At 41.5% G+C, this 288,358-nt stretch overlaps 5 protein-coding genes, 3 long non-coding RNA genes and 2 pseudogenes across 17 annotated transcripts in view; 4 read left to right on the forward strand and 6 right to left on the reverse strand.

Moving 5' to 3' along the window:
- Window positions 1–34,002: 34,002 nt before the first annotated feature.
- LOC133504340 (uncharacterized) lies at window positions 34,003–36,025 on the reverse strand. Its single transcript, XR_009795935.1, has 3 exons — window positions 35,829–36,025; window positions 35,007–35,203; window positions 34,003–34,120 (listed from the first exon to the last, which is right to left on the reverse strand). It is a non-coding gene; the product is annotated as an uncharacterized LOC133504340 (long non-coding RNA).
- An 18,275-nt stretch (window positions 36,026–54,300) lies between these two features.
- LOC133505400 (uncharacterized) lies at window positions 54,301–121,182 on the forward strand. Of its 2 annotated transcripts, none has more exons than XR_009796245.1 (3): window positions 54,301–54,554; window positions 119,540–119,676; window positions 120,934–121,182. It is a non-coding gene; the product is annotated as an uncharacterized LOC133505400 (long non-coding RNA). The 2 variants fall into 2 exon arrangements; XR_009796244.1 differs by lacking the exon at window positions 54,301–54,554 and adding an exon at window positions 65,360–65,461.
- epha4l (eph receptor A4, like) lies at window positions 88,601–149,453 on the reverse strand. Of its 4 annotated transcripts, none has more exons than XM_061828598.1 (18): window positions 148,194–149,453; window positions 146,784–146,851; window positions 144,738–145,401; window positions 120,356–120,511; window positions 115,579–115,914; window positions 107,158–107,282; window positions 106,916–107,075; window positions 105,989–106,100; window positions 103,608–103,666; window positions 103,050–103,163; window positions 102,421–102,606; window positions 99,097–99,158; window positions 98,108–98,314; window positions 97,850–97,999; window positions 95,882–96,078; window positions 93,910–94,068; window positions 91,035–92,171; window positions 88,601–89,968 (listed from the first exon to the last, which is right to left on the reverse strand). In XM_061828598.1, the coding sequence occupies exons 1-17, from the start codon at window positions 148,285–148,287 to the stop codon at window positions 92,057–92,059; spliced, it is 2,964 nt and encodes a 987-aa protein (XP_061684582.1). In that variant the 5' UTR covers window positions 148,288–149,453; the 3' UTR covers window positions 88,601–89,968; window positions 91,035–92,056. The 4 variants fall into 4 exon arrangements, with proteins under 4 accessions (XP_061684582.1, XP_061684584.1, XP_061684585.1 ...); XM_061828600.1 differs by having other exon boundaries at window positions 98,108–98,317; window positions 148,194–148,302; XM_061828601.1 differs by lacking the exons at window positions 88,601–89,968; window positions 91,035–92,171; window positions 93,910–94,068; ... (8 more) ...; window positions 106,916–107,075; window positions 107,158–107,282 and adding an exon at window positions 109,865–114,695 and having other exon boundaries at window positions 148,194–149,446.
- LOC133505437 (5S ribosomal RNA) lies at window positions 115,078–115,196 on the reverse strand (annotated as a pseudogene).
- Window positions 129,705–135,618, forward strand: LOC133505401 (uncharacterized). Its single transcript, XR_009796246.1, has 3 exons — window positions 129,705–129,838; window positions 134,278–134,361; window positions 135,445–135,618. It is a non-coding gene; the product is annotated as an uncharacterized LOC133505401 (long non-coding RNA).
- Window positions 149,454–231,620: 82,167 nt separating the features above from the next.
- On the reverse strand, window positions 231,621–257,986 carry pax3b (paired box 3b). Of its 5 annotated transcripts, none has more exons than XM_061828190.1 (10): window positions 257,940–257,986; window positions 255,134–255,357; window positions 254,668–254,903; window positions 254,516–254,570; window positions 254,188–254,331; window positions 240,371–240,570; window positions 239,911–240,076; window positions 239,411–239,619; window positions 237,461–237,740; window positions 231,621–232,035 (listed from the first exon to the last, which is right to left on the reverse strand). In XM_061828190.1, the coding sequence occupies exons 2-10, from the start codon at window positions 255,189–255,191 to the stop codon at window positions 232,001–232,003; spliced, it is 1,383 nt and encodes a 460-aa protein (XP_061684174.1). In that variant the 5' UTR covers window positions 255,192–255,357; window positions 257,940–257,986; the 3' UTR covers window positions 231,621–232,000. The 5 variants fall into 5 exon arrangements, with proteins under 5 accessions (XP_061684174.1, XP_061684171.1, XP_061684173.1 ...); XM_061828187.1 differs by having other exon boundaries at window positions 254,444–254,570; XM_061828189.1 differs by having other exon boundaries at window positions 254,516–254,573.
- On the forward strand, window positions 245,917–246,035 carry LOC133505469 (5S ribosomal RNA; annotated as a pseudogene).
- Window positions 257,987–258,670: 684 nt separating the features above from the next.
- Window positions 258,671–261,091, reverse strand: LOC133505177 (E3 ubiquitin-protein ligase rnf152-B). The gene has a single exon (XM_061828191.1). It carries the CDS (start codon window positions 261,059–261,061, stop codon window positions 260,285–260,287), a length of 777 nt encoding a protein of 258 aa, XP_061684175.1. The 5' UTR covers window positions 261,062–261,091; the 3' UTR covers window positions 258,671–260,284.
- A 2,388-nt stretch (window positions 261,092–263,479) lies between these two features.
- Window positions 263,480–286,879, forward strand: sgpp2 (sphingosine-1-phosphate phosphatase 2). Its single transcript, XM_061828192.1, has 5 exons — window positions 263,480–263,713; window positions 264,909–265,070; window positions 279,910–280,089; window positions 283,866–283,955; window positions 285,944–286,879. The coding sequence occupies exons 1-5, from the start codon at window positions 263,480–263,482 to the stop codon at window positions 286,484–286,486; spliced, it is 1,209 nt and encodes a 402-aa protein (XP_061684176.1). The 3' UTR covers window positions 286,487–286,879.
- Window positions 286,880–288,017: 1,138 nt separating this feature from the next.
- The window catches only part of farsb (phenylalanyl-tRNA synthetase subunit beta), a 20,289-nt gene continuing 19,948 nt past the window's right edge, over window positions 288,018–288,358 (reverse strand). Inside the window, exon 18 of one of the 2 annotated variants that reach the window (XM_061828181.1) lies at window positions 288,018–288,358. This exon is cut by the window's right edge and continues 172 nt beyond it. In XM_061828181.1, coding sequence (XP_061684165.1) covers window positions 288,239–288,358 — 120 coding nt within the window. In that variant the 3' untranslated portion in view covers window positions 288,018–288,238. The other variant, XM_061828183.1, reaches the window with a different exon arrangement.

Below are 288,358 nucleotides of genomic sequence, written 5' to 3' on the forward strand. Positions count from 1 at the left end.
TAAGTTTGCCAATGACCATTTGGATGATACTAAAGGAGTCATGCGAGAAGGTTTTGTGGTCAGATGAGACCAAAATTTAACTTTTTGGTCATCATTCCACTAACCGTGTCTGGAGGAAGACGAATGATGAGTTCCATCCCAAGAACACCATCCCTACTGTGAAGCATGGGGTGGTAGCATCATGCTTTGGGGGTGTTTTTCTGCTCATGGGAAAGGACGACTGCACTGTGTCTAACTAACTAAAACTAACCGTGTTTGGAGGAAGACGGATGATGAGTTCCATCCCAAGAACACCATCCTTTCTGTGAAGGATGGGGGCATCATGCTTGGGGGGTGTTTTTCTGCACATGGCAGAGGACGACTGCCCTCTTTTTTCAGGAGAGGATGACTGCGGCCATGTATTGCAAGATTTTGGGGAACAACCTCTTTCCCTCAGTCAGAGCATTGAAGATGGGTCGTGGCTGGGTCTTTCAACATGACAATGACCCGAAGCACAAAGCCAGAAAAACCAAGTCGTGGCTCCGTAAGAACCATATCAAGGTTCTCTCGTCGTTAGCCAGTCTCCATACCTAAACCCAATGGAAAATCTTTGGAGGGAGCTGAAACTCCATGTTTCTCAGCGACAGCCCAGAAACCTGTTTGATTTAGCAAAAATCTGTGGGGAGGAGTGGCCCAAAATCCCTCCTGCAGTGCGTGCAAACCTGGTGAACAACTACAGGAAACGTTTGACCTCTGTAATTGCAAACAAAGCCTACTGTACAAAATATTAACATTGGTTTTATCAGGTGTTCAAATACTTATTTGCAGCTGTATCACACAAATAAATCGTGAAAAAAATTATACACTGTGATTTGTGGATATTTCTTTTTAGATTATCTCTCTGACAGCGGACATGCACCTACGATGAAAATTTCAGACACGTCCATGAATTCTAAGTGGAAGAACTTGTAATATATCATGGCGTTCAAATACTTATTTTGTTCGCTGTATTTAGGGAGTTCGTGGTTAAGTTTAGCTGTGTTAAAAGTCAGTAAGTTTCTTTCGGCTTATCTGGTTAGGGGTTGCCACACCGTGACATCTCAGATGAATGCTCATATTTGTTTGGCACAGTTTTTACGCGAGAAACCCTTCCTGATGCAACCCCTCTTGGGAAGTTGAGGCCCACAGTGAGATAAGAACTCACAACCGCTGGTTTAACAAACCAATGCTCTAACCACTGAGCTATGGGGGCTCTCTGTGTTAGATTCTCCTAGGTTAATGAGTGGCAAATCTGGGTGTTTTCTCTGAATTTTATTAATCTCCCCGACAAGCGTTAGCAATGCTGCGTTCAGGCTAGCTTGAGTCAGAATGTAAACAACGATGAAAATGAAAGATGTGAACTCACATGGTGAATAAAACGGCTTACAGTTCAAAAACATCAATCAATCCATATTGGAGACATCAGAGTTTGAAAAAATGCATGTCGTATCATCCATCAGGATCATAGCTGTGTTGATGCCCAAGATAACAGGTGAAAGAAAGAGCACACCCTGATCTGGTTGCCACTCAATCACAGCCTGTGCTATCAATAAAAAAAAGAGGATTGGGTGCACATTCTCAATAAGTACAAGTCATGTAAACATGATCTCACCAACGCAGCGCCACTTTTGAAATACCTTGACATGTTGGATTTCTGTTCAATTTTCATTTTCACGTCATAAATTTTAATACACCTGTTGGTCCATTCAGATAAATTCCTCTTATAACAGATAAACCTCTCTGTGATAACAGCCTTTCAATCCAAAGCTATTATAATTTCAGAAAAAATGATGTCTATCTTTGTGTTGGTATTGGCTGGCGATCAGTTCAGTGTGTAACCCACCTCTTGCTCAGTCAACTGGGATAGGCTGCAGCAGGCCTGGAACCCTTGTGAGGGTAACCTGTACAGAAAATGGATGGATGGATGATATGTCAGACAGCCAATAATTTAAAATATGTGAGCCAGAAGGATAGATGATTTGCCAGACAATTTTAGTGATTAACCTAAAAATATTAATTTATGTGGTTTTAAGTATGTCTGCTTTTAGGAAAAGATACAGCTAAATGGCCTCATCTGCTGTACTGGGTGAGTGTAAGAAATTTTCTGTCATTATATGGCAGCACAAGTTGAATACAGTCTCATCACAAGGATATAGTCCTCTCTGCTGGCATTTTTGTTTACAAGCCTGCAGTGCCTCATGAGTGACCTGTTGTAGTTTATCATGGCCTCCAAAGAGATGAGGGATAGTTTAGAACAACAATGGACATCCACTTGGGGCTACTGCATTTCTGCTGCTGCAGATCATGTGGGTATTCCACAAAAAGAGCAATTTGCCGCAGTTCTTCCTGCAGAAGTAAAAAAACACATTACCAGTGAAAACAACAAATAATTAATACTTGTATATTGAGTGAATATTATTGTCATGGAAATATGTTGACTGGTGCCAGTAGTGTGCTCAGTTGATGGAAAGAGTACTTTAAGAAGTTAATGAATGAAGAGAATTGGAGAGAAGGTAAAGTAGAAGAGGCGAGCTTGAATGACCGGGAAGTGTCAATGATTAGTAAGAGGGAAGTTAGAAAGGCACTCAAGAAAATGAAAAATGGAAAGACGGATGGTCCTGATGACATATTAGTGGAGGTATGGAAGCAATTTGATGAGGTGGCTGTGAAGTTTTTGACCAACTTATTCAATAGAATACTAGCAGAATGAAATAAATGCCAGAAGAATGGGCGAAAAGTGTGGTAGTCCTCAATTTTAAGAACAAAGGCAATATTCACAACTGTGGAAACTACAGAGGAATAAAGATGATGAGCCACACAATAAAGTTATGGGAAAGAGTAGTGGAGGCTAGACTCAGAAAAGAAGTAAGTATCTGCGAGCAAAAGTATGGAAAGGAGAGGAATGAAGATTAGCCGAAGTAAAACAGAATATATGTGTGTGAATGAGAGGGGCGGAGAAGGAAGAGCGAGGCTCCAGGGAGAAGGGATAGTGAGGGTGGATGACTTCAAATACTTGGGGTCAACAATACAGAGCAATGGTGAGTGTGGTAAGGAAGTGAAGAAACGGGTCCAAGTGGGATGGAACAGTTGGCGGAAGGTGTCTGGTGTGTTCTGTGTGACAGAGGATTCTCTGCTAGGATGAAGGGTAAAGTTTATAAAACAGTGGTCAGGCCGGCCATGATGAACGGGTTAGAGACGGTGGCACAGAAGAAACAACAGGAAGCAGAACTTGAGGTAGTAGAAATGAAAATGTTGAGGTTCTTCGGAGTGAGCAAGTTGGATTGGATTAGAAATGAGCTCAGTAGAGGGACAACCAAAGTTGGATGTTTTGGAGACAAGGTTAGAGAGAGCAGACATAGATGCTTTGGGCATGTTAAGAAATGAGAGAGTGAGTATATTGGTAGAATGGTGCTGAGGATGGAGCTGCCAGGCAAAAGAGCGAAAGGAAGACCAAAGAAAAGGTGGATGGATGTTGTGAGGGAGGACATGAGGACAGTGGGTGCTAGAGAGGAGGATGCACAAGATAGGCTTGGATGGAAAAAGATGACACATTGTGGCGACCCCTAACGGGACAAGCCAAAAGACATGTTGAATTGACATGCCACCAAACAATGAGCCTTGAAAAGCCATCAATGGCTGCATTGATGCAAAAACCAAAAGGCTTTAGTTTGTCGTATGAGTCAACATGCTACGTAAAATTAGGCCCGGGGTTAACGTACGTACATCAGGTCAAGCGATTTTTACACCTTTGCGCAACACCACGGGGGTCTAAAAACTGAAGTAGATGTCTCACGGTGCTCTGGGTCACAACATATCCAGCTTGGATGCAGTGGTGGTGGTGTACTTTGGATCTGTGGAGCCTTCCATGTTTGATATATAACTCTAAAAGATCAGCACCCATCGAACCAAAAGTTATTGACTTCACCAAACCGGAAGTGATTGCATTTTGTGGGGTGTGAAGAGGGGTGAAATTTATTTATTATTTTCTACATTATATCATGAAACGAATCACATTATAATGTAGAGCATATCATGTTATTGCGTAGAGCATATCATATTATAACTTAGAGAATATCATGTTATAACGTGATAGCAACCATTTTTTTTTTTTTTTTTTTTTGGTGTGGCAGCGGTATGCTTCCGTTAAACAGGTATTTGATTTTGTGACATTAAAATCTTTTAATACAGTCATGGTGCTCGGCAAAGTGAGATTTGTTCACTCTGATGTGTTCATACCATTTTAATAAATTATCACGTAATAAATTATTTTGCATTTAGCTTATTAAATTAGGAACTGAACACGATGTTTGCATACTATATTATACCCGTTGAGTTCATGTGAGTGAACAGTGTAACTTTAGAGTAGGAATTGGCATTGACTCCTTGCACAAGCCATTGTTTTTGTAAGATATGAAATGAATGATTGAACTATTTTTTTTAGAGGTGATAGCTGTTGGGTTAATGTGAGGGTGCAATGGTATGTTATAGCAATAATAACTAAAATACCAACCGCAGCAAATCATGGTTTAGAAAGTCAAGCAAGCTGTTTTTTTTTTTTTTATTTCTTCAAAAGATGTAATTTTGGAGGTGGGGGTATTCTACCTGACAGCAACAATATTTTAATTATGAGTAAATACTGCCACTTTATAGTACATTCCTTTTTCCACAGCAACTATGCAGTGAATATGGTCTCCTCTTCTGCCTGTGACATGACACCAAGACAAGGAGGGTGGAGATTGCTGTGATGAAATAGGGACATTCCATGTGTAATTAGTTACAGTATTTACCATCCATCCATCCATTTTCTTAACCGCTTATCCTCACAATAGTCGGGGGAGTGCTGGAGCCTATCCCAGCTGTCATCGGGCAGGGCACATGGAGAAAGACAGTCACACTCAAAATCACACCAAGACGCAATTTATAGAGTCCAATTATTGTTGCATGCTTTTGTGATGTAGGAGGAAACCTGAGTACCTGGAGAAAACTCACACAGGCACACGGAGAACATGCAAACTCCACACAGGCAGGGCCGGGATTGAACCTGGGTCCTCAGAAATGTGAGGCCAACGCTTTACAGCTGCTTCAACGTGCCGTCAGTGTTTACTAATTTCTCCAAAATAGATTAATATCATTGGAAATGACTGCCAGTTTCATTGTCTTGAGCGAAAAATACATGAAAACAAATTCTTGGTGAAATATGGACCATTAAGACCCTATAATTCCTTTAAGAGGAAGTGCAATAGTGTTTTTTTTTCCAAAACAGTACTTTCACTCAAAAATAGGTGCAGCTCTCCTGAATTGAGAAAAACTTTTTTGCACCAGTTTGTTCATGTTCTCGACCAATCAATGACAATACTGCATCTCAGCATGCTTAAAAGTGTAATTGAAACTTGCAGACCAACATGTCTAATGAAGATGTCAACATGTCACAGCAGCAGTGGAATGTATCAAGTTTGCAGGATTGTCCTCAAGGACTTCCAGCAGTGACAGCCTTACTTTATCAAACTAAATGGGCCTCTCAGCCACTTTGCCTCAAAGTCAGTATGTCATCATGATAACATCATGTACATGTTTCATTTGCTTGTATCTAATACTTGTCTCGCGTCCTTCATTCATTGGCTGTTGAGCTTCATTTCATTGTCTGTAACTTCATCTCCCCTCCATTGACTATCCCGTGGGTCCAGTTAAACCATGTGTGAGTGCGTGCAAGGGTGTTTTCTCCCTCAGTGCTCCCTCCAGGCTGAAGTGTCAGACAAGCGTCTTCCTCTGAAGACAGTTGTTGCTAGCAGTAAACTCAGCTAAAAAAAAAAAAAAAACAGACACACACAATTCATGATTGTTTGCTTATTGAGTGGAGTTGGACTTTGTTGAAATTCCCTGAAATAAAAAGAACATTTTTAAACCAGTATTTTTAACAAATGATATGATGCTTTATCCCTCAATTCTGGCAAATTATTTTTTATTTTTTTGCTCTGTATTAAGGCTAACATTGCTTACAAATCTCATTATTATTGTTTTTCCTCACTCAAAGTGAAAATTGCTGAGAGCAAGAGTGCATTTGTGCATGTGTGTGAGGATGGCATCAGCTTTGATTTGGTTTGGTTTGCTTGCTTTTTTATGTATGGGACTTATGAAGTTCATATTTCAAGAAATGCTACTGAGTTCATATCTGAGCATCCATAAGACGATAACAATCATTCATTCAAGGCCATCGAGCATTGGTCAGTGAAGCACATTAAAATATGTGCATGTCCACTATCACATTCACATGTACTGAGTAAATATAGTAAAGATACAGTGATACTGGATGTGCACTCTGTGTTTTGCACTGTGTAGCAAAGAGGGGGCTTGCAAAAAACACTTTTGTTGTCTCCTAGCTTTTTTTTTTTGTCAAGACATTATGGTGCCTTTTACAATAAAAAAATTTTGATTTTAAAGGTGGGTTCCACTGTTGTTGGATTTAATTCTGTATCTGTCATGTCATGTCATTATCTAAGCCACTTATCCTCACAAACATTGTGGCAACGCTGGAGCCTATCCCAGACAGCTTTTGGTATAAAGTGGACAACACCCAGAACTGGTCACCAATCAGGCGCAGGGCAGATATCGACACCATCACTGAGCAGGAATCGATCCCACGCTGCCGCACCAAAGGCAGGCGTGTGTACCACTACACCATCAGTGACCCCATTCTGTATCATCAGAGCTTTATTGTACTTTATTTCTTTCATCCAACTTTTCTTTGCTTTATCTTTACCTCTCTGTTGCACATAACGCCCATTTGCAATCCGTAGGGCCAGACTTTTGGGAGTATAGAATGGACAAAGGAAGGAGGAACAGAAAACACATACCTGAAAATGGTCATGGAGAAATGAGCAAGAAGGACAAGAAGAGAGTAAAGGATGAAAAAATGATGATGGAAACACGCACAGTCAGAGTTGAGAGAACTTTGGAGAAGAAAAAATAAGAGGAATGGGTCTACGAATACAGCAATAGTACATAAAGCACAAAAAAAGGATGGTATTTTTAAAAAGTACATCTGCCAAGGATCTATATTGAGAAGAAGAGAAACACACAAAGGCAAATTGTTTCCTTGTAGCTTGAAATGACAAAGATCTGTGTGAATGAATAAAAATGCTGTAGCCATTTTAATTACGAGTACCACAGCGGACTAGAGTTTAGCATGTCTGACTCTCAGTTCTGATGTTGTGATGCTTGCCTTGTTAGAATTGGGGGTAAGCATAGCTGACATAGGACAAGTACACCCCGGACTGGTCACCACCGAATCGCAGGGCAAATACAAACGATGCTAAATGCTCACATTTCCACATATGGACATCTTTAGAGTCTCAAATTAACAGAATATGCATGTTTTTGAAACATGGGATGAAGCTCCAGTTCCCAGCAAAAACCAGAATACAGAGGAAGAAACATCCCTCAAGAGGGAAAGAAGGTCATAATAAAGGGCCAGAGTTGTCCTGCTGCGGTCATAAATATGGCAAATAGAGATGGGAGAGATACTTATCAAGGTTCTGACGACTGTGAGAGTACCTTAGAGCAAGCCACGAACCTGCCACTGCTATATTGGATATAAATTACGTTATATTGGCCTTCAATCTTGACTAGGAATATATGTAACTATGTGTAACTACTAATTATTGTCATGTCACAATCTGTGCTTTTCCATGGAGATGCATTAAAGAGCGGGTGACATCCCTACAAACATTCTAAAATAGATATTGTAATGAAAAATATATATAACAGTATTCACTTCAATGTCTATACGAAAAAAAAAGTGAGCGGAGAGCGCGTCATCCATGCACAAAGTTGCGCAATTGAGTGTCCCTCGACATCCAAGTGGTCGCCGTATTAGTCGCGTCATTTGTCCTTGACGTCATCGTCACTTCCGCCTGCTACTATGGAAGCCGAACAACAGAGATATTCAAATTTTTCCGACGCCCCTTCTGACACGGAAGCTCTTTTCGAAAAGGACAACATCATACAACCGAGTGAAGTTACCGGGGCAATATTACACTATTGTTTCGAGCCCTCAGGGCAATTTTACACTATTGTTTCGAGCCATATTCAGATGATATCCGATCACGGCCAAGCTACCTTCGCGGAGGTCAAAACTAATGGAAACAAACGAGTCCACGAGGGGGGCGCCACTATCCTTTACGTCGCTTCCTGCTTCTTCTCGACAACAAATTCCTGAGAGGATTTTCATGGCGGGAGTTACAAAAAGCTGTATACATCAAAATCATGTTTTGTGGTGAAAAAACACATGGGACCATATTGGCTGTGGGTTTTGCATTAAGAATATACCAAAAATCATCCGTTTGACGACACTTGAGCTTTAAGTCAATGCTATTGCCCACCTATTCACTACTCTCCTCTTACTGATCGTTGTTTGATTTTGTTTGGATGAGATTGAAACCAAGTGAAAGCATCTTTATCTGTAGCATGGCAGAAAAAGTCAGTAGTCTGACTCACCGGAAAAGCTGAATACACTGGAACCAAAACCAGACATGGGTGTGGGAGAAATTGGGGGAGGGAGCTGGAGTCTGCTCTCTGAAAGGCAATCACATTTCGAAAAACATCAGGTCTGGTTTGCTTTCCCCGCGTTAAGACCTGCTGCTTTGGCACAGCACTCAGACACAAACACACACACACTGATCCTGGCGTCTCTGTTCTACGTATGGTTTGCATTGGTTCTGCTCTGGGCCTTTGTAAACAGAGCTAACTGGTTGTGTATGCCGGAGTCTCACAAATATTGAGACTCCTGAATGAAAGGCTGAAAATCTCTTTGTGTCCATGCTTCTGTCGCTGTATTTTTCTCTGTCTTTTGGCCTGCTTTCGACCATATGGCATGTCCCAAGCGTGCACTCCTGTCACACATGTACTGTCAGTCTGTAATCCATGCAGATCAATGCTTATACAATCGACTGCTGTCCTCAACTATTCACAACAGTATTGGTATGGATGAAACATTTATGACCAGAATGTATAATTTTGTGGAATTTTCCAATAAAAGCTTCTGTTTTAATTCACGTCATGTTGAACTTGGCTGTTAGTTTCGATAGATTGGTGTGTATATGCAACTTTATTCTATCTCCACCCCCATTTCGCGGCAGAACACCTCGTGATTTGGCGGCCCCTCCTCCCCCTGGGCTGGAAGTACGCCACCAGCTGCGGGTCTGCTGGTTTCACCGTTGCCGGCGAGGAGTGGCAGGACGAAGACTGTGTCTTATTTGCAGCGCAGCGGGAGGCACAAGAGAGAGCTAGGCCTAGGTGTCTCCTCTGGCCGCCACGCGGAGGTCCTGGGTAGATGGCCAACAGGGTTCCCAAAAACGGATTGGTGTACTTGGACCCACTGGGCGAAGACGCTCGGGTGCTGGAAACGTGGGGAGGTGAAGCGAACTGACTGGGATGAAAGAAGAGTTTCATAATCAAAATAATCTGAGTTGTAGTCAGGCAGCCGGTCATACAAATCAAGGTCCTCATCATAGTCCGAAAAATTAGAGTCCAACAGAGTGTGAGGTGCTGGATGGGTCGGGGTCGGGACGCATTCGTAGCTTGCCGGCGGAGCGTATGACACGGAAGCGGAGGACATCATGGAGCCTACCCGGATTGGACAGGCTTTGTACTCCGGAGTGGGTATACCTTGCGTCGGTCCCGGCAACGCCAGGTCTTTCCTGCTGGGTTCTGTTTTGGCCAGATCGTTCTGTCACGAACCATCGGAACGGAGGCAGGACCCAAATGCAGGAGTCGGGAAACGGAAGGTAGTTCGGGAAAAATGTTTATTAATCTAAGGTCGGGATCGGGCAGGCAGTCAGGTGCAGCAGCTGTAGTTGGGGCGTTGGGCATAGAGAGCAGGTCACCTGGCTGGCAGGAGTCGGTAAACAGGAGAATGATCAAAGCAGGGAGGAGTATCAAGGGAGTCAGGCTTATGGGGTCGGAGAACAGGCGAAGGACAGTACACACGGGTTGTCGATCAGGGATTCGGGAGTGCTGGAACAGGGCATGAACCTCAAAAATCTGGCGCCAGACCAGTCGTCCCCACGATCCGATATACACTGGGGCCAATCAGCCGGCATGAGACGCAGGTGTGTGCCTCCCAATTAGCACGACCGCACGGGCACCCGCACAGCCCGGGCTGGAGCGGCAGGATCATGACACAAGGAGTGGCTCCGTAAGAAGCATATCAAATGTTCTGGTGTGGCCTAGCCAGTCTCCAGACCTAAACCCAATAGAAATCTTTGGAGGGACCTGAAACTCCGTATTACTCAGCGACAGCCCGAATCCTATCTGATCTAGAGAAGATCTGTGGTGGAGTGGGCCCAAATCCATCCTGCAGTGTGTGAAAACCTGGTGAACAAGTACAGGAAATGTCTGACCTCTGTAATTCCAAACAAAGGCTCCTGTACAAAATATTAACATTGTCTTGGTCCTGCCGGTCCCAGCTCTGGCTGTGCAGGTCCCCTACACACCTGCGTTGATTAGGAGGTGCACACTTGCCCTCATCAGTGATAATGAACCCTAGTATATATAGGACGAGCGGATCCATGCCTCGTTCCCGCACTTCCTCGTTTCCTGATCCTGAAACCTTGTGTACCGACCTCCACCTGTCCTCCTACCAACCCCGTAAGCTTGACGCTCTTGATACTGCTGCTCTCTCTGACTGATCACTCACGTACCGATCCCTGCTTGCCAGCTGACATGCCCTCTACCTCTGACGTCCAGGTTACCGGTGCTCCAGTTTGATCTCCCGTATACCGATCCCTGCTTGCCCGCTGACCTGCCCTCTACCCCTGATTTTCTTATTACTGCTGCTCCAGTTGACTGTCTGGCTGATCCCCGACCTTGGAACGAATAAACACTTTTCCCAAACTGCCTCTGCGTCTCCGGAATCCTGCATTTGGGTCCTCCCCCGCACCGATGGGTCGTGACAGAACGATCTGGCCATTACAGGACCCAGCAGGAAAGACTCGGCGTCGCCGGGAACGGCACCAGGCAAGCCGCCTGCCGAAGGACCAAGCATATCCTATCCGGGTAGGCTCCATGATGTCGTCCTCTTCTTCCTTGTCACACGCACCACCTGTGTGTCATGATTACGTTCCGACCACGACCCGCTCACCACCTTATATTTTCTTGGACTTGGATTTTTCGGACTTTGAGGAAGACTTAAATTAATATGACCGGCTGCCTGACTGCGATTCAGATATTGACTGTGAATTTCCTCTCTCTATCTTTAGAACTAGTCACTTTGTTTTACCTCCCCGTGTTTCCACCTCCCAAGTGCCTTCGCCCAGTAAGTCGAAATCATCTTCCTTCAATCCTTTTTTGGGAACCCACTTGGCCAACTACCCGGGTCCTCCGCGTGGTGGCCAGAGGAGATGCTCTAGCAGGGTTCCCCCCAGTGCCTCCCGCTGCGCGGCGGTCAAGACACTGCCATTGTCCATCCACTCCACACTGGCAACGACGAAGCCAGCAGAACCAGAGTGGATGGCGAAACTTCCAGCCCAGAGGGAGGAGGGGTCCGCAAATCCCGAGGTGCAGCGACACAAGAGTTGTGAGGTATTCTATCGCGAAATGTGGGCCGAGCTATGCCCACGTCGTGGTTTCGACAGATTTGCTGCAGACCCACGCTCACGGCACTGTAGCCACTGATCTGCTACTGAGCCAAGCTCATGTTTCGGTGGAAACAGTTCCGCCGCCTCACCACGGCAACGTCGCGGTTTCAGCAGACGCGCTGCTGACCCATTCTCACACCACGGTATCCATCGACCCGTTTCCGAACCTAGTTCACGTCGCTGGTGGCAACAGATCCGCTGCTGCGTCAGATCCACGTCGCGGTTCCAACAGACGTCCAGGCGAGCGTCGAAGTAAAAGGGTGGAATTGGTGATCCAGTGTGTGTTTTCCCAAAAAACAAAACTCAGAAATGAATTGCAGAATGCTTAAGTTCAGAGGATGGAGTGAATTCAGATAAAGATGAGGCAAACTATTTTCCTCCAGTTAAGAGGGGGAGGACTTTATCATTCCCGTCGCTCCATGCTGTTCCCAAGAATGATCTATTCATGCCCCCTAGTTTCTGCCAGTTCTCCTCCGGGATCCCTGACTATGAGCCGGTCGGATTCCGTCTGAAGCAGTCGACTCTCATTCATGAGCAAGTGCCCAGATCAGGTGTGCCAAGTTAAACACCGAAAGAGCAACAATGCAGTGTTCTGTGGCCTGTGGGTTTTCAGGAGCCACTCTCCAAATTCCACATTCCTGTCCAGGAGGTGGCGATGGCTCCGCAGCCGCCTTAAGTTCCTGTCCAGGAGGTGGCGATGGGTCCGCAGCCACCTCACGTTCTTTTCCAGGAGGTGGCGAGGGCTCTGCAGCCGCCTAACGTTCCTGTCCAGGAGGTGGCGAGCGCTCCGCAGCAGCCTCATGTTCCTGTCCGGGAGGTGGCGACGGCTCCGCAGCCGCCTCACGTTCCTGTCCAGGAGGTGGCGGTGGCTCGTCAGCATCCTCACGTTCCTGTCCAGCAGGCGGCGACGGCATCATGGTCCTCTTCATTCAAGTACCGGCGGCGACCGGCCCGCGGCCGTCCCACGCCCCTGACTCAGCAGCGACAGGCCCACGGCCACCCCACGCTCCTGCTTCGACAGCGACTGGCACGCGGTCGTTCCATGTCCCTGTATCGATGGCGACAGGTATTCTTCCGTCTCCCATTCCTGTCTCGACAGCGAGAGGTATACGACCCCCTCATGCCCCTGTCTCCATGGCTGCCACCTGCTTCTCCTGCTTCAATGGCGACTGGTCCACGGCCGTCGGAGGGCCATGCCACGACGGCCACTGATTTTCGGCCGCCCCCCGACCTAGCCTCGGCAGCGACTGATCCCCGCCCCCCTCGTGATGAAGTCTCGGCGCCGACCGGCCCCTGGCTACCTCGCGACCTAGCCTCAGTGGTGACTGGCCCCTGGCTGCCTTCCGACCAAACCTCAGCGGCAACCGATACCCGGTCACCTCGCAACCAGGTCCGTGGAGGTCTTCGTCGCATGCTTCCGTCTGATTCCTGCTTCGCCGTTGGACGTCCACCCGAATCACCCCGTGAGGACCCTGGTGCTTGGCGTCTGGGTCGACCTCCTGACCTGCCCAGCCGGACGCTTTGCTTTTGGTGGCCTGGACGGCCACCCGACAGACTAAGGGAGGGGGGGACCCCGGGCCCTCCCCCCGATCCCCTTCCACCTGCCCTGGACATGTTATTTGGTGTGTGTCTGTTCCTTTTGTTTAGGCACGTCTGGGATCCGCGCCTTAAAGGGGGCAGAGGGGGTACTGTCATGGTCCTGCTGGTCCCAGCCCTGGCCCTGCAGGTCCCCTACACACCTGCGTTGATTAGGAGGCGCACACTTGCATCAGCACCGATGGGTCGTGACAAACATTGGTTTTCTCAGGTGTTCAAATACTTATTTGCAGCTGTATCACACAAATAAATCGTTAAAAAAAATTATACATTGTGATTTCTGGATTTTTCTTTTTAGATTACCTCTCTCACAGTGGACATGCACCTACAATGAAAATTTCAGACCCCTCCATGATTTCTAAGTGGGAGAATTTGCAATATAGCAGGGTATTCAAATACTTATTTTCTTCACCGTAGATTTTCCTTTTCTGCGTTAATACTTCCGTCCATCCATTATCCAAGCTGGCTATCCTTACAAAGGTCACGTAATATCTAGACCCTATCTATCCCAGCTTGCTTTGGGTGAAAGGCGGTGTACACCGTTAACTGGTTGCCAGTCATTCGCCGGGCAGAGCCTTAATATGGTTCATTAGCTTATTGTCATTGGAAAACTACATGATGTACTTTCTTGGGTAGTCTATGATTGATATTAACATTGGTTTGTTGATTTGAAACCTTTATGTGTGATAGATACACAGAAAAAAAATCCCAATGAAATCAGGAGGGTGTGACTACTTTTTCAGATGACTATATGCATGAACATGAACCCACATCTTGACTATATTAAGGCAGTAACCCCATCCTTGTCTTACCATCACTCTCATTCACAGGAAGTGAGTTCATAAGAGAGAGTGTGTGAATGTAGATGGTGTGTTTTGATGTCAACCCCCCCTACACCCAGGTGTCTCTTTTCTCCAGAAGATTCGGTTTCAACCTTCACTGAAGCTTGCTAATTAATGTCACAACCTGCTCGCTGTATCAGCTCCAAGTTTAACACACACACGTACACACACATACACAACCTCCTTTCTTTCCTGTCACAATTGATGTCATACTTGGACTTCTGATTGTGACCTTGTCTTTACATGACTGCTTTCTATTCCACCTTGCTGGTAACCCTAACCACTTCCTCTATTCTCTCCCTCAAAATGTAGCCTTTTCTATTAATTTCTTGCGTCTTTGTCCTTTTTCACCTCCTTGTTAGTACCAATTCTTGAGCTTCTTAGCTTCAATACTGGCACAAAACTTTGCCTTCGTGCATGAGGTCATACAAAGTGTCATCATTTCACACAAGACCTGAGCATACGTACCTCTCAAGAGCTCACTTTGGATTTTGCTGTCTATGTGGCGTGTGCATGTTCTTTCCACGCATGGGTTTCTATCAGATACTACGGGATACTCCCACATTTCAAAAAGATAATTAGGAGAAGAAGAGACAAAGAAGATTAGGTTAATTATCACCTAAATAATCCACAGGTTTGAATGTAAGTGCAAATGCCTGTTTGTCTACAGGTATAATATGTGCCCTGCAATTGCCTGGTGGCCAGTCAGGAATGTACGTGCCTTTTGACCAACGAAAGAAGAGATCATTTGAAAATCGCATATGATCCTAGTGAGAATAAGCATCCCAGAAGATGGATGGATGTTTGTTTATGTGGGGAAGTGGGGGCTGGTGCTATTGACCCTGGAATTACGTACTTGTTTTTGCCATTATTCTTGATTGCAAGGTTTTCCACTGTACTACTGGTACCGATATATGATTCATCATCAGCATTCAGTCATCATCGATTGTAAATTTTTTATTCCAAATTTTCTTTCCACTAATTATTCCAGTTCCTTTTCCTACACTGCTGGGATTGGACATAGATAGCAACCAATATGAAACATAAAATAATTGAAAATAGTGGAAATGTGAATTTTAATCTTGGTAAAGATTGTATTAGCTATTCTGTACTGTAATATTTTGCAGTCTGCAATGAGTCCCTGTGCCAGCGTACCCCCTCCAAAATTGTTCAAGGCAGTCATGGTTACTGTATGTGTGACCTTGTGTTTAACTACATTACTCACCCCATCCCAGTAATCAATAACTTGTCATTTATCAACCCAGTTGGACTTTCATTTTGCGTAGGTTCTCAGTGTGTGCGTGCGTGTGTGTGTGTGTGTGTGTGTGTGTGTGTGTCATGATGCGTATGCATGTTAATGCTTCCCAGTATCTGTTTGGCTATGTCATTTGCTTAAATGATTGACAATGTCCTCCCATTTCCACCTCCCCATGTCCCTCCCCACTTCCTTTTCTTATTGACCATTCTGTCAACAGCCTGTCACCATGACTTCCTCCCGTCATCAATAGGAGGACTTTATCTAGATGAAGCGTTACCTCTTCTCATGTTCTTATTGGTCATCTAGGATACTGTATCAGGTAGAGAGCCCAGTTATGTTGTGAGTTAGTGGTAATGTTAGTGCATTCTTTAATGTCTTTGATTAGTTCCGATTTTTGAAGGTGAAAGGGGCATGTTTAATCCAAGGATCATTTAGGGCAAAATCTGAGCTTTATGTTACATATTACAGTATATGTGTAATTATAGAGCACCTTTTTTTTAACTCAGATATTAAACACTGCTATATTCTATGATTGTGGCAAGCGGCATTCAGAGTTTTTCATAAAATGTTATGAATTTTTGTTTTCTGACCTTACACTTCAATTGTCTCTCCTACAATAAACACAGAGTCGCCAAAACATTAGAAGGCTGGGTGGATGGATGGATAGATGGATGGACAGAAACATCAAACTAATCCAAACATTTGCACAACTTTCAATCATCTCCTGTACGGTCCGCTTGTTTATTGTACAATTTCCCCACTGACCTACATTTACAACCTAAATTCTAAAACCTACAATCTGTTATCGTAATTTATAGTGTTTCTATTGGCTATGCTGCTTCCAGTCCATGTGGATTTTAGATTTCCGATGTTCAATCAGATTTCAAGCTCTACTGTATGTTTTGCCATGTCCATCCATGCATTAGTCTTCAGAATCGGTAGTGCAACTAAATGATTTTAGCCACCTGGTCTCTTTCTCTGACAAAACAGATTTGTAATTTTTGCGGACAAGGCCAGAGTTATGGCCCTCGATGACATCCATCTCAACATTTTCCATTCTCTGATTTGTTGGTCAGAGCAAAACTTGTCACAGCAAATTTTGACTAGTAAAACACATCTTTGATGAGATGTGCACATTCATACATTTAATATTTAAGCCTTTCTTGTTGGTATGATGTATTTTATTTAAATGTTTTTTTTTTTAAACTGATTCTGAAATGCTCTAGATCATGTATGTGACAGAGTCGCAAAGTGTTATATGGCGTTTATGTCTCGTATTGATAGTTTCTACCGTTATGATATGATAGTAGTGGTATTAAGATGTGAATTAAGTGGGGTAAATTCCCACTGATGGTCCAGGTAGCAAAATGTACAGCCTACCACTGAGTTTCACTGATCTGATTGCAGCTTAAAGTCATGGATATTTGCCCAACATATAATACTATTTTTTTACAAACATATACTGTACACTTCTCACTGCTCAGCTAACTTAACTCCCAATGAGCATTGTGAAGCAGCCTTCCCAATCAAGGGGAAGTCCAAAGGGTGAAGCAAATTTTTTTTTTTTTTTTCCCCGAGCACAGAAATTCTATGGCGCAATCCTAAGGAGTCGGTGAGTCTCATGTTAACAATGTGTCGCATGTTGATGCTCTTCCTGATTGTAGAGCTAAGGTGACATGAGCTTTGATTTGCCCCCTCCCCACCCTTGACTCTTAGATCATAGAAAAGAGACCAATTAAATGAGTAGAGGATATTGGTGTTGACGTTTGCTTCTCTTCAAATTTGATTTGGACTGCTTTTGCGTGCATGACACTGTACTTCTTTGCACACGTGTATTTGTTTAAGTGTGTCACATTATGTGGTTTTGTGTGTATGTGTGTTAGTGTGTGTGTGTGTGACTGATGACAGTGCAAGTATTTACTTCGGTTATTTTGTGTGGATTCAGCAGCTATTCTTCTTTTCATCCCTATACTCGTTCCTGCCATCAATCTCCATTTTAACTTATAGAGTCATAAGCAGAGTGGCCGTCCTGTCTCTGAGTGTCTAGTTGTGTATTTAGTTACAGCGCGTTAACTTAAGTATAGGGGGATTTTACACCAAATTTCTCATTCATTTGCTTATCACCCAACCTTGGATATGCAGATGGCAGAGGCCTGTTCTGGCAAATATTGTTCAATAAACGTTTTGTGCATGTGGATGTTGTTGCTGCTATTTATTGTTTGCTTTATTCTTGTTTTAAAAACATTAGTCATTGTAAACCAGTTTGGCTTTAATCGTCCTTCCAGTTAACACTTGCACCAATTGTTTCTCAGCTTTTGGCTGTGAAGTCCCAAGCTGAGGTGAAAGGCGGGAAGAACCGTATGTTCCCGAGCTTGCAAGGTTTAGCGTGCTACTGTTGTACATCTAACTGTTAACCTGGCAGTGTCTGATGACTGTTTTCCTCTAAGATCTGCTAAATTACCATTTCATTCATCAATCCATGATCCATTCATTAATTTTCTATTCTTTATATTCTCATTAGGGTCTCAGGTGGGTTGGAGTTGACTTTGTGGTGAAGTCTGGAATGATCACGAGTCAATTGTAGGGCACATACAGTTTACTGTTGACAACAATTCACAACTGACATTCACAGCTATGGACAATTCGAGAGTCTTCAGTGAACATAAGCATTTTTGTGGGTTGTAGGAGGAAGCCGGGGTCCTGACAAAAACCAATACAAATATAGGGGGAACATATGCAGACTACACACAGGAAGGTCAGGGCCCTGATTTAAAACCTCAACCTCAGAACTGTAAGATGAATGCGGTATCCACTAGGTCACTGTGACCCTGGTCATCATTTTAATTCAGTTCACTTTTATACGAAGCACCAATTCATAACAGATTATATCAAGGTAGTTCATGTGTAGAGCAGGTCTAGAACCAAAGTCCTTGCCTACTAAGATGTCTTTATCCTGCATAAGATAGTATTAGGTGGCGGAGGCAAGGAACAACTCCAGGTAAACAGGGAACCTCATGTAAATTTGTGTCAACCCACTGGGTTAAAATAAAAGATTATTTTGACAGTTTTTGTGTGTGTGTTTTCCCCTTTAATTTTATGTTTTAACATTTTCATAAACAGCATGGTGATGACTGGTGACCACATCTGCCTCACAGTTCTGAGAACTCTGGTTCAAATCCGGCTTTGCCTGTGTTGAGTTTGCATGTTCTCTGTGTGCCTGCGCAGGTTTTCTCTACGTTCTCTGGTTTCCTCACTAATCTGTAAAACATGTGTGGTAGGTTGATTGAAAAGTCCAAATTGTCCATAGGTGTACAGTAAATGTGAACACTTTTTTGCCCTACGATAGGCTGGCGACCAGTTCAGGGTGTGCCCAGACTTCACTGGGATAAACTCTAGCATGTTTGTGACCCCAGTAAGGATAACGGTATGTAAGATGAATGAATAAATAACATATTCATATTATATAATTAGATTATACGAGTCAAGCATTGAGTTAATTTTTTTCGGCATGATCGAACTGGATTGTTCTAAATGTCATACAGAAAGGTGTTTTTGTTTTTTTTACACAAGCAGTGAAATGATAAAATAATTGAAAAATGGATACATTAAAAAAATCTTCACAACTTTCTTTCCAGTGCACCAACCTTAACATGGAACATGAACTCACGTGTGATTTGGAAACGCTCTCTGGCTCTCCTTCAATCGGCTGAAGTGGATCATAAAAACATCAGAGATCATTGTCAGAGTGAAGTTTTATCCGGCCGGTGTATGCTAGTGATTTAATTGAGCTTTAAGGATGGATCTGGTCAATGTAAGGGGAGTAGGATGATCAGCACAGACAGGCAATGTGAAAAAAATTAAAGGTCATGTAAAAAAAATCTGAACGCTGACTGTAACATGATCATGTGAGTGTATTCAGTGCTATTCCAATACAAACTCCTCTCTTGTCCTCACGTAGTACAAACTCAACGTGTAACAAAATATAAGGACTTGGATTTTAAGACATACCATTTCATCATCAACTAGCGGTTGGGAGATTTTGAGCTGAATCTGTTTTCAGCAAGTGAGTGAGTGGAAACTGTGAGAGCAGTTTGAGGAATGCCCCTTTCTGCTCCCCACGAATTCAAATCATGATCAATAATGGCCTGGCTGGGTTCATCTGGCATGGAAGACCATGACTAGCCTCCATAGGACCCTGATCTCAACCTCCCCCCATGACCTTTGTGATGAACATGAATAAAATAGCACCAAGACGGTGAAAGCGACAACATGTTTGTGGCAACAGGGGAGAAAATGAAAGAATTCATTCATCTCCTGTTCTGTTTATCTTCATTAAGATCACAGGCACCCAGGAACCTATCCCAGCTATCTTCGGGCAAGAGATGGAGTACACCCTGAACTGGTCACCAGCCAATGACAGGGCACATATAAAGAAACAACCATTTAACCTCTCACTCATATCAATTGGCAATTTAGAAGAAAAAAAAAAGAAGAACAAAGGGACTGTTGATTATGTTCTGAACTTGATGCCAGGGCCGACAGCTACCAAATGTGTTTAATGTCAGTCAGTGAAACATGCACAACACACTTCTTACTGAACAGCTGGATCCAATGTAAACACAGAAACATTCCAGAGTTCAAACGTTCATAAGCGCTCTCCTTTCTAATAAGTGCAAAAGTGGAGATGCAAATTATTATTGTCATCTATGCATCAAAATGTACAGTAATATATTGAAACCATTTTAACTTCACACAAGATGAATACACAAGGGGGCTGGTATATCAATGATAAGTGGTGAAAAAAATATATAAGACCACCACCCATCATGACATTCTTTCATGCAAATTCTTGGATTTTCTTTGAGTTTTACTTTTTTTTTTTTCCCACCGCTTGGAACAGGAATGAGGAATTTCAAACTTTTAGATTATGTATTATATTTTCAAGAAGGCAAATAAATCACATGATTTACATCTAATTAACAAAAAAATAGATCCACTATACTACATTTAAAGAGTAAGTTACATTTTTAAAGGTCAAGTGTCATCCCTATAAACATTCGAAAATAGATATTGAAATGAAAAATACATATAAGATTATTCACTTCAATTTCTACACGAAAAAAAAAAATATGAGCGGAGAGCAGCTCATCCATGCGCAAAGTTGTGGAAGTCTCATTCGACATCCAAGTGGTCACAATATTGGCTGCATTTGCTGTCGGTGACGTCACCCCGGACATTCACCATTGAAAACACGCTGTGGCCCCTACTGTAGGACACGCCCCTTCAGAGACGGAAACTCTTGTCGAAGAAAACATCTCACAACCAAGTGAAGTGTCCGGGGCGATATTACCCTATTGCCATATTTAGATGACATGCGGATCATGGCCAAACCACCTCCCCGCCCTATCCACCTCCGCGCGGCGGTGATAAACCCCCTCTTCCGTGGCAGACATGAGCAACCGCTGCGGCGAGCACATCGACACATTTAGCAACCCTGATTTATGGATTATGCCCCCCGCCCAACTATTGTTTTTTTTTTTTTTTTTTTTTTTAGTACCTGTATACACACAAACCTTTCGTCCTTTGCAGCTGTGCAATCCATTTTTCACGACGAACCGGGTCTCTTGCAAAATTACGAAGGGTAAATCCATCCTCCTGAGTGTTCAAGCGATGTCCAGCAATGCAATGAGCCGGCATTTTGGCTAACACAAAGGAACAACGAGCTACCTTCCCGGAGATAAAACTAATAGAAACAAACGAGTCCACTTGAGGGTGGTCCTGCCATGTACCTCACTTCCTGCTTCTTCTCGAAAACAAATCCCTCGAGATGATTTTTATGGCGGGAGTTACAAAAAGCTGTATATGTCAAAATCATGTTTTGTGGTGAAAAAAATGCATGGGTCATATCGGCTGCCATTTTTTTATTAATTACATACTAAAAATCATGCATTTCATGACAGTGGCACTTCAAAAAAAATCATGTAAACACTAGTAATTATATTAGCATTAAATTAAATTACACAAAAGGTTAACAGTGCAACCGAGTCACTGTATCATGGACAAAGTCTGCATGAACATGGGACAATGTATATAAAATATGTTTGCTTATATAGTAATTTCACATACTGTATATTATGCATTAGTCTTGCCCTTACCTTGAACAGAATATGCTTGGAATAATGAACATCTGATAATAATACCAGTTATTTTATCTTGACAAACTCTGCTACAACAATATGGTACTGTCCCTTCCTTGCACAAAATAAAAGTCTATCTTATAGGATTTTTGATGGCATGGTCAGTAAACTATGGAATAGTGTAGTGGTTTCTGATTATCACTCACTTCTCTCAATAGGCTAGAGTACAGAACTTTATGTGAATATCCTTCCACGAATTTGTCTTTGAGAACTTTTGAAAACTTGCAGCCCATTTCCTGCAACACCTTCCAAGTCGGCAACATCTTCCCTGCATTGTCTCGTTTCTAGTTCTCCTTAACCCATCTCAATTAATCTAGGAAGTCCCAGTGAGATAAGGGATCTGTTCCATCGTGGCATCCAGTTGTCACTCTCCTGACGAATCCACTCACCTGGTTGGCTAGATTGCAATCAGTGGTGCTTGATTGAAAGCCAAGGACACAAAAGGACAAAGAATCGCTTAGGCAGCCTATTAGGCCTGGAATTGGCTGCACAAAACGATACAGTACACCCTTAGAGACTCTGCAGATAAGCAGAAAGTAAAAGCTTTTCTGTGTTTTTGTGCATGTGCGAGTGTTGGTGTCTGCGTGCATTGTGAATTATTCCGTTTCTGTGCCAATATACAGTAACGGTGTCTCCTGATTGTTTGCACACAAGCCAATCGAGCCCCCGGTGTAATTGTATCTTTGGCCAATAATCAATTTGACCCTGGGATTATCATAATGTACTTCAGCACTATATTTGTATCAAGTCACTGTAATTCACTCTACGAAGATTTTACTGAGCTGTAAAAAGTCTTATTGTTCAACCCTAATGTCCCCTATTTCAAAATATTATGCTACTTCTTAGTCATGTCCAACAATACTCCAAGCAAGCATATGTAAGAGTGGGTCCATGTGCCCCTGTGTCCTTCCATCCTTTACTTCTTTCTGCCTTAATCTGCTTTTACAGCATTCCTCAATCAAAGTGGCTGTCCGCTGGAACTTCTCTCTATTCAAGGTAGTTACATTAGTGTCCTTAAAAAAATGACTCATTGATTGTCTTCTGGAGTTCTGTTATTGTTTTCTTATCTATATAATCTTTAGCCCTTTTCAATGGCCCTCATCAATATTTCAGCTGGAGTTCAAGAGTGTCAGTGCACATGGTGAACTGCCACTTGTAATTTACTGTATAATTGCTTCTACTGCAATTCAGTATACTTGTCCAATAATTAGTTACCACTGAGATCTCTCATCTCTGCTCTTCAAATCCTTCTGTATTGTACAGACATCACCTATCACCTCTGATAAAAACCTTTTGTTAAAAAAAAAAAAAAAAAAACACCCATATACATAACAGCATGTAGCACAGAATTAATCATGCAGCTTCATGAAAATGCCCACCACCTTAAAAGTTCTTTTAAGTTACTAATTATGGATGTCTATTTTCAGGTGATCCAAATGGCCCCATGGGAAATTTAGGTTTTGGGTCACTGAGGTGCTACTTTATTAATATATACACGTTCAGAATGCCATCCATCCATCATGTTTCCCACTTGTCCTAATTAGGTACTAGCATATGTTGGGTGACAGGATACTGTATGACACACTTATCCTGAATTTATTGTAAAGGTCCAAGTGTCCAATTCTGCTTTAATTTAGATAGCATCTGTGTTTTGTCCATTGACAAGCATAGATGTATATTTTCAGTTGAACAGCTGATATAGCTGTCAATATTGTATGGTGACAACAGAAAACAATTGTCAACACAAATATTAAGTTACATCCCACTTAGTTTGCCTGGATGTATTGTCACATGTATTGTCACATTGGCAAATACTTTTAATATTTATTAGAATTTGATTTTTATCCAGCTTTGGAAGAGGGCTGTTTTAAATAAAAGGATAAGTGATTCCATGTGAACTTTTCCCTTTATGTTGCCACTATGCATATCTGAATGTGTCGCTCTAGAGAGCAAAAATATCTGAATTCCTTTTACCATGCATTGAAAAATCAAACAATTGTTCCTATGCACTTTCACACATGGAAAATTGAAGGTCCTCAGTTAACCCATGCAAGTGAAATTATTGCCCACAGGCTTACACAACACATTTTGTTTGAAGCATTCAACTGAAGACACATCCAGCTTTTCTAATATGTCAGAAAGTTTACTCTCTGTCCCCCAGAACCTTTGGACTTCCGGAGTGTTGTTGGAGTGTGCCATTTAGCATAAGCAAAACTGCCACATTCAACATGGCAGGCGCACTGATGTATCCCACACAGTGGTTCATAAATGCATAGAAAATACAATGCGCTCTGACTCTGAACAACGCACTCTCGGGGTGAGCGTGTCGGACTGCATACAAACACCAGACAGGTTGCCACGACACTCCACCCTTTGGACTGTGAAGCAAATATGCTAAACACCACATGCTGACACTATATGCAGTGTGATGATTTTAATTCCGATTCCCATTGTAGCTACTATACTATAACTTTCCAAGTGGAAATGATAAAAACGTATTTAATTGATTCAAGATGAAACTAGCCCTGGCAAGTTACAATTGAGGAAGTGACAATAGTGCTGAAAGAGAGTGTGCTCCTATGAAACCACAAAGTGTCTTGCTTCACATGGTTAGATGGTTTTAGAATTAGAAGTACCCTTGTGTGATTTCCCCTCATCCCTCTCTCTGTCTTTCTCTCTCTTTCTCTTTCTCTCTCTCTCTCTTTCTCTCTCTCTCTCTCTCTCTCTCTCTCTCTCTCTCTCACACACACACACACACACACACACGCACCCATATGAACTCAAGTACACTTTGCTTATTTTGTCCTTTAGTTGATCATTAAGCTGACTACTCATAAAACATGGCTTAGGCATGCCATTGGACTTTTTCAAGAGGAGATGAAAAAACAAACATGAATTGAAATATTGTCATGCTATCTTGTGGTGTGAACATGCACAAATTTACAGTTGTTTGACCCAACAGCAAATATAAGTTTTCCTTGTTGGTGCTAGTGACAAAACATGTGGTTTCAGTTTTGTACTAGTTGCACGCCTACCACATCACTTCGCTTGCACATCCTGCTAAATTGGTATCATACCATTTTCTACATAGCAACAATGCATGTCATTGTGGTTTGTTTAGGAAGGACATGGATGACTACACTGTGGTGACTAGTGAGGCATTGAGGCATTCAGGACCACCCGTGCGTGTTCAGTATCTCTGCCTTATATCATCTCTGAAATCTTTTTCTCCCATCTTGCAACCTGAGTTGTGAAACTCGTGTCACCGCCCACTTAGGCACAGGCTTCGGGTATCTACAGGCATTCATTACTTGTTAATAGCTGTCAATCACATCTTCCCAACTTCCTTCCCTTCCTTCCTTTAGTTACTCTGCTTTTTAATAACCGTTGTGCCTCAGTTCCATTCGTATTTCGTCCCCATGATCAATTTGCGGAGCATAGATGTTAATTATTAGTTTAGCTCAGCTGTAATTGTCTCGGTATTCAATAACCATTATGTTCTATTTTAGTTGATAATTGAGGCAGTCAAGTGTGTGAGTGTGTTTTACCATTTGCAATTACTCAATTCGATCGCAATGTGGGTGTATGGGGTGACCATGGCTGTGAAGCTATGTTGCTGATTGTGTGTTAATTAAACTTGATACAGTACAATGATTATAAAGTGCTTAAACACACCCTCACGTACAGAGGCAAATGCAGGAGAAGACATTCTTCATTTTTGTTCTTCATAGCATTTTAATTAAAATCCAGAAGTCCCAAATGTTATGAAACACACAGGCAGCCCCACCATTTACAATCACAACAATTACATTTTCCTGCAGAAACATCCACATTAGTGGGGAATAATAAATAATTATTTTCACACTTAATGCAAGCTCTTGTAGCAAAATACAGCAGGGTGAGGTTTGCATGAGGGAGTTGTCTGCAAAGTTTCTCATGGTTCTCCGTATTGTAGGTCTTCCCATCTCGCTTTAATTTTTAAAAAAAAAACTTGTCAGCTTCTATAGCTGTCCTCATCTATCCTGTGCTGTCTGTAATTTGCTTGCACTTCCTTGACTTCCTGCCAAGATGACTTCTTCTACCCCTGTCACTCCTCTATGTCCTTCTTAGTCTCCTTATTCTCTCTTTCTTTTTACATACATGAGTTGGTATCGCACCCTGCACACTGTTTTTAACTCTCATTTGGGGAGCGAAGGTAATTAGAGCGATGTAGGTTAATGACAGTTGAGACTTGTGTTGGCTACTGTGTCTGGAAGCATGCCTGGAATCCAGACTAGGACATCTGACATTTTCTTGTTGTACTGCATGCACCAGTGAGCTCTGAGCAGCGCCGCATATTATCCTGTTAAATGTCAGATAAAGCACGAGGAAACACTCCACAGTGCATATCCACATTAACTCGGAATTCATGTGGCTAATCTCGCCAAGTGTGGCCCACATGACTCATGCCACCTACCCATATGAGTACTATAATTATAAAATAATTCTTTGTTCTTCAACCTCAGTTGAGGATACTTAGTAAGGCCACCTGACAGTGTATACAGTTCGTGGGAAGGCATTCATCAGTCAGTTTTTGACCATAAAAGACCCCCCTATGTGCAACCCCAAACAAGTTCTCACACTGTTATTTATTAACGTCCAACCCACCCTGCAGAGATGGCACAAAACCCTCCTTTGTCTAATTGGCTCCTTAAGATTACAATCTCCCTGGTGGCAGTGGAAAGGCAATGGCTGTAGTGTGTCCCGCTGAGCAGTGACAGGCCACTGTTTACAAAAAGTCTCCCCCTCCGTCATCATTGCTTTCTTTGCGCATGATTCTCCCACACAAAGGGAGGCCGCTCAGAGCAGTGTCGAAGCTCCAAGACAAACAGAGGCCCAGGCAGCGGATAGGACAGAGGGCCATTGATGACCGATGTTTTGACAGGGATGCGGAAAGATACCTCCACTAGTTAAGTTGAAGAGGGCAGCTGGAGGAAGTGGGAACAGGAGAAATCTGCATGCAAATAAAATGACTCAAAATCCAAAAGGATTTGTGAATGGTCTGAAATTTCGGGGAACAAACCAATCAGCCAAGCAAGATTATGATTGTTGAATTTTGCCTCAGAGTGGAGAAATATGGCATTTACATGGTTTCCTTTAATATATTTACCTGGAAAAACATGAAAATAAAACATTGAACCAATCAGATACATCCTTAATTGCGAAGAATGTATTGAGTATTTTTTACGCAATCCTTCTAACAAACAAACAAATAAAGGAAATGTTTAAATGCACAAGACTACAACGATGAGGACGAATGGCTGTTTTTATAATTTTTTTTCTCTTTTTTATTTATTTATTAATCTACATGTGAAAGGGAGAGTTTGTAATTTAACGTTTACAATGGCTGTATGACATGAATAGAGAATATTATTAAAAGGATATTTTGAAAGATCATCCCTCTCTGGCCCATTTGTAAATGCTTGCAAAGCAGAAGGATGCTCTCAGGGATTTACCGCAGGCTCTTTCAAAGGTGACTATCATCATTTCTTGGCTGCATTGGTGAACAAAATAACATAAAGAGAGGGAATTGGACACCTCTCTCTCTCTCTTTCTCTCTCTCTTTGTGTCTGTCTGTCTGTCTGTCTGTCTCTGTCTCTGTCTCTCTCGTTGTCTCTCTCTTTTGCTTTCAACATATCAAGGGTCAACATGTATACAGTAACAGTGTTGTCCTACACACAGAGGTCTGCTTGACTGAGCTTGAAAACAGCTGCGTAGGTAACCGTTCTAACAAATTCGTCAGGTAACCTGATCAACACATTTATATTTTTCAATTATTTTACATTCTCAAAAAATAGAACATCTCCTGTTATGTTGGGCCCTTGTGGCTACCCGAAGTCCACACCAAGGTGGTCAGGCAAGCATGATCCGTGGGTCCCTTCCCCCAAGCCAATTCCAGGAAGCCGTCGACACACTCGTAGCCAAATGAGGTGCACGCTGAGGCAGCTTGATGAGTATGATGCGCATTTCTCTTTCTGGCCCTTTTTTTTTTTTTTTACCACAAATTTAAGGGAATTGGGACCACTTCTATGGGCAGAGATGCAGGGGACAGGGGTGGGGTACTAACCGAGTAAATATTCAAGACTCAGTAGCTGTTTGAACCATGATAGCAGTTTTCTACCAACATACCAGCCCTTTAATATATTCATTTCCAAGGAAAACTTGTAGACCTTGATTGGAAATGCAGACAGGATATGTCATTCAAATGTATCTGTGATAGCAAGCACATTCATAACACTGGCTAGGACGTGGCATGTGTCTGGCAGGTTGGAATTTGCAGAGGAAATGATGTATTGCAGATATGTGGGATATATTTTCCAGAATTTTTTCACAAATGCAGCGTACAGTAGCTGTCATTTCACTGTTTTCCCCCGAGGCAAATTGGAGATATCATCTGTAGAGAAAATAACTGGCAATCTGTTCATTATCCAGACAATTATCCGGCACTAATAGCTTGCTTAATCTGTCTCATTTTATCAATTATTACCGTTTAAGGAAGTGAGTGCACACTAGTAGTTGGAAGAGAGAATGATTTGGCAGATAAAGTGTAAACTGTTTAGATTGTAGCATTTTTGTAATTAACTTCATGTGTACGTGTCTACAAAATGTGTTTGTGTGCGCAACGTCCTTTTAGCAGCAGTCGCTTTCAGCGCAACATTGTTCCCTGGAGATAAGAGGCTGTCGTCAAAAGTACAAGACATATCAAAATGGATCGTGCGCCATTACAGAGCTATTTTGATACAGTCAAGCTACTTTAAAACACACACACAGCCTGTTTGAATGTACATCCTTGGATAGATTTTGCAGAAACATAAATTTAATACATACACACACGCACACAAAACATATGGCGAAGGGCATAATCAAGGTTTGACAAAAACAAAGTCACTGTTATAGTAGATTGACAACCTGTACTTTCCAAGAATTTTCCTTTCACTGCCCACGGATGCCCAGCAAAAATTCCCTCAAGGGCATACAGAGGACACTGTATCATTTTCAGAAGGCGCTGTGTTGAACGTGTGCGTATGCATGTGTGCTCTGATGAGGAAGAGAGGTTGGGGTTGGCGGAGCATTAATTACCTGTGTGCTTCTCCTGCTGTCAGTGGAACAAAGGTCAACCCCACCGAGCGGCTAATTATTAGGAAAAAAGCTTTCTAATTTACCACTGTCTGCTACCATTCCAGGCAGGAAGGGAAGCATGTCATCCTGAATATGCAGGCAAGACTTGGGTTTTTGCGCTATAATAGCACACTATGCTTGCACAGGTGGCCTTCGATATGGCACATTTGACCCCAAAAGATAGATGCAACTTTTGTGAAGGCTTTACCGTTTCATTTTAGTCTCAGCCGCCAATCACGTAATGCAGAAGAGGATTAAGCGATAGTGACTTATTCAGGCAAAAAAGGAGGATTGTATATCACAATGGAGAAGGTTTTGCATGTGCAACTAAATGTGTACAGGATAACGTAATTTAAAGAAACAATCCGATGTAACCTTGCACCAGCAAGATGTGTTAATATTCTTACTAATATTACAACTTTAAAGATCTGACTTTGGAGATAAATAATTGTTCATGCTATAAAGTAGTTTCTGTTCAGACTTGTCAGAAATGTTTCAGATGAAACCCGAGTGCAATTGTTCAGTGTAGTTTGTTTTGTCACGTTTAGACACTCCTATCCAAACCCTGATGCACACCCAACAAATGGACCGAAACCATCTCTTTTCACTGACTGTATAAGACAATCCACTTTACTGGATATCATTTTATTTTCATCATAAGCACCGCAAATAAACTCTGTCCTTTTTTAAATACATTTTAGGATCTTTTTGTGACATTGTTGCAACATGAAATCATTTTGCTTCTTTTTTTTTAAACAACAGCATTTTAGCACACGAATATCAGATTACTGAAAAGCATACTCACATACACATTTAAGCTTAAGCCTCTCCATCCCACCTTAATTATCTGACAGTCTTTAACATGCACAGCTGCACCCACACAGCAGGGGGGATGAAGCAAGAGATCAGTGGATTTTTCAATCAACTGCAGCCGGACAAGATTCTCCTCTGACTGCAGTATGTTGTCAAATGGTTGCCTCCCAGCACTCCTCCATCTGTCTGCCTCCTCCAAAAGGTAAAAGTGCAAGGCCGACTACTTACCTCCACTACATTGCTTAGCTTATGCTTCTCTGCCTGCATCCCAGCACGGGGTCCTCCTGAACTGACACCCAGTGATCTCTCAATCTCAGTGGAATTAATTCATTTTATCTTGTCCATGGGGTTCCTGGTTTGAGGTTTTTATTACCCTTTATCTACCCATCCATAGTACCGTTCCACACCCTGTGCTACTCTTACCCTCAAATCTTGTGAATTTGGATGAGTGAATTTGTTTAGGCAGCAGGTCTTCTCTTTACAGTCTGATTAAATCAGGTCAATCAGAACATCTGCTGGTTGGATTTTTTTTCTTGGAGTGCATAATCAACACAAATACAATCATGAAGTTTTCAGGATTTTTGTAGTATGAGCACAGTATCTTTTTTGGTCTCTTTTTTTTTTTTTCTTTAGTTGCAGTGTGTCATGCAGTGCATCATACAGCCATACATAATTATGGCGAATGTGACACCTTGCATCAACAAACATTTTTAATGTTTTGACAGAAAGGGAATGTGATTAAGTGAAAAATGTTTCCACTTTGAACCCTGATATCAGTTTCCAAAGCAGCACCGTTGTGTGAACAAGAAAAAGAGAGAGGAGAAAAAAACACTTTTCAGTTATAAACACTCTCTAAGTCAGAGAAGGTATAGTCTTGGGAATTTAGGAAGGGGATTTGCTCTATAAAAGTACGGTCTTCTGGTCTAAATGCTTTGATATGCTTTATTTTAAATTGTACCGGAGCAGCAACAAGACACTAATTTATGGGGTTACTCAAATGCCTACTACTATTTACTCTATATTCACCACACAGTATATTGTATTTAATATTTCAGTTCAGTAGGTGCGGCAAACATTTGATCTAAAGTTACCTGACACCAGATGTAGACATCATAATGCTTTGTTTTGTCTGATAACTTTTGTGTTAACATGCATCTGTTCTTAAACATACACGGATTCATTTTTGTAGTTGGCAGGGATTGGTGAGGTCAGCTGTATTATATCTGTCTCTTGAAAAGTTAATGAATTAACCAGTACATATAGGATTACTGTATTATTATTATTAAACACGACACAATTAAAATTGTCACGGTCGACGATTTGTTAGCACATCCGCCTCACAGTCCAAAGAGCCCAGGTTCAAATCTGGCCTCGACAGTTTGCATGTTCTCCTCCTGGTTTTTCTCCAGATTCCTCCCACATCCATAAAACAACCGTGGTGGGTTAATTGAAGACTAAATCGTGCGTAGGTGTGAATGTGAGTGTGCTTGACTTTATGTTTATATGTGCCCTACGATTTGCTGGCAAACAGTTCAGGGTGTACATACCTGTCGCCTGCAGTTAGCTGGGATATACTCTTGTAGACCTGTGACCCAGATGAGGATAAAAGGTACAGAAAATGGATGGGAAATGGACAAACAGAATGCTGTGCAGCAAGATGGAGGTAACCGATGCAAGGACAAGTTGGTTCCTGATAAACACAAACACGCTCCCACACATGCACGCTTGCACACACTCATACAGAATAGGAAAGTGGGCAGTTGTTGCCATGGGAACCATCTGCCAAATCCCAAATGAGTTGTATTTAAATGTAAATCTCCACCCCCTCCCCTCTACCCCAAACAGAAATCCAGATTTGATTTCAGGCACTCGCTGATGCTGTTCCTCTCTCGTCCTCATCTTGGTGTCGAGGGTGCGACAGCTTGCTGTACAACTATTATTACGACATTGAATTTCCTGTAACCTAAAAAATGGCATTGGAGTACTGCTTTATTTGAAGTATACTGAGATTATACCAGTTCCAGTGAACTAGTCCTGTGGTTTGAACACAGCACTTCTATGGTACACAGTTGTTTGGTACTGCTGTGGTCTGAGAACTTGAAATTCATTTATCACACAGTACATGTATATGCACACAGAGAAACGATTGCAATACATCAAGTGAAAGACAGTTTAAAATGCACGTGCAGTACACATATGACAGTGTACATCTTTTAAAATTAGATTTATGCCCCCAGACAATTTGATACCTCTGGCAGGTATTCCCTTTATTGATCGAATATCAAAGTCGACGTTCTGCACACGGTCGAGCCACCAAGGTCCTTTATTTCACAAGAGAGGAAAAGGAAGCTGAATAGGGAGGATTTGGATCAACACGAAAATAAATCCATGAAACCCAGGTTAAAGAAGTCTACATTTTAAAGAGTTTGTAATGTCTAATTTGTAACGCAAATTATTTTATCTAGACGAAAATAAATGTTCAACTGTACCATAAAATGCATATCCTTTTTGACGTTTTGACCCAAAAATATAAGTGTTTATTAATAAAATTCCGCAACCTTTGACCTAGTTTGCCTTACCTGAAAATGACTCATTTAGGGGGAGTGGCCTCTGACGTCACTGCAGGGATGAGGATTAGCATCGACTCTTGCTGGATTACTCTGAAGAAAAACCCACTCGTTTCAAGAATTCCCCGGCCAGCCTTCTGTCATATGCAGTGAACATTTCACCCTGGACTCTTTTACTGGTGGACTCATGTCTGAGATGGGTTTTCAATGTTATAACTGGGATCAGTGCCTACCATAGAGGCAGTTGCGACACCTGAACAGATCGGTGTTGCTAAAGTAAGCAAACACAAACTTGGATCAGCCGTCGAACCTGGACACGCTTCGACAATCTCAGCCCCCCCATAGAAAGTATCAAAACTGTGAAGATCTTTTGTTAAAAGATAAGTTGCAAATATATGTTGATCATGTTTCATTTCCTGAAAATTTCAAACACTGTTGACATGGTTAAACAAAATAAGTACGTCGGTCTTAGTAAAAAATATTTTATTACCGCAAATTGTTTGACCATTCACAACTAGGAAAACAGGATAATATTGTGTACAAATGGCAACATGGTGGAGCTGCTGGAAAGCGTTGGCCTCACAGTGCTGAGGACTCGTGTTCAATCCCAGCCCTCCTGTGTGGAGTTTGCATGTTCTCCCCATGCTTGCATGGGTTTTCTCCGGGCACCCCGGTTTCCTCCCACATCCCAAAAACATGCAACATTAATTGGACACACTAAATTGCCCCTAGGTGTGATTGTGAATGCGATTGTTTGTCTATGTGCCCTGCAACTGGCTGACAAGTAGTTCAAGGTGTATCCAGCCTCTTGCCAGTTGACAGCATGGATAGGTTCCAGCACTCGCGACCCTTGTGAGGATAAGTGGCTATGAAAATGGATGGATTTATACAAACCTTTTATTTATTTGTGCAGGGTTTTTAATTTTAATAAAATGCTATGTAGTATTAAAACAAGCAATATTACAAACTAGTCACTCACAGTAAACCTGTTTGCAATTTATCAATAATAATTTGTGCACCATGAAATAGATTGAAATGAACCTGTGCTCTACCTACACATTTTTTTTTCTTATTTTATAAACTTTGAACCATATTTTTCTAGAGTAATTACAGATGTTGCAGGAAGTATCTTCTCCACAAGAGGTTGACATCGAACCAGCAGATACTGAATCTCCATCTTTGGTCCATTCCAAAAGTTGCCAGACTGATGAAGTGGTTCTTCGCAAAAATGAAACATATATCTTTCCGACAGTAGATAGAATACTGCAACATGTATTTCAACCTCATGTGTTCTCCAAAAACTCTGATTGAAAGACCAAATCATAATTCTGTGCAAATGTTCAGTAACATATTTATACAAAATATAAGCATACAGTTCAATAAAAATGCTTTGTTTTTTGTTCTGTGGCGTATTTTTACTTCATATACAAACATTGACATCAACATTTACTCAAAGAAAAAAAAATCAGGATATAGACCATTTAAATCCTGTGTAATCTTGTCCCTCTAGATTATGAAACGTGTCAGAAAACTCTGACACACAGCAGGATGGAAGCTGTAAAGCATTGGCTTCACAATTATGAGGACCCGGGTTAAATTCCAGCCCCACCTGTGTGGAGTTTGCATGTTCTCCCCATGCCTGTGTGCATTTTCTCCAGGATCTCCAGTTCCTTCTGCTTGATGACAGCTGGAATAGGGTCAGCACTCCCGCGACCCTTGTGAGGATAAGCAATGAAGAAAATTGATGGATGGATGAATGTAAAAGTTAAAAGGTTAGGCCGATAAGGAGAAGTAATAATTTCTAAATTAGCTTTTACTCATGCTGTGGAAAATTTAGTCGCTGCCAAAACTGTTGCTTGAATTGTAAAAAGGCAACCTTCAGTACCCATATGTTCAAACAGCTGGCAATAAATCCTGGGTGCTCCGTCATGCACTGTAGATGGTCAGAATTATCTGCCATTTTCTGGTGAATATGTTGTCTCATGCCAGCAAAAGCTCTCCCATTATTTCCATATCTATGCAGCATTTACATGCACATCTGTGGATATAATAAAAAATAATAAATAAAAATCTGTTCACATTCACAAACATCTACAGCTCAAAGACCCATATCAGTTCGGTAAACAGAACCATCCACCTCTTTTGTATTTGTATTTTAAGCATTTAGTGCCCAAACACCACCACAAGCTACCAGTTTAGAGCTTTCAGTATGTATTATGCGGTTTTGCTCATATCTTGGGAAAATGGACCTTTCCGACCCATCAATCACTCGTACAATAATAGCCAATCAGATAGCCGCATTGTCTTAACCCCTGGCGTGACACGCCCCTCTCGCCAGATTGTTCCACAACCAATGCTGGTTGTCAGCAGCGTGCGCTTGGAAAAGTTAATGTTATGAAGAAAATGGTCATCTGACCCACTTGGGGAAAATGCAGTTCTGATGAAAAATACCCTGCTAGGTTACAAGGGGCCTGGTTGATTCATTTTCCAAAGCCTAAAAACACAGTTGATGAAGTGTGTACGATGGATTAAGGCTTGTGGAAGAACTCACGTACAACTAAATGTGAACAATATCAACAAACACAAGGCTGTATGTTGCAAGGTAAGTGAGGGAGAAGTAACTTCTCTGGGTTTGATTGAATTATTATCAGTGCTTTATACATTGCAGGAGAACAACTTTCACTTTGTTAGTGTATCACTGACCTGATGAATGAAGTGTGTAATGTTTAATGCTGAAGAGTCAGGTTAGTGATACGTAAATGTGCAATATCATGCACGATAAATGTCTATTTGCCCATTTGTATCACATCAGACAAGGACAAAGCACTGGGTTCGATTACGAGCCAAGTCAAATGAACACACCCATTCACTTATAAAGACTACAATGATATTACTTGTGATCTTTTCAAGTAAAAAGTACTCACCCTGCTTTACATGTGCAGTACAATTCCACTATTTTATCCTGTTGGATTTCAATATGAAGTTTGTGAGGCGTCAAACTTTTTTGCTTTGATCGTCAACATTTCGCTGTAACTCTGATATTGCGTCCTGCTCCGTCCAAAATCTTAATTCCGTGTACATATCCTTGCGCACTGTAGTTGAGACCTCTCTGTAGAACTCTCTTGTAAAAGGCAAAAAAAAAAAAAACATGACGTAAAATTATCTGGAAAACGTGGTAGAGAATCGACTTCAAACATGTTCTGTTCAGTTGCCATTTTGTAAGCTTGTGGGACATGAATAAGGGGCGGAGCTTAAGATCATCATTTGAAAGGTCCATTGTGACTAAAATGGGGTTTGGAAGGTTCTGGGTACTGTCTGGTTATAACAACAGTTTACCACGTGAAATTATATTTATCGTGAAGCAAAATATCACCAGCTATTGCTGTCAAATTAACATGGTAGCATTTTAAATGAATTTTGTTCATTAAAATCCTTTTTTATGAAAATATACCAACCTAGACTATGGACTACGTTATTGTGTTCTGGTGCGATAATAAACGAGCCCTGTACCCGCACATTTGTGATGCATATTGTACTGCAGATAGTTTCTCATACAAGCACAGGTAGATCCATCGCGCTGTACAATGAACGGCCGGGTGGTCGCACACCTATTTGAACAATACACGGTGTTTGCATTATTTTAAAACAAGACCGAAAACTTCGTATATACATTCAGGATATCGAAGCCTTTATTATTTATCAGTTCATGACTAACTAAACCAAACAAGAACTTCACAAATGCTTACCTGACTTTTTTTCCAGCACGAGGCATATCCTGCTCCCTGCGTGCTCGGCACTTTCTTCATGGCCAACTATTTCATTTGCATTCGAATGTGTATGCTATCTAAGTGGCTCAAATTGATAACCTTTAATGCCTTTGTAAAGCTCCTTGTAATAATGCAAAATAAAGACAAATGCTTCTGTTCAAAACACTTCATTTTTTATTGAAATAGCTTACTTTACCCAGGATCCCTTTGCCACATCATGGCTGTGGTCTGTTTTCCGTCAACCTCTGTGACATAAAAGGCTGAAGCGTTCAGTAGCCCAGCTAGTTAGCTGCGAGTTAGCCACTACCTCAAACATAATTTACCACAGATGCAGCCTGTCATCAACATCCATGCAGCTACTCAGGCACAGCCATCAGCTAAGTGCAGCCATGATTCATGAGTTCTGCAGAACTTGGTAGCTATTCCAGAACTTCACATACCACTGTACGTACATGTGCAGTAAGTAAAAACTGCTATTGACAAAAACAGGAAGTAAATGCTGCTTTGTAGCATTGCAACTCTTTTCAGAATAAGGTACATATCTTGGATTTGTTTTGATTGGGAAGTATGTCAGAAAATTATAATTTGGGGGTTTTCAAATGCACATTTTGAACTTCAATTCAACCTACGACTGAGTTTTTTGTAATTCCAAAAAATTACAAAAACATTTTGTAGGATTTCTTGGAGGTGTTTTGAACTGATTAATGGTTTACATTTATTTCTAAGGGGGGAAAAGATTGGTCATATGAGTGTTTTGATTACAAGCATGGTCATGGAACTTGTGAGAGTTCACTACGTAAACAAATCACTGTCGTCTGCCTACTTCGGAATTAACAGGTTTCCAATTACCCGCCATACCTTGTGATGGCGGCCATCTTGTGTGTCATAGACGTCAGAGAACACAGGTGATAGGTGAAGCGTGAAGTTTTTTCTATCGTTAATTTATCCGAATGTTTTCAGAGTTATGACGTCGTAGAAAAAGGGAATCCTGGGACTGTGGTGACATCATCGTGTCACGACCCATCGGAACAGGAGTAGGACCCAAATGCAGGACTAAAAACATGCATTCATTGGAGAGTCTAAATTGCCTTTAGGCATGATTGTGAGTGTGACTGTTGTCTGTCTTCATGTGCCCTGGCAAGCAGTTCAGGGTGTACCCTGCCTCCTGCCCGATGAGAGCTGGGATAGGCTCCAGCAGTCCTACAACCCTCATGAGAATAGGGGGCTCAGGAAATGGATGAATGGATGGATGAATGGATGGATGGATGGATGGATGGATGACTCATTAACAAGTCTTGCAAATAAACAGTACTACATTGGTGAAGATATATATATTACCCTTCCAGTGAATGAAAGACTTGACCTATCTTAAATTGAATTGCTGTCGTTCCCATAGGGACACATTTGAAAATAGAGATGTACACTGATAGAACATTCAGGTCCAAAAATCTTTTTTTTTTTTTTTTTGGCCTCTAGTTTCACTTTGCACTTTCATCCTTAAGCCAGGATGCTGTCAGATCAATTTCAGGATTCCAGGATCGAAGCCAGCGAACTATGTGTAAGTGTGTTTCTCTTCCATCCCATCTTGTAAGAAATTTTTCACTTCTTCTGTTGTTTATATTCTTTAAAAAAGTGCAATAATGACTATGGTACAACTATACACATTAACAAATTTACATTCCAACAACTTTGGATGACACACCCTGTTGAATCTTTGAGGCATGATTGGAGGATGAAGAAAACCTATTAAATATCCTCTGCATAATAAATAATATAATGTCTAATTAATCTAAGTAAAGCTCAAGTAAGAGAGTGCTGGAGTGTTGCAGCGGTTAGTACAGACAGATCAAAGCAACAAGGTTCTCATCTTAAACTAAATGTTAAATAGTAAACGTATTCCAATAGATTGCTCGACTGTCACTCACTGATGGAGATATGATGGCTGTGCTTCCTCCCACTCTTCAAGTACTTGTACTGTTCACTTAGTACGGTGAACTCTGTGTGAGTTTGAATGATTGCTCATATGTGTATGTGACTTCTAAATGACTCCCTACATTGCATTTTCTGTATGTACACGTGTACTCTACTGTATTGAATGATTTTCTCCTGCTTGAAACCACGATACAGTGTCTCATTTCTAACATAAAAACATGTCTGGATTGTGTCTGGTGGAGTTGAATTATCAAATATGTCCCGTCAAATTAGATTTTGTCTTTTCTCCTTGAAAACTCAATGGTTGTTTTTCCCATTCTTGACAGCTTGAAGAAGTTCGATTTAAACCCTCAAAGTTGTTTTTCTGCATTCCCTAAAATCCGTTACTGAACCAAGTCCATTGCACATCAAGCTCCACAAAATCCCACAGATCATTCCATTGCTATTTATTTTTTGTCTTCAGGCACAACACATACTTGAACAAGTAGTTCCATTGTAAATAACCTGAAATCATTATGCCGTCTTCATCTTGTTCTGTTATTTTGCGCGTCTACATTCACAGGAATGTCATTGTTGGTCCTTTTTTTTGTTTTCCTCATTTTTTTTTCTCAACTTGAGACTTAATTGGGACTTGCAAAGCAACGATTTGGTCCCACCTCTCCCGACAATCAGGACTAGTATAGCACTGAAACTCACCACCAGTATTGCCACAAATATCTTGAAAAAGTAACTTTTCTGATTACTAGATTTCAAACAATGTTAGAAAAAAGTAAAGTTGCTACTTTCAGCGGTTCCTAAGTGGCAGGGATATCTTTTATCCAGAGTGCAAAAGAGTATTATTAGCTTAACCATACCTGTGACTTGGTAATACGCCACACAAGTAACATAATTATGTCATCAATATGTACCAATCACTCAAATATTGTTGAAGTTGAACCAACTTAGTGCAGACTTGACATGCCAACACAGTACAGTTTGTATCTAAATGTAAACACGCCATTCTCAAAACAAGTTCTCTCAAGACTCTTTCGTAACTGAAAGATAAATGCCGATTGTGGTCCATGAAGGTACCAGTGTGCGAGTGTGCATATGTCTGCGTTTATGCATCTGTGTAATCACTTTTCCAAGTTCAAGTTCAAATATTGATTAAGCTAAGTAATGTAAGTCCTTTTTAATAAATCTCCTTAGCCTTCCTGACTGATTCATGATCATGCACTCTAAGATTAATAATTAACCCACAATGCTTTGCATGTTTAACACGTGATTTAAACAGTAGTCTGAATGTGTGAAAAAAAAGTAACAACAATCAAATACACGTTTTACTAAGGAAAATACAAAGAGCGTGACGACAGTCAAATTATGCATTTCTTTGGACTTTTATGTTATTGCACCATCACAGTGTGTTGTGTAATAAACATGCACTAGTCATTTGCTTTTCTCGATTTGTTTGGGGGAAAAAATGTGTTATTTGTTAAATACCTCCGCATAGTTCGACTGCTCTGTTCAAATCTCCAGCTACAAAATTGTACTTTGTGAGAGGCATTGATGATTAAAAAAAATACCTATTCTTGCTGAGAAGACGTAACAGTAATCTAATTCTCAGAGAAAGTAACAGTACTATACTCGTGACTCAAAATGGCATTTTTTGGGAGGGGGTGCGGTGAGGCAGGGAGTAACGTGTTACTGGGATCACTGCTGACCATAGGACAAAAGTCGGTTAACTATGAAGGTGCCTTCCATAAACAGGAATTATTATTTACACTCATTGTAAGTATTGTATAAATACAAAATTGACACATGAACTACATTTGAAGTGCAATTGCTGCAGTCACTTGTACACTAAGTGTGTGGCTGGTAAAGCAGCCTGGGTGACTTGTCATTTAGGTTTAGTGTGACATTTACAAGCTGGCGCTTTTTTTATGTGCTTTGTAACAATGAAGAGAGGCCAAAGAGAACATGCCTGCTAAATGACTTCAACCCTGGTAAAGAGCTGGGTTATCATTCACAGAGGGGCAAAACCGTAGCGCTGCTGTCAGAGCTCAAAGGACAAGGACACGAGATGTGTTACACTTGTTTGGACGTTGTGCATTTAGGTTGGCTGGTTTTCTTGTTTTTGTACCATTTAGATTTATGTATCATGTATTTGTGCCCGTGGTGTTTTAGAAACATGTGTCACTCTTCAAGGAAACATTCAGTCATAAAACCACACAAACACGTTTTTGTGCTGCTGTTTTTCATTTTGTTTCTCTCATCTTTCCCAGCTCTCATACTTCTTCCTGCCAAAGGCAAATTCTGTAACAATCCCAAGCAGTATAAAATCATGAATTTGGAAATTATTCCACCACCTCCCAAAAAAGTTCTTGCCTGGTAGTAAAATTCACTATAAGTGATAAATATATTTTTTAATTCATTTACTGCCAGCCATTTCCTGAGCAGTGAACCCCTAGACTGCCAGGCATTTTCGAACAATGTCACAGATTTTTTTCAGGGCCCAGAGATTATGAAGTACTATGATGATAAAAACACCCAAACCACCACATGAAAGATCACACTCTCTTCTTTCATCAGAAAAAAAGAACATTTGTTTCCGGCTCATACCAATCTTTGGTAATCAAAAGTCAAATATCGACTCTTTTCAGCCAAATCTTAAAAAACTCTGAAAGCAAACTTTTTTTGGAAGAAGACACAAAAGGTACAATTACTTCGACCCCATATTTCTTTTATTTGTGTGATTATTATGCGATTGTTTATCTGAACATTAAACCACAGTAAGAACGTATGTTTAACTGAAAAATAATGTATTTACAAGCATAACTATGTACAGAATTAACATTACAGACAAAATGGATGAACAATTGGGGCTCCCCACTTTTTTCATCAAATTCTCCTCCTCTACTCCTTGCTCATTTGTCCAGGTTTTTATTATGATATGCATAAAATCTTCATCCACATCTTGTTTTATTCATCTTTTGGCAGTGAATGGGATATCCTGTATGGTTGCCATTCTCTTTGAATCCAATCCCTACTGTGCTTCTGCTCGAAGTAATACAAATATTTCATGTGTACAGCATCCAACAGTGCAAGCTTGTCAATCAGAATTTCGCAATTTATGCTGCAATTTTACTTCACAATATCAAAATGGTTGGTAATTATTAGCTGCTTGACAAAGTGTTCATTCATTTTTACATTCATGTTAGTTGAAATCAGTGTTTAAAAGGCATGAATTATCATACAGTAAGTTTAATTTGGTAAATGATTGATATTGCTATTGGGAAATGAATGTCGCTGGCTTGTTGTATGAGTAGTATTTGTGTAACCAGTTAAATCGTGAAATATTAATTTTATGAGTCCCATGAATGTATTTCTGCTTTGTGTCTACATTCTTTAGAGAACCTAGCAAGCTCAGCACACTAAGGAGTAATAATAATAAATCAAGGGACATGTAGACTCAGAGGTGCTTGTTGGGCTGATGGTGGCATTTTTTGTATGTCATATGATTTGCAGCAGTTGCCAGAACAGCAAAGTGTGACAGCATACCTTTCAGATAAAGACTTTGACTGTAAGGATGAGGCATTGTGAGAACATCGCTGACTTTAGTATTAAGAGTAAGAAAAACAGCACATAGAACAGTGCACAAATATGTCTTGGGCTACAGTTGTATTTGTTGTTTTTATTTGTGTCATCCTAATTGGACACCATCCTACCTGTGATTGTTAGTCCATCTGTTTGTTACTATGCATCTTCATGGTTCATTAAGGATGACACCGAACAGACAAAGATTTCTGTATGTCTTTCTCTGCCATTTTTCACAGTGTTGAACCTTCTCGATTTTTAGAGATCTGTCCTTCCGTTGTGTGATGAGCATCAAGGCTCTTAGAGATATTGTTGTGACACATAACAGTTTCATGCAAGTTAAAAAAAAATCCCAAATGTTGGTCTTTTGAAAGCTCAATTGGGAATGGTTCACATTGGGTAATGATTGTTGAAAATTAAATATACACTGGTTATTTAATACAACAGGTCAGCTTTAATCTCATCACATTAATTGGACTTAATACATTACTAATTACCTTAAGGTTGCATGTTCTTTTTCCAACCTTATATGGTGAGTCCAGTAAAAACATCAATGCATACTACATACTTTAATTGGTTGTGTTGAATTAGATAAAGCAGACTCTGTGTCCATCGTTGTGTCTTAGATGAAGATTAGATCACATTTTATGATCAAGGTATGCAGAAATGTTCAACAGAAAATGGGAAGCAAACTGGCCTCTCTCCAGAAACCACTCTCACTTTACATAATACTGGTTAAAAGTGTTTGTATACCTTTTTGCCCTGTCAGCTCAACATAATAAAATATACAGTAACTCGGAGTACTGACATTTAAGCAGGAGATGCTTTTCACAAATCAAGTTACAAAGTTCAAAGAAGTCAAAGATTTAACAAGATAAAATATCAAATATCAACTACTATGAATGTGTTTCAAACTGTTTTTTTCTCAGACTACTCAACAAAGTACAGTAATCCTCTGAAATGAACTGAGATCTCCAACAGTTCTCAAACGTTCCCTACTTGGCCCCCAATTGGGCATTGCACATTTATTTCACAAATTGTCATTAAAAAATAAAAATAGATTTTTTGTTTTTTAAAGTCAACTGCCAAAAATTGCCCATTCTAATAAGTGTAAGGGTTTTCAAGAAGGCGGCACGGTGACTCAGCTGGTAAAGCATTGGCCTCACAGTTCTGAGGTCCCGGGTTCAATCCCGGACCCGCCTGTGTGGAGTTTGCATATTCTGCCCGTGCCTGCGTGGGTTTTTTTCCGGGCACTCCAGTTTCCTCCCACATTCCAAAAACATGCAACATTAATTGGGCACTCTAAATTGCCCGTAGGTGTGACTGGTGTCTGTCTCCATGTGCCCTGCGATTGGCTGGCAACCAGTTCAGGGTGTACCCTGCCTCCTGCCCATTGACAGGTGGGATAGGCTCCAGCACTCCGCGCGACCGTCATGAGGATAAGCGGTGAAGAAAATGGATGTATGGATGGTTTTCAACAACTTTAACTGTGAATGTTCAGTGTAACAGTTTCTTTTGTTTGTTTTCATGTTCATCAGGGCGGCACAGTGGAGTTATAGGAAAGTGTTGGCGTCACAGTTCTGAGGTCCCGGGTTCAATCCCGGACACGCATGTGTGGAGTTTGCATCGTCTCCCCATGCCTGTGTGGGTTTCCTTTGGGCAATCTGGTTTCCTCCCACACCCCAAAGACATTAATTGGACCCTCTAAATTGCCCCTAGGTGTGATTATGAGTGTGGCTGTTTGTCTCTATGTGCCCTGCGATTGGCTGCCAAGCAGTTCAGGGTGTACCCCGCTTCCTGCCCGTTGACAGCTAGGATAGGGTCCAGCAGTCCTGCAACCCTTGTGAGGATAAGCGGCTAAGAAAATGCATGGATGGATCACCATTGATATTTATGGAATGTTTTTATTTGGTCATTCCCATCAGATCTCAAGGATATGTCAGAAAGCAGGTTATATGAAAGAATACATTATGCTGGAATGTCTTTTTTATCGAATGCAGAAAGATGGCTAAGAGAAACTCTGCGTCAGATACCATGGTAACGGACTCCATGAACCAAACTTCCTCACTGGCAGGTTTTATTAAAAAATAAATAAATAAATGACATTCAACCAGTCTCCTCAAACCTTGAGTAAACCTGGCTTGTCTGTTTCTCCACTAGTTTATCGATATTGAGGCACAACTAAATTTAAAATGTGCTGGCCCTACCAAATGAATTTCTGATCCAATGGTATTGTTCAAGTGTATTTTAATAACAGTCTCTGGCAATAAAGCTCTAATCCTACATACGGCAGATGTGCACTGACAGTACAAATTTCGTGACATGCACAAGTGCTTTCATGTGAATGGAAGTAATCTGTATAACATTGGCGAGCCACAGTGTATTGCATAACAGTAACGGTGTATCAGCAACTGAGAAAGGTTACCCTCACAGTTAAACACCTTTTAACTACGATGGTGGTCATCCACTGCCACAAACCTGTAAGGAACATTCCACAGAATTTCAGTGCCTGATGTAGAAATTCGTCACATGGACTCATATTCTATGTTTGATTATGTTATGAAAGAGACTGGTGTTCAGACCAGACAATTGACTGTCCAGTATATCAGAGATGATCAATATATGACCTGAGGGCTTCATACACTTGTTCTCAATTTAGTTGTTGCATTAATGTAGCAATTTTTGGGAGGTTATAGAAAATATATATTCATTTTTATTCATATTGTGAATCTATTTAATCACAGAATTTGCTGATTAGTTGAATGTTACGAAATACCACGCACATTTTTCCATCAATCCATTTTCGTGTTGCGGAGCAGATACTTTAGCAGAGATACCCAGCTTTCCTCTCCCCACCCACTTCATCCAGTTACTCCAGGGGGGATCCCAAGGTCAGCTGGGAGACACAGTCTATCCATCGTCTCCTGGGTTGTCCCTGGGGTCTCCTCCTGGTGGGACGTGCCCTGAATACCTCACCAGGCATCCAAAACTAGATACCCCTGCCTCCTCATCTGGCTCCTCTCAATGTGGAGAGGAGTAGCCCTACTCTAAGATCCTCGTGGATGACCAAGTTTCTCATCCTTATCTCTAAGGAAGAGCTCAGCCACCCTGTGCAGGAAACTCATTTCAGCCACTTTTATCGGGGATCTTGCTCTTTCATTCATGACCCACAGCTTGTTGTCATGGGTGAGGGTAGGGATATAGATCGGCTGGTAAACTGAAAGCTTAGCTTCTTCTTCAGCGCAACAGACCTAGCCAAAGTCTGCATCACTGTAGACACCGCGTCAATCGTCCTGTCAGTCTGTAATCTTCCCTTACTCATTTACAAGACTCCATGATACTTGAACTCCTCCAACTAGGGCAGGATCTCATTCTCAATCTGGAGAGGGCCTTTTTTGACTGAGGACCAGGGTCTCAGTTTTGTCGGAGCTGATTTTCATTCCATCAGCTTTACTCTCAGCTGTGAACCGCTCCCGTGAGAGTTGGAGATCATGGCTTGATGAAGAGAAGAGAACCACATCATCTCCAAATACCAAAGATACAATACTGAACCCATCAAACCGGACCCCCTCTATGCCTCAGTTGTACCTAGAAATTTTGTCCATAAAATTTATGAACAGAATCAGTAAAGAAGGGCAGTCTTGGCAGAGTCCAAACATCACTGGAAACGAGTTTGACTTGCCACCGACAATTGACACTGGTCATACAGAGACTGAGCAGTCCACACCAGGGGCTTCGGTTCCCCGTACTCCTGAAGTACCCCTAACAGAACTCCATGAGGGACACAATCAAGTACCTTTTCCAAGTTCACAAAACACATTTAAACTGATTGGGCGAACTCCCATGCACCCTCAAGGACCCTACAGAGGGTGAAGAGCTGGTCCACTGTTCCACGGCCAGGACGAAGACCAGATTGCTCCTTCTGAATCTGATATTTGACTTCCTGAAGTTTCCTCTTATTCAACACCCTTAAATTGACCTTACCAGGGAGGCTTACGAGTGTGATCCCTTGTAGCTGGAACCTAACCTATGGTCCCCCTTCTGAAATGGGGAGCACCACCCCAGTTTTCCAATCCACAAGCACTGTTCCCACGCAATATTGCGTTGAGACACATCAACCAGGACAGCTCTGGCTCTACAAAATCCAGAGCATTTAGGAATTTCAGGCAAATCTCATCCACCCTGAAGGCCTGCCAACCAAGGAGGTTTTTAACCACCTCACTGACCTCAACCCCAGAGATAGGAGTGCCTATCTCAGAGACCCCGGACTCTACAGTCTCATGGGAAGGTGTGTTGGTGGAATTGAGAAAACCTTTTAATATTTTCCCCAGTTACTCACAACATCCAGAGTCAGCAGCCCCCCAACCCCTATAAAACAATGTTAATGGCCCACTGCTTCCCCCACCTGAGACTGGATGATGGACCAGAATGTCCTCGAAGCCATCCAGAAGTCTTTCTCCTTGGCCTCACTGACCTCCTCCCATGCCTAAATTTTTGCTTCCACGACACCTGCATTCCACTTGACTCGCTGGTACCCATAAGTTGCCTCAGGAGTCTTACAAGCCAAAAAAGCCTGATACAACTCCTTCTTCAGCTTGACGGCATTCCTCATTCCGGGTTCAGGGATTGCCATCATGATTGGTTCCAACCACCTTACAGTCGCAGCACTGGTCGTCTCAATGGAGACACGAAACATTGTCCAATTGAACTCAAACTTCCCTTCCCTGGAACATGACCAAAGTTCTATTGGAGGTGGAAATTTAATCTCCTTCTGACAGGAGATTCTGCCCAATGTTCCCAGAAGACTCTTACAATACATTTGGGCCTGCCACGTCGGAATTATCTTTCCTCACCATCGTAGCCATCTCACCACCAGATGGTGATCAGTTGATAGCTCCGTGTCTCTCTTCACCTGTCCAAGGCAAGTCCAATGACACGGCCAGTGTTAGAAAGGTTCCTAGTATTAATGCTGTGCTTATATTGTTAGAGAGTGAGTTGAACCACAGGATCTTCCCGTCACTTTAATTTGCAATGCATTCTGGGTAAGTCGCTTCACAACTACAGAGCATTCACAACCGCTGGACTAGTCGTGCTGCTATCAGACTTTAAAAGTGTAATAGCACTTTTCAATACAATATGATTATAATACAATGTGAACACATTGTGTTTATGTGCATCTGTCAATGATAATGAGCACACTATTTAGTGATTATTTAGTTTCTTATTAGTTCATGTTTTGCTTAAAGCCCCGCTACCCTGAGAACGCCTGATCTCATCAGATCACGGAAGCTAAGCGGTTTTGGCCCTGGCTAGTACTTGGATTGGAGATTGCCTGGGAATACCAGGTGCTGTAAAATCCTCTCCCTGGCTAAAATGCAGAGGGATTGTATCAGGGAGGTCATCCGGCGTCTAACTGTGCCAAACAAATCTTATCATCATCAGAGAGGACATTCTGTGGCGACCCCTAATGGGACAAAACGAAATGAAAACAAGAAGATAATTTCGTGTTGTGTTCATTTATTCAGTCGTTGTGCACACTGCTCGTTCGTGTGGCTATTTTTGGCTCTGCCGCCGATCCGATTTACAGCCACCAGCGGATCTCTTCGGTGTCCACTGCGCAGGTAATTATGTGCCGTAGATGTAACCTTTGTGATTTGTGGGTTGTTTCATTTTAAGATGTCTTTAGAGAGCTGTGTGTAAAGTGGCACACAATCTATAAGTTTGAGGGCTCAGTGTGTTTGACCACATTAGGCTTGCTCAGCCATTGACCATGCGTGTTTCACGGGTGCCATCATTAAGTGACTCTGTGGCTGTAGTCGACCGATTAATGTTAACGTAGTGTGAAGCTTCGCACTATCATACGGGTTTGTAGTTCATGATTGTCGTTATGCAACTTGATTATGTAACCCGGTTAAAAGTTTCAGTATAATAGAGTAGCAATTATATTTATTATATATATTATTATAGTTTTTCTTTATGCAATGTGGTGGAATGTGGTGGAATATCTATTAAACTGTGTGTGCTGACTGTATTTTCTTTTGGGGGGATTTGTATTTAAATGTGTTTGATTCATTTGTGAAAAAGAAAAAAAGTCCAGATGGAGTGGAAGGGACGAGTGGTTGTTGGAGGGCAACAAAAGGACATAAAGTGAACGGTGGACATTTATCAAAAGTTGATTGATGTGTTCGACAAGGACTTTTGAAAGTTCAACTGGGATAGTGTGTCGTTTGAGTGGACAACTCAAATCACGCCGTAACGTGGTGGAGTTAGCTGCTACCACAGGGGCTAAGGGCATGCATGGGACTTGGCTTGGGCGCTAGCAACCAGCTAATGCTAGCTAGCAAGGATTGTGTTTTGGACCACAAAGTAGAGGACAAGAGCGCTAGCGTCGAGCTAATGCGGCTAGTGAGGCTTTGTTTGGACTTCAAGGAAGGATAAGGGACAAGGACCGTGAGGACGCCGAACAGAGGAAAAACTACCTTCAGCTTTCTTCAGGACTTCAAGGAAGGACAAGGGACGAGGACCGTGAGGACACCGGGCAGAGGAAGAACCACCTTCACCTTTCGTCATTCCTGCCTTGGGAAGAACCGCAGTGACATTGTGGTTTGAATTTTGTTTGCTTGCTGGCTATATTCATATTTGCTGGGGCCCTCAGCATGTGTGCATTGTGTACCTGTTAACTTGACTTTGTTTAGTTGACTGTTGTGTATATATGTTGGATTTTTCCATCATTTATTTTGTTATTAAATGTTCACACTTTTTGTTACATAACCAGGTTTATTATTTGACTATCTGCAAGACAGTTAAAATAGTGGGGAGTTTTTTTGGTAGCTTGATTATTTAAATTATGATAATATTAACTCATAAGGGGAAATGTTATTTCAGTCTTTTGATGGAGAATTACATGCACAATCTTCTTCTTCTTCTTCTTTTCCTTTCGGCTTGTCCCGTTAGGGGTCGCCACAGCGTGTCATCTTTTGCCATCTTAGCCTATCTCCTGCATCTTCCTCTCTAACCCCAACTGCCCTCATGTCTTCCCTCACCACATCCATAAACCTTCTCTTTGGTCTTCCTCTCGCTCTTTTGCCTGGGAGCGCCATCCTCAGCATCCTTCTACCAATATACTCACTCTCTCGCCTCTGAACATGTCCAAACCATCGAAGTCTGCTCTCTCGAATCTTGTCTCCAAAACATCCAGCTTTGGCTGTCCCTCGAATGAGCTCATTTCTAATCCTATCCAACCTGGTCACTCCGAGCGAGAACCTCAACATCTTCATTTCTGCCACCTCCAGTTCTGCTTCCTGTTGTTTCTTCAGTGCCACCGTCTCTAATCCGTACATCATGGCCGGCCTCACCACTGTTTTGTAAACTTTGCCCTTCATCCTAGCAGACACTCTTCTGTCACATAACACACCAGACACCTTTCGCCAGCTGTTCCAACCTGCTTGGACCCGTTTCTTCACTTCCTGACCACACTCTCCATTGCTCTGTATTGTTGACCCCAAGTATTTGAAGTCGTCCACCCTCGCTATCTCTTCTCCCTGTAGCCTCAAAGAGTAAAATTGTAATAGACGTTTAGAGTAATTAACGTTGAGTTAATTTATTAGTTTCATGCTTTGGAGTAAGAAAAGAACTCAGGTGGCTACCTCGTCGAAGTATTTTATATTAGAGAGGCGCTACAATTAGAAATACAAATCAGGTAGTTTGTGCAGTCTTGCTTATGCATCTTACTTATGCTACTGAGCTAATGTATCATACACTAATAAATTCCATTTTTTGCTCTTTATTGCAGAACTACATGCACACAAAAACAAGACAGAATATATGTGGAATGCAGTTCCACGCACTGAACCAACCCATGTATCCTGTTGATGGGGCATACCTGTTTTGAGTCCAGCCCGAATCTTTCCAGCAAAGAGTCCATAATTGAACTACAACCTTGGGTGTCCTGGTGCCAAGTAAAAGTGTAGACCTCCATATGCTTATACAGTGAAGAAAATAAGTATTTGAATACCCTGCTATATTGCAAGTTCTCCCATTTAGAAATTATGGAGGGGTCTGAAATTTTCATCGTAGGTGCATGTTCACTGTGAGAGAGATAATCTAAAAAGAAATATCCAGAAATCACAATGTATAATTTTGTAATGATTTATTTGTGTGATACAGTAAAAAAGTATTTGAACACCTGTCAATCAGATAGAATTCTGACCCTCAAAGATCTTTTAGTCCGCCTTTAAAAGTTCACCTCCACTCCATGTATTATGCACCTGTGTGAGGTCGTCAGCTGCATGAAGACACCTGTCCACCCCATACAACCAGTAAGACTCAAACTTGTAACATGGCCAAAACCAAAGAGCTGTCCAAAGACACCAGAGACAAAAATGAAAAAAAGGTCCACTGTTGGAGCGATCATTGCAAAATGGAAGAACCTAAACATGATGGTCAATCTCAATCGGAGTGGAGCTCTATGCAAGATATCACCTTGTGGGGTCTCAATTATCCTTAGAAAGGTGATGAATCAGCCCAGGACTTGGCCAATGACCTGAAAAGAGCTGGGACCACTGTTTCCAAGGTGACTGTTAGTAATATGCTAAGACATCGTGGTTTGAAATCATGCATGGCAGGGAAGGTTTCCCTGCTTAAACCAGCACATGTCAAGGTCCGTCTTAAGTTAAAATGGTCTAACTAACTAAAACTAACCGTGTTTGGAGGAAGACGGATGATGAGTTCCATCCCAAGAACACCATCCTTTCTGTGAAGCATGGGGGCATCATGCTTGGGGGGTGTTTTTCTGCACATGGCAGAGGACGACTGCCCTCTTTTTTCAGGAGAGGATGACTGCGGCCATGTATTGTAAGATTTTGGGGAACAACCTCTTTCCCTCAGTCAGAGCATTGGAGATGGGTCGTGGCTGGGTCTTTCAACATGACAAAGACCCGAAGGACAGCCAGAAAAACCAAGGAGTGGCTCCGTTACAAGCATATCAAGGTTCTGGCATGGCCTAGCCAGTCTCCAGACCCAAACCCAATAGATAATCTTTGGAGGGAGCTGAAACTCCATATTTCTCAGTGACAGCCCAGAAACCTGTCTGATCTAGGGAAGATCTGTGTGGAGGAGTGGGCCAAAATCCCTCCTGCAGTGTGTGCAAACCTGGTGAACAACTACAGGAAATGTTTGACCTCTGTAATTGCAAAGCAAGGCTACTGTACCAAATACTAACATTGGTTTTCTCAGGTGTTCAAATACATATTTGTAGCTGTATCACACACATAAATCGTTAAAAAAAAATCATACATTGTAATTTCTGGATTTTTATTTTTAGATTATCTCTCTCACAGTGGACATGCACCTATGATGAAAATTTCAGACCCCTCCATGAATTCTAAGTGGGGAACTTGCAATATAGTAGGGTGTTTGAATACTTATTTTCTTCACTGTAGGTCTGTTGGAGTAGAAAACATTGAGCTTGCTTCCATTTCCAGTGGGTTGTGTAATTGGGATGGCACCACTATACAAATTGCTTTCCAATAAATTTGACAGAATGTGATGTACAGTGCTGTGTCGGGACATTCTCTGGAATCATCAATGTAAACAGTTCAATTGTGTGGTCCTTTTATTCCATTACAGTTGTCAACACTTGTCAATACACTTAAAATGATCATTAAAAAGAAGGTTGCCTTGGTAGCTTGTTTATATGACAATGGTTTTGAGACAATGAGAAGGCACACCATACTTAATGTCGGGTAAGGAGTTTGGTGAGCCTTTTCAGCTCAATTTCTCACATTTGCTTTAAGTCCATTATACTGTAAAAAGGAAGGGAAGAGGTGGTTGAGTGATTACAGCAGCAACATTCTCCATGCTGCTTCGATGTCTTTAAAGTGTATGGAAGGTCCTCAATGCACCTTTTTGCTAATATTATACAGTTTTTTTTATCCAGAATTCGAATTTTAAATTTGTTATGAAGCAAACATTTTTATTTCTCGATTACCGGCAAAAAATTATCGCACATTGCCGGATTCGCTGGAAAAAGACGCAAAGGAAGCAGAAACAGCCGAGTAGGAACGTGACGTCAGAACTGGTGACAACAATGGCGAGCATTGGAATACATTGTAAGAACGATAAGGAATTTTCCGATATTTCGAGTGATGAACACTTTTCTGAAGAGTCCCACGAAGACGGTGAAGAATACGAGCTTCATAAAGGCATTAAAGGTTATCAATTTGAGGCAGTTAAGCAGCATACACATTCGAAGTCAGATGAAATAGCTGGCCATGAAAAAAGTGCCGAGCACGCTGGGAGCAGGATATGCCTCGTGTTGGAAACAAAGACTTGTAAGCATTTGTGAAGTTCTTGTTTGGTTTAGTTAGTCATGAACTGATAAATAGTAAAGGCTTTGATATCCTGCATGTATATAAGAAGTTTTTGGTCTTGTTTTAAAATTCTGCAAATGCCGTGTATAGAGTAAATAGGTATGCGACCACTTGGCCGTTTATTGTGCAGTGCGATGGGTCTGCCTTTGCTTGTATGAGAAATTATCTGCAGTACGATGTGTTTACCTGTAGTGACATTAGGGTTCAGCCACACGCGTTTTTCAGACACCGGAAACTAGGTCAAAGTTCGCGGACTTTAATTCATAAACACTTATATTTCTTGGTGAAAATAATGTAACAGTTTTTTATGCATTTTATGGTTAATTTGAACATACATTTTCATTTAGATAAGATAATTTGCATTGGAAATTAGACATTCCATCGACTTTAAGGGAAACAGCATACTGTCAGGACATTCTTGGAAGAAAAGTGCACCTTGTCTTTTCAATAAAGCCCAGACTTCAATGTGGTAAACGAACTAGCTGCCAGCCACGGTTACATTTTAAAGCAGAAAAGAGCACAACATGAGCATAAAACATCTGAGTAACCAGCATGAACCGGAGCTTTGTGCGTTCAGTCATGTCATAAACGTCCAGCTTCGAAAATCTCCCTGCTCCCGTATATCCCAGTCACCATGCTTGCTGACACACCTGGTTGTCATTGGCTGTGATTAGGACATTAATGTGTTGCACCTGTGCTTCTACGCCACACTGGGCCAATCAGCCAATCAGGATTAAAAGTGTTAAAAGTCATCCTATGAGGAACATGGCTTGTAAAAGTCCATCAAACATGAAAGCAGGTTAGAGATTGTTGCAGACCCGCAGGGAGAACAGTGCTGGTGAAATGCATGGTTGGATTGATTTCTGTAGTGGAAAATGTACAGTTTAAGTGAAGCAGATGAACTAAAAACACTGTATATATAAATTATATGCTCTTGAGATAGTTTATTTTTCTGTATCTTTTCAAAGTGTGCTGATCTCTTTCTGTTCTTGCTTTGGTCAGGGAGTTATTTGGGAATTTATGAAGAAATACCTCATTATCATACTTTAGTGAACTCATATCTATACAACTATAATGATCTACATAAACATACTGAAGAGAAGTTGCAGCAAAGTTTTCATTCTGTTCCTCCTCCTCCCTGTTGCCAATCCTCGCCCTCATGCCAGGTTCATGGTGAGGGCAGAGAAAGGATTGGGAGATCAAGGAAGTGAAGGAGTTATAGCAGAAGTGACAGTTAACTGCAAATGATCAGCCTGGCTGCCTACACGCAGACCACCAACATAATTGTACCAATGTGATCTTACAAAGTGTTAGCACTGCTGAATGCACTGTGTTCAAGATATTCTTCATATTTTCACAAAACGTCATGCATGGCATCAAAGATCCATAAAATCAGAAGGGTCACTCAAGAGCTGGTTTCCTATCATCAGAACTTCCACTCAGTGTCACTGTCAGTTCCAATTATGATAATTAGTCATATAGTATTGCATTTATTGGCAACATAATTGGATTGTGGTAATGACATAATTTTACCCCAAATGATCATGATAATTTTTGAAAATTAAATTTTACATACATTATTAATGCATCCACGCATTCTCCGTACCCCTTATCCTCTCTAGCGTCGTGAGCGTGCTGGAACCTATCCCAGCTATCTGTGGGAAACAGGTGGTGTACACCCTGATGTGGTTGCCAGCCAATGAAAGGGCAATTATTAATATAAGATAAGATGAGACAAGGGCAGCACGGTGGTGCAGCTGTAGAGCACTTGACAGTTCAGTTCAAATCCTGCCCTGGCCTGTGTAGAGTTTGCATGTTCTCCCCGTGCCTGCGTGGGTTTTCCCCAGGCACTCTGGTTTCTTCCCACATCCCAAAAACATTAATTAAATTGAAACTTTAAACTGCCCTTAGGTGTGGTTGTGAGTGGAACTGTTGTCAGTCTCCATGTGCCCTGTGATTGGTTTGCAACTTGTTCAGGGTGTACCCTGCCTCCTGCCCGTTGATACCTGGGATAGGTTCCCACGACCCTCGTGAGGATAACTGGCTCAGAAAATGGATAGATGGAAAATAACATAATATGGCAACTGCGCTGTGCTGGTCAGAGCGTCTGCCTTACAAATCTGAGGACTGGGTCAAACTCCCCATCCGCCTGTGTGGAGTTTGGATGTTTTCCTGTCTCTACGTTGGTTTTCTCCGGGCACTTTAGTTTCCTCCTGCATCCCATAAACATGCATTATTAGTTAATTTAGGACTCTAAATTGCCTGTAGGTCTGCATGTGAGTGCAAATGGCTGTTTGTTTATTTGTGCCATGAAGTAGGTCTAATGCCCATATTTAGTCATGATTCCATAATTTCCTCATGTCCTCAGCTGAAGCCAGATGTGTCCTTGATTGCATCTCTGCACGTAGGCTGACCTTGATGAACTGCATACTGGACACTTTGTAATAATCCATTGCCAGCTAGAACCGGTTGAGACAGAAACCCTTTGTCTGAGTCGAAAGCCCCGATCCCACAGGTTTGATACCACCCATAGTCCGCCCTTCTGACAAGATAAAGGATGTGTACTTTCTCTGTATCTTCGCACTTCTGATCTGCTCTCTGCAGCCATTGTCTGTAAATCATAAGTGCCCAGAATATTCTGTAAGTAAATTCTTCGAAGAAACTGTTCATCATCTCCAGCCTTTATTTGGATAACTAACATTCTCACTATCCGAAATTAAACGAACATGCGGAGGAAAAAAGCTTTCTCTAACAATTGGTGACCTCGACGTGATTTCGGACTGAGGTGTTGGTTGACAGACAGAACATCGGCCGGCCAACAATTGATAAGGTAAGAGGACATTTATCCTTCAAAAATCATCTTCTGTCTGTTAACTGGGGTTGAGGTCCGTGTCACGTTTGAATTTGTTACATTGTGAAATTATAGTTTTTGGCTGGATGAACAGTAGGGGAAAGGATGTGTACTTTCTCTGTATCTTCGCACTTCTGATCTGCTCTCTAAAACCATTGTTTGTAACTCATAAGTGCCCAGAATATTCTGTAAGTAAATTCTTCGAAGAAACTGTTCATCATCTCCAGCCTTTATTTGGATAACCAACATTCTCACTACCCGGAATTAAACGAACACGCGGAGGGAAAAAGCGTTCTCCAACAGCCAACATCCCAACTTCATTGGAATTGGGTTTGTATATCTTTAAAGATAGTGTAAAAATCTCATATTTACATTTTCAGAACTCACTAAAAGGTGTGAATGTGTAGGGTAAAATGACTTATTAATTCAGTTAAATCTGTTGGAGAGGATACACACAAACCTTCAGCAAGAGTCCTATGGCTACAAAAGCAGAGGGAAGCCATTTGGTAACGAACAATATGGTTAAAGTTGGAGGTTCATGTATTTATTTGGACTTGAGCTGCGATTGAGGTGAGATTTTTCTTAGTTGACCTGTGTTTTTAGAGATCCGATGTGTAAGACCTTAGTTTTCGTTGAGAACAAAATTGATGAATTTTCCCATGCTTGTCTCGGATTGAAAAAAAAAAACTCATCCGAGACAATAAAATATAAAAATACTTAATTTCATTTTAAGTTTATATTCAAGTAATGTTTTTAAAACAGTTCTACTATAAATAGATATAAATTACAAGCAACACTGGAGCTGATTCTGCATATTTTCTTGTCACTAAGTGAAGCAAATGTTAGATGCGAAGGTAAAGTAACGGAAGGTGGAGATGGGAGTAATAAACTCAGACAGCCAAAGGCTTTGAATCTTTTATTGCTACAAACCTTCTAAAGTTAAAGAATATTGGAATCATTACAGCTGATAGTGTGCATAAATATTTGTCACCAAGTGCCAAAGGTTGTGTTTTATATTTCTCACATTTAATTTGTCATTTCAATTACAGTATTTTATACAGTATATCTCTTTCAGAGTGCCTTCCACTTTTCAAAGAAACCATGTATTTCATATTGAGACCATAATCTACATATTAATCGTGTGTTCATTAAAAAAAGTATATACAGTCTGTTTTGAAGGTCGAACCCCAGGCGAATTGATGATGAGACAATAGAAAACTGAAAGACAGATAATAGGATAATTATAAATAGTAACTACAGTTTGAGCCATTGTATATGTACAGTTCCTCTTCAGGAAATGAAAACAGCCTTGTGATGATTATAAAATGTATATACTCTAGATAAAGTATACAGTATAGAGCTCGTGGACCTACATCACCGAATTCACGTGACTAGCCATATTGCCGGTCAAAGAAAGCATTGTTCAATGCTAAGTCTGTTGAGACATTACAAAAATACGTCTTATGGCACGACATCCAGAGTTTTGTCTAATACCGTTAAACTTTTAGAAGGCGATAATAAACGATGGTACGTGGAATAATTACAGACACTTGGCATAGTGGACCCATATTTAATGCCGAAGTTGATGTTTTCGCCACCAAGAAAGTGGACTGTTGACCCACTTCCGCTTGTCTTGGACAACTGTATATACACATGTATCTGGTGAGTAAGTCGTCAAAATTTACACAGAAAAGTCGGAAAGCATATAAAAGCCTGGACGCAAACACATACTTTGTTGCTGGATCTGTTCTCAATCAATCCCACATTGTGATGTATTCACTCAGATTTTTTCAATATAAATACCAGTATTTAAATAAATGACCCCTGGTTTTACACAAACTAGCAGTCATTAACTATGATTGGGAAAAAAATTTAGGACAGGGAGTCATCTCATCCATACACAGAAGTGTATTGCGGCCACAGGCACACACACGCATCCATAAACCTCTCTGTGACCGTCATTTTTTTTTTTTTTAAATATGCATTGTTCTCATTCAATGGAATCATCTTGGCATCATAAATACTTCTTGGTTATTGGAGATTGAGAAGAATAATTCCTACCTGACATGAAGTGATCGCTACGCAGGCGTGAGTATTTGGTTGGGCACCATCTATCTCAGTCAGTCTAAGTCTCGGGCATTGTGAATATTGCGCTCCGGTTCAATGTCTCCCACAGCTCTGTTTGACCGGCAACATGGTGGGGTGAATACCGTGACGTCACGTCCATGAGCTCTATAGACAATGCTGAATATTTAGTGAGCCATCCTGATACGCGTATGTGGCTCAACAGTAAGGAAAAAAAGCACTACTGTGTATAGGGAATTCTGTTGCAGTGTAAAGATTGAGTCACCACAGTGTTTTATGTCACAAATTCATTACATCTTATCGCATTCTCGGGTTTCAGGTCAGGAATAGATCACGAACATACCCAATCAATATTTATTATTGTGCTCATATAGATTATAGCAATGTAGTTTGCATAACTTGCATTGAGGGCAACAGCCCACACTGAAATTCTGCGTTGCCAATATTATCGTTACATAATGTGTGCACATGTAAGCGTCAGCTTTTTTCCGATTACGTTTACATGTGTTTGTAATTTATCAGCTTCCCCAGAATGGATAGCGATCACATTTGAACAACATGCTAAGTGTCATAGATTTTAACTACACAAACTGCAGCATATTGATTGGCTGATGGAGAAGCAAGAGGAATATCAGAATATTTTAAGGAAATTAAGTGGATTTTTTTGCTTGAGGATAATGTCAGTACAAAGGGCATGAATCCCACTTTGTAGAATTTTATGATGATATAGTCAAATTATATTGCGTAAAAGTAGGGCTACTCCTACAAATAATAATAATAAAACTGTTGCTTCTGACATACTGTACAGATCTGATGTGCAGATCGTTCTTGTCACCATCAGGTTCCGATCTCCTGATGGGCTCAAAGATGTACGATGAGACGATGCCAGGTTAAGGTGGTTGTTCCTGTAAAACAAAATCCTTGTTATCATCGTCCATCCAACACATTGCTCGCAATTGCGGATAGAATATAGAGTGCTGTGTTTATCAACTGCAACGTCAATTCTGGTAGCCCATGGGCTGGAAAGAGTAACTACACTTTGGTGTCTTCGCCTTCAGGTATCTTCCGGGAGAGCTCAATATGCATCATAAAAACCCATTTTTTTGCTTAACTATACTTGACAACTTGCTGGAGTGGAACTGACATGCCTATATTACATGACATATAAACAACGCAAATCTGAATTTTACCTGACCCCATAACATCTTTGTCCTCTGATCTTTAAGTACACTGGCCTTCGATTCACATGTTTACCTTCTTCTCTCTGCATGCTGTGTGAAATTTCATTGCCTAGATATGAGTTTGCGCTTCTGAGCTTTACTGTACAGTATAAATTTATGCAGCAGGTGACATGGCAGTGTAGGTTTGGTTATTCCTACTGGCAGTTTATTCACTTGATAACTCGGAGAAGGCCAATAATGTTAGCTCATTGGACCAACTTGCATGTTGTTGTTTAGAAATGAACATTTAACAACCTGTGCGACTCACATCCCTATTGTATAAATATTTGTTGTAACTGAGCCAAACCATGTTTGCTTTTTCATTGCATCGACTGGCAGAAATATTTAGGTGGGATGAAGAAGGGGATTGTTTCTTGTGTGTGCAGATTGTCAATGTGTTTTGATATCCCATGATTTTAATTTTGGAATACATTTTGAGGTTCTGTCAACATGTTCTGTATGTCGTGCCAGGACGGTACTGAGTGACGGAGACAAATTCCTTGTGTGTTGTTATATACTTGGTCATTAAAGCTGAGACTGATTTGTTACTAATTACTAATGACAAAATGTTTTGTACATCTATATATTGGATGTCGCACAGATGACGATCTGGATAGCATTTGTCAATCTATGTCCACCAATGAAATACATTTCTCCTTCATAATGCATCACTCAAGAATAAAAAGACTGCCAAACCTGCTAATAATAATACACTAAATATTTACAACCTTGGTTATTGATGCTAATCTGGAGTACATGTAACAATTTTACCTTGGTTCTCATTGGAACACCGGAGGTTGTTGCCAGGTGATTTTTTTTTTTTCCTGACCTCATTGGACAGAAGACTTACTGTCTGGAATGGCTTCTGGTATGTGCGAAATGTGAGTTTGCACATTGCAGCATGGTAGGTGGAGCATCAAGGGCCATCTAATTCCATATCTGTAAAATATGAATATGTAAATGCAAATAATTATATTCAAAAATTCCGCTGCTGTAGACTGTGGTGTTGTTAATTATGCTGCTCCCTGCCTACCTACAGTACGGCAAGGGATCATTGTCAGAAATAAAAAGTGAGTCACCAATATAGTAGATTAGAATGTCAACCTTGCTGTTTGAATGGGGAATTTGTGCCTCCGGGTGGAGTCAACCTCTGGACAGGATTAGAATTGATCTCACTCTTGCTGTCATTTTGGAAGTCACTTAATAAAAGTTTTTTTTATCATACCTCTGTACTTTTGAAAGTAAGTTTGCAAATTGGTAGGTTAAGCAAACAGCTGCCATTGGTGATCCTTTCAGACATTTTTGTTTACTTTGTTATTTTTAAAGTCAGTGAACTCATGCACCCATTTTTAGGGAGTAAGGCATTTGCGCTTATTTTAAACATTATAGCAGCATGCTCCAATACTTTTCACCGTGTAAAGGACATTTAAAATACTGTATATGAATAAGAGTGTGTGTGTTGATCTAGGACCTGGGGGGAGCAGGGGGCAGTGAAAGGGGAAGTCAAGGGATAGAATTAACAATGTAGTAATTTCATATGTACTGTACCTAGAAAATTTGAGTTTAATCTGATATCATTTAAGGTTGTTTTGAAAATATTTTTATTGGCAATTTTGAATGTTCCCGGTCGCCGCCATTTTGGCGAGTCACCTGACCTACATGCGAGGATGTGATTTGTCATGTGTGCAAACAAAGAAATCACTGCCGGTTTGTAGTTTCTTCACGTGCGGTACCACCACGATTGGACACGGTAAAATGCCTTACTGTATCGCAAAATTTTGCCATAATTCGAATAGAAATAATCTGCGGAATGTTCGGTGGCATGTTCTGCCCAGTAAGAAAAAGAATCATTAAAGGACCGGAAACCGGAGTGCCTGGACAAAACCGGGGAGGCACGGGGAGAACATGCAAACGCCACAATTCTCCACACACACACACACACACACACACACACCACACACACACACACACACACACACACACACACCACACACACACACACACACACACACACACATAACTCCCCGCAAAAAAAAAAAACCTCCACAAAAATCAAACACAGGTCCTCAGAACTGTAAAGCAAACGCTTTACCAGATGAGCTACTGTGCCACTGTTGTGGAGGCAGTATTAACTTCCACCAGGCCAAAAATCATTTAATTAACTTCCACCAAGCCAAAAATCATTTAATTATCACTTGGACCCCACTTACCCTGTTGGCCAAAACAACCTTTCCCACAATATAAGGCCTACCTTTCCCTGATGGACTCTATCATCCTTCATGGCCATGAGTGCTGTTCTCAGTGGAGTCCTCCACTGGCTGGCCTAAACGCATTTAAAAATTGATAGGACGGATGAATGGTGTGTGCCCCGCTTCGATCTCCACGTAGTACGATTCGCGTCATTCCCGTCCAAAGAACCATCCGAATATTGAACATTATTTTTAGCCACAGGTTCAAATTTGTATGGATGTATTCCCCCGTCTTCCCGAGCAATCGATACTGCTATTTTTTTCATCAGATGAGGATAGATCAGAAAAATCAGCAATGGCCGTGATTGTGTAGGAACGTAACCGAGCCTTTATTTGCGCACATGACACGTCACATCCGCGCATGTAGATCATGTGGCTCGCCAAAATGACGGCGACCGGGAGCATTCAAAATTGCCCATAAAAATATTCTCAAAACAACCTTAAATGATATCAGATTAAACTCAAATTTTCTAGGTACAGTACCTATGACATGACCTTTCGGATACATTGTTAATTCAATACCTGGATTTCCCCTTTAACTTGCGCAGGGTGTTGTTCAAGCAGCCATCGCCACTGCTTGCAGGGCCGTGACTAGATGATTTGTCACAGTTCTCCAGCGGTCGCCACTCTGTTCTGCACTACGGACTGTTTTCAAGTAGACATATTTCAACAAACTGTCGTAGCCGCTGTGCAGCAAGTTCCCTGTTTCAAGCTGTTGTCGATTCTTGATGCACAACCCTAATCTACGTATCACTGACAATAGTGTGTTGAGTTGATCATTGAAAACAGAGGTGTCATTTCTCGAACTGAGTCTGTTCCACAACATTCACTTCATGGAATCATGGAGAGGAACATAAACAGGAGACATGCAGCTTGTACTATAATTCTTAATGCCAGAACTGGAGTCAGAGGTGTGCACAAACATTGTTGGTCTCCTTAAACATGTTAAGACACTCAACACAACATATATGATTGTAAAAGCCTGAATATGTCCCGAAATAACATTGCGGTGTGATTTTATGGACTACAGAAAAAAAATGGAAATGTGATGAGAAGAATATACTTTGAGAAATTTTGTAATTGGTTGCTTGGTTTTATGGTCTGAAGGTCTTGTGACTGATGCCCTGTCCTTCCTCTTGGTTGGTGTGGATAGATGAGCACAACTGCGCCACACTCAAGGCCAATGCTGCTATCATCAATCCTTCCTCTCTTAGCTCTCCTTTCCGCAGCCCCACACTCCCCCTACCTCAAACTACCCACCCCCATCTCACCTCCCATATCCACACCACCTCCCTGGCTGAGATGCATCCTCTTGGCTTGGCTTTTGTCAGCTAAACTCATCTCTTTTTATACTGTCCAGAAACAATACGATGCATGTTGAATGCTCATACTTAAGACCGGAGGCTCAACCTTGAAGCCAACAAATATTTGAGCCTTTTTAAAGGTAAATAAGGCCTTTGTTCCTGCAGCACTGAAACTAAAAGAACCGGTTGTTTGTAATTTTACTTTTTACACATTTTACAAATCAGACGTGGATCATTAGTTACTTTTGAGAATGATTCATAATATTTTGTTTCTGTTGTTGTTTATTAACATACCCAGTGCACTTTTCTAAACTTGAGGAGACAGAAAAAGAATGAAATAACCTCAGTGGTATGGATATTTACTTGAGTGTGTATGAGGTCAACATGCTCTTGACAGTGGTGTGTAGCTCAAATTCATGAGAGCACCAGTCCTGCCACTTCAGAGATGAACACAACGTGTATTGTATTGAAAGGGAGTCCTTGTATCACATTTCAATCTGATATAATAAACACACATGAACTGCCTGACTCCAGTTTCAGTTCCTCCCTCATGTCATGTCATGTTGCATTGCCTCAATTTATTCACTTACCTAATTGGACAAAATGACTCGTTTCAAAACCAAACATACAGGAAATACATATTCTCTCAGTTTATCCGTGCGACCTCGTTCATTCACACCAAAACAACTGAGCTAAGGATCCCATTTTGACATAACTGATATGGCTGTATAGCATTTTTATATTTCCTCTGTCTACCCCAAAAAAATAAACACAACTCAAGCAGTATATCCAGTCCAGATTGTAAAGGTGGAAAGAAAGAAAGGCGCCATTTTACGACTGGGTGGGGGAAGTACATTTTCAAAGTCAGTCAAGCTGGAACGCTTGCCTGTTGAAGGCCTCGGGGATGTGGAGGTGGGTAGACCTTCTAACAACAAAAACACTGCACACACATGCTCACAAACACATGAACATAGGTCCACCATGACCGCACCATTCTAGTGTTGAACTACATACATGCTTTACTTGTAAATGAATACATCTTACTACTGTAGCCTTGCTGGAGGATGTATAAAGCTGAGCGAGTATGCTACTTGCTGACGAGTCAAGTGGCAGTATTTATGGATCTGTCATAGGTTTGCTATGAATAACACATGAGCACTCGTTGTTGTACAGGAGTACTGAATGTAAATCAATGGGTTTGCATTTGATACTTTATTTCTCCTAAGCACTCTGTCTTCCCACCTAACTGTCGTTGTACCCCCATCAGTGGGTAATAATATCCAATGATAGATATGCAAGGGAAACAAAAGCCTAAATAGTTTTGTTAATGCATTCATGCATCTGTCATACGTGTACTTGATAAAAACTGTATTCACTGACTAAAATAAAAACAAGGGGACACAATGCAACTGGAATTTTTTGTTGTTGTTTCTCATTTGTTGTAAAGGAGATAAACAGTATTAGTACTTTAAAAATACAGAAACTCTCGTAGTACCTCGTCTTTGACTCATCTCACTGTCTCATTATCAGGAGATGAATGAATATTGTGTTTTCAATATCTTTCTTTTGGATACTACTGCACCAGTTGCACCTCCTTCCGTCCATTTTATCCTTATACCAGCAAACAGCTCTTTAGATCACAAGGTGGTTCTCATCACGCATATCACCTCAAAACGACCCAGGTCATCCCCAATGATACTTTATCACACTTGGTCATCGGCAGTTCTCTCAATTCAACTCCAACCAATCGAGCCATCCGCCACTTTTCCATTGCCAGAACAAAAACCACATTGTTCCTCCTGAATGAGATATTCAACTTTCTGAGGGAGCCTCCTCTCCAACACCCCTGAATTGACCTTACCATGGAGACTGAGGAGTGTGATCCCCCTGTAATTGAAACACACTCTCCCTTCTTAAAGGGGGAAGCACCACCCCAGTCAACAAATTCAGAGGCGCTGTCCCCAATGTCCATGGGATGTTGCAGAGGAGTGTCAAAGAAGACAGCCCCATAACATCCAGAGCCTTTAGGAACTCCAGGCGAATCTCATCCACCCCCGGGACCTTGCCACTGAGGATATTTTTAACCTCCTCGGTGACCTCAACCCCATAAAAATGAGAGCCTGCCTCAGAGAAAATTAACGTTGGTTTCTCATGGGAAACCGTATCAGTGAAAATGAGGAGGTCTTCCAAGTACAGTGCCGTGCAAAAATATTCGCCAAGTTCCTATTTTTTTTTTTTTTTGTTGCATCAAACCAATTTTAATATCACCCAGAGACAACCCAAAGAAGTGCAAAATTTAGTTTTCAAATGTCAATTCAATTTATTAAGAATAAAAAAAATCTAAATCTTTCTGATCCTCTGTGAAAAAGTAATTGCCCCTTGAACAAATTAACGGGTTATGCAGCAATTGGCTTGGCAGCAATAACTGAAATCAAGCATTTGCGATAACTGGTGATGAGTCTTTCACAACAAGGAATTTTGTCCAACTAAGTAGACTTGACTACTGTAATGGTCTTCTGACAAGACACCCCAAAAAGAGTATTAAACAACTGCAGCTCATTCAGAATGCCGCAGCTCGCTGACTAGAACAAAGCAGTCAGCGCATATAACTCCAATTCTAAATTCCTTGCACTGGCTTCCAGTCAGCTTTAGAATAGATTTTAAAGTTCTGCTAAAGGTCCATAAATCACTAAATGATTTAGGTCCTGAATACATAAAAGAAATGCTTACGGAATGCACACAAAGTAGACCTCTGAGATTGACTGACTAAGGTCAAATAGTGGAGTGCAGAGTCCAAAGCAAACATGGTGAAGTAGCATTTAACAATTATGCTGCACACAAATGGAATAAATTGCCAAGTTGTGAGGTCAACCTCAAGTATGAATGCTTTTAAATCCAGGTTGAAAACATTTCTTTTTTGTCATGCTTTTTATAGTATTTCAAATTTTTAATCATATTACTTGCACTTTCCTTTTCATTGTTGGCAATGTTATTGTTTTTATCCTGTTTTGAATGTTTTATTTCTATGTTTTCAAATCCTTTTAATAATGTAATAAAGTATAGTGAGTTACCTTGTCTATGAAATGTGCTATACAAATAAATTTGCCTTGATTTGCTTTGCTTACTCTTCGTTGCAAAATTGTTTCAACATCATAATATTAATATTAGAGGGTTTTCTAGCATGAACTGCCAATTTAAGTTGACACAACGGCATCTCAATTGGATTTAAACCTGGATTTTGAACATTGGTTATGTTCTGGACAATTCGGAGTGAGAACAGACATCGAATAACAGAACATCACTTGAGTTGTGATGAGAGGAGAGGCATTCCTCCCAATCACACCCTTCCAGGTCTCACTGTCATTGCCCATGTGAGCATTGAAGTTCCTAAGAAAAAAACATGGTGTCCCCAGTGGGAGTGCTCTCTAGTACCCCCTCTCAAGACTAGAAAAAGTCTGGGTCCTCAGAACGGCTGTTTGGTGCATAGACACTGAAGTATGTCTTATGCCCATATTTAGTCATGACTACATAATTTCCTCATGTCCTCAGTGGAGCTTTGTTCTGTAGCCAGATGTGTCCTTGATCGCATCTCTGCACGTAGACTAACCTTGATGAACTGCATACTGGACACTTTGTAATAATCCATTGCCAGCTAGAATCGGTTGAGACAGAAACCCTTTGTCTAAGTGGAAAGCCCCGATCTCATGCCACAGGTTTGATACCACCCATAGTCCGCCCTTCTGACAAGATAAAGGATATGTACTTTCTCTGTATCTTTGCACTTCTGATCTGCTCTCTGCAGCCATTGTCTGTAAATCACAAGTGCCCAGAATATTCTGTAAGTAAATTCTTCGAAGAAACTGTTTATCATCTCCAGCCTTTATTTGGATAACTAACATTCTCACTATCCAAAATTAAATGAACACGCAGAGGAAAAAAGCGTCCTCCAACAACTGGTGACCCCGACGTGATTTCGGACTGAGATGTTGGTTGACAGACAGAACATCGGCCGGCCAACAATTGATAAGGTCAGAGGACATTTATCCTTCAAAAATCCTCTTCTGTCTGTTAACTGGGGTTGAGGTCCGTGTCACGTTTGAATTTGTTACATTGTGAAATTATAGTTTTTGGCTGGATGAACAGTAGGGGAAATTGAACATTAATAAGTCCTGGGTTCGAGGCCCTGGTTGGTAACCGTCACATCCCACTTAAATGGTTGAAAATCTATAGTATGTCTGGGCGTACAACTCTAAAAAGGGTTTAGAAGTGCCCTGTGTTTGGAGGTTGTGCCGACACAAAAAGTTTGTAAATCCCTGGGCTGGCAGAACACACCGATAAGGTTGAGCCCAGCCCAAAACTTTCTGGACCGCAAGGCTTTCTCATTCTTTTCAGAGAATCCTAGAGACTGGAATTCCTCATTCGAAATCAAAGGACTGTTTCGTTAAAATAAAGGGGCTCGAGCATAAAAAAAACAAAAATATGTATGTATATATATATATATATATATATACATAGATGCAGCCCTATGGGGGCACAAACCAGTGCAATCTGTAGGCCGGTCCCAAGCCCGGATAAATGCAGAGGGTTGCGTCAGGAAGGGCATCCGGCGTAAAAACTGTGCCAAACAAATATGAGCGTTCATCTAAAGAATCCCATACCGGATCGGTCGTGGCCCGGGTTAACAACGCCCGCCCCCGGCACTGCTAACCTGCAGGGCGTCGTTGGAAATTCAGCTACTGTGGGTCGAAGACAAAGAAGAGGAGGAAACCGGATCCAGCGTCAGAAGAAAAAGAGGAATGCACAGAGCCTACAACTGAGTGTAGGGACTTTGAATGTTGGGACTATGACAGGAAAAGCACAGGAGTTGGTTGACATGATGATTAGGAGAAAGGTTGATATTCTGTGCATCCAAGAGAGCAGGTGGAAAGGTAGTAAGGCTAGAAGTTTGGGAGCAGGGTTTAAATTATTCTACCACGGAGTAGATGGGAAGAGAAATGGAGTAGGGGTTATTTTAAAGGAAGAGCTGGCTAAGAATGTCTTGGAGGTGAAAAGAGTATCAGATCGAGTGATGAGACTAAAATTTGAAATTGAGGGCGTTATGTATAATGTGGTTAGCGGCTATGCACCACAGGTAGGATGTGACCTAGAGTTGAAAGAGAAATTCTGGAAGGAACTAGATGAAGTAGTTCTGAGCATCCCAGACAGCGAGAGAGTTGTGATTGGTGCAGATTGTAATGGACATATTGGTAAAGGAAACAGGGGCGATGAAGAAGTGATGGGTAAGTACGGCATCCATGAAAGGAACTTTGAAGGGCAGATGGTGGTGGACTTTGCAAAAAGGATGGAGATGGCTGTAGTGAACACTTATTTCCAGAAGAGGGAGGAACATATAGTGACCTACAAGAGCGGAGGTAGAACCACGCAGGTAGATTATATTTTGTGCAGACGATGTAATCTGAAGGAGGTTACTGACTGTAAAGTAGTGGTAGGGGAGAGTGTAGCTCGACAGCATAGGATGGTGTGTAGGATGGTAGGAAGATTAAGAAGACAAAGGTAGAGCAGAGAACCATGTGGTGGAAGCTGAGAAAGGAAGAATGTTGTGCGGCCTTCCGGAAAGAGGTGAGACAGGCTCTCGATGGACAACCGAAGCTCCCGGAAGACTGGACGACGACAGCCAAGGTGATCAGAGAGACAGGCAGGAGAGTACTTGGTGTGTCATCTGGTAGGAAAGGGGAGAAGGAGACTTGGTGGTGGAACCCCAAAATACAGGGAGTCATACAAGGAAAGAGATTAGCGAAGAAGAAGTGGGATACTGAGAGGACTGAGGAGAGGCGAAAGGAGTACATCGAGATGCGACGTAGGGCAAAGGTAGAGGTGGCAAAGGCTAAACAAGAGGCATATGAAGACATGTACACCAGGTTGGACACGAAAGAAGGAGAAAAGGATCTCTACAGGTTGGCCAGACAGAGGGATAGAGATGGGAAGGATGTGCAGCAGGTAAGGGTGATTAAGGATAGAGATGGAAATGTGTTGACTGGTGCCGGTAGTGTACTAAATAGATGGAAAGAATACTTTGAGAAGTTGATGAATGAAGAAAATGAGAGAGAAGGAAGAGTTGAAGAGGCAAGAGTGAAGGACCAGGAAGTGGAAATGATTACTAAGGGGGAAGTCAGAAAGGCACTACAAAGGATGAAAAATGGAAAGGCAGTTGGTCCTGATGACATACCGGTAGAGGTATGGAAGCAATTTGGAGAGATGGCTGTGGAGTTTTTGACCAACTTATTCAACAGAATACTAGCGGGCGAAAAAATGCCTGAAGAATGGAGGAAAAGTGTTCTAGTTCCCATTTTTAAGAACAAAGGGGATGTTCAGAGCTGTGGGAACTATAGAGGAATAAAGTTGATGAGCCACACAATGAAGTTATGGGAAAGAGTAGTGGAGGCTAGACTCAGGACAGAAGTAAGTATCTGCGAGCAACAGTATGGTTTCATGCCTAGAAAGAGTACCACAGATGCATTATTTGCCTTGAGGATGCTCGTGGAAAAGTACAGAGAAGGTCAGAAGGAGCTACATTGTGTCTTTGTGGATCTAGAGAAAGCCTATGACAGAGTACCAAGAGAGGAACTGTGGTACTGCATGCGTAAGTCTGGTGTGGCAGAGAAGTATGTTAAAATAGTACAGGACATGTATGATGGTAGCAGAACAATGGTGAGGTGTGCCTTAGGTGTGACAAAGGAATTTAAGGTGGAGGTGGGACTGCATCAGGGATCAGCTCTGAGCCCCTTCCTGTTTGCAGTGGTAATGGATAGGCTGACAGATGAGGTTAGACTGGAATCCCCTTGGACCATGATGTTCGCAGATGATGTTGTGATATGCAGTGAATGCAGGGAGCATGCAGAGGAACAATTAGAAAGATGGAGACATGCACTGGAAAGGAGAGGAATGAAGATTAGCCGAAGTAAAACAGAATATATGTGCGTGAATGAGAAAAGTAGAGGGGGAAGAGTGAGGCTACAGGGAGAAGAGATAGCAAGGGTGGACGACTTCAAATACTTGGGGTCAACAATACAGAGCAATGGAGAGTGTGGTCAGGAAGTGAAGAAACGGGTCCAAGCAGGTTGGAACAGCTGGCGAAAGGTGTCTGGTGTGTTATGTGACAGAAGAGTGTCTGCTAGGATGAAGGGCAAAGTTTACAAAACAGTGGTGAGGCCGGCCATGATGTACGGATTAGAGACGGTAGCACTGAAGAAACAACAGGAAGCTGAACTGGAGGTGGCAGAAATGAAGATGTTGAGGTTCTCGCTCGGAGTGACCAGGTTGGATAGGATTAGAAATGAGCTCATTCGAGGGACGGCCAAAACTGGATGTTTTGGAGACGAGATTCGAGAGAGCAGACTTCAATGGTTTGGACATGTTCAGAGGCGAGAGAGTGAGTATATTGGTAGAAGGATGCTGAGGATGGCGCTCCCAGGCAAAAGAGCGAGAGGAAGACCAAAGAGAAGGTTTATGGATGTGGTGAGGGAAGACATGAGGGCAGTTGGGGTTAGAGAGGAAGATGCAGGAGATAGGCTAAGATGGCAAAAGATGACACGCTGTGGCGACCCCTAACGGGACAAGACGAAAGGAAAAGAAGAAGAAGATATATATATATACATATATATATATATATATATATGAGTAACTAGATAAAAGGGAAAACATACATTTATAATAATTCATCTGAGAGATCACAAATTGTAGAAATTAAAGTGACCTTAATATAATGTCCTAAGAAGGGTATGACAATACCCAGCGGTAGTTAAAAAAAAAAAAAAGAGCATCCTTCGACATCTGCTGGCGCGTACACACACACACACACACATGATTGGAGCATGGTGGAGCAAGTGTGTGTGTGGAAGATCAACGGAGGCAACACTGCTTGTATGTTTGCTGTTCTCATTCTTGTTTTTATATATTTCCATTTTTCAGGTTGAGTTCTTTGAGTTGTTGGTGGTGTGAGTTTGCAAGGAGGCCCAGACCCCGCGTTATTGTTGCTTTGTCACTTATCTGACTCTTTGCTAGTAATAGAAAGACCTGTTGACTACACAAAAAAAGAGAGAGAGGGAGGTTCGATTTACAACAAAATGCAGGGACAGGTTGATAGGGAAAGTGAACGGTTTGATTTGCGGCAAATCCAAACCATTCTGAATAATTGTTGCTAAATGTATAAATAAGAAATGCATGTGATGTGTGTGTTGGAGGGTTGCCTGAAAAAGAACGAGATAGTGAGAAAGAACAGTTGAAAGAATGGTTGAAATGTTGTGAGAATAGTTCCTTCCGTTGTCTTCGACTGCGTGTTAGGTGACATCAATGAAAGAAATGGAGTAAGCTTGTGTTAAAAGAGTGGCGGCTCTAAAGTTGGAAGTGGAAAAAATTAACAGGTTGTCTTCAAAAGGTAGAAACGCAAGGGAGAATACTAAGAAAGTTGTGGTAATGAAAGCGAGAGCAAGAATTATGGCAATGGGATGTGCGTTAAAGTTGTCCCGTTTGGCTGTCAAGGAAGAAAGCGTTGGTCTGGAACCCTCAACACCCAAACTGCCCTCCACGCCGCCTCCTGACTTGGAGGAGAAACAGTCTTGGGTGTTGTTTCCAACTAACCCATTTGTACCGTCACTTTACCATAAACCAGGAAAGCTTTAAATGAATTTCAGGCTCCAGTAATAAATGTAATTGCAGGCCGGCTAGAACTAGATGGAGAAGATCAAACGTCTTTCACTCATGCACAACAGACATCGAACATGAATACATTTGGGGAAACTTTGACTGTTGGAGTGATCGCCCCCATTAGAATATTTGAAGGCTTGAGGCCTTGAGGCAGATGATTATCGGAATAGCAAACACCATTCCAAGTGAAAGCAAAAAAAATCTTCATGGAAGGATGAAGCAGAATGCAAAAGAAAGCATTAGCCAATTCAATCCAAGTGAAATGAGTGTGGGCCGATGTAATTTGGGACAGTGCCAAGTGCGGGTTCGGGACGGACAATGTGAGGGTTAACACGGCTGCATTAATTGCTCGCAGGTCATGGACCATGCGAAACTTTCCATTGTTTTTCTTTTCAACAGGCATGATGGGGGTGTTAAAATCAGAGCCAGGAATTTCACACAGCACCCCTGCTTTGAGCAAACTGTCAATTGTTTCCCAAATGCCAATCATCCCAGCCTCTTTTGCAGAGTATTGGGGATCATATATTTGTCCTGCTTTCATCTGAAACACAACAGGTGATACATTCCAGAGACCAACATCAGTGGTCATCATGGACCACAGCGACGTGGTAAGTGAATCAAGAAGTTGACGAGTAAAATCACTGTCGGTTGTTTCACGCCCATGGTGCCTATCCAGAAGCTGGTGCTCCAAAACAGAAGTGGGTGAAAATGTGTTAGACTGAATCTAATAAGCATCAAGTGACAGGGAATAGAGCAATAGAGAGTGAAATGAATTTTGCCAATCAGTGGCCTGTGTGGAAGCCAGGACAAACTGACGAAGATCCTTTGCTGTGTGCTGAGGCGAGACCATCAAGGAGACGTGGGTGACGAGGCATAGAAGGGTCTGGGGGATCCGCCATTATGTACCATTTGAGTTGTTCAAGATTCAGGAACACCGAAAAGGCGACACCTGGTTTGCCTGCAAACAAATCACCAATGTTCAATTTCCAAATGTTGTTTTCAATTTCCTGAAATGCCTCACTATACATCTCATCCCTTGATCTGTCATAGTACAGAGTGCAATGCATACAATCAGTTACCATATCATAAGATCTGAGGTTGCGAACCCAAGGTGACCAGAGAGTCCAAAAGTGTTCAGCTTCGAGCAAACCACTGGAGTCATTATCCACTCTTGCCCAGTAGATGCTGGCAGTGGCGCATGCCACAGGGCGTTGTTCAACAAGAGGGAACTGGGAGGTGGCACCGGAGGCAGAGCAGCAGTAGGTGTTACCATCTGGAAATTCCAGGATGAGTCCATCAAAGCTGCATTTGATGAGAGGGCATGTGGAGATGAAGAGATCGACGGCCAAAAGATTGACTGGACAGTTAGGTGCAAACACAAAAGAAGGCAAAAGAGTCTGTGACTGTTGGTTTAACTCTCTTGGGGTTGGTTGTAACCTCCTTGATTGTAGCCACATGCTCCATTCAGAGGCTTGAGGTCGCTGTCTGCACTCGTGGGCCCAATGACCCGGCTGTCCACAATTGAAGCACATGTTATGGCCACCAGGGGCGCACCTCGACCCATGAATGAACCTGCATGATACATCATGCGCTCGGAACCGACAGAGGCAGCTGAGATCAGAGCAAGAGTGGCTTCTTCCTGTTTTTTAGATTTTGAAACTGCAACATGGCAAGTTGTGTTTGTGTAGTTTTTGTTTGTCTACCTTAGACTCTTTTTCTTTAGCATGTCTCCTCATATGATGTTTACCACCAGTCAACCTCAACCCCAGGAAGGTCCGGATTGGCCTCCATGGCTTGCGCTACTGACTTGGCAACGTCCTTCAAAATGGCTGCCCGGAAGACTTACGAATGCAAAGCGGAGGCTGTATGGGCGTGTCCTGTTTTCAGAGTGTAATCAGTGAGGGCTCGGTCAAGAAAAGCTGCGGCCTCCACATCTGCTTTGCCTGAAAAAGAACGAGATAGTGAGAAAGAACAGTTGAAAGAATGGTTGAAATGTTGTGAGAATAGTTCCTTCAGTTGCAATCAGCTACAATCGTGTGTGTGTGTGTGTGTGTGTACGCAGCAGCAGTTGTCGAAGGACGCTCTTTTTTTTTTTTTTTTTTTAACTACCACTGGGTATTGTCATACCCTTCTTAGGACATTATATTAAGGTCACTTTAATTTCTACAATTTGTGATCTCTCAGATGGATTTTTATTATTATAGGTTTTCCCTCTTATCTAGTTACTCATTTATATATGTATATATATATATATGTATATATATTTTTTTGTTTTGTTTGTTTTTTTATGCTTGAGCCCCTTTATTTTAACGAAACAGTCCTTTGATTTCGAATGAGGAATTTCAGTCTCTAGGATTCTCCGAAAAGAACGAGAAAGCCTCCTGGTCCACAATGTTTTGGGCTGGCTTCAACCTTATTGGTGTGGTCTACCTGCCCCGGGATTTACAACCTTTTTGTGTCGGCTCAACCTCCGAAGACAGGGCACTTCTAAACCCTTTTTAGAGTGGTACGCCCACACACTCTATGGCTTTTCAACCATTTAGGCGGGACACGACGGTTACCCACCCGGGCCTCGAACCCAGCACTTATCGCTCTTTGTCCTTTGATTTCAAATGAAGAATTATAGTCTCTAGGATTCTCCGAAGAGAAATAGAAAACCTTGTGGTCCAGAAAGTTTCAGGCTCACCTCAACCTTATCGGTGTGTTCTGCCAGCCTCAGGATTTACGTTTTTGTGTCGGCACAACCTCCGAACACAGGGTACTTCTAAACCCTTTTTAGAGTGGTACGCCCACACACTCTATGGCTTTTCAACCATCTAGAATTTTCTTACAGAATATTCTGGCCATTTATGAGTTACAGACAATGGCTGTAGAGAGCAGATCAGAAGTGCGAAGATACAGAGAAAGTACACATCCTTTCCCCTACTGTTCATCCAGCCAAAAACTATAATTTCACAATGTAACAAATTCAAACGTGACACGGACCTCAACCACAGTTAACAGATAGAAGATCATTTTTGGAGGATAAATGTCCTCTTACCTTATCAATTGTTGGCCGGCCGTTGTTCTGTCTGTCAACCAACACCTCAGTCCGAAATCACGTCGAGGTCACCAATTGTTAGAGAACGCTTTTTTCCTCCGCATGTTCATTTAATTTCGGATAGTGAGAATGTTGGTTATCCAAATAAAGGCTGGAGATGATGAACAGTTTCTTCGAAGAATTTACTTACAGAATATTCTGCGCACTTATGATTTACAAATAATGGCTGCAGAGAGCAGATCAGAAGTGCGAAGATACAGATGCCATTATGTTGTCAGAAGGGCGGACTATGGGTGGTATCAAACCTGTGCCGTGAGATCGGGGTTTTCCACTTAGACAAAGGGTTTCTGTCTCAACCGGTTCTAGCTGGCAATGGATTATTACAAAGTGTCCAGTATGCAGTTCATCAAGGTCAGCCTACGTGCAGAGATGCGATCAACGACACATCTGGCTCCAGACCAAAGCCCCACTGAGGACATGAGGAAATTATGTAGCCATGACTAAATATGGGCATAAGACATACTTCAGTTTGCAGGAGTGATTTTTCCTCCTCCAGTTCATTGTGAATATTACTTAAAAAAATTTGGGAGACACACCTCTTTATCACTTGTATCTGTCAGTAGGGCTGCAGCCCTTTGTTCTCTTTGACGGTATTTTTTCAGTTCTAGCTTTGTAATTTTTTTAAAAACAGACCTTTTCAGATCTAACATGAGTTTGGCTGAGCGGGCCCAAACATGTTCTGGGTTGGATGACTTGGATGTGGAAGAATTGACAGGCCTTCAACACATTTCAGATTGTCCTGGACAGAGTCTTAAGATATTTGTACATTCATAGGCTGTTAAGGCGAGTTTTTGTTATTGCTCAATTTTGACATTAATTGGATAATATGCATTGTCCAAATGTATAATGCTCCAAATGTTATGGGAATTAATTTATTGAAAGATAATGCATCTGCATGCACTATTGCCCTTTCCAGAATTAGGCTTTCACTATTTGTATAGATTATAGCAGTGATTCTCCACTGGCAGATTGGGACCAATGTAGTGGGGTGCGTAGCCACTTTGGATGGGTCACAGACAGTTGTAAAAAAGTTACTGGAAAATAATTTTGATTGTTAAAACTGTAACAGTTCCTTTGGCCTGCAGCAGTAACTTCCTAAAAAACAATATAAACTATTGTTGTTGCACTCTCCTTAAAATAACAGATCAGTGCCAAGATATATATTTTTGTAAATGCTACTGTTATCTTAATAAGGTGCTCTGAAAAGACACTTTAAACACAAACATAAGTCCATCCATTCATTTTCTTAGCCGCTTATTCTCACAAGGGTCGCGGGAGTCCTGGAGCCTATCCCAGCTGTCAACGGGCACGAGGCAGGGTACACCCTGAACTAGTTCCCCTCCAATCGCAGGGCACATGGAGACAGACAACAGTCGCACTCAAAATCACACCTCGGGGCAATTTAGAGTGTCCAATTAATGTTGCATGTTTTTGGGATGTGGGAGGAAACTGGAGTGCCCGGAGAAAACCTACTCAGGCACGGACAAAACATGCCAACTCCACAGAGGAAGGGCCGGGATTGAACGCTGGTCCTCAGAACTGTGAGGCCAATGCTGCATTTTCCAGTTGATAAATCACAACTATCGTCATCTGCAAGCTTCTGTTCCACAATTTCTATAGAAATTTCATGTGAATAAAACAATATATTTTAATTTATTAGAATATACCTGTATATCATAAAAATCATGACCTCAAAGAGTGTCTGCTGCAAGGTTTGCTTTGCCAATGTGAATCAGTTCTCACTTGCCTCATTTGGATAAAGGGTTATGTTTGAAAGATATTAAAAATATTTGAAATTTAAATTAAAATAGGAAACAAGAGGAGGAATGGGGGAAACTGGTGAGTACATCTGCCTCGTAGTTCTGAGGACTGGCGTTCAAATCCCTGCCTTGCCTGTTTGCATGTTGTCCCTGCCTCCTGCCTACATTTAGCTGAGATAAGGCCTCTTTATACTCACGTGTGCAGTGACTGCACTGACATAACAGTGACGATCCTACATGTAGTTTGCCTTTATACTCGAGTCCAAGCTACGTATACAGTTTTGAAAATGGGCTGCGGTTTTACTCCATGTCAGATTTTTTGCTATGGCTCGTATAGACTAGGACGCTACAGGGTGTGGCTTCCTCAGCACTTTTTGGACATCTCCGGTAGTCACTTTTTACTTTATTTCTCAAACATAGCAGCAAAAATGGCAACTGTGGAACATTGTCTGCTTGAACAAATTGACCTATATTAACAGATGATACGTTTAATTATGCTGCAAAATCGATCAAGAAGGAGGCAGCATAGTATGTGAATGTATGGTATGTAGAGTAGACGGGAATGGTGAATACATCATCACAGCATGTGACTAAAATGGAGGAATCACGAGAGCTGATCTCCGCAGGTTTCTCTGCGGGACAACTTCTTTTTAACGTGTGCAGCAAGCTATGCAGAAGTGCTGCATGGGGCAATGTAGTGATCTGTTGTGAAATAGTATTTATTGTGCTGCACAAATATGAAAGAAGTTGCCAACAGAAATCAAAGCGGTTGCAGTGTCATTTTTTTCATGTACAAGTTATTTTTTGTCATGCTTTTATTTTAGAGCATTTTCCGTGTCAAAAAAAATCGTGTTTTTGTCCCTTTGTTTTTAAATGCTTTTAAAAGGTATTTAACTTTTTTGTACTTCCATTCCTTCCATTTTCTTGGCAACTTATCCTCATAAGGGTCACGGGAGTGCTGGAGCCTATCCCAGCGATCAATGGGCAGGAGGCAAGGCAGACCCTAAACTGGTTCCCAGCCAATTGAAGGGCACATGGACACAGACAACAGTCACACTCACAATCACACCTAGGGGCAATTTAGAGTCTCCAGTGAATGCATGTTTCTGGGATGTGGGAGGAAACCGGAGTGACCGGGGAAAACTTATGCAGGAACGGGGAGAACATACAAATTCCACACCAGTGGGGCCAGGATTGAACCCAGGTCCTCAGAACTGTGAGGCCAATACTTTACAGCTGTGCCAACATGCCGCCCTCTTTTACATAAAGTACATTGAGTTACCTTGTGCATGAAATACATTACCTTGCCTTGACTACTTCTTGAGCTTTCACTCATATTCCACCTACATTCTTGATATTCCAGGGTGCTGTTAGCTCCGTTAGCACCACCTGTTTGGCACCTCAACACCAGGGGACGATATATGGTCAGATGTAGGTATTTGTTACCTTCTTTGAAATTTGAACTGCTTTCTTTGGTTTGCCTGCATCTGTGAGTCGTCCGTTGAGGCCAGGATCGCTTTACTTCTTTGACCTTTTCCTGCGGCACTTTCCATAGAGTCTGCATTTGGGGCTACCTGCCACACCACAAATATGGAAGTAGACAGAATATCATTGATGGAACACATCAAGAAACTGACCCAATGTCCTATCATTTACCAGATATCCGATCAGAGCCTTTCCTCGTACTGTCTAACAATATGTCCAACTGTCCTGTTTCTTCATGTTCTACATCCTCTGTACTCTTTTGATTTGTAGACTTCCGTCTGCACCATGCTATGTATCCCTTTTGGGTCAGCATTTTTCCAACAGGTTTTCATGGAAAACCCAGGTCAAGCCTGCCCTAGGCGAATGACAAAATGATGCTATCCTGCTGGAGTCGGTTCTTCGCTTTTGTCTGTACCTGGTTATCTGACGAGCTGCGACCTGTTCTGACATCAATGTGTGCCTGGCATACCATATCACTGCTGCCATTTTACAGTATCATTATCTGTTTATCAGGACCATGTTTGCCATCTTATATTGCTCAAACATTGTTATTATTGGCAGCTGCAGCTTGGTGACAGTGCAGCACAGCCTGATATCGTACAGGCAGGCTTCTTTGAACTGCAACCCATTTCTTCACCTTCAAATCCTCATTGGTAGAAACAGGTACCTCATAAATGAGCAGAAACCAGAGGAATTAAGGAAATAGGCCATATTGATAGTCCCAGATCCTGTACTTCCCAGGCAGGCTGTCATTCTCCAGAGAATTCTTCCTGATGTCTGCTTGGTTAGGCATTTCCTTCACACTACATTTATCCTTGAGATCTCCCCTGTACCGCTTTCCTCTATTGTTAACCGGCCTCTCCTGGACCGTTGGGTTATTGGTATTATTTATATTCAGGTAAAACCGTTTTTTGACCTGCCCCTCCTTCGGTATTTGTCCCCAGAGTTTTGCAGGTTTGAACTCTATCCTTGAACTATTGGTGTGTTTAACCAAATCCTCTAAAATCCATATTTCTTCAGGTACAGATTTTGCTGTAATGGTGTTGTGAAATGGATAGTGATGAATACTTTGACTGGCACCAGAATAATACTTGCCACCACTGGATGTGAATGATATTGGTAAAATGTGGCAGTATGCGCAAGACAATCAAGTACCCTTGAAGTATATGGACCAGTGTGTAAATATACGTTATACCCTTAAGGATGAGTAACGATGTTCTTCCTCTATCTCACTCTCTGTCGCCTTCAGAGTTGTTTTCTTTTGCTACATTTAAACACCTTGTACAGCAGAGAGAGTCCCCATGGTTCAGTGGTTAGAGCACTGGTTTGCTAAACTAGGGGTTCTGGGTTCGTATCCCACTGGGGCCTCCACTCCCAGAGAAAGGTTGCGTCCGGTGTAAAAAGTGTGCCAAACATATATATGGGTTCATCTGACATGACATGATATCCTGCGGTGACCCAGAAAGGGACAAGCTGAAAGAAACACACATACAGCATGCGTTACAGCCTTAAATCTAATTTTGAACTTGCTGTCATGGGCTTGGGCATTCCCTTGCTTCCTGACCTTTCCCTTGTCTGTGCTAATTACTCCATGCATATATACATCGTGTCCCATTCTGTTTGTGTCCAGTTGATTCTACCTTGTTGTCACATTTCATCGTTCCTTGTTCCACATCCTTGACTCATAATAATCTTGACTCTACCTTGACCTTTTTGTATCACGATTTGGATTCTGTTGCCTTTTGGACTGCTTGCTTGTGTACGGACCTTCTCGAACTGTACCTCGTGTTCTGGAGTCGTGCATTTGGATCCTATCCAGTGTTCTTCCCTTGATGCTTGCTTTCTTGAGAAAGGTGTTCAATTCTTGCCATCTTGGATTGTCAGTTCTGAAATAGGCACAGAGTTCTGCTGATCTTGTGAGCTTTTCTAGCTACTCAAAACTGTTGTCCCTTCTGGGATCACTGTGGTCATGGCAAAGGTGCTCCTCAAGCGCCTTGTTTCTTACAGCTCTGCTGTTGTTTTATGCCTGTTTGAATAACATTTCAATCATTTGAAGTGGTATTCATAGAACTGTAAGTCATAAACAAGTTTAAAGTCTCTTAAACACAACCCCCCACCCCACTCTGTCTGGTGGTCATTCAGGCCGCCACAAGTGAGGATCTTGGCTGAGTATTTCAGGTGGTCAGCTAGGACGCCAAGCACCAGGGTTCCACGATGTCCAGAAGGAGGGTCCCCAAAGTAGGAATCAAACAGAAGCAGGTGACAGCTGCGGAGGAGGTGGCAAGGGGTGGCAACTGCTGCTGGCCGAGAACCACAAAGGTGTGGTCGAGAGTCGGAGGCTTCTGCTACTGTTTGAGCACCAGTGAGGCTTAGTCGAGAGGTGGTGGCTGCTCCCCCTGCTGGTCGACCACTGCCGAGGCACCACTGACACACGGGCGAGTGGTGGACAGCACAGACCAGTTGCCTATGGAACAAGAGCACGTGATGGACATTGTGGGCTGGGCTCTGATGAAACATGAGCACGTGGTGGATGGAATGGGCCAAGCACTGGCGGAACAAGACAACGTGGTGGACGTAGCGGGTTGGGTACCAATGAGACATAACCACATAGTGGACGGGACGTGCCAGGCTCCACCGGAACAAGAGCATGTGCTGGATATTGTGGGCACCGATGGAACTTGAGCGTATGGTGGACAGCACAGGAAGAACGCTGCTTAAACAAGAGCACATGATGGATGCTGCAGGCTGGGTACTGCCGCTGCAGCAAGAGAAAGGGAGTGGCTGCTAGTGAGAAGCCGCTGAAACAGAAGTAACAAGCAGCGGTCGTACCTTGCGTGCCATTGCTTAAAGTAAAGAAAATTCTTCATCCCACTACTCTTGAAGTTCAGTGTTTATCGGGCCTGAGTCCGCTGGGTCCAGGCCAATTTGTTCTGTCACGAGTAAGGGACAAAGGGGTTGGAGCAAAATGCAGGAGTCCGAAGCAGTGACTTGATATCAAGAGTGGTCTTATTTGAGCCAGGGGTCATATACAGGTATGCATTTCAAAAAAGACAAAGTCAAAAAAAAACATGGAAAAAAGGAAAGGTCCAAAAACATGAAAAAAAGGTTGGATAACTACTGGGCAAAAAAAAAAATAGAATTGTATTGGCTATAGTGGCACAGAAACACTGGGTGTGACAATTAATACACAACAGAGGCTCATATGCTCACACACACTAATGCAGTCTAATGCAAAGAGCTGGCGACTAATAATACAACACACAATGCTTAAATTGTACATGGCATAATTAGCAACAATAAGTCGCAGGTTAGGTGCTGCTGTTGCATGCCGCTGCACACAAGGCAGTGGCCTGGCCATGCCCCTGACACTTGGGAAGGTTTACCAGCGTTCTTTTGTTTTCACCCTTTGTGGCAATTGGACTCTTTGGTCCGCTGAAGTAAAAAAAAAAAAAAACTTTAAAATTGGCTTTAAAAACTTTTTCACCTTGATAAATCTCCATTACTCTCATTTAAACTTGTTCATGAATGAATACAAGTATTTTGTCTTCATTTTTTAGTATCACTCTTTCAGCCAACCCGTATAAAGTTGAAAGCAATGGGAGAACTGCACTTTCATTATGAAAGATTTCCACTTTTGTCTGTATTGTGTGATTTGCTGAGGTTTTTAAAATGTTGATGGATGTGGAAATTTAAAAAATTAAAAAAGTATTTCCAAATAAATTAATTCATTAAAGGTACATACAGTGTATATAGTCAATATACTGTGATCTATTAGTTGCAACTGTCAATGAAAACCCCAATTAAAAAAAAAATGTTAAAATTGCACTAATATCTATGATATTTGAGACCGGTGATCATTGCTCATATGATTCACAAGATTTGCAACATCATAATAATCAATAAATAAGATACACCCCCCCCCAAAAAAAAAAAAAAAAAAAAAAAACTTGGCCGAACAATGCCCACATGCTGGACGGGACGCCGAGACGGGCTGGTTCTTGCCCATAGACCATAAGTTTTACACACCTGATTCATAGCTTATAAGGACACAGATATACACGTTTGGCCAAATTAAGATAAAATTGGTGTAATTGTGGCCCACTAACTAAAATTAGTTTGACACACGTGATCTACAGGGACCTGTGCCAGGTCACAACATATTTTAGGAAGATGAGGCCTGCACCTACTTTACACAGATACAACTCACCCAATGTCTTTATATGGACACATGCAAAAGTTAACATGTATACAGTTATCACTTCCAAAGACTTTCTTCTGCATAATGTTATACCTACAAACACACACACACACACACACGCACACGCACGCACACGCACACACACATACATACTGCATACAATATATATACTGAATATAGCGAGAGAGAGAGAGAGAGAGAGAGAGAGAGAGAGAGATCGATAGCTACAGTATGAACACATTTTTCAGCATCTCTGTAGAGCTAGTGCACGTAACATCTCTGTTTTCACGGCTCCATATTACCGGCCAAACAGAGCTGCTTGACATTGTGGGAGGCATTGAACTGGAGCAGAATATTCACAATGCCCGAGACCTGCCCAACGAAATGCACACGCCTGTGTAGCAATCAGTTCATTTCAGGTTGGAATTATACTTCTCAATTGCAAATAACCAAGAAGTATTATTATATTATATAAAGTTGACTCATTTGAGAACAATGCATATTAAAATAAATAAAAACGTCAGTTGCAGAGAGGTTTATGGAGGTTAACATGTGGCCACAATACGCTTCCGTGTACGGAGGAGACGACTCCCTGTCCAAATTTTTTTTTTCCGTGTCTTTGTTAATGAATGTGAGTTTGTGTAAAAGCAGGGGTCATTTATTGAAATATTGGTATTTGTATTGAAAAAATGAGACGTGTATAGAGATCTCAAATTATCAAGAAGTATTTAGACTGTCAAATTGACTCATTTGAGAACAATGCATATTTAAAAAATAAACCATTTGTCACAGTGAGGTTTACTGAGGTAAGCGTGTAGGACCAATACGCTTCCGTGTACCGAGGCTATTCTTTTCCAGTCATAGTTAATGAATGCTAGTTTGTGTAAAACCAGGGGACATTTATTTAAATATTGGTATTTGTATTGAAAAAAAATCTGAGAGAGTCCATCACTCTGTGGAATTATTCCTGATGAAGAACAGGCCCAGCAAGGATGTATATGGATGTGTCCAGACTTTTATACGCTTTCAAACTCTTCCATGTAAATCTTGATGACTTATTCACTAGATACATGTGTATATCCAGTTGTCCAAGACAAGCGGAAGCGGGTTAACAGTCCACTTTCTTATCGGCCAAAACATCGACTTAAATATGGGTCCTCTGTGCCAAGTGTCTATATTTTTTTCCACGTGCCTTCGTTTCTTATCACCTTTTAAATGTTTAACGGTGTTGGACAAAACTCTGGTTGTCGTGCTATAAGACATATTTTAGTTTAGTCTCAACGGAATTAACTTGCATCAATGCTTTGTTTGACCGGCAATATGTGATGTCACGTGATTTTATGACATAGGTGCACAAGCTGTATAAGGGGCTAAGAAAAAGACCAAATGAAAGCATCAATGGGAAGTAGCTGGATTAACCCTAACACTGAATAATGTAATTGAGTCTACAACTATTAAAGCTCAAGTGTCATCCCTATAAACATTCTAAAATAGATATTGTCATGAAAGGGTGCTGCTTTGGGGGGGTGTTTACAGACACCGCAGTACTGAGCAACACAGTCGAACTGGGGCACTTTATGCACGCACGCAGCTGAGTTCTTCAGAGCCGCTCCCGTCCGCAAAGCCCGACGAGCAGCCTTCGCAGAGGCAGTGTCCACCGAACGCGGCGCCTCAGCCGGTGTGGCTGATTTTCGATGGATGGAGCCAAGCCGTGCTGCTTTTAGGGGGATGTTCAAAGCCGCCGCAGTACTTGTTGAACACCGTCAAGCCAGGGCGCATTACTGCCTACCTATCATTTGGAACCCACGAAGCTCTCGTCCTCTGCACCCGTGCAATCCATGTTTCATAACGAACCGGGTCTCTTGCAAACTTATGAAGGCTAAATCCATTCTCCCGAGTGTTCAAGCAATGTCCAGCAATGTAATGAGCTGGCATTTTGACTAACACGAAGGAACAACGACCTACCTCCCGGAGGTAAAACTAATGGAAACAAACGAGTCCACTTGGGGGCGGCGCTGTCCTTTACGTCACTTCCTGCTTCTTCTCGAAAAGAAATCCCTTGAGAGGATTTTCATGGCGGGAGTTACAAAAAGCTGTGTACAACATATGAAATCATGTTTTGTTGTGAAAAAAAATGCATGGTCCCGTATTGGCTGACGTGTTTTCATTAATAACATACTAAAAACCATCCATTTCATGACACTTGACCTTTAAATTCACCCTGTGTCTTGTCTACATGTAATACTCCAGAAGGAACCATGCATCAATTATCCAACCACCTAATAGTCAGTCAATCATTCTTTATGGCTGGTGTCTTAAGACAAAAGTTACATACATGCATATGATTTATTGACATAAATATGATATGGTATTTGTAAGCACAAATGAACCCAAACCATCAGATATTGTCGTCTTTGGTATCTGTCCATGTTTAAAGTTCCTACAGGTAATTTCTCCCAATCTCCTGCTAATAGGCTTCGACATTTACCCAAGCTGACGTGTTTTTCTGAATATGTAAGTTGATAAATGCATATAAAGAGGAATGAAAAGAGGAAATGGTATTACAAAAATATACTTGAAAATAAATTCAATTAAAATAAAATTCTAAATTATATCCAGTCTAAAAAATTTTACCTTAAATTTGCCTTTAAAAATGTCCACACTTGCTGCTCTCAGATCTACAGCAAGGCTGAGCCACAGGCATGGAGCATAATAATAAAAGTCTGTTTGGCCACAATTATTATTATTTGTCTAACTTTATATGTCAATTAGAGACCACTGATTTAACCAGTGCAAAGACTTGAGAATATTATTTGCTGTATATAATTGGTGTAACAACCTCCTGAGAAACATGCTTACTGTCATAAGAAAAGAGGAATGTGTGGAATGTGTAAAATCCCTCAGTGAAGAGGTGGTTGAGGAGGAGAGAGTATGGTCGAAAACAGCCAGTAATATGAAATGGGAAGCAGAAGCTTTCCTTTGAGTGGCAACCCAGCGTGAAGGGATTTATTTTCTCCATTGAGAACTGGAGATCAACTGGAGACAGCTGGCTGTCAGTGAACTAAACAAACAAAAGCAAAAATGAATTCTGACATGGTGCAGCGAAAAAATGCAGTTAAGTCAGGAATGAGTGAAAACTATGAAGACTGTCTAAGGCACAATTTTCATAATGATAAAAGGTGTTTGGAAACAACACCGTTTTAGAGGGTATACCTCCTTTAAAGGAAAAAATTGTCATGGTCTTGCTGGTCGATGCGGTTCATGCCCCGTTCCAGCACTCCCGTATCTCTGATCATATTCCCGTGTGTACCGACCTCTGCTTGTTCTCCGACTGGTACCCCATAAACCTGACTCCTTTGACACTTCTGCCTTTGTTGATCGATCTCCCATGTACCGACTCCTGGCTGCACGCGGACCTGCTCTCCACGCCCGACGTCCTGACTACCGCTGCTGCACCTGACTGCCTGCCCGATCCCTGACCTTGGAATAATAAACGTTTTTCCAGAATTACCTCTGCGTCTCCCGACTCCTGCATTTGGGTCCTACCTCCGTTTCGATGGGTCGTGACAAAATTATACATTTTTGAAACACTTATAACACAATTACCAGGGGTTCTAATATCTCTGACAAAATAATTTTTTGGTCAAAATACCTAAAGGAACAAGATATATCTTATTTAAAAAATCCTTAGCATTTAGTCCTGTTGAAATTACACTTTCATGCAATTCAGCCAGCTCTCATCCCACCCCGCACACTTTAGGACGAATGACGAATGATCCTGTTTTTTTATAGTTGACACATCTGGTCCTTCTAGTAGTAGTTGAATATGATTGATTACAAAGGAATAACATGTGGCACGATGGGGCATTTGTTGAGTGTTGGCCTCACTGTTCTGAGGACCAGGGTTTTGAATCCTGGCCTCACCTGTGTGGAGTGTACATGTCCTCCCCAACTCTGCGTGGGTTTTCTCCGGGCACTCAGGTTTCTTCCCACATCCCAAAACATGCATTCATTGGAGACTCTAAATTGCCCCTAAATATGATTGTGAGTACGACTGTTGTCTGTCTCCATGTGCGCTTCGGTTGGCTGGAAATCAGCTCAGGGTGTACCCTGCCTCCTGCCCGTTGACAGCTGGGATAGGCTCCAACACTCACGTCATGTGGAAAAGTGGCTCAGAAAATGGATGGATGGATAGATAGATGGATAGATGGATGAAGGAATAATAAAAGGATGTAATGGGAGATCTGGGAGAACAGCAGACATTTTTTTTCCGCTCAGTTTATGACTCTGCACCTTATAAAACATATCTTGTTCCAAATATTTGAGGGTCTTAAACATCTGTCTAAAGGTCAAGAACACAAAACTGAGAAAAAGACAGGAATTGGTTGCCAAACTATGCGATTATGGCTGAGCACCCAAACACTCAATGACTATCCCAGCTGCTTGTCTGTTAATATACCATCTATTGTTTGCAGGACATCTAAATTGGTCTGTTTAAGCTCCAGGCTACAGACACCAAACCAACCCCACCAGGAGTCTTAAAATAAAAATGTTTTCACTTCACCCCACCTGCTCTTTGTGAGAACCGCTTCTCTCCAGGAGCATAATCCTTCCTCGAGTGTTTCCCTGTTGGAATAACGCAGAGCTTTATCAGTCCCGCCAGACTAATCTCACCTCCAGGCTGAAGAGTGCCAGCGGGGGGGCCTTTTCCCAAATGAAGGCCATGAGAGGTCCCCTACACGACCACTCAATTGCTCCTCATCCAGATCCCCTGGCCACACTCTCAGCTGCACCTGATACACTGACCTATAACCTTGCTAGTCATAAACGTACAAAAAACAAAACAAAAAAAAAAAAACAGACAAACATGTTAATCTTTAAAGAAAGTATTCACAAGTCTCCAAGGATCTTGGGCTGATTGCTTAGGCTCCATCATTTCTAAAGAAAAAGTATTTGGGCTATGTGGATTGGCTTTCATGGTGGCAAGATTGTTAATCAACCCACTCAACCACCATCAATGAGTCTTCCTCCCCCACCATTTCGGGACAGCTGCTTGATGAAGGTCTAGTAGGCTATCAGCTCAAGCAGAACCCTGATTATCCCAGGGAACGATAAGTTGAAAATCCCCCGATAATGACATGACAGAGATGGACAGACTGACAGATATGTACAATATATATAGAAATTCCAAGGTACACTTGGAAAAGATAAACTAAAATAAACTTGGAGACAATAATTTTTAAGAATTCAGAAAACTTGGAAGATTGATATATTGTTCTGCTTTATTTTATGTATTTATCACAGCACCAACTGTCATTTGCTGATCTGAAATGGTGAAAAAAGGACAGAAGATTAAAGACGAGAGCTGGTTAATGTCGCTGAGAGGGTTAGGCTCAGTGATTTTCTGTTGAGCACAACTTTTGCTTTCAGTATAAGACTGAAAAAGTCTTCTGGGAAGGGCTCAGAGTAGAGCTGTTGCTCCTCCGCATTGAGAGGAGCCAGATGAGGTAGCTGTAGCATCTGATTCGCTTCCTTGTTAAGGTGTTCCAGGCATGTCTAACAAGAAGGAGACGCCAGGGTTACTGCCCCCACAGCCAATATCAAATAAGTGGAACAAAATGGATGGATGGCTTGCAGTCAAAAATGTGATCCATGTTCACAACTGCAAAATAAATAAACCATTTACAGTAAGTGCTAAATGTTGCTAATAGCATGTTTGCAAGGATCCAAAGACTTTTTGTCCTACCAGATGAAAATGGTAGGACTGTCCTGTCACCTCATCTCTGTTTGTATGATATTTAAAAGCAACCTTTGGTATAACAAAGTAGCTGTGCAGTCAATATACACTTTGGTAGACCACTGTTATTAGTTATTCATGTTTTGTTTCAGGAAAGGTGGAAACCACAGAAGTGTGACTTTCACAAAATATTTGAATCCATTTTTGCCCATACAGAACTACATGGGCTTTGTAACTGGAGGATTATCGTTTTAGTGCTTTTGTTTCCTGACTTCTGCCGAGGTGCCCTTGAGTCAGGCACAGAAATATTGTAAGTTGTTTTACCAGGTTTTAATTATTTTTTGTGTGTAGACAACCAGCAGAAAATATATTTTCGTGTCCAGTTTAGATTAAAAGGTATTGTGAAAATTCCTGATGAGAAAGCAAAGCAAATCTATTCTTGGTTTGTCTTATCTGTTTCAGTTTATTGGAATGTATGACAGTCTGCGTGGAGTTTCTGACTGTACTGTAAATTTTGAGCACTCAATACAGCGCTGTAATAATCTTGTTGCAAAAACAGGTGTTAACTGTATTTATTTGTAGCATCACAAATCGACCTTGCTGAACTTGCTTCCTTATTCCTATTCAAGGGCTCTTCGCTCTTTGGGTTATAACGCCCACAGCTATCTTGGATCCTCCCCCCTTGCAATAAAGGATTGTAGTGCTGATCCGAGTTCTTCACCTATACATGACCTCATTGACTGAGCCTCTCTCCACTGGCTAAATGATTGATACTAGCCTTTGCTAACTAGCGTCCGGAGCCAAAGAGAAGCAAGGCTGGCTGGTCAGTGGGTTTCATCATGTTTGTGTGTGCATAAACAATCTGCACAGGAAACACTAAAATGCTGGAATAAAGCATGTGTGCGCGTGTGTGTGTATGTGCATGAATTGCATGTATGTACATTATATATCTCAGACACCATAATGACCATGAACTGTCCTGATTTTACTGGACCCCAAATACATTTAATTTAGTCCGGAAATAACCTCTCCCCTTCCATTGTACCTGACCTTTGTCTAATAAATATCTCACTTGTTTTCCACATACAGTACTTGTATCTGTTATGTACCATATTGTACCAATTGTTCAGAAAAAAAGAGGTAACATATCTGTCACCACCTGGTAGTATTACAGTATTTGGACTCAGAGGAAGTTTGTCCTACACTGAATGTTCTTCTCTTTATAAAGGCCAGTCGGTTGGAACTTGTGGGTGGAGTGCATGATGCTGACCAGTACAGTTATTTTTTCTTTTTTAGAAAATACTGCCCTACCATGTTGCTCAAAATAAGGAACACATTTTGAACCTGATCTGACCAAGCAGTCATATTAATAGCTCCACATCATTCCATTTAACCTTGCCAAATCTCTGCAGTTAGAGATTTCCTGATAACTACCTCATTCTGGAAACTTCACAATAGTAATTTATGTGTGCCTTGTGCGGATGTTTTTGCAATAAATTTTTAAAACACAATTGGCTGGAAATCCAACTCAACTTATTTTTCTAAAACAGTCTTCTTCCACCACCCCCTCTCTCTGTCCTTGTTGTCAGGCTCTAACAGATCAAAGACCGCACAATCAATTGTTTATCCTTGTTGGAAATGAACACGGGAAGCAGATGTTATTCTGATTAAAGACACATCCACATGTAAATCAAAAATTGGCACTGGGTGCAAAATCTCAGCGACTACTGTCATAAAAAGATATTTGAACTTAGGAAACCATAGTTAAGAATGGTCACTTTTTTGTTGCAATGTTGGACATGAGTACAAGTAAACGCTAATAAACCGATTGCAGTTGTCGGTTGACCTGTATTTTTTTTCTTAGATAAGTCTTCCTCATTTGTCTATGAAGAAGACAGGTTTCAAACTCAAGGCCTGGGGGCATCACATCCTTTTATACTGCCTGCTAAAGCAGATGATCTACATATACATCACGTTTCCAGTAATAAGTCTTGCAATCGGTACCAAAATAGCCAAATGACTCAAACTTTTACTTTTTTTTTATCCCATCCAATTTTTTAAAATAAATGTACATTTTGTTCTTGACTTCTGATGTCAAAACTAGCTATTCATCACTTTGCTGTCTATAGATAATATGATGAGGTTTAACATTTATTGTCTACAGTTTCACAGTCACAGTGGCCTGCTAATGTGACCCATGACAAAAATAAAAGTCATCGCTGTAGAGAGGTAATTTTGTGTGTGTGTGTGTGTGTGTGTGTGTGCGTGAAAGAGATTAAGATTCAGTGGAGACATGGTTACTACTTTATTAAGTGCGCTTTGGCACCCCTTTATTTTCTTCACTTGAGGCTATTATTTTACAAACTAGATATAAAAGGACATAAATAAATGTCATAATTTACATGTACCTATATCTCCTTGACAAACAACAAAAATGTGATCATGTCAAAAAAAGAAGAACGAAAAAAATAATGTTAGATCTACATGACTCGATCTTATGGCATTGGAAGGTATACAATAACAAATATTAACTTTTGTGTTGTGTTACATTTTTGTTCATTTTCTGTTTTTTTAAAATCACCAGACATTGAAGTAGGCAAAAAAAATATATTTTACAGTACATTCTGGTTTCCTTCCTAACATGTCTTGCATATTTCCAAACAGGTCCTTTTAATTTTTATCACAATAACTCAAAAGTTACACATTGCCCAAAGGAACGATCCACAGCGGTGTATTAAGGACGGAGGTGTTTTTGTGACGTGTCCCTTTTATAAGTTAAAAACATTCAGATAAGTACAGTTTAAAGAGAAAAGGAACAGATCAAATGAAGTCTATTGGGTTATAACTACAGCTGTATGATGGGTTCTTGAATAAAATTGAAAAATAACAGTCTTCCCTTCTTTGACATCTTGTCCTATTACTCGTTTACTACATTTTCCTTGCATCACAAGCTTGACAACTCCAAAAATTAACCGAAAGGTTTTAGTCACACTTGTTACTGAGCCTGTATCGAATTGTAATCCATGAGTCAATGCCAAAGCACAAATGCATTTCTTTACAGAAAACTGTAACAGAGTTGAGCCCACAAAGACAGGAGCAACATATTGTACAGCATGTTTTCTTGAGCAAACAAATATATGTTGGTTTTTCACAGGCTCAACAGTGGCCTGTGAATGGACAGAGTAACTGATTTTTTTTTCAAGTACATAAACCACACACAACACTTGCATTTATTCACAAATTCAAACCAGACTCCTCTTATTTTACATGCAAAAAAAGAAGAAAACAATGGTTAAAAATTCTGAAACAAAAAAAAGCACATCCAAGAATCCACTGGAGTAGAACTTTCTAGATTATATTACATTCTTTTTTCAATGCTCTTAATCATTCAGATTACACCAGTACTGTACTGGAAGTCCATGGTGGGAAGAACCTCATATCAATATCAGGAGAGGCTGCAGTAAGAACAGAGAAGGATGAAAGACAATGAGGAGGGAATGGAATTCTGGAGGCGGCGAGTGGAGACGAGATCCTGAGGATGCACCACAGCAGCTGGGGAGCAAAGAGAGAGAGAGGCTTCATACGTTATTGCGTTTGAAAATCAATTATTTTTTTTAGACATGCACAGCTTCAGACCTCATCTCAAAGCAAAACTAGAGTATTCAGGTATTGCGAGTGGCCTAATTACTTTGGCGACATAGCAAGAGATCGATATGTTTGTTTATTGAAGTCTTTGAGTTGTAAAAGTTGGAAAATCTCAAGAAAATATTATTATCCATCCATCCATTTTCTTTGCCGCTTATCCTCATGAGGGTCGCGGGAAATGCTGGAACCTATCCCAGCTGTCAACGGGCAGGAGGAAGGGTACACCCTGAACTGGTTCCCAAAAAATCGCAGGGCACATTGAGACAAACAATCGCACTACAATTACACCTAGGGGCAATTTAGAGTGTCCAATTAATGTTGCATGTTTTTGGAATGTGGGAGGAAACCGGAGTGCCCAGAGGAAACCCACGCGGACACGGGGAGCACATGCAAACTCCACACAGGCGGATACGGGATTGAACTTGGGACCTCAGAACTGTGAGGCCAATGCTTTACCAGCTGATCCATCGTGGCGCCAAATGTTATTATATTGATGATTTTAACTTTAATAGTATATCTGATTACATCTTTAGATGAATCCTGCCAGTGGTTGAAAATGTCTTGTTAGTGTCAAAATTTAAAACATAACAGAAGTAAAATATGAACTATTCCTTAAATTTGGTTATTTGATCCTTTTATTTGGTACAAATTTAGTCTTATTATTTGGGTTCTGGGCAGTTCCTGTTAATAACGCAAATATATGAAGGTTAAAGTCTGGAGAAAATTATTTTCTTCTATTTTCCCTTCTCATCATTTTTTTGTCCTTGTGTATCCAGTCCACCATAGCATTTTGTTTTGCCAAGAAAGCAAATCATGTATTGTAATAAATAATAATGTTGCAATATTGCAAACACAGGGTTAGGGTTACAATACAATACAATATGGGCTGCAACAAAAATTAGATCATAAGGGGATATTAAATTATTACATTGCAATTACAACAAAGGGAAGGATACCAAATATCAATTCTCACCTTTATAACATCTTGAATAATCCTCAGTGGATGGTGATGATTGTGAGTCACTCAATATCCATATTGCATTTGTTGCATACATCCTTTTGATTAAATCCTGCCATATGGTCCTCTGACTTGCCACATGAACAAACCCACTTAAATCCAGGAAAAACAACTGTCCACTGAAGTTGGCGAAGGACGGTGAGAAAGTCCTGCAGAAAGATCTGGAGGCCGCCAGGGCTCCGATTCTGATAGATGGATGGGATGATCCACACAGTGTGTTTGTCAAAGGCGTGAGAGGACATATTCTGGGAAGACAGGGCATTTGCTCTGGAAGATCAAAAACATTCTCGGCAATGTCCTGAAGGCAACAACAAAAAAAATTTAAGAAAAGAAAAGTCCATGATAGAGGAGGAACATGGTACATCTCCTCGAAATGAGCACCCCCGGAATCCCATCTTTCTGACAAATCCAACACTGGGCTTCTCCGACAGCTGAGATCCTCAATTGTGTGTGTGGGCTATCAAACAGATCCAGCTGAGACAGAACAATCGCAGCGGGGGCAACGTGTGAGTCCCACGGAGACAATGCATGTACGATAAATACAGTCACGAGAAGAAAGAAGAGCCACACATCTGGATCATTCCACAACAAAAGACCAAAAGACAAACAAACAAAAAAACACTTTGCCCATGAGATTGACTAAATGTTTTTCATCTGTCTTGCTTTTCCTTTCAATCCAGTAAAGGCACTCCAGTTTGGCCTCTCGGAAGCACTTCCAGCTTCCATCCATACACAATTTTCTTCTCAGAAATAACAAAAAAAGGACAAAATAAAGGTCTGAATTTTAAAGCAAAAGTGCCATTGTCCCCACTTTTTGCTTCATCTTTTCTTTCAGACCAAATTTAAAGTGCACAGATGAGGTAAACTATTTCTTCATAGTTTGTCTTCTTTCAAAATTACTCTTTTTTTGTATTTTTTTTTCTTTTCATAGGAAATGAAGTCATTTTGCTCCCTTTTCCTTCTCAGTTTTGAATCTCTCAGACAGGAACCATTCTGCCTTGCAACTGTTGCATCTGGGAGAGCATTCCCTGGACACTGGTCAGGATCTTGCTCTGGTGCGCTGCAGAGGAGATTCCAATGCGGGTCAGGTCCCTGCAAGAAGAGGAAGCACACAGTTAGGACTAAGAACCCACAATAACAAAAACAAAGACTGATGATCCACATAATGACTTTTTCAGGTTTCCATTAGTCTGACAGTCAAATTGCCGAATAAGGACTTCAGATGCCGTCACCAAAGTCCCAATCCTGTCCTTTTAAGAGATTAAATGCATAATTGGAATAACAGAGTCTAATTTCATAAATTAATTCCACACACGTGATTAAAGGAGTGTCTTACACAAATACTTGTGTGACATAGATAGATGTGTGCGTGTGTGAGTGTTTTTTTATTCTGTTTGTGTGTGTGTGCGTGCACTTGCATGTGTGTGTATTATTAAGAGTTCAACTTACACTCAAGGTCACATCTTAGACCTGGTCAGCTCTGGGAACGTTGAAATTCTATCAATTGACTTTAAGGATATGGCTATTTCTGACCATTTTTTACATTTTTTTGATATTCAGATTCTTCCAAAAGTTCTGACAACCTCTATGTCTATTAAGAAAAGGTACAGAAATGAGAGTACTGCCACTAAATTAACGGCAGCTGTAACTGTGCCACGAACTGTGAATGCTGAAAAAACTGATGAACTTTTGAACAATTTCATCTGGAACATCTCCAATGTCATGAAAGCTGTTGTTCCTGTTAAAACTAAGACCATCTCAAGGTTACCTAGAAAACTGTGAAGGAGCACAATTATAGTCAAGAACTACAGTGTAAAGTGTAACAAAGCAGAAAGCAAGTGGAAAAAAACTACAACTAACCCTATGAAAATAAATAAAAAAAAAAAAAATAAATACCTGGACTCACTATCTTTAAAAACCGAAGACCAAGGCCAAAACATGGTGTTCTAATTTTGACCTGACTTCCAACAGTCATGAAATCAATCACAAAAACTGCCTTATACCATCTAAAGATCACATCTAGAGCGAAGGGTTCTAAATTTCAATGTCAAGGAGACCAGGAAAAGCTCATCCATGCATTTATCTCAAGGAGACTTGACTATTGTAATGATCTTCTGACTGAACTCCCCCAAAAGAACATTTAACACCTACATTTCATTGAGAATGCTTTAGCTTGGGTTCTGACCAGAACAAAGATGTCAGAGCATACAACTAAAATTCTCTTTACCATGGCTTCCAGGCATCTTTAGAATAGATTTGAAAAATCTGTTACTGGACTATAAATCACTAAGCGGTTTAGGTCCTGAATACATGAAAGAAATGCTTATGGAATACAAACTCAGTAGGCCTCTGAGATCGACAGACTCGGGTCAAATAGTGGAGTGCATAGTCCAAAGCAAACATGGTGAAGCAGAATTTAGCTATTATACTGCAAAAAAAAAATGGAATAAGTTGCCAAAATAGCTGACGTCAGCTTCAAGTGTGAATCTTTTCAAATCCTGGTTAAAAACTCTTCTTTTTTTCCTCGTGCGTTTTAGAGTATTTACATTTTTGAATGGTATTTCTTGTACTGTACACTGTTTAAATTGTACATTTTCCCCCTGCTTTAAATGTTTTATTTATTTGTACTTCAATGCTTTTAATCATGTAAATCACTTTGAGTTACCTTGTGTATGAATGGTGCTATACAAGTACGAATAAATTTGCTTAGCTTTGCATAATACACATAAGAATATAAAATCCCATCCTATCACTAGCCAACCCAAACACATGACGGTATATTGTGTTGGGCCTAGCACTTTTTTTCACATGTTCTGTCGATGCAACTCACTCTTGTGTCATGTGGATCACCGCCTCTGGAGTTGTGTAGCTGGCAGCTTCAAAGTTGTCGATATATCTCTCCATGCCAATGGCCTGAAGCCAGTCCTCTACTGTGCCCACAGCTGAGGACCCCTCAGGGCTCCCAGGCTCAAGCAGGGTAGTGGTGGGCCTGATGAGTAGTGATAGGAGAGGAAAGCATTAAAGAAAGTGGAAAGTACGATTTCATGACATCCATCCATCCATTTTCTTAGCCACTTGTCCTCATAAGGGTTACGGGAGTGCTGGAGCTTATCCCAGCTGTCAACGGGGAGGGTTCAGGGTACATCCTGAAGTGGTTGCCAGCCAATCGCAGGGCACATGGAGACAGACAACAGTCGCACTCACAATCACACCTAGGGGCAATTTAGAGTCTCCAATTAATGCATGTTTTTGGGATGTGGGAGGAAACCAGGGTGCCTGGAGAACAGCCACGCACGAACGGGGAGAACAGGCAAATTTCACACTGGCGAGGCTGCGATTGAACCCTGGACCTCAGAACTATGAGATCAACGCTTTACAGTTGCACCACCGTGCCCACATTCGTCACAATTAGTTTAATATTTTGATCTGGCACTATTCCAAAATACAAGGTAATTTTGGGTTGACTTAAAATAGCAATAACTATCATCACAATAATAACAATATGACAATAATTCTATGCAATATAATTATGAAATAAGACTTTTCACTTTGGTGATTATGATGAAGAAAATGTGACATTATACTGAAGTTGGTATGTACTGGTACCATTTCAGATTTATTTCCACCCATTCAGTCAAATCCCCTATACTTCCTCTAAGGTGTGAGCATGTGAATAATAGAATGCTTCTATTTTATGGGAAAAAAAAATATTATAAAAAATTGTCCTGTATTGTAGTAGTTCCACTGGCTGTATCAACCATAAAACATTTTTACAGGCCCAGTTATATATGCATAGACACAGCTTCCCCTCGTTTACAGTAACTTTTAAAACCTGCATTTATAGAACTGAGTTGTGCTAATTACTCAACAAGGAAACACTTTCACTCAAGTTGTGCCCCATTAGGTGAGCATGGGAATGTGTGCTCGAACACTCATTAAATTTAAACAGTCTTCCACTGGGCTGCAATGACTCTGTTAACACATGTAGGTTATTTGTGACACATTTAGCCGCTTAAGAGTAATTGCATAGGAGCTGTAGGGTCATATTTGTTTTTAACTTAGCATTTCATCGTAATTCTCCACACAGTTAAAACCGCAACATTCCAGAGCATGTAGCACAATTAAAAATAATTTAAAGAGTAATCTATTATCTAAGGTCTTTGGGCTGCTCGGCCGCACATTGCTGGAAGATAATATTTAATGGGTAGTAATAACGGGGTATGTAAAATGGTGTGTGATAATAAAATGTCACAGGAAAAAAAATTAAGTATAAGCTGATGTTTCTATTTTTTTCTTTTAAAACATCAAAGACTATAGTACAAAAGTACAGACCTCTCTCCTAATACATTAATTATGTGCTTCACCAAAACAAAAAAGGTCCAAGAAGACATGCTTGGATGACTTTGGAGGACCCTGACCTCAACACCATTAAACACTTTTGAGGCATCTGAGCCCAGCCACCCAATTAAACACTCAACACCTCTGACCTTGAAAATACTTTTCTGGATGAATCACCAAAACAGACGCTATAAAACGTGTAGAAAGTCAAGATATTTTGATGATATGAATAGATTGTCGGTTAGATAATGGTGTAAATTTTCTCTACGGAGCCATGTTTCGTACAGTGTATTTATTACTGAAGCCCACAGTGGAATGAAAGTTATGATACAGTAAGATACCAATGCACATTAATAGTTGTGACTGGTGAATAACAATGGACTTAACAGTTGTTACTCGGGCAGCATATACATCCTTAGAACAGACTTACAGATATAGCCATGTGCCATTCTCAGCCTCCTCACCTGACAAAACTGTCTCCTCCAGTCCTCTTCAGAGTGTTGGGGTTGCGAATTAGTTTATCCAACATGTTCACAATCTGGCCAAACTTTGGTCGCTCTGCTCTTTCTCTCTGCCAGCAGTCCAACATGAGCTGGTGGAGCGCCACGGGACAGTCCATAGGTGGGGGCAGCCGATAACCCTCATCAATGGCTTTGATGACCTATAAAACGTCAAGCAATTCGTCAAGTCACATGTTTCTGAAGTTGGATAACGCGGTATGAAGATCATTTAAAAAAATAATAATAATTGCTGTTATTGTTATTATCATATACAACTGGTCTATCACTTTATGCTAAGAAAAGTTAAATTATAAGTGGTAATAAATGTTTGTTATTCATGGGACATGATTCTAAAATTTGATCAATGACAGTAAACAAAAAAATGTGCATTTTTTTTAATGCTGCCTGGGCTTCAGATGGCTAAATGTCTTCCATACTGAAATTAATACTATTTTCAAAAGGTTACTGATGATCAAAATTTGAAGTAAAGTAGTGTGAAAGGAAATCCTTATTGACAAAGTAAATTCTGGTGCACCAATGAATTAAACTTTTTGCATCACATAGAATACATCCACAGGTTCATAACAATGGTGTCAATTTGAATGTGTTGCCCTTCAAACTCTGCTGATGCAAGTGGATAAATAAAACTAACTACTCATGAAACCCATTAAATCCTTGTGTTTATACAATCATGATAATAAAAATAAAGACATGCAATAGTGCTGATATATTCACAAAATCATACATATTTCAGAAATAAGGTGACATGGTGGATCACTAGCAGATCTGTCTCACAGCTCTTAAGAACCGGATTCAAACCCGACTTCGCCCGTGTGGTTTTTTCATGTTCTTTTCTTGCCTGCATGGTTTTTCTCTGGATACTGTACTCCAGTTTCTTCCCATAACCCCAAAATATGCACGGTATGTTCATTGAATACTCTATGTTGCCCGTACACGTGTGAGTATGTATGTATGTATGGTTGTCTGTATGGGCCCTGCAATTGTCTGGTGAACAGTTCAAGGTGTACCATGCCAGCTGGGATAGGCTCTAGCATGCTCATGACCTTGGTGAGAATAAACTGTAAGGAAAATTAATGGATGGATTTCAGAAATAATACAATTATTTTTTATTCATTTTTTATTTTCTGCTATTGTGTAAATGCAAAATGACTGCCTCATCCTTGCACTTCAACTCACAGATCCCTTTGATTTATTGCAGCAACATATTTCGGCTCGTTATATGTGTCCTGTGACTGACTGGTGACCAGTTCAGGGTGTAGTCTGCCTTTTGCCCTAAGTTAGCTGGGAGAGGCTCCAGCACTCATCCCACAACCCTTGTGAGGATAGGTGGCTTGGAAGATGGATGGATGGATATTGAGACTCTATGCAATGGCATTATTGGTAAAAAAAAAAAAAAAAGATGGGCCATTTTTAAATGAACACAAAAAGGATCTCTGAAGACACATTTGTGTTCATTTTAATGTAAAAGTCATATTTAGCGGGAGAAAAATCCATTCCAATCTACCCAAATATTTAATTAGTATCTTCAAAAAACTTGAAATCATTATACACCTAATGTTACATCAAAATAACGTTTTCTGAGAAAAAAATGTTAGCATTTGAATATCACCTGCCAAGAATACTTTTTTTTAGTAAAATTAACTTATTTTCAAAATTGAATTCAGTGTCTCTACGGCAATTGATCAAATTACCATATGAAGAGTTTGTTTTCAAAATGAGACATGGGCATTTTTTTCAGATTTACGAAACTCGCGCCAAAATTATCCATTCGGAGCTGGATAATTTTGGCGCGGGTTTTGTAAATCTGAAAAAAATGTCTAGGTCTCGTTTTGAAAACAAACTCTTCATATATTAAAATAACCCTCATGATTGTTAGTATTTTTCTCGACAAATGAGAGAAATGTGACTCACATCTTGGTTGCTCATGTCCCAATATGGCCGCTCGCCATATGACATCACCTCCCACATGACGATGCCATAGCTCCACACATCGCTCGATGATGTGAACTTCCTATAAGCGATGGCCTCAGGGGCCGTCCAGCGGATAGGGATCTTCCCTCCCTGTATTAATGAATAATGCCCTTATAAGTAAAGACTGACCAATCACGCAATAGCATTGACAGAAGGTCAGGTTCACTGTCACCTCTAAACATACACACATCCACTCACCCTGGTAGTGTATGCAGCCTCGGGGTCATCCTCCAGCACACGAGACATGCCAAAGTCAGACACCTTGCACACCAAGTTGCAGTTGACCAGAATATTGCGAGCTGCCAGGTCACGGTGGACGTAGCTCATGTCTGACAAGTACTTCATGCCTGACGCAATACCACGTAGGATACCCACTAGCTGGATCACAGTGAAGTGGCCGTCATTCTTCTGTGCACAAGAGGAAGAATTAGTTGATAAATTCAACAGTGCTACCATAAAAATAAAAAAAATAAAGTTTAACAAAATCAGTACAGTAATCCTTCATTAATCACGAGGTTACGTTCTAGCTCACCAGCACAGTAACTTCATGCATACATCTCATCACCAACCATCAACACAGTATATGCATGTTTGCTGCAGGCCATCCATATTTTCAACACAATAGTTATTATTACAACAACTCTGCGTGTATGCCTTTACTCCGTTGAGTGATGTGTAAGTGAATGTATATAGACAAAATATTAAATTGTGATGTGACAAGGAACAACTGAAGCATATTACGTTTAACTGTTCTACTTTATATGGATTGTATAATTGCTCCAAAGTCGATGTGGTTGGTATCTACACGTTTGCATCTTCATACACATCATACAGTACTAGGGTTGCTAAACCGAACCATACCATTTAGGGTAAACTGGACTGTTGGTTAACCCCTACACTTTGGGCAGGATGCTGGATGTGAGTAATTATCCTCTAAAGCCTTGAGTTTAGTGAACCTTGCGAACACAGAAGTGAAACAAGCATAAAATTGTTGTTGAAAAGATGGTAAGTCGATCAAGGAGACTGATAAAGATAAGGTGAATGTTTGCGAACAAATGCTTGTAATTTAGGGGGATGACATTAAAGTGATAAGATCAGATCAGCATACTACAGCCGTATCTCACATGCACACACACACACACACACACACTCACACATATACATCGACATAGAAACGCATGACTGACCCTCAGGAATGCATCCAGCGATCTGTTTTCCATGTACTCTGTGATAATCATCACTGGCTTACCTAGAGGGGTAGAGAGAGAGAGAGAGAGAGAGAGAGAGAGAGAGACAGAGAGAGAGAGAGAGAGAGAGAGACAGAGAGAGAGAGAGAGAGAATGAAAGGCAGATGATTATTGCAGTAAGAGATGCACATGACAGTCCAGCAGATTCTCAGTCCAATTTAAGTGTGTGTGTGTGTGCGTGCGTGTGTGTGCGTGTGTGTCTTCATGTGTGTGTGTGTGTGTGTCAGGGCATCTATCTCTGTCCTGCGGTGATTTAATTAGCTCAGTGAAACGATTGCCCAGACATCCTCTTTGCTGCACATGCTAAGGCCCCTCCTCTGAAAGAAAACTCGACTGCACACTCCTCTGGTCTTAATGCAAATGTGAGCAGATGTAAGATACTTTGTGAAGTGTCATCACCGTCACCCAGCCAGAGTGCATCTGACTCACTATTCATACCACTGACTGTCCCTTTGACCTCATTCTCTTTGCTAACGTTTGACACATCTGTCACTCTACTGTTTTGCATATTTTCCTCTCATCACCATACGTTATATCATTCATTTTCCCCATGACCCCATCCATTCCTCTTTGGCCTTGTATGCCCCATCCTTCTATTTTGCCAGCTCTTCTTCTCTTTGAGGAGCATTTGTGTCTTTATTTGAGTGGGGCAGGCAAAGGGCCATTCCCTGGCGGGTTTCTGTCTGTCTTTGTTTCCTGACAGGAGATCACAGGCAGGAGGACTGAGGCATGAACAGAAGAAAGTGGTGAAGATGGCTTGTTTTTATCACCAAATCGAGGCAAGCAGATGTCGAACCGACCACAGCATGCACCTGTAACTAAAATTGTTACAATAAATTCCACAGTTTTGTGTTCCACTTCAAGTGGCAGAGCTAAGATGGAGTTAAAGGCCGATTGTAATCAGAAGTGCCGAGTTAAGTAAGACCTTGGGTTTCAATGCAAAATCTCTAATGCGTTCTTGAAGGATACTCTGAGTATCTAAGTAGCTGAACTGTTGGCGGTTGAGGTCGTGAAGGTGACGTTCCCCTCCAGAGCAGGCTGCTCCCCTTGCCAACGGGCTGTCATTCACCCCCCAACCCGCTGTGTGACTGGCACTCCATTAATCATGAGGCACTCGGACGATGCCCCCGAAAGAGGAAGTGGATTTAAAGTTGGGGGATAGCAGGGGCCCTCTCTGTCAGCCATCTTTGTTCCCTTTGTTGAGCGCCTCTGCCCTTGAGGCGTTAATGATTGACAGCTCCCCAATCCAGTCTGAAGAGCGTATGACCTGCGACCTTGAACGCTCGCCTTTTCAGTATCGCCTTATTCCTCACACCTTATTTGCATGCTAATTCCATGTTTGCTGAATACACCCTAATGCCTTTGGCAATGAACCCTAGGCAGGGACTCTCGAAAGAGGGCTGATAATCACCTGCGGGTAGAGAAAATCGGGCAACAAAGGGGACAATATTGAGGAATCAACAGCCAAGCGCCGCTCAAAGACTAGTTTTTAATACTTCATCTGGCTTTCATTTAGAGGCTTTCTTTTTGTTGATGAGACATTTTAATGAAGACTGGATTGAAGTCTAACGACATCAAAATGGGCTACACGCTACAGGCTGTTCTCAGTGAAAGTATTTAATAAAATTATGTCTTTCAGAAGAAAATCCAGGTTTATTAATAATTAATATGCCTTAACTGGCTCTGCTGGACGTGCCAACTAATTTCATGTCAGATTCAGAATTCATTTTAACTTTATTGAAGTAAAGAGGGGAGTACAATTCAAATAATGTTTTCTTTAATAGATTCCACAGATACACGAGTGTGAAGGACTCCTTTGGCCAAACCTTGAGTTGAGCTCTCTCAAGTGAGAGCGAAAGGCAACCGAGTGTTAGTTATTATATGGCCTCCTTGCTGGGGCTCGCCAGCTTTTCATGTTGGTGGGTTATCACTATGGCACGGCTCATCTCTCTCCCTCATTTAACTCTTCAAATATGTTGTAAATTTCAGCCTCTGGTTCAGCCGCTTTCTTGGCCTCACTTTTTTCTTTTGTTGTTGTCTTCTGCCATTCTTCCAATCCATCACCTTCTTAACACCCGGCTGTCTTTTTCTTTCTGCTTCTCTATTTGCACCTTCCCTAGATTCTTTCCAGTTTCTTTTCCTTCCATTTATCCATCTGTCTGCATTTTCTATGCCTTTCTCATGACTACTCATTGAGGTCTGAGGGGTCACATAAGGGGTGATAGGTGTTGTGTGGAGATAAGTAATTCTGGCTGAGCTGCTGTTCACTTTCAGGTCTGTCTAGTCCGTGCATGGATCTGTCTTTTGTGCATTAAAGGGTCAGAAACAGTGTTATCGAGCAGAGATAGGACCAGTCTGCTTCCACGTCACGACACATTAAGGCATTTCATACGTCTAACCTAAGCCGAGGCTGGCCATCAGCCCTCCCAGACAGAGATGTTGAAAAGAGTTTTGCACAAAGATACAAGCACCTCAGTCTTAATGAACTGAATCAGGACAAGAAGTAAATGGCAGAACAAAGCTAGGCGGGTGAGACATGAGTGAGATAAAACCAAGGGCAGAAGGAGGGAGATGTGACCAGTGTGTTGTGACCATGCGGTAGCTGATAGAGGAGGGATAGGGTATCACTCCCTAACCCCAAACACATTTAGAGCTGACACCATGATTAATGAGCCTAGTGCTGCACTACAGGGACTGTTCCTGGGCCATTAGCACCCCCTCACCATTTGTCCACCTTGCTCTAGTTCCCTTTAGCCTTTCCACTGACGATGTAGCCCGTCCATCTAGAAAAAGGCCACCCGGTGACAAGTCTGACTGTGAAATGCACTCAGAATGTTGAGCTGTGATGGCATATGTAGTTTTAGTTCGCACACTGCTCCAAACTCATACATTGGTCTTGTAAAGTTCTATTAATGAAATGGATCAAAACATTTACTGTACATATCTGCAGAAAAGTAAGAGCTTGGAGGCAGAGCTTCTAGCACCCAAAAAAGAGATTTGTCTGACTCAACCTTCCACCAAAGTCACCCACAATGTAAGTGGGAATGATTTATTATCCTTTAAGGTTGGGTGGGGCCAATGTGTACAGAAGACTTTTTGTGTATTGAATATATTGTGTGTTGGGCATGTTAACTAACAGTGTTTCCATGAAAATGTGTGTGTGTTTGAGGGACTTGGGAATAATTGGAACTCTGTAAATAAGTCAAAGTCATGTGACTAAAAAATTAGTTCTCGCACTGGAAGAAAAATCAAATAGAAACATACATTTGGTGACTACACCCTCAAGGTGGATGATGTTAGGATGGTCAAACTGGCCCATTATGCTGGCCTCAGCCAAGAAGTCCCTCCTCTGCTGGTCTGTGTATCCGACCTTCAGCGTCTTTATGGCCACACAGATCTCTCTCTTGCCAGGCATTTTCAAACGGCCACTGCACACCTCACCAAATTCCCCTGAAACAAACATGGTAATATTTAAAGTGCATCCCCCTGGCGCCAGTGTTTGTTTGTTTGTTTGAATGTCTCTGTTGGAAGGAGTCCTCTTTAAACACTGATCAGAGTCGCTAATCCCTTATTTCTCCGACAACGCAGGTAGTATTGCAGCGAGGTAGAGACAAGAAATGGATATTGATTCGGCTCTTTATTGTTTTGTCATTGGATGACTTCAGCTCCAGGAAAAGGACAAACAACATATCTCGCTTCTTCCCAAAGACCTCAAAAGAGAGACTAAATGTTATTGTCAGGAAACATTGTTTTCCTCTTGAAGAAAGACTGCATTTGCATGAAAACAAATAATCGCGGTTCCACCCAGAAATGTCTTGCTGAAAAAAATCCCAGCAAGAAAAATATCATGCAATTTGTGAAACACAAATAGTTTGAAAGTAATTTCTCCTTACCGACACCAATAACTTTCTCAATCTTGATACAGGATGCATCAATCTCTTTGGCAAACTCGCGTACAGCTTGGTTTGGGTCCTCATAGGTAAAGGGGTCAACATATGTCCTCACTCCTTAAAAAAGAAAAAAAAAAAATCAGCCTGGAAAGACTTCTTCATCTGGTCTTTATTTTCACTATGCTGCAGGCTAACCCCACATTTTTCCATTATTCTTTCTCCCCCCCATACATTGATTCACACTTTTGCATTTCAAGTCCCTAAAGCTGACTCTGATGACAGCCAATCGCAGGCCACATAGAAAAGGACAACAGTCGCACTCACAGTCACATCTAGGGGCAATTTGGAGTCTCCGATACATGCAAGTTTTTTTGGGGTGTGGGGGGAAACAGGAGTGCCCGGAGAAAAGCCACTCTGGGAGGAGGAGAAAATAAAAACTCCACACAGGCAGGGCTGGGATTTGAATCCCGGACCTCAAAACTGTGAAGCCAATGCTCGACAGCTGCACCACCGGGCCGTCGCATGCATGTTTTTTTCAATAACAGAATGTGTTGGAGTTACCTTGATGTAAGTGTTTTTCTTCATCTGACTCCTGCTTTGCCTTGCTGTACTTACTCCTTCTGTGGGGAGAAATAACATAAAGACAGTTTTTGACATGTGTCATGTTAAAATAATTTTTGCTCCAAATGGCAGTAATAAAATATGTACTACAGTGAGGAAAATAGGTATTTGAACACCCTGCTATATTGCAAGTTAGCCCACTTAGAAATCATGGAGGGGTCTGAAATTTTCATCGTAGGTGCATGTCCGCTGTGAGAGAGATAATTTAAAAAGAAAAATCCAGAAGTCACAATATATGATTTTTTTAATGATTTATTTGTGTGATACAGCTGCAAATAAGTATTTAAACACCTGAGAAAAGCAATGTTAATATTTGGTACAGTAGCCTTTGTTCTCAATTACAGAGGTCAAACGTTTCCTGTAGTTGTTCACCAGGGTTGCACACACTGCAGGAGGGATTTTGGCCCACTCCTCCACACAGATATTCTCTACATCAAACAGGTTTCTGGGCTGTCGCTGAGAAACACGGAGTTTCGGCTCCCTCCAAAGATATTGAGTTTAGGTCTGGAGATTGGCTAAGCCACGCCAGAACATTCATATGCTTCTTACGGAGCCAGTCCTTAGTTTTCCTGGCTGTGTGCTTCAGGTCACAGTCATGTTGAAAGACCCAGCCACAACCCATCTTCAATGCTCTGACTGAGGGAAAGAGGTTGTTCCCCAAAATCTCACAATACATGGCCGTGGTCATCCTCTCCTTAATACAGTGCAGTCGTCCTGTCCCATGTGCACCACCATAGCATGATGCCACCACACCCATGCTTCACAGTAGGGGTGGTGTTCTTGAGATGGAACTCATCATTCGTCTTCCTCCAAACACGGTTAGTGGAATTATGACCAAAAAGTTTTTTTTTTTTTTTTCTGACCACAAAACTTTCTCCCTTGACTCCCCTGTATCATCCAAATGGTCATTGGCAAACTTAAGGCGGGCCTTGACATGTGCTGGTTTAAGCAGGGGAATCTTCCATGCCGTGGATGATTTCAAACCATGACGTCTTAGTGTATTACAAATGGTCACCTTGAAAATGGTGTTCCTAGCTCTTTTCAGGTCATTCCAAGTCCTGACCCCTCCATGAATTCTAAGTGGGAGAACTTGCAATAGAGCAGGGTGTTCAAATATTTATTTTCTTTACTGTAAATTGGGGTTCCCTGAATTTATGTTTTTATCTTGGGGGTTTTCTACCACATATCACATGCCTCCCTCTGAGGAACAAAAGAGGAACTTGAAGTAGAAGACTGAGGATGGGATACGAGCTGTAAATCAATTTTATAGAACAATGTGTTAAAATCCCTTAGGATTATATTGATTCGCTGATGTCTGTGACTGCATGTGTGAGACATTGTCTTCCTCTGCAGTTGAGTAATGAGGGTTAACAGCTACGTGATTACAGTCCCTCCCCACAATCAACGCATGGCCGCGGCAACACAATAACGCTGCTCATCACATGCATACAGCATAAAGAAGGCAAAGGCAACCACCTGCTTGCTTGTAGAAAAAAAAAGCCAATCTCACAGAAAGCCAAGACACATAGTCAGAATAAAGACAGTTTAGTACCCAAAACACAGATTCACATCAATAAACAAAAATATGGTTGAATATTTAAAAATGCTCGCACACCAATCAACAAGTCAAAGTGCATAGACATTTGAATGAATTTAAAACCTATTAATGTTCAAAATCCACCAAATTGCACTCACAGAGACAGACACACACGCACACATGGTTAGGGCCCTGAGGTGAAGGACTCCCATCTGCATGTAATCCCATCTGTGTGACGGAGCTTTGTCCTGTTTGCTGGTTAACACCCTGAGATTGGGTCACCACAAATCCACCTGATGCCTTTCCGCTGTGTGACTGTCTCAATTTTGCCTGCCGCTTTTCATTTCTTGCTTATCTCATTGTCCACTGCAAATCTTTTTCCGCCTTTTCTTTTAACCCATTTCCCTTTCACTTTTTTTCTTCACGCTCACAAGCAAGACACAGCAGGAGACAATAAACTGCGGCCCAGATTGTAGTCAACATGGGATAAGCAGAGGAAAGAGGAAAAGAAGTGAGGATGGATGGACCGAGGGGGGGTCACTGATGGCATCTCTTCAGGTGTCGTGGCTGTCAGTCATGTCTCATGTGTGGCGAGTCATCACTCAACTTGTGTGAGCATGGTGCAATAGCTTTCTGACTCAGTATGTGTGCATGTGTGTGTGTGTATTTTGGTCTGGCACCCAGTTCGTAACAGCTACGTTTCTTGGTGCGACGCAAGACAGCCTTCATTATAGAGGAGACCCGGAATGACAGAGAACAAAACAGCCTGATAGATGTAGCCCACCTTCGGCTGATGATAAAGGCACTGATGAGGAGAAGAAGGAGCACTGCGCTGCAGACCACAGACACCAGCAACACTGTAGAGTTTGTTCCATCCCCGATTATAGGAGCTGGAACTGAGAGAGGGGAGAGTGAAATGTTGAGTAAAAAAGCGCAATACATTTTGTGTCATTGTCATTGTCACAGACTCCTCGTGCACCCTCTCGATAGCTCCCAAACTCACACACACAAACTCATTACTTTGTTTTACATTTCCACCATAAAGTCTACTGCTGTTGGCCTCATTGAAAGACAATGACAGCCCATTAGGTTGGGTGCTTGACCGTGTCATTATCATGCGCTGCTGCTTGGATCTGCATCACAAAGGGGACACCTGGCCCTTCTATCAGCTCTCTAAACATGCACACCGTAATATGGATTTCAGTTTTTCCCATTTTGCTAGCAGTGTTACCTTTAGAATTGCGATAACAGACATATTATATGTTGTCTAGACACATTTCACCCCGAAAAAGAGCAGTTTTCGCTGTCGTTCAAAACATTCAAATCTGAAATTGTCTTTTATCTGACAGTCGTGCATATACACTATCAAACAACTTAGCTTGGAATTTTAAAGGCTTTAATATGATCACATTTCATCCTGTTCTGCATTCTAGTCAAAGTGATATCATTCTTCAAAATTTTAAAAGGTTAAATTTTTACTGGTATACCCACTGAGACCCATTGCACCATGAATAATGGCAACTCCTCAAGTTGCAAGTCAGGTGCCGCAGTACTGATATCATGTCTCTTTTTTCCACAAAACAGCTATTTTGATAAATAGCCCTCAGAGAAAGTCGCTTGTAAAATATGCTGTCATTACAGGATTCTGCCATTAAAAAAAAAAGTCATGGTCTCGAAGAGAGCACATAATACACTATGTGGCTTCACTAACCAGAGTTTGTCATGAACTCAAAGGGGCCGCTACAGTCACCGTAGCCTGCTGCTGTGCGTGCACGCACATGGAACACATAAGAAGTTAGGGGAGTGAGACCCTTGATGTCTGCATTCCTGGATGAGGTTTTTATGATCCTATAGCTTTTCTCATTTTGGTCCTGCAGGGGGAAAAAAGTAATAAGAAAGGAGAAATAACTAGAAAACAATACTCGGCAATTTGCAAATGTTTCTACCGCTTACCTTTTCATAGTACTTGACCTCATACTCAAGGATCACCCCATTTGCTCGTTCTGGAGGTTGCCACACCAGCGAGATGGTGTGTCTAGTGATGTTCTTCGCCTGGACAGATGTTACCGGCGAGGGAGCTATACAAAAGAAAAAGCAATTTCAGTCTGTGGTTTTCAACTTGTCTTTAATGCTGCAGCCTTGCAGACAATAAGTCTGTTTCTGTTTGCCTCTTAAATGTTCTTCATCCTGGACAACGCAAGGCATTCACTTGCGTTTGGTTTGGGTTTTTATCGAAATATGTAATATACAAGTAATGCTGTACAACCACAAAATTTGATTTAAAAACATATATTTATCCATCCATTTTCTAATTTGTCCTCACAAGGGTCGGAGGAGTGCTGGAGTGTATCCCAGGTATCATCGGGCAGGAGGCAGGGTACACCCTGAACTCTTTGCCAGCCAATCGCACAGGGAGAACATGCAAACTCCACACAGGGGGACGAGGATTCGAACCCTGGTCGTCGGAACTGTGAGGGCACCGCTTAACAGCTGCACCACCATGCATTGCGATTGGTTGTCAACCAATTCAAGGTGTACCCTGCCTTGTGCCTGATGATTTCTGGGATTGGCTCTGGCACTTCCACAACCCTTGTGAGGATAAGTGGCTCGTGTATTGGATGGATGGATATTGTAATACTGCTGGTTCCAATGCATACAACTGTTCCAATGTTCTCTCGGCTGACATCTATAAGGTGGCAAAGTAACCACAACCCTGATTTGCTGCATATCTGCAGGTCACCTTGGGAAACCCTGTGATGCTACAAAGTATCCGCCAGAAAAGCAAAGAAAACTGAGCTCTAGGCTTTTGCCTTTTTTGTCTTCAAGAAAGCAAATCAATTGGTTTTCATTAAAGCGCCACTGAGCGATCTTATCCTGAGCCATCCTGCACCAGCTGATAATAAGGCCATAATTCAAGCACAAGAGCTACAGTATCTGCATTCAGCCGCCTTGAACACATGAAGGTTAAAGCAGAGATAATGCCTCATTCTCAAACCCACACTTCAGTATGTCACTGATGCACAAATCAAACCTCAATCTTCAGGGACCGCACCAACATTGAAACTGGGTCATACAGTGGGGAATAAAAAGTCTACACACACACCCCTGTTCAAATGCTAGGTCTTTTTTTTTGTGTGTGATTTAAAAAAAAATTAGATAATTTCAAATAGCTTTTTTATCATTTGACTGTAACCTGGTTGAAATAAAATGAAAAATATTTTGTAGATGGGACGTACAAATAAACATCTGCTATATTGTGGTTTGTTTTGCACACCACACAGGTTATGTGGCTGTGTTCATAATTAACAAATCCCATTGAGCACCCAATGAACCCTAAATCTCATTGAAGTGTTTTATTCAGCATTTCTTGACTTTTATTGCTGTCACATCTAAAAGCACAAGCCAATGTCCTCGGAAAGCTTCCACAACGTCAGAAAGATCTCCTCAATGATCAAAGTTAACAGTCAGAGAAGAGTATAAAAGAATTCACAAGACATTAAATATACCTTGGAAGACAGTCACACTCATGTGGAGAAATATGGAACAGTCACATTAACAGGAAATTGGCTCCTCTCCAAAATCGACGAAAAGATGAAAAGTAAAATAGTGAAGTATGATGCAAAGAGACTGTTAGCATCATTGCAAGAGCTATATACATTCTGGATTGTGCTGGCTGTTTTTGAACATGTGACTAGAGGGAGTCCTCGATCTAAAACTGAGATCCGTTCCTACAGTAGCTACTTAACTTTCCAGTGTGATGTACAGTAGTTACATGTGTGAAGAAGAATGGAAGAAGCTTCAAAGATAATAGAATTTCAATTCAACGATTATGTTTTCGGTGAATTCTACCATAAAGAGGATGTCAACATGCATGGTTTGTGACTCGAGCATTGGCGAAACAACAGAAACAACAATGAACATCTGTCACTACAAATCTCAGAAAGACCGGTAGGCTAATTTAACAGTTTAGCTAGCTGGTCAAACATTAACTTTCGTAGATTGGCGTGGGACAGTTAAAAACTATGTGATTGGGAATGTTTCCGTAATGCTAAGTAACATAACTGGGGGTGGGATGGTTCATGGCAATTATCTGTCTTGTTTTTGGGGGGTTCATAGGAATGAAAAAGTTTCCTTTTCTTTTCTCACTTGAACACCTAAAATATAATGCCAGTCGTGGAATACAGAAGTGGAAGAGTTTTGATAGTATTGTGGAGATAACACATTATAATAATTATTATTATTACTTATATATATTTTTTAAAAAAGGTATAGACATTTGCGGGCAAGCAGAAACAGCATCTACATGTGTATAATTTTCAGTCGTGAACGTGTTTTTTGAGGTTTTACGATTTATGTAGGTTCTGTGACAAAGCTGTCTCTGTTTTTAAAATTGAGACAACGCCATCGGATCATAACACTTCAATCTAATGACAACTGTCAGTTGTCTACAGTCAGTGCTTCGAAATCAATTAGCAAACCCAATTGAGTGATTTCATTGAAGTAGAGGACAAAGAAGGAATACATATTTTATTGACAACATATACATACTTTTCATACATACAACGTGTTTTTTTTAAGGACTGCAACATTTTAATGTCATGTTTTGTTTCCTTAATAATGTATCCCTTTCATGGTCCATTAGCCCTTTAGGTACACATCTAATTATAATTGGCCAAAAGAAGAAAGTTTTGGCTTTTGTTTAATGGTGTTCTCTTGAGAATCACTAGATTTACAAGGCTGTCATCACAAGGTATACAGCATAGTTCAGAAATAAAGTGCAGTTAAATTGAGTTTGAAATACAGCTTTTCAGTGCAATAAATTAAATCAATCATGATCTCAGTTCTTCAGTTGATTTGGCTTGCTTGATTTTTTTTTTTTTCCTTCCCTGCATTGACTTGGGACTTAGGTAAGACTTAAAGATCATTACTTGAGACTTGTTTGTGACTGGCACATAAGTGACTTATTGCCATCTCTGGGCAGGTGTGTTCTAAAATACATTTAACATGCATTTGAATGGGACGAGTGAATTATGAAGACAACTCCCTAGGTGTTTATAACAATATGTACACACTTGTGCAATCATATTAATGTAGTTCATTTTTACTCCCCCCCCAAAAAAAAGCATGGTGAATAAAAAAACATTTTACTTGGTGTCTTTTTATTTTTACATCATAAAAACATGGCATTTTACCAGTCATGTAAAGCCTTTCCATATCCACTGTACATACCCAATGGTACAAAGCAAAGTACATGACGAGAGAAGAAAATGTCCTCTAATCCTCATTGGCATGTCCAGAAGAGCTTATGTGAGAATTTAAAAATCTTGGACACATTTAGACACGTTTGACCAACCAACTTTGCTATCATTTTCTTTGCATAGGCAGTATTTTATTTGCCCTTGAAGTTTTACAGAGAATAAAGTCCTTCTTGGGACTTGTGCTCCTCAGCGACACTGTACCCTTCCTAAATGTCTGTCTTTTAAAACATTACAGTGGAGTGATTAATGAGGCGTTCCCTATCCAAAGATCACGATTGGATTATCTATGACATTATATACATTCTCATCGCTTTGACTATGAGCCCCAGGGAGCTGAGTATTTAAGCTTACGCTAACAAAACCCTGCTTTTAGCTGCGGATTGAGTTCAAACAGGCCTGGAATTTAAGCACCAGCCCAGGATTGAATTTCAGGCAGGCAACGCAGAAGCAGGAGGGGACATTTTCAAGTGCGACTGGTGGGATCTGAGCTGGAGATGAAGAGCTATGGGATTGCAGGCATCTCTCGGTAAATGGATTAACCCAAGGTTGTGTTAGCCTAATGTGTTGCATCTCTGTTAAACAATTAGACGTCGGCCATTTGTATCTCTCGATCAATCTTTCCCAGCCATGGAGAGCCAATTTGAAGCCCCCCATGGGACTTAGGAAGGACACTTCAGCTACGAAAGAGAAAACCCAGAGGGTTCACTAACCTCTGTTCCACTCCAGCAATCCACACATCCATCTTTTCTCCAAAGATGACAGATATTGCGATTTAATTGTGTTCTGGTTCTCTTGTTGCATTTTTATTTCTCCCTCAACTAATGTGAGGATGAAGATGAGTGGACTTTTGAGTGGTCCCTCCTGCGATTTCCTTCCAGGAGACCGCAAGGTTACAAACCACCCTGACACAACAGAGATGATTTAAAAAAGGATGTTTCATGATATATTGTGGAAAGATTAAAAGAAAATGAAAGCCAATATATGGACACATTTGAAATATTGTTCAACCATATAACCAAACATGGTGGCGCAAATGGTTAGAGCTGAAATTCCACCCATGTGGAGTTTGCATGTTTTCCCTTTCCCTTTGCCTGCATGGGTTTCCTCCCACATCTCGAAAACATACATTCATTGGAGACTCTAATTTGCCCTTAAGTGTGAGTGTGAGTGTGACTGCCGTCTGTCTCTGTGATCCCTGTGATTGGCTGGCAACCAGTTAAGTGTGTACACTGCCTCTTGCCCGACAGTTGGGATTGGCTCCAGCACTCCTGCAACCCTTGTAAGGATAAGCGACTCAGAAATTGGATGAATGGATGGATGGATAACTAAACATGCCTTTTCTGAATAGAGAAGTTGACGAACAAAAATTGAACAGACCAGCTAGCACCTGTAATCATTGAGAACTGGTGACATTCTCGATGCGTTTGCATTTGTCATAAATTATCGCTTCATAAAACGTAGCTTTTTGAGGTTTGACTTTGCTACCGTCTTTTACTGTTTGTGCAGTGTGGAGCATATATGGTCGGCATAAGGTGTTGTGCAAATATGCTTTCGATTACCATTTGCCAAAAAAAAAAAAAAAAAGAAAGAAAGAGACCTGTTGGGTAGTACATGTGGGTGCCAGATTGAAGCCCGGCTGCCAGATTGAAATCCCTCAGTTTTGGTGTCACCAAGGGAAAAAAAGATGCGGAGGGAGCTGTATTTCACAGTGTCAAGAAAATGGCTTCTGCTTACAAGATCCTTTCCCACCCCATGTAACGGCTACTTCCATCTCCCCAAACACATTTGCACATGTCCATTTTGCCAGCAAGATGGAAACTTAGACACATGTTCGCTGACAGGCAAGCCCCCCACACAGACACTTTCTCATGCTCTAATTCACATAAGGTTGCCAAGAATTTATTATCGAGACATAAACACCTTCATTTTTAATATTTTTGTTTCTCTCTCTCTTTGTCACAATACAGACACACAAAGTGTTTGAAACCATAAAGGGGGGAAAACGTTCTGCTTTATAACCAGGGCTCGGTTCAAAGTTTGACCCTCCCAGCAACCGAACCCCTTCCTCACTCTCCCACTCCTCTTGCTGTTCAGGTGATGGGGTTACACTCTCACTGATTTATGCCACTGGAATCGAAGAGTCTGACTCAGTTGTGTATACACACACACACACACACGACTAGTCACAGAATCAGGCACATGCAATCAACAGTGCTAATGTGTTAATTTTCTTTTGGCGTGGTTTTCTGAAGACCTACATTAATTTTCCTTGTAGTCAGAGTGTTTCTTCGTTCCAACCTGCCTCCCTCACCTTTTCCTTTTCCAACTGAAATTCGAACATTAATGGGGAGGTGGCAGAGGCTGGGCCATCTTTTCCACAGCAGTTATAAATCCTAATAAATCTATCATAATAAATGCGTAATCCACCATGTCTGGATGAAGGGAGTCAGCACAGGGAAAGGAACAGCCGCAAATGACGAGCTGTATTACTAGAGGCTGAAACCAGAGATTCCAAAGCCTCTACTGAGCATTAGCAGAAAGAAATCCAATCATTCTGGAGATATCCTCCTTAACACACACACACACACACACAGGCACCCACACATACTCAAAGAGACATGGATACACAGGCAACATTGTTTGAGGGGCAAATGTGAATTGTCTCAATGTGTAAACGCTGTCTATAGGTCACTTTTCACTTCAGTTCAGACATGCAGACACTTCACGTTACAAGTACAGTACCTTCAATCTAATCCTGTGGAACAGTTGTGACACATGTACAGGGGACAAGTCAAAGGCAACATCTGTATCATAAAACCTGCAGTCTGCAGTTTAGTCTACTTAAATCATAGAGGGATGTCACTTTGCGTGCCTCAGTCCGATTCCATGCGTGGGTGTGCACTTTTTGGACTGTTTTGCACAATTGTGCGCCGGTGAGACCCGGTGCAAACCCCCCGGCCATGACTCCAGGGTGCACTCCATTACAGCTCCTACACATAGCTGTCTGGCAGCACAGCCATTCATCTGTATTTTCCTGACCCCGTCTGATAAATCAAGCCAGTGTCCTCAAATTGCCGGTCCAAGCAGCATTCAAGACATTCACTTTTCTCAGGGATAGGAATTAGTGATCAAAAGTGACACAAAAACGGCACTTAGCTTGCCACCCAAGAGCAGAGCAGTAAAGGAGTCCCAAGTAATGATCAGCTTTAAGTGGTGGAGAGCAGGGAGGGATGACAAGAAAGCACCAGGGTCATAAAAGCCATTTGCACAACAACCAGTTACAAAATGGCTGAATGGCAAAACAACAGGAGGGTCTGGATGCATCCTCGAACTTACAAGGGCTCTTCTGGAGCTCAAGAGAAGATGTTGCATTCATGGACATATTGCACTTCCATAATTACACAAACAATTTCTATCAGCATTTATAATGATACCTCAGTGGATCAACACAACTCGTCTAATCCATTAGCTCCACCTCTAAAAATACCACCTTGCCACTTGTCTCATCCCAGGCTTCACATGCACGATTATGCAAAATTCACGTGAATTTTCAAAAGAAAATAATTTCACACCAAAAGGAATGTGTCACTGAAAATGTTCTCATCTTTAATGATAATCTTTTGTAAACCTAGTAATGCATATGTGACGTAATACAGCGTTAGCATCTCCCCTCCAGTACACACGAGTTAAGACAATGCTACACTGCAAAAGCTTAACATTTTGCCAAGAATATTTGCCTTATTTTTCCATCAAAACTAATCAGATTAGACTTAAAGTAATACTCATCACATATAAAATAAGACTCATCACCTCATCACCTACATAGCATGTAGCTTGTTTTAAAGCATTTTTCATTCGTTTAAAGCAAAATTTCACCTGCAGTAAGTAGATATTTGTCATTGTAAAAAAAAAAAAAATCAACATTTTCTTTTTGCTTATTTCAAGTAGAAATTAGCATGAAAAAAGTGGTCTAAAAACAAGTTACTTTTAAAGCAGTGAGTTTTATTTTAAGTAGAGTCACTGATGGTGTAGTGGTACACACGCCTGCCTTTGGTGCAGGCAGCATGGGGTCGTTTCCCGCTCAGTCATGGTGTTGATATCTGCCCTGCAACTGGCTGGCGATGAGTTTGGGGTGTATAGTCTGCCTTTTGCCCGAAGTTAGCTTGGATAGGCTCCAGCTCTCTCCATATAAATGCAGAGGAGTTGCGTCAGGAAGGGCATCGGGTGCAAACACTGTGCCAAACAAATATGAGCATTCATCTGAGATGACATGTTGTGGCGACCCCTTACGGGACCAGCTGAAAGAAATAGTAACAATAATAATTTGAAGTGCACCAGTAACCAAGTGAGTCTTGAGTACAAATCAGACATCGTCCTTGCAAGATTTTACAGGGTAATAAGCTCTTTTTCAGCACAAAGAGTTACATGTTGAAATTTAGTAGGACAATCTTTGACCTCTCTTATGACATGACATCTTCATCTTCTTTTCTTTTCGGCTTGTCCCGTTAGGGTTCGCCACAGCGTGTCATCTCAGATGAGCGCATATTTGTTTGGCACAGTTTTTCGCCAAATGCCTTTCCTGACGCAACCCCTCTGCATTTTAGCTGGGGAGAGAAGCTTACAGCACCCGGTATTCCCAGGCGGTCTCCCATCCAACTACTAACCATGGCCAAACCCGCTAAGCTTCCGAGATCTGACGAGATCGGGCGTTCTCAGGGTAGGATGGCTGTAAGCCTCTTATGACATGACATCTAATTTTCTATTTTAGGGTTGTCCATTTATTGATCTTCCATGATGCATTTGTATTTCAATTTTGCAAATATGTCAATGAATCTACAAAGAGTACACTGGCCACTCTTATCACGGTCCGTTGAGGATGACATAATATTTTGTTAATTTTCAAAGGATGTCGTCAAAACTATATTGTCTGCCTATGAAAAATCTTTTGTTTATACTGTACATGTTGCCCTTCCATTGAACTCATCATCCAAAAGCAGCAGGCGGAGGCATCATCTTACTTCCATTAAGACTTCTGTTGGACCTGAACACTTCCGTCAGGCTCTTTAATGCCATTCGTCCCCCACAAACTCAATGAAACCACGTCTGATTAGCTTACCGGCCTGGTTGGTAGTGACAGTCACAGACACTGCCTGTTCTGGTCCAGGGCTCTGTGGGGAGACGCCATTGACAGCCCACACCTCGAAGGTGTAGTTGGTGTGGGCCTGGAGCTCATTGATGGACACTCTGGTGCCCTTCAGACTCAGCTGCTGGGGGCTAAAGTGTATGGTGTTGCCGCAAGGCTGACACCGTCGTCCATCGGGCGCACAGCGTTTACACACTACATTGTATGTCAGATCCTGGCGTCCTCCTGAGCTCCTTGGCGCGCTCCACTCAAGGTTGACAGAGGTCTCGTTCACATTGGAGATGAGGTGGAGAGGCGCTGTCGGAGGCCCTACAGAGAATCACCAAAAAGTTGATGGTTACAACAAACCGGGCTGGGGTAAATTCTAAGCAGGTACCAAGTTCCACTAAAATGTCCTAGTGATGCGGTTAAAGAGGAGAAGAAGATATTTATTTTATAACGGGACAAACCCATGGATTATATTTCCAGAATCAAGATTAAAGCAAATTGGGGAATATTACTTTGTTCATAAATCAGACATGCGGTTTATAATAAAGGTACCCTTACTTACTTATTTACTGGATTGACTGAGAGAAAATGTATGGTGTCATCCTGTGAGGTTTTTCTAATATTTTGTATAGCTAAAATTGTTGTAACAGTTTCAGTAAATACATATTGCGCACTTTACTGACAGTAAAAACAGAGGACTGTTGAGCCAGTGTTACATCACATACAGCCAGATGCACTCCATATCATGAGCAAATGAATGTATATTAGACATTTAATCGCACTATCTATTAAATGAAGTGCTGAAGCTCCTTGCATTTCCTTTTAATGCTCCAGTCTATCAAAGTACAGGAGGTTCCAATTTCACCTGTGCATCCTAACGGAAATTCAATCAACCAACAGATTTTTTTTCATGTATAGAATCGCCAGCAGACACCAAAAAGCCAGTCTGTATCCAACAGACAGCCTTTATGGCTGCCAACAGTAACTGCAGACCACATTTGTGTTGGACCTTCTTATGAAGCACCCCCACTCCACCACCACCACAAGTGCTTTGATCTTTAAGTCGACAAGCTCTGCTTTTTTATGCAGTAGGGAATGCAGATATGACACAGACTCCCCTCATCATCAATTTCAATCTACATGTCAGCTCTACTTTAATGAATGTGTTTTTGCATGTTGCTTTCAAACATAAGATTTGGTAATTGACTTTACTCTCCCTGCTCTCACTCCATTTTCCCCTTGACTAATGAAGCCGTGGCGAACATGCTGGGGGGATCGATGCACGCTGAAATATGAAATCTAGTCAGTTGGCAGACTAATCATTTTGCAAAATAAATTAATTACTTGTTATTTTTAGAGGAGCAAAATGACAATGAAAGATGTCATGAAGACACCGAGAGGGGGGAGACTGTAAATGCCCTGAGGGGGTGTTTGTCTGCACAAATATTGTTGAATTAGGAGACTTTGAAGAGCAGGTTTCCCCATGCTGCATTTGGAAATGCCTCTGGAATGGATGTGCATATATTTGCACTTATTCTTTTTACGACGTTAAGCAAATGTCGAGGAGGATGAGGCATGCTGGGAAGAAAGGATTTGGAAATTGATTAGCAAGTTCGGACCATGCTTGGAGGAAAGGGATAGGAATTAATGGAATGGGAGAAAGTGTTAAGTTCTACTCAGAACATGATCTTATTAGCCTTCAACACCAACAAAATAGTAACCCGTTCTTATTAAAATATGGCTAGAAAGCCCTGCCATCTCACCCTCTAGATACCCCTTTTTTTTCTTCTTTTTCATCTGTGGGAGTTACAAATTGGGCGTCTAAATAAAGGTGCCTACACACTATTGTGATTATAATAGTGCCCTCATCAGCTTGTTAGGCTCAACTAACCACGTTGTCCATTTCTATACTTAAAAGTGTGTGATAATTTCACTACCCATCTGTTTTCAAACACAAATTTATTTTGGTTGAACACTACTCAAGTCAAAACTGACCATCTAACTTTTCAAGTAGACAGATGTGTGGAGGTTCTTGCTTCACCCGTCATTCCTTTTCAATGCTATTTCCACCAACTTTAGCTACACCTGTTGCTCTCCAAGAATGCGTCAATGGGAGCAAGGGAGAGTGGGAGAGCTGCTGGCTGTGAGTGACAGTGTGTAATTAATCCCAAGAGAGCGAGTGGAGAGGGAAATGAGACTGTGCATGAACATCCAGTCAATAAGGCCTTAACATGCATCGTCGCACATTTAGGTTTCTCTAAAATATAGTTTAAACTAAAGCTTACCGCTCCTCCCCTTTCCATCCATTCATGGGCAGGCAGTTTGCTCTAAGCATTGGTTCTTTCTTTCCTGTCAGGCCATGCTTCATCTGTCTTTCTCATTTTTACACTTAAACGTCTCCCTTTCTCATGCCCACACTTCTCTTTGTCGCCTACCCTTTTTCCCTCCTGTCTCTTCCTATCAGCATTTGTTAGCTAAATGTTGCGCAGGTGCAAGGTAGAGGGCAGGCAAAATTGGCAGCGCATAAACTCCACGACTGCAATCCATTTTGGATATATTCAATACCCCTCTCTACTCTTCCCGATTAAATCTGCATTCCTCTAAGTCAAACCACCACTAAGAAAACTGGGGAAAACCTGAGAAACATATCAACGGCCAAAAGAAAGCCCAAATTGTAGAACACCCCCTTCTTGTAACCAGCAAGCAGCGGCGCAGCCAACTCCCACGGATGTCTGTCCACGGCCTTTAATACAGCCCTGTGCTGATTGTACGAGTAGTTTTATGTAAATTTGTACCATCTACTGTATATAAGCATTGCAATCACGGGCTACTCTCCCTGGAACATATTATGGCTCAATCTTGGCTAAAATATAAATTTTACTTCAGAGATGTCCTCTATCTGTAGCTTGTTTTTGGGGTGATGACTGATTCGCAAAGGAAACATTATTGTTTTCTTACATTTCGCATGCAGGTTGAGAAACACCTTTTGCAATATTAGGAATGAAAAAAAAAACTGTAACGATTGAAATTTATTTCCCTGGGAAAGCGGAGCACTGAAATGCTTGGAAAAAAATTTTTGAAAGCAGTATGAATGAAGTGAGAGAATACAAAACATACAAACGCTGGAATGGGAACAATGTTTTTTTTTTTTTTTTACAGTTCGAAATCCAGGAAAAAAATATTCAAAGTGGTTCTGAGTGGTTACTGAGAGGATGACACCAAATTGTGGAGGGTAGAGTGAGTGACAGCTATAATTACACAGTATGACTACCAGGTTGGGAAGCATAAACAAAAATGCACAAGGAAGGAAAAGAGCAGATGATAAACGATTGATGGATAGTTCAAAGATCAATGTTGGGCGGCTGATGAAGCGGGGGCCAAAGGTCAGTTCCAGTTTGGAACGCAGAGGATTGCGATGCACGGTCCAATAAAAGACACTAACTAATGAGCTATGGCAGCTGTCGCTTGCAGCAGCCACAGTTGAATGCCACACTGACTAACAGGACAATTGAGACAACGTCAGCCTGCAACTTAGTGTAAGTGATGCCACAAGATTGGGTTTGGAGGACTGGGCATTTTATTGACATACATTGGGATATAATTATTTTGATATTTCTGCAATAATTGTAACCAAATATTTTGGTGTATTTATGTATTTGCATTAAACCCATTTAGAATAATATAAATAAATGTTAATGGATCACTTTAACTCCAAATGTGGTCAGGTATGAATGGCAATGACAGTTTGGATGTAACTCTGTTCTCAGCTATTCAAATACTTAATTGGACTATTAAAATTGTTTGTATTTGCCAGATTTCCCAATCTGGCAAATACAAGCAGTTCTTACAGTGCTTTATTGTAGAAATATTTCGCAAATCAAGCGTTGTTTGATCACATATTCATGAAACTCCTTGGAAATGATTTATCCATTTGGATTTGTTTCAGCTCGGAGAGGTTAGGAATCTGCATCTTGTATGATCCAATAAACCGCTGAGCTGACTGATGAATCTACAGGAACTTGACAGGTCGTTTGGGCCTAATGGTGAGCCAGCTATGTGCAAAGCAACTTAACAGATGTTTCGGTAGGTAAAAATTGCTTTATGACACATACTCAGTTAGACATAAACACCTGTCACATGGAAGCAAAATTGCTGTTATTTCCTGTGCTGCAAGGGAAAAGGCCCTTTTGTTTTGTGGGTTCTTATTTTTTTCTAAGTAGATTTCAACTAAAATGAACTCAAAGTACCATGACTAAGAAGGGAAATGAAGTCTCAAAAGAAGGGAGTATCAGGAGAATTCATGATTCTAGGTAGTTTTTGTTTCACTAATCATTGTGAGTTTGGCATGGAATGATAGAATAACTGACTCAGGCTGCTGGAATAAGAAAAATGAAGATCCAAAGAGGGAAAAAAAGGGATTTATTTTACTTTGCTCTTTATTTGTCTTTCTCTCTCATGCTCATCTCCTGTTTTGCAATGAGTGTGGAAAACCGAATCTGGAATGTATCAGTTTGTACCCAATTTGGCTGCCGAGGACTGTGACTGATCACTAAATTCAACCTGAAATAAATAGATCTTGTAAGACAGCCCATGCAAGTGTTTCTGGTGGAGACTGTCTTTGAACGGCTGGTCCAGGTTTAAATTGCACTGGATGATTAATTACTGTGGCATAAGCAGATTCAGTGCACTTTTTTTCATGGCTTACGTCAAAATTTGTAGGTTTTACCCAAAACTTCAAAAGCAATTAATTTTATGTACTTACTGGTGCAGGGCATTGATGCCGGGTCCGTTTCTGAGCGGAAATATCCCTTGTCGCAGGCACAGGAGGTGGAGCCCTCCCTGACAGAGTAGCTATGGAGTGGACACTTTGAACAGGCACCATCAGTGGCCAGAGCACGGAAGTAACCAATCTTACAGGCTAAAAGAGAAACAGCAGAATGTTTTTGGTTAGATGTAATAAATGGTAGGCAGTAATTTTGTCTGTAAGAAGAGCAAAGGTCAGGAAAAGCCAACAGGGTGAATATGGTAGTTAGTTTAATAGCAAGGTGAGGTATCTAAATCTGCAAATTAGAGCAGAATAAAACTATTGCTAAAAGTGGCATATTTTTCCAAACCCATTTTTTCTAGTATTTGGGCTGTAATATTGATTATATGGTACCTGAGTAAAAATGTAAAATATAAATTAATATTTTCCATGCATTCCTGAGCCCCAAAAGTGTTTCTGCCAAGAAACCTGCAATCAGGTCATTCGAATTTTCAAGCTTATAGCACTAGCGAATATTGCCTCCTGTCTCTGCTCCCGAGCCAGTGCTATCAACATAAATATGCATGCACTGACAGGGGGGTCTTCTACACGGAGGCAACCAATCAATGGAAAGGGGGCCATCTTCCCCAAATATGGACAAAGCAGATACAAAACTGGGTCAAACATAGGTAAGGAAGACCTTTTCTGGATACTCCTTCTTCTTCTTCTTTTTCTTAAGGCTTGTCCAAATAGGGGTCGCCACAGTGTGTCATCTTTTTCCATTTAAGCCTATCTTGTGCATCTTCCTCTCTAACAACCACTGTCCTCATGTCCTCCCTCACAACATCAACCAACCTTTTCTTTCGTCTTCCTCTCGCTCTTTTGCCTGGCAGCTCCATCCTCATCACCCTTCTACCAATATACTCACTCTCTCGCTTCTGAACATGTCCAAACCATCGAAGTCTCCTCCCTCTATTCTTGTCTCCAAAAAATACAACTTTGGCTATCTCTCTAATGAGCTAATTTCTAATCCTATCCAACCTGTTCACACCAAGTGAGAATCTCAGCATCTTCATTTCTGCTACCTCCAGTTCTGCTTCCTGTTGTTTCTTCAGAGCCAACGTCACTAATCCGAACATCATGGCCGGCCTCATCACTGTTTTATAAACTTTGCCCTTCATCCTAGCGGATACTCGTCTATCACATAGAACACTGGACACCTTCCGCCAACTGTTCCATCCCGCTTGGACCCGCTTCTTCACTTCCTTACCACACTCAGCATTGCTCTGTATTGCTGGCCCCAAATATTTGAAGTCATCCACCCTCGCTATCTCTTCTCCCTGGATCTTCACTCTTCCCCCTCCACCTTTCTCATTCACGCACATTTATTCTGTATTACTTCGGCTAATCTTCATTCCTCTCCTTTCCAGTGCGTCCCTCTATCTTTCTAATTGTTCCTCTGCCTGCTCCTTGCTTTAACTGCAGATCACAAAATCATCTGTGAACATCATGGTCTAAGGGGATTCCAGTCTAACCTCGTCTGTCAGCCTATCCATTACTACCGCAAACACGAAGGAGCTCAGCGCGGAACCCTGATGCAGTCCCACCTCCACCTTAAATTCTTCTGACACACCTACGGCACATCTCACCGCTGTTCTGCTGCCCTCATACATGTCCTGTACTATTCTAACATACTTCTCCGCCACACCAGCCTTCCACGTGCAGTACCTCTCTTGTTACTCTGTCATAGGCTTTCTCTAGGTCTACAAAGATATAATATAGCTCCTTCTGACCTTCTCTGTACTTTTCCACAAGCATCCTCAAGGCAAATAATTCCATCTGTGGTACTCTTTCTAGGCATGAAACCATACTGTTGCTCGCAGATACTTACTTCTGTCCTGAGTCTAGCCCCCACTACTCTTTACCAAAACTTCATTGGGTGGCTCATCATCTTTATTCCTCTGTAGGTTCCACAGTTCTGAACATCGCCTTTGTTCTTAAAAATAGGGACTAGCACACTTTTCCTCCATTCTTCTGACATCTTCTCTCCCGCTATAATTCTATTGAATAAGTTGGTCAAAAAATCCACAGCCACCTCACCAAATAGCTTCCATAACTCCACTGGTATGTCATCGGGTCCAACTGTTTTTCCAATTTTCATTTTGTTCAGTGCCTTTTTAACTTCTCCCTTACTAATCATTGCCTTTTCCCGGTTATTCACGTTTGCCTTTTCTACTCTACCTTTCCTTCCATTTTCTTAATTCATTAACTTCTTAAAGTACTCTTTCCATCTACTTAGCACACTACTTGCACCAGTCAACATATTTACATTGCTATCCTTAATCACCTTTACTTGCTGCACATCCTTCCCATCGCTATCCCTCTGTCTGGCCAACCTGTAGAGATCATTTTCTCCCTCTTTCATATCCAACCTGGAGTACATGTCATCATAGGCCTCTTGTTTGGCCTTCGCACACCCCGACCTTTGCCTGCGGCGCATCTCAATTTATTTCTTATGCCTCTCCTCAGTTCTCTCTGTTTCCGACTTCTTCGCCAATCTCTTTCCTTGGATGACTTCCTGTATTTTAGGGTTCCACCACTAAGTCTCTTTCTCCCCTCCCTACCAGAAGACACCCCAAGTACTCTCCTGCCTGCCTCTCTTAATACTTTGGCAGTAGTATTCCAGTTTTCTGGGAGCTCTTCCTGACCATCTAGAGCTTGCCTCACCTCTTTTCGAAAGGTCACACAACATTCTTCCTTTCTCAACTTTGTCTTCTGAATCTTCATACTCGCTACCAGAGACATCCTATCCTTTTCTGGATACTCCATTGACAAAAAAAAAAAGCTTTTTTTTTTCAAAATGAAATTGACACTTTTTTATACTCCATGTCGATTTCAGAGTGTGACTGGATGGAGGTGGAAATAGACAAAATACGACTCCTTTTAAGTGAGAAGATCAGCAAGAAAGGATAAAATATTTTTGTGCTGCAACATTTGCAATGACATTCCACTTGACACAACATATATTGGTGGTTATTAAGCACATGAAAAGATGATCTGATTATGCCATTTTGATCTTTATAGTAAGAGACTAAAATATAATCATAAGTGTTGTCAATTCATGTGATTCGTCAGTTTTCCCATTGCACACTGAACACACACATACACACGCACACACCTCCATCTGAAATGGTTAGCCAAGTAACACTCCTTCTGGCGACAGTGCTCCCTTTTCTCTTCAGTGACATTTTGATTGGGGGACGGCTCTTCTTTCAAGGGGTTTCTCCATCGTCTTTTGGTTGGTATAATAGCTATGGCAGTCCAGTGGGCTTAAATTTCACCCCGAGTGCTGCACCAGAGTAGGCGGACAAAGGACCAATTCTCTGAAAGGTTTAGCACAGACGGTCATAACAGCGTCGATCTTGGAGGCTGCCATGTGCAGCGGAAGGTATCGAGAGAAGGAGATTGCTGGTTTAGATTTTGGTAAATTGATCGTTGATTGTACTTATGTGTGAGGGTGGTTTGTTGAATAGCATCGCTACAACACGTAAATGCAAAGCCTTTTCGCCCCCAGTGAGATTCAAAATGTGATCCTGTGGTCCCAAAGCCAAGTACTTACAGACTGAGCAACTGCTGCCCTAAATCTACATCAGGATCTACACCAAATTCTAATGAGTTCATCTTTAGCCCATGCTCCTTCGTCCACAAAGTTTTGAACAAATCAGTTTTTGGTAATCCACTTGAATAACACATGATGACAACATAGTAAACAGAAGAAATAAAATCAAATTGCTACGTATACGTCGTTGTTCCCAACAAGTACTTCATATAAAACAAGAGTCACTTTTAAACTTTGTACTGCCCTCCCTGAAAATGGTGCCAATGCTCATGCACTAGACTATTATTGCACATTCCACCAACCGACATTGCACTAGACAAAAATAGAAGAGGAAATCCACTAACCCAATAAAATACTGGGAAATCCCACTCTTGAAGGGGATAATAAAGTCTCTATTGGGCTGCTTTTCAGCTACTAGATTATCATAGCATGGTGAGCTGGGCTAGCTGCTACCTACTGAGCCTTTCTTTGGAATGAACCCACTCATTTCATCAGGAGTAAATCCCTGCTAACGCTTAGCTAAGGGCCTCTTTGATTATGGCCTGCAGGAGGTGCATGAAGCTGAAATGTATTTTCTTCACAGTTGCAAAAAAAGGGGGGGGGGCAGGGGGATTAATCAGGAGATGCTTTGTGTTATCTAGCTATCTTAACGGCCAACCTCTCGCACAAGCTTCAGCTATCACGGCATTATGGATTTGGGGGTTCTTTCAGGGGTTGTGACCGCTTCGGGTGACAAAAGCCATAGCTGCATTCAGAGTCTGTATGTGTGCGCTGACCAGAAAAGTGCCTTGAGTTAAGAGTTGGGTCAATCAACTATTTGAGATGGTGCCCCTCAGCTAAAATCTGGAGAGAGAGAGTTAATTGAGTCGCATGCTTCACAGCCTTCTGGTCTGAGCCTCTTTAAAACGATAAAGTTTTAGGGCAGGATACCTCAAACTGTGCAGGGTTGATGAGGTTTTTGCTCTTCAATTATTAAATAATCCCAGGCTGATCCTTGAATCCCCACTGGCTCCTGGAGAAAAGGTTGCTCAACTTCCAAATCTGTTTGTTATCGGACTTGTCTTGGCATCATGTTTCTGTGTTTTCCAAAGCCTGTATATTTTCAAATGTTTAAAAATATGATGTCAGCAAATGTGTAAATGTTTAAAATGAAGATGTCAACATATGAGTGTTTGTTTACAGCAGTGGCTGCACTGCAGAAATGAACAGATGAGGGAGGAGAAAGGTTGATGTCCAAGTAAAGATGCGAAATTTGCTTTCTATTAGGAGAGGGCACGTGTGTCAGGAAAAATAACCGCAGCAGTGGGTGGTCTAAAAAATAACAACATGGCTTTCAAGAAGAATCCCTCCCACAGAGCCCATTGATTTATTACTGTATGAGCCAATGTGACAAATCTACACACGAGCACAAATACAAATCAATCATGTTATGCAGTGTTTTTATTATTATTATTATTAATAAATTTGAATGAAGAGACTCCCATGAATTCTTAACATACAACTCTCAAAATCTGGAATTGTTTTTTTTTTTAATAAACCCTTTGTACTATGACATTATCTAACTTTATAAATATATTTTTTCTCTCTTATTTAGCTTTCTCTCTGCAGGATTCCTTGTCAGGTGCCAAATCCCTGAACTGAGAGATCAAAGGCAGACAAAAGACTGGTGACTTACTCTATTCTGAAAAGGCAAAAGATGGAATCCCTCATAGTGTGGGACATCACATTCTTCCCTCTTTCTCTCACAGAAGCCTTTTCACTTCTCATCTTTTCTCTTTTGTCAGGCTTTCTCCCACCACATCCACATCTCAGTTGTTTGTCAAATAAAGCACATTTGTAAGAAAGGGGGGCTCTTGGTTTGTAGTAATTAATGAGTAGCTTTGCCCGTGTAATCAGATGGCAGGGAGGGTGGGGGGTTCTGCCTGTAATGAATTGCACTGCGTGAGGAGAAGAACAATTTGATGACAATACCACATGAACAAGAAAGACAAAGAAAAATACAATGATAACAATAAACAAGTCAACTACATAACCTAGCTAAGTTTTCGTTTATGGCACCAGCCTACAAAGCAAGCTGTGAATAGTGATGTATGCCAAATGAAACGTCAACGTACACACTCACCCACTGCAGCCCAAGATGAGTGACCTGCATGGACAGTACACACAAACTTTTCTCCTACCTACACAACAAAATACTTCATACACCAAGGATGTGAAATGTGAGAGAAGACTGTTGCAACAATAGAACTCTGGAATATATTATCCAGTACATGGCATTCCCTAACCTGTCTTGCAAAGTACAGCAACTGCTTCCGTTGTGATAAAAAGAGAAATAAGTTGAAACTGCAGTGTTTTTGTTCTTTCTTCATGGCCACGATTCATCTTCTTTTGGGTTTTGAAAACCAATTCACTGTTTTTTGTTTTTTTTTTTTAGTCAAAACGCTCTTCAGAAAGGTAGTCAGAACCAGCTTCCCACAAAGCTGCTCTTTCAAAAAATGTCGCGATCGGCTTCCAGGACTCGAGGGCAAGGAGAGCCTCTACACTTGAAAAGCAACCATTCCCTATTCAAGCTGACTTTATGCCAGAGTCCTGTTCTGGGTTTATCTGGGTTTAATCAATTGTACGGTATTAAAACTTGGAAATATGGACTATTTCGACACAGACGGACAACATACAACAATCACACCCACCGACCTGACCCACTGGTTGGTAGTGGGGATTAGTGAGGGTGGCTAACTGCTGAATGTTAGCATCTGTCAGAGGAACAGCAGGAGAGTGGAGCATGTTAACTCATTAATTCTTTCAGAAGGGGTTATTAATTGCCTCCGGCCCTGACGGCGACTCGCTGCCACACGGCCAGTGAAACCTATCAGAGTGATGAATGAGGGACACACGGTCACTGAAACTGATCAACGTGATTGATGATACTTTCTACACACGTCTTAACCTTGACCCGCCGGCAGAAAATGTCTACTGTGAGTAGCATCATCTTGTAAGATACAAAATTAATGAGTCATTAATGTGGATGGTACTAATACCAGCGCTAATTTAGGCCAATAACATCAGACAGGAAGGTTAACAAAATAAATAATGTTCTGCCGGTAATTGTCAAAGTTGTGCTGATGGTGGCCTGTACCAGGAGAGATGCCAAATCGTTTTTTGTTTTTTTTGACAAATGATTTACAAGCATTTGAGGTACAGATCATTCATCAAACAAGTGCCACCAAAGACCCTGATTAAAAAGTCTGCTGAAATGCAAATCACAGAAACAATGACCGTGTAAATACAATTTCCATACAGACGTAAACCCTCATATAGAAAAATAAATATTAAAAGCAGTGGGATATTCTACACTGCATTTAAATGTAATACGTACTTTGCTGTATGGGATTCTGGTTTTTGTAACATTTTCTTATCCCTCTCAAAACATTCACTGTGGAGCCAACTCATATTGTTCTTGTTTGGATTATATAAATCTGGAGAAAAAAAAAATGAATATTGTTCGGAAGACTTCCTGTGTACCAAGCACTCCACCTTCATATTGACACGTAGACCTTAACTTCCTCCCAAATTACTCCATGGCCTTGCCCTAAGAATGAATATTAGTACAATAGTCTTATCTGAAGAAATCTCTAGTATTCTACCTGACCTCTTTGGAATGCTAAAATCAAATCAGAGGCATAGGTCATAGAAGGTAAATGTAAGAAAGAAATAGATGACCAAAAACACTTGGATTAAGAGAAAGAGCAGCTGTATTTGTTTGTGAGACAAAGAGCAAGCAACCAGACACATCATTGTTTGAGTTCACATCTGTACCAATGCCAAACCCTGTAGGGGAGTTACCACCTAATTTTGAAAGAACATTTTATGAACTGCAAAGTACACTGCAGAGTTATAGGCTTTAATCCAAAACTTAGATAAGACCATGTAAACAAAAAGTGCCTACTACACACAGTCATCACACTTTCAAATTATCAGAGAGTGTGCAAGCCATCTAATGTAAGTCCAATGATTGAGGGCAGTGGAGGGCACAGAAACTTGTCCTTACGTAATTTATCTGCAGCAAGATCTCCCGGGAGTGAAAGACTGGTGCACATGCGTATATGCGTGCTTGATTAGGCAGTACTGCTAAATGGTATCCTGACAATGTTTACAATTAAAATAGCTGCATTTTAATCTGTCATAAACACACAAAACAGAGAGGCGGAACATAGATGATTATGTAAATGTATTTCTGCTCAGGGACGCACACATAAGGACACGCCAGTAAACAATGGAGATAGCCAAACTGCTCGACTCGCACCATTTCAAGGAGAATAGTGCAGGAAAAGGGAGGATGTGTGAGAACACACACAAACACACACTAAGAATAGGTTAGTGCAAGAGGAAGTGATAGCAAGCCACATTCAAGGGGGCCTCCTATCCAGTTCTGTAAACAAATGGAAGCCACATGTTGAGCTGTAGCCCAAATAACAAAACAAATCACTACAATCACAACAAGCCCGCATGTGTGCTCTTTTTATTTTGACCCACCCCCCAAAAAAACTTAGATATATGGTCATTAAACTCATCAAGCATTTGATCTTCTAACATTAAAAAGACGACACTGACAATACATTAATATATTGTATCCCAATAGAGCTGTAAATTTATACAATCGAAAAAGACCCTGCTGCATAAAGAATAAAAATGCCTTTGAACATATAAATATGTGACCTACAACAAAAACTTTGCTTTATCATATTGTTGTTATAGCTCATTTAATAGCTTTAAAATGATTTGTTTGCAGATCACAACAAACTAGACCAATGTGGACATGCAGGACCAGTCCACAATTTGTCTTGTGTGTCCAAACATTTAATGGGTTTCATTTTTATTTTAAAGACTCTAATTATAAAAGCGTATTACAGACTTATTGGCCATATACATAAGAGCAAACTGCATAGGAATATTAAATGACTTCACAGTGTGTCTGTCAGACAATACACAACTGGTATAGTGTGTGATTGAGGCGTGACCTGACATATAGTTGAAGTTGTACAATTATGTGCATGCCCAGCATGTTCATCCTTTGTCCCATTTTCCACTAGTTAACTCAGCAGAAAAAGGAGAGTATGACATCATGATCAGTCGTTAAATGACTCATTAATCCAAAAATGAACAACACAATCAATCACCTAATAAGATCACATGTGCACCTAAGGGAGTTAAGAAAGTAACACCATTATAAAACATTCACTTCATATGGTATACAATGAAATAATCCACATCCGTCACAAGTAAAACCTGGCAAAACACATATAAAACTTAATATTTGCTTGTTGTGTATTGTCTGAGGGAAACATTTCACAACATCCGTCTGAGAGATGGCTAGGTGTTTTTAGGGAGGGGTAATCATATGTTGACTTTCAGAGGAAATGTATTTTTAAGATATTTGTTTTGGTAATCTATGTGGAGCTCCCAGACGACAGCCTGTCTGGGTACTTTAAAACACCCTCCATTGTGGAGGTGCGTGCGTGCATGAGGCTGTGCGTCCACTTCGCAGTCTATTGTGGCTCTGTGACGTGCGTCTCCAAGCATTTACATGCTAGCATGTGTGGATTTGTCCATTCCACCTTGTACGTCAAATTTCCTGGATCACTGGTTCCTCAAAAGTTCATGACAACCCAAATGACAGTTCACTGTCACGTCATTAACCTTTGACTCCTCCTGATGTCAACTTTCACATCTTTCTTTGCCACTTCACAGGTTGGGGTCAATGCTGTAGTGGAAGCAATACTCCGTCTGACTGAAAAGGGTGCCTGCTAAGTGCTTTCATGACATGTTTGCAGTACTCGGCGTCTGTGTGCATGCACATGTGTGCATTCCAATATTTACAGATAGTAAGTGTCTCTGTTAACCACTTGCCCGTACGTCCATTCTTTCCCTTTCCAACTTGTAGTTAGTCCTTGCAGTGAAGAAAGGTTCACAGGCAATGCTTATACTGAGTCACTTCTTACTAATTGTACTCGTGTGCTACAATGTGAGAAACACGGTGGGTAACTGTGTGGTCAGATAAAAGTGTTGAAGTATATTTTTTTATTATATTTATATCTAAGTATATTTGGGTGCTGATGTTGTAGTTATAGTGAGTTATGGCAATTTGGTGGGCAGACAGAAAATGGATGGAGTAGTGTTATTATTTATCCCTGTCTGGTTTATTGTCAAAGTTTCAAGTAATTGTTGGCTTTTAAAATGATAATATACAAAATAAATGCCCTTAAAACATCCTAGCTGTGGATTAATCTAACCCGTGAAGGGCATTTGACAAAAATGTTCTTTCAATTGTGGGGAAAGTCAACTATGAATTGATCCGTTCATTTTTATTTTGAATGGGATGGGAAATATCTGAATTTAAAGGTTCATGTCATTTTTTGCAGAATGATACTTCTGGGACCTAGAAAAGTGTGTGGATGCTATTCTTCTTCATAGACTTGACACAAAACAAGCAGCACCCCTTCATACCTTCAGCCATTTAATGAGCTCCATTTCCTAATATTGCTTCTTAACTCAAGTAATCAATAATCAATTCTTCATAATTGATGTGAGTCTTCAAAAGAAATAATTGAGGCATTGATTATTGTGCTTATGGTAACACAAACTGTCAAATGTGTAATTCAAATACAAACATATAAATGACAGGTCAGCAAGAACTAACCAAACAAAGTTAATGAGAAAAATTACTTATATATGTTCATATTTATATACAGTATATATTATCATGTTCCACACAACAGTCCAACCTTATTGCATATCTACTAAAAGTACTATCTTGGACCGTCATGTGTTTATATCTATGTAAACAGATGTAGGAATACTGTGTAAATTTTCAGGACCAAAACGAAAAACATTTTGTGCTTCAGTATCTCCCTTTATTTTAAATTGAAATGTCTGGATTCACATTACATTTATTTCTGATGTGAGGTAAATACAGATAATCCAGTTTCATTAGCCTGCTAACATTCATCCATCCATCCATTTTCTTCACCGCTTATCCTCACGAGAGTCGCGGGGAGTGCTGGAGCCTATCCCAGCTGTCAACGGGCATGAGGCGGGGTACACCCTGAACTGGTTGCCAGCCAATCGCAGGGCACATAGAGACAAACAGCTGTACTCACAATCACACCTAGGGGCAATTTAGAGTCTCCAATTAATGTTGCATGTTTTCGGAATGTGGGAGGAAACCAGAGTTCCGGGAGGAAACTCACGCAGGCATGGGGATTACATGCAAACTCCACACAGACGACACCTCAGAACTGTGAGGCCAACGCTTTGCTAGCTGACCCACCGTGCCACCCCCTGCTAAGATTCAAATAAAAACATTTTGCATAATCTGCAGCATGTGCGATGTACACAATAAGGTACAGGTTTCAGTAGTGACAATAATATCGTCCGCAGCCACCACGGGTCACGACCCAACTACAGCAGGCTTGTTAAGACAGCAATCAGCATCAATAACCTGAACCCCTCACTTCACCTTTCACATCTCCACCCATTCATCAGGCCAACAAGACAGAAGTCCATTCATCAATGTCTATTCTTCCTTACATGCACTTCCTCTGTCTCACAGATTTTTGTTTCTTCTTGGATACATCTAGAGTGTATGCAAGTGTCGTATTTTCTTTCTCTTTTCTTTCTTTTTTTTATCTTGACTTTCATCCACAACCAGCTTTTTCTTCTTCTCTTCATCACTTATGCTGTGCATACTGTGTGCCGGTGAGGGATTGTGGCTTTCCACTTTCCCTTCTAGCAGTATTTGACAGCTCACTGAGGATCAGAAGGGATCATGGTTTCTAATCCCAGAGACGTGCCCCTGCATGGGCACACCTCTGCCTTTGGTCACTGAGCTGCAGCTTTGGGTCTCCAGTGCTGAGAGCCCTACACATTTCCAAATTACATTTTCTGCTGTTCAGTAGAGTAGTCCCACAGAAAAGGATCCTCGTCCTAGATATGTAAGTACAGGTATGTACAGTATAGAAACACATACTCATATTAAGAGTAACTCAAAACGCATCAGACAGATTCATGGGTTTTGATGTTTCATATAACCATGGGATTAAAATTTTGTTCCAATAATAAAGACTTCCTTTGCTACTGTATATTTTCATCGTTACATAAGCAGATCTTTGCTGTGGTACATTATGCATGCATGATGTTAGCAGGTTATTTTGGCTGAGATTGTTTTAGCTTTTAAAAATGTATGTATAATGGTAGAGTACAGCATATAATTATAAAAATGTCAAAAATATTAACATATATTTATTTACATTTTACCAATATATAGCACATCTGCCTCACAGTTCAATTCATCCATCCTCACCTGTGTGGAGTTTGCATGTTCTCCCCGTGCCTGTGTGGGTTTTCTCCAGGCACTCCGGTTTCCTCCCACATCCCAAAAACATGCATTGTAGGTTGATTGAAGACTCTAAATTGTCTCGGGTGTGAATGTGAGTGTCAATAGTTGTTTCTTTATATCTGCCCTAAAATTGTCTGGTGACCAGTTCAGGGTGGATCCCACCTCTCACTCAACGATAACTGGGATAGGGGGCAGCACATCCGTGACCCTCGTGAGGAGCAGGAGTACAGAAAATGGATTACCGATGTAATTTCTCTGTCATTGGTTGGGGTGATTAGTTACAGTACAGTCTCATATTGTAAGTAAGTCAGGGGGTTTTGTTTGGAATGCCCACAAATATTACAAAATAATATATCTTGCCTGAAAAAGGGTTAAAGCAGCATCTCAACAAATGCACTTTGCTCTCTAATTTAACAAAATGAATAATGTTGGAGGCAGCAGGGTGGCACGCCCCATTATTTTATTAGCCTCACACTTCTGAGGACCAAGGTTCAAATCCCAGTGACGCCTGTGTGGAGTTTGCATGTTATCAACAAGCCTGCATCAGTTTTCTCTGGTTTGTTCCCACATCCCACAAACATACATTAAAAGGAGACTGCAAATTGCCCTTAGGTGTGACTGTGAGTGCAACCTCTTGTTTGTTTCTTCTATATGCCCGAGGATTGGGTGGCAACCAGTTCAGGGTGTACTCCACCTCCTGCCTGAAGTTACTGTAGCTGACACTGGCTTCAGCACTCCTGTGACCCTTGTGAGGATAAGCGGTTCAGAATACAGATGGATGGATTAGATTGGTTTATGAAATACATACTAACAGAGCCTTGCATTTGAGACCCTGGGATAATCAAGCCATGTACCATTCCCAACCACTGCCACGATTAGAAATGGTGTCTGGGTTCATTAAAATGGATTCTACATCCTGCGCCAGGGCCCATCAGATTACAGAGCAGTCCTTTATTGCAAGGGTTTTTTCTTTTTTTTTTTTTGTCATCAGAACTAACTGATTGCCACAGAGCAGCCTTTGATTTTGGTCACTGAATCTGTGCCCTGAAGGGAAACAAATGACAACGGAAGACTAGCGAAGACCACCTTCTATCAAAACGAGAGGAGGGGAAGATCTTAAGATAGAAGTCAGCAGAAGAAAGAGACAGTGAGCGATGTAAAATTTTGCAATCCCGCCTATTGTCAGATTCTGAGTGAAACTTCACCATGCATCTGATGAGCTGTTGGGCTGTTTTGTCTCCAGCTTCACATCACGCTCTGCCTGGGACACTAGCAGAAGTGGATGATACAGCTTGTACTATGCCTACTGCAACAATTGCATGGAGTAAATATAGATGGGAAATTTAAACTGGACGTACAGTTCACTGCGCAAGATAAATTCAAAATAAATGAACAAGATGCAGAAATATTGTGCTATGTGTCTCGCTACAGTACAGTGGTGCCTCAGTTCTCCACCACAATCCGTTCCAGAAGGCTGGTTGAAATGTGAAACGTTTGAAAACCAAAGCACGTTTTCCCATTGCAATGAATGGAAAATGAAATAATGCATTGCAAGCCTAAAAAGTTTTTTTAAAGCATTTTTTTTAGCTTTTCCTGATAATAAACTGCGTAGTAGAAATACATGTAGTAATGCTTTATATAATTAAATCATTTAAGAAATATATTTATTTTTTGCTTAAAATGTATGCTCTAGTAGTAAAGTATGCTAGGCTGGGAGTACATTGCCACATCTTTTCCCACTCAGCCCCGAGCCTTGTAAACTTTTTTTATTAACAAAATTGCAGAATAACTTTAAACAAGCAATAATGAGGGGGGAAAATACCAGACAATATTGCTTAATTGGAAGAAAAAAAGTCACTACCGGGACATGTCCACGTGCAGAGGAGTGTGTGAGTCAACTGGTTATGTCTTTTCTGTTTTTTTCAGGGATCCGTTCGAATTCAGAATGACACATTGTTGTGGGTCAGCTGGTTGGGGTGTTTGAATACCGATTTTCGTTCGAAAACCAAGGTACCACTGTATATGCATCTATTTCTTTCCTCTGCCCTGAATAAGACACAAATGCTGAGAGGCAACATAGTGAGCACTCTGAGATTTTGTTTTATTGCATTAGCACTGCAAATACACAGAGAGCGAAACCATCTTTTTCATCTTTGTTTGAATGTCAGCAACGCGTTGGTAGATATTAGTGTAAGTAGAATGCCAATGACCCAAATGTACTGTGTGAACAGTGAATGTGTGGCTCTCATTCGGTCCGTAGCTACTGTGTGAACACATCACTCGTCAGCTTTGACTTTCTGTCGCAGAGGATTTATTCATGCAGTGTGAGCTGCAATTTAAAACTGCCGCTCCGAAAATCGTACAGTGTGTGCTCAACTTTATGTAGGATGTTGACCCAGACCACCGGGAATGCAGGTGTGATCGAGAAAAAGCAGTCAGACTGGAATTCAATCTCTTTCAAATTCACTTCCTCTTGTGATTTTTGTTTATATCCCTTCCTCCCCGCTTTTCCATCTCAGTCCTCCATCTTCTCAATTCTTTTTGGCAAGAAAGGACTATTTTTCGTCTTTTGCCAACAAAGCTGAGGGGCCCGGGCCCTCTGTCGAAAATAACCCATGCCCATTTGACGGCCGTCCACTTCTTCTTCTCGCTGCCTGTCTTTCTATGCCTATACATAACTCAATCTCTCTTTATAAACACCTCTCATGCTTGCCATCTCTCAACTGAGGGAGAAAAGCATTTACTGGAGAAGGAGGTAGAGAAACTTAATGTGAGCTATAGAAAGAGAAGGGCAAGAGAGCAATGAGGAGAGTGTGCATAAGTGCAGGATAAAATGGAGGGAGAAGGAGGAAAACAGCCGGAGGAATGGGGGAACAGCATTGAAGGGATTGAAAGAGCTGCAGGGTCGGGATGGTACAGCCAGGGTATTGATTCAAGGCCTTTTGACATGCTAATTTGCTTGCTGACTGCTTTAGTCCCTCCCCCTTCCCATCATGAGCTTCAAAGAGGATGCTTTTCAAAAAGATGGGCGAGAGGAGAGGAGTTGAGAATGAAATTGTGACGTATTTCTTCCCCGATCTTATGTTTTCACAGCATATGCAGAGCCAGGGCCTGAGTGAAAACTTCCATCATGTAAGGTGTCAAATTTGTGATGTGATAAGTCTTTCGAGGCTCAACTATTTTACATAAAAATGCAATTTTGCCAATTAGTCTAGCTATCTGACAGAAAACCTTGCAAGCATTAACACTAATGAATAACAATGACACAATGTCTTTCTCCTTGGGTTATAATTAGACCTTCATTTTATCCTTTTTAGTGTTTATTTTATTGGATGACCCAGAAGTGGCATCACTCTCCTTCATGGGATTATTTAATTTTATTGGATGTTGCGCTTTTGGATTTCACTGTATAACAACAGCACTATAACGGATGTATTACGTAAATGCCAATGATCTGCCCATGTGTTTTTTGTTATAGGCCCAAATGCCCAATTAGCAAATTATGTTTTGCGGATTTAAGTTGTATAGATTTGTTTTCTATATTTAGCCATTTGTTTCGATGTTTGGAAATAAATAAGTTGCTGTTTAACAAACCCAGAGATGTTAATAAAGTGTACTGACCAAGGCAGTAGCCATCAGTGGTTATGTTCAAAACACCTTTTATTGATTGTAAGTTGAACTGTTTGCAGTCGTTACTTTGATGAATATCAGTATGTTTATACTTGTGCCCGGTGATTGGCCGGCAACAAGTTTAGGGTGTACCCTATGTCTCGCCCAGAGTTACCTGTAATAGGTGCCAGCACGGGTGTGACCCAAGTGTGGATAAGCTTTACGGAAAATGAATGGATGGATGTTTATACTAGGCTGCGTAGTAGGCGCTGTGGGAGTTGCAAAGCCATCAGCTCGGGTCACACTCCATCACCGATGGTTTCCTGCCCTTAACAGGGCACTGCGAGGAGAATGAGAGGGTGGTGAGTGTCGGGAACTGTGAAGGAAACAAATGCTGCAGGACAGCATCCCATGCAGGAAAAGCATTTCAGCACCTCAGCTAATGATAGCTGAATTACCACCACCGAGCGCACGTGCCACCCCTCCTCCTTTTAACCAGTCAAAAAAATAAAGTACAACTGCGTCAGGGATACATACTTTTTTCTTTTGGAGCTAAACGAATTTTTTTTTTCTGAATTCCGGGACATTGGAGAATTATATGTGAAAGATTTCGCCTTCCATTCAACATCTGTTGTTCTTTCTTGCTGTCGTTTGGTGGATCCCTTGTGTCTATTCAGCAGCACAAAATGAGCCTCTCTGGTGGCAGGGTGAGTGATGAGTACATTCACCTCCACTCTGCCGGGCTCTGTTCTGCTCTCAGTATCTATGCAGGTGTGCTAATGCATGCTAATGCATACTAATGGGTCCATCTGCAGTGCATATTTGTAAATACAGTATGTCTACTTGACTATATTATACAACATATTGCCCAAAAAAATGTTGGCTCATGACTTGGTTGGAATTTGGATTCTTTCACAACTTTTTGCGTAGATTGCCACATTGTGTTTGTGGAAACAATGAAAAGTGCTGTTCCAAAGTGTGGTCTTTCTTCCAACATTGAATGAAATCTCATTATTCAGCCCACTTCCATCTTACAAAACTTTAATCACCTGGACAGCCAGAAGAGAGAACTTGTAAATTCAAAGCAGCCAAGAGGAAAAAAAAAAAAGACATAAATGGCAAACAGGAACTTAATTGGAGGGCACTTAAAAGTGAAAACACTGCAAGAACAAACTTATACAACCACACACTCTAGGATATAAATAGTTAATTTGTGCGAATGAAGACTAATTGATTGATAGTTTTTTTTCCCCCCGTAAAGCCACCAGGGGTCTTTGGGCTGAATAGTATTATGAGGTGAATTTTGATTGACACTCCCAAATGCATATTTAACGCTGTGAACAGGAGGAGAGCAGGAATGGGGGGACTAAGGAGCAACTCCATTCCAAAAACCTCTTAACAGCTGTTTAGGGTGATAATATGTTCTTAATACTAACTACTAATACTTTTGTGGTGGTAAGGCAGGGTGTCATGCTCCTGGCATCCTGCCCAGGCTGGGCGTAGCCAGCCAATTAGTTGGCACACACCTGCACCTTGTTTCGGCTGATTACCCCCGGTACTGATAGGACCAAGTGATGGCTGTTCCTCCGCCAGATCGTTGTGGTTCATGCCACGTTCCAGCACTCCCGTATCTCTGATCGTATTCCCCTGTGTACTGACCTCCGCCTGTCCTCCGACCAACCCCATAAGCCTGACTACTTTGATACTCCTGCCTGCTTTGATCGATTTCCCGTGTACCGACTCCTGCCTGCCTGCTACTCTGCTCTCTACGCCCGACGTCCTGATTACCGCTGCTATACCTGACTCCCTGCCCGATCCCCGACCTTGGATTAATAAACATTTTTTCCTGAATTACCTCTGCGTCTCCCAAGTCCTGCATTTGGGTCCACCTTTTGTTCTGATGGGTTGTGACAGAACAATCTGGCCAAAACAGGACCCGGCAGGAAAGACCCGGCTTTGCCAGGACCAACGCAGGGTAGACCGACTATCGGAGGACCAAGCCTGTCCGATCCGGGTAGGTTCCATGATGTCCTCCGCTTCCGTGTCATACGCTCCGCCGGCGAGCTATGAATATGTCCCGACCACGACCCGTCCAGCACCACATATTCTTTTGGACTGTGATTTTTCGGACTATGAGGAGGACCTTGATTTATATGACCGGCTGCCTGACTACGACTCAGATTACTTCGACTATGAGTCTCTTCGTCCGATCTTCAATCCTGGTCAGTTCGCTTCACCTCCCCGCGTTTCCAGCAACCGAGCGTCTTCGCCCGGTGGGTCCAAGTACACCAATCCGTTTGAGGGAACCCGCTTGGCCATCTATCCAGGCCCTCCACCCGGCGACCAGAGGAGACGCCCAGGCCGGGTGCTCTCTCATGCCTCCCGCTGCGCGGCAAATAAGACACCGTCTTCGTCCTCCCACTCCTTGCCGGCAACGGTGAAACCAGCAGACCCGCAGCTGGTGGTGAAGCTTCCAGCCCAGGGGGAGAACGAGGTGTTCTGTCGCGAAATGCCGGCGGAGATAGTGCGGCAGAGCGGCGAATTGGCGGCTCTCACGGCCCAGGTCCGCCAAGGATTGAAGAACCAGCCAAGCCACGCTGACATTGCGACTGCTACTGACTCGCTGCTGACGCAGATTCACACTGCAGTCGCTATGGATCCACTACCAAGCAAGGCTCATGTTGCTGTTGCAATGGATCTGCTGCCGAGACACGCCCACGTTGCAGTTTAGACAGACTCATAAATGACTTATGCCCACGCCCCGGTTTCAACTGACTCGTTTCTGACTCATGCTCACGCGGCAGTTGGAACTGACCCGCTCCTAAGACACGCCTACGTGGCAGTTTCAACTGACTCTCTGCCTACTCTCTTTCACGTCGCTGTAGGAACGGATCCACCACCGCGCCACGCCCACGTTGCTGTATCAACGAATCCACTGCAAGCTCACGTGACAGTGGGAACAGATCCGCCGCCTTGCCATGCTCACATCGCGGTTTTGACAGACGCGCTGGTGACCGATTCTCATGTCACATCCATCGACTCCTCCCCCAGCCAAGCCCACGTCGCGCCTGGCAGCAGATTCACCACCCCGTCACACTCACATTGCGGTGGCGACAGGCTTCCAGGCGGGCGTCGAAGGAGAAGGATGGGATTTACTATCGAAGATGGTCCTGCCAGATCGTCCGGAATGTGTGTTTGCCCAAAGAACAGGATTCAGAAACGTAGTGCAGAGGGCTTGAGTTCCGAGGTTGGAAGGAATTCCGATAAAGATGAGGCGAGCTATTTTCCTCCTGTTAAGAGGGGGAGGACCTTTTCATCCCCGTTGCTCCAGGCTGTCCCCAATGATGCTGTAGTGCCAAGGCAAACACCACGGGAGCAACAGCGCAGCACTGTCCCACCGGTGGGGTTTCCGCAGCTGCCTCACGTTCCCGTCCAGGAGGAGGTGGTGATGGCGCCACTGCCTTCTCACGTTCCCATCCAGGAGGAGGTGGTGATGGCGCTGCTGCCATTTCATGTTCCCGTCCAGGAGGAGGTGTCGATGGCACCGCTGCCTTCTCACGTTCCCGTCCAGGAGGAGGTGGTGATGCCGCCGCCGTCTCACGTTGCCGTCCAGGAGGGGGTGGTGATGCCGCCACCGCATCCTGTTGCCATCCAGGAGGAGGTGGTGATGCTGCCACAGTCTCACGTTACCGTCCAGGAGGTGGCGATGGCGCCACTGTCCAAGAGGCGGAGAGGGTTCCCCAGCCGCCTCACGTTCCGGTCCAGGAGTACCGGCGGCGACCAGCCCGAGGCCGTTCCACGCTCCTGTCAGCGACAGGTATACAGCCTCCTCGCACCCCAGTCTCGGTGGCTGAAATCTTCCTCTCCTGCTTCAATGGCGACCGGTCCACGGTCGTCTGAGAACCATGCCATGACAACCACCGAGCTTCGGCCGCTTCTGGACCTTGCCTCGGCAGCGACTGATCCCTGGCTGCCTCATGATTAACCCTCGGCGGCGACCGCTCTCCAGCCGCCTCATGATACAGAGTCACTGGCTGCCTCGCGACCGAGCCTCGGCGGCGACCAATGCCCGGTCGCCTCGCTACCACAGCTTGGGAGGCTTTCGACCGGAGCTGTTGCATACCTTGTTGTGGTTCCTGCTTCGCCGTTGGGTTGCTTACCGAGGTCGTCTACCTGAATCGCCCCGTGGGAATCCTGGTGCTTGGTGTACGGGTCGTCCTCCTGACCTGTCTACCCGGACGCCTCGCTTTTGGTAGCCTGGATGGCCACCAGACTGGGGTATTGCCTCCCTCCGGACCCCCTTCCACCCACCCCTGGATTTGTTAATTTTTCTCCGTGTTTCTTTCGTTTAGGCAGGTCTGGGAGCCGTGAGTTAGAGGGGGGGGGGGTACTGTCATGCTCTTGGCATCCTGCCCAGGCTGGGCGGTGGCCAGCCAATTAGTCGGCACACACCTGCACCTTGTTTCGGCTAATTACGCCCGCTACTTATAGGACGATTGGTCCTCCGCCAGATCGTTATGGTTCATGCCCTGTTCCAGCACTCCCGTATCTCTGATCATATTCCCGTGTGTACCACCCTCTGCCTGTCCTCCGACCAACCCCGTAAGCCTGACTACTTTGATACTCCTGCCTGCTTTGATCAATCCCTGTGTACCGACTCCTGCCTGCCTGCCCACTGATCTGCTCTCTACGCCCGACGTCCTGATTACCGCTGCTAAACCTTACTGCCTGCCCAATCCCCGACCTTGGATTAATAAATGTTTTTTCCCGAATTACCTCTGCGTCTCCCGAGTCCTGCATTTGGGTCCACCCTTCGTTACGATGGGTCGTGACACAGGGTTCTACGATGCAACATTCAGCATTTTTCAACATTGAACATTTTTATTAGGAGTGAGTGATATACTTTCTGCAATATAGTTGTGAATGTTGCTTTTATGATTTTTAATTTTACATTATTGAGTACTGTCTAAAAAAAAGGTGTATAGACTGCGTAGGAGCTAAAGGGATAGAAGGAAGTGCACAAAGTTCTCATTCATAGTATTGCCTTCCATGATTTAGTCACGTGGCTCAGTAGGAAGCAAAACCAACTCTCACTCCCAAACTAAAGTGCCTATTCTGAACAACCTTTTCAATGAATGAATGAATGAATGAATGCCAGGAACAGGACAGGATAACAGGAAAATGACACAGGTCACTCTATGCACGTACGTGTTGGCTGCCCAGACGTGGCTTGTTTAAAACTGAAGCGAAGAGAATGGAGAATAGACAGAGCTGTTTTAAATGTATATTCGCTGGAGGATTTATTACAATTTGAATCACTTTTACAAAGGAAACACTGCACGGTCAAAATCATTCTAACTGCTGGTGAGGCTAATGGGGGCGCTAGCTTGTGTAGCGTTATGGGCACACAGTAAGACAATATCTCAGTATCCTGTCACCTATCACCTAGTGCTTTAGATAAACACTTTTACAACTGCTAAATTGAACTCCAGGAATATAAAAAGATTCTGGCCTCATGAGATCAAATATTGTTGTCCTTATAGGTAACTTGTAACTGTATCTGAATAAACTTCTAATGTCACCCTGCCGTCCTTGACAATGAGGATTAATTAAATCTTTGCGATTCCACAAGATACCACCAAGCGACATACGTGAAAGAAAAGAGTTAAATCCGCAGAACACACTCAGAGTCACTGAGTCTTTTAGCCATATAGTGTCTATACAGCCAGGACAACTTGAAGTTATTCATTCCTAAAACTGTCATACAATATTCTTTGACAATATTTTGTCGGAAATCTATGAAGTACTTTACAAAATAAACAGTGCTGTTGTTCTGAACATCTCCATTATCAATAAATGTCCTGGGAAGTAAAGGAGAGATTTAAAAAAAAAAAAAGGATATCATCAAATTATCATTATCGTAAAATTAAATAAAAATATTGTTTTGGTTTGTTTTTTGCCCATATCACTCACCTGTAATTTTTATTAAGAAACATGTATTCCTGGAAAAAAATATTAAAAATATAATATAAAATATTGATTTGCATTTTGATTGCATTTGCATTCACGGTAGTGTTCAGTACAAAACAACAAAAAAGGTACGCTGCATGTATATACAGTATGTGTTGACTGGAGGTGATGAGGTACTATATGTGTTAGTGGGGTTGTGACAGCTCTGTTAAATTGTCTTTCACCTTCACACCTTAACACCACTTGGTCCACAACCAAGACACTGAGCGACAAATGCAGTTTGGAGACAAACAGCTTGAAAGCAACCATAGAAAGCCTGCTCATTTTATTGAAAATAAACACAACATGATGACGATGGTGATGATGACCCTAACCCTGATGATGGTGGTGGAGGTGGTGTAGTAACCCAGATGCTCTGCCAGACCACCACATCCTTTTCCTCTTTCTCTGTGACGAGACAACTTGTGACTATAATAGCCCCAGAGTGACATATGTAGTCCACTAATCTCCCCTGACCCCACCAGCAAATCAACATCTTGCCAAAAGTATGAACCCCATCACCAGATGAGTAGCGAGAGGACACCGCGACCTCCACCTTTCCACAACAGAGCAGGGAAAGGGATCCCAAATGCAAACAAACAGAGTCCTCTCTTTTTTAATCAGGGGCCCTTTGGCCCTCCGTGCCCGGGTTGGCCCTCTCGCTTTAGCCTATAGGCGACACCCTCAGCTCTCTAGGCCCACCTCGAGCATAGACACACACTCTGCACAGCTGTCAAAACCCTGATGTCTTAATCAATCCTGGATCCACAACCCTGTCAGACACAGAGCTAAGATGGATGCGCGAGGGGATCACCTCTGACCTCTGCCAGGGGTTGATAATGCAACTCCTACATGCTCCACCCCCACCCCCTTTCTCACGCATAAAAATGCAAAGCCCATGAGTACCACCAGCCACACCGCGCTCTGTGCTGCCCCCAAATAATGACAGAGGAGAGTCCATTCATCTTGTGCTGGGAACCAGGGGCCAAAGTACCGTCAACCTGGCCCAGACACAAAGCGAAATAAAACCATGATTATTAATATGCGCTCACAAATATAAAATTGGTACTGAACCTGCACCGGGATTTTAGCTTCATTAACTTCACAGACTTCGAGGTGCTTTCGTCAAACAGAAGCAAAATGATTCTTTCGTTAAACTTGTCACACCGGGAGTGTTACAAAACTCAGAAACGCACATGATGATTAACCTTTTTTGTCACTTTTTTGTCACAGCACAAGCAAGCAAGCATACAAACGGCATCAAGTTACCTTAATAACAGACTATGATGTTATTCAATAATCATTAGAACACTAAAGAAAGAATGACACAGTTAACTTAAATATACTGAAAGCAATGCTGTGATCGAAGCTTTAACGGATGTTATGCCTCTGAGACTGCACATACATCTATAATGAGCCCACATGCTTCATATGATCATGGCTTCTAAATTCTTTATTGCCTTTTGTGAAGTGTGTGGCATATTTTCTACTGAAATTAAAGAGATTTACAGTGGTATTTAGAGCCCGTGCAAAATGGGGCATTTAGGAATGGGCCTGAGGTTCTTGTTTTCATTTGAACTGAACAAATTCCAGTGAAAGCTATTTAGCATTCACTTAAAGTGTGTAACGAAAGACCAGTCCAGGTTCAGTTTTTTTTTCGACTCGCCATCTATCCATCACTCTGAGAAAAGAAACAGCCTTTTTGACAACTCAAATCAATTTGTTTTTGTACGTGAGCACAAGCACATGTAGACACACAGAACCATCTGTGACCACTTGGATGGCTTTTCCAGGGCTCCCCAAGCAGCTAGCACTACCCCTAAATCACAAGTCCTGTTTGTCATGCAATTAGTCCAAGATAAAGGCTCCCCATAAATAAGGAGAGGCGTCCTTGTCTGCCCCCTTGTTAATCACCCATGCTCAGCCTATGACCTCTCACTACTGAGGCCCCCGTGCTTATTGAGCGTGTTAGTGGTTGTTGTGCGGGCTGCACCAGTAGTAGTTGTGACAGAATTGGAAGTGGTTTGTCTTGTCAGCTGAAAACTTTCCCTCGGCATGGCTACATTTGCAAAGCAATTTGACTAAAAAGAAACTCAGTACAAAAAAAACTACGACAACGAACTTCTACTTTAAAAAAGAACTTAAAACTCAAATCATATGAAAGAAAAGGGTCTCCAGAAAAAGAACTAAAGTATTTAAAGGCTTGTGTGTATGTGACTTAGTCCACGACTTCATTGTCATACATGCAGTGTTGGCCCTCTGATTAAAAAAAAAATGAATGGAAAATCCCTTCTTTGACCTTTTAACCCCATCAAACAGTCCATTATAGAATCATGCCTAGCTAGGCCAAGAATAATTGTCCTTCCAACCAAATAGTACTATTTAATCCCGATCTCAGACCTGCGTACTTTCACTAATCTTTTCTTGCTCAAAATGATCAACTCGCAACTACATTTTTGTCTAAAGCTCTGAAGTCCTATTGTAGCCTCCCTTCAACTCTCAAGGGACGAATCCAATTGCACAACACAGTGGGCCCACTAATTACTTCATCTACTCTCATTACTGCATCTATTTCACAAGCAGATGTTGAGGAGAAAACGCCAGCAAAAGCGCTAGCGAAAAAAGAGTGAGAGGTCGAGGAAACGGTTTGGATGAAGAAAAGAGATCACGTACAATCAAAGGAAAGCGCAAGAGAAGTTAATATATTCAATGTATTAGCTTGAGTGGAGTGACTTGATCAATAAAATTAGACTGTTTCACTTTCTTACCTTGACAGGCTGCATTTCGCTCCTCATACCCAGGGTTGCATAGGCAGTTTCCAATGGGCACCAACCACTCTCCATCAGCTCCACAGTACATTTTGGGAATCTCTTTCTCTTCGGAATTATCCACACACGATCCGCGAACTTCCACAAGCGAGGAGGTATCGGCTCCAGTGATGGTATCAGGAAACTGGGCCAAGTTACGCACCGCCAAAGGGCATTTTTTGTAGAAGACCCTGACTGACACAAGTGCAATGCATGCTCCGACATCCTGGAAGGCCAAATAGAAGCCCTTTCGGGCCAGGGCCCCCACATCTCGCACCTCTGTATTAAGCTTCATGATGCGATCACCGATGTCCACCTGGGTGAAGCTTTCATCAGCGGCAATAGTGTCAATTTTAGCAAACTGGTTTTCACGGATGTAGCGCTCTTTGTCATTGTTGGACTCATAGTAGTAAAGATTGAAGGTCTCCTTGCAAGTTCCCATGAGCCCAGGAAGGCTGTTGCAGTCTCGAAGGGTGAACTTGATCTCGATGTAGACGCGCTGGGCACCTCCACGAGGGATCCAGTCTGTTCGGAGCCAGTTGTTCTGGTTTGGTTCCATCACATTACACACCTGGTATGTCCGGATGGGAATGTTCTTCTCATCCATGATGCTCACCTCCTCCCACTGGGGAAAGCACACAACCAATGATGTTACAAATCTTTCACCAATTTACTGAAATAATTTTAATTAACGCTGCCATAAATTGCGTCTCCCCAATCATTGAAAAACTCAGAGGTCAATAAAAATAACAGAAGGATGTAGAATAACCTTTTGCTTTCAGATTTGTATGGTACCTGAACACAAACAACCTTATTAAAAAGCTCTAGGATGGTTCCAGTAGCTGGGACTGTATGACTGCAGAAAATACCGATCATTCTCCACTTTGTAATGCTTTTGGTGTGGAAATCCATATGAACTGAGATAAGGCCATACCTTTGCCCAATTGTACAGAAAAAGCAGAATTTGACCAATTGTCTGTCAGAGTTGAGAGGGGGAATTTGTAATCACATGTTTGCTGAGGCTGCCAGGGCCCCGTCAGTCACTTGTTTGTGATCCAATAGCAGAGGGGGGAATATGAGCACAACACCGGCCAAGTCCATTGAAAACAGCTTTCGAGCACAGCCTGCAACAGCTGTACCATATGGAATTATTTTTCCCCTGAGCTCATATTCATTAAATAACATAATAGATACCTATTTGTATTCATTTTCAGAAAACAAAGTGTTCACTTGAACCCCTGGTCAAACATGGCTTGCGATTATGTATTCTATTAAGCAGGAGGATATCTAATGAGAGGTTAAGCATGATATTTTATCCAAATTCGGGCTACTTTCCAGCAATGTTACCGTGACTGTGGACTCATTACTTTTTCTCATCGAATTCTTTGTAGACATCCCATGAGAGTGCCCATCATGCATTTGGTTGATCCTGCCCCCTGTTGCTCAAAAGCAACCATCTTTCCCCTCATCCAGTGGGTATACCTAAACCCCACTGTACTTTCTCCAATATTTATTCATTCCAGGGAACTTAGTCTCCACTTACAAGCCATCCTATTCCCTCTACCTTCCACATTGGGCAAAAAGGATATAAAGTTTCTCCACAAAAGCCGATTCAATTCAGTGTCTGTTCAGGAAACCCGATGCCCGCTACATTGACCATTACAGAGGAGGAGAGCAAGGAGAATGGGGCGCATGTCTGATGGGGAACGACTGGGGGTATTCCAGAGCGTTTTCATAAAGCATAAGAACTGTTTTCAATCATTGTGTTTTTAGGATTCCAGACAATGTCTCTTGATCTTAATCTCAGCACATATTTTACAATAAATAATCAGGGATTGTGGTGAAGGGTTCCTGTAATCCCCTGTTGGGTTCACCAAAGAGTAATGTGTATTTGCAATATTTAGTGGTCGATAGTATTTCAAGACCCATCGCCAATAGATCAGGATAGTTTTTCAGCGCAAAAAAAGTTCTGACAAAGGGATGCTTCTTACTGCTTGCTGCACTTACCCCTCCTTCTGTTGGGTTGGCGACCCATCCAAGCTCCCCCTGAGCAGCTCTGGAGTCCAATAACGTGACTAGAAAACAGGAAGAGTAGAAATGAGTGTTCATTCTGATTCCGTTCATATACATCAGCACTGGCATGTATAACGTAATCCATTGAGGTTCAACGATGTAAGAGTAAATGTGTCAGTCTCAGAAAAGAGTCTAGATTTAAAAAAACTAAAACATACAACCTTGAAAGCAAGGCCCTCATGAATGATAAAATGACGAGTGTGCGGATAGCAAATGTTTTTATATAAGTGTATGTATATAATATGTGTGTGTGTATCTATAAATATTAACATTTGATATCTGAATTTAACTTTAGTATATATGTTTATTATTATTATAATTCATTTAACGTTTGGTTTTTATTCAAATTCTAAAATATAATTTACACATAAATAACAGCCAGCCCTTTCTTTGAATTGACGATTTTTAGGACCTGTTAGAGGGTGTTTAATATAATTGGAATCATTGGCCAAAACGTCTATTTAAACTTGGGAGTGAAGAGAAACTGAGCCTAAACTAAATTGTTCAAATAAACCGTGAAGGAGAAAATGATTCTCGCATTTTATGTTTTAACCTGACTTGCGCAAAACACATTCAAATTAGGCACGCGCATATAATTATATAAAGATGAACAACAGTGTATGTGTACATTTGTTTAACCCCCCCCCCCCCCGAAACCCATGAAATGTGTTTTCTTTGTTACGCGGGCTATTAAGTAAGTAACTTGAGTAAAAAAATAGAAATATGAGAAAAAATATCCCCATGTCCTTATTTTTGCATTTCATATTTGGAGCGTGGCGCAGATCTGCGCTCGACGCTCGAGCGTCAAGACTTGAAAACTACATGCCAGACAGCGGACCAGTCGCGGAGACCCTCCGAGATTCATGCGCTGCTGTACATATTTCAACTGCCATTTATCGCGCATATATCTTGGAATTTGGAACTTCAGAATATGATTTTTTTTTCCCTAAACTGTCAACTTGGCAGTCCATGAGCACCACGTGAAGCGCAATTGCAAAGCGGAGGAGAGAAGACACCAACCCGTCCGTCGGATGTACGCCTAAAATGCGCCGCAATTTAGGCTTCCAATTCTATTCGAATGATCCGTCCAAGTATTTTGTTTTGGGGGGATTTGGGAGCGCAAAACAAGCATTCCTCGTCGGTTCTCGACAGAGGGTTCGAGACGAGCCGAAGTGCCCCCCCCTTCTGGGAGCCGTTAGTTGGACTTTTGTTGAACCAAAGCTTGGAAAAGTTGCAGACGGAGAGTGTCTGTGATTTGTCATCAATTCAACTTTTCGTTCGAGTTAACGCCGCGCTCGGAGAAGATGAGCTAAATGAAGACTTTTATGCCTGTGGGTCTCTTACCTTCATTCGACGGGTATGTCCGTGACGGAGAAAGTGAAGAAATTCCAGAAACAAGAAAGGCAACCGTGAAGAAAATCTCCGCCATGAGTGCCATTTGTGTTCCCTATGTTCTGCTCCTTCTTTTCTTTTTCTCTTTATTTACTTGTTTGCGCTTCTTCTCTCGGGTCCAGTTCTCTTTCTCTTTCTCTCTCTCTCTCTCTCTCTCTCTCTCTCTCTCTCCTCTCTCTCTCTCTCTCTCTCTCTCTCTCTCTCTCTCTCTCTCTCTCTCCTCTCTCTCTCTCCCTCTCTCTCCTTCCCTCACCCTCTTCCCCAGTGGAATAAGGGAACGAAGCCGACTCGGGCGCACAGACGCACCAGCCGGCGCACTACAGGCTGGAGGCGGGTCTTCACCGACTTGCACCCCCAGTAAATCCAAATGGGAAATGGAGAGAGAAGGTGGCGCTATGGAGGGGAAGGGGACAAGGGGAGGGGGTTCTCAAATAACTCCCTCCCTCCCCGCACAAGTCACTCTTTTTTCACCAGTTGGGAGAGACTAGATGGAGATGGAGTGAGGTGACATTTCCACGCAACATTTGCTACACAATCATAAAATTCGGTGGGTCACTGAGTGACATTTAAGGATAAACTGCGCCGGTCAACAAAGCATTTGATGCACAATGCAGCCGCCGCGTTGCTTTCAGGGTGACGGTCGCGCAATCATATATTAGCCCGCATCATCCCCGTCCAGCGGACGCGAGACGCTTAATATGCAACGCAGCATTTGAGTGTGCTGATCCAGCTTGTTGTCTGGCAAGCAGTCAAGCGCGGACGCCGGTCCAAGGTGAGCCGCATCAGATCAAGGTCGCCACCTAGCGGGGATATTGACGCCTCTTGTGCCTGCAAAATCGGATGCAGCAACAGCGCGAGCGTCACCTCCCACACAAGACACCGTATTGCACTTTGTGGAATTGACAATGCCCATTTGATGCGCCTACATTGGATTACCATTACATTGCTGTTGCTTTAATATTTGATCAAGCATGTGACGTAAACAAGCCGTTCACATATCCACAGCCGCTGCAGGTATCCAAGTAGGAGAGTACTTTGTTACTTTTCTCGAGGACGTAGATTGTTCCCGTATCTGTATTTTATCTGTATGACTTTATCTCTATACTGTACTTTGTACCCCTTACTTTGTCAACATGTCTATTGTTATTGTTATTATTTTTCATACTTCTTGGATGAAAAGATGTGAAAAAGATTGCGGTAAGAAAAATGTAAAGTAAAAGTAAAAAGTAAAGTCAACCATTTTTGAAATATTGATTGATTGATTGATTGATTGTTTGATTGATTGATTGATTGATTGATTGATTGATTGATTGATTGATTGATTGATTGATTGATTGATTGATTGACTATACATCTTATGTATATGATATACTGGATTTGGAGTGGCATATTTGACCACCATTTAATAGAGTCATTCTGCAGCTACCACAAATAGCTTTGCTGAATGCCAAAATTAAGTTAGGTGTTTTTGTAATTGTCAGTTTCTCAGTCCTCTAGATTGGAAGATGTCTGTGATAAGATATTTCTTCTTCAGAAATTTGATTATTGTTATCCATGATTTTTTATTGAGTATATTCAGGAAAAATTGTTTAGTACATTATTATTTCTTTGTGGGGATGCATTCGTAAATAGAAAAAATGGTGTTGGTTGACTGTCATGCTTCATTAATCTCTGACTCCTTGGAGAAACCCAGCAAGGTGGCTTGAATTTAGATGTTTGAATATTTTTTTTCTTGTTCAAAATAGTAAAACATTGTGAGCTCAATGAAAATGAAAGCGTCAGAATGCGATAAGGGCAACCTGTCTTCTTCAACAAGTCATTTACCTTGTGCCAGTCTTCAACAACACAATGAATAGAAACATTGATTTGACAAATTTGTCATTAAACACTGTAATCAAGTTGTCAGCAGTGCACGGTGCAGTGCAGTGTGGAAGGACGGATGTGGCCTCTGGGCCACGAGTTTGACACCTCCGCCTTTAGATCCTCTTTCTCAATTTAAAATTGCATCATATGGATTTCATCTGTTTATTTCCCCAGTTGGACACTTCATAATAAAATACATCTCTGTGCTGACTGAGGGAGACTGTATTTCACTTTTAACTTGGATAACGACATTGAGAGAGCACGGTATACTGTGGTCTTATATAGTTCTTGTTGCATCGAACCTCTATGATTTGTCTATGTATTTCTTATTTGCACTCAATATTTTATATGGGTGATGTTACTTTCTTATGAAGCTGCCTTGACTTCAAAGCAAAGAGCGTACAGCTTTGTGTTCTCTCTGGCTCGTTTGCCTAAACATGACACAGCTGGGAAGATGTTGTCCTGTATTTCTCAGAGTGGGTGTTTGAATGTTTAAGGGCAGTCCCTGTGGGATTCTATTGTCTTTATTCCAATGTAATCAAGAAATGTTTTATTATAACGTGACAAAAGAATCAACTGCGTTCAAACAATCAGACAGGTTTTCAGAAACTATGGTTTTTATCTTTTGTCAGGTGCTAACAGTGGTAGTCATACGCCAATAATGTTGGATGTTGGCTGATGCCCGGTTGTGGCCCTTGTGGTGGTCCTAAGAGAGCGAGAGGTTCTTTGTTTGTGTCACAGTGTATTTGATTGATTACACTCTAATCATTTCCTTTATCTTTCATTTTAAACAAAGCATCTTTTGGGGTGGGAGGAGGAGGGAGGTAAGTGGAGCTCATGCTCATCTTTCCCTCCTTTCACGAGCCCACTCAGCTTTATCCAGATGGCATCTGCTGCCCACACATCTGCATTGTGTGCCAATCACACACACTGACTCTCAATCCTTTTTTTTTTTGAAGTGACACAAGTGCACACGCCCCTCTCAAATTAACTCACAATCTTATTTTTTCATGTTGGATGTCATGTGTGATGACATTTTTTTTCTTTTTAAAGTCTATTAAAAAAGACCTAAATATACGATACTGTCAATAGCATATCAGCATAAGTCAAAAAGCACCTGGTCTCTTATCCAATCAGTTACGCAGCGTCACACATTGATTGCCAACTATGCAAGATCCACTTTATGCCCAACCCCTTGTCTTCATACAGTTTTAGTCATTGTCTTACGTAAGCTCCCTAACTCCCTCCTGCTGGTCTACGACCCCCAGGCTACTGGAACTGCCCACCACCTTCAGATCCCCAACGTCACACAGAGTTCCTGAGGCCGCAGTGAGGACGGCGTTCCCCAGAGGTGAAAGCAAGTGGGCTTCTGCGAAGAAAAGGCTGAGATCAAAGCAAGCAGCAGGACAGCCACGATTAACCAGAATGTTCAAGATGAGATCAGATCCACTGGACTGGATATATCCATCCATCCATTTTCTTCACCGCTTATCCTTAAAAGGGTTGCGGGAGTGCTGGAGCCTATCCCAGCTGTCAACGGGCAGGAGGCAGGGTACACCCTGAACTGGTTGCCAGCCAATCGCAGGGCACATTGAGATAAACAGCTGCACTCACAATCACACCTAGGGGCAATTTAGAGTGTCCAATTAATGTTTTGGGAATGTGGGAGGAAACTGGAGTGCCCAGAGGAGACCGACGGAGGCACGGGGAGAACATACAAACTCCACACAGGCAGGTCCGGGATTGAACCAGGGACTTCAGAACTGTGAGGCTAACACTTTACCAGCTGAGCCACCGTGCCGCTCGGACTGGATAATAAACACACATAAACAAATCAGGCCACAAAGCATTCTCCTTGTTTTGTGGATAACAGTGAGTCCTGTTGCTGCACATAATCATCGAAATCTACATAAGTTTACAATCCAACAAACATTTCATTCAATGGTCCGACAAATTTAACGACAATGAAAAATGTCCCTTTTACATTTTAACTATTAGAACCATCAAATTGTTATCGTGCACAAGTAAAGTATGCATAGCCAAACAAAATACATTGAGCTATAGTTCATAAGTCCCTGTGGGCTATAACATGGTGTCACTGCTGGTGTTGTGGTATACACGCCTGTATAGTGCAGACAACATGGATCATTTCCCGCTCAGTGATGGTGTTGATATGTGCCCTGCGACTGACTGGTGTCCGTCTTTCGACTGAAGTTAGCTGGAATAGCCTCCAGCGCTCCCGTGACCCTTGTGAGGATAAGTGGCAATGGAAATGCATAGGGTTGCAACGGGTGTGGCCAAACTTTTCTGCCCCAAGATTTACTTTTCAAACAGGCAACCTTTGGGGTTGTTGTGGTTAACAGCCACATCTCCAGTTTGAGAGCACAGAGAACAACCACTGAGCTAAAATTGTGGGCCGTCAGCACAGCTCAACCCCAAATATGTTGATGTATCTTGCAACACAACATCATTTGAAATGAATTTTTTGTCATTACCTGAGTTTACCCCAATGACTTGTAATGAAGTGAATCAGCCAGGAATACATAGTCCGAATGGCAGTGGCTGATAGCCAGCCTCAAGCACACTTGGTGGAACGGTACTTGGACTTCATGATTTCTGTGTGGGAAAAGGCTGACTCACATAAATAAGTGGAGCCGAATTAAGGAAGTCAAGGATATTGCACATTTCCTCATGTTGGAGTACTTTTCCTCTGTGAGCTCTTCTAAATTGTTGCAGGAATTTGCCTCGACTAACCCATCAGTGTGCAGCAATAACTCGGAGTGCTCACTGTCAGGATTATCTAGATGTGAGTGGAATAGGCGTCTTTGGAGAGATCTTAGAACAAGCGATCTTCGTTGCCACGTCCATTATCTCTTTCACTCTTTCATGTTGAGAATTTTTGCGCATAATGCTTCTTGTTGTTTTCTGCAGGTAATTAAGGAAGTCCAGGAAAGCATCATTCTCTTTGCATTTACCAATAAACCCATTCAAGCAGTCATCCATTCCAGGTGCTCCATCCATGGTGGTGAGCATCAATTTGCGCACTGGGAGCTGAGTTTTTTTTCAATAAAGTTTTTAAAAAGACTGAAATATGTCCTCTCCTCGTGTGTGTTCTTTCATGGGCAGGACTGTTCATGGCTCCTCTTTTGAGATCATACCAGTGAGCACCATATAAAGAAAAATGCACAAATGGGCTGTGCCACTCATGTCTGTAGACTCATCCAACTGCAGTGAGAAGCACTCATAGTCTGCTAAGATCTTCCAAAATTGCTTGGTTAAATCTTCAGCCATGTGCCGTGTAGCGACAGTTCTTGATAGCTGGAGAGCTCTGATCGAAGAGGGTTTTTCTGCTTTGTTTTTAAAGTGTTGTTACAACCAATCAGCTGCTTCAATGAATGCCTCTTTCACCATCTCTTTGGAAAGATTTCTTGTTCTTAATAATTGTCTCACCCGAAATGAAGCTTCGGTGGCTACCTTTGCTTTTGAAGTTAGCTGTGAGAAAAATGACTGCTGTTCTGACAATTGGAATTTTAGTTCCCTGAGTCAGTGTTGAAGTTTCTATGAACATTTCAAAATTGCCACTCCACCTTTCTCTTTTTCGGAAGAGCGATTGCCGACTGGCAGATAATGCAAACTCACGATGAAAATGAAAAAAATGTCCTCCTTTTATTCAGTATGGAAGTGTTTTTACTTGGTCCGGTTTCCCTACTCATTTTTATACCCTTAAGTTTAAATTTAGCCTCCTAAATTGGAAGCAAAATTGCTAGCTTGCTAAAACGCGCCATTATGTGCAGATGTGCAGTGACACGTCAGAAAAGGCCGGATTGGTCAAACCAAATTTCATGGTGAGGATGACAGCCATACATCTAAGTTTTAATGCCATGCGATTTATTAACCCAGTTATCGTTATCGTTATCCATATAAAACCTACATTTCACCAGTCACCTCCATGATTTACTATGACATTCAGATGTGAATCCTTTGAGGAGTGCCGCTTAATAAAGTGTTTGGTATTCAACAAAAGTAATGCAAGGGTATCTCTTCTGTTTCACTCAGACTGCTTTGTGTGCTCATTGCTGAGTTAAACATTCAAAAACATGAATGTGTTTGCTGCAAGATAAGGGTCAGAATCTCCTACTCCAATCATTTACCTATTTCAAGGCATAACTTGTGGTCATAATCACTAAATCATTCAAAAATGTGAAGCTTGTAGGTATAATTGTCCCAAACGTGGTATAATTAAAAACAGACCAAAATTTGGTGGAAACTTATTCCTTAGTTCAAACCGTCATCATGAAAGGATTCAGCGTGTCATGTAAGACTTCAGAAAATGTCACACGACATCAGCATACTGCGATAGAGCTCTCAGTTCAATCCAAAAACGAACCATCTTTTTCATTTTTCTTTGAAATTGTGTCTTCTTTCAACACATAAATTGTATGTCATTAAAATGAGCACTGTAGTACATAAGCTGAGATCAACATGAATCGTAATATGTACAATTCAAATCTTGTTGTTTTTTTTTCTTTTACGTTGGTTTCACAATGCTTAAACACGATTGTCCTGATAAATTAAGGCGGTGTATACCAAGTTACCTCATTTTCAATCGGGTAACCTTCTGGAAGATTAATTGTGACGCAGTGTTTAAGCATTAACTCAGAGTACACATTGGCTATCTCTGGGCAACTTCAACATTTCCCTGTAAAGGGTTGTGCACTGAAGTCATTTGGCAGCTGCATAAGGGAAGGGGGTTGGGGGGAGGTACCTTAGGCGATATTTTTATAGCATGGCGTCAGGCACTTTGGAGTACCTCTTAATTGTCACATTTATACAAGTATCGACAAGGAGGCGGACAAATGATAGTATGTAGAAGATATGGATATGTATAAAATAGTGTTCAAAATAATACCAGTCCAATGTGACTAACCAGATTAATCCACGTTTCAGTATATTTTTTATTGCTACATGGCAAAGAAGTTACCAGTAGGTGTCGTATATTTTCTGAAAAAAAAAAAAAAAAAAAAAAAAAAAAAAAACAATACCCAGCATTCATGATAGACAACCTCTTAAAGATCAAATCCAGAGGACCTATGTTTTATTTATGTATCACACAAACATAGCAAATTTTTCATTAAAAATTTTAAAAAATTCTCTTAAAGAAATAAATAAACGCGAAAGTGCACATTTTTTGTAATCCGAATGTCTCCGATGGCTGTTTCAAAGCAAGGCTCTGTAGAAGTTGTTTCCGTGTGATGTCACATCTACAAAACCCCAGTTAAGAAAATGGCTTCCTTTACAGACAATCATACACACTGCGAGTGGGATCTAAAGGAGATACACAGCAGTGATGAAAATGTTTTTATTGAAAGCTCTGTGAAAGAGATAGGAACTGAAGACGAAGAATTTTCTAATACTTCTCATGTTCGAAAAACATCCCATGCAGGTGTAATTCAACCATATACAGTATGTTTGAACCGGAATTGACGAATGTAACACAAGGACAGGATTCGGCGAGAATTGACGAAGTTGACGTGGATCTTCGCACCCAAAACACAGACTGGTAGGTGCCTCAAGAAATCTACGTACACCTTGTTGACGAAATAATCTAATTCAAACACGTTTAAACGTCTGATGCTGCTTAGACACAACAGTGAGTCATTCGTTGTTGTTGTACTAGCGACTGAGTGGGCATAAAACAAAAATCATAACCTTCGGTATCGTTCTGCATTTAAAGATTTAGCCCGTATTTTACATAATGCACCTTAAACTTGGGAGTACACACTGCCGTAGTCGGATTTCAGGAAGACCTCAGCGTCAACAGTACACTAACTTTATAGAGTGTCCAAACGTCGTCACCTCCTAAACATCACATGGATATGGATATTATCTGACATATATACAGTATTTCTATTAGTATTATACTTACATTTAAAACGAGGTAGATGCTTGTCAATACTAAACAATTAAACACATACCTACGTACTTGCTACCGAAGCTAGTGAAAGCTGTACCGGGTTTTCAGAGAAGTCCTCCGTGAAATGCTTGGAACGTATCACTATCCACTTTGATTTGTAAGTTCAATGCGCCCGCTTTGTCTTCACAAACCTGGTCAATCACTTCCCTATCTGTTCATCTTTCAGCCATTCATGTAAACCGACTCCGTCAGCGTTTGACGCAGAATAGCCGTATATTAAACACCTCCTCATCCACTTTGCTAGTTTTTTCACTCTCTGGCTAAACGTTGCCTTGACGTGACATTACATTTCGGGGAGTTACGGAACTTGCCGAATCTAAGTGACATTTCGAACAAAATCTTGAGACTGACTTTGACGCAAATTTATTTCATTTTTGTTGCGTTGAGCATTTTTAAAATATTTTTATGAAATTTTAGCTACATTTGTATGATGGACAAAATACAGGTCCTCTGGATTAGATCTTTAATTGGATTGTTGAAAGGGGTGTGTTAAAAAAATAGCAGTCTGCCGTTGACTTTACAAACTCAAAACTATTTTGTACAAACTTTGTTGTTTCTAGGATCTTTTAATTCACTAAACTAATATTTTGTTGTATGACCATAGTTTTTTTTTTTTTTTTAATGTAACTCCTTCACATCTGTGTGACATGGAATCAACCAACTTGTTTCCACTTTCAGCTATAAATTCACTCCAAGGTTCCTTAACAATATTCCACAATTCTTTTGCATTTCTTGGTTTTGTTTCAGAAACAGCATTTTTGATGTCACCCCACAAGTTCTCCATTGGATTAAGGTCTGAGGATTGGGGTAGCCCCTCCATGACATTAGCCTTATTGGTTTGGAACCAACACATGGCATGTTTAACTGCACTGACAATTACACACAGGACCCAACACACTACACATTCTTGGTAAGGGATTCTATTCGCTTTTTTAGTCTTTCACATGACATTTCACCCAAACCTCACATCTCATTCAAAGTGATCAAATGCATCAACCCATATTTTTCTTCTGCAGTATATTTATGAAAAAATATTGTATAACATAAAATGTATTTGTATAATATATTATTCTTCACACAAAAATGTATGTAAACCATATCTCACATAGCAATGATGAAAGACTATCAATCTTCATCCATTCATTTCGATACTATTTTTCCTCCTTAGGGTCAGTCGCTGGTGGGGATACGACTTGATTTTGAGCCAGAGGTGGTGTACTCGTTGAAATAAGTCCAAATAAAACACACCCATGGAGAGTCACAAGTATCCATAGTCACTGATATCGCCGTCCATATTGACCCCCAATTAGCACATTTATCTATGCATCCATCCATCCATCCATTATCTGAGCCACTTATCCTCACAAGGGTCATAGGAGTGCTGGAGCCTATCACAGTTATCTTCGGGCATGAGGCAGGCTACACCCTGAACTGGTCGCCAGCCAATTGCAGAGCACATGGAGACAGATAACAGTCACAGTCAAAATCATACCTAGGGACAATTTAGAGCCTCCAATTAATCCATGTTTTTGGGGATGTGGGAGGAAACCAGAGTGCCCGGAGAATACTCACGTGGGCACGGGGAGAACATGCAAACTCCACAACGACGCGGCAGTCGGTCACTGTGCCACCAAGTACATCTAAAGACTGAGATTCACAGATGGGGAGCAAAAAGAGAACAGTGAGAAAAATCCAGTCACACCAACCATCAAAAACACACAGCAGCACACTTGCAGCATGTGTTGATCCCAAACTGTGGCAGACTCACGCCAAACATCAAACTGTGGCCCACAGATGTTGCGTGCTACCCCCAAAGGACACAAACTCATCCAAGCCTTCATTTACATGTGCAGCAAGTAAGAATGGAAAGCAGTGAACAGGTGAAAAAACACTGACAAGTTTGACTGTTGCTATTTCTAATCTGATTGCTTTGCTCACGTACAAACACATACACGTTTTACTGATGAAGACACACAAGTAGCAACATCCAAAATAGCAATCACCATGCCGTACTGTGAGATAGATGCAGCTGGCCCCTGGAGCAGTCTCCTGCTATTACTTAGGTGTAATCACATTGCGGTGTCTCTATCCAATTTGGAAAAGAATCGCATCACGGGAAGTTCACCTGCATTGGAGATGAAAGTACAAGTAGAGTGAGTGTTCTCGTGTGCCGAGTTTTGTCTGTTAGTGTAAGGAATAGAGTGGATGTCATTTTTTCTTGCAAAATTGGCAGGCAGGCAAAATAGACAAGATGGGATTGAAAATGTTACACTCTATGGAGAGGCGATCCTCACATTTTGAATACAGTTTTGTTTGTTCTGTTTTAAAAGAACCAAAATAGTTGCTGAAATTGTCAGGTACGAGTGCATTAAATCAACTGCGAAAATGAATGGCAGGGAAGTTAGTTTCACGAATTCTCTCAAGAAAGTCATTTCTCATAGAAAGCAGAGTAGTTCTGAATGAAAGGTAAAGGCAAAAGACTTTTTACTGTCAGAGAGAGATGGCAAGAGACAGATTGGCTTTTTGGGGAATGGAGGACTTTTAGAGAAATGTGCAATAAATGGTCTCAAAATGTCACCGCTGGAGTTATGTACAAGTAAACTGAAAAACCAAAGTGTCAAAGTTTATATATTTTTATAAGGAGAGGCTATATTGTATAAAAGTAGGAACAATAAAATAGAAGAGGCATTGTCAGGGTGTTTTCCTTTGTTTATTGCTTTTTTAAAGTAAGTCTCTTCATAAATCATCATCCATTTTACAAACTGATGGAGAAAACAAATGATTTAATTGAGAAGTTCAGTTATAATCATAACTTTTTTCTATCATAGGCGCTTTTCCCCTATATTAACATAATGTCCAACATCTTTCTTCTATTAAATGCACTTTTAACATTAAAACCTCTCAATCTTTCTCTCTCTCGCTCTCTTAGACACACACACACACACGTGCGCGCACACGCACACACACACACACACACGCACACACACAAACACACACTTTATTACAAAATATAAATGGTGTTGGTATCTACCAGGGGACTCCTCCTCTCTTCTCTGGTACGTGTGCTGTGAATTCATGTTTGGTGTGTACATAAATCCCATGGCCAAGAATGGACCTAACCCAGCTGGCCTTCTATAAAAAGCATAGTGACAACAAAATATACTTTGGGGAAGACACTATTTGGTCTGTACTTTGTTTATTTTTTACATTAAAATGATCATGCACAAATGTATATCTCTTTTTAACAACTGTGGCATTACCTGGCACACCTCCTGGAAATACGATGTCCGAATAAGCCAGTGATTTCCACCCTTTACCTAAGTAAATGTCACCAAAAATGGATAGATTAATTACTGTATGTACTTCCTGCCATCTAATAGAAGAGGATTTTTTTGTTTTGTCTGCCAGTGTGCCTCACTGGCATAAATAGATGAATAAAGATACATAATTTCTTGGAAATAAATGCTTACATAAAATTGGATAACTTCCCACGGCACACTTGAAGAGCGCACACGGCACACTAATGTACCCCGGCACACTGTTTGGGAATCACTGGATTAAGCTATTCATTCACTTTCTGGACTGCTTATCCTCAGTAGCGTCACAAGCATGCTGGAACCCATCCCAGCTATCTTTGGGTGTGAAGTGGGGCACACCCTGAGTTAGTCACCAGTCAATCACAGCAGCACATGTAAACGATTTTTCACTCACATTTCCACTTGTGGGCAATTTAGAGTCTTCAATGAACCTACCATGCATGTTTTGAAGATGTGGGGGAAAATGGAGTACCTAGAGAAAACCCACGCAGGTCCAGGGAGAACGTACAAACACCACACAGGCAAGGCCGTGATTTGAACCTGGATGCTTGGAAATGTGATGTAAATGGACTCATTGGTTGCTCACTGTGCCACCAGATGAAGCCACTTCAAGCATATTGAATCCACTGACAGTGAAAACCAAGTGAGACTTTTTTTTTTTTAACCCCATCTCCATGTATACAGATATGCCATTGGACTAAAATCCCATGTCTCCCCTTTGCAACCTAACCTCTGCTTCAGACCTCCTTTCACACTCTCTCTCGAGTTCCCCCTCAAAGGTTGCAGGTAAATGGGGTAATCTCCTGGGCCATCGCCCCCTCTCTCTGCATGGATGGAACTCAAGCACACCCATCACAGCATTTAGACCCCCACACTCCTCAGCACTCCGCAAAATGCCCTATTCTCTCTCTCTCGCTCTCTCTCTCTCTCGCTCTCTCTCGCTCTCTCTCTAACTCTCAGTATCTAATCACAGTCCATTAGTTGGCCCATTAAAATTCTTTTGTCCAATTTGAGAGGAATGTTACCCTTGTGGAAAAATAGAGTGAAGCCACAATAAGGGCCTGTAGAAATCAGGCTCGACTTTTATTACCATACAGAATGCAGAATACAAAAGTGCCACCCACCTCTAAGCTGTGTCTTCCACTGCCTCTTCTGCTTGTGTTCTGTTGCTGTCAGTATGGAAACAGAGTTTATTTACTCAATGGAAGCGGAATCATTTTTACGTTTGCAAAATATCAATGTCACTCACAAAGTAGACGACGTCAGGTTTTGGCAGTGCTGTCGTACATGTTTCAATGGTACAAACAGCAAGCAATGCAGTAGTTCACGTAGCATTGTAAGGATACATCATCACATGACACAGGGAGACATGTTCAGTTACTACAGTACTTACTGTATTTCATTTGAGTGATTTCAAAGATGTCAAGTAATTAAGTATTTTGGGACTGTTTATATTTATATATATATATAATTTTTACAGCTAATTTTGCTTTACTTGGCAGCATGGTGAAGAAGCTGTAGAACATTAGCCTCAAAGTTCTGAGGACCAGGTGTCACGACCCATCGGAACGGTGGGTGGACCCAAATGCAGGGGGACATAGGAGACGCAGATGTAAATCGGGAAAAATGTTTGATTATTCAATGCTCGGGTATCGGGCAGGCAGGCAGATGCAGCAGCGGTAGTTGGGACGTCGGGCGTAGAGAGCAGGTCAGCGGGCGAGCAGGAGTCGGTACACAGGAGAATGATCAAGGAAGCCAGAAGTGTCAAAGGAGTCAGGCTTACGGGGTCGGTCGGAGAAGAGGCGAAGGTCGGTACATATGGGTTGACGATCAGGGATACGAGAGTGCTGGAACGGGACATGAACCTCAATGATCTGGCGGAGAACCAGTCGTCACCGGGTCCTATATATACAGGGGATAATCAGCCCGCATGAGGCTCAGGTGTGTGCCTCCCAATTAGCGCGACCGCGCTGGGACGCGCACAGCCCGGGCTGGAGCGGCAGGATCATGACACCGGAGTTAAAATCCTAGCTCCACCTGTGTGGAGTTTGGATGTTGTCCCCGTGCCTCCATGGATTTTGTCTGGGAACGCAATTTTTTTTTTTTCATGTGAGTAATCACAGGATTAAGGTATGCAATCTGCTCGTTGGGTGATAAATGCCAACACACAGACAGCAGCGGATACACAGAATCACAGTACAGACAACACTTGCAAGCACTTGAATGGAACAAGGGGGACAAGAGTAAAAACAATGCGAAGTGTCCGTTTCATGGTTTGGACCTGAGTCAATTCATAAGCAAATTGTCGATTTAAGTCTTTATCATTAAAATCATTCTTATCATTGGTATAAATTTCTGGCAGCATGGTGGGGCCGCTGCAGAGCACTGGCCTCACAGTTCTAAGGACTGGTGCCCCGCATATGGGGAGTTTGCATGTTCTCCTTGTGCCTGCTTGGGCTCTCACCCGCTACTCCGATTTTCTCGACATTCCCAAAACATGCATTAATTGGAGACTCTAAATTGCCCCTATGTGTGATTGCGAACGGGACTGTTGTCTGTTTCTATGTGCCCTGTGATTGGCTTGCAACCAGTTCAGGGTATACGATGGCAGCTGGGATTGGCTCCAGCACTCCAGGGACCCTCATGGGGATAAGCGGCTAAGAAAAAGGACAGATGGATGTACTTTACTATTTTTCTGGCAACTTGTTACTTTTACTCCTTATTTTTTAAGATATTTCTATCTATGTCTAAACCGTGGTCACTGACTATCGAGATTCACTAGCCAATGACCTAAGTAGCTTTTACTGCAGTTTCAAAATAGACACTTCAACACCACGCACCCACCAAGCCACACCACAAGCTGCACCACATTCCACTCCACTGTTTAACATCCATGAAAGGGACCATTAAATGCTTGACCAGCGAACCTACTATTTTCTGCCTTGTGTCATGGTTTGGACACTCACTCACATCCTGCTGGTCCAATCAGTATTAGTTTTAGTAATATATTTTGTAGACGATCGCACAATTCGTCACTTTAAACAGCTCCCTTTCCACAATTGTCATAGCAGTGGTCTATAACGCGAACTGCGACTGGGTTAAGACACTCTGTACAAGCTTAACACAATGTGGGACACACTTATCTCCTAACTGTTCTAAATGAAGAAGACTTTACAACATGAATATCTGTGACTCTTATAAGGAATAGTTCTGATAAACAGAAATGTCTGTTGTTCTTTTTTCTTGTTACTTTGTTGTTCTTTGTTCTGAATGTCATATTTGGGCAGCACCGACTGCCGGAGAAAAATTCCTTGTGTTTTTACACACTTGGCCAATAAAGCTGATTCTGATGTGACCATACTAAGCCCATCAAATAGCTTGTTTACTGGAAGAGATTCGGGCAATTAAAGACACTGCCGGATGGCATAGCTTGCTCAACAGTTCTAAAAACTGACTCATATAAGAGAGTTTTTAAAAATTAATGGACAGCTCATCACTTTTCTGTTCCTCCAGAAGCCGGCTCAAAACCACCGTGTTATGTTGTGAGACCATTGCTTTATCAACAGTAAGCCGCTCTTCCAAATGAAAGACGATTCCTGCAACCAAACATCCAGTGAACCCTGGGACCAGGACTCCGAAAAGAATTGTAATGTTCCCTCTGGATAGCATGCTTTTTGGGGCAACGACAAGTATTTAGCGAAGTTTTGGTAGTAAAGAAATGTAAAGAAATGTGTCAATGCAGCTGCCATAATGACTGGAAGGTAAAGAATATGTTTTTGTACTTGCAATGTTCATCATCTTTTTCTGATTTACAGTACTTGAGAGTCAGGTTGGATGCCAGGGTGAATCAAAGCTAGTTTATTTAAGTCTTCCACTCACTTTGTGGGCAAATGAGTTTTTCAAACAAAGCTCACTTTTTTTTTTTAATTTTAACTATTTGTGTGGTATATAAATTTATTGTAGAAACAATTCCACATTTTTTTTATGTAAGCCTATCCATTTTGTTTTGCATTTTTGTTTGTTTTGTCCATTGTTGCCCTAGAGAAAGCATGCCATTAATCATGAAATACAAAATACACAGATGCAAAATCTTACAATTTGGAATAAATAGTAAATGACTTTAATTACACTTAGAACACGCCTTTTTTCATCGGACCGTTGTTTTGTTGTGACGTCAGCAGCAGAAGTGGAGACCAAATTCGCTGCATATCCAGAGTGGGAATAGGAATGTACTGTGTAAACTTGTAGAATAAACTCGTATTTTAGACATACTGTTATTGTCAGGTGGAATCCACGCACCTCGAAATTGACAACTTTTCAGGAACAAAATTAAATAAAATGACAACTTGGTTGAGTTTCCAAATATAGCTTCCGACAAAGCTGTAAAGTGTTGGCCTCACAGTTCTGGTAGCCTGTGTGGACTTTGCTTGTTTTCCCTGTGCCTGCATGGGTTTTCTCAAGGTACTCCTGTTTCCTCCCACATCCAAAAATATGCAACATTAATTGGACACTCTAAATTTCCCCTAGGTGTGATTGTGAGTGCGACTGCTTGTCTCCGTGTGCCCTGTGATTGACTGGCAACCAGTTCAGGGTGTACCCTGGCTCCTCTCTGTTGACAGCTGGGATAGGCTCCAGGACTGCCCACCACCCTTGTGAGGATGAGCGGCTATGAAAACGGATGGACTGATGTTATTGTATCTTATATTTCTATCGTATACCATTGCACTCTCACATGAACAAAAGCAAACTTCTCCAAATTATGTTCAATCAGTAATTGAAAATGCTGAAAAATCACAAATTTATTAGTGTAACAGCAGTTGCCACGTTCTCAACACAAGACTCATTGACACAACTTATCATATGCTATTGCTTTTCACTGACATGAACACAACAGATATAGCACCCCAAATGCTAATTTAATATGCGGTAAAAAAAAATCGCTATTTTCTTATGAGGTAAAGCCATAAAAGTCAAAGTCGCAGTCACCAAACCCCGTGACTGTACAGAGCCATCATCCAAAATCCTTTTTCAAGTGTTAAATCCTTAAAAAAATGGTACAACATGTGGCCGTGATGGCGGGTGTTCACCATGTGTGCAGCTACCTACATCCATCAAAATCTGAGGTGAGATCGCACCACTGACATACAAAAACTTCATAAAAGTGTTTGACATCTTCCAAAACAATTTTTCAAAGGTGAGCAATGCAAGCAACCAAAGAAGCAGCTCACAAAATGTAGATGAATTCAATTGCCTACCTCAATGCAGTGATCAATTCTTCTAAAACAAGCCAAAACAAATACCACTTGTTTTCACTAAGTGTCTAAAAAAAAAAATTCAAAAAATTTCTAATTTTTGAAACGATTACGGCCCAGACTTTTTTGGGAGTCAAACCATTATGTTGTGAGGTATCTGTTAAAGACCACCAGAAAAGAAACAAAAATAAATGCTGAGTCTTTTTAGAAAAAAATCTTTCTTCAAACAATAGGCCTTGGTTACTAATAATTGCTTAGAAATGAGATTGCTGATGCTCCAATCTGCAATGGCTGCACGCCTATTTCCCGATAAAGGGCATATTTTTTTTCAATTCATGAAATTAGTGCTGGAAGCAACATAAAATATATGCCACTCTGATTTACATCTCAAGCAGAGAGATGTGGGTGGCTCTGATCTTTCTGACAGTCGTTTGTCAACTGGAAATTTCAGGTTACTCAAGAGTCTCAAGTGTGTATGTATACTTGATTGCTTGAAAAAAAAAACTGAAGTCTTGGATTAATGTGAATGGTTCAATTTTTTTTCATGTCAGTAATCAAAGCATCAAGGTGCACAATCTGATCGATGCGTGATGAATGGCGACACAGATAGCAGCGGATACACACAATCACATAGTACAGAAAGTACTTGCAAGCACTTGAACAGAGCAAGGGGAACTAGGGTAAAAGTAATGAGAATCGTCCTTTTCATGGTGAGGACATGAGTCAATTCATAAGCAAAGTGTCAATTTAAGTTAATCCATTCATTCATTTGCTGAACCATTTATCCTCACAAGGGACGCGGGATGAACTAAAGTTATCATTAAAAGTATTATAATCATAGGTATGAATTTCTACAGTTTCAATATGTTGAGCATCTTGGGTAAAATATGTGTTCGATATAATTTTTTCCAAAAGCCGATTCTTCATTATTTGTGGGAGTTCTGATGATGTTCTAAATTTCTTTGCAGAGTATCACCAAAAACAAGTGAAAATATATTGATGAAACACAAGTTTGTACATCAAATATGCGTATGCACGATTCAAGCACAAATCTGCGCTTATGTACGGTTACTCAATGAGGCCCAAAGGTTTTCATTTGCATACAATGTGAGTGCCAATATTCACAGAAACACAGAACTCCTTTAATGATTTTGTTTTGCAAGTTAATGTTAGATTTTTTTTATGTCTGTGATGGTGAATAGTCACTTGTGAGATTTTGAATAGTTTGCCACGCTGTGGGAAACCTGTAAAAGTGTTTTATACATTCATTAATGTGACTGGCACAGCCTCACAAGCAGTATTATCAGTGATCTTACTTCGACAGGAGCTGGAGATGACAGGCAGGTATGACAGGTCAAGACATCGTGATAACAGACAGCATATGTGAGTGTTTGGCAGGCAGGGCTGCTCAGGGGAGAACTGAACTTATCCGTGTGTGCTGCAACAGTGACAAAACTCACTCGTGGCTTCAGCAACTGTACATATGTGACTGCTTGTTTCTCTGTTGAAGCAACGGGGTAGTCTGCATTACCTGGTTGATAATTATCAAAAAAGAGGGCAACAGTACAACATTCGAAGGAGGGACCTTTCTTTTTTCACTGATTTTTTTATCAGTGTGTAGGAATCTTTGTGTGTCTCTGTAGGAGTTTTTTCTTTGTTTTGTGACACAATAAATCTGCCTGAGCAAAGGTATGCGTGTGAGGAGGGAATGATGTTCATGTGTCTGATGTGGCTCTTTGCCGTAACACAGTTAAAAATGTGGCTCTTCGTCTCTGCCTGGTTGGCCACTCCCGTTCTAGTAAATTTATTTATGAACGCATCAATTACATTGCGAACGGGTTAGATCAACAACAGAACAAAATGGTCAATACTGAGAAAAAGCGGGCAAGAAGTCACTGAATATATGAATATTTGGAATGAAAGAGAAAAAAAGAAGAAAATTGAGTGTGTAGGTGTGTGTGTGTGTGTGTGTGTGTGTGTGTTGTGTGTGTGTGTGTGTGTGTGTCTGTGGATGTGTGTGCTCTATGTACAATATTAAACCTTGATATAATCCTAAACAGGAAGTTGAACTGTGGATTACAGTAGGTGTTAAAGCTCCACTGCACCATGAAACACTGATGTTGACTGTTTCACTCAGTGGCCTCTAATATCGAACCCTCTTGGGTTTCCCCCCAACCGTCATCAGCAGTACAAATCCAGTCTCCCTCAAGGGCACATTGGAAAAACGTTACTCAGGTAGGACTTTTCAAGAAAAATATGTGGCAGCTACAGCAAGGTGCAATGCTGAAACCCTACAATCTAGTTTGAGCTTTCTTAGGATAATAATGCATTTGTAATCTTTGCATATTATCCATCACATGAGAGAACACACACTGGAATGCTTTGGAGGGTTTCCTCACCGGGTGACTGAGTTCAGTCACAGTGGCAGTATGCAGGCGAGATATTTTTTCTGTTGGTAGCATGACTCATTCTAAAAGTCCATTTGCACAACTTTGTTTTTAACAACTGCTATTGACTTTGGACCAGGGCAAGGCTTACCATTCCTCTCATTCAAAATCAACTAGTATAGGCTCCAGCCCACCCGTGAGACTGATGCGGATAAGTGGTGTAGAAAACAGATGAATGTGTTTTCATGGAAATGTATGAGACTGGTGCTGTTTTGGTGATTTGATCAATTAAAAACAAGCCCTGAAAACACAAATATTTCATGAAAGGCCTCAGAATATAACTAATTTAAAATGACATAAGGAAGGAGAACAAGTAGTTGATGAACATAAGTGATAATGTGCCATGTTTGTCATTCTTTGTTGGAAAATCTCAGTGTGGAGTGTAAATCTTTTCACCCTGTGTGACATTTCCCTAAGTACTCAAGCCTCCACTCACATTCCAAAATCATGTTTCTCATCTTATTGAGACTCTAAGTTCCCCATTAGTGTTAACATTTGTTTGTCTATATGGGCCCTGAGACTGATTGGTGACAAGTCACCTGATGATCACATGTTATGGAAAATAGATGGATGGATAGTTTAAGTAAAACTTCACCTCACACAACAGACAGTAGAGTTGACATTGAAGTTGATTTTTTCAGATACTTGTTCAATTCAAAGTGTATCCTTTCATTTTCTTCACTTACACAAATCATTTTTTACACAAACATCTGTAAATGTACTTCAATACTCAGTGTGAGTACATTTACTACCCCTGGAAGTTGCAAGTAATACTTCTTTACTCTCTGCGCTGTCGACCATGACGCAGGTACCGAGCTGTCTCTTCAAAGAACACGACACGTCAACACTATTTCTTGAGCAGGCCTCCTGGACAAAGTCTGGCCCAGTGGGCAACAACCTGTCAACAAGGCCTCCATCTTTTATCAGGCTCTCCTGTATTTGCTGGACCTCCCACCTCCCTCTTCATTTGCAGATAACCACCTGAGAGTGATGTGTTTGTCAGGCAGAGAACAACTAAAGGCCCATGCTGCTCATTTTCACGCCCTCATTTTGTTGTTAACCCTTATCTATTGTCCTCTCGTGTCTTCAGATTAACATCACATATTGTTATGAGCGACTTGTTATGTTTGAATAATTTAAGACTGTTTATTGAGTGATGTAGAGCTGTTTTAGTTGCTTGACAATAGAAATTGTCACCTGTATATGATTTAATCACTGTGGATAATTATTTTTTATTTTATTTTTTCTTCTAACTCAGCTAAACTTTGAAGGCAAGAGATCTTGCTTTCATTACCACTAGCCATTTGCAAATTAGCAGGACTACACAAAAACCACCGAACAGATCGACATCTGAGAGAATGTCTAGATCAGGAATCACCAACCTGTTTGAAATAGAGAACTACTTCACAAATTGCCTTTGTGTTGTAAATAGTTAAATACATCTATCTACAATATGTGATGGTACTGATCATATTATTATTTGTGAATAAGACGCAACGCTTAATTTCTATAAATAAAGTGTTTACATATTTAACTGATCACATCTAAAATATCGCATCACTGGTTAGCTATGTTTAGAACAGACCCGTGGGCTACCTGGTGCCTGGCGAAACCATGTTTGTGATTCCTAGATACTGTAAATACAGATACATGTTTTCACATTTTCACCAACAACACTATGGAAATGGTAGACTCTTGTCAGACTATGGGCCACAATATGCCTACTAAAAAAATAAACACAATGACAATTGCGGCGGTGGAATCGCTCCCTTCTATTCCACTCAAATTAAAAAAAGGTACTTCATGATCTAATTATTGTGTGGAGGTTAAAAGTCTACATAACCCTTGGTGCAGTTCTGCACAGTGGTCTCTGTATCCCTCTCGTCTTTGTAAGTTCTTTGTGACAGAATACAAAACAATCCATGTTGCATTTTTTTGGAACGGATATTCACAAATATTTTTTGTTGACTAACTAGATCATGACATCCTGAAAAATTATTAAAGATTAAAAATATCTATAATATATGGAACTGTTGGGAGTTACTTAAAATGCGACTGTCATGAAATGGATGATTTTTGGTATAATATTAATGAAAAACCCACAGCTAATATGGTCCCATGTGGTTTTTCACCACAAAACATGATTTTGACGTATACAGCTTTTTGTAACTCCCGCCATGAAAATCCTCTCAGGGATTTGTTTTCAAGAAGAAGCAGGAAGTGACGTACAGGACAGAGGCGCCCCCTAGTGGACTCGTTTGTTTCCATTAGTTTTACCTCCGGGAAGGTAGCTCGTTGTTCCTTCGTGTTAGCCAAAATGCCGGCTCATTGCATTGCTGGACATTGCTTGAACACTCGGGAGAATGGATTTAGCCTTCATAAGTTTGCAAGCGACCCGGTTCGTTGTGAAAAATGGATTGCACGGGTGCAGAGGACGAGAGCTTCGTGGGTTCAAAATAACAGGTAGTCAGTAATGCACCCCGCCTCGACAGTGTTCAACAAGTACTGCGCCGGCTTTTAACATAACCCTAAAAGCAGCACGGCTCAGCTCCATTATATGCCACCACGGCACAGAATATCAGCCACACCGACTGAGGCGCCGCGTTCGGCGGTTACTGCTTCTGCGAAGGCTGCGCGTCGGGCTTTGGGGACGGGGGCGGATCTGAAGAACTCAGCCGCATGCGCGGATAAAATGCCCCGGCTCGACTGTGTTGCTCAGTACTGCGGCATCTGTGAACACCCCCCTAAAGTAGGCCGGCTCGGCTCTGTCATAAGCCACACCGGCTGGCTGCGATGAGCCGCGGAAGTGGATCTGACGGGGATGCGGTTTGGCCGTGATCACATATCATCTGAATATGGCTCGAAACAATAGTGTAATATTGCCCCGAGGGCTCGAAACAATCGTGTAATATTGCCCCAGTAACTTTTCGAAAAGAACTTCCGTGTCAGACGGGCCGCGTTTGTCTCCCATCGTTATGGTGCACCGCCTGTTTTCTTTTGCGAATGTTCGGGTGACGTCAAAGACGGAGGACGCAGCCAATGTGGCGACCACTTGGATATCGTAGAATGACACTTCTGCAACTTTGCGCATGGATGACGCGCTCCCCGGTCACATTTATTTTTTCGTATAGACATTGAAGTGAATAATGTTATATGTATTTTTCATTACAATACCTATTTTAGAATGTTTATAGGGATGACACCTGGGCTTTAAAAATGCATTCATTTGTTCAATATGGTCCATATTGTGGGATTTGCAGGTTAATCAATCATGGAAATTTTCTATTAAAATTCAGGTAATGCACACCATTACTTCTCATAGCTCATGAGATCACTTTTGGTGTGTTGTTATTTTGAAGATGCACTAATGTTATATAGCAGAGTATATATGTGGATATACTGTGGGTAGCTCTGAATAAGACAAGATGATTTGATGCCGTTTGTTGACATCAGGGTTTATTGGAGACTGGGGGAGGATTTACACACAAAGTATTGAAGAGCAGGAAGTACTAATAACTTGATAACGACTTGAGGAGTTTTTGTGAGAGAAAACAAGGCGATGTTGGAAGGAAATGACTGATGTGTGACTTCTCTTGTGTTCCAATAACTGAACCCAAGAACAGTTGGTTTCAATAAAACAAAACTACAGCAAAGCAAATCTTTTTGTAAGTCATTCATGAGAAAATGCATGTATTATTAATCTGTAAATAACAGGAATCATCTGCCATGAAAAAGAGAAATACTGGAGTTTGTATTTGTATGTGAGATTGTATTTGTTGTGGTAACTGGAACTTTATTTGCTTTTTCTTCAGGAAAAGGTTCTTGTTCCGTGTGTTTGTCAGGGGAAACTCATCATTTGTAGATGTTAGGCTCACCTAAGTGTCAGTACACATAAGCTGGTTGTCTGAGGTAGCAGCTGGCACACACACACACACGCACGCACGGACACTCACACACACACACACGCACACCTATCTGTGCATATATACCTCGTATGCGTATTCTTCAATTGCAATGCAAACTTACCCACCTCCCGGTACTATTATGTCTGTTTGGGTTTTACAAACAGAGTCCCGTTATCTTAAGAATGAAAGACAACAAAACATGAGACAATTTTCAAGAGTACAGATCTAAATCAAGTTGAACAAGTCTCAATAAGGGCTCTATTTTTATGGATTGCACAATTGCAGCAGAAGGCCAAAAGTGGCATATCTTGATTTTGGTGCAAGCGCAAGACTCTCTATACCAGACCTGTCGACCGGTCTAAACTTATACCTGCTGAGACCACATCCAAGGTTAGCATGACTAGTCCAACATGAATTTGGTGAACTAAATCCTTCTGTATCACCGTACAAAAAATGTTATCGAATGCATTATTGCTAATACCTTCATTATTATTTAATGGTTGGTTGGCTGGTACGCTGGTCTCTCTCTCTCGAGAGAGAGAGAGAAGACATTTTTGTTCAAACCAATTCCATGAGTTTTTGGGATCACAAAACCACCAGTGTACAGTATTTGTTTTATTGGTTGAATTTCTTTATAGGTCATTTTTAAATTGGTTTTGTTAGAATGAAATTATTTCAGTGACCATTGTTTGTTTCTTCTCCTTTGAAGCAAGGATACCAACAATTTTGTCCATCTGTGTATGAAGCATAAAACATAAACATAAAATGAAGTACATGTTTAAAAGGAGTATTTGTTATTGTATAAAGATTAGAAGGAGAGAACATGCATTTCTTATTTTAATCATACATATCCTACCCAGGTTTCTCTCTGCTACACTACTTTCTGAAGTACAGATGCTCTCTATCAGCTCAAAGCACGTGTTTGTTTGTTAGTATGATTGATTTTTCAGAAAAGATCTTCAACATCTGGTATTGAATTCAAATCCAAGCCATGTGGTAGAAGAACCTTCTACTCCACACTGACCCCAAGTTTGGAAGTCAGACTGTCTGTTTTGACAGGGTTAACAAGAATTATTTATTTACATTTTTTGTCAGACATTGGAGACAAAGATTAAATTAAAGATGGGGTCAGCATTGTGAACTTTACATGCCAATCTGTTGTGGCTCATCACTGACATTGATCGGGGTCACGGTGGAGTGTCAGGAGATGTCAGAAGGCTGTTTACCTACTAAGATGGGTGAGAAAAGGGTCATTTGGAAGGAAAGCATTTCATCTCAAACCACCTCAGTCCTCCAAACACAAACTTTCTCTCTGTCAATCTCCTCCTTCAAAAATTTAGGCTAATGAGTAGCTTTTGATATTTTTGTGACTGGCGCACAACACCTTGGATGGCTCATGCCAATCAAAAGGCACATATTCGTAGATGGCCATTAGCTCACACTTTGTCACTGAGTGGGATGTGAACCCACCCTGCCTGCTTGGAAGTAACCACTACAGTACCAGTGACTACCCACCAGCGTACACAGATTCAAATTAGGCGGCACAGTGGAGCAGCTGTAGAGCGTTGGCTTCACAGTTCCGAGGACCAGGGTTCAAATTCCAGCTCTACGTGTGTGGAATTTGCATGTTCTCCCCGTGCCTTGGTGGGTTTTGTTCGGCCACTCCGGTTTCCTCCCACATCTCCAAAAGCGTGCATTAATTGGAGACCGTAAATTGCCCTGACATGTCATTGTAAGTGCGGCTGTTGTCAGTCTCCATGTGCCCTGTCATTGCCTGGTGATCTGTTCACGATGGACCCCACCACCTGCTTGAAGATAGCTGGGATAGGCTCCAGCACTCCCACGACCCTTGCGAGGATAAGTGGTGCAGAAAATGGATGGATGGATGGATGGACCAAATTATGTTATTTTATTAACACTATAGACCTTTTTTTCCAGCAAGCAGTACTGCTTTTTTATGTGTATTTTCAAAAACTATTGTTAATTTAGTTGTATGGTTTTCACTATGGTACCATTCTTACCCAGCGTGTTTCAGATGTAGCTGTAGGTGAATGTTAAGAAGGTTACCTTTGACCAAAGGTTTGATGGCTCTAATTCGTATAATTTACTGAATGAGCTGCACTCCCCCAACTCTGTTTACACTCACAGCTTGTTTTAAAGGTCAAGTGTCATGCCTATAAACATTCTAAAATAGATCTTGTAATGAAACCTACATACATCTAACATTAGTCACTTCAATGTCTAAATGAAAAAATAAAAATGAGCGAATAGCGCATCATCCATGCACAAAGTTGTAGGAGTCTCATTGGCCATTCAGGTGGTAGCCATATTGGCTGCATCTTCTGTCCGTGATGTCACACTGGGACATTCGCCCCCTGTGCCATCTACTACGGGAGACGAACAACAGAGATATTCGGATTTTTCCGATGCCCCTTCTGACACGGAAGCTCTTTTCGAAGAAGAGAACATCTCACAACCGAGTGAAGTAAACGGGGCAATATTACCCTATTGTTTAAAGCCATATTTAGATAATATGCCGATCATGACCAAACCCCATGCGACCAAACCACCTCCCTGCCAGATCCTCCTCAATCGCGGCCGCGGGCGCCATTGTTCATTGCCGCTCGCGGCCGCGAGTGACGACGACGCCGCCTGCGAGTGAAAACGACGCCACCTGCGAGCGACAATGACAAGAACAACACCCGCGGCCACGAGCGATGACGACGCCCCAGCCAAATTGCTTCCCTGTCCAATCCACCTCTGCGGTGGATATGAGCCACCCCGGCAGCACCGCATCCGCCAATCACGACTTCGGCCGGGGTGGCACATCGACAAATTTAGCACCCCTGATTTACGGATTACGTTGGATGGGTTGATACCGGCTGTCGTTTTTTCATTAATAACATATTAAAAATCATGCATTTCATGATAGTGTACCTTTAAACAGTGCTTTAAATTCCCCCAACTGTTCCCATAGACCCCCTATTACACACAACAAAACGAACCTGTAGGCCTACTGCTTGGTATAAGTGCAGTCCAATATCAATCACTATAGACGACCTTAGCTAATGTGGCGCCCTAGGTAAGATTTTATATGATGCCGCCCTCCATCAATGATTTATATTTACAAAAAAGTTGAATCCTCGTGAGGATGAGCAGCTCAGAAATGGATGGAGGGATTAATGGATAACATGCCAGACAATTGAACATATAAAACAGAACATGTTCTTCATTTAATACCATATCATCACTGCCAAACAAAGCATGTGACTAACTTGCTATAACAACATTTAATGGGACAATCCAAGAGAAGCAGCAACTTAACCTCTTTGTCTCCCATTTTCACCCCTCATTTTTTCTTCCCTGACATATTTCCAGAGTTTCTGTGGTCACATCAATAAATTTGCCTGTACCCCAGCAGAGAACGAGCAATATACCGATCAGCCAGACAACAGCTACAACTGTGAATACGCAATCAACAACGGGATGTAATTAAAGTGTAGACCCAACACAAACTCACAGTTGAATGTGAAATTCCCTGCAGCACAGCAACTCAGTTTTCAGTGGCACGGTAGGTATTGAAAATGTAGAATCTCCTGGCTCCTTGTGTGCAACATCCTGTCAAGCAGGACTTCTGATTGTTTACACTTATCCAGAAAACCATACAGCAAGCCTCTGTGTCAATTTTAGCCACTTTACATCCGCTGAGTGAAGCTAGCAGCATATATAGTACACCAAATCTCCTTCTGATAAGTAAACAAAGCAAAATATTTGTTTTAATTCCCATAACTATGGACATGGATGTACTGAGTAGTCATCCACACATGACAGATGCACCTCTGCATGACGAACACGAGCTAACTAAGTTGGTCAGAAATTAAAAAAGACCCATTGTGTTCTAATTACATGTTATATTTTGGGACTCCACAGAGGCAGTTTTGCATAATTCACCACACATACACTATTTTTTTCTTGAAACATTCTCGGTTGTGAATCAAAGATATCCACTAAGAACAAAACTTCTCTTTTTCTGATAGGCTAACATTTAAGAGCCTAGAGTAATTCTCTTCTGTGGAATGTGGCTGGGACCAAATGGAAAGAGGGTGTTCAGCACAATGCAAAATCTGCTCTCTGTGCCAAATCTGCTGTTTTTTCTATTTTGCAATGGTATCAAAGTGCATTGCGTCATATGTGTGTTAAAATGTACCTTAATTAATTCCATAAGAGTGCAAAATAGAAACACTTCTGAGTACAATGCACTGTAAACTGGTACCAAAATAAGTAGGCCAAATATGACACTGACAGTGTCAACCTCTTGTATCACAACTTGTTTTCTTATGTAACTGAGTAAAACAAGAGGTGTGCAGATTTTCCACGCTAAACAAGAAGGACGCAGACCTTAAGTCTGCCTGTGCAGAAACAAGTGCCGAACTCACACTGTGCTGACGACATCACATTGGCCATGTTTCTAGTCAGCTGGAGGTGAGGAGAAGCTTCTCATCTGACACACACAACTGAACAAATGCCCGTGGTAAATTTAGTTCAGGTTAGTTCTGAGCACCTGATACCAATGCTGGTCAGTAGTCTCAAACATGTACTGTATTTACTGTGTTGTATATACCCCAACAACATAAGTATGTACCATTATTACATCTCAACCTCTGATGACATTATCATCTCATATATCTCATTTCGTAAGGACACCATCAATTGTAGGGTTTCTATTTTAAGTTAGTGTTCTAATTATTCATTAATTAAATAATGATTAATTTATTATTGTTGGTCAAAACAAATGAAACAATTAGTTAACTCATTTCAAGAAATCTAACAAAAAAAATCATGTACATTTGCAAATAAAATGTTAAATAAATTATTAAGCCTATAGATAGCACAGATCTAAAGTGAAGGCAAATCAAACAGCTCCATGCAGAAATAATATTTACAGTATTTTTGATTAGGGATTCCAATTAGTAAAACATCATCCAGAGGAACCATTTTTGTAAAACAAATGTTGCCAAGATTTTGTTAGTTTCCATGTGCCGTGTGATTGGCCGCCAACTAGTTCAGGATGTATCCTGCCTCCTGACCGTTTACAGCTGCGATAGGCTCCAGCACTCCCATGACCCTTGTGAGGATAAGAGGCTCATAAAATTGATGTATGGATAGATTTTATTGTATTTTTTTTACAATACCATGAAGCAAAAATTCTCACAGTGAGGTCTTTAACATGTTTGAAATAAAGGGTTAGACGTCATCTTTTAGAACTGCGTTAACTCATGTCAACTCAATAGTCTCGACATCAACAAAGTATTGTGTTGTTTCCGCACCAAATTGAATTGCACCGAATTATCTTATTGCTCCCAAACAGAACCGTATCATATCGTACTGCCCTTAAATATATAACTTTTCAATCAAATCATAACCCACCGGTGTATGTATCAAACCAGCCTTGTGCCAGAGATTCTTACTGCATACCACCAGTGTTAAGGGAATTATAGACTTAGTCCAAAGGTGTGAATTTGATCTTGAATCAATATTTCTGTGTTTCTGTATGTGTGCCCTGTGATTCATGGCAACCAGTCCAGGGGCGTTCACTGATTGGTTATACCCCGCCTCTTGCCTAAAATCAGATGGGTTAAGCTCAGCACACCCGCAACCCTAATTACAGTAAGTGTTATAGAAAATGGATGGAAATATATGAATATGGTTTATAAAGAAATTCAGGTCAAGTCAAGGAAAAGTGGAGAGACCAAACTATTTCAGTGAATTTGTGTGCAACTAGAATGTGTATCCAGTTTAATCTCTTCTGATCCTGTAAAGAACTCATTATTTAAAAAATGACATGCTTCATTTTCTAAGGGGCTGTCAAATGTCCCATCTGCGACTTAAAGCTTCTGAGATGATGGCCTTAAAGAGATGACAGCCTCTTTTTGTCACTGAACAGCCTCTGCGTGATATCAATTCATAGAGCTATTAACGCAATTGTGTCACATGACGTGTATAAAACACAAAACAATGCTGCGCTGCCACAGCCCGTGTAGACAGTGGCAGCTTGACAAAGTGATGGAAGCTGGGGACAGACAAACAGGAATCGGCAGGGAGGGAAGACAATGGTGATGACAGGTTTATTTAATTAAATCTTAAAGCCTTTTGAAAATAACTGCTAACAGAAATAAAATACCGTAATTAGTTTTAAATACACTGTAGCACTCTCTTTAGTCACTGATTGATCAAATGTACATCCTTTTTATTTCTTGTGTTTTTTGGGGTGGAATTTTAGAGTCCAAACTTACATTCCAGAAAGTTTTTCCATCACTGAACTGTTCGCCTTCCTCACAGAGGACCCATTAAGGAAGATGGTATACATTTTCCAAGCTTCTGGGGTGAGGAAAAAGCGCAAATCCTGTGGTCTTAGCATCTAGATTACTTAAGTACCAGGTAGGTGCAGGGTACATTTAACCACATTGGAAATTCAAGCATTTTCCCATCAGAATAGATATGTCTCTTGGGGCAGACTGACAAAATGGGAGAGTGACTGAATACGAGCATGCTGTGAGAATGCAAGAGGCTGCGTGATTTCCGGGGATGAAAATATGGCGGCGCCTGAAAAAGCAGCTACTGGAAGAACCTCTTTTCGCAAGTCTATTTCCTTTTCAGCAGGGGTTTCTCACTTCATTTTTATCCTTTTCTTCTTCTTCACCAGCTTCATTAACAGTGATAACTAGCAGAGAGCCATTTGAGATTCTCACTGACAGCTACATCAACTCTAACCCTCCTGTTATGGAGAATCCCGTTTCCTGCTGAAGAAGAAGAAGAAGACAGAAACACAGGCCAGTGTTCTCTGTTCACTCAACAAGGAATTATCCATTGAACGAGATCATCTGGGATACACTCCTGCACCCTTGCGACCCTTGTGAGGATAAGTGGCCTGGAAAATTAAATGGAATGAAACTTACTTCGCCAAGAAATTACCAAGATCAAAACAACCTTGGAATTTACACAAGGACAGGTCAAAGACCGAAGATTAGATAATGCTGCACTCCAATTTAACATGATCTCAATTACAGCAGGATTTAAAAAAAAAATCTCAGATTGGAATATAAAATCATTAAAAAAAACAGAAGACAAAAAAATTTTAGTCAAATCTGGTACCCTCTCAGACATGTCACTTTAAGACATCTTTATTGAAACACCCAGACTTTGAGTCATTTGTGAGGAAAGAATGGGACGACTTTTTGAAATTCAATGACTCCCCAACTGTATGTCCATCTCTACTGTGCGAAACACAAAACACAAAAAAGAACTACATTTAAAAAATGAAACTGAGGGAAAAATACACATCTCTGTGCCCCGTAACTCACTGGCAATCAATTTAGGGTGTAATCCCCCTTTCGCCCATAGCTGGTATCGGCTCCAGTGCCTCGTGAACCTTATCAAGATAAACAGTACTGAAAATGGATGGATAAAATAAACAATTCATTGTTGTCATCCACACATGGATGTCACATTTAACCTAAAAGTCTCTAAGGCTGCCTTACTAACAACACACTTTACTGCACACGCCACGACAGAAATATCACTTCCAATGTAACATTCATGTGTCAATGTTGTTTTTTGAAAGGGAAGACATTGTAATTTCAAGAGAAATAAGGTCTAGCCCAACAAGAGTTAATTATTGTATTTTTACAATATTTCCAATATCTTGGGACAAACAGTACTTAATTGAAAAAATGGCTGTTAATGGGAAGGCACCCTCATACTAAACCCACTGAAGTATCTCCCTTTGGTCCTATACTAAGTAAAAGTACAATACCATTGCTAACTGCCCACTGTGCCCACTTGCTGTGGGCAGAGGTGGGACCAAGCCATTGCTTTGCAAGTAAGTAAGTAAGTCTCAAGTCTTAACCCTCAAGTCCTCAATCAAGACCCAAATTGAAACATGCAAGTGCTGAGTCATGTCACCCATGTGCTATATAGGATTTGATAATAATATGCCCCCACCTCGAAAAAAAAGTGACAAGTCAAATATTTACTCGTAGGAAAAGTAAACGTGCCAAACCAAGAGACAAACTTATCCATAAACTTTAAAGTTTGTCATTGATCTCTATTTCAGCAGTTATTTTGGTTTGTTAGCAGTATTGTAGTGTGTAGTGTGAGAATGTTTTCAATGAGTACATCTGTGAACAGAACTCTCTAGGGGCCACCTGCCAATGTTAGACAATGTCAGCCATATCTTCCATGTCAAAAAAGTGTTCCTTATTGACATTTTGTCAGTCACATCCCCCCACTTTGCTTCATTCCTGCCTTATTTAACATCTGAAAAGACTTGCCGTCTGCTCGCCGTTACCTTAAGTCTCATAAGCCCCCCCTTGTCATTTACCAAACACTTAATCACGTTTTGGGATGTCGTCCTGCTCTATCCAAATAACTAATCCTCTTCAAGCCTCATAGCTTTTGCCTTGTCCTCAGACTCAAGCTTAAAGAGGTTTAGAGCCTTGCTGAGAGACCGTAATTCTGCACTCTCAGATTTAGAGCAAGTCTTTTTTGCGGGATAGTTCATGACATTCCTAACTTGGAGAAATTCAATTAAATCAGTCTATAGAATTACCTCAGAAAAAAAAAAAAAACTAAGTGTGTTTGTATGGGAGTACATTGTATAATCACCAGGAAAAATGTGCGTGTGTTGTGGGGGGTGGGGGGTTCTTCATCAGTAACGTTTGACTTTTATTTGTTATTGTTTTCAAAAATGACTTTCTCCATCAGGGATCTGCACACACCCCTGGACAGTCTAACTCATAAATAATGGAAAATGTCCTGAGCAGTTCTGATGTTCAAGTGAGGAGGAGAGCTGGGGAAGAAAAGAGTTCTTCATATCGGGGTTTTGTTCCCTTTTCCAATATAAATATGATTCTTTTAATAATTAGGTCTGTCAATCTCCTTGCCATTAATGGTGAAAAAAATGAGGTTTGAACCAAATATTCCACACAAGCAGACAGACAGTTATGAAACTTTAGCCAACTTCTTTCAATTTCAAACAAACAGGTCTCAAGAGTATCTCATAAGACTGCGGCTTTTTAATTATCATGAGAATCACATGTTCAATAATTCCTCAACTTACTGACAAGACTTGACAGTTTGAATAATCCGCAATAGGAAAAAAAAAAGACATTTTTAAGTTAAGCCCGTAGTTGACTGTTACAGCTTGGAGGGTTTTCCACTGTAAAATACTCAAGCAGGAGGGTTTTGAAATGTGTATGACAGTTGGAAATATGGCCAATGACACATTTAGGTTAGAGGTACAGTACAGATTATAACACCATTGTGATCACTAGCAGTCTGATGACATTTAATACAGGAATTGTATTTAAAAAAGTGTGCTTTAGGAAAGAAAATAGAGCATAGTTTGATTATTTAAGCAAGCTCAGCTTTTTCCCCTATACCTCCATTTTGTTTTTGTATGAACACCCAAACCTCCTTCCCCACTGTATTTTAATGTTGGTCATAATGGTGATACTTGACATAGACAAGTCTTTTTTTTTTTTTTAAATGGTATTTGATGTTAAAGGTTTGAGAACCACCAGTATAGGATATTTATGGTCTTTTTTTCAAAGGGTCTTTGCCAACAACTGGTCTGGCATGCAGTGTTTAATATAGTTTCTTGATTTCCATGGTCCGTCATGAAAACAAACCATCCTTTTTGTATCCCGCCTGACTTTGGCTGAAACACATTGGACTAGTTACAAGATGGAGGACAAAGAAGCAGAGAACTATTCATGCCTAGAAATTCCTCTGATGTCCATGTTTTGGGAATTAGTGAGAAACCCAAAATACCTGGAGAAAACCCACCCAAGTATTGGAAGAACATGCAAACACTCAAAGTGTGAGACAATGTGCAAAATTTTCCCAAATCTACGTGCAAAAACAACAAAAAAAAAAACCCACTGCCTACTGCTTTTATCCACACACACACATGCACACCCACACACACACAAAAGGATTTATGCCCACTGTGCCCCTATGTTATTAAACAGCTCCCCTAAGCCCCGTCTCCATACTTTTCCTCTCCAAACTTCTCACCTATCCAGGGACTGGCTGGAAAGGCTTTTGGGTGGAGACAAAGTGAAGAGAGGATGGTTATTGAGGTTGGGTGCCACTCAATGTTTTCCTCTCTTTCTCCACGCAGATGCTCACAAAGAGCCATGAACACAGTTTGTGTCTTACCCCCGAGGTGTCTTTATACTCGCAGGAAGATGGGTGTAAACCTTCCATTGATTGGTGTTTTGTCTGTGTGTATGCATTCCATTCATTCAGAGATAAGAGTGCCACTTCATACATCCCCGCTTTCCCCCCGGCCTTGCTTTTCTTTTCTTAAACTAATATCCTGTTATTTCTGCCTATTTGTCTTAGTCTTACGACACTAGTCTTGGTTATAGCATTGCCGTAATTTGCTCCCATACTCATTCCACCTCTTTTTTGTTTCATCATCACTTTACACAACATTACAGTTTCCCTGATCCATTAGCCATGGAGAAACACCATTTATCAAGGCTGACTGATGTTTGTGTCTCCAAACAGGAAAGTCACACTGTGATTGAAAAACGGCATTCCTCATGGAAGATAGAGGAGTGTTTGTGTTGACGTGTGCATTTGGGAGCATGTTATAGTTGTTGTGTCATGATCCCATCACCGTTCCATTCCCTTGCAATCTGACCTGTGATACAAAAGCAAACTCCCAATGCCAGTCTCATGTTGAAGGATTTTCTTTTACAGGCTTAAAATAGTCTTATATGTTGGAAAAGTGTTTATATACTTTTGCATTGGTCCATTGAGATATACACACACACACACACACACACACACACACCTGCCCAGTTTGCAGGTGGAGTGTCTCCCACTGATATGTTCCAGGGAGTCTCAGTGGACCTGGTCTATCTAATGGATGTGTGTTTTTATATGGGAAGTAACACAGCTGTGTGTGTAAACATTTACACTTGTGAAAGAAAGCAAAGGAGAGATTGCTAGTATTCTGCCAGCACTCCGATGCACTTCTTATCACAGAGAAAGTGTGTAAACTGTGACATAACATAATTGTGAATTATTACAATGGCAATGAAACACACTGCATAGGAAAGATGCAAACACTGTTATGTTTTGGCCTACAAAGAATCATTAGCAATGGCTATTTCAGGACATAAATAGTACAATAACAGTGTTCGGGAGTAATTCATTACTTTTAACTGGATTTAAATACAAAATGTTTTTAATTGTAATCCATAAATCCGTTTACACTTGAGACAATGAAAGTCTCATGATTTAACCTATCATGGAGTACAATTACAGTCATCGTCCATACGGCTGTATTACCGATTTTTTTTGTACAATTTGTACAATATTTTCGTCTTATCTTTATTAATCTATGACTTTTGCTCCTCTCAATGTATTACATTACTTCAGCCTTCACATAGAATTTTTTTAGGACTATATATTTCGCCACAAATGAAATATTATACAGCATAATAATTCAAGTGCATCCTTTTTTAAGAGGAGTTAACTAGTGATGGGCACAAGAGTTCTTTTGAGTGTGCAGAATAATTCAAAACAGTTCTTTCAAAAGATTTGCTCAAAAGATTCATTCACTGAATGATTCAGCTCTTTTTCACAAAATCATTCCAGTGCTTCCTCATTCAGTTAATGATCCATACCTAACGTTCACTTTCATTTAACACATTATCCAAAGGACTGTCCGTTGTGGTTGGCACATATTGTAAACTAGGAAAGGTGGTGAAATTTAAAAAAAAAAAAAAAAACAAAAAGACTTAAGCTAAATTAAGAACTACTAATCAATCTCAAATTTATTCTAAATTTGTGCTCTTGTTTTCATGTCCTTGAGTGACTCAACAATAGCCACTACCGTGAAGAAATGGGTGCTTGTGAAAGCTATCCCTACAAGGGATAAGTACGCTTACAGCGTAGTACATCATTCCTCTGGTAAACGAGTCATTCATCGTACCAGTACATCATGGCTTAGCCGAAGACAAACGAATAAGTTCAACTCCGAATCACTCGTGTCTACCAGAACACAAAAGATAAAGTCAACAAACTTCGTTCATTCATTTCTTCAGTTCCTCGGTAGACCAGTACACCAGGTCACTGAATGAATAACTCTTCAGTTCTTCAGCAGATTTAGTTCACTTAAGTCCCTTTCCCGCTTGCACAGCGCTGCCTGATGCTGACTGCTCATTGGTCATTCGCCGAAGTGAGTGACAATGCTGGCGAATCACAAATCACATCAAGTAGGTTTAATAAATTCCCGCCCCACCCGCATGCTGGCTGCTCATTGGTCATTCGTCAAAGATTCAAAAGTGAGTGACAGAGCCCTTCATTAGTTCTGTTTCCGTTCCCAGGCGATTCGCTCGGCTCATGACAGCAGCCAGTGGCCAAGCGAAAAGAACAAATCATTTCAAAAACTGACTCAGTTCAGTTGGTTCACTAAAGAGATTTGTTTTTGGATGAAACATTTACAAATGAAACCAATTCAATTTCTCAGCCGCTTTTCCTCACAAAGTTTGTGGAAGCACCGGAGACTATCCCAGCTACTTTCGGGCAGGAGGCGGGGTACATCCTGAACCGGTTGCCAGCCTATCCCAGAGCACATTGAAACAAACAGCCATTCACACTCCCACTCACAGCTAAATGCATTTTACAGTCTCCAATTAATGCATGTTTTTGGATTGTGGGAGGAAACTAGAGTGCATAGAGAGACCCTACACAGGTGTGAGGAGAAAATACATTGTAAGGCAGACACTCAAACCAGTCATTCCACTGTATCACTCACTGGAGTACAATACAATACAAAACAATACAATACAAGAAGATAGGAATAAAATGGCATTAAAAGAGAAAAGGCAAAGGTTCAAGCCATGTAAAATTAAGTAAATTGATTTAATGTTTCATCCAAATCAGGCATGGGCTTTTCCCAGTGGTGTTTGGTTTTTTTGCGTTGACGAGTTCAGCAATAGTTTGACTGAGGAAGAGATTAGTTCTCTTTTGTTTTTATGGTTCAGGTTGAGCAATGTGTTGTTCAATGGGGTCAGTAAAGGCCTCATTATTGGATGTCAGTAAATTGGTTATTCTCAAAGTATGGTATGTGAGGCCCCATTGGTGCTACATTAGCCAATTATTGAAAATTGGAATATTGTCTCAACACCACGGTTGTGTTGAGCATTATTCATGATTCCTGTCATTTCCGATTGTCTGGAAGTACATGAAGGTAACAATTGTGATTTGTGATAGGACAAGCGACTGATGATTCTGGAAAATACAATACAGTACTACTTTAATGTATTGGCACGATTATGGCCGAACGTAATGATTTGGTTTGAAATAAAGAGTATGTTGATGGGTTGTGATTCAAACTTTTGTTTTCTAATGGCACTTGTTTCCGTAATCCGGAGGAGCCGAAGAAAATCCAAAGAAATCCGAAGAAAACCCACACAAATAGAACAAGAAGAGATACTACCTCTTTTGAGATTAATTTAAAAAATGGTAGTATTTAAATGAACCAAACATAATTCTTAATAGACAACAATACACTTTTGGAAATGCCATTCAACGTGAATTTTTATTATAGCTCTACGGGTACCAGGTGACATATTTGTATGTGAGCAGTTGTCTGTGTTCTGACTTTTCATCTTAACAGTTTGGTATTGTTACGTGTCAATTTAGACTAAAATCCCCTTGCTCAAACCAGCAAAATATGACAAAGCAGTTGTATTGTGTTTAAGACAATTTAATCACACACACAAGAACACAACATAAAATAATAAAACAACTAACACAAAATAGAAGTTCAAAGACCGAGTAGTTGAGCCAAACTATGAACAGTCACCAGAGTTGAACAACCAGGCAAATGTTCTTTCCAGCGAATATTCCAAGTCAACAAATGTCCAGAAATGTCCATGAATGAAAGGCAGGCTGCAGTGTAGCGTGTAGTTTTCTACTTGTTCAAACAGTGGTGGCAACAAGCTCTCTTGATGGTCCTTCTCGGTCTTCTTATATAGGCACTCCTCGGAACATTACAGAATTCCACATCACAAAAGAACTACATCATTGTAAAATAAAAGTAGGAAAGGAAAATAAAGAATAAACATACACACACACACATAACAGTATCATTGTGCCATAAAGATAACATCTTCAAGCACACTGGGGTCAAAGGTCTCCTGATGAAGAAATAGGACACTGGCGGACCAGATCGCAAGACATGAAGCAGCAAGAGATAAAAGATGTCAGTGAGACTAATGTCAGACTGCATTCTCAGAAATTTTATTACACTTTGCACTTGGACAAAACAACAATAAGTAATTTGTTGTAGGATAATGTTACATTTCTGTTTTCATTGCCTTGCCCAGGGGTTTAAGTGAAAGAAATGCAGATGTGTTTTCCCCACACTATGTTCCTGTTCGTTTTCACCTTATGGCCCCGTCACACCATGACGTTCTGGCCAGCGTCCAATAGCATTTGAGGAAACGTTGGTCGTCGCCCATGGTCGCCGGGATAGCCCCAGAGTAGCGTTGTTTCCACGCCAGTAAACGTCAATGATCGCTGGGAATCGGCGGAGAATGCCGATCCGGAAAAAAAGTTTTGAACATACACAAAAGTTCTCAGCAAGACCAGCGTTCATCAACGTTTAATTTTAAACGCTGCAGAAAGTTCAAGAACATCCGTAGAATGTTTTACTAAGGTTCGTCGAGGGTTGCACGTGTTTGCCTATCGTTAGTCATTCGTAATTCTAGCTTTACTTGGTTGTTACTTAATCGTTTGCTTTGCAGTGAACAACTCACTGGCGACCTGTTAACGACCACTGAACAATCCCCTAGCGCACACAGCGTGTAACCAAAGTGAAACGAACGTCGTTTGGTGTCCATTGAGCGTCATTCGAGCGTTTCCCAAACTTCCATGCATATGGGTATATAAACCGATGCTTTGTAAATTTATATATTAAGCTACAGTAGAGAGCACCTACTATGGAAGATCCAGAAAGCAGCAATTCGTTTTCGTGGAAAAATTCCACCACACTATCCTCAACAGCCCGGTCCAAGATCCTTCAAACCTTTCTCTGCTTCTTTTGTCTCTTTGTCGAACCGTCCTCACTGGGGTTTGCAAGATGTTTAGGTTCCCCAGGGGGTGTCGCATGGTGCGTGACTTCCCAGACGTGCTCGTCCTCCTGCTGTTGTTTTTCCTCAGAACACATTGCTCGTGATGAAAGAGGCTTAGCTTTCTCACGAGCAGCGCTAGTTGCTCAAGTCCGCGCCCTAACTTTTCTTCTTCTCGGCGGCATGATGAACTCACGACAACAACTGAAGTGACTATGAACTTTCCAACGTTTTAGTGCCGGTTCCACTGTAAAAATTCCACGCCAGCAAAACGCTTTTCCGTCGTTATTCACCCATTGGTCACACGCTCAACACACTCGTCTTACGTTGACAAATCACTCGTCGCACCCCAATGACGCGTTTGCACACGCTAATGGTTTTTAGGGGTATCTTATTTGGTCGCTGTTACACGCTTTTCGTGCATTAGACACACTTTAAGTCATGCGTTAGACACACGTTAATCACACACCACATCTGTCATCTGCGTTTGAGAACGCTGAAAAATAGAACGATTGAAATGTTCAGAGGACGTTGACCAGAACGTCAGGGTGTGACGGAGCCTTTCGCGACAGAAATATCTCCAATGTGTTTGCTGAGTGATAGTATACACAAATACATATTATACACTCAAGGGCTATATTTGGTACACATGCGTAATTTATTGGAAACCAATACAAAACCGAAGTACAATGAATGCCGTAGACCAGTGTTCTCTAATTTAAGGCCATGGGTCTAACCAGTCAGTAGATTGGCGCCAGGCAACAAAAATATGTGATGTTCATTCCTTCCAGCACAATGCATTACCCACTACTTAATTTATCTCATGTCAGTAAGTATGAGAAGCAAAGAAATACAACAAACAGAAACCAAAATGGCAGGAATTTGAGCAGTAGATTAATTTGTGTTGCACACATCCCTTTCCATTCCAAAAACCTGGAAGTGTTCAAATTACGTAATACGTTGAGCAGTCGTGGCCACAAACAATTATGCAGCACCTAATCGAAGCCTGGCCAGTAGTGTTGTGCTTAAGACCGTACTATGCTTGACCAAGTAAAAGTACGCCCCAAGCCTGTAATTTGGATAAAAATGCAAACAGAGGACCAATGGAATTAATTTACTCATTTTGTCATTAGAGCCCTGACTTCTATGTAATACTATGTAATAATGAAATTTGACATGTGGCAGGTAACTGATACCAAAATAAATACAAATAAGACACTCAACAAATCGCTTTTTCACTTTTGTTCAAAGGGCAGTCTTTGCACAGACAAGGGCACTATTGAATTTTATTCTGGTTATATTTGTAAAGGCAATTAGATGTCATCAAATAGAAAAACACACAAACACACACGTGCACAGAGCGTGAAATAAGAGAAGGAACAGGAGACCGGATCATTGCCTTGAGTTACTGCTGATTGTGTGACCACCCTCTGAGCCCAAGCTGCACCTGTGATTGCGGCTGTTGGTTGATGAGCAGCCTGATAAGAACATTTTCTGCATCTTATCCCTTCTCGGTAAGAAAGCTCCACTGTGCGCTTCTATGGCTTTAGACCCCCAATCGGTGGCTGTATCACCCTTTCACCCCTGTCTCCACAGGGACACTCGCCCACTCTGATCAACTGTTCATCCCCGTCTGAGCATGGGGCAGTATTTAATTGACCTCCATGTGCATGAAGAGTGGAAGCAGAAAGAAGCATCACTCTCGCCGTCAATAATTTCTGATGCCTCTGTATTATGTGTCATTGATTATGTGAGAATCATCATTTGAGGCCAGAGCCAACTCTTGATCCGCTTGAATTAGCCCATTGGGCTGGATGGAATGATGAATTACAAATCAGTAAAAACAGTTTGATAAATTCCCACTTTAGAAAACAGTCCTTGGATCTTTGTTTCTTATACTTCTTGATGTAGAGGTAGCACTCTCATTTCATAGGACAGACACCTTTTTAATATCCTGCAGAAGAGCTTAGTTCAAGGTTGGAAGGACACTTCAGTGTTTTGAACGAAAAACTGTGACTAACAGAAGTAATCCATGCATTCAAAGAAAGTACGACAAATAAACTCAGAAATTAAGTTGTGTTTAACAATGTGAACAGAGACAAGGAAAAAGTAATGAGCACATGAAGAAAAGCATGTCCAAAAAGTCAAGATAACATCTAAAATCTATCAATAATCCAGCCCCTTGGCAATATAAACAAATATCAGATGGTTCAGTCTCAAATAAGGGACACCTAAGAGGTCTTAGTGCCAAAGTGTGAGTCGAGACACATCTCATGCTGGGCAAGAGCAAAGACCTGTTTCAAGACCGTCACAAAGTAAATGTTGCAAAACATAACAATGGTACTGGTGACAGGCGCAAATCTAAGCCTCAGAACATTCTAGTGAATACGGTTGGGTCCATCATATGTAAGTGGAAAGCCAATCAAATCACCATATATGTCTTAATCTATTGCTCATCAAAAGATTTCTGACAGAAGAGTCTAACGAACAATTAGCGATTGTCCAAGATCCAAGGTCCACTAGTGGAGACCTTCAAATAGACCTGCAATTAGCAGGTTTTTTTTGACATATCGAAACCTATGAGTAATATACTCCCCCCAAATCTATCGGAAGAACTGAAACGCAAGGTCCATAAAAAAATCCCATGGAGTCTTCAAGATTTGAAGATTGCTTGTGTGACGGAATGGGAAAAAAAAATCACACCAGAGCAATGCATGGGACTAGTTTTTCCTTACAGGAGACGTCTTCAAGTTATTGCAAACAAAGGCTTTTGTACAAAGTATTGAATAAATACCAGGTTGTGTGTTCAATATTTTTTCCCCTGTGTCATTTCACAATATTACACACATCTTAATTTTTGAGTTTATTTGTTACACTATTTTTAATGTATGAATTACTTGGGTTATTCCTAACCCCTGGTAAAATGGTGTCAATAGCACCTTGGGAAATATATTTTCGAAAAATGGTGACATGTTAAATACTTATTTCAGCTACTGTGTGTGTAGATATTAGTAAATTTCAGTAAGCAAGTGGAAGACTGACTTATGTTCTTTCATGCTGATAAAATGTCCAATATAACCCAGATGACATATGAACAGTTTATTCATTTGGCTAAGTGAGCTGAAGATGAAGTCGGGTGGCAGTTTGGACCCTGTCTGGAACTTGCACTGCCCACCAGTTTACCCCACAATCCCTTTGCTTGATTAAGGTGCCCCATCTTTTTATTGCATTCGTTTGTGAACTATCGGATCAATTAGACAGATTAAAAATAATATAAGCACACCAAGCCATCCATCTTTTAAATGTTGAAGCAAAATTACCTTGACTATTGGTCCAAATGCCCCCATTAAAGCATGATAACATTAAGATTCTGGATGTCGCTTCCAAAGCAGTCCAGAGGCAGCTTCGGTCTCATCCATGCTCTCTCCTCCTCAAGCAGAGCTTGGCCTCAAATCATGGAATAGTAATTATTCAGTTGACTGCCATAACCTTTAACACTGGATTAATCATTTTGCAGGTTGTCCCATTTCTGCAATCTGTCACTGTTAATTACATTGTTATATCATGCTTACCTTTGGATACATAAAGCTGTATTTTATACAAGTGTGTTTGTGCAAGGGCGAACAGGAAACATCCTTCCCAGGAGAAACAAAAAAGTAAACACACATCAATTCAGGTAAGAAACACAAGAATGATTTTATTCTAATAAGCTTTCATTCATGTAATTGTCAGTGCTGTGCACCACACAGAGTGCATGAGCCCATATTGCGGTCCCAATACATCACACATTCCTTTCAACAGCACCATACATGCCAAGAGATGTCTGGTGCCATGCTTAAGAGCCCAATCAGTTTTGGTTCCAGATCATGTTTCTGGCAGGCCCAATAATGTGTGGTCATGATAGCAACATTGCCAACCTGTATATACCGGTACTGCTGTGTCAATATGTTCATTTTGTGCCAATGTTGCACTGTGAAGGCATGGCGGCACACAAATAATTTCTTTCATAATGCAAGATCCCTATGAGGACTTTAATGTCTTTTCTGTATTTTTTTTTTTTTTTAAATGAGGATCCTGGCAACCTGCTGGCAATTATACAGTTGGACGTTGGAGTGATGGGACATTCACATGATTGGCATGCTTCACTACACTTAGTGCCTGTAAATGAAAAGTAAAAAATTCACTTCATTGAGTGTCCCGCTTGGTTGTGATATTCAAAGGGATATTTAATTTCATAAGTAAACCTAAAAAGCAATAAAATGTTATGACGCTTTACATTATTGGCTGCAAGTCGTAAGAATCAGAATCAGGGTGATTGTGTTAAGGAGTTGAGAAAAAGCGGCCAAATGCTCTTACAGCTGCAATCACAAGTACCTTTCACAGAAAATGTTAAGCCCTTCTAAGCCGGTACAACGACACTCATTCGTGGTAGTTATGACATTTCACCCCATAGCCACTTATTGCCATCAGAACAAAAGATGTTCATTAACTCTGCAATGTGAGTGATAGAAATCAGTCACAGCGTGCTAGCATTGATAAACAGCTTTGCTACACCCGATTAACACTTGTTAGGCACAGTTCATGACATACATAATTTGTCAAGGTCCATGAAAATGCATTTAGACTTTACTACCCAATTAGCTATATGCAAGGCCCAGGCCGCTTTAGTCTTATGCTGGTTGAACACTGTACTTTTACTTCTACCAACGATTGCTCAAGAACCTATTTTAAATATTGGTTCAAATTCCATGCAGGCATCTGTCAATCCCCAAAGAGAAAAATTCTGGATATTGTTTACAGTATTCACAATTAAATGTACGTATACCAACCAAAAGCAGAAGTTGTTGGTGTTTGCCCCAAATTCACATCAGCTCTAGATGATGGTGCAGAATATTGTACGGTACGTCGACATTTAAGCCTATACTCCTCAACGTATATTTGGGGGAGGGGTGAATGTGTTCTTTAAAAATGCTGAGAACACATTTAATTTGTAACGCCATTTCAATGTACAGTTCATCCTAATGACAAGATGTGCAGACAAAAAATGTCTGCAGCTATTTGGATGGTCAGTGTTCAAAGGTGAAAGAGGCAATGTTTGGTGTATTATTCATATAAAACCTCAATTGCTTTTTGGCCTCAAATATTATGTATGTAATAGCAGACTGCAATAACTATTTAGATCAAATGGGACAACGTCCAAAAATGGATTTGGAGATTGAATCAATACAAAAACGCAAAGATGACAAGAACCATGAGCACTCGAGTCAATATATATGCCGCAAATCCATTAACACAATTACTATTGCTGCCATTTGCTTTTTCCCGTTTAAGTGTTGCTCTTAGTTCCTCTTAAGTAGGCATCTGTAGGAAATGGGGACAAGCATGACTCACATTTTTCTGGTCGTTGGAATGTCACCTTCCACTGGTTGACCTAAAAAGCAGCAATGTCCAACATTTTTCTTTCCCTTGTCTCCTCCTAGAGGCCATTCGTGTCCCCCTGCAAACTTGACATACAGCATGAACCTGTATAGATAAAAAAAATAGTTGAGTGATGTTTTCATAGTCTTTGACTTAGCCACTATAATTGAAGGCTTAAACTTATATTATAAACCAAATAGAAGTGAAAAAGTTAAGATCAGGAGTCATGCAATATGGTTTCCTTGATTAGCCCCCAACGACAACAGGCATAGCCCGTGGATTTAGAACGTTGTTTAGAAAAAGTGTCCCAGTGTGATCCATTTAATTTATTTTGTGTTATTATTCTAAGAGAAAAGTAATTCCACTCCCCAGTAAGTTGCAATTTTTTAGTTGCCAGTTTTAAATTCACACTTGCACTTGCATAAGAGCTTTGCCTTTCAGCTCTGCTTTTTCTTTACCACGACAGACCGATAGAGTCCATCACTATAGACTCTGCGCCAATGTGTCTGTCGATCCCCTGCTTCATTCTTCCCTCATGAGGTAGTAACTAGACTGAGGTAAGAAGCAAAGCACGGAATTGAAAGTACAAAAGACTAAAGTGTTGCTTTTCTCGGAGTCTGACATACCTTTAAAGGCTGGTCGGATGCTTGAGTTATGCAGTTTCACGTATGCTTCTGACAATGATGTTGTTACTTCTTGAACATAGGCAGTAAAAGTTTCCACAAACATTAAGTTTTTCCTTTCTGGCTTATCACCGACCATTTCATAAAATTAGTTTGAGTCATTATCAAAGATGATTAATTATCGAGTCAGAGTCTGAGGTACCGCTAATTCCTTTATTTGGTCTTGCCTCCATGCTTCGGATCTTGATGACAAATGCAGTGGTGCGACTGTGCGGGCTGGCGTTGCTCAATTGGCTGCTTTCCCATATAGTGGAACCTCAATAGAACGGATTAAAAGGGGTGGGGGCTGGTCGTCAGATGTAGCCGATTTGCCATTACTGCACAGAAACACTATTTTTAGGCATTATGTACCAGTATTTATGTAGAGTACAAAGTTAATCTTTTGTAGTAGTTTTTTTTGTGTGTGTGTGGCTTATAACACCCAGTAGAGTTCAAAGTTATTATAGGTACAGTTATTTTAAATATATAAAGTTTCACATTTTATCCAAACTTACCACACCAGTTAGTTAGTTATTGGTTTTAGTGTACTTCCTAGTTCAAATTGGTTGCCAAAAGCAACCAGGTTGAAAAGCACGTTTTACTGTACCAATAGTAGCATCTTCCAGAATCCAGAAACTTGTGTTTTAGATTCCTGTAAACACCGGTGCCTTGCCTCTCTCTCTTTCTCTCTCTCTCTCTCTCTCTCTGGCTGAAATGTCAATGCCCCACATTCAAAATGGCCAAAATTTGGAATTGGATTTGGTCAGGTTTTGTAATCTGTGTAATCTGTGGTCACATTTTCTTTCTCCGTTGCGCCAGGAAACAACAGCGGCTAATTCTGAAACTGACAGACGTTGACGGTGAAGGTTCAACATGGAACTGGACAAAGTAAATTTCTGCCTGCATGATGTTAGCTTAGACAATTAAACACTGCAATATGCTTTGACACCAAGACCAGACTCGCTTCTAACTGAGAACCAAGTTCAAATGATGTGCTCTTCTTCCACACCTGCTTGGACCCATTCAAATGTGTCGTCTCTCCCTACGTCTTGCTAACGTTGGTCTTAACGAAGTATCCCTCCCACTCTGTTCTTGCCTGTAGTACCTACTGGTGCCTTTTAATTATGGCATGACTGCCATTTGATCACTCTTCCATTTACTCCTATTTCTCACTTTGACACATGGTGATGGCACATTTTGGTCCCTTGGGTCCGTGTACTGGAGTGTTTTTATTGTTCGTGTCCTCCTAAACTCTTGCTGGAAGCCACTGCATGGGAGTTACAAGATGCTCTTGTCCCCATACCATACTGCACGAGTGAGTCAGCAGGAGGCCTAGACCCTTGCAGAGAAATCCACTGATATTCCATTCAAGTGACTCTATTGTTGTTAGTGGAACAGCATAAACCAGCAGAGGCCACAGGATTCTGGGTGGAATGCCTTGTTGAGCTATTCCTTGAAACTGTCAGGCAGGTCTGACATTAATACGGGAAGCTTTCAGGTCTTTGTTGGCTATTGAGTAGCTGCATTGTGATTATGGAGGTAGTGGCTCCAGATATTGGCAGTCAGATTCAGATTCATCTTTATTTTCCATGTAACATACAAGAAGTTTGTCTCCAGTAATTGGAGCCACTCTAGTACAACATATATGGCGATAAAAGATAAAATGAATTGAGACATAAAGGTATTATTTAACACGTTTACTGAGGCACCAGAGAAAACAATGTTACACCCCAAATACAAAGTTGTTTTGGCAAAATATGTCGCCCTGAAATTTCACAGCACAGATTAATGCCCTTACACATAGGCACTGTCAAGCTTCTGTTCGGGCTCTGTTACTACTTCGAAGTCAGTCCTACTAATAGAGACCAGAGGAAAAAAAACATAAAAACAGCTAGATTTTACAAGTAGAGCAAAAGGGCTTTAGTCTCATTAGTTGTACCTTAAGGGCAAATCGCGACACGACCTTCCCTCCAGCAACGGTGAATCTCCAACAAATTGCTGTCCATTCAAACCTGCTAGGTGATGCATCTGGAGGGATAAAACATTTATCAGGAGATGATTTTTCATTAAGCGCAAGGACAGCACTTCCATCAATATTTCAGTGGCCACCCCTGCTCAGTGTGTCAGCAAGTACGAACAACCCTGTCTTTTTCCAGTTTTTTTAATAACCACACATCTTCACAAGGAGAGTTTGGGAGGGAAATTTTTTCTCACTGACACTATAATAAAAACTATAATGTGTTTATTTTTTCCTATGGACTCAGAATAATAAAATTTATTGCAGCTGAAATACACACATACATAGTGACACGAGATTCCGAAGAGAAGTATGACCTTGAATATCTACTGTAATGACAATCTAATCCCAATGAATGTCAAATGTGACGAGACCCAGTTGTCATGTTGGGAGAATATAAACACTATGTATTTACAAGATGATGATATGATAATGAACATTCTGGAAGGGGTGAGGAGGGATTCCTTGTGGGGGGGGTTTTGTTTTGTTTTTTTATGTGTACCGTGCCTCTTGCCTGAAAATAGCTCAGACAGGGACCAGCACACCCACAATCCTAGTCAGAATAAGCAGTAAAGAAAATGGATGGATGGATGTATGTTTTGCTTTGTACATTGAACACAGAGAAATAGGCTGTTGATTACATAGCCCTGTGGTCCACTATTGTTGATTTGGTTGTGATGTACTCATCGTCATGCCCCTGGCATCCTCCCTAGGCTGGGTGTGGTCAGCCAATCAGTCGGCACACACCTCCACCCTGTTTCAGCTGATTACACCCGGTACTTTTAGGACACGGGGGACAACTAGTACTCCGCCTGATCGTTGATTCTCATGCCTGGTTCCCGCACTCCTGTATACCTGACCTACCGTGTACTGACCCTCGCCTGTTCCCCGACCATCCCAGTAAGCCTGCCTCTTCTGATACTGCTGCTTTTCCTGACTGACTCGCTGATCATTGACCACGGACCTAATAAAGGCTTTCTGTACTCTACCTGCTTGCCTCTGGAGTAGTGCATTTGGGTTCGCTCCCGAGCCCCGGTCGTGACACTCATCTTACTGCCAATTTCTGTATTTAGACAGAAATCATAGTGTTGTTTTCACTTCAAACATTTTTTTTAAAAGTCCACCCATTAAATGACCCTTTGAAACAATACTGATTTTGTTATATTTCAGTTTGTAACTGTTGAGTAAATAGCCGGTGTTGTCATGCGTTTAATTGCCATTATTTTTCTTTTCTATGCTTTGCCCTGTAAAGTTTTCCAGTTTCAGTCCTCCCATTGCTTCCACTCAATCACGTGTGCTATCTCTTGCCACGTTCCACCAGTCCCTTGATACTAAATCTCATTTTGCTTCTGCATGGCGGCGGCAAGTTTCCCCACTGAGCAGCTGTCACACCTTTTCAGACATTGCAGCACTACTTTTAGACCTTTTCATCAAATATTCATCGAGAAGAGATAGCAGAGGCTGGTCTGCAATATACTGTACTTCTTTATCCTCGATTCATTTTACTTACGTATATGTGTTCTTTTTTATGGTCTTTTTTCAAATTTAAATTATTTATTTTTGAAACAGAATAAACTAAATAAATAGAGGTGCTGAGGAGAGGATAATCAGAGAGTGCAGCGGTGAATTGTACAAGACAGTTCCTCTTCTCTCTCCTCGCGAGACTTGAACTGGTGTCTTTGCTTCCTTTTTTGTCCTGTTTAATGAATGTCTGATTGGTGAACCTGACAGACACTTTAATAGATGCATGTAAATGTGAGTCGAATGGCTAGTTTTCATGAGCAGTCCTGATGTTAGTCGACATCTTGGACTTGAAAGAAATGTAAAACTACAAGTGTAAATAAAAATAAAAAAAATAAAAAATAAAATTAAAGTACATTATCAATTGCAGCATAAAATTACCGACCTTTTCATAAAATGAGTTTGACTCATTATCAAAGATGCCACATTAACTTAATTTAGAAAATACCCACTATGACGTTGCACAAATATCAACAAGCCGTCTTTTGCGTTGAATATAAATCATTGATATGATTGAGAATCTCTAATTTGGTGGGGCACTTAATTCTACTGGTGTGATGGCCTGAAGGAGAAAACTGCCTGGCTGAATAGAGTTTTTCTCCATGGAATTGTAGAATCCCTCCTGTCTTTAGTAGCTCTATTAGCAGATTTTTTTTCATTTCTGAAACTGGAGAGAGGATGGGCTGAACCATGATTAAACTAAACAGATATTTTTGTACTTTATTAGATTTTCCCAGGTTGGGAATTTATTTTTCTCTGGGAGATGACAACAAATCTGGTCCAGAAAGTCATCAGTAAATTGCTTGAGCTTTTTCTTGAGGACTGGTCTACCAGTTTATATTGAAGTCACGCATCACAATGACTTCCTTCGAGAAGCCACGCTGACATCACACTCAATTGACCCCTCCGTAGAAATTGCGTCATCCGCGTCGCTGACCAATCAGAGGCCAGAGATCTGCATAAACCATGCCCCTTCCCTCAGACAAAGTTGCATGGTCCAGTATAGCTTTTGTTAGCGTTTTATCGCGTATTTGGGTTCTTTAACAATAGATATGGTTAAGAGGTGTAGTCACGGACTTTATAAGGCTAGTTGGTGGAGTTCAATTCGTACCCTTTCCAAAACCTAAGACCCATTACGAAAAAATGTCTTTGATGGATCAAACTTTGTGGAAGACCGCATCATCAACTGAATCCATCTAAAATCAACCGGAACAGAAGACCGAGTACGAAAAATGTCTCAGATGGATCAAATTTTGTGCAAGACCACATGATCAACTGAATCCATCAACCGGAACAGATATGTTTGCACGAAGCTAAGCCCTATATTTGATTTTCAATACATGTCTCATATAAATGAATTAGCAGTTCTTCACTTGCATAACATAGCTAAGTGGGAATGATTGACACGCTTGATCTGTGTTGAGCGATATTTTGTGATGATCTGACTGCACAAACGTGTCTCTGTTCGGCGCTCCCAAGCAAAGCTAAACCGGACTTTGATTGTTAGCACGAAGGTATGCCCAATATTTGATTTTCAATACATGTCTCATATAAATGAATTAGCAGTTCTTCGCTTGCTTAACATAGCTAAGTGTGAATGATTGACACACTTGATCTGTGTTGAGTGATATTTTGCGATGATCTGACTGCACAAACGTGTCTCTTTGATGGCGGTGAGCTAAGCTAAACCGGATTAGCAGTCCTAAAAGCCTTCGACGTGCACCGAGACACCAAGACTGAAGGAAGGATGTTTGAGGACACTAAAGTAGTGATTGTCGTACTCGGTCGGGACTTACGTAGGTTCGGCACTAATTCAAGAATAATTATTGACGGGAGCGCTTGATGTTACACAAAGAAAACGAGAGAAACAACTCGTAAATCAAGCCTCGCCTTCTTCTCCTTCATACAGCGGTTCACAAACGGCTATACAGATACACATACAGATTCTGCACACAAGTGTGATAGGTAACACGAAAATAGGAAACTGTCAATGACGAATTAGTCTTTGGGTTATAATATATTATATTATGTGGCTTCTCGGTCTTCCTCTGACTCCGGAAAGATCTCGCGCTAATATCAATGGTTTCTCCGTCGATATGCATGGAAATACCATTGAAATAGCCCTCGCTGAAATACTTGAAGCCCTGCTGTCTGCTTTTCAACGATATTTCAACTGTTAGCTAAGAATGCGAGTGAGAAATCAGCTGGTAAATCAGACAGTTTCGCTCTTTTCTTTTCTTGCTGCGCCGCCATTTTTGCTAATTGTTTGTCTGACGTTAGCGCACGTGGCATGACGTCACTTCAGGAGCCGTGGTTAAGTGCCCTGTACGGAGCGGTCAATTTTCTTGAACTGATCCTACAACCCAGTGTCAGAAGACGGCGGATGGTATATGACCATAAGTTTGTACAACATATGAGATCCAAGAATAAAATTGTGACCAATATGTTCCAAGTCATTTGAGCCTTGCCATTGAATCACATAGCATTTCTCATATAGACCATAACCCTTCCCCCCTTTGCACCATGTCGCTCCTTCCTGTAAGTTATTTAAAACGGAAAAATTCTGTATAGAGCCAAATTGTGACTGTAACAGAAGATGATATTTTCACTTTTTAATTTAAAGTTTTGTATGTTTAGGTGCCATCTTAATATATCCTTTGATATTGGTTTCTGGTCCCACATAGTTCTTCGGTTGTTAACCATTTGAAAAACCCTCCATTTCAGATTCATTTGGATAGGTCTGTTTACTACCTCACATTTGATTTTGTTGCACACTTTTGTTGCACGTTCGATCCATTACAATGTGGACTCATTGTTGTACCATGTGTTATACCAAAGATATCCTCCCTTTCCTGACGTAGCTACCGGCTGGCAAACCGATCTGCCTTCACGTGACCCAGACAGACACCAGATGTCCCTCTGTAGCTGCAATACCCTTCTACAAGGACCACAGTTCCACTAACCACCATGATCGTCATGCAGAGTTGATGTAGCACGCAGCCCAACACCACCACCACCAACTGCAGGTGAAGGCCACAAAAGGAAGGACCACTCCTGCAGTGGCGAACCAAGCTGAGGATGCCCACTTTGCCTGTCCACACCAGATCACACCTTGATCTTCGATGGGAGACACTCAAACAGCCAGCAGATGGCCCATCTGTTGTTCTGTGATGTTGAATCTTCTAAAATGATAGCATGGTTCCTGAATAAGGAACGCTCATGTGCCAAATATAACCTTTGAGTGATTGTCAACGTGTGCAATGGTTGACAGGGAGGTCACAATTTTTGTTTTGTAGCCAGCTAAATCCACCATCCTTTTTGACATACTTGACCTCCCATCTTGCGTCTTCTTTCTCATTTTTTGATTTATCCAGAAGGGAAGTGGAGTGGATATTACCAGCTAAAAAGGGAATGTCGTTGAGGAAAATTTGATATTTGGAAAAAATAAAATAAAATCTCTCTCTCTCGTGAAGATTTATAGTTTGGTGTTGAGTGGATTACATTCACTTCCCTGAATAAAATTTTAGTATTGACACAGCAGAAAAGTATGACCAGTCCAATTTGTATAGCTGTTATACAATATGGAGTGAAAATATTTTTCTAACAGAAAGTTTTCATACTACATTGCATCATGATCCATCCATCTATTTTCCATACCTCTTATCCTGAGTATGGTGGTGAGCATGCTGCAGCTTACTTATCCCAGCTCTCCTCGGGGCAAAAGGTGGTTGTAAACCCTAAACTGGTGACCATCCACTCACAGGCTCATATAAACAAACAACGACATGCACTTACATTCACACCTATGAGCAATTTCGAGTCTTCAATTAACCTATCATACCTATTTTTAAGGACCTGAGAGAAAACCAGACTACCCTGAGAAAACCCACACAGGCATGTGGAGAACATACAAACTCCACACAGGCAAGGCTGGATTTGAATCCATGTCATCAGAAATGGGAGGCAGATCAGCTAACTAGTTGGCTACCGTGCTGCCCATGTGCTTTCAAAAAACTGATCTGAAATGGCAAACTCAAAGTACTCCAAAAATATTATATTGAGACATGTAAACCCGATATTATTGATATTTACATCACTTACCACTTGAGTGAAGTAGAAATAATGGCCTCCCCCTTAATTGGTCATGCCCCCAATCTTCAGTATAATAAATAAATGCCTCAGTTCACCGCATGAGGAAATTGATTATTTGAAAAAACTCAGGCAAGCACAGGATAAAACACACACACACATAATTGTCTGATCAAAGATTCGAATGCAGGCTGTTGTCACTGTGAGCAGGCATGTATTTTTTCAGTTTATAAGCAGAATCCTGTCCTTTTAATTGCATAGATAATAAATATATATTTTCCGTTTTTCTACAATATTCCAACTGTAAACCGTGCCAGAATCCACACTCGTTTATTTTCGGATCCGGCTTTTGCAACCGAACTTGAAAATTTGATACACGGCTGTTGATTGGTTGAATGTGTTCCTCCTGACCAATGATAATGCTTATTATATACGAGGCAGTTTATGGGGCTCTTTGCAAGTGAACATAACAACGGTGTTAGAGAGGAAAGACGCCTCTCGAGTGAAAGAAATTGATAGAAATGTCAAAAATAAGTTTCGATGGGATTGGATGGAACGAGAAATCATTGATACCGTTGGAAAGAAGAAAGTTACCACTCTGTTAAGCGACTTTATTCGCAAATCGATCGACCTGGTAAAGCATTGTGCACATGGTGTCAGGATACTGTTGACTATGGATCAAGAGGTTTCAAGGCATTGGAAGTTCACACGAAACGACAAAAACACGTCAAACAAATGGAAGCAAGGAAAACAAACTTTCCCATAGCTGGTACATTCGGATGTCAACCCAAGGCCAACAAACCTTACGGACTTCATCCCTTGTTTACGTCACTAAAACCGGTATTGAGAGGCTAGATCCACCAAAACAACCAAGCCCAGTTGCAGACAGGGTAGTCAATAACGAGGTGAGAGTTCAGAAGCAATTACTTGTAAAAATGGCTGTATTACAGTGAAAAAGTAAGTATTTGAACACGTTCTCCCACTTAGAAATCATGGAGACGTCGGAAATTTTCATCGTCGGTGCATGTCTACTGTGAGAGAGATAATCCGAAAAGAATAATCCAGAAATCACAATATTTGATTTTTTAATCATTTATTTGTGAGATACAGCTGCAAATAAGTATTTGAACACCTGATAAAGACAATGTTAATATTTGGTTCAGTAGCCTTTGTTTGCAGTTACAGAAGTCAAACGTTTCCTCTAGTTGTTTATCAGGTTTTCACACACTGCAGGAGGGATTTTGGCCCACACCTCCACACAGATCTTCTTTAGATAAGACAGGTTTCTGGGTTATCGCTGAGAAACACAGAGTTTCAGCTCCCTCCAAAGATTTTCTATTGGGTTTAGGGCTGGAGACTGACTAGGCTACACTAGAACCTTGATATGCTTCTTACGGAGCCGCTCCTTGGTTTTCCTGGCTGTGTGCTTCGGGTTATTGTCATTTTGAAAGACCCAGCCATGAACCATCTTCAATGCTCTGACTAAAATACAATAGCCGCGGTCATCTTCTCCGTAAAACAGTGCAGTCGTCCTGTCCCATGTGCAGAAAAACACCCCCAAAGTATGATACTACCACCCCCATGTTTCACAGTAGGGATGGTGTTCTTGGGATCGAACTCATCATTTGTCTTCCGCCAAACACAGTCTCATCTGACCAAAAAACCTTCTCCCATGACTCCTCTCTATCATCCAAAATGGTCATTGGAAAACTTAAGACGGGCCTTCATATGTGCTAGTTTAAGTAAGGGAACCTTCTGTGAATTGTGATTTCAAACCATGCCGTCTTCGTGTATTACCAACAGTCACCTGGGAAACGGTGGTCCCAGCTCTTTTCGGGTCATGGACCAAGTGATGTCGTGTCGATCTGGGCTGATTCCTCACCCTCTCTAAGGATCATTGAGACCCCAGGAGGTGATATCTTGCATGGCGCTCCACTCCGATTGAGATTGACCGTCATGTTTAGCTTCTTCCATTTTCTAATGATCGCTCGAACAGTGGACCTTTTTTCACCAAGATGCTTAGTAATTTCTCCATAACCCTTTCCAGTCATGTGGAGTTGTACAATTCTGTCTCTGGTGTCTTTGGACAGCTCTTTGGACTTGGCCATGTTACAAGTTTGAGTCTTACTGATTGTATGGGGTGGACGATTTCACAGAGGTGCATCTGATTCAGGATAATACATGGAGTGGAGGTGGATTTTTAAAGGCGCACTAACAAGTCCTTGAGGGCCAGAATTCTAGCTGATGTACAAATACTTATTTGCAGCTGTATCACACAAATAAATTGTTTAAAAAAATCATACATTGTGATTTCTGGATTTTTCATTTTAGATTATCTCTCTCACGGTAGACAATCACCTACAATGAAAATTTCAGACCATTCCGTGATTTCTAAGTGGGAGAATTTGCAATATTGCAGGGTGTTCAAATACTTATTTTCTACACTGCATTTACTGACAACGAAACATTACATTAATAAATGTTTTTGAAACTAAAACGTTTTTGAATGTATACGATATACACACTATGAAAACATGCTTGCATCTCATGGTGTCATGATCCTGTCGCTCCAGCCCGGGCTGTGCGGGTGCCCGCGCGGTTGCGCTGATTGGGAGGCGCACACCTGCGCCTCATGCGGGCTGATTATCCTGTGTATTTATATGACTCCGATGACGACTGGTCTGTGGCGCCAGATCGTTGAGCTTCATGTCCCGTTCGAGTACTCCCGTATCCCTGATTGACAACCCGTGTGTACCGACCTTTGCCTGTTCTCCAACTAACCCCGTAAGCCTGACTCCTTTGACACTTCTGCCTTCCTTGATCGATATTCTGTGTACCGACTCCTGCCTGCGCGCTCAACTGCTCTCTTCGCCTGACGTCCCAACTACCGCAGCTGCACCTGACTGCCTGCTCGATCCCCGACCACAGAATAATAAACGTTTCTCCCCGAACTACCTTGCATCTTCCGTGTCCTCTTGCATTTGGGTCCTACTCCCGTTCCGATGGGTCGTGACAGAATGATCTGGCCAAAACAGGACCCAGCAGGAAAGACCCTGCGTTGCCGGGACCGACGCAAGATCGACCGTCTGCCGGAGGACCAAGCCTGTCCGATCCGGGTAGGCTCCTTGACGTCCTCCGCTTCCGTGTCTTATGCTCCGCCAGCGAGCTATGAATACGTACCGACCACGACCCATCCGGCACCTCATATTCTTTTAGACTCTGACTCTTCAGAATATGAGGAGGACCTTGATTTGTTTGAACGGCTGCCTGAGTACGACTCCGATGATTTTGATTATGAATCTCTTTGCCCGGTCTTTCATCCTAGTCAGTTTGTTTCACCTCCCCGCATTTCCAGCACCCGAGCGTCTTCGCCCGGTCGGTCCGAGTACACTAACCCGTTTGTGGGAACCCGCTTGGCCATCTACCCGGGATCTCCGCGTGGCGGCCAGAGGAGACGCCCCGGCCAGGCACTCCTTTGTGCCTCCCGCTGCGCGGCGACGAAGACACCATCCTCCCACTCCTCGCCGCCAACGGCGAAACCAGCAGACCCACAGCTTGTGGCGATGCTTCCAGCCCAGATGGAGGAGGAGCCGCCAAATCACTAGGTGTTCTGGTGTGAAATGTGGGCGCAGATAGAGCGCCAGAGCGCCAAATTTGCACCTCTCATGGCCCAGGTCCGGCAAGGAGTGGCGAACCAGCCGAGCTACGCTGACGTCACAACGGCGACGGACTCGCTGCTGACGCAGATTCACTCTGCAGTGGGAACGGACCCGCCACCTCGCCAACTGCACGTTGCAGTGGAGTACCAGTGGCAACAGGCCCACGGTCGCTCCCCGTTCCTGTTCTGTCGGCGACCGGTCCGTGGTCGCTCCCCGTTTCTGCTCTGTCGGCGACCGGTCCGCGGTCGCTCCTATTTCCTGCTCTGTCGGCAACCGGTCCGTGGTCGCTCCCCATTCCTGCTTCGTCGGCGACCGGCCCGCGGTCGTCCCCTGTTCCTGCTCCAACGGCGACGGGCACGTCCATATGTTCCCGTCCAGGAGGTGGCGATGGTGCCACTACCTTCTCACGTTGCTGTCCAAGAGGAGGTGGCACTGGCGCCGCCTTCTCACGTTCCTGTCCAGGAGGATGTGGCACTGACGCCGCCTTCTCACATTCCTGTCCAGGAGGAGGTGGCGACAGTTCCCCAGCCGCCTCACGTTCCTGTCCAGGAGGAGGTGATGATGCCGCCTTCTCATGTTCCTGTCCAGGAGGTGGCGACGGTTCCCCAGCCGCCTCACGTTCCCATCCTGGAGGGGGAGGTGGTGATGCCGCCTTCTCACATTCCTGTCCAGGACGGGGCGACGGTTCCCCAGCCACCTCACGTTGCCGTCCAGGAGGTGGCAATGGCGCCACTGCCTTCTCATGTTCCCGTCCAGGAGGAGGCCGCGATGTCGCTCCCGCCTTCTCACGTTTCTTTCCAGGGGGTGGCGATGATTCCCCAGCCACCTCATGTTCCTGTCCAGGAGTACCAGCAGTCTCGACGGCGACACGAGCTGGGGAGTTCTGATAAGCCATCCTGGAGCTGGAGAGACTTCGGGATGGTTGTGATGGTGGCGGTCATGGCTCTGGTCCTTCTCTCCATCATCCTCGTCGCTCCTGATGTCTCTCAGGCGCTTCATGGCCTGGCCTTGTTGGTGACCAATCCACAGCTGCCTCCTGACCAAGCCTCGGTGGTGACCAATCCCTGGTCGTCTCGCAACCACAGCGTGGAAGCTTCTCGTCCGGAGCAGTTGCTTGCCTCGGTCTGGTTCCTGCTTCGCCGTTTGGTTCCTCACAGAGGTCGTCCGCCCGAATCTCCCGGTGGGGACCCTGGTGCTTGGCGTCCGGGTCGTCCTCCTGACCTGTCCACCCGGACACCTCGTGTTTGGTGGCCTGGATGAATTGTGTAATGTGTAGTCTGGACGGGAGTGTGATGGCAGGTCATGTGAATTTTTTGATCTAGCTATGAGAGCATTTGGCAAGGGGGTGTCCCAGAAGTCCTTGTGGCAAGTAGTCTTGTAAAAATATTGACTTTAACCACAGCATGAATGGGAGTAAGAGCAGAAGGAGAAAGCACTTTCTTTCCTTACGATCTTCCATCCATCCTTTCTTTCTCCTTTGTTACTTATGCGTCCCAACCCGATCAGTTAAAAGTGGGTCAGAAATGTAACTTAGCTTGCCGGTGGGAAGCAAGGGGATGATTTAAGAGTGATCAAAGGGCATAACGGGAAGAGTGTCAACAGACGAGGTGCCAAGAAGGTGGGGTGAGGTACAATAACACAAAGAGAACAAATAGTCAATTGTGGAAGGTAAGAGGTAAGCATTTATGGAGAGATGAAGGAGAGGAGGGAAACAAGTTGAGTGCTGTGTGCGGGAGGGTGGGGGGCAATGATTAATTCATCTTTCAGAGTTCCACGCTCAGCGCAAGTCTTCACTGCAGCAAGCCCTCAAAGGGTTTTACATGATGGAGGGGCAGCCATCAGCGTGTTTAAACTCAAGACTACCTTCTTTCCCCTCTTGCTCCTTTGTCCTTCTTCCATCTATCCCCTCTCACTCGTTCCTCATTTAGGTCATAGTTTATGAACTTGTGTTTATACATCCAAAGTGAGGCCGACGATGGAATCATGACAGAAGAGTAAGGTCAAACAGCAGAGTGGAGAGGAAGATTAGCTGGAGCATATGTGTCAGATGATGACCCTTGCTACGTATTTCAGTTGATCTAAACCGATGTTTACTTTTTAGCATTAGAGCGAAGGGTGAGAGGGTTCAAGCATATCTGATTCAGACTTGCGTGACAGAGAATAGAATAATAACAGTCAAAAACTATTGGCCAAATAAATAATCAAGTAATGGAAGATGTGGATGGTTTAGACGTGCTTTACCTTCAAAATCACACATTAATCTCATTACATTTGAGCTAAAAAAAATTAAGCGTAATGGTGTAGAAAGAGTACATGGTTTCAAAAGAAGTGAGTGAATGTGGCTGGGCACCAAACAGGTGAAGAAAAATCTGAAAGCCTGTCAATTTATTCAGAAACCTGAATATAGTTGGCCAAACAGCTTTCCAGCATTTTCTTTAAAAAAAAAAAAAAAAAAAAAAAGCACCGTGATAAGCACTGATATTTTAACCACAACATAGTTCCTAATTTGGGTCATGGCTGAGGGTGAATCCTGGACTGATCCCAAGTTAATCAGAGGGTATATAGTGTGTAGATCCGGGGTGTCCAAACATTTGCATACCAGAGGTGGGACCAAGTCATCGCTTTGCAAGTCACAAATAGTTCTCGAGTCTTTGCCCTCAGGTCCCAAATTGAGACATGCAAGTTCTACACTTTGAGTTTCAAGTCCTTTTGAGTCATTTCACCAACAAAACCCATTTCCTATGTTTTTATGAAGATTTTTTTTAAATAACATGGATATACTGTTACATTTAGAAAATATTTGAGCATTGATACATAAATTGGATTTATTCCTCGACCACACCCGTAACTCAGTGAAAAATACCACTCTACAATATTGCATTTTATAAAAAGATAAAGTAATGGTAGTCACTAATGGTGTAGTGGTACCCACGGCTGACTTTGGTGTAGGCAGCATAGTTTCAATTCCCACTCAATGACGGTTATTAATATGTGCCCTATGACTCACTAGTGATCAGTGCAGGGTGTTCTCTGCCTTTTACCCAAAATTGGCTGGAATAGGCTCCACCACTCCCGAGATCGTTGTGAGGATAAGCGGCTTGGAAAATGGGTAGATGGATACAGTAATGGCAGAATTAAATTCTATTAACAAAGAATCAAAACAGTTATCGCCACATTTTCTTTTAGTGTCTATGTATAGGTCACTTGGGGGGAGTATATGACAACTACTGATGTACAAATTTACTGTAGCAGAGACTAAACTGCTCTCAGTGTAGCACTGATATTAGTTGATCTTCCTACACGATAAAGAATAAATGCCTGTGAGTATTCTTATATTATTCTGCCTTCATGTGTTGCTTCACCATTTGTGTTTGGATATCATTTGTTTAAAACAGGGCTCAGCAACCTTTTGAGGCTGAGGGCTACTTCGTGAGCACCGATCATATGAAGGGCTACGTGACAGACTCAGTTCATTACACGTACATAAAATATTTTTGTTTTAATTTATTGTAGTAAATGACATTACAGGTATTTTAAAATTTGAATTCACGTAAGCAAGTGAGATTCAGAATATAATGCACAAATAATAGTAACAATCTGTGGCCTATGGTATTTTTAGAACATACCTCACGGGCGCCTCATATGGTCCTTGCGAGCTAACATTCGCCCAGGGGTTGGTGACCCCTAGTTTAAAGCTAATTGTGATCCTGTGTGCCAATGTAGGTATGTTAGCATGAAGCTAACCGAGGCTACATCAGAATCAGCTTTATTGGCCAAGTGTGTAAAAACACACAAGGAACTTTTCTCTGGCAGTCGATGCTGTCCTGGTACAACATTCAGAACAAGGAACAACATAGCAACAAGAACAAAGAGCAAGAGACATTTCTGTTTATAGGAACTATTCCTTATAAGATGTGCAAGATGTAAAATCTTCTTCATTTAGAACAGGTAAGAGGTGTAACATAGTTGTTTTATATACGCAACGTTTTAGTTTTGTTTAATTTGAAAATATACTTTAGCTGAGAGACACACCTTGGAGTCTTTTTTTTGTGGGGGGGGGGTTAATCATCCTATGTGCCAATGAATGTGACGTGATTTGAGTCAATAGATCAATTCTCGTAAAAGAGAAAATTTTGACAGGTTTAGTTCATCTGTAAGTACAGTCTGTGACACTTTTTGCCCATTCTGACATTGGGAAGGTTTCCCCAGTCTCCCAGTGGGTGCTGCAGAGAAGCAGGGTGGCTGTAACATTCAGGACAAGTTGGCCATGCTTAGCAAAATTACCATATGCATGCATAAGCAAGAGTCATTGTTCATGCTTGTTAAAAACCTTGAAGGGGAAAAAACGATTATTTAAATATTCATTTTGCGTTCCGCTTATGTCACTAGGGTCGGGTACACCCTGAACTGGTCGCCAGCCAATCACAGAGTACAACCACTCACACTCAGGGAGTTGAAACCCCATGCAGAATCCACATACGCAAGGCCGGATTTGAACACAGGTTCTCTGAACTGTATGGCAGATGTGCGAACCATGCCGTTAAGTACAAAGACAATCAGAAGTGAAATAGATCACGCCACCCTGATTATACGTCCCAGAGGTTTGGCGTTAAGGCGTTAACGGACTACAACAAGTAACCACTGCCATCTTGTGGTAACAGGGGTAAAGCCCGAGCACTAAAATGACGCTCAGTGGATTGAGGTTATAGTACAGTACTGTACATAAAGATGAACACATGGCCATGTAGGAAGTAAAAAAGATTGGATCCAGTGGGTTGAATGCACCAAAAATTGGTCAGGTCAATTTATTTAATTGCTGGGACACGTGTATGTGCCTTCTGCAGGGGTAGAACAGAGCGAGGCTGAATGTTATAAGCGTGCTAAGCACCTGCTAATACCCCCAAAGCTACGAGGGATCCAGACACTTACACATGATGCCAATCCAGTTCATAACTCCAGGCTGCAGCTCTTCCGTTATCCTAATGTGTTGTTTCTGTTCCAAAGAGAAGAGCAGCAAAATATTTAGGACCATTGAATTTAATTATTTATTTTTCTAATGGGCTGGTGTTCTACGGCTGATGCCTGTGAGCAAGGTAAAAAAAAAAAAAAAAGACTACATGAGGAGCCCACGGCTCTATTCTAAAAATGGTTCACGACAATGACAGGAAACTGTGACAGAAATATTGAAATTCTTGTTGACAACTAATGTGAGAAGGTGACATGGTCGGGCAACTGATTAGAGCGTCTGCTTCACAGTTGTGAGGACCGGGGTTCAAATCCCAGCCCTGCCTGTGTGGTGTTTGCATGTTCTACCCGTGCGTACATGGGTTTTCTCTGGCCACTCCGTTTTCCTCCCACATCCCAAAATCATGCATTCATTGGAGACTCAAAATTGCTCCTTGGCGTGATTGTGAGTGCGACTGTTGTCTGTAACCATGTGCCCTGTGATTGGCTGGCACCCAGTTCACGGTGTACCCACCTGCCTAGATATATATATATATATATATATATATATATATATGTGTGTGTGTGTGTGTGTGTGTGTGTGTGTGTGTGTGTGTGTGTGTGTGTGTGTGTGTGTGTGTGGTGTGTGTGTGTGTGTGTGTGTGTGAATATATATGTATATAAAGCTGTCCCTCACGAAAGGTGCTATGATGGAATTGGTTTATTACAGGGGCACAGAGGTGGCAGTGTTTCTCTTCCATTCAAGAGGTATTGCCAGACTTTTGAGGATCTGGTCATACTAACAAATGTAACAGACTTTCTTCCCAGTTGGAGATAACCCACAATGTTGTTGTTCCTCATGGCTGACAGAGCATTTTGCACCACATTGGATGATGAACACTTCCATCTCGTGGTGCAGTACTCCTGATAGTCTGATCTCTGGAGTCCTTCGAGGTCATCAGGAGCCTTACTTTGCAACCGGTGTAGTCTTGGGTGAGGCTTGTAGGTAGTCTCACGACCCTCAGATAGATAGATGGTCAGAAGCCACATTAACCAAAGTACAGTCGTCCAAACTGCAGGCAAAAGCGTGTGAGTTTCTTTTGAAAGTGGCTCTTTGATTTTGATTCATTAATTTTTCTCCAAGACTGTCAATGACATCCTGCCTCAGTTGCTAGACTTGGTCTTTGCCGCTGTGGCTTGCGTTGGACGTCGCCTGCCTCAGGTTACTCAAACACTATAAATCTTGGGTTGTCACCAATGCATAACTTAATATATTTATGTGTACCCATGAAAAAAACTATTAATTTGAAAATGGTTGGTGGGTGACCCATATTGTACTCTTTTCTAGGGCTTCTCTTTGTTATGGGCCCTTACCGTAGAGTACCGTGTGTTTTCCACAAAAGGCCAGCAGATGTCACTGTGTAGCAATCTGTATCTTCTTGTGGGTTACATTTAAAAAGAAAAAAAGACAAAATGGATAGTGTTTCTGATAACATAAATAACGACGATGATGACGTGTATTTTTCCGTTCCGGTTTATAGTTGCAGCTAATACATAATAATATGCATGTTTGTAACATATGTATAAACAGTTCTTAACAAATGTGTTGGTCCCTAAAGCCAAGACGAAAGCATGGTACCTCACGACGAGTTTAACACAGACTTATACGCAGGTTTACTGTATTCGTATTAGTATATGAACAAGTACAGAAACATAAAAAATATTTTTTAATGCAGCAATTGAACTCCAGATTTTTACTCATATCCTATATGATTTGGGGTGTGTTGATTGTGCAAAAGCTGAACAGAGTATAACTTTAGTACATCAAACATACACGTACAGTACGTATAGATGCACCTGTATTGGAAATTGCACAACGTGCATGTAATTTACACTAGTCGTATTTCCAAATATTATAATAAGTTCACATTAAATGCAGGCTACAAGTTACACGTTGACGTCTAACTCATGAACATGTTGATAAAATATATATGTAGATGCAGTTTGTAATTATTATTTTTAGTGAAATCACATCAAATGTATTGTACATTGTTGTGGAAGTAATTCACCAGAATTTGACTATAATACCACAAACTATTGCCCTATATCTTGTCACTAGCGCATACAATTAAAAATTGAACTGTTGTCCAAATAAACATGAGAACCAGTCAAAGGGGAAACTCTGTGAAAGTGATGCATTTGAAGTTATTCTATGTGACAGACTAACAGAAAAATTGAACAATTGCTTAAAATATTTTTTGTTCTTCTGTAGTGGTTACTTCATGGAGAGGCTCTTCAACCAAAATTATATTTTAACTCTAAAATATAGATGATAGAATATGTACTATGTAGTCATTTTCAAATTTACTTTTACCTAGGCAAATAGGAACATATATTTTTTCATTTATTGATCAAGATATCAATTTGCAACTCAGAAGATGGATTTGCTTTTCTAGTTTATGTTAAAAAAAAAAAAAACCAAGGAATTCAGTATGAGATTTTTCATTCTGTTATAATGTCAAAAGTGGACTGAAATGAAGAGTCCACATTTTGAGGACTTCCTGATGCTGTATGGTCTCTTCCCACCTTTTATGACAGGTTGTTTATTTTAAAAACTCTATACATCCACAATGTGCATTAATTAAAAAACAATGTTTTATTATTATCACATAATTCTAATTTCAGAAGCTCTTCATCTTTAAGTGTATCTTTTTCTTGAAACTTTGTAGCCTATAAAATCATACATGGGTTGACTACGGCACGGAATCAGTCAGACTTCATCTAACTTGAGATAAGCAAACAATTCTGTTGGGCTACATAGGACGCCATTCAGCCCACTAAACATGTAAACAATTTCCAGATTTCAAGTCGTCTACTTAAAGTAATCTGCTACAGTTTTTCATTTCCCAACTATTATTTCATTCAAAAATTTTGTTAGTTTGATTTCTTCAGGAAATAACTGATTCACGTCAGCTTGGCAACAATGGGGCGGGTTAGAGCGTTGACCTCACAGTTCTGAGGTCCAGGGTTCGATTTTCAGGGTGTACCCTGTCTCCTACCCAATGACAGCTGGGATACCCTGTAGCACTCCCGCAACCCTTACGAGGGTAATCGGCTCAGAAATGGATGGATGGAATGATTCATGTCAGCCTTTGCATTCAAGAATCCTTTCTTTAAAGAAAATACATTTTATTTAGCTGTACTCGTCCATGTCAGCAGCATTTTGTGGTTGCCCTGTAAAAAACAAATATATACATCAAAATTTTGCATAAATATATAAATAATTAAATAAATAAACACAGGTTCTTGTTTGGATGAAAAGTGAAAAGAAAATCAAAAAAATTTCATTGGAACAGTGACAATTTCCATCAAATGTATATTTGCCTTCAAGTTTTCTCAAATAACTACAAACCCTATCATCCACGTGCATGTGCGCGTGTGTGGCCGAGGGCCCATCTGGCTCCGATGAGGGGCCACCACTTCATGGTGCCTCAGCCTGATTCATGAACACTGGACAGCTTCAGCTGGTCTTCCACTTCAAGCCTCCTCCACCGCATTCTCTCCCCAAAAGACACCCAAGATGAGTGAAGTGAGTTATTTTTCTGCGTAGGTAGAACTAACACGTCTCTGACATCTGCCTCATTCCATATGTTGTACTCAATTCCTGCTTATTCATTATCTGACTTTCTTTGACTAGCCACTTTAGCCTTCTGAATGCATGTGTGCAATTTTTTTACATGCTTTATCCTCACTAGATTCACAGGTGAGATGGAACCTTTTCCCAGCTGACTTTGGGCAAGGAGCAAGGTCCACCCTGAACTAGTCATCAGCCAATTACAGAGCATATGTAGATAAACAACCATCCACACTCGCGTTCACATCTATGGATGATCTCGTCGTCAGTTAACCTAAGAAACATGTTTTTAGAACTGGAGGAAACTGGAGTACCCTGGAGAAAAGCTCAGCAAGCACGGTAAGTACATGGAAACGCCACACATAAAGCCTGGAGCCAAGATTCAAACTCCCCACCTCAGAAATGTGAAAACGATGTCCACAACAACTAACTGTACACCATGAAAAGTGGTAAGATTTATTCCAAAGTTAAGTGAAAATTTTAAAGTTCTTTTTTTTTTTTTTTGGAATTCACAAATTAAATAATTATTATCCTGTATAAGAGAGTATAGTATATGTTTTATTAATTCGTCTCCCAATCAGTCGAAGAACAATGCATTTTTTTCCTATACAGTATTTTCTAGTAGAGGTGAGAGGTTTAATTACATTTAAAGACCATTTTCTCCACCGGTTGTCCTAATCAAGGTCACAAGTGAGCTGGAACCTATCCCAGCTGATTTTAGGTAGACGAGGCAGCGTACACCCAACCTGGTCTCTAGCCAATAGCAGTAAATATGAAGACGCAATAGTTATGATAAATTAATGTAATAATATTTTGTTTTAGCAACAAAAATATGTTGGGAAAAAAAAGCCAAGCTAATGATTAGAGTATATGTAATAAAAAGTCATGCATTGGGCATGTGCAGAGATGGCCGTCTTAAAGTACTAATCCAGAGAAAATGTATTTTATTTGTCTATCATACTAATGTAGCTAAAATTTCTTTTATAAATACTTTAACAATTCTCAACACAATAGAAATTAAGTAAATTTGCGTCAAAGTCAGTCTCGAGATTTGTTCGAAAAGTCACTTGGATTCTGCAAGTTCCCGTGCTCTCCGGAATGTGATGTCAAGACATGACAACATTTAGCCAGAGAGTGAAAAAGCTAGCAACAATAATGAGGAAGTGTGTTGCATACGGCTGTTCTGTGTCAAACGTTGACAGAGTCATCTTACATGAGTGGCCGAAAGATGAACAGATAGGCAGGTGATGGACCATGTTTGTGAAGACAAAGCGGATGCATTAGACTTACAAATTAAAGCGGACAGTAATATGTTCCAAGCATTTCACGGAGGACTGCTTTGAAAACCTGGTACAGTATTCACTTGGCTTTGGTAGCAAGTAAGTACGTATGTGTTCAATTCTTTAGTATTGACAAGTATCTACCTCGTTTTATTTGTAAGTACAATAGCGATATAGCTATATATGTCAGCTAATATCCATATCCATATCCATGTGATGTTTAGGAGGTGTCGAAATTTGGACACTTTATAAAGTTAGTGTACTGTTGACGCTGAGGTCTTGCTGAAATTCGACTACAACGGTGTGTGCTCTCAAGTGTTAGGTGCATTATATAAAATATCAGCTAAATCTTTAAATGCAGAACAATACCAAAGTTTTTGATTTTTGTTTTACGCCGACTCAGTCGCTAGTACAACAACAAATGACTCACTGTTGTGTGCAAGCAGCATCAGATGTTTAAATGTATTGGAATTCGATTATTTCGTCAACACGGTGTTTATAGATTTCTTGAGGCACCTACCTGTCTGTGTTTTGGGGTTCCACGTCAACTTTGTCAGGTCTCCCCAAATCCCGTCCTTGTGTTGCAAAGTCTTGTCCCCTAGAATAAAAATGTCCCGTATCTGCTGCAACTCATTTTACCTCCATTCATAAATTAAAAAAAAAAAAAAATTACCTTCTGTAGCATTAATTCCCCCTTCAAAATGTTGTGATATCTGACAGGCATTAGTCGCATTTAGTTCCTCCCCTTTACCTCTTTTGTTCATAGTTTTATGACTGGTGTTTGAGTTAACAGCTAGAAACATAAGATTTAAGTTAATTATATACAACTGGAGCAGCACGGTGGGGTAACTGGTTAGAGCGGTTCTAAAGACTGGGGTTCAAATTTTGGCCCCCGCCTGTGTGGAGTTGGCATATACTCTTGTGACCGTTGTAGGAATAAGCAGTTCAGATAATAATTATTAGACTTAGTAGTTGTATCCATCCATCTATTTTCCATTTAGCTTTACCTCACGAGGGTTGCAGGGGAGCTGGAGCCAATCCCAGCTTTCTCGGGGCAAGTGGCTGTGTACACCTTTAACTGGTCAGGCAATCGCAAGGCACATAAAAACATAAATACCATTCATGTATAATGATATGTACACATTATAAAAGTTTCACTTTTATATGATACATAAATAATAATAATACAAATGATTATATGACTGGCGGCACAGTGGATCAGCTGGAAAGCGTGAGCCTCACAGTTCTGAGGTCCTGGCTTCAATTCCGGACCCGCCTGTGTGGAGTTGGCATATTCTCCCCATGCCTGCGTAGGTTTTCTCTGGACACTCTGGTTTCCTCCCACATTCCCCAAAACATGCATTAATTGGACACTCTCAATTGCATGTAGGTGTGAATGTGAGTGTGAATGTTAGTTTGTTTACATGTACCCTGCAATTGGCTGGTAAGCAGTTGAGGTTGGATAGGCTGCAGCACTCCGGCGACCCTTGTGAGGATAAGCAGCTCAGAAAATGGATGGATGGATGTTTGAACAATATTGACAATGGGTGCCATTTGTTTTGGCCTGTCTAACTGTCCCCAAAAATATTTGTGCACATTCCTGTGGAACCTCACAGGTCTTGTTTAAGTACCCGTTAAGGAGCAACAACCACAGTTGCTCCTGAGACTGTGTTCAGAATCAGGATTTATTAGTTGTAGGACAGCAGCACAATAACATTAAAAATGCAACCATACAATGCAAGTCATACAATAAACAATAAACAATGACATTGAATGTGAATGAATAAAATGTGCAGAAATGGCCTATGCGGGACTGTCAGTTCCTATCTAAATTCAGTATGTACAGTAATTCAATTTCTAATGATCTGGCTCCTTCCCATAGATTACCAGCACTGTATACCATCACCTTGTTTAAATTTGCAACTGAGGTAAAACCTCCATCATCTCCATTCTCAGATGTATGAAGCATCTGGTATGAATCAAGGTCAAATTGAATAATATTAATCAAACTTGGTTAACTGGGTTCACGTCGTGTATTTTCTGTACTTTTTATTACCTTATTTTTTCAATTTTTGCTTCAGCACTATTTGCAGGATGATGGTGTATTTGAAAGATATGTTGTGCACCATTGCTTAATTAAATTATTCAAGACAGAAGTAATTCCATAAAAAGCACGGATTGCCGACAGATGTCTCCATGTTAGCCCAGATGACTGTCAAGAGAGATTATGGAGGAAAATTGAGTCCTGACAGGAAGTTCTTTTTTTTTTTCTTGCCATGTTCCCCAAGGTCTCCTGTATCAATGCTCCATAGCATGAGTCAGTTTAATTAAAATGTATTTGTGGCCGTATGACCATGTCAATGTTTTTCTCCCACAGCATGAGACATAGTCCCCCCCCCCAGGGTTGCGTCAAACCCAACTCGTGTCCAAATACATGTGTTTGCACCGCGGGCATATGTCAGCTCTGAGAGCAGTGGAAGGCTTTGCTGCATTCCCATGAATGCAGTCACATTGTCGTTCTTCTGCAAACCATCATTTCCTTCAAAATTCCATGTTGATTTCATTCCACTGCGTCACTGTCTGCCAAATGTCTCCGTCTTTATTGAAAAACACATGCAAACGGAAAACGCAAACATGCACAGTGATAAATAAACAAAACAAAACTCAATCTAAAATTGTTTGACCTTCACTTTGCGTGGATATTGAAATAATATTTCCCATATAAGAGAAGCAGACCTACAGTAACCCCTGCTGTATTTGGTAATTAAAACTGTAAATACACTGAAAAACTATGCTCCCAAATCCTTTATGTGATTTCAAACTCATATTACAAAACTCACCTTAAAATGGCTTCCAGATTAGTTAATTTAATAAAAATGCAGTGGCGGTGCATGTGTACATGCACATGCAGGGAAGACTCATTGTAGTCTACACTACAAGCTCTGAGTAGTGCTCTCAGTGAAGATCTTAACATTTATGTCAACATACTGTACTTCCTTGACACCAGTTACTACGTTCAGGTTTTTGGCGCCATGCTATTGCATCTCAAAGAATAGAAAGAGCACAAAACCGAAAATAGGTGAAATCAATAAGAGGCCAGGGTTCACTACGTAGACAGCCTTTAAGAGGACAACCTCGAGCCAGCACAAGACATTTGAATGTACCAGCAACGTTTTAAGGGAATTTATTTTATCATACAAGTCTAAAAAGAAGTTAGTAAATATCAATAGGGAACGATGAAAAAAATCTGCTCTGAACAGGCAAGAAGAGATTAAAAATTGGATGCTTAGTCGCCTTGCATTTGCCATGCCACTGCCATGCAAGCGTAAAAGAAGAGTTGTTTAATCAAAAAAAAAAGAAAATTCTTAAATGTAAAAACTAGTCACTGAGGTGAAGTGGTTCATGTTTGGTGGGTGATTCTTACTTTTTACATTTCTTCAATGTTATTCAAATAGTTAAAAAGTTTACAGCTACAAACGATATGTAAAAACAGTCAAACGTGTACTAAACTTTGATTACAGGTGACAAACAGATATCATATTAAATAAAAGAACATTACTGTTTGGAAGGGCCCTTCTCTCAATTTTTGTGTACAATCTTCTCTTCTTTCATTTTTATTTTTCATTACTATTAGCAATGTCAATATTGTACTGAGCTGCCAGAAGAAAGATGTGTTCCACGGTGCTGTTTGTCTTCTGTTCCATCACTGGTACTCTTCTGTGGTGAACAAACAAAAGCTCACTTAACTGAGCACTCGGCTAATGAGATGCACGCTATTACTCTAGTTCAGCCTAAAAACTTTCCTCTATATAGTTTTTCGACTGGTCCATCTATCCATCTAAAATTAAACTCTTTATACTGGCTTGGTAAGTTCTGTAACTCGAAGATGCATTTTCAAATTAGTCACAAGACACTCAAAAAATGTCTTCCAAGTGACATGCTGAAAATGTTATATTTTACCACAAAATCCCTTTCAATCAAAATGACTTCCAAGCAGCTTGTTTAGGCCAGGTACAATTTTCATAGAGTTCATAAAAGTAAAAATGTGTCGTTGATCTCCGAATTTCAGTGTGTCTAGTCATTACATGTGTGAGGATGACAAAAAAAAAAAAAAGATTCAGATATATTTAGTTGCGCCATGACTGCGCGAATTGGATTCACATTCTCCATTTGTCATGAAAGGAATATAAATGTTGCTCCACATTGAGTTGATGCCCTAAATTGAAATTTACATTTGCATTATCCTCATAGGAATGTGTTTGTGTGTCTTGCTGTGTTTACAACGAAGTGGAGAAGAGCAATCATGCACACACTGGCAGCTTTTGTAGCACCAATGGCCCCTATAAAAGTAAAGTTCACGACTGGCGTTTCTCTGTGAACGCAACAAAGACGGGGTTTCTATTTAGGATTATGAAAGAAACTCTTTATTTCTCTTTGTGCATCTTACACTTGTAATCATGTAAATCATGCTGCAGTGGCATGGCAGATTTATTGGAATCAGAGGATTGTAATTATTTCCCCCCAAAAAAGCACATAAAAAATCAAACAAACGTACAGCACAAATAGTGATATGTCATGGCAAGGTTTCTTGCGGGAAAGTCTGGTGAACAATTTGTGCCTTGGTTTGGGACACTCTCCCTCCAGGACAAAGCAAAAGGAACATCAAAACAAAATGTTTTAGAAAACATTTCTGTCACTTTCTCCTCAGATGCCATCTTTCTCCAGTGTCAGTATCTTTTTTCATCCAGGGATCCGAGGGTTAAGTTGTGCCCAGCATGTGTTATGCTCAGGTCAGCAGCAGACCTCGGGACCTGTGATGACAGAGTGTGTGAATGCAGGAGACTGTCAGGGGTTAAGTGTGTACAGGGGTGTGCATGGTCAGTTGAAATTAAAGGACACCCCGAACACTTCCTCCAATTCCTCTAAATACATGCATTAGACGCATCTTTTAAGTACGCAAAAGCTGAATGAAAAATAGGTCCTTTTTAGAGATGATCATCTTTACTTTAGATTGACACTGCCAGTGTAGCGTAATGAAAATCGTGTTAATTATTGTGGGTGTATCTTGCACTGGTGTAAAACTGCAGTGTAGCGTACTTAGCATAGCCTATGTCAAGGGTGTCCAACTCATTTTTTCATGGGCCACACTGCAGTTACTGTTTCCCTTGGAGAGTCATTATGACTGAAACCATAAAAATCTTTAATCACTTCTTCATATTTACACATTAAATTTCTGAACTATTTTTTCAATCAGAAGTCAAGGGGTAAGGTGTTTTTCACCCGTTGGTAACAATTTTTTTTTATATTATCATTTATGATATGACAATTTGAAATTTTGGTACACATTTGCACAAGAATCATGGAAGTTGACACGTGATTTGATTTGACAGGGCATGTAAAAATCATGTGCCATGTTGCTGGAATCCTGTGAACACCTGTGGCCTATGTCCTGTATCTTTAGTTGTCTCCATTTTTTTTGTTTCCAAATTTAACTACATAAAAGGTACAAAATAATAATGAAACTAAATGCATAAACAAAATTGGAATTCCAGACCTCTGTAAACTACAGTGTACAGTTGAAACCTGAAGTTGACATACATCTTAGGCTTAGAGACACGGACTTTTTTTCTCACAGTCTGACGTGAAATCAGACAAACCTTCAATTAGGATTACCAGGAATATTGCCCCATTGCTTTTGACAGAACCGATATAACTGAGCAGCACAGTGGCGCTGTTCTGATGACCAGGGTTCAAATCCTACCCTTGTCTGTGTGGAGTTTGCATGTTCTCCCTGTGCCTGCGTGGGTTTCTTCTGAGCTCTCCGGTTTCCACCCACATCCCAAAAACATGCAACATTAATTGGACACTCTAAATTGCCTCGAGGTGTGATTGTGAATGCGATTGTATGTATTTTGTCTCCTTGTCCCCTGCAATTAGCTGGCAACCAGTTCATGGTCTACCCTGTCTCCTGCCCGATGACAACTGGGATACACTCCAGCACTTGTGAGGATAATGGATGGATGGATGGATGGTGTAACTGAGAAGATTTTGCAAGCCGCTTTGCTCAAACATACCTGGCAAATTTTCAATATGATTGAGATCAGGGTTTTGCGATATCCACCTCAGAACATTGCTATTTAGTAACCTGTTTAAGAAAATGCTTTGGGTTGGTCAACAGTTGGTCATGATATCAGTATTTGATTGGTTTTGGGCTATTTCAGTCTATGTGTCAGTAACAATATCATTTTCCCATGTTTGTGATCACTTCTGTTGGCAACTCATTCCATTTTTTTGTTTTTTGCAGCACAGTAGCTAAATGCTGCTTCACCATGTTTGCTTTGGACCCTGCACTCCATTATTAGACCTGAGTCAGTCGATCTCAGAGCCCAACTGAGTTTGTATTCTATTAGCATTTATTTCATGTATTCAGGACCCAAACCTTTAGTGGTTTATAGACCAGTAGCAGGCAGCACGGTGGATCAGCTGGTAAAGCGTTGGCTTCACAGTTCTGACCACCCAGGTTTGATCCTGGCCCCGTCTGTATGGAGTTTGCATGTTCTACCCGTGCCTCCGTGGGTTGCCTTCGGGCACTTCAGTTTCCTCCCACATCCTAAAAACATGCAACATTAATTGGACACTCTAAATTGCACCTAGGTGTGATTGTGAGTGCGGCTGTTTGTCTCTTTGTTCCCTGCGATTGGCTGGCAACCAGTTCACGGTGTACCCTGCCTCCTGCCTGTTGACAGCTGGGATAACCTCCCCGCAACCTTCGTGAGGATAAGCAGCTAAGAAAATGGATGGATGGATGGATGGATGGATGGATGGATGGATGGATGGATGGATGGATGGATGGATGGATGGATGGATGGATGGATGGATGGATGGATGGACCAGTAGCAGAACCTAAAAAAAATATTCTAAAACTGACTGGAAGCCAGTGTAAAGACTAGAATTGGAGTTGTATGCCCTGACCACTTTGTTCTGGTCAGAACCCAAGCTGCAGCATTCTGAATGAGCTGCAGCTGTGTAATGCTCTTTTTGAGGAGCTCAGTCCGAAGACCATTACAATAGTCAAGTCTTTTTTAAACAATACATTTATGAGATTTTTCAAATATAATTTTACAAAAACAACACAATAACAGTAAAACAAAAACACAAAAAACAAAAAAACAGAAAAAAACACTATGCACAGACATAATAGTGTTTAAAAAAAAAAAAAGCACACAAATCACAAATAATTCACATTTTTTTCAAGAACTATTCTAAGGGTCTCCATATGTCCTCAAATTCCTGAGCTCTTCCTCCCATAATGCACGTGAGTCTTTCCAGTGCAACACAAGATGCCATTTCCAACATCCATACTATTGGAGGAACGTCCACTTTTTTCAAAAATAATGCAATTGTTCTCCTGGCCTTCAGGAGACCAAAGTCGATAAGCGTGGACTTCTTTTTATTAACAGCAAAATCTTTGGGATATATACATAAGATACACAGCGTTACACAATGAGGAACCTGAATTCCAACTATTATAGAAATTGTCTGAACAATAGATTTCCAATAATCTTTGGCTTTCCAATAATCCCATAAACAATGATATAAAGTACCCTTATCATTAGAGCACTGACTACACGTGTCTGGAATGTCAGGGGTCCACTGATGAAGTTTAACATGAGTCACATAAGTCCTCATCAGCCCTTTATATTGTAATAGCCTCATTCTAGTATTTATTGTTTGTTTTTGTGCTTTAAGGCATGCATGTTCCCAATCAATTACTTCAATATTTTCTTTAATATCTAGTTTCTGTGCCTCCAATCTATTTTTACTTGATTTTGTATCATCGAGACTAGAGATTTATAGAACATAGATATCTGCTTACATCCATGCAAACCTGACTGGGCAATATCTTCTAAACTGGACAAAGGGGGATGATACATTATGTTTTTGATTTGTGCTGACACAAGGTGTCAAAGTGTTTTAACTGAAGATATTTGAAAAAATGCTTATTGGGAATAGAAAATTTTTGACATATTTGAATGAATGTGAGCATTTCACCATTTACATAAAGGTCACTTATTGATTTTATACCATTATTTGCCCATAATTTAAAATCCCCATCTGCTCCTCCAGCTTTAAAAGTCGCATTACCCCATATGAGAGAAAAGCGTGAAAGTAAAGGAGTGTGCCCTATATGTTTGTGTGATTAAAACCAGATATCTTTAGTGCTTTTCAAAAATGGATTCTTGGTCTGCCGTTTTAATACTCTATTCTCGGCAGAATATGAATAATACTTTAATAGAAGGTGTGGTGCTGTTGCTTGCTCTATTTTTACCCAAGAGGGTGATGGTGATGTAGAAAAATAATACATAGCTGAGCGTAGTTGAGCAGACCAGTAATACCCTTTAAAGTTTGGAAATTGTAACCCTCCAGTTTCATAAGGCATATAAAGCAACCGTAGTCTTAATCTGTCTTTCTTATTATTCCAAATAAAATTCAGGAGCATTCTGTTGAGTCTAGTGAAAAAGATGGAAGAGGTATGGTTTGAAAAAAATGTAAACATTTCGGCAAAACTCTCATTATAACTATGTTTATACGTCCCAACATTGAAATTGGCAAACTCATCCACCTGTCTAATAACTGTTGTACCTCCAAGATTAAAGGGTCATAATTAACCTGAACTATATTGTTAACATCAGGGGAAATTTTGACCCCCAAATAAGTAAATCCATCTCTTGTGTTCAAAAAAGGAGTGTTAACCACAGGATTACGTCTCTCTTCAGTACTTAAAAATAAAAAGGATGACTTTGTATCATGAATCACATAACCTGAGAAACTACCAAACAAATTTTAATTTGCTCCAATAAATTTGGAAGGCTCGTGGATAACTTAGTCAAAAAGAGAAGGATGTCATCAGCATAAAGAGAGATTCTGTGATCTTGATCACCAATTTGGATGCCCGTCAAGCCTCTATCCATACGAATCGACATGGCCAGGGGTTCTAAGGCTAAAATGAAAAATATTGGGGAAATAGGACAGCCCTGGCGTGTGGATCTTTCCAAAACAATTGGTTTAGAAGAAATACTATTAGTGATAATACTAGCAGTAGGGTTTGTATATAAAATGTTTAACCATTTAAGGAAATTATTGCCAAATCCAAACCGCGGTAGAACATTAAATAAAAATGACCATTCAATTCTGTCAAAAGCCTGACGTGCATCCAACGACAGCAGTGCTGTGTCTTTACACTCTGCCTTTTCATGTAATATATTCAAAACTCTTCGAATATTGTGAAATCCTTGACGTTTTTAAAAAAAAAACGTTTTGATCATTATCTATTAAACTAGGTATATACTGATCCAATCGTATTGCCAGGGCTTTGCAAAGTTTTTTTGTATAGCATCCCATCAAGCTTATTGGTCTATACGAGGAATATTCTGTGGAAGGATTATTAGGTTTAAGGATCAGGGTAATCGGCGCAAGTCTCATTGTAGGAGGAAGAGTGTCCTTATTATATGATTCTTTATACATGTCCATCAATGGAGTCAATGATTGTTTTTGAAATGCTTTATAAAATTCTATAGTGAGCCCATCGGGCCCAGAAATACGGTTAGTGTTAATACTTTGAATGGCAGCAGAAATTCCTTCTTCTGTCAGATGGTTATCTAAGTTTTGCTTTGCCTCCTCTGATAGCACTGGAAATACAAGTGAATCAAGAAATGCATCCCTCTCAAACGAAGTCTGTTGTATCTCGGATTTATACAATTGTTCATAGAAATCCCTGAAAGTACTATTAATTTCTTGAGCGTCAACAGTCAAAATCTCCATTAGATGTCCTTTTGCTATTAATTGCCCGTTCTGTTTGTAATTTCCTAATCCTCCAAGCCAAAAGTTTATCCGCTTTTTCACCTTGATCGTAAAAAGGCTGCTTAAGCCATAATAAAATTTTGCCGCTTTATCTGTAGATAATTTATTATATTTACTTCTTAAAAATAGCAATTCTCTATGTTTAAGTGGATCATCTACCTGATCTAAATCATTTTCCAACTCTTTTATTTGCTTCTCTAAATCACACCGCTCTGCTTTTTGTTGTTTGGATTTAGAACTTGTATTACTAATAATTTCTCCTCGAATGTAAGCTTTGAATGCTTCCCATCTTGTACAGGGCTCCCGTTTGATCTGTATTAATCTAAAAAAATAAATCAATTTTACTTTTTATGAAGGAAGCAAAGTTCTTATTCTGCAGCCATATAGATTTAAATCGCCACTTGCAGGGGCAGTGACAAAGTTTGTCTATTTGAATATTCATAGATATTGGTGCATGGTCGCTAATCACTATACTGTCATACCAGCAGTTTTTAACCTTTGACAGAAGGTTTTGAGAGACAAAAAAGTAATCAATGCGCAATCGAGATTTCTGGGAGCCTGAATAACATGAAAATTCCATTTCAGAAGGATTAGAATATCTCCAAATTTCAACTAAATTTAAATCAACACTATATTGTTTTAAAATTGTCCTTGTTTTCGCTTTACTCGGATCGAAACCTGTAGTACGATCCAACACAGGATTTAATGTGCAATTAAAGTCCCACCCAATTATAACTGACCCATGTAAAGCAGAAATTGTGAGAAAAAAGTCTTCAAAAAATTTTGGATTGTCCTCATTTTGACCATATACACAAACCAAATTTAATGCGAGAGAGAAAATAGAATCCTGGACTATCACATATCACCCTGCTGGATCCTGAATTGTAATGGTATAGTTTTGTGAATAAAAATTAAAACACCCCGTGCATAATTAATATATGACGCTTATAGTACACTTCCAGGCCACCTATTTCTAACCTTTTTGATTTCTGAATCAGTCAAATGACTCTCCTGAAGGAGGACTATTCTAGCATTCAATAGTTTAACTCCATTGAGGCCCTATAGCTCAGTGGTTAGAGCACTGGTTGGTTTGGTAAACCAGGGGTTTTGGGTTCATATCCCACTGGGGCCTCCACTCCCTGGGGTTGTGTCAGGGAGGGCATCTGGGGCATAAAATTTATGCCAAACATATATATGCCTGTGGTGACCCTGAAAGGGACAAGCTGAAAGAAACACACAATAATTTAATTCAATTAATAACCTGTTTCCATTTATTAAGATTTCTAAGACCCCTGACATTCCAACATGTAATCTTTGAATCAACAATTTTATGACTTGTACTTTCCATAAGCATACAAAATAAAATATCAAAACAGTGACTTGGATTAACATAATGTCTGTGCAACTTAAACTAAACAACACAACATGAACCTTTATAAACAAAAATCTCTAAAACATCCCCATCCCTTACTCTAAATAAAACAGATATGGGGACTAACATCAATCCACCTTAAGGAGGAGCGGTAAAACTATTCAAGCAAACAAAAAACGGAAAGAAACAGAAATGGTGGCATCCACTCAACCCGCTAATAAAAAATAAAATAAATGAATAAAATAGCAAATATAGCATACCAGAAACTTACTACTCTTTTTCGCCCTCCACAAGTATAAAGGAGGAGGTTACTTCCAGGTTACTTTCACTTTCAGGGTCATCACAGCATATCATCTCAGATGAATGCACATATATGTTTGGCACAATTTTTACACCAGATACGCTTCCTGACACAACCCTTCTCAGGGAGTGGAGGCCCCAGTGGGATACGAACCCACAACCCCTGGTTTACCAAACCAGAGCTCTAACCACTGAGTTACAGAGCCTCTCCACAAGAATAAATAAATGAATAAAATCAAAAGAAAAAGTAATGGGTCAAACGAACTAAAAATGACCAATTTTGACCAAACACACACTGAGCAATAACTATATAAGCGAAACCAAAAACCAGTAGAGGGGCACAACTTATAAAGGTCTGACATAAGAGTGTATCATGAATCTCACCATAACGTTGAAATGATTGATAAAAGCTCTCAGCTTCTCTCGGCGTGGAAAACAGCTGCATTCTTCCTTCATGTGGAACTCTCAACTTGCAGGGGTAAATCTGTAATTCACGGTAAAGCCCTTTCTCCACAAACGTCTTTCTCACCACTTTGAACTCATTGCGTTGGCGCATGGTTTCGACCGACAAATCTGGTGCAAATGAGAGCTTCTTTTCGTCATGGGTAATGTTGAGCTGCCTAGCGGTGCATATAACAAATTCTCCGTCTTGAAACTTCAGAAATCGAATGATCACAGCTCTACACTGCCCTGGTTTTGGCCGCGCCAGAGTCCGGTGTACACGCTCAAGAGTGAAGCTCCTGTCACCGCCTAGTTCCAACCATGTTGGTAACTCGTGCTCCACAAACATCCAACAAGGACCGATTCATTTCAGCATTTTCACGTAGGCCAAACAGACGAAGGTTTTTGCGGCGCCCCCGGTTCTCTAAATCATCCGCCTTGGTTTCCAACAGAGCGATGCGTTTGGCAGCAGTAGCTAGCTCCACTTTAGGCACCTCCAAATCATCTTCCAGGGATGATATACGCTCCTCGGCTTCAATTACACGCGCTGTGTTGGAGGCTGCGTTGTTCCTGATCTCAACCATGCTTTGCTCCAAAGCATTGATAGAGTTGTTCATGTCTTTCAAATGGGAGTTTGTGGTGTCAAACTTGGAAACAAGATCTGAGCGGAGGGCTTTTAGCTCCGTTAGATCAGAGCGGAGGGCTTTTAGCTCCGTTAGCACAGCCGCCATGTCTGCAACGCTTTCACAGGCCTCCTCGTGCTCTTCTCCGTGCTGATGATTAGATTTTTGCTTTTGCGTGCCACGAGTCCGGCCATAGCCTAACCCTTCATGTGGTCTCAGACATTTTTCAAAGTCACTCTTACACTTGTATTCGGGTAGTTAAATGTTTTTATGCGGAGTTGAGCGGAGCCTCGATATTATGCTGCCATCTTGTTTTTGCTGCTCGACAGTGCCCCTCCTTCGATAGTGAAGTCTAGTTGAGATAAAAGCACGGATGAGCTTCTCCTAGTCTGCTTGACACAAGCAAGGCTTCACTCTAGATATGTTCTTCAGATGTTAAAATGTATTTTTGGTAATTGATTTGATATGACTGTTGAAGGTCAGGTCGGAATCAATCAGAATACCAAGGTTTTGTCCTTGGTCTTTGGTATTAAAGATAGTCAGTCCAAATTTTGCTCTTTTCTATATTACCAAAAAACAATTATCTCAGTTTTGTTTTGCTTTAGTTAAAAAAAATAACACAAACTGGCTCATCCAGTTATTTATCAGCTTTAGACAGTGGTACAACACTTCAATGGAACTGTAGTCATCTGAAGACACTGCTAAATTTAACTGTCATTTACATTGATATCCATCCATTCATTTTCCACGCTGCTTATTCTCACAAGGGTCACAGGAGAGCTGGAGCCTATCCCAGCTACCTTTGGGCAAAAGGCAGACTACACCCTGAACTTGTCGCCAGCCCGTCGCAGGGCAGATATTGACATCATCGTGAATAAATCCCACGCTACCCGCACAGGTGTCTGTACCACTACAATATCAGTGACTCTTCTGCATATCAATGATAGTCCAAATTAAAGTTCTACGGGTAGGATACACAGGCTGAACAGGGGTGATCCAAGAACTGACCCCTGAGGGACCGTATAGGTTATTGTCATTTGTTGAGATTGAGCATTTTATAAAGTTACAAAGGAGCTCATTTCCTCCAGGTAGGACCTGAACCATTTAAGGACTGTTCAATTTTGTATAAACTCACGTTGGAGCTCCCTCCAAAGATTTTCTATTGGGTTTAGGTCTGGAGACTGGCTAGTCCACGCCAGAACCTTGATATGCTTCGCACGGAGCCACTCCTTGGTTTTGCTGGTTGAGTGCTTCGGGTCATTGTCACGTTGAAAGACCCAGCTATATCCCATCTTTAATGATTTGACTGAGGGAAAGAGGTTGTTCCCCAAAATCTCGTAATACATGGCCGCGTTCATCCTCTCCCTAATACAGTGCAGTCGTCCTGTCCCATGTGCAGAAAAACATCCCCAAAGGATGATGTTACCACGACCATGCTTCACAGTTGGGATGGTCTCCTTGGGATGGAACTCATCATTCGTCTTCCTCCAAACACGGTTAGTGGAATTATGACCAAAAAGTTCCATTTTGGTCTCATCTGACAACAAAACTTTCTCCCATGACTCCTCTCGGTCATCCAAATGGTCATTGGCAAGCTTACGACGGGCCTTGATATGTGCTGGTTTAAGCAGGGGAACCTTCCGTGATTCCATGATTTCAAACTATGACGTCTTCGTGTATTACCAACAGTCACCTTGGAAACGATGGTCCCAGCTCTTTTTAGGTCATTGACCAAGTCCTGTCGTGTAGTCCTGGGCTGATTCCTCACCTTTCTAAGGACCATTGAGACCCCACGAGGTGATATCTTGCATGGGGCTCCACTCCGATTGAGATTGACCGTCATGTTTAGCTTCTTCCATTTTCTAATGATTGCTCGAACAGTGGATCTTTTTTCACCAAGTTGCTTGGCAATTTCTCCGTAGCCCTTTCCGGTCATGTGGAGTTGTGCGATTTTGTCTCTGGTGTCTTTGGACAGCTCTTTGGGCTTGGCCATGTTACAAGTTTGAGTCTTACTGATTGTATGGGGTGGACAGGTGTCTTTATGCAGCTAATGACTTCACACAGGTGCATCTAATTCAGGATAATACATGGAGTGGAGGTGGACCATTAAAGGCGGACTAACAGGTCTTTGAGGGTCAGAATTCTAGCTGACAGACAAGTGTTCAAATGCTTATTTGCAGCTGTATCACACAAATAAATCGTTAAAAAAATCATACATTGTGATTTTGGGATTTTTCTTTTGAGATTATCTCTCTCACAGTGGACATCCACCTACGGTGAAAATTTCAGACCCCTCCATGATTTCTAAGTGAGAGATCTTGAAATATAGCAGGGTGTTCAAATACTTATTTTCTCCACTGTATCTTATGATCTCTCATGTCAAAATCTGCAGTGAGATCCAACAAGTTCAAAATTGAACCCTTTCACCTTGAGACTTCCTAGCTGTGTGGCCATACTGTGGTACAGTAATTGTTTTGCTGTGGTTAATATCACACTCTTACACTAGCTTCAGCCTGCATCTTCACAATTTTTTCCCTGTGTTGATATGCAACTTTCTAACCAAAGCGCATTCATCTATGGGACACAGAAACTGTTTTTTTCCTGTGTGGTATGAACAGATGAATGCAGCTCCTTTAAACATCTGAAAATTGCACCCAAGGATGGACCTGAATTATGCAAGTCCACACATCTTCCTGATATATTGGCTGATTTCTTTTGACTTTCTCATGGTGTTACACACAGAAGCAGTGTATTTCAGGTGTGCCTTCAAATCCATCCACAGGTTCCGTCAAGAAAACATGCTGAAAAATCACATGGGCCCATTCCAGTCTCTGTGTCAGCACATTAAATGCATAGTCCATATCATACAGAGTCGCAGGGTACCTGTGGGAGACACCAGCAATGATAAAATAAATAATTGAAGTTTTGAGCGAAAACACAGCGAGAGTGACAGAAACAGCTGCTGGCATGATCAGGAGGTCATATTAGATCACAAAAGTGAGGAAGAAAACAAATTCTTGTCCCCAGGGGGCTGTCTTAGATGTGGCGTAGGGGATCACATGCCACCGCATACACAACTACGACAGTGTTGTGTGCCTGTGAAAGAGAGACAAACAGAGAGATCCATCCATTTTCTGAGCTGCTTATCCTCATCAGGGTCGTGCAAGTGCTGGAGCCTATCCCAGCTTTCATCAGATAGGAGGTGGCGTACACCCTGAACTGATTGTCTGCCAATCGCAGACAAACAGAGAGATGACGTAAAAACAAAAGGCCCCTTAATTTCAATATGGATTGTTTTTTTTGTTGTTGTTGTTTTTTAAAGAAAAACATGCAGCAAACACACATAGCAAAGTGTCATAAACTGTGGTACAATGATTGCTTTTCAGGATGGGAGTGAGGGTGTTCATTTGTGAGAATCTCAGCTTTCGAATTTTGCAGCTGTGATTTGTCTTCATTTATGGACTGGATAGGTAAACAAACGGGTACCAATGTGGTTCTGTGCCAATGTGTACATAGATTGTGAGCTTCTTTGAACATATGAAGTTGCTTGTGAGGGCAGTCAGCGGATAAACATTGATCCTCCCTTTTACTTAGTATGTTTATGTGACACAACTAAGGGCTATTTTGGAGTTGTTATTGACTAAGACCATGTGTACAAAGTGTGCAACGCACATTTCCCGCCACTCTGAGGCCTGCTAGCAGAAATTATTAATCAGGAGGTTGTTAGAATTAGGCTAAACACCCTTCGGCCTCTCACGCACACACACACACACACACACACACCTACACATGCACACACTTACAGAGAACAACACAATATCTGACCATGAAAATAATAAATGAATACTTGCGGTAGCCAAACACACAGAAAAGGGCCTGTGCATGTTAGGAGGGTAGATGTGCGGATTTGGGTTTGGATGTCCAAAATGCTTTAAGGCTTGTTTGCTTCGTCTTGGACGTTCAACAAAAGTCAGTTTGTTACAGTAGCAGGGGGCCTCTGAGGGTATTAATATCCACTGATGCAGATGTCTGAATGTCAACAGTTGTCCATAAGAAAGGCTGTTGTGTTCAATGTCAATTTGGATGTCTGGTGATCAACATTTGGTGGGCCTATTTTGGTTGGGGGCTTCACGAGTGCCTTCAAAAAGTACATGTTTGTCACTGACTCGGCCTGAACTCTGTCACTAAAGTGAATCACAGTCACTTGGCTTTTTCATAATACCACCAAAATAAATACAAAGCACTCTATTTAGAATGAAGAAATGAAGAAAACAGTAAGCTTTTTCAGAATTTTTATTTCATTATAAATAATAATGATAAAATGCTTATGCACATACATGGCTTGATGTCAAACCACTTCATAAAACAAAAACATACATATGACTAAAAGAATTGTTAGACTGACTGTCTAACACATATTAAAACAAGAGAGTGCTTGCATGTGGGCAACTTGTTTTTTCTTTTTATTTGAATTGCATGTGACAGATAAAATCCCCTTTTGCAGTTTAGTATGGTTTGTGGCAAAAAAAATGTTCAGACTGAATCTTACATTACTTTGTTTGTACTTTTGAAAAATGGAGACAGAATGGTTTAACAATATAATGAGAAAAATATTGCCTTTTTCCTTCCTAATGTATTTTGTCATGTTCTAATTCTACGATTAAAGCACATGACCTCTTTCTCAATGAGCTGCCATTATAAAGAGATCATCAAGGTGGATCTGCTTCACTTTAGAGATTCAGTGGGAATGAGCACAAAAAGTGACATAATAGAATTAGTTGAAAAAACTGATGTTGTTGGGGTTACACAAATATGATCTTAAGAGAAGAATTTGCTATAGTTACTGCTTGAAAATTAAAGCAGTTTGAACATGATACTGTATCGTGCTTCATTTATTTATTTTTTAATTTTCCCTATAAAAAACAATCTTGTGAAAACAGAATTTTTACGTTTTATATATGACAGATTGCACTCCTGCTCAGTGAGGAAAAAGTATGTCCGTCTTTTATCTAAACTTTGCTGCCGTTTTGCTTTCTCAAGTGTTTTGTGGTCGTGACTTGTGACCTGTTGGCTTTTTCCTCCAAGAGAAGGATCTTTAAAAGGGTTGAAGCCTGTGATCGATCTTGCCTATCAACCACCCACCCCCTACCGTTTTTTGTTAAAACCACTTCTCTTCTACTGGTCCCTAATCTGTCACTTTCCCTAATGTCACCCCTGACCTCCTGCAAGCCCTCTGGACCACTACAAAAGGCCGAGATCTGTGCCTCACCGTCCAAAACTTCAATGAGACACAGAGAAGAAGACAGAGGAGGCAGTCGAGTGTTTGGTTGAAGGTATAAATGAACTTCCTCAGCAGTACAGCTGTGGTGTATGTTCGCGTTTTTGATATATTACAACCCACATATTCATTTCCCTGTGTTTGCTTTCTTTGCCTCTAGAATTTCTCTTCATGTTTGGCTTGCGTGGGACCTCAAACAAATGCCATATAGATAAAAATCAAGCAAAGCCCATTTCCTTTCACCCACTCCCCCCCCACGTCCCCCACCCCAGGAAGACATTATTTGGGAAATTAATTTGGAGTTACATGGAATTTCATACATCCTCATGTGGCTTTAAAATATGTAAACATTTTGCCTCAAGTCACATTAACGGCTGGCCATCTTGCGGCAATAAATTTCGGTTTACCGTCATTTAAAAAAAACCACACACACACAAAAATACCCCACAGGAAGCTGTCCTGCGATTGGTGGACTAACTGGGAAGTCAAGAGTGCCACATGTACAGAACTGACCAAATTAAGCGCTGAAAACTGGGCTGTCCATCTGGACTCCTGATGCAGAAATTGTACTCAGTCGTTGAACAGTTTTTGGTCTGATATTCCTTCTTGTGGTCCCTTCTTAGAGCTTTCTGCTCATCCTTCACAAGAAATAATCATAAAATATGCTGCATCAAAGAACATATTCCAGTTCATTTTGGTCCTGCTGCTGAATGATCGTCTTCACTTGTTGTGGACTTGAGCTTTGGGTCAGGCGATCTCAGGCCTCAGATAAGGAAGGGAACCTGTAAAAATAAAAAGACCAAACAGGGTCAGATGTATGGACTCAAGAGACTGGGAATTCCAAATCAAATCTTATAGAGAAATACAATAAAAAACAAAGATTTATGGTTATTATAAATTTGTGGCAATGGATTTGGGGCAATAGATTTGGGTTTGCTGTTTAAAAAAAAACACAAAAATACAAAAATACCCCCAATAGACAACAAAAACTGAAACAAAAACTCATTTTGGGTGCAGGCCACATTGAGTTCTTTCAGAAGGCCGTTATGACCATTAAATCACAGAAATGTTGACTAAAGTCCTTATATTATCCATCCATCCATACATAAATTTTCTTAGCCGCTTATCCTCACAAGGGTCGCGGGAGTGCTAGAGCCCATCCCAGCTGTCATCGGGCAAGAGGCGGGGTACACCCTGACTGGTTGCCAGCCAATCGCAGGGCACATGGAGACAGACAACAGCCGCACTCACAATTACACCTAAGGGCAATTTAGAGTGTCAAATTAATGTCGCATGTTTTTGGGATGTGGGAGGAAACCGAAGTACCCAAAGGCAACCCTCGCAGGCATGGGAGAGCATGCAAACTCCACACAGGCGGGTCCAGGATTGAACCCAGGGACCTCAGAACTGTGAAGTCAACATTTTCCTTATATTATATAGACAACAAATCGATGGATGTCTTGAATGACTTGTTGAATTCAAACGTTCTTTTGGAATCAAAAGTCAAGGATAGCGCTTTGTTCAACTATTGTTGAAGTTGCTGTAGGACTACTGTAAAAACAGGGTTCGTAATAAAAACAAGGTTGGAGTATCACAACCTTATCATTTACTATATTTAATTTTTTGCACAAATTTAAATGAGAATCATCGTGGTTCAAGCACGTGATTTGCTTTCATGGGCCACAGAAAGTGATGTCGCAGGCCAGATCTGGCCCCCAGACCTTGACTTTGACACCTGTCCTTCAACCTCATCCAGATTTTGAAGCAGCGCGTTTGGAGCCAGGCTATGAGATCAAGTAAGTTCCCATACGTAGAAAAAAATATGAAGACTTTATTACGGAATTCTGAATAATAATAATAATGCTAAAAAAATATTTGAATAATAATAATAGTGGCATAGTGAACAAGTGGTTAGTACATCCTCCTCACAGTTCTGAGGACCCGGGTTCAAATCCGGCCTCGCATGTGTGGAAGTTTGCATGTTTCTCCAGTGACATTGTGTGTTTTTTCCGGGTACTGTACACCAGTTAGGTTAATTGAAGACTCTACACTGTCCCTTGGTATGGGTGTGAATGGCTGTTTCTCTGTATTTGCCCTGCAATTGGCTGGCAACCGTTTCAGTGTTTACTGCACCTCCTGCCCAAAGATAGCTGGGATCAGCTCCACCACTACTGCTACCCTTGTAAAGAGGACCTGCTCAGAAAATAGATGGATAATAATAATAAATAAAGTGATAGCAGTACAGTCACAATTTATATTTAATTGTTGACTAAAAAGGTCAGTGCTTCATCTTCTGAATGATACAATTTCCATTATCCAAGCCACTTATCCTCACAAAGGTCGCGGGAGCCTCTCCTAGCCAGAGCCTATCCCAGCTAGCTTCGGGCAAAAGGCAGACTACACCCTGAACTAGTCATCAGTCAGTTGCAGGATAGATATCGACACCATCACTGAGCAGGAATCGAACCCACGCTGCCCATACCAAAGTCAGCCGTGTGTACCACTACACCATCAGTGACTCCTCCATCTATATACAGTATAAACATCTAATAATGGAGAACATTATAATTATTATTATTAAAGTAACAATCCCAGTTCTTAAGAGAGAGATATGTTTGAGCTTCCTGAGCATCATTGAGGTGCACCATTGGATCACAGGTGACCACACCGACAGGAGAGGGGACCTTGATTTTAGTTTAATTTGTTCTGTGACAATGCTCGTACCTCAAATTTCTTGTAAATTAAATCAACTTTCCCCATTGCAATGAATGCAATTCATCCATTCCACCATCCATTCCAGCCTTCCAAAAACAATGTTTTGGGGAGAAAAAAAGAATAGCACAGTGCAGTATTGTAATGTATTAAGATATACAGTAAAATCACATTAAAATAGAATCTAACAAAATAAATTGTTTTTAATTGCTTCGTTTTCCAACTTAACTTTCATTGAAAGTATTCCTCTCAAAGTCGGGGATGAGATTCTACCCCAAGTGGAAGAGTTCAAATATCTTGCGGTCTTGTTCACAAGTGAGGTAAGAATGGAGCTGGAGATTGACTGTCAGATCAATGCAGCATTTGCAGTCATGCAGACTTTGTATCGGTCTGTTGGGGAAAAACAGGAGCTAATCCAAAAGGCAAAGCTCTAACTTTCTAGGTTGATCTATGTTCCTACCCTCATCTATGGTCACAAGCTGTGGGTCATGACCGAAAGAACAAGATTGCTGATACCACTGGCTGAAATTAGTTCCCTCCACTGGGTGTCCAGATTCTCTCTTAGAGATAAAGTGACAAGGTCCGTTATCCCGCTCAGGCACCAAAAACTAAAGGTACAACTCTATTACGAGTAATGATGACCATAAAGCCACAAACAGCAAAAAGTCCGCCAACACTCTTCCTGAGGAAATTCAGAAAGAACTAACATGCAACAAATCTAAATCTGCACTGAAACAGCACTTTTTCAACCAGGTCTTTGGCAACTAGTTAGGTTGTTCTGTTGTTGTTGTGTTTTTTTGGTTTGTTGATTGTTTGTATGTTGTCTATTTCTTGCAACTGTCTTTTCTTATCTAGCCTCCTTGAGTTTCATGAAAAGAGCCATATGGGATTAATGAACTCTTGTGACCCTTGTAGGAATAAGCAGTTCAGATAATAATTATTAGACTTAGTAGTTGTATCCATCCATCTATTTTCCATTTAGCTTTACCTCACGAGGGTTGCAGGCGAGCTGGAGCCAATCCCAGCTATCTCGGGGCAAGTGGCTGTGTACACCTTTAACTGGTCAGGCAATCGCAAGGCACATAAAAACATAAATACCATTCATGTATAATGATATGTACACATTATAAAAGTTTCACTTTTATATGATACATAAATAATAATAATACAAATGATTATATGACTGGCGGCACAGTGGATCAGCTGGAAAGCGTGAGCCTCACAGTTCTGAGGTCCTGGCTTCAATTCCGGACCCGACTGTGTGGAGTTTGCATGTTCTCCCTGTGCCTGCATGGGTTTCCTCCGGGAACTCCAGTTTCCTCCCACATTCCAACAACATGCAACATTAATAGGACACTCTAAATTGCCCCTGGGTGTGATTGTGAGTGCAGCTGTTTGTCTATATGTTGGCTGGCAACCAGTTCAGGGTGTACCCCGCCTCATCCCCGTTGACAGCTGGCTCCAGCATTCTCCGGGGCCCTTGTGAGGATAAGCGGCAAGAAAAATGAATGGATGGATTATATGACCAGCACCGATATAAACAAACAACCAGTCAGACTCACGATCATACTTGCAGGCAATTTAGAGTCTTTAATTATTCTACCATGAATGATTTTGGAATGTGGAAGAAAATCAGAGCACCTGGAGAAAAGCCACACAAGCATGGGGAAAACATCCAAACTCTAAACAGGCGGGGCTGGATTTGAACCCAGGTCCTCAAAACTGTAAGGCGGATGTGCTAACCAGTTGTTCACCCTGCAGCCATCCATCATTAATTATTTTTATTCTTATTATTATTGAGCATTAAGCAATAACGATCAATTAATTTCATTTCAGCAAGCCACTGAACAATATCATGTGTGAATGATTCAGCACTATGGATCGGACCGCCATAGCCAACACTGGAAACTGAAGCAACCCTGCAAAATGGTGCCTCCCGGACTGACCTCAGTTCTCACACCTGTTTCTAATAGCCGCCCTGCCAGAGGCTATTAGGATCTGTCCACCTCCAGAAAAGACCTTTCTTCTGCAGTTCCGAGTCCAACTGCACGCTGGTTATCCAGTCCCACTGATTAATCACATCAAGATGGACTGGTCGGACTTGTGACAGTGCGTGGGTGTATGAGAACATGTGTTGTCCTGGTGGTGGCCTTCGTGCTTTTAGGAGCGTGCACAACACAAACAGGCTTAGAGCTCGTTCACATGTGTAAATGTGATTCTTCAGTTGATTGTAGGTATTTTTTTAACGAGAATACTTCATACCATGTTTTCATACTCTCAGATTATAATTTCAATATTAATTTGATACTTGTGGCCACACCAAGTTACACGCGTTCAGACTTTTTGGCTCATTTTCACGCTCTTCGGAGAGCCCTCTCCGGGGTTTGCAACAAGATTATTGGATGAGACTGATTGCTCAACCCCCTTGTAGACCAAAATTGGAAACCCTGACTCCTGTAATCATACCATAACAGAAAACGACATTGGCCTGCAAATTTTGACTTGTTTGAAGTTGACTGCAAGACTTTCATTACAGTAAAAAAAAGACCCTCTCATGACTTGACAAGTGACTATTCTTTCAGGGCAAACATGCTAAGTAGGACTCTCAGGTCTTATTGGAGCTTTAGTTTTCAGTGATGTGAGCTGACTCCACTGAATGACTGTGTCACAGTGTTGGCGAATGACTTTTCAGTGGCAATCAGACAAGCACACTCACCACCAAAGACCTGAGAGTGAGGTGGGGGGGGGGGCACCAAAACAACAAGGAGAGCAGCTACACTATGTAGACACAATTTAAATTACACAGACGATGATTGGAAATTAAAAAGATGTCTTGTTGTTCTTCATAGCAATAACAACTTTCAAATTTTTTTTCTATTCATTCAGGCCTCATAATCTTCCTAGGTGTATTTGATAGGGAGTAAGTATAATTCTTTTTTCAAATTCTCACTTTGTGTACTGCTCAACAGTCCTGATGGGAAAGAAAAGGGGGTTTCCAAAACTCTCACAATGTTGGACGCATTGAAATGACAAAAATGTCTGAAGAAGTACCGTATGAAGATTCAGGGGGACAAAGGTTTAAGCCCAACTCCTGATTGATTTAGTTAATCAATACAGAGGTGTGTCTCAAAAGCATGTTGAGTGTTGTTATGGGTTTGAAAACCAGCGTACTATTGCCAAAACAAATAAGTATTATGGCTTCATAGAAAAAAAAATCTTGTTTCCAAGCAGTCACATGAGTTCTATCAAACATCAATTCTATGAACATTGTGATTTTTCTTGAAAATTCAAATTGGAATAAGTGAAACTATGAACCATCTGATCTATGCTTTAAAACTATAATCAATTCAGAAAGCACAAATTTGCTCTGTGAAGCATGTCCAAAAAAAAAAAAAATTTTTTTTTGTTTTTTTAAAGCTGTCATGCATGGCTACAGAATGCAGTAGTGGTGGGGGTCCTGCGGCGGGGTTATAAAATGAAGTCTATTGACCTTACTTTGTCCGTACTGGCCATACTGGTAGGATGCCACATGGTCAACTGTGTAGCCCTGGGAGCTGTAGGACGGAGTGCAGTAGGACTGGGAGCTGGGCAGGGAAGGCAGAGCTGACATGGATGGAACACTGGTCAGACCCTCCAGACTTTTGACGTGATCCATGCGTTGGCTGCAACTGGTGACCATGCCAGCAGGTGGTTCGAGACCACTGGTTAGAGGTGAAATGGCGTAGTCGCTTTGAGGTTGATGTGGAACACCGCCATGATTCAGCAGGCCCATCACCTGATGGAAAGACAGATAAAAGCACATAATAACATGTGTTCATCGTGTGTGGTGGCAGTTTTTCTCTTTTACAAAAACTGACAAGTTCAGATACTTATGCAGTACATTCAAAATACACTGTGATCCAACATGTTATCTTTAAAGTGTGTACAGTAATCAGAAAGCAGAATGGATCAGAAGCAGAATAAGAATTACAGTAAGTAATTATTCTAAAATTCCACTGCTCCCAACACATCCCCGCCCCCCAAAAAATAGCTTATCTTATCACTGAGAAAGATTTTCTGATCTCAAACGAAGGACCCTATCAGTTTCACTTTACTCAAACTTCAGAATACATTGCAGTTTGAGAAAAGCATTAGCTCTTGACCTGGTCTTTATTAGCGACACAATAATCAAATTTAGAGGGTTATTCTTTGGCCAGAAAAGAACGGAAAAGAGCTGCAAGCGAAACTACTTCAACTGGTGTGCAAATGGGCCTGATGGCACCAACCTCCTCAGACCGTCGTTGAATATTCCAGTGAAAATTAATAAACTCTTAATGGGAAATTGAGGCTGTGTGCCTGTAAGTGTAATTGAACCTGCAAGCTCTAAATGTATCATATCCACCCTACATCTGATCAGAGCAAGGTCTCTAGGCTAGAGCCATCCTAATAAGAAGCAGGTATGCAGTACTACGTGTCCTCCTGGCCCTATATGTGACATATTATTCCGCATCCACTCACACACATGGTACTGCTTAAATCATTTCCAAGTAGGAGAGGAGGGACGAGTCCATGTTGACTTGGAGAGAAGAGCGGTGTTTCCTCTCATGCCCTGTAACATTTTCCTCAGAACAAAGTGAAATTGTGCTTGGAAGGCTTGATGGACAGAAAAAGAGCAGGCACCTTTGCCAAAATTTGATGCAGGATCCAAAAGTCCGCAGCAGCTGAAACTGCAAAGTTCTACTCTAATGGCTTGAATTTGTGTGTTGTAGCGCTGCTTGATACATGTCTCTATATATCGTGTCTCTTCATCATGTGTCTTTCCCAGGAACCTCTCCCTACCTCAATGGAGGGCTGCTGACTTTCCATAGTTCATATTGGAGCGCTCCTGTTGCCAGTGGCCGAATCAGCGTATCCAGAAGGCCACACAGAAAAATGTTGGGACAGGGGGGAAAAACATCTGAGACTAAATATTCCTTTCCAGACATATGAAACACATAAATAAATAAGAACTTTGCTTTCACGAGAGGGAGTATCGAGGGAAGCATTTTAAGAATGCAATCACAGGACATCCCTTGAGGGACAAGGTCCAATGTTTGCTGAGCTGGGTTTGTACTTACTAGTAACTATGGAAAATCTATTATTTTTTTAATGCACAATATTACGATTATTATATTGTGGATTGTATGTTTTGTACATTGAGAAGAGTAACTCGATTTCGATGTGGGTGGTTTACTATTGACGGTTATTTTCTTTTCGAGGAAAAGATTTGTGCCAAAAGTGGGCACAAGGAAGCCAGTGACAAAATAGTGGCATAAAATGTTGCTTCACTCATTTCATGCCAATCTTTTCAGTACCCTTAACAACCTGAAGCACAGGCCACCACTGCCTCATACAACAGTGAAAGGGCAGTCGATCAATATTAGGGGCTCAAAGTCAGACAAGACAAATCTCTAGATGTTGACTCACCTGCGGAGAGAGTCCATTTCCGATGGCTGGGTTCATGGGATTGGCCGGACCCACGGGGCTCACAAAGCTTTCCGAGTATCCTGAGAAGGAGTGGCGTCCGGAGGCGAGGCAGTAAGAAGAACTTCCTTCACCTTGTCCTCCACCACTGGGTACTTGGTGGCCAGAGGAGGGAGGCAGAGGCTGTGGTCGATGTAGTGTGTTGGGTGTCTCTAAGGTGAACAAGGAGAGAAAAACTTGGGCATTTCTCTCAGGTCCACCACACCCAGTATGCTGCAGTCTACTTCGACACTACTTCGTATTCTTCAATCAATAGAAAATAGTGACAGCTGACAGAGAGCCATGTGAATCTACATTCATTGGTCTGATGACAACGCTGCATCTTAAATCAAACAAAATGAAACTACTTTAAAATACCATTTGCATTGAAATTACATGCTGTGGTCTATCAATATTTCTTTAACAGATACTAAAATTATCCTGTGTGTTGAGGCCTTTTGTACCTTGTGTTAAGGATGACGAGGCATAGGCGCTGTCAGAGAGCTGGTAAGGAGTAAGGCTGGACATGGCTGAAGCTGGGAATCCCCCTGGGATCAGGTGATTAAAGGACATCAGTTGGTTGGCTCCGGCTTGCTTCCGCCACCTGGCCCTTCGGTTGCTGAACCATACCTAGTCATGTTAGGACGCTGTTAGTACGGTATACTGTATGTGAGTGTGCGCTATTGCATATTCAATTGATGATTCAATTATACTTTTTCTTTTTCAGTTTACGCCTCTTACAGTGTTAGTCCAATCACCCAACTATTTGGTGCAGCACAATTGTCCACAACTAACTGCAGACCATAATAAACACATATTGGCGACAATGGTCATAAAAAAATAGTATTTTCTTTGCAAAGGTAGTTTTGTGATAACGTGCCGGATCTCATTAGTTTCCACTTGTATATATCTGCTCTCTCTTACTTGTACCCTGGCTTCAGTCAGTTTCGCCCTTTGGGCAAGCTCCTCCCTGGTGTAGATGTCGGGATAGTGGGTCCTCTCAAAGGCCCTCTCCAGCTCCTCCAGCTGCTCCGCCGTAAAAGTGGTCCGACTGCGCCGTTGTTTCCGTTTAAGGGGCAAATCAGGCTCTGATTCCACATCTGAACCCTCGTCTGAGTGGCTCGCTATTCAACAGGAGAGAAAGAAAAGGCACTCAAAGTTACTCCCAACATCAGTTGGAACCGTCAAAAAGTTTAAAATGTTGCAGCGTCTTCCATATCAAACATCAAGTAAATTTCATGAAGCAGTTGATAGTCCAGCAAAGTCTATAAGGAGTCCCTATGACCACCTGAAATTGAAACAAGATAAAATGATGTACAGAATAAAACAATGTGATATATTTTGCGCTTTGATTTGATCCTCCCCACGTGCACATGCTTGCACTGTCAAGTGATAGTTTTCCTTGGAGAGTTGCGGTCAAACAGGCTTCCATTCAGGAGAATTATTGTGAGTGAATAATCCCTATGGATGAAAATCCAGAGGCTCCACAGGGGCACTGGTGGGCTAAAAGCCGCACAAAAGGCTAAATTGGTTCTAGAGGCCATTCTTCTGCCTGTATGTTGGGGGGGGGGGGTGTTTGAGAGCTCATGAGAGAGAGAAACTGAGAGAAAGAAAGAGAAGCATACTGCTTAGTCAGGTAATTTCTGACTTTACTAATCCAGTCACCGTTCTCAAGAACAAATAGCAAATTGTACTCCCTGGATTTAATCCACAATAAATAAATAACAGCAACTGTAAATATAGTGTTATGAGTTTCATTCAAGAAAAAAATTAAATGTAACAATTTTTCTGGTCATATATAAAATGCATCTTGACTGAGCAGTAGTTACATTATTGGTCCTGGCAGCCCTAAATTCTTTTTCTATCGCTACCTCAGATCTCTGTTATTTCAATTCTGATTTATATACTCCAATCCAGCAATGTGTTTTTTATTGAATACTTCAAACGCTCTTTTGACTCCCTTATTAATTCACCAAGGCCGAATTGGCCACTTTTTTGTGTAACACCAATTAATTCCCCTTCAGCACATACAATGTTTTGTAAGCAACCCTGTATTAGTTCCCCCTCAGAAACAACAGTAAAATACATGGGAATCCAACCAGATGAGGGCCCCCTGTGTGAAAGTGATCCTTGCACCCCCATCGGTGAACTTCTTCTCACAATACCAATAGCAGCGGGAGAAAACTCAACATGCATTGGCAGCAAATTGGTAAAGAAACATTCATGCCTGAGGGAAGCAATAAGTAAAATATGTTTTAGGGGAGTTGACGTCGCTTTACACCTTTCAGAATATTTTGCAATTTGACCCTACCTGTTTCTAAGGGTGCTTGATATAAAACAATAACTAAGCAGTCAAAATATAATTCAATTTATACTATGCCATCAAAAAATACTAATAACTGATGCACTGGGCCTGCTGGAATTTGGGGTGTGGTTAGGAGGCCCTTTGGAGTTTCGGACAGGTTTCCAAAAACACAAGAGATGAGGCCTTTGCATCCCCACACCCCCCACATACATACACACACACACACACACACACACAAACACACACACACAGACACTCGTTTCCTAGCGCAGGGCCACATGGAATTCTTTTTGGCTCCCCCCGACTTGAGCAGCATGCACGTTCCTCTGCATTTCACAGGGATTTGAGCCCTGGGAAAGTGGAGGTAGCTGGGAAAATACTTCATCATTTTGGAATTACCTATCAGTTATGAGTGCTACCATAGTTTCAAGAACTTTTAAAACAAATAAAAATAGAAATTGACAGTGACACCTCATGTCCACTGTTAACAATCCACAATCTGATGTTTTTGAAATGTCCCAAGTCGGCTCATTTTTGTTTAGCTCTGGCATATTGAACGGCCAGATGGACTGTGCTTTTTCTCGCTTCTCATTGAAATCTGAGGTGTGTGTGTGTGTGTGTGTGTGTGTGTGTGTGTGTGTGGTGTGTGTGTGTGTGTGTGTGTGTGTGTGTGTGTGTGTGTGTGTGTTTTCGAACTCTGAGTTGTGTATGTTTTTTTTTTTTTTTTCAAACTGTCAGCCATCATTATACTAGGTGGTGATGACATGGTGGCATATTACTTGCTCTTTATTTTTCAAATTTGACTATACATTTTATTTTTTAAAGTTTGAGTATTAAAATATCTCTTTGACATCTGCTTAGTCATCATGTCACAGTATAAAATACAACATTTAATAGCTGTTTCGGCACTCCTTCCATCCATATGCTTGCCCCTAACACGACCTGCAGCCGGCTCCGAGTCACAGCCCGTCACAGAGACAGCATCCGAACTCGTCAAAGTCAGAAATGAGTGTTTTCAATCCACTTCATGATATATACCGTTCAGTTGTAAAAGTCCTGTGTTGGGGTACGCACTAAAATGATATGCTTACTTATTTATGGCGTACTCTTCATGATAAGCATCAAATGATTCGAGAAAATACAACTTTCCAAACACAACGCTCACCCACTTTAAACAATTAATACCTCTCCCCCCTGTCTTCTTTCTCTTCACTGTTTCACTTTGTCTCCTCCAAAATTTCTCTCTCTCTCTGACTCTCTGGCCCTTTGTTGCCGCAAAGCGCTGAACTCTTTGCCAGCAATTTCCACGCTCCATCTGTGGAATCCGTCATGGCTCCCATTGCCCCTCACAGTTGAGGGTTGTCACCTGCCCCACTGGGGAGCAGGACAGGGAAGGGGGTGGGGGGTCTACACAGCCAGGGGCATTTTAGCCCTCCCCCTCAAACAAAACTTCTTCCTCTGGAGGAAACTGTACAAGCACCTAAGGGGGTAGTAGGGACACTGGGGGCTGTTTTTGCTGACATAAATGTACCCGTGGGGATAGTCTGTCTGGGCATCTGTGATGGTTTTTGTTGTAAAAATGTAGCCTATCCAATGGGGAGGATTCTTCAATCTCTCGCCCATGGGTGGGAAAATTATTTCGCTTCTCAAAAGGTCATGTGCCGTGAAATAAGCGCATCGAGTCTCCAAAGCATGGCAATGTATTTCTTTGAATATGAAAATACCATTAGACAAATGCAATCTAGAGCGCATGGTTTAATTTGTTACTTGTTACCATACAACACACATGAAATGCTAAAAAGAATTGTATTCTAAAGACGCTACTTAACAGTAAAAAAAAAAAAGCTCGAGTGACATTGAAGAAACATTTCCAAAGGAACTCTGAAGACACTAAAATCCGTTTATCTTAGTTTTTGTGGAAAAAGGTATATTAGGCTGCAGGAAGGAATCCTATATTATACTATACATCCAAAAATTTATTTAACAACCTCAGAGAACTAGTTGCATATCGTGAAACCTCATTTGAGAATGCTAACAGGCAAGACATTTTAGCATTAAATGTTGGAAAAATGAGAGCTCTATTTTCCGTTGTTGCCTCGCTAGCCTAGATCTGATGAATGAAATTCGGGAACGCCAAACACAACCGGCAAAACATCCTCTCTAATCTGCATATTGTTGCCTTCCAGTAATCATCTTGGAATGCTCCACTCTAACACTTAACCTCTATTTGTATATTTTTAGCCCATCTTGAGGGCTGGCTCATTCAACAAAAGATGAAGAAATTATAATGCTTAAAAGAACATCATTATCTCAGTGGAGAAGACCGGGCCCAATGGCGCTGAGGAGCATTAAGTCTTAAAAGGAGAAGCAGTTGGAGGGGTGGGTCGGGAGGGTCAGAGGAGAAAAGAAAACTGTTTAATTTAACCAAACTGAAGCCCCAAGAGACACAGTGCATGGGACCCCAAGCAAAACAACCTCTGTTGAGCCAAAAGAGCCCAAAATGTCTCCTCCTGCGAACCAAAAGGAGCATTGAGGAGTTCGTAGGAACAGACTGTTGGAAGGACTTTAGTGACGGTGGTAATTGGGAGGAGTGGACAAAGGCTAAAATTTGCCCAGTGAGACATGCGACAGTTCTGCTTGAACATGTACATATATATATATATATATATATAATATATATATATATATATATATAATATATATATATATATGTACATGTGTGTGTGTGGTGTGTGTGTGTGTGTGTGTGTGTGTGTGTGTTGTGTGTGTGTGTGTGTGGTGTGTGAGAGAGAGAGAGCCAGAATGAGAGAAAAAAAGCAAAAGGCTCCATCTTGAATTGTAGGACTTGGGGGAATTGACTATCCATATGCGGATTATTTACACCCCTTCTTCACATGGCTCAGGAACACTTTGGGGATTATTGCGAACAGTGAGGCGGTGACACTTGGTCCTCCCCCTTTCACTCCACCTTCCCCTCCCAAAATCACACAAAACAAAAGGAAGAGGAGACAAACGTAGCATTTATTTGGGCGGGACAACCATGCAACTTCTATTCAGGCGCCAGGGGGCCAAGTCATTTGCTGACTGCATTAAACAGTATATAGAAGTCAACGCAGGCAGATGCTGGGGTAGATAATAGCTATACTGACAACTTATGGGCCCATCTGTGACTCTCTGGCTGCTTTAGAAAAAGATCCTATATGTTTGTTTGGTACCCACTTTTTGGGAGGTTGCCTTGACTTGCTAAGAAGCAATTTGACCTTCACAAGTGTACCATTTAAAGATACTGATTATGTTATCTGATTATCAACTGTCATCAATCACATCCTTCTGGCAAAAAGGGGACAGTGACAGGTAAGATGAGTGTGATCATGGAGTAGTGATGGAAGTTGTTAAAAAAATAGTGGTGGGCTTTTCAAGAAATGGTTACCTGTCAGTTTGAGCTAAAAGTGTTTCTAACCTTGTTTCCTGTGTGCTGAGAGAGCAACCTCTCACTGCCCTATGACCTTGCTGTTCCCTGTCTTTTAAATCCATCTCACCACTCATGTCATGGAGGCGGGTGGAGAATATGTCAAGAGTCAACAAGGTGAACTCTCTACATGTTAACTGTCATTCTTGGTTATTTGAGTACCGTAAATTGAATCTCACTTCCTACCGCTGCCATAGGGGATAGGATCCGTGCATTTCTTTTTTTTTTTTATACACAGAGATCTTTTCCAAAATCAGATTAAACCCTAACTTTAAAGTGATTCATCTTGGTGTGCTGTTCATTGTGGATACAATTATTTAACTTTAGTTGAACGTGGTCAAACCGGACTGGAAAATATTTTTAAGTAAAATGAATGGATACATTTTCCTGGTCTGAGCGAATACGTTTCCTCACAGTACACAAAATGGATTCACAGCATTTTACAAAAGAGCTCGTCATATATTGCAAAGTACTCCGTATTTGCTGTATTAGAAAGTGTCTGATTGCCACATACAGGGCCTAATTTTCTAAAGGTTTGCATTGTCAACAACAGGCGCAAACAGATGTGGAAGCTGATCTAACCAGGAATTCCTCTACCAAATGTGTTCAATTAAAGCACACTTTATTTTGTTGTGGGATGAGCACGGAATATTCAAACAGATTATTTTCGGACCTTCAATGAGATTTCTCAGACCAGTTTACCGCCATGCTACCCTGAGAATGCCCGATATCGTCAGATCTCGGAAGCTAAGCGGGTTTGGCCCAGGTTAGTACTTGGATGAGAAACCGCTTGGGAATACCAGGTGCTGTTAGCTAAAATGCAGAGGCGTTGCGTCAGGAAGGGCATCCAGCATAAAAATGTGCCAAACAAATATGCATTCATCTGAAATGACATGCTGTGGCGACCCCTAATGGGACAAGTCGAAAGGAAAAAGAGAAGAATGAGATTTATCAGGCCAGAGACAAATAGTGCTGGATGATCTTACATATTGTGGCTAAAGTGAAGCGAAAGCTCACAAAGCGAGCGATATCCCGAAAAAAATCAGAAGCAGGATGGAGAAACTTTCCCTTGGTGTAAACATTTTTGAAATGCCAACAAACCTTACACCAACATATGGCCAATGCAGATTTTGAGCTTCTGAATGTGCTAACTTGGAGCCAATCAGAAGAGTCTTTCCATATCATCAAGGACACAGTTGTCAAACTCAAGGCCCGGGTGCCAGATCCGGCCCGACACATGATTTTATATGGCCCACGACAAAAATTAGTTTGACACCCCTGATCTAGGACAAAAGCAGAGTAGTTTTATGGATGTGCTGTCGTCCCAAGTTTTGAACGGAATACTTTAAACATCCAATGCGCATACATTAGAAGAGAGTTAAATCAAACAAAACATTTAGGCTCCTCTGGCTTCCCTGAAATTATCAGTGGAATGCATTTCTGCAACTCAATAAGTAATGTTTGTCTTCCACTAGTACCTCGATAAGACGGACCCCTATATAAAGGATATCAGATAAAATGGACCACCAGGACTGAATAATGTGTCCAAAAATATTTTCCACTCTTTGCTTAAAATGCTGTTAACGAAGTCTATTAGTTCCACAATTGGCCGCTAATGTTTACTGCCGCTGCGGCGCAATGCAGGCAGAGATTGGGACTGATGTATTTGCGGGTCACAGATCTATAATATGACTGGATCCAGTTCCAAAAGAAGTCCTTGTCGTGTCTACGTGGCGGCCATGGTGAATTTGGCCGTGTGATGATGGTTATACCTATTGTCTATTGTGAGTTGAGCACATCTCAGATGGCATGTTAACTCTGAGAAATACAAAACATTCCGGAACATGCTATTTTGGGTACAGTAACACTTTTTGTCCATTTGTTTTTTTTTTCAGCGCCGGTACCTGAGGCCAGACTCTGGCCCTGCAGTCATTCCCATCCTCAGATTTCTCAATGTTGGATGGACCTCAGGTAAAAATGGGTGTTTGACCGTTTTATTTTTGTTTAGGTTGATTTATTTACAATGTTTTGTTTGAGCTGGAGTTGTTTTTTAACATGCTCTATGAATATCGTTTTGTTGATTTCGTTTTGTGATTGTGGTGCTGTTACAAATGTTCTATGATGAAAACCATCAGCCCACCCTAAAGTGAAAAAACATCCTTTTAAATGCAGCAGTCACGACCATTTTTACACTTCTCTTCAACAGCCACTGAGCAACCGGTCTGCTTCTGCTCCCCAAAGATGGTCCGAGCGACGCCCCTGTCCACACTCCAACTCCATCACATCGACATGGACCATACAACTCTCAGACATACACTAATGCAAAGTTGTACTGTTCACTATGTACAGTGGGTACAGAATGTATTCAGACCCCTCAAAATGTTCAGCCCGTTATATTCCAGACATTTGTTAAAATAATTTAAATATTTTTTTCCTCAGTATAATACACACAACACACCATAGTGATAGTAAAAAACGGAATTGTTGAAATGTTTGCAGATTTTTAAAAAATATATATTTATATATATCACACAGCAACACGCATTTAGAACCTCCATCCAGCCATTATCCAAGCCACTTCTCCTCACAATGATCACGGGAGAGCCAGAGCCTAAACCAACCATCTTTGGTCAAAAGGCGGATTACACCCTGAAATGGTCGCCAGTCAGTCGCTGCGCAGATACATTTAGAACCTTTGCTTAGTATTTAGTAGAAGCACCCTCGAGTCTTTTTGGCAATGATGCAACAAGTTTTTCACACCTGGATTTGGGGATCTTCTGCAATTCCTCCTTGCAGATCCTCTCCAGTTCTGTCAGGTTTGATGGTGGACAGCTATTTTCAGCTCTCTCCAGAGATGCTCAATTGGGTTTAAGTCAGGGCTCTGGCTGGTCCATTCAAGAACAGTCACAGAATTCTCCTGAAGCCACTCCTTAATTTAGCTGTGTGCTTAGGTCTGTGTTCTTGAGCACTCTGGAGATGTTTTTTTTCCAGGGTATCTCTGCACTTGGCCACATTAATCTTTCCTTCCATTGCAGCCAATCTTCCTGTCCCTACAACTGAAAAACTCTCCCACAGAATGATGCTGCCACCACCATAAAGCACAGTTGGGGCTGCATTGCACAGGTGATGAGCAGTTTTCTCCACACATGCCACTTAGAATTAAGGCCAACAATTTCTACCTTGGTCTTGTCAAACCAAAGAATCTTATTTCTTGCCATCTTGGAGTCCTTCATGTTTTTTTTTTTGTAAACTCCATGTGTGCTTTCATGTATCATGCACTGAGGAGAGGCTTCCATCAAGTCACTCTGCCATAAAGCCCCAACAGTTGGGTGCCTGCTGTGAACGGTGACTTTCTAGAACTTTCTACCGTTCCCCAACTGCATCTAAAGAGCTCAGCCACAATGATCTTTGGTTTCTTTTTTACCGCTCACTCCAAAGCTCTTCTCGCCTGATTGCTCAGGTGCATCTTTCCTAATCAACTTCAGTGAGTCTAATCAAACACGGCTGGACTCCAATGAAGATGTGGCACCATCTCAAGGATGATCAGACAAAATTGGACAACACCTAAATTGAATATAGGAGTGTCACAGCACAGGGTCTCAATACATATGGCTGTGTGATATTTCAGTTCTTCTTTTTTAATAATCCTACTCAAATGTCAACAATTCTTTATTTTTCCTTTCAGTATGGGTGCTGCATGTACAGTAATGAGGGAAAAAATGAACTTAAATGATTTTCGTCACAGCACTTGTAAGTCAAGGTGGACTCAACAGGAACCTGTAGCTTGCAACATCTAGGCATGAAGACTTTCTACATAGAGTGCTACATCCATTCTAAAATGTTGGACTCTCAAACATTTTCAGTACACAAATGCTTGACTTGTTTTTGTAACAGAAGAGGGGGTGTCTAAAGCACGTCACAAAACAATTAGCAATCAGGTGACTGACAGCAAAGATACCGCACTTACTGCCTACAGCCATCTTTGACTCTTGGCCTTCAGGGCTTTAACCAACCCAAATAGACTTCAGCATATCTTAAAATCAACCAATCAGATTGGCAAAAAATTGTATTGACTTTCCCACAGATAGATGCACACATTTTCCTTTACCTTCTGAGTAACACAGCATACAAATATGCGTGTTATAAAACAATCTCTAACATCCGTACATGCCCAAACTGCTGTGTCTATTGAGCAAACTTGTAGTGGATAAAGAGAGGCCTTATTCCAAGGCGAGTCATTCTACTTGACCTTCACTGGGCCTTTTCACTCTTTCACTCCCATCCACCCATCTTTGGGCACACTCAAGTCGCAGCTTGATGTGGCTAGTCCATCACGGTGAAGGCTGGGGCTCTGGAGCCAGTCTTGAAGAGGGGAATACCCTTTGCCCCCTCCCAGCCCCACAGACTTGCATACATGCATCACCCTCCCAAAAAGCACAGCCTAACTTCAAAGTCGGTGTGCATTCATTAATTGCTCTTTGAGTTGATATCAGTGAGTCACAATAAAAGTGTGAAAGGAGAAAGGGGCTTTAATGAAGAATAGAGGAGCCATTCAATTGCGGATAACTATGTTTTCATGCTTGGATAGTCATCATGCATGGGCTTGTTAGAAAAAAACACACGAGAGAGGGAGTACTGCAGGATGAGCAGAGTGGGCTAGAGAGGCCCCAGGGAAGAGGAGAGTAGTTTGGTGCTCGCCATTTGGCCCTGGTGGCCCCCCCTCCTTTGCCCTCCTGCCCAGATGCTCATGAGTGACACATTCATTCTTTCGACAGACAGACAGAGCCCTCTTCAGCAGACACTTGGCTCAAGCCACTAATAGCCAAAAGCTATTATAAGATCCTCAGAAACCTTATTGGTCCTGTCTTTGTCAAATCATGATGAGATAAAATTGCCTTGGTGTGGCAGCATGACTGCTTTGAGGAGAACACGACCTGTTCAGTGTTTGGATTGAGGCATCTTGTGTATCCGTTGTGATTGGAATGCAATCAATGTGAAATCTGCTCAGATATCTATGTTTTCATGCAAGAATACGTAAAAGTTTAAATCATGACACAGACATAACAGCAAATGGTGTCTGAATCGGCATCACTGTCACACTAGCTCGCCTTCTGTGTTCTGGTTTATCTCTTTCCAACTCAGCTCTCCCCTGGCACCGATCCAGCGCACGGCAAACTATTACACTGGCAACATGGCAAACTTGGACCCGAGTCATTTTTGTACACCCACCTTATTTGCACAAAGTCTTGCTCAGTTTCTGTGACAAAGCCAGCTAAATCTTAATGGCTCTTTCATGTATTGTCTCCCCGTAGTCCCCTTTTGTCCTCCAGCCATTGCCCCACACCCTGGTCACAATGAGCCCGGGAGAATGAAGGCACATTGAAGGAATGCGCCTCAATAAACCTAATTATGACATGATGACTGCGCTCACCATGGTAAGGGTTTTTTTTCAAAGATCCTGCACTTATTCAATTAGCCCTTTCCACGATCCTATTTCGCCAAATAAAGTTATCCCTTTGACTATTTGCATTGCAAAGAAGAATGCGTGTGCGCACCCATACGACTAAATGGAAATGTATCAGGCCCTCAACAACGTTCCTTTGTATTATGTCGCTAATTGAACTTAACGAAGAATGGACTCTTGAGGTCTCACTGTGAAAACTTGAAGCAGCAGTGAGTAGAAGATTGGCCCACTGTGACTACTTTGCCTCCAGGGTCAGTGACTGTGGCGCTTGTCTGTTTCCAGCTGCCAAGCAAGGTGATTTTTGATATGACATTTATTTGGAAACAAAGTTTTCAAGTATTCCAAAAGAGACTCTTGGTGACTATCACATGATCTTGCTGAGTGCCACATGTATATTTTCTATTTCGCATAAGTGTTCATTTGAGAGCCAGCAAGTGGAAACAAAGATGACTGCATTATTGCCCAAATGTACACTTTCATAATTGTTTTAGCATTTGCTGTTTTTATGCATGTACTAGTTTAGGTATACCCTTGACTTGAGTACTTTTGATACATCAAATTTCATTTGACACAATGACAGAGGATTGTAAACCTTTCTTTTTTTCAGACACATAACGATTTGTTGAAGTTTTGAACTGCTGCAGTGTTGCCGAAAGTATTGGTGGCTGGTACCCAAAATCTTAAAATAAGCCCAATACAAAGTATCAGTCCTGACCCATCCTTATTTTTTTCTGATTACAATAATCTTCATTTTTTTTTAACTCGGGCACTTATTGAAATACTAATAAAACAGCAAATTTCAAATTTGTTTTAACATCACTATCATAAAGTTCTTTTAATTTAATTTATCTGTTTCATTTCAAGGCTGCTCTACTGGGGTGCCATGGTTCAATTTTAGTTAACATTCACAATTCCCGAATAAAGCTAGTGCGGGTCAGTTAAGTTTTCTTAGTTTGACGCAAATAGACGTATTCCATATTGACGTGTTTAATCATATGTATTTTACAAGCAAGCTGATTATACTGCTAAAAAAAAATATGCGGAGTTTTAAAGACGCGGACTAACGTTGCAGGTGACGCAGGGGCTGACATCACAAGGGAAAGAAAAGTGCACAGAGGGAGAGGGGAGGGGTTGTTCTCCAGATGAAAGTGAGATGAAATAAAAGTCAATTTAATCTGCTTGAAGAGATTTGAGGAGCAGGCGGCAAGGAAGGGAGGGGGGTCGGTGGAGACCCATGGCCGGTCCCAATTGTGACGCTAAGCGCTACGGGGCCAGAGCCGGCAGGGCTCTCCGGGAAGAAAACATTGGTCGCTATTCACCAAACGCACTCTTTAATACACTCCCTGCGTCATTAAATGTGTCATAGCACAATGTCGACACCGTTTAAAACATTATTAATGTTCGGGGGAAGAAAGGTTGTCATCCGGCAAAAGAAGTAATAATAGATCATGAGTTTTAGAGCACAGGTGTCAAACTGGTGGCCCAGGGGCCGATCCGACTCCCGAAATCACTTTATGTGGACCGCAAAAGCAAATTAAAAATTGCTAATACATTGTTTTCTATTGTGATAACGTTGAGGTATTGCAAGCATATTTGTTATCAACCCTGGTTAGGGTTAGGGTGAAAAAAATGAAAAAAATTGTGAAAAAAAACATGTGGTAGTCGAAAACGAATTTTTAAAAACTTCTGATTTTAGAAGTAGTTATTCGTGAATTTAGTTTAACCCCACTCTGTTTTAAAAATGAAGACATCCTGAGTCTCTCAAGTCAAGGTGCTTTGCTTGGTTGACAATTTAGCATCTAAATAGGTCACAAATAGTTACTGATCAATTGGCCACTCGTATTTTACTTTATTTTATTTTATTTAATTTTGGAAATAAATTAGTCTCATATCATAGTTTCTCAGAAAAAGTAACCTGACAAAAATATCTAAGCAAATACAAAACGTATGCTAATTGGAATTTGCGTTGTAGATCACATTTCATTTTAATGACACATTTTTTTAAAGTTCCCTACATAACACAATTTTATATCCGAATCAATTGCTTTATTTAATGGTACGAGTTGGTGCGCCCACGCATGTGTTGGGAAGAAACGCGCGTCTCCATACGTGAGTGGATTTCTGATGCTTCTATTGTAGCCAGTGACTGGCAGCCGGCCTCGAAAGAAAAGCCTAAAAAGGAAACATTTTGTAGGGAAAGTGGCCATTTTCTGTTGGTGGACGGCTCCTCCAAACAGGGCCGGAGCGCTCCCTGAATAATTCATCCTTCATTGCAGTCTCATAATATGTTTTGTCGGCCTTCGCCGTGCACAGCAAAAGCTGCCCTCTCCCGTTTTTGGAATTCTAAGCAGCTTTCCCCTTTTCGTCTTTTGCGGCAGCCAAATGTGTTTCCAAGCTGGCTCTTTTGTCCTCGCGCGAGGCCCGAATAGACTCCGCCGCCTTTGTCTACCAAGTTCATCCCCGTTGTGCTCGCTGGCTGCTCTTTGTGCGCTGATGGAAACCGTTGAACAAATGTTTGATCAACTCATCTGGGGAGGGAAAGGGGGGGACAATTGTGTCTCCTCAGACTGGGGTGCTTTATCTCTCATCATCTACTTCACCCAACCTTGCGGGATATGTTGACATTACAATGTTGATACTGGACAAACTGTAAAGAGAAGCAACGCAAACTGAGAAACCTGCGTGTTTGAATAAACATCTTATTTAGACAATATAGAAACTATTTTTTAAATGTATTTTTTGTGGCTGTCACATAGAACCTGACTTTGTAGAACATGGAAAAATACGCCAAGGGGGTACACTCGCAAACAACAAAGTTTTCTCCATACTGCACTCATCTGTAACATGGATTATTTATTTCTAATGCCGATTGACCGGAAATCTAGGGACGTATATGACCCTTAAATATACAAGACAACTACAAATTCATGACAACCTTGCAGAATAAAAATACATCCCACCTCACCACCTCAAAATAAATAGTTCGATTTTCGAACAAATGTTCCGATGACGGATTTTAACAATGGAATATACGGGGGTATGAATATTCGCAATATTGTAAACAATCAGTTTAATTATTCCCCAAATTCACCGAGGCATCACAAGTAAAATAAATAAATAAATGCGCTTCAGAAAAAATATCACATTAATAAGGTGAGATAGCACCTTTGTGTCCAACGTGAAGGAAATAAAACGCTGCACGTGCACACACGCAGACCCCCCTTGCGGGCTGCATCACCTGCAGTTTGATTTAAGGTCTGGCCTCATGGGAAAAGCATTAGGGCGGAGACATGCTCGATAAAGAATTCAAAACACAACCCTCCGCACCCCCATCCACAACGTCACGTATGTGAAACAATACGATTCACAGACAGCTCACGCATCAGGGATATGCGCGATTTGTTCTCCGAAAGACAATTTACTTGAGGAAAAAATGCAAAAGATAATATTTAGGCGGCACATCATATTGGCGAAAGTGGCAAAAAAAAAAAAAGTTCACTTACATCTGTCTCCCAAGATCCCTTCAATGCTGTGCTTTGCCCTACGGTCACTTTCCTCCAGCTCGCTCTTGTCCAGCTCATCCTCATCCTCTTCTTCGTCGTCTTTCGCCCCAAACCTGCTGCGTAGGACGCGACTGATGGAGCTTACTGCAAACAAAACAAACGAAAAAAAAGTACGAATGAGGTAATGAATTACATGTAAATGAAAATAACATTTAATAATAAAAACAATAATAACAGTGCCTCCTGCCCCTTTTACCTGAAGGAACATTGTCGCGGTCACATATCCCATCCTTGAGTAATTTATCCCGAATCTCCCAGCTAAACATACCCGGCTGTTCCCGCTTGCATTCTTCGATTCGCTTCTCCACGTCCAGCGTCGCCGCCTGCTTTAAACGTCAGAAAGGGTTCGGAGTTTATAGTCGGGATGTTGCTTTCCAAATCCTTTTTGCTGGTGGCTGCTCTGGTGTTTTGAGAGTCTACCTTTGGTTTGCTGCCCCCGATGGCCCCGGGTCTGATGGAGCCGGTCTCCTGATACCGACACAGGATTTTGGACACGCATCCGTGGGAGACCCGCAGCTGCCGGGAGATGACACAGGGTCTGATGCCGTGGTGGGCCATCTCCACGATCTTGTGTCGGATGTGGTTGGGCAGGGGCCTGCCGTTTATGAAAACTCCACCAAGCTGGTTTACGCGGCCTTGACCCAGCGGAGTTGAGACTACACAACCACATCAAATGACAAATAAAGTCCCTCTTTGTGCGATTTGCACACTCAGAAAGCACTTTTTGGGGTATTTATGTGAAAAATTATAATGCTTATATTTGGGGGGGGGGGGAGTGAATTATAGGCCTAAATTGTTATTTCACGCTGCGGCAAACGTTAAATTCGTTAAATTGACTTTTAAGAAGTGGCACTACAACGCCTCAGTAGCAACTTGTTGAGTTTACCTTCCAAAGGGAAGCCGCCGCGAGGATGGAAGTTCTGAGCCAGCGTGGGTCGCATCATCCTGGGGATAGACCCAGCCAGCCCGGTGATCGACGGACCCCTCCGAGCGGGGAGGCTGATGCGCCAAGGTCGAGATGGAATAAGAGGACGTCAGGACTTGACGCGAACCTCCCAGAACGGCCGCCACTCTCCGAACACGGAAGACCAAAAAACAAAGAAACGTGACCTAGCCAATGTTACCACTAGTTTCTCCTTTCCGCTGGGAAATGCATTAAACAATGGCTGCGTCCAGAAGGCAAAAACTTGTTATTTGTTGATATGGGTCAAAGTGAAAAGTGCCGGTCAAAAGTAGGAGATCATCACCCAGCCACTCAGCGCTCACTGTTCTGATTGGTCGAGGGGGCGGAGCCGCAAGTTGAAGGCTTGCGGTGATTTGCTGCGTGCGAAAACTTTGCTCCTATCACAGACGTCCTTGTAGTTTTGCGCCGACCAAGACTGGCTTTTATTTGAAGCAACAGCTCAAGACAAAAGTCGAAAGAATTTCCAGGCACGAAAAATGGGGTTGGGCCTGCTGGAAAGGACGACGAGACACTTGTTGAACAAGGTCTTGTTTGCGCACACGAGTTTTCTTTTTATTTATTATTATTTACAGGAACTGTTTGAAAGGGAAGAGTAGCATTCAAATTCAACTGGACCGTAAGCAAACCCATGGACTAAAAATTTGAAATATTCAATACAATTAATTCGAATACATAAAGTGGATTAATCATAAATAGCTATGCAATACAGGACACTTATATTTGAGTTGAGATATAAAAAAACGTATTTAGAAAACGGTTGTAAGAGCGTGAGAGCTAATACCAAATAAAAAAAAAGTCTAAATTAAACTGACTAGTGCTCTACTTTTTAATCGACACTATCAGATGTTGTTCGGTCAAACAAAATATACGTTTCATGACTAGGGCACTGAATTTAGCCCTTTAGGACAACTATCAAAAATGAATGCTTAACATTCTTACAGGCAGCTAAACCACAAAAAGGGGGGAACAAACGTGATATTTTACGCATAAAAAAAAAGATTTTTAGTGATTGTCACTACCGATGTGCGTCATGGGAGCCATTGAACGCCTCCTGCGCAACACTGGCTCTAATTTGTCTCCACCTCATGCCCTTGCATTTGACACAAACGGTGCTGAAGTGTGCCCGACTCGAGGAATTTATTGTGGTTTGGAGTCTGAGCTCCAAACAGCCGAGAAGAGGCTGAAAGGGGTTCGGGGGGTGCGTGCGCCACAACACGACGCGACGCCAAGCAGCTTGAAAAGACAAGTCTGCGTGCATCCGAAAATGTCAAACAAAAACGACGCAATGGGCGATCGAGTTGACGCAGAGTCAACCCAATGGGTCCCATCTCAAACGGGACTCAGGGTGAACGCACCCTTGAGCCCCCAACATCAAGAATTTCGCCACGCTCGTTCTTCGATTTCTGTTTTTTTTTTTTTTTTTTCACTTATCAAGCGTGCTCCTAACACGAATCAGTCTAATTGATATTAATTTCATTCGACGCTATTATGCGGGACGCTTCCATCTGCCTCCATCAGATGGATCAAGAACAAACTGCACATTCTCTAGTCCGACCTATGGGAAATGTTGCTGATGTGATATATGGAGACATTTAGTGTTTGTTTTAAAGGGGAGCGAACAAAGTGTGGAGTAAAACGAAACCCCTAAACACCTGATCTGCTTATTTCACGCCGCCATTCTCACTCACTTTCATTCATTCAAGGATGGGGATCCCACTGACGAGAAATTGCATGAACGCGTGCTTTTCCCCTTGAAATGTACTTCAAAATGTTGTCTTTGCTGTCAAAATGGCACCCGCAAAGTTTAAAATAAGCAGCGCTAAGGTGGAGGTGGTGGTGGTGGGGGGGTCTTTCACCTGCTGTGGGGGTCTTCTTATACCTTCAGGCACGATGAATCAAAGATAAGGAATCCTGCAAGTTCTCGAGAAAGGAAATCCGAGTTTGCTTTTGACTGTTTTTCCATTTGTCGTCAAAGAAATTATGTTTATTCGGGGTGGAGTGGGGGTGCTGTATGTACTGCTGCCAATATACTAACGGGGTTGAACGCACTTAAAGGAGCATTTTTTTAAACTGCGTTTTTCTGATTGTTTCTTTAACAAAGTAAAAGAAGGCGCTGGCATTCATGACGATTTGGGGGTCACTGAAATTGGATATTAAGAGCGAAGAAAACAGAGGGGGCAAATGGGAACCATGCGGCATGATGCAGACTTGCGAGCGCTCTTCTAAAGCGACATCGAATCTCCGTGTCTAATCCATTAGCGGGGAGGGAGAAATTCAAAGTCACAATTGTGGCTTGATGAGAAATAAATGAGTTACATCACATGCACCGCATGGAGACCAATTACAAGCACACCATTGTCATATCATGGCAACCTGTAAACGTTTGAGTGCATCCAGAAATTATTCAGATAAAGAATATAATGTCGTGTTGATCAAACACGATGATTCCGACTTTTCTTAGATTTGTCGGATACTTATTTAATATTTTATTTCTTACTCATTATTTATTTGTGCTTTGCATTAGCCTTGTTTTAGATGATGTTCTCTGGAAAAATAAAAATGAAAGTAAAGGATTGCAGTTTGTGTAGTAAAACACTTGAGTGTCGTTCTCATATTGCGGCCACAATACTTGCAACAAAATGGGTGCATTAGAATCAGCACACGACTCAAACTACAACTGCAATCGCGAACATATTTCTAAAAAGAAAATAAAAGAAAACAGACATACATGCTGTATTTGTGGACGATGGAATTCGGTGTCACTGAACTATGAAGGTCCAATGCACTGGATACAGTGGGCTACATGTGAGGAAATAATTGTCACATTTGTGAAACTCCTGCCTGATGACGTGGATGGAACCCTTCAAAATGTGACTTGTTTTCCGTGCCTGGCATTTTGTTCAAGGCTAATTTTCAATGACATCCTGATCCAATTGACAGAAACCAGTGGGCGTAGCGAATTCAACATGAGACTTGTTTACTTGTTTATGCTGCGAGTGTGAACGCTTGGGCTAAGTACGAGGAGTGCTAGTTTAAATTTATGAGACGTGGATATTTTTTTCATTTATTTATTAGATAGCCTCATTTAAGATGTCACAGACCCAATTCAGAACGAATTTCTGAATCTTAGGAGGTCACATTTTATAACTGGCTTCGTCTATATGTACACTTGGTCACATTTCCATATTTATTCTTTAAAGCACGCCTTATCAAATCATCCGGTAGGGGGCATATTTGAAACACGGCAGGAATCTTCATCTCTGAGTTGGATTCTGTTCAGTTATGACCAGATCAAAACAAATCCCCGTTGACACTATGTAGCTGTAAAAAAAAAAAAAAAAGGGGGGGGGAAAGCATAAATACGCAATTGACAATATTTTCCATCCTTGCTTTATTATTGAAATGTATTTATGTATGCAAAACATAGCATAAAGAGCATTTCTCTGTGCAAATACGTTTGATACTTTAACAACAACCACGTAGTCTCATAAAAGCAAATAACACCTTCTAGGTCCTTGGAAATAAATACAGTATGTTCACATTGGAAAATGTCCCCTTTACTTGTGGGGGGAAAGGGGAGACGGGAGAAAGTGCTTTTCCAGTGTAAGAGTTAAGAGAAGGTTTAAGCAGGACGATTGAAATCAATCTTGGAACCGAGTGTGTAGTTTGCAGAGTTATGATTCTTATCTGTGTCTCTAATGGGAATTTCAGAAGTGCGACATTGAAACACTTTTATGTCCAAATGGTCACACTGAGATTCTATCAGCACCGAATGCCGACACGACAGGAGTGGGGTGGGGAGTGAAAACATGATTTAGAATTACATTCCACATGCTCCATGTGATCCATCTGGTAAGTGCAAGAAGTTCCCTAACTCGGTACCTCAAATCTGGTATCAGCCTTACTGTGTACCACATTTCATGTGGCTGATTGTATGAGCAACACTTAAAAAAACTAAAAACATCTCGCTTTATAGACATTCCCAGGATATGACTGTAAATTACTTTAACCTTCTGACCACACGCTGCATTTTTTTAACTTGTAACTTTTAGGTAGATGGAAAGCAAGTTGACTGTACAAAAGTAAAAATGCAGTGAAGGAACACCATGTTGGAAACATTTTATAATTGTGATATATGAATGCTGGAATATAATTACAGTGCCCAACCCACGCATTATTGTGGTTCTGTACCTGCGGATTGACCCATCAATGTTTTTGTAATTTTCTTTGTTTTAATTTTCTTTTATGGAGGGACCCAAACCCGAAAACGCCTCATCGTAGTATTGTTGTGTAAAACAATATATTACTTCAAGGCAATTACAGCGGGTGTGAATTATTCACCCCCCCCCCCCTCGCAGCCCCTATGCCATGCAAATAGTGGGGGCCCACTGGACGCAGTGGATGGTTTGTTGCAGTGGAAATGCAGATCATGTTGATGATATGCAGTAAAGGTTTGCTCCACTGAGCAACAAGGTGAGGCACAATTGTCAGAAAAACGCACGCCCCCTTAATTAAAAAAAAAAATCACAAAACATGGTCTTAACCTTTCAATTCTGCACATATATTGACAAAGACAGTTAAAAAAAATCAAACTTTCACTGAGAACATCCCTCTGAGCTTTACCAAATATATCAAATCACGCAGTTGCTGTTTTCATTGAGGAAAAGAAGGGAAACAGTGTCATCCAGTTATTAAAGCTGGATGAGGTGGAAGGTGTGCATAAAGCGCTCATTACAGTACATCGAACCACTACCTCACGTATTTGCAATGCAATGGGGAGGTACCATACAGTGAGTAGTGCGAAAAATGTTCCAAGTTGGAGGAATGAAGCACCTTACACTCAGTCACCAAATCAAGCACAGTTGAAGTCATCAGTCGTGGTCCAAATGCCAAGTGCAGTTTGGTCTCTCGACAATCGGGGTCACGGTGGCCTATTGCTCCAAATAACAACAAAGGCCTTTGGGTGTTTCTTGCACTGATCGAAGGCCATTCGGGATGCTTTCAACAATAGAAAAAGTCAAGGAAGGCTCAAAGGAGAATGTCAGTCCTAGACCACCAGACAGCCAAACCGGCTCAGGCGTTTCTCCGCGAGTTACCGGCGGTAGATGAGCGGCCCGTCTCATGGTCTGGTCTGTATTTGAGCCAACAGATGAGCCACGTGACCACCACAGAGAACATGGCCAGAATGCTGGCCACCGACAGGCAGATGGGTCCCGCCGGGGAGGGGGGGATGCTGTGACTGTGCACAAAGATCAGGCCCATGAAGAGCAACACCAGCATAGAGAGGAAAGAGAAGATCACACATACGCAGCCGGTGGTTAAAGCCACTCGCTTGCAGCTTTGACAGCTCTCATAACGCACAGAGTCCTGAGAGATGGTCGTAGCCGTGGACACGGTCGTGGACGGCGTGGCTTGGCTTTGGCTGCTGCCGGACCCCCCCGACGCCTCCTCCCGGCGGAGGGCGACGAGGGCCGGGTGCAGCGGCGGAGGGTACGGTGGCAGGGCGTCCTGGGGCAGGGGGTCGGAGTCTATGTAGAGCGGGAAATCCTCCGTTACCTTGGTGTTGTTCGGCAGGTTTTGGATCCGATAATCCGGCACCGGCGTCCGATGGCGACACACGGGGCAGCTGATGCGCCATGGCCGCTCCTCCCGGAGATGGAGAGTGTTGAGGCACTCCTCGCAGAACGTGTGGAGGCACTCCAGGATCTTCGGCGCCCGCCGGTCAAGGTCGAAATAATTGTAGCAGATTTTGCATTCGTACTCCTCGTAGGGGAAGGCGGAAGGGGGCTGCAGGCGGGGGTCCGCTCCGGTGGACGCCAAATCTACCTCTGCCATGTCATCTTTCGCCATTCACATTCTCCGTTGAACACAAAGGGAGCTGGCGGACAGATGCTGACGTCTACCCCCCTCCCCCCATACTCCCCCCTCCTCTCCGCTGTGCTCACGGAAACGCCATCATCCCCGCAGACTTTCTCATCATCCTGGATGCAGAGCGGGCAGGGCGTCGGCCAGTCAAACCTGAACGCTCGGGGTTTCTCTTCAGCTTTCAAGTGGCCTCATTTCGCCCTCATTCCGTGCGCGAACGGATGATGTCATGCTGCACCGAGTCAATGACTCCAAGAATCATCCACCCACCACGACGACGGCGGCCCTGCGTCCCCTTTAAGTCCAGTTCAAGACACAGTTTCGACAGAGGGTGTGCACGGACACTTACTCAAACAACCAACGTACAGTTTGTTCCTTGGTGCAGGCCGGTGGGGGCCGTTAATTCACTTGCTGAACAAATTAAGTGTTCAAATACTCCTCCACCCCCCCCAAACAGAATAAAACCCAGTGTTTGTGTTTTTGCAAGGAGTTTGGATGGCTCCAAAGGAAATCAGATTTGAACGTGTGAATATTTGGCCCTTGAGAATGCATCTTTGTGTTCACGCAGTTCTCTGTTGCCTTAATCATAATCTGGATGTATACACGTTGTACTACAATCTACTGTAATGAAACAATTTTTAATCCTCATACTGAATGTATAACAGTGATATTTGTAGAACCAAATCCAATTAAAAGAATTGTTCAAGCTACAGTAAAAGGTTACTCATTTGATCACTGCAACAATCGCATATGATTAAGTGCATCCAATTTTCCCTCTTTGAAAATACTTGAATCATGTGCAACTAATGTTTGAATTTGGTACATTCAAATGATTTTTTTTCCACAGTATTGTGAATCTTTAATATACAGCTTCCAGTAAAAAAATTTACACCTGGAACAAATGTAAAATATACCATATTGACAAAAGCCTGGAAACCCATTTATTATTGAATTAATAAGCCATGTGATTAGGCCAGACCCCATAGTCTCCACAATAAATCATAAAAAAAAAATCAGGAAAAAAAGACATTTATGTAAACATTTATTTGCCTGAATCCTTTATCATCCAATTGTATCCCAGCATGCCCGCAGAAGACTCACTAATGGGGTAGAGGTACACACGTCTGAATCTGGTGCAGGCAGCGTGGGATCGATTCCCACTCAGTGACGAAGTCAATATCTGGCCTGCGACTGACTGGTGACCAGTTCAGGGTGTAGGCTGCCTTTCGCAAGAAGCTAGCGGGGATAGGCTCTGGCTTTCCCGTGACCCTTGTGAGGATGTGTGGCTTGATAATGGATGGATTTCTCGTGCCTGCACAAATGCATGGTTGGAGGAATTTGGCGTGGAACAACAAGACAACCTTTACCTCAATGGTATCAAACACCTGGATAGGCATAACATTAAAAAGTGCTCTGCTTGTGTAAATAGAGCGAATTTTCCCAGGTTCCTTCTTGTTTGCAATGATAAACCTACAAACACGAGGATTTACAGCCTTGAAGTGACAGGGAATAAAACTCAACCTCAGAGAGACGAAGTGACAAATCTGCTGGTCAGTTTTAAGGCCTGCACATATCCTCTGCGCCACACGAGTTGAACTCAACTCATTATTATGTTCTTTTTCTAAATACAAGTGTTTGATGTTAAGTGCTGAAAACATGTAAAGACCATATTGCTTGTTTATCACTTGCTTATTATTCTGCTGTTACTGATTAAAATAGTAGAATAGGGTGCCGTTTGCTAGCCATTCCATTCCAAGTTTTGCTCCCACCAAGGCAAGGCCCCAACCCTGCAAAAGATAACGTCTGTATTATATCATCTTCTTAAACTGTTTTTCAAAGGTCAGATAAGTTGATCACATCTGTTCCATTTTTGATTGATTGTACATTCCAGAAAATTCAACATCAAACCGGTAACATACTGTGTTTGGCACATGCATAGTGAGCTGTGGGGCTGTTCTTTGAGCAGATTCTTCCTAGCAGTTTCAAAACTACAAACTTGACTCTTCCCAGCAGTTTCAAAACTGCTCCTGCACCTTTGAGTACAGGAGTAGACACAGTACTCTGACTATACTTTTAACAGTCTCGAGGCATTATATGGACTTCAACCTAAGTACAGAATATAAGGCTGTGAGTGAAGTACTTTTGACACACCTCCTTCTAGAAGAAATATCATCAGAACAAAACCATCTGCCTGAACAGGAAGGCAACTTGTCACAGACAAACACTCCGAAACATTTGAAAATAGGTCAGACCAACTTTTACAACTACTCACGATTACCGGTTCTTCCTGAGTCTGCCAAGTACCGCCCACATGTGACTCACCCCAGCCGCACCTGAGCATCCGCCCCGCTTTCTCCAACCAGAAGTAGTCATTTCTTTTCAAAGCCACTTGAACGTGCGCACATGACCTGTTCACCTCCCAAACTGGAGGCCCTGGTTTACCTGCAGGACTCGGAGCTTGTGGCGGCTTTCCAGAGACGATGTGGACTTTACCTGGTCGAAGTCACGCGTCACAGTGGAGGGATGAAAGTGGCAAGGGGCCTCGACCCAATTGACCAGTCACGTGGCTTACACAAGACAACGTGGGACTGCCAGGACAGCAATTCCAACTATAAATACAAGGAAGATGTACGTACTGTACTCATGATAATTCTACTAGAATTGAACAATCATGAACTCAACCTAGATAAACTATTCAAACACAGCTTTTTGAGTCACTCCTTTAAAATAGGAAAAGAGATGAGGAAAGCACTCCAAAACATTTATATTTTTCATAAATTGTTGAATGAACTGACTCGCTTTTCTCGTTAGTCTTGCTTTTTCTGTTTGCAGCCAGGTGCTCTCCTCATCTGTACAGAGATAAGTATTTATTTAGATTCTCCTAGCTGCCTTTTTGACGACACACTGAGGCCTTGGAGCAATGGTGGTGTCAAACTAATTCAAGGGCTATAAGTAAATGTTCAAGCTCAGCCGGCGCTTCCTAAAATATACATTTGTTAAATTTGACATTTTCTCAAGTGTCACAGAACATTTGTGGAGTATTGAGCTTGAAGTTAGACGTTTGAAAGTGATACTACCCAGTCCTAAACTAGTGGGAAATAAGTTAGGTGTTTGTAATTTACATGAGTAGTTATTCAGAGGTCATTTCTTTTTACTTCCTACATTTAAAAACATACTCCTTTGTCAGACAGTATTAAAATCTCCATGAATGATGGCACAATGCAAAAATGACATGAAAAGAGGTAAAGTCATCACTGTTATTTTGACTGCATTCATGGTGTCTTGTAAGGTGGGAAAAACAGGGACATCTTCAACATGCAGGAACGTGGACCAGGGGAGCATAAACCACAAAGCAACTGATTTGGGGAAGCAAGTTATTCCCCATCTGTGCATTTAAGAGAATACTCTTCTGAAAAAGCACATAAAACTAAGGTGTATTTTCCCAGCTGTTATGATTAGCTAATTTAGACTGATTGTGTTTATTCAAAACATTAGCAAAGCTATAGCAACAGCTTGTTTTTCCCAACTAAATACAAATGCTTGAAGGTAGCATGTGACGTAACTTTTTTTTTTTGCGCAGAAACATTACTTTGCGTCCTGAGTTATCATTTCTGATATCACGTAGACAGTAACTGCGCGTAAGATGTCATTTATATGTTTTACTTTTGCACGACAGTCTGTACTTTTTTTTTTTTTAATCTATCTGCACTTCTACTTAAGTACAGAGTCTGAGGACTTTCACCACTTCTTAAATATAAGTACAAGATGAGATGTAACCTTTGGGATGTTGGATAACTCAATGCTGTATTGATTACTGTTTTGTGTGTGACAGGGTTGCAGCACACCTGAATATGAAGTTCGGAACAGGCTGCTGTATTTCCTTTTTATGTTCTCGGCTGGTCTCGGGCACGAAGTCTTTTATATCACCTGTCTGCCATGTATACACTGGAACTTGGATCCCTTCCTCTGTCGACGGCTCGTCAACATGTGGACTGTGAGTCAAAATATAGTAAAACAATACGCATGATAGTTAGAGCTACTATGTCTGATTGCCTCAATTATTTGTAAGAGTCGAGGATATTAGTAACTTAGAAAAATGCAATACAATTCCACACCACTGCAAATGAACGCATAGTTGTGTTGAGTTATTACTTCTCTGATAGTCATTGAAACTGAAGTTTGTTAATTTTGCTGTATCATTTGATACAGTTCTTGTATTAGATATCATTGTATTGTGCAAAGGGTGACCTCCTGGATATTTTTTGCTCCTATCGGAACACAGAGTGCACAGCACTTTGCCAGGAATGTCCACTTTTTGTATGTGTTCGGTTAGACATGATACCGTTTTCGGTCCTATCTGCACGGTTACACTTTTTTCAAGCCATGCCCGTCTGAAACAGTTTTTGATCCAGCATCCTTGTCTATTGCCCTCGCTCGATCTTCATCCTTTTTTTCTAACACTTTCACCATCGTAAAACTTTGAACACACCGTCGCTCAGTTCGTGCTATCTAAGTCCCACGCGTCATTACTTGGCTAACTAACAAGTTACACTGCGATTTCTGAGAACTGGGAACACATCTCCATGGCAATGGTGAAACTCGATTAACCACTAACACGACTGTATAACACTGTTGTCCAATCGAGTAATCTGCCGCAAACAAGTTTTAATGTGTATGTCGCAAAATGCAAATATTTACCCTACTGAGCAAGTTAGAACGGCATATGATAGTTGTGCTTGTGCCAGCACGAAGCTGAACTTGCAGCTCGGAGCCCACCACCGAGAGGCAGGCGCACGATACCCTACCTCCCGAAATTTTCTCAACGGATTTGCGCTTATCTCGAGAATGGTCATTTTGGTCTGAAAAAGTTGAAAAATTCTCATCCCTGGATATATTTCAAATTCAGAGTTCAAATTTTTCCTTTCAAAGTTATCCTTCTGAAGTCACATGTAGTTTACCAGATTTCGCTGCCACGGCTTCATTTACTCCGTAGCTCCATTCTTGTGGCCATTTCGATGTTATCCACATTTTGAACAAAGGCCCCCTTGACGACCCCCTCACACTTGGGAAAAAGGAAAAAACAAAAATGAAACGGAGCCAGGCTGAGGAAGTAGGGAGGTTGCTTGAGCTTGGTGATGTTTTATCAGCCAGGAACTGTCAGATGCTCGCAGCATTGTGAACGAGTGTGTTACCATGGTAAAGCAGCCATGAGTTGTCCTGTCACAAATATCTCCTCTTCTGGTGCATGGAATGAAGGCAAACGCTGCAGAATCTTTTTGTATACATGCTGCTTGTTCATGTGGCCCCCGTGGCAGGAACTTGCAGTGGATAATGCCCCTCTACGGTGGCAGAGATCGGTCACAACAACTGCAAATGACACAACGCAACACTTTAATGACACATCACAACAGCATAAGCACACAAAGAAAAGGCAAAGCCCACATCACAACGACATTAGCACCCCGGAAGTGTGCTCCTGTTCTGTCCGACTGAATAATTTGTCCGGGTTAGCCAGGAACTGCTGGTGGATCCACTGACTGAGGAGCGAAATTCTCAAGTTTTAAGAACAAAGTAGGGGAAAGGTAAGTGAAAGTAAACTATTGCTTTTTCACATTCTTAATTATGCAAAAGGAAGTTTTAACTTGTGCCATGGGTAATATTTGAGCTGTGCGAGAGGGCCTGTGAGATTCTTCCAAATAGTTATTTGAAATTAGTTTTATGACTTCATTCATGCTTCTTTGTCACCAGGATACAGAATGTTCTGTACATTTTGTGGAGTGAGTCTTTTACTTCCTATTTTGTCTTCCTGTGGTTCATGGGGAAGACATTCATTTTCAAGGACTCTTCATGGTGGAGGCATACAGTGCCTTGGGAAAGTATTCGGCCCCTTGAACCTTTCAACCTTCCACAACATTTTCAAGCTTCAAACATAAAGTTATAATTTTTTTTGGGTGTCAAGAATCAACAACAAGTGGGACCCAATCGTGAAGTCGAACAAAATTTATTGGATATTTTAAACTTTTTTTTTAACAAATAAAAACCTGCAAACTGGGGCGTGCAATATTATTCGGCCCCCTTGCAGTAATACTGTGTAGCGCCACCTTTTGCTTTAATTACAGCTGCAAGTTGCTTGGGGTATGTCTCTATCAGTTTTGCAAGTCGAGAGACTGAAATTCTTGCCCATTCTTCCTTGCAAAACAGCTGGAGCTCAGTGAGGTTTGATGTAGCGCATTTGTGAACAGCAGTCTTCAGCTCTGCCCACACATTCTCAATTGGATTCAGGTCTGGACATTGACTTGGCCATTCTAACACCTGGATACGTTCATTTGCGAAAAATTCCATTGTAGTTTTGGCTTTTGGATCATTGTCCTGTTGGAAGATAAATCTCCATCCCAGTCTCAGGTCTTTTGCAGACTCCAACAGGTTTTCTACCAGAATGGTCCTGTATTTGGGTCCATTCATCTTCCCATCAATTTTAACCATCTTCCTCTTCCTTGTCCCTGCTGAAGAAAAGCAGGGCCAAACCATGAGGCTGCCACTACCATGTTTGACAGTGGGGATGGTGCGTTCAGGGTGATGAGCTGTGTTGCTTTTACGCCAAACATTTTGTTTTGCATTGTGGCCAAAAAGTTCGCTTTTGGTTTCATCTGACCAAACCTCCTTCTTCCACGTTAGATGTGTCTCCCAGGTGGCTTGTGCCAAACTTTAAATGAGACTTTTTATGGATATCTTTGAGAAATGGCTTTCTTCTTGCTACTCTTCCATAAAGGCCAGATTTATGCAGTGGACGACTGATTGTTGTCCTATGGACAGACTCTCCCACCTCAGCTGTAGATCTCTGCAGTTCATCCAGAGTGATCATGGGCCTCTTAGCTGCATCTCTGATCAGTCTTCTCCATGTTCGAGATAGAAGTTTAGCGGGACGACCGGGTCTTGGTAGATTTGCCGTGGTCTGATACTCCTTCCATTTCAATATGATTGCTTGCACAGTGCTCCTTGAGATGTTTAAATCTTGGGAAATCCTTTTGTATCCAAATCCAGCTATAAACCTTTCCACAACAGTATCTCGGACCTTCCTGGTGTGTTCCATGTCTTCATGATGCTCTCTGCACTTGTAACAGAACCCTGAGACTATCACAGAGCAGGTACATTTATACGCAGACTTGATTACACACAGGTGGATTCTATTTATCATCATCAGTCAACATTGGATCATTCAGAGATCCTCACTGAACTTTTGGACTGAGTTTGCTGCACTGAAAGTAAAGGGGCAGAGCAATATTGCACGCCACACTTTTCAGGTTTTTATTTGTTAAAAAAGTATCGAATATCCAATAAATTTCATCCCACTTCATGATTGTGTCCCACTTGTAGATTCTTGACAAAAAATGTTAATTTTATATCTTTATGTTTGAAGCCTGAAATGTGGCGAAAGGGTGAAAAGCTCAAAGGGGGACGAATACTTTCACAAGGCACAGTATCTGGTATTTGATTAATTTAATCTGAAATCACCCTGTAAAATTGCTTGATTGGTTCATGCATTAACTGGAGTCTTTAAACTACACCAGTGTCATTGCGAGTGTCTGTCTCCATGTGCCCTGCGAATGGCTGCCAACCAGTTCAGGGTTTACCCCGTCTCCTGCCTGTTGACAGCTGGTATGGGCTCCAGGACTCCCAGGACCCTTGTGAGGATAAGCGGCTCAGAAAATTACCAGTAATTTGATTATCATCTTAACTTCACCCTATTAATAAATTTTGTTTGAAAACTTGTGGGCAGTTCAAAAACAGAAGCAGTTATAGTACATGCAAATTGTGTTTTAGGTCGTCTTAAATCAAATGTACTGAACTGTGAAGGGCATCTTTGGCATTGTCCATAGAAGGATTTATTTCTTATTTTGAATCCTGTTGGCTCAAACATTTCTTTCACAATCTCCCTTTTACTGAAGTCTGGAGACAACCAAGCTTGAAACAAGGCTTTGTCAGTGGGATGCTTGGTTACTCTATACAGGACTTGATTCTTTCTTAGATTTCATAGGAATAACAACAGATTCCCAACATCATAACAAAGCTTTCACACAGACTTTACTCATCCAACTTGCTGCAACTCCTGCGGTATTTGACTAAATGCGACGACTGAGGTCTGAAAGCTCCCCTGCAGTGGGAATGTCCTGTAAAAAACTACATTATACTGAGGGACATCGGTAGTTTTTAAGTCACCTCTGCTATGCAGTGAATAATGGAAGCAGTTAAATGATGCAGAGTAAAAAGAACAAGGAAACCTCAATAAAATTGGAAAATGCACTGGCATTCAGATTTTGTAGACTGAAATAATCATTGTGATGAGGTGTTGGGCACATCAGCTTTTTGTCAAGCCTATTTGGCAGTGGCTGTTATTTAAATTTCAATGAGATTTCATATGCAATGCAATATCTTCAACCACATAAAAATAATCAACACATTCCAACATACATTCTGAGGCGCTGACACGTAAACAAATCCAAAGTGCATATCTGCACTTGTTACTTTGGAGAACCTCCAGCACCCACCAACAAAATAACTTTCCTGCAACGATAAAATGTTTAGAAATGCTAGCCCAAACAAGTGGACACTGCTATTAATGCAGTAAAAATATGAAACGTTTGTTTTAAGGGAACAACAATACCAACGGTTTATTGACACAAAAACATCAAAATTAACATAATCCATGATTGTTAAAACCAGATAAAAAGCCTCCAAAACTCAAAGAATTCATGGTGATTTTAATGAAGTACTTGCTGTCCAGCAGAGCCAGCTTTCGAGTTTCTGGCACATGTCTTTGCATTTGGGAATTTGGAACATGTGAGACACTGAAGGCGTCGATTTGGATTCATTCCAGCAGGATGGATGTCTGGCACACCGGTGGCAAACATGAGGAACTCTTCCAAGGATACTCTGACACTTTGTAAAATGAATTTTTTAGGAACATAAACTGAGTTGAACCATCAACTGCAACAGCGGTACTAGACGATGCCTGATGACTTTATCTGGCAAGTCTGGTGTCATTGGTCAACTCATCACTTACTCTCATCATTGACTGACAACCGGACAGAGGATATGTATGTATAAAAGCATTTGGAAACATGTTCAATGACTGGAGAGAGCTGAAAAGAAAAACTACTTTTGAGGCCAGTCCTGGAATCTTTCTGACACACCTTGTATGCATTTGTACAGATCTGTCTGAGCACCTCAGAGTGCTCATGAACCGGCCTTCAATCTTATGTTGCAGTGTTCACAAAGCATCCACTCTTCACTCCACAGGTTCATTTCCCACTTCACCTTTCAACCTCTTTTCATCCTTGTACCCCCTTCCTGTGACCTGTCTATGACACTATGTATGTCCATGTACCCCCGGGCCAGGGTCTATAGGGGCCAGACTGATCAGACCCCTGACTGATATTCCATACAAGAGGGCATCGGAAGGAGAAGGCCTTTACCTTTATATAGATGTTTAGCCCATTAGAAGAAGTCACATAACAAGAGATCCTCAAAGTGTATCCCTGGAAAAACAGATTTTGACATTTTGGAGCACAGAAGTAAAGTGTGTGACAAGCAGTGTTTTGCTGCCCTTTGTGTCCCTGCCTCGAGCCCTTGGTGGGCGCCCTGTCCCTGAACCCCTTGTTTGGCTCCCTCAGGGTAGGAGACCAGTCCCCTGTGTGAACTCTCCTCAGACACACACACCCACACACACGCGCGCGCGCGCGTGCGCACACACACACACACACACACACGCACACACACACACACGCACACACACACACATCATCTTGTCAGCTAAAAACACCAATTCTCCTCCCTCTAGTTAGCCATTACCAGCTTCCTTCTGTTCTCCTTCCCCCTTCTGTACCAGCAGAGTGTTTTATAGGCCTCATCACAAGTCTGTGCTTGCTCTCACTCTGGGTTGACCATTTGGGCTGTGATCCCCAGGGGCACATCACCATGCACTTCTAACAATGACCCACCATTGTGCTTATGGACTAATGTAATGTTCATGAGGTCTTTGTATTGTGCTGTTCCTGTGCGCACCCTGCCCCCCATCATGATCACCCATATTATAAACAATTCAGGCCAACAACTGAAGGGCATCAATGGGTTTTGTGACTATGTTAAAAGCGGACAAGCAAACATTGAATTATGCATGACTATTTGTAGTGTAATTCGGATTTTTAAGAAATCTATGAAAATTGCAGGGCGACTATTATATATATATATATATATATATATATATATATATTATATATATATATAGTGCCTTGTGAAAGTATTCGGCCCCCCTTGAACTTTTCAACCTTTCGCCACATTTCAGGCCTCAAACAAAGATATATATATTTTTTTTGTTGTAAAAAATCAACAACGAGTGGGACACAATCATGAGGTGGAACAATAATTTATTGGATATTTTATACTTTTATAACAAATAAAAAACTGAAAAGTGGGGCCTGCAATATTATTCAGCCCCTTTACTTTCAGTGCAGATAACTCACTCCAGAAGTTCAATGAGGATCTCTGAATGATCCAATGTTGACTGATGATGATAAATAGAATCCACCTGTGTGTAATCAAGTCTGCGTATAAATGTACCTGCTCTGTGATAGTCTCAGGGTTGTGTCAAAAGTGCAGAGAGCATCATTAAGAACAAGGAACCCACCAGACAAGTCCGAGATTAATGTAGTGGAAATGTTTGAAGCCGGATTTGGATACGAAAAGATTTCCCAAGATTTAAACATCTCAAGGAGCACTGTGCAAGCAATCATATTGAAATGGAAGGCCACTGCAAATCTACCAAGACCCTGCCGTCCTTGAAACGTTCAGCTTGAACAAGGAGAAGACTGATCAGAGATGCTGCCAAGAGGGCCATGATCACTCTGGATGAACTGCAGAGATCTACAGCTGAGGTGGGAGAGTCTGTCCATAGGACAACAATCAGTCATAAAAAATATGTTTATTAACTATGGCATTGGGCAACAATGCTATGACAAGGGTGAGTGACAAGAAAAAGTCTGTTGTTACCAAACGTACATTAGTTGAAAAAAACGATTACGCTTGATTACTGATTCCAAAACTAGTTCAGAAATTTTGTGTGTAAATGTTATGAGACAATTAAATAGTTTTATGTTTTCAGAGTCATAATGGCCCTTTTGAGGGAAACCATAACTATAATATGACTCAGGATGGGAATGCGTTTGACACTCGTGCAGTACACTATTAGTAGGGCTTAAAGGTCAACTCACAGCCATATATACACATTTTAAAATGTTATGACAACTACATATAAAATTATTTACTTCAATGTCTACAGTCAAGAAAATAAGTATTTGAACACCCTGCTATATTGCACTTAGAAATCTTGGAGGGATCTTAAATTTTCATCGTAGGTGTATGTCCATTGTGGGAGATAATCTAAAAAGAAAAATCCAGAAATCACAATGTATGTTTTTTTCAACGATTTATTTGCGTAATACAGCTGCAAATAAGTATTTGAACACCTGTCAATCAGCTAGAATTCTGACCCTCAAAGACCTGTAAGTCCGCCTTTAAAAGTCCACGTCCACTCCATGTATTATCCTGAATCAGATGCACCTGTGTGAGGTCGTTAGCTGCATAAAGACACCTGTCCACCCCATACATTCAATAAGACTTAAACTTGTAACATGGCCAAGAACAAAGAGCTATCCAAAGACACCAGAGACAAAATTGTAGAACTCCACACGGCTGGAAAGGGCTACGGAAAAATTGCCAAGCAGTTTGGTGAAAAAAAGGTCCACTGTTTGAGCAATCATTAGAAAATGGAAGAACTAAACATGACGGTCATTCTCAATCGGAGTGGAGCCCCATGCAAGATATCACCTCGTGGGGTCTCAATGATCCTTAGAAAGGTGAAGAATCAGCCCAGGACGACACAACAGGACTTGGTCAATGACCTGAAAAGAGCTGGGACCACCAAGGTGACTGTTGGTAATACACTAAGACATCATGGTTTGAAATCATGAATGGCACGGAAGGTTCCCCTGCTTAAACCAGCACACGTCAAGGCGTCTTAAGTTTGCCAATGACCATTTGGATAATACAGAGGAGTCATGGGAGAAGGTTTTGTGGTCAGATGAGACCAAAATTGAACTTTTTGGTCATAATTCCACTTACCGTGTTTGGAGGAAGACAAATGATGAGTTTCATCCGAAGAACACCATCCCTACAATGAAGCATGGGTGTGGTAGATTATGCTTTGGGGGTGTTTTTCTGCAAATGGGACAGGATGACTGCACTGTATTAAGGAGAGGATGACCGTGGCCATGTATTGTGAGATTTAGGGGAATTACCTCTTTCCCTCAGTCAGAGCACTGAAGATGGGTCACTGTTGCGTCTTTCAACATGACTGTGACCCGTAGCACACAGCCAGGAAAACCAAGAAGTGGCTCCGTAAGAAGCAAATCAAGGTTCTGGCATTGCCTAGCCAGTCTCCAGACCTAAACCCAATAGAAAATCTTTGCAATACAACGAGCCCGAATTTTAGCTAACACGCAGGAAAAAACAGCTACTTTCCTGCCGGTAAGACAGGGACAAACAAGCGAACTCGCCAGTGTGGGTGTCTGCAAAAATGTCACTTCCTGGTTCTTCTCCAATACAAATGCCTCGAGAAGATTTTCATGGCAGGAGATGAAAAAATCCATATACAACAACATCCTGATGTGTGGTGAAAAACTGGATGAGTCCATTCTGGCTGACTTTTGTTTTTTTTTTTTTTTTTTAATTAAAACTGTTTTATGTGTCAGTGGATCTTTAAGCGCAGCTATGAACAAGTCAGTGCTGAGTCAAATCACTCCAAAATGTTTTTTCTCATTTCAGTCAAAATCAATCACACTGTGTATTATACACGGGTGCGCATTATCCAGAAGAAATTACGGGGTACCTACTTTCCCCTTCACTAGCTGAAAACTACCAATAACTATTTCAAGATGTATAGAATGGAATAGAAAAAGTGCAAAACTGATATTTGCGTACAGTATACCAGTACCTCTACTTAAAAAATTCATTCCAGAAGTCATTTCGTAACATGAATTTTTCGTAAACAGAAGCACTTTTTACATGTAAATAGCTTAATCCAAGTAAATAGTGTACAGAATATAAAGAATAATAAAAATGATATGAATTTACCTTTGGCGTTGCACGATTATGCAAAGAGAAGGGTGAGTGACAAGCAAAACGCATTTTGGGGTATGGAGGAGGAGGCAAAGGCTTGCCATCTTAGAGAAAAAATTCCTATGAATGTACGCACACACACAACTTAATTTCACTAAAGTTTCTTGGGGTCAAATTGAAGAAAATGAATAAACTTACAAAAAACAAAAAAAACACTTTTCCAATGTGCGCTAGCCTGTGACAGTATGTGAAAGTGCTACCATGATTCTGTGACAGTCGAGTGTTTAAAGGAAATAAAAAGCATCACGGGTAAAGACTGACATTCCTCCTAGCCAATGGGTTGTCAGGAAGACGCTACGGTGATAGCCAATGGGGGAGCAGCTCTATGGCGCAACACAAACCAAGATATAGAAAGTACATCGTGGGTAAAAATTGACATCCCTCCTAGCCAATGGGTGCCAGGAAGATGCGACGGGGATAGCCAATGGGAGAGCAGCTCTATCACGTCACACAAACCAAGATACAGGATGCTTACGTTGGGTGGAATTTGGGGACTACATATCCAGGGCCTATTTTCTCCTTTCGTTATTCTTAATTTTACTATGTAACTAGAGACAATATTTTTCAGAGGAGGCATTTTATAGGGTCCGATGAATGAAGTCTCTCCAACCAGCCATTCTCTGTAATGCTTATCCTCGAGAGTCGCAGTTGTGCTGATGCTTATTCTGGCTAACGGTGGGTGTTAGGCGAGGCACACCCTGATCTGGTCAACAGCCAATTCAAGGGCACATATATACAACCAACCATTCATATTATGAGTGAAGTCCAATGAAGGCATATAATGTTTTCCTGATCCAATTTGGGATTGTTCAACTTTGGGAGAATTCTGTACTAGTGTACTCATTGCCATTCTGATTTTCACTGTGCATTGTGGCGTGCTGGTTGACGCATTGAGGTAACCCGGTACGGGACAAGCCCAAAGGAAAGGAAGATTGTTTGGGTTAGGCACTGGCGCTCTATTGATTTAGAATACATCAACAACAACAATATTATGAATGCTTCAACAATCTATTGCATTCCACTACAAAAGTTTTGGGGAAAAAAATCCACGTCTTCTAACTAGAATCAAAGGTCTTTAAAGGTAGTGTGTGCTCAGTGCAATAACCTATTTTTTTTTTTTTTTTTTTTTTTTTTTAAATCGCCTATGTGACAAACTTAGATTTAATATTAAAGCACTTCAAATCTCACGTATAGCGTGTACTCTTTCTGGGGGAAGCCACAACTACAGAAGTGACAAACTCGCGTGAGGGTTCTCTCGACTTGAACAGAACATACACCCTTCTTCCTTTGCTCTCATCCTCATGTTGACAGATCAAAGTACAACTCTCCAATGGCCTCAATCAACACGGACACACACACACTTCCCTGTGCGTTGAACTCTTTTCACCTCCTAATGTGACCAGACAGTCCCTAGGTCAGCCTTTTAACGTGACTTTTACAAAGGCATCAGTGAGAGGCTGGAATAGTGGCATGACTGAGGCAGCTGAATATGATGTGTGGGTCGTTCGTGGGTGTGATGGGGAAAATTGTGTGGTATCATATCATGCACGCATTTGGGCTGCATTGTGTGCGTGCAGGGGAAGGGACATAGAGGATGATTGTGCACACACTGTGTTGTTGTTGTGTTGTAAATGCACCCATGATGAATAGATGAAGTCAGGCATGCTTAATGGGCTCAGCATTGCCTAGCCTCTGTTTATTTTTCATACTGAGTAAACTAGACAAATGGGCAACGTCCAATTGCAAACTGCATGTTTTTTTAAGCTCTACAGGAAAGCCTGACAATTTGCCATTGTACATGAAAATCTCATCTCTGCTCTTTAAAATCCAATCCAGACTAAAATTGCGTCATGAGTTTCTCACTGCGCTACCTGGTGGTGACAAAAATGGCAATTTTCCTTTCAGGTTCTCCCGTTAGGGGTCGCCACAGCGTGTCATCTTTTTCTATATTAGCCCATCTCCTGCATCTTCCTCTCTAATACCAAGTGCCCTCAAGTTTTCCTTCACAACATACAATAATCTTTTCTTTGGTCTTCCTATTCCTCTTTTGCCTGGCAGCTCCATCCTCAGCACCCTTATACCAATATACTTACTCTCTCGCCTCTAGACATGTCCAAACCATCGAAGTCTGCTCTCTCGAACATTGTCTCCAAAACATCCAACTTTGGCTGTCCCTCGAATTAACTCATTTCTAATGCTATCCAACCTGCTCACTCCTAGCGAGGACCTCAACATGTTCATTTCTGCCACCTCCAGTTCTGCTTCCTGTTGTCTCTTCAGAGCCACCGTCTCTAATCTGTACACAATGGCCAGCCTCACCACTGTTTTATAAACTTTGCCCTTCATCCGAGCAGACTCTTCACATAACACACCAGACACCTTCCACCAGCTGTTCCAACCTGCTTGGACTCGTTTCTTCTCTTCTTTACCACACTCAACATTGCTCTGGATTGTTGCCCCAAAGTATTTGAAGTTGTCCACCGTTGCTATCTCTTCTCCCTGGAGCCTCACTCTTCCCCATCCATCTCTCTCATTCCCACACATACAGTGAAGAAAATAAGTATTTGAACACGCTGCTATATTGGACTTAGAAATCATGGAGGGATCTTAAATTTTCCTCATAGGTGCATGTCCACTGTGAGAGAGATAATCTAAAAAGAAAAATCCAGAAAGAAGATTTATTTATGTGATACAGTTGCAAATAAGTATTTGAACACCTGTCTATCAGCTAGAATTCTGACCCTAAAAGACCCGTTAGTCCAACTTTAAAAGTCCACCTCCACTCCATGTACTATCCTGAATCAGATGCACTTGTGTGAGTTTGTTAGTTGCATAAAGACACCTGTCCACCCCATACAATCAGTAAGACTCAAACTTGTAACAATGCCAAGACCTGTCCAAAGACACCAGAGACAAAATTGTACAACTCTACACGGCTAGAAAGGGCTACAGAGGAAATTGCTGAGCAGCTTGGTGAAAAAAGGCCCACTGTTGGAGCAATCATTAGAAAAAGGAAGAAGCTAAACATGAGGGTCAATCTCAAATCACATTGGAGCCGCATGCAAGACCTAGTGGGGTCTCAATGATCCTTAAAAAGGTGAGGAATCAGCCCAGGACTACACGACAGGACTTGGTCAATGACCTGAAAAGAGCTGGGACCACCGTTTCCAAGGTGACTGTTGTTGTTTTGACATCATGCTTTGGGGGTGTTTTTCTGGACATGGGTCAGGACAACTGCACTGTACTAAGGAGAGGATGAGTGCAGCCATGTTTTGTGAGATTTTTGGGAACAACCTCTTTCCCTCAGTCAGAGCATTGAAGATGGGTCTTAGCTGGGTCTTTCAACATTACAATGACCCGAAGCACACAGGCAGGAAAATCAAGGAGTGACTCCGTAAGAAGCACATCAAGGTCCTGGCGTGGCCTAGCCAGTCTCCAGACCTAAACCCAAAGGAAAATCTTTGGAGGGAGCTGAAACTCCGTGTTTCTCAGCGAGAGCCCAGAAACCTGTCTGATCTAGAGAAGATCTGTGTGGAGGAGTGGCTCCTCAACTGTTGCTCGCAGATACTTATTTCTGTCCTGAGTCTAGCCTCCACTACTCTTTCCCATAACTTCATTGTGTGGCTCATCAACTTTTTTTCTCTATAGTTCCCACAGGTCTGCAAATCGCTTGTGGTCTTAAAAATGGGAACGACCACACTTTTTCCTCCATTCTTCAGGCATCTTCTCACCCACTTGTATTCTGTTGAATAAGTTGGTCAAAAACTCGACAGCCACCTTTCCAAATTGCTTCCATACCTCCACCAGTATGTCATCAGGACCAACTGACTTTTAACCTTCTCATGTAGTATTTACTGGATTGCTTTCATATTCAAAAAGGGGAAAGCAGAATTGTGAATGCAATTTTTTCATTTACATTATAACAATTAAATTGTGAGGAATGTGAGTGTGTGTAAATTCATTGACAGTCAAACCAATAAATTCAGTCTACGCTGTTCCAAATTCAGATTTATTGACCAAGTGTGTAACAACACACGAGGACTTTTTCTCTGGCATGAAATGTTTTTATTTTTCAACTATCTTTACTCATCAAGTAACATGCTCAACAACTCCCTCAAATATTGAACTTGTAAGCCCCTGGATAGGTTCTGCCAGTCCCTAATTTTTAGATGCAAGAATTGTCTCCCCAAGTTGCTGTTGAGATCTAGAACCCTACCCACCCAGTGCTTTTTTAAAGATAGTTTGGAGGTTTTTAACATTTTCGAGGTCATAATTTTACAATACAGTATAGTAATTTTCTTGAAATGTCCCTTGTTTGCATTCCTCTCACAACTCATTTTGCCTATTCTGTGCTTTTCATCATCAAAAATATCCTTCTTTTCCCAACTATGCACAAAAATGTCATTACATTCTAACCTGGTTAATTAACTATTAAACTTTCCCCAGAATTATATCAATAATTTAAATAGACAGCAGAAACTGTGCAAAAAAAAATCCCATTAAAAGACTAAAAATCTTTTTTTTTTCCATTTACTTGTACATGTGTATGGTAATCATTTGGAACAAAAGTTACTGGTGCTTCTAATCTTCACTGATAATCTCATACGCATTTTTCTCTCTCGTGATCCAGCACAATATCAGTAGGTTGGTTACGTTTTTTTTCTCCCATAGCAACAACCATTTTCTGATTACACTTTTAGCATGACTGGTCATAACAATCTTTCTACTGCCTCCCTTCCAACACTCACATTAATGCCATGTGCCCTCAGTCCACACACTGTGTTGCCATCCCTCACTGTCAGCCATTCATTAAATATAAAGGGTACGCTTTAAATAAAACTGGGCTGAGTGGGCTGCTCACGTAGGGAAGAGAGAAGTGAGGGGACAGCATATTTGGCAGGGCAGGCACATTCAAACTGTACCTACCTACACTAGCGCGCACACACACACACACACACACACACACACACACACACACACACACACACTGCACAATTTGTGCCTTCACGTCGAGACATACAGTATCATACAGAAATTTTGCCTTTTGAAACTAAGTTTCATTTTAATTGACAAAAGTATTACTTTCTCCCATTTAGTTGAAGTTAATAATGTTGTGGAACTGTATTAACATTGTTATTCATGAACCAGCCCAACATTATGGCCACTTACGGGATATGATTATCTCCAATAAGAGAGCTTTATCAAAACTTTAAGTTTCAACTGTCAAAAAGGCAATAATTTAAAAAATTTATGTTGATTATTGTTGTAGTTTCCAGTAGTGCAGAAATGTACTGCACTGTATTCTGTTTATCTCAATTAGTTAAATGAGAGCCAAAAATATAAACAATAGCTCTCAGTATATTGTGGTACTTTATACTACGGCACTTTCACTGCAATAAAAAATTAACAAAATCCATTACAATAAAGCATTAGTCTTTGTAAATGCCGAATATTTAATAAAGCCCTTGTTTTGGATCCTATATCATGTATGTGGTAATAAAGTAAATGGTCGGTGTACTGAATTAATTGTCAGCTGAAGATATACTTCAAGCACCATTTTATCAGTTCTTTTATGTATCTGTGTATTTCTTCACTTGCAGCTGGTGATGTACATTGGCCAGGTAATGAAGGACATGCTAAAGTTGCCCCGTCCCAGCTCGCCTCCTGTGGTCAAGCTGGAGATGCGGGTTGATGTGGAGTATGGGCTGCCCTCGACCCATGCTATGGCCGCCACCGCCATCTCCTTTACACTGTTACTAAGCGCCCCTTCCAGAATTCAGGTGAGCATAACTTCTTCTTATCCGTTCAGCTTGTGTTTTTAGGGGTCACAACAACATATGATCCTTTCCATATATGCCTATCTCCTGCGTCCTCCTCTCTGACACCAAGTGTTCCTCATGTTTTCACGCACTACATCAATCCACCTTCCTCTTGCTCTCTTGCCTGGCAGCTCCATGCTCATCACCCTCATTATCTCGACTCTGGATGTGTCCAAACCAACAAAGTCTGCTCTCTCTAACTTTGAACCTTGGAACTAGAAAAGGTAAACAAAATATTAGGAACAGCTCTCACTATGATCCAGTTAAGTTGTACTCGACTGATGTCTTACTGCACAGTTGAAACTTGAAATGTACATCCACTGTATAAAAAGACGCATACATTTTTTCCCTCACTGTCTGACATGAAATTAAACAAGATTTTTTTAGGCCAATTAGGATTACTAAAATTATTTCTATTTGCAAAATGGGTCAATAATGAGAGGACTTTTTTGGGACAAATTTTCTTCAATTAGAAGTTTACATATATGATCCATACATTTTCCAAGCCACTTATCCTCACAAGCGTTGCAGGAATGCTGGAATCCATTCCAGCTACCTTTAGGCGAAAAGCGGACTACAGTACATGCTGAATCAGTTACGAGTTAGTCACAGGGCATGTTTACATATATTTCATTAGCATTTGATACTGTAGCCTGTACCTTTAAACTGTATAACTGGGGTCAAACATTTCAATCGTTCCAAGACCTCACAATAATCAGTAGGAAATTTGGTCCATTCTTCCTGAGACCAGTGGTGTAACGGTCACGTTTTTACAGGCCGTCTTGCTTGCACATGCATTTTCAGGTCTGCCCATACATTTTCAAAAGGATTGAGATCTTGGCTTTGCAATGGCCACTCAAAAACAGTGACTGTTATCCCTAAGCCACTTTGTGACCAGGTTGACTAAATGGTTCTCTTCACTGTGAATTTGGAAGACCTGTTGGCTCCCAAATTTAAATTTCTTGGTTAATATCTCGAGATGTTGCTTCATTATTTACACATAATGGTTTTACAGGATATATATCAGGATATTACCAATTTTGTGAAGTGCTCCAGTCCATCCAGCAGCAAAAGAACTGCACATCGTGATGCTGCCACCGGGGCATTGCAAAGTTGGGATGGTGTTGTCCTCCAAATATTATGATCCTCATTGTGGCCAAACAATTTTAGTTTCCATAGACTACAAGACAAGTCTCCAAAAAATTAAGGGCTTTGTCCCTGTGTACATTTGCAAATTGTAATCTGATGTTACATCCGGAGTAATGGTTTCTTCTTGGCAGAGTGGCCCTTCGGCCCATGTTGGTACAGTGCTCGATTCACAGAGGATAATGACATGCTTCCCAGCTTCAGACGGGCTTTTGTCTTTGTTTTGGAGTTGATTTGCACATTTTAGAAAAAAGTACCTTCATCTGTGGGAGACAGAACCAGTCTCCTTCCTGAGCATTTTGTCAAAATAGCCTCATTCATTTTTTTCAACATCTGTGGATGAACAACATAGTGTAAAAAGCAGAAAACCCCAGTTTTCCTTTCCCTCAGTCACTTTGGAAGAGCTCCAGAGGGATCCTGAGATGTCTACACGCGAGCTGGGAGTCAATCACACCAGTGTCCAGGGTCTTTCCCGGCACCTCTTCACAGAGGTAGATACCTGGAAGACCCTAGGGAGGTATCAAGGAAACATCCAAATTAGATGCCCAAGACACCTCTTATGGCTCCTTCTTATGTGAAGGAGCAGCGGCTCCACTTTGAGCTTTCTTGGATGACCAAAATCTGGATTGGATGAATAACTCACATCTTGGGGACTTATAAAGTGCAAAAAACAAGGGCAGGGGGTTCATGGAGGATAAAGAAAGCATCAATAATGATGGCTTAACATTCAGAGACGCAAGATGTTCCCTGTCCATGGCCTTTTGTAAAGACAAGTGTTTGGAACTCTTGCATACAGAATGACTTGTGCCGAATGTGGTGGTTCTAGTGCTGGCCTAAGAACAACCAACTTCTGGCATTTAGAGAAATTGTGCGTCTAATCCAAACAAATACTTACTTCGTACATGAGTACATTTCAGAAACTGTACTTTTTGAGTTGAATCTGTTTTATTTAATTTTTTTAAACGAAGCATCAGTTTCCAATTTTCATGGCGGCAGAATGAACCGCTGGTTGCCCAATCTGTGTGATAGTTCTGAGGTGCATCACTGTGACAGAAAATTGGCAATAAGGGACAATCCCCCATCCCTATTAGTCAATTATTCTGAGTTTCCACTGTACATCCACGTCACTCAAAAGACTACACCCACCTTCTGAAAGCATATACTGTATATATTTGCATTAACAGGGGCTGTAGTGTAGAAAGTTTGGATGGGGACCCCAAGTGGAAGACAATTAGTATTTTCACATCAGAATTGTATGCATGAAACTTTAAAATATGGTATATAGAGTAACTATTTTAACAGTGGTATCGTCTATCGTGGGGGCGATCTGCAACATAACCCCCATGATTAACGCGGAATTACAGTAGTTAGATTCATTTTAAAGTCATTCTGGTATTATAACAGTAGTCTAGCTAGAGTTTTAGAGTTCCCTACTGAGTGTGATGTGGGGGAGTTATATTATTGAGGCCAGTGGATGAAACCTATCTTACGGTTAAGCAAGTGGAAAGATGGGAAGCAACCCCGGTGTCTATAAAACAGTCCTATCTGGGAGACTGGACAAAGGGCCAGGAGGGGCGGCCTGCATTTGCCATCAGTCTCCATGAACTACACCCGCCAAGCTGCTGTTTCGTCTTCTGATGGACTTAGGGGAGTCAATGACTGTCAGTGCACAACCACACCTCCTGCCTCCCCCTATTTACAACTTCTTGGCCTCTTTATCGCTCTCACTTCACCAAGGTGTCAATAAAAACACTTTGTGCCTCAACTATGGACTTCCTTAATTAAGGTCAATGATTTAAATGAAGAACCATGGCAATGAGGATTTGCAGCTAATAGCAGCTGTAGTTTTTGTACAAGGCAAAAGTTGGTGACATCTCAAAAGCTCAACCAACCCGTGTACAGTACAGGGTTGAACTTTGGCATCATATGATGCAGAATTCCCCTGAAACACTGAGCATGCATTGCTACAGATGAGTAGTGGACTGTTCAGATGGTTCTGAATAACTATTCGGCCTTAGGGCAAATTCCCGGAACAGGTCGGAGGTCACCACAGTCAATCACAGGGCGACCCCCTCCTGTTCCTGGCGTCCTTTGTAGCCAGTGGGGAGGGGGGGGGGGGAAACTCTCTACATGAACTACCATTGAATAGGCTTCCAGCTGCTTCCAGACAGGAAAAGACGCAGGGAAAAAAAGGCAGTGGAGAACTGAAGAAGAGAAGGGTGCAGGCGGTGGATGAATGTATGAGACTTCTCACTGTAATTGAAATGGAGAAGAAACAAAACCTGCGTCCTTAGGTAAGAGAGGAGAGGAAGAGAGGATGGAGATGGAGGAATGACACTTAATGATGGCCACTACATCATGCTACTGAATGGAGTAGTGGCAGAAAGGACTCAGACAACACACTTGAACAGGATGGAGATACAGTATAGAAGATTTGATCACAAACTTCAAGGAAGGACAAAAGGTTAAAGCAAATACCTTATATCTGCCTTCACAAGACACCGGCAACACAACAATCTGTTTTTATCTCATATCACCATGCACTTGTCATTTATTGTAATTCAGTGTTTTGTATTTTTTTGGTTTGCTAGATCCAGTTCGAGCTGGGTCTACTGATAGCTGTGATACTGTCGACAATGGTGTGCTTGAGCCGTCTCTACACTGGAATGCACTCAGTTTTGGTATGTTTGTCGTCATCGCTCTCTCACTCTCTCATCTACGCAGGATTAAACATTCAAGCGCAATGCGAAATACATTATTCATTTGTATCTAGTTAAACTGTCTGGCAAGGTTTAAAGACATCATCATCATCCCCTATTCTCTATATATCTCATAAAATGTTGGCTATTAAGAGATAATCGGGAAGGTTGAAAGAGGATGTCAGAGATGTGTTGCTGACGGTATGAACTGACAAAATTTCCCAGACACTCAAAATTCTCAAGTCAAAATTGTAGACTTTAACCTCTTCTGCCTTTTGTACGGAGATCCTGCAAAATCATCACATCTGAGATGAAATAGTGTACCTGCCAGCACTTATGCATCTGTGTTTCTTTGTAGACAACTCATAAAGGCTAGCTATTGCTGCAATTTTGAGTAATTTCAAACCGCGACAGCGCGGCCCACAGTCAGAAAACTAGGTGAGTCATGATTTCAGTGCTATCGTATGATGTGAAGCTGAAGGTGGTCCTCGGTTTACGACAATAACCTGACATTTTGCTAACCGCACACATACACGATACAGAATCCATGACAATACAATACTTTTACATGTCAACAGTTTTGGCAATGATGATAAAGAATTACTTCAGCATTGCAGGCTGGTGTAAAAAACATTTTGCACAAATCATATCGAAGTGACTACCAAGACTTTGCAGGGCAGCCTGTGCTCATGGAAAAGTGTCTTTGAGCGCCTAGAAAAGCATTATATACTGTAAGTGTAATGCATTATTACAAATCCATCCATTTTCTGATTTGCTTATCCTCAAGAGGGTCTCGATAATATCCCTATCCCAGCTGTCATCAAGAGTACATCCTGAACTGGTTGCCAGTCAATAGCAAGGCACATGGAGACAGACAACACTCATACTCACAATCACACCTTAAAGTATCCTATTAATGCATGTTTTTGGGATGTGGGAGGAAACCAGAGTGCCCAGAGAAAACCCACACAGGCATGAGGAGAACATGCAAACTCCACACAGGTGGGGCCTGGATTGAACCCCGGTCCTCAGAACTGTGAGGCCAACGCTCTACAGCTGTGTCACCGTGCTATCTGCATTATTATCATTATTATTAACAGGATGCTGCTTCATAGGTCTCTGGTCTTGCAATGGTTACAATTTTGGTGTTTACTGACCTAAAATAGCATCGGTTTTGATACCTTTAGACCTAATTAGGAAAAACTACCACGACCCAAAGCAGCAGGCATTAGTCCATCTATTCTTATGGCCAACATTAACTGTTCATTGCCTTAAAGTGAGCCATCATTTGAATAAATATTCTGCTGACAGTATTATGCCACCACAAAAAAAAAAAAAAAATTCTGAATCTGCAAAACTTTCAGAGAGTACTGCAAGAGGACCCTCCCCACTCCCAGAAAAAACTTATTTTGCAAAGTGCAACTATAAATTAAATCAGTGGTTCCCAAAGTGGGGTCCACGGACCCCCAGGGGGTGGAAAAACATCTTTCCAGGGGGTCCGTGACACTATGTTTGAGACAGAGTAATAATTAAATATTTTTCTGAAGACCAAAAAAAACGTTTTTCTTCTGTCCCTTTTTTTACTACGTACGAGTGTAAGGCAGGGTTTTCAACGCTATTAGATGTGAAGATGAAAAAACGAAACCGTCTGGAAGTATGATGTGAGAATTGCCCTTTTCAGTGTTAAACCACGTTTTGATTTGTTGTGCAAAAATAAAAAGCAACATCATGTGAGCCACTAAAATTGAGTATTTCTTTGTACCAGAATGGCATAGCTGAGTCCTGCACTACATTATTGGCGAAAGTTGAGGTTGGGGGTCCGGGAGATTTTTGAATGACTCACTGGGGGTCCGGGCCCAGGTTGACTTTGGGAACCACTGAATTTAAGTGTCTTTGTAATTAACCATTGCAAGTATATGACTTTGAATTTTAGTGTCTTTACAATTAACCATTCATTGCTACTCTTGTAGGATGTCATCTGTGGTGTTTTGATCTCAGCCCTCATCATATTTTTCACTCACCCCTACTGGGAAGCCTTTGACCAGTTCCAGCTCACCAGCAGCATGTCACCGATACTGGCATTGATGCTTCCCCTGTTCCTCAGCTACAACTACCCAGAGCTGGACCATTACAGTACCACACGAGGGGATACCACCACCATCCTTGGAGTCGGGGCAGGCTGCTCTGTTGGATATTGGGTGAACAAACAGTTGGGGGAGACGTTTGAGCCCCAAGGGGTGCTGCCTGTGCCCTTACCCACACTGACAACATACACACTGCTGTCGGGCATTGCCCGCTTCCTTGTCGGAGTGGCAGCATTAGTGGGTACTCGGCAGGTTATGAAAACAGTCAGCCTCCATTTGTTGTACTGGTGGTACAAAGTTCCAAAATATGACCAAAGTGCCAAGATGAGGAAAAAAATTGAAGTCCCAAGCAAGTTTGCCACATATACAGCTGTTGGACTTGTTAATTGTATAGTGGTCAATAGAGTCTTCGTTCTATTGGGACTATGATTAATAGAACATGAAAGAGCAAAATGTTTATAATCTGCATTTGCAAGGGCAAATTTATTGTACAGAGAGTGGAATAAATATTTTTCATGTTTTTCTTAATAGGCCAACGCTCATTTTTTTTTTTTTTGCAAAGACACAGACTATTGAGGCAACTGAATTTTAAAGATCCCATACGTCGGCTATTTAAATTTACTTGACTTACCTTGGCGTTGTCATGACTGTCCAGAAAAGCACCGTTTGGGAGCTACTTTTGTTTGACCCAGCTTTTTATCCAATGTCCATACTTGGCCAATATTTGGCGCTTTCCTCTGATTACTTGCCTCCATGTAGCATGTAGATGATCCACTTGTCAGGTAACGCTGGGTCGGGGTGGAAAGGGAAGGTGGCTCTTTCCTAGTGATGTAGAAAAACTTGATGAATTTGAATGAACTGATTTGTCCTCTCAGCAAAAAAGAAAAAAAAAAAAAAAAAAAACTTAGGCATGCATTCATGACTAATTCATATTACAAGTTTTCTGAAGCATCTTAGAGAATAAATTCCAAATACTAAAAATCACTAGTTTGACCAAATGTTGCCTTGAAAAAGATGCATGTTCCTAAAAACATTACACTGCTTTGAAGAGCCAGTCACTGTCATCTTTCCAATGAGCTCCCCAGCCAAGACTGCATTACACAGTATCAGCAACTTGTTTCAGAGTGAATTTCACCACATCATCCTGCCAGTTTCACAGTCATCTGCAATATCGTCTATATCCATTTGAGTAAGCTTTGAAGGAATGAAAGTGTTAATTAGCAAGACTGCTGCACAACATGCTTTCCTGTAGCAACTTACCATGAAAGGAAGAGAGAAACATCCCTAGTCAGATCACAGGTAGAACAAAAACTTACTGCAAAGCGATCAAAGTTAAGCACTTTATTGACTTGTTTCCAGACAAGTATGGGTGTGTAGACACTTGCAATGTAGGTGTCTGGTATGGACCAAAGCGGAAAATGGTAAAATACATCTTGCTTTGTACATTTGGGGCTGGTTCACTTAGTATTGGTATTATTTTAACAGCTAATGTGGCATGATGAATTAAAAAAAAAAAAAGGATGACAAGGTCAACTGGTCTGAAAAACACCATTGGACTCACACTGCTCAGAGGTGGGTTAATACATAGATAAGCATTAGCACGCAAGAAATCAAACTGTACTTTCGTCTATTTTAACAAACTAGTCACGTGTGAACACACCCTGAGCAGCAGGTTTTTCTGCATAGTTGATCCTTGTTTTATCACTGTGAAGACAGGGGTAGCCAAGCATTCTTATCCTTTATATCTTGTTAAAGACAGCCACATCCACAGATTGAACATATTCCTCAAAGGCGGTGATAGCTTCCTCTAGTATGTCAGTGCCCACTTTGTCATCCTTCACCATGCATCCTATTTGGAGCTTCTTGATTCTGTAACCCACTGGGACCGGCTTGGAATGACCCAAGAACAGCCCGTCCATGTTGACACTGCGGACGCACTCCTCCATCTTGGCCAGGTTTGTCTCCTCATCCCAGTGATTGACGTCAAGATTTGGCAAAGAGTGGTGATTGCTTGGATTTCTTGGCTGCGTACTCGGCGAGATGCTGTGCTTTGATTTTGGCTGTCTCTGGGCTGTCACTGTTATTGGCTGAGCCAAACAGGTCTATGTCTTCGTCATTCTCAGTAGAGGTGGGAGGAGTATCTGGCGGCACAAACTGCTTGTTGACGACAGGGAGGTCAGTTCATTCCCTGTGGAAGGATTTAATGTGAGTGTACCAGCGCAGCAGATGGCAGAAAGTTGGTGGGGGAGCAGTTGTGATGGCATCAAAGATGGCTGTGTCAGCCTGAGAGGGTACAAAGCC

The sequence above is a fragment of the Syngnathoides biaculeatus genome, chromosome 8 (genome assembly GCF_019802595.1).
Source record: "Syngnathoides biaculeatus isolate LvHL_M chromosome 8, ASM1980259v1, whole genome shotgun sequence".
Classification (NCBI taxonomy): Eukaryota; Metazoa; Chordata; class Actinopteri; order Syngnathiformes; family Syngnathidae; genus Syngnathoides; species Syngnathoides biaculeatus.

Excerpts from the sequence above, each read along its gene's own strand:
- pax3b (XM_061828186.1), bottom strand. The coding sequence starts at position 255,191 with ATGATGCGACCCACGCTGGCTCAGAACTTCCATCCTCGCGGCGGCTTC. Across the intron at positions 254,332-254,443 it reads CCGCGACAATGTTCCTTCAG|TAAGCTCCATCAGTCGCGTC; the intron begins GTAAAAGGGGCA and ends TTTTGTTTGCAG. Across the intron at positions 237,741-239,410 it reads GAAATGGACTCTCTCCGCAG|GTGATGGGCCTGCTGAATCA; the intron begins GTGAGTCAACAT and ends TCTTTCCATCAG.
- sgpp2 (XM_061828192.1), top strand. The coding sequence starts at position 263,480 with ATGACCTGTTCACCTCCCAAACTGGAGGCCCTGGTTTACCTGCAGGAC. Across the intron at positions 280,090-283,865 it reads GCGCCCCTTCCAGAATTCAG|ATCCAGTTCGAGCTGGGTCT; the intron begins GTGAGCATAACT and ends TTGGTTTGCTAG. Across the intron at positions 283,956-285,943 it reads CTGGAATGCACTCAGTTTTG|GATGTCATCTGTGGTGTTTT; the intron begins GTATGTTTGTCG and ends CTACTCTTGTAG.
- LOC133505177 (XM_061828191.1), bottom strand. The coding sequence starts at position 261,061 with ATGGCGAAAGATGACATGGCAGAGGTAGATTTGGCGTCCACCGGAGCG.
- epha4l (XM_061828600.1), bottom strand. The coding sequence starts at position 148,287 with ATGGCACTCATGGCGGAGATTTTCTTCACGGTTGCCTTTCTTGTTTCT. Across the intron at positions 115,915-120,355 it reads GGCATCAATGCCCTGCACCA|GGCCTCCGACAGCGCCTCTC; the intron begins GTAAGTACATAA and ends GATTCTCTGTAG. Across the intron at positions 103,667-105,988 it reads GCCTTTATCATCAGCCGAAG|AAGGAGTAAGTACAGCAAGG; the intron begins GTGGGCTACATC and ends TTCTCCCCACAG.